Source organism: Dreissena polymorpha, chromosome 15, assembly GCF_020536995.1.
Source record: "Dreissena polymorpha isolate Duluth1 chromosome 15, UMN_Dpol_1.0, whole genome shotgun sequence".
Taxonomy (NCBI): Eukaryota; Metazoa; Mollusca; class Bivalvia; order Myida; family Dreissenidae; genus Dreissena; species Dreissena polymorpha.
Genome location: NC_068369.1, coordinates 60,362,522 through 60,650,879, shown reverse-complemented (window position 1 = coordinate 60,650,879; position 288,358 = coordinate 60,362,522). Strand labels below are relative to the sequence as shown.

At 35.7% G+C, this 288,358-nt stretch overlaps 10 protein-coding genes and 1 long non-coding RNA gene across 17 annotated transcripts in view; 6 read left to right on the top strand and 5 right to left on the bottom strand.

The window, feature by feature from the left end:
* LOC127859912 (collagen alpha-1(I) chain-like) overlaps positions 1–4,688 on the bottom strand; it is a 25,227-nt gene extending 20,539 nt beyond the window's left edge. Inside the window, exons 1-5 of one of the 2 annotated variants that reach the window (XM_052397511.1) lie at positions 4,363–4,688; positions 3,224–3,439; positions 1,772–1,806; positions 1,235–1,258; positions 465–527 (exon numbers count right to left, since the gene is read on the bottom strand). In XM_052397511.1, the coding sequence (XP_052253471.1) occupies positions 465–527; positions 1,235–1,258; positions 1,772–1,806; positions 3,224–3,439; positions 4,363–4,438 (414 nt within the window). In that variant the 5' untranslated portion in view covers positions 4,439–4,688. The remainder of the gene's footprint in view (positions 1–464; positions 528–1,234; positions 1,259–1,771; positions 1,807–3,223; positions 3,440–4,362) is intronic. The other variant, XM_052397512.1, reaches the window with a different exon arrangement.
* Positions 4,689–8,252: 3,564 nt separating this feature from the next.
* Positions 8,253–26,858, bottom strand: LOC127859913 (uncharacterized). Its single transcript, XM_052397513.1, has 8 exons — positions 26,654–26,858; positions 21,591–21,757; positions 17,980–18,131; positions 17,366–17,568; positions 14,247–14,337; positions 11,283–11,448; positions 10,388–10,655; positions 8,253–8,369 (listed from the first exon to the last, which is right to left on the bottom strand). The coding sequence occupies exons 1-8, from the start codon at positions 26,751–26,753 to the stop codon at positions 8,287–8,289; spliced, it is 1,230 nt and encodes a 409-aa protein (XP_052253473.1). The 5' UTR covers positions 26,754–26,858; the 3' UTR covers positions 8,253–8,286.
* A 23,441-nt stretch (positions 26,859–50,299) lies between these two features.
* Positions 50,300–57,357, bottom strand: LOC127860655 (uncharacterized). Its single transcript, XM_052398892.1, has 2 exons — positions 57,128–57,357; positions 50,300–52,628 (listed from the first exon to the last, which is right to left on the bottom strand). The coding sequence occupies exon 2, from the start codon at positions 52,540–52,542 to the stop codon at positions 50,506–50,508; it is 2,037 nt and encodes a 678-aa protein (XP_052254852.1). The 5' UTR covers positions 52,543–52,628; positions 57,128–57,357; the 3' UTR covers positions 50,300–50,505.
* A 1,667-nt stretch (positions 57,358–59,024) lies between these two features.
* LOC127861119 (uncharacterized) lies at positions 59,025–84,255 on the bottom strand. The gene is made up of 3 exons (XR_008040075.1): positions 84,051–84,255; positions 59,312–59,777; positions 59,025–59,173 (listed from the first exon to the last, which is right to left on the bottom strand). It is a non-coding gene; the product is annotated as an uncharacterized LOC127861119 (long non-coding RNA).
* A 26,385-nt stretch (positions 84,256–110,640) lies between these two features.
* LOC127860313 (V-type proton ATPase 116 kDa subunit a 1-like) lies at positions 110,641–159,049 on the top strand. Of its 5 annotated transcripts, XM_052398315.1 has the most exons (25): positions 110,641–110,732; positions 119,103–119,283; positions 121,263–121,341; positions 122,259–122,356; positions 124,636–124,764; positions 125,133–125,156; positions 130,070–130,179; positions 131,272–131,304; positions 135,213–135,339; positions 135,653–135,735; positions 136,426–136,519; positions 138,140–138,352; positions 138,976–139,126; positions 141,879–142,018; positions 142,477–142,613; positions 144,256–144,346; positions 144,723–144,841; positions 146,777–146,928; positions 147,932–148,002; positions 148,773–148,874; positions 151,742–151,834; positions 155,356–155,442; positions 156,276–156,396; positions 157,118–157,292; positions 157,589–159,049. In XM_052398315.1, the coding sequence occupies exons 2-25, from the start codon at positions 119,167–119,169 to the stop codon at positions 157,683–157,685; spliced, it is 2,643 nt and encodes an 880-aa protein (XP_052254275.1). In that variant the 5' UTR covers positions 110,641–110,732; positions 119,103–119,166; the 3' UTR covers positions 157,686–159,049. The 5 variants fall into 5 exon arrangements, with proteins under 5 accessions (XP_052254275.1, XP_052254277.1, XP_052254276.1 ...); XM_052398317.1 differs by lacking the exons at positions 131,272–131,304; positions 151,742–151,834 and adding an exon at positions 150,792–150,911 and having other exon boundaries at positions 130,091–130,179; XM_052398316.1 differs by lacking the exons at positions 131,272–131,304; positions 151,742–151,834 and adding an exon at positions 150,792–150,911.
* A 9,410-nt stretch (positions 159,050–168,459) lies between these two features.
* LOC127860533 (uncharacterized) lies at positions 168,460–170,897 on the top strand. The gene is made up of 5 exons (XM_052398645.1): positions 168,460–168,576; positions 169,195–169,355; positions 169,692–169,867; positions 170,149–170,342; positions 170,625–170,897. Exons 1-5 carry the CDS (start codon positions 168,462–168,464, stop codon positions 170,882–170,884), a joined length of 906 nt encoding a protein of 301 aa, XP_052254605.1. The 5' UTR covers positions 168,460–168,461; the 3' UTR covers positions 170,885–170,897.
* A 1,626-nt stretch (positions 170,898–172,523) lies between these two features.
* LOC127859777 (uncharacterized) lies at positions 172,524–176,063 on the top strand. Its single transcript, XM_052397285.1, has 5 exons — positions 172,524–172,599; positions 174,278–174,459; positions 174,804–174,979; positions 175,270–175,463; positions 175,864–176,063. The coding sequence occupies exons 1-5, from the start codon at positions 172,524–172,526 to the stop codon at positions 176,061–176,063; spliced, it is 828 nt and encodes a 275-aa protein (XP_052253245.1).
* Positions 176,064–179,921: 3,858 nt separating this feature from the next.
* Positions 179,922–183,606, top strand: LOC127859776 (uncharacterized). The gene is made up of 5 exons (XM_052397284.1): positions 179,922–180,038; positions 180,978–181,159; positions 181,534–181,709; positions 181,997–182,190; positions 183,431–183,606. Exons 1-5 carry the CDS (start codon positions 179,954–179,956, stop codon positions 183,604–183,606), a joined length of 813 nt encoding a protein of 270 aa, XP_052253244.1. The 5' UTR covers positions 179,922–179,953.
* A 7,427-nt stretch (positions 183,607–191,033) lies between these two features.
* LOC127861096 (peptidyl-prolyl cis-trans isomerase 1-like) lies at positions 191,034–250,614 on the top strand. Its single transcript, XM_052399471.1, has 24 exons — positions 191,034–191,077; positions 193,236–193,302; positions 193,619–193,693; positions 196,066–196,173; positions 196,362–196,406; positions 197,887–197,974; positions 198,365–198,394; positions 199,194–199,339; positions 200,273–200,444; positions 205,649–205,777; positions 207,086–207,176; positions 208,281–208,492; positions 209,523–209,564; positions 209,938–211,047; positions 211,214–211,354; positions 212,240–212,332; positions 216,343–216,455; positions 232,165–232,418; positions 232,867–232,935; positions 241,584–241,681; positions 241,861–242,673; positions 244,132–244,485; positions 245,380–245,436; positions 248,479–250,614. The coding sequence occupies exons 2-24, from the start codon at positions 193,239–193,241 to the stop codon at positions 248,615–248,617; spliced, it is 4,443 nt and encodes a 1,480-aa protein (XP_052255431.1). The 5' UTR covers positions 191,034–191,077; positions 193,236–193,238; the 3' UTR covers positions 248,618–250,614.
* A 2,358-nt stretch (positions 250,615–252,972) lies between these two features.
* LOC127859775 (uncharacterized) lies at positions 252,973–267,159 on the top strand. The gene is made up of 5 exons (XM_052397283.1): positions 252,973–253,347; positions 256,398–256,489; positions 260,906–261,117; positions 264,495–264,644; positions 265,774–267,159. Exons 1-5 carry the CDS (start codon positions 252,973–252,975, stop codon positions 266,145–266,147), a joined length of 1,203 nt encoding a protein of 400 aa, XP_052253243.1. The 3' UTR covers positions 266,148–267,159.
* Positions 267,160–268,040: 881 nt separating this feature from the next.
* On the bottom strand, positions 268,041–286,453 carry LOC127861097 (uncharacterized). Of its 2 annotated transcripts, none has more exons than XM_052399472.1 (9): positions 286,286–286,453; positions 284,900–285,318; positions 280,423–280,599; positions 279,138–279,215; positions 278,382–278,561; positions 276,527–276,625; positions 274,487–275,875; positions 274,121–274,208; positions 268,041–269,745 (listed from the first exon to the last, which is right to left on the bottom strand). In XM_052399472.1, the coding sequence occupies exons 2-9, from the start codon at positions 284,970–284,972 to the stop codon at positions 269,583–269,585; spliced, it is 2,247 nt and encodes a 748-aa protein (XP_052255432.1). In that variant the 5' UTR covers positions 284,973–285,318; positions 286,286–286,453; the 3' UTR covers positions 268,041–269,582. The 2 variants fall into 2 exon arrangements, with proteins under 2 accessions (XP_052255432.1, XP_052255433.1); XM_052399473.1 differs by lacking the exon at positions 286,286–286,453 and adding an exon at positions 285,691–285,901.
* Positions 286,454–288,358: the final 1,905 nt, after the last annotated feature.

The window sequence follows — 288,358 nt, the reverse complement described above, 5'->3', positions numbered from 1 at the left end:
CAATATGTGTGGTCCATACTTACAGCGGACTATATTTTTGGTCCATACTTACAGCGGGCATCATTTGTGGCCCATAATTACAGCTGACATCATGTGTGGTCCATACTTACAGCGGACTATATTTTTGGTCCAAACTTACAGCGGGCATCATTTGTGGCCCATAATTACAGCTGACATCATGTGTGGTCCATACTTACAGTGGACTATATTTTTGGTCCAAACTTACAGCGGGCATCATTTGTGGTCCATATTTACAGCTGACAACAAGTGTGGTCCATACTTACAACGGACTATATTTTTTTGGTCCAAACTTACAGCGGGCATCATTTGTGGCCCTTATTTTCAGCTGACAACATGTGTTATCGATACTTGAGGACTATATATTTGGTCCCAACTTACAGCGGGCATCATTTGTGGCCGATAATCCATATTTACATCGGACATCACTTTTGGTCCATACTTACAGCGGACATCATTTGTGGTCCAAACTGGTTTCCATGCTGCCAATTAGGACCAGCCTTCTCGTCCTAAAATAAAGACAATGTAATAAACTATCATGCACAAAATTTTGTTATAAATGATGCAAAATGTTATATAGTTTTTGAAGTAATGTTTATGAGCGTCGAGCAGCATTTTAACAAATTGTATTGTACATGTATAAGGATTGTAATTGAAATAACCCCCATAGTTTGTTTTTTTAAATTTTCATAATGAAATAAATCTATTAAGTACTTAATATAAAACATTATAATAGTAGTCCCGTTTCTATAAATAACCGCTTTATCATTACTCAGTTAAGCACTTAATATAAAACATTATAAAAGTAGTCACGTTTTAATAAAAACCGTTTTATCATACATATTGACTAAAGATAACGCTAACACCAAGGATTCAAATTTAAGCAAGATTTTGATAATATAAAAACCGTAACAACTTCATCTCAATAATTGAATTCATCTCAAAGAAAACTGACTAAAGAATACATGGATCGAAAAATTATCAAACCCATATACTATATATACATTTTAAAATTACAAATGTTGCATTTTTTTGCGAGGGCAGATAATGTATTGAACATTCGAATCCGCAATCCTATGGTAGCAATATGTACAATTATTGATATCGAATATTGAATCTGTGCTGCTTCATAAATGCTATATTTCATTTATATATACATTTATTTGTCACTTTTATTCACTTTGAATTATTTTCTGAATTGATAACATGTACTTACAGCAGACATGACAGGTACAAGGACCTGAAAAAGAAAAAATTCATTGAATTTATTTTTACTTATTTGAAACAGTGTATGCTTACAATAATTAGCTCATGACAAACATGTGAGTCGTGTTCTGAGGAAACTGGACATAATGCATGTGCGTAAAGTGTCGTCCCAGATTAGCCTGTGCAGTCCTCACAGGCTGATCAGGGACGACACTTTCCGCTTTATGACATTTTTGTTTAAATGAAGTCTCTTCTTAGCAAAAATCCGATTGAGGCGGAAAGTGTCGTCCCTGATTAGCCTGTGCACAGGCTAATCTGGGACGACACTTTACGCACATGCATTATGCCCAGTTTTCTCAGAACACGACTCATATACGTGTCCATTTGCAGTCACAGCCATCGCGATTATTTTTAAATTAACAACTCGACATCAATATTAAATATCCAAATAAGCTTTTATTTGTACAATTATTTGTATACATATTAATCGAGCAAATCATCTGACAGATTATCTTTTAAATGTTATCAAAGATTACTTTACACTCACCACCGGTTGTTCTTCAAAGTCATTTTCGCCACGTACTGTAAAGAACACATGAGAAGTGTTTACACATTAGTCATTTGAAGCACCAAACTATGCTTATACTTGTGTCAAAAACAAAGTTTTGTTGATCAAATATAGCGGTCAGAGACACGGATCTTAGAAATGAATGACAAATGATAGCATAATTATTGTTGGATGTTGACATGTTAAATACTGTGTACGTGAATATAAAGTAAATTTTGCAAAACTAAAAAATTAAATAAAGTCATTAAATACAACAGAACGTTTCTTGAGCTCGTGAAACTCTAAGTTCTTAAAACAGTGAATCATTACCGACTGTCGGCCTTTGTATTTGAATATCATACCCGCTTGATGCAATTCTTGTTTACACCTTGATTTCATATGAAATAATTTTAGTGTTCTATCCTTATTTTTGTATTTATTGTAACAGTGAAAGCCACGCTATCCAAACTTTGCAGGAATGGTGCTGGCTTATTTTGATTTAAGTTACTTTATTAATTGGAGTCATGACTCGTTAAAACATTGCGCAACAGCTCATTTACAGTTAAATTACAAACTTGTCCAGTTTTACATACGACACATTTGACACATACATGTTAGGGTTGATTGGTACGAATGTTAGGAACACACAACAACAACTGTTTAGCGTATTATTGCATTCGAACCTACATGTGTAAATCACATTTTCAACTAGACATATATATCTATATATGTGTATATCTATATAGAGGCACGCACATGTCAAAAGAAGAACGTTTCATTTCATTAATTAACTTAATTTGTAACAATCATATTAAGCATCAGCAAATCGGTAACAACACTAATTCGCATTGCTACAATTATCCAGAACATAAACATGCAAAATGAATATTTTTACGTCGTTACATATAAATGTAGTTGGCTACACATATACTACTACTTATAGTAGTGATAATAATAAAAATATTAAACATAATGCTCCGATCAAACATTGAAAACAATACGTTATTAAGACGGACAGAGTGAATAATACATGTACAATTAAAAGAACGTGTGCCAGGTAACATGTAATTGAAAGGAGACGTGGAATACACCAACATGTTAGTCTGCTACTCTAGGTGCGGATAATGGTTAGCGCTCGTGCAGACGCCAATTGTCACGTGACTAGCGTTTAGAAAACGCTAGCACGTGACCACGTGACATACCGACATTCTAGAGCAACACACAAACATAGATGGGCGACGGCGCGATTCTTCTGCACTTCAAAATCAGTTTACAATTTACCGTCTATCTGTAAAAATAGGCAAATTTTGGTATTTTTCTGACCGATGTATGTTCCGAAGCGCATAACAGCAATTTCCAAACACAAATTGTTCTTTTTAAAAGCAATGTCTACATTTATAATATATGGTGCAGTGTGACCGGCCGTCCCCAAGAGAGCTGATGTATTCTCACCCGCTTCCTGTCGCTGCAGCTCCTGTTTGCACACAGGGCAGCACTCGAGGAAGGGAACTATGACGTCACTGGGATCACAATTGAAGTCATAGTTGCACTCCGATTCTACGTCACGACATTTCGCTTTCCCGCCATGACAGAAACATTTATAGCACGGCTTCATTTTGTCGGGCAGATAGAACCCGCCTTCGGCGAGATTCTTGCATCGACTGTCGTCTAGAATGTAACCAATGACGCTCATGATAACGTACAAAATGCAACACCAGTGTTACTTTATTGAAATGTTCTAAGAACGAAACAACTATTTTAAACTTTTGTGAAGCAGACTAAAATGACACGAAGTGAGTGCAGAAAATATAATATAGCTCATTCAAGAATCCTTTTTACCAAAGTAAAATATTCTTATCATTTTTTAATAACCCTATGGATTATTCCCACATCGGCTCATGTGAACAAGACAGACCATTCTCAAGCGTTTTAGGAAGAGATATTCATATAAACGTATACAACAAATCATGCATGATTCTGACTGTGCGATAGAAACCTACTTATCTTTTTGACAAAAAAAGATAAATGAAAACCGGAAGGAAAATTCTTAACTCTAAGAGGTGCAATGGCGTGTAAAGCTGTAGAGACAAACACACTTTACTTTCGCAAATGGCATAATTAAAAGCTAACTTGCGTATTTTTTGAATCGGTAGAATCACATTCCGTCATCTTTCAATAATTAAAACTGTCAAAAAAAACAAAATAATTTTGCATTTGTTCACTTGCGATAAGTTTTGCCTTTTATAAACACGTGTACCACTCAGTGTTTTTTCAGAGCAGCACACTCCACATACCTTTGATAAATGTTTCTGAACAAACAATTATAAGAAGAGAAAATATCATTAATTATCTGGTTAAAATGGTAATTAATGCGGACTGCACAGGCAGATCAGTTAGGAAGAAAACTTAAGTATCTAACAAGATTTGACCCTGATACTCAAACAACTCTACTTTATATTTACGGATGCAATTCAAAGCGAGAACAAAGAAGCAACTATCGAGAGAAACAATAAAAAAAGCGGAATACAAAACGGGCAACCTGCAGAGCAGTTTGTGACACAGGCACACAGACACACATACTCTTGACTTACCTCCTTCCTGGGCTTGAACAAATCCAAGTAGCGCACAGAGGCACAGCAGTGCCCACTGCACAGTGTCTGGACTCATGGTTCTGTGTGCAACACCTCTCTAGCCCCTCTGCATTTAATTGATGGCAATACAATTGTAATCACACTCAAATAAACGGCCGTCTCGGGGTTCGCAGGTCCCGAGTGCGAGCCTAGGTACCGTTAAGGGCCGTGCTGTCTAGACTGACAACCACGGGTCCTATTCCGGCGCAGTCCAAAGATGAGAAATAGTCTGGATATAGCCGAATCGGCTAATGGCAAAATGTTCTCAGGCAAGATTCAAGCGCACCTGATTGACGGTTGATGCGACCAATCAGAAACGTTGTTACAAAGTTAGTGCCGGTTGGGCTGTAAATCATTCTGATGTATGTGATTCTTTTTCTAAGTTGACCCAGAAAACGGTCTGTTGGTAATTTTCACGAAACAAGATATTTAAAACAGACGCTTTGTTCGTTATGCTCGCGATAAGAGAATTATGTAAAGCTTTCAGATTCAGCAGTTTTTGTAAAAGTTCGCTAGAACTTCTACAGTGTTTGAAGCTAACAGCTTCTTGAATAAGATATATGTATTAGTAGATTCAATAAATTTAATGCAAAATGTAAGAAATTAAAAGGTTAAATAAAAAATCGACTGTTTAAATATAATGTTGTACAAATACGCATTGGTCTTTCAAACATATAAGTTTAAAAGACAGGGGTTGTCTCAAAGTGGTATTTTAAATTATATTATTCGAAGATAAAACGCTCTTCATTTCGGTTTTTTTACCACTTATTGCCGAGCGGGAGGAAAGAATCTTGATAAAAAAGCATTTAAGTGCATACTCATTCTATGAGCAACACGGATTAATTTAATGAGTACGAAAGCGCATTAACGTTGAAAAACGGCTGACCGCAGTATACTTAGCAGAATCAATTGCAATATGCACGACATACGTACAAGAAAGAGCATAGTTAAACAACGTTGCAGACTTTAAGATATGATCTCTAAACCCAGAACATTTAAAGCGAAAACTTGTAGTAATACACATTATAATACTCCTTCCCCTAACGGTTTAGTTCCGGAAATTCCTAAAGTATGACACGAGTTTGCAAACATGATAAATATATAATGCATATTTTGGCAAAGTGATCAGATTGCTTAGCCAAGAAGCAGTCTAAAGAGTACGATATTGGTACATGATTACGACACTGAGTTTATTGTAACTTGTTCAGAGTTTTAATTTTCGATAGAACAAATTGCGAATGCCAGTGTTTATTTCAAACACATATCAAACACCAATTAACCATGTGGGATGATTAAATCACCACAAACGCGAAAGATTGATTGTGTAGCTTGTCGTCAGCCGATATCAACGCTGAACGTTTTACTTTCACAAAACATATATATTCAGACATATATTTTTGTATATATTCAACCTTCGCAACAGTACAACCAAAATCTCTTCCCGAGACGGTCCGTCATTAAAAAATGACGTCCTAATTACTGGCCTATTAAAAATGCACTTTTGTGTAACAATGTGCATTTAACAGGTAATTAGAATTCGGACCAGTAACATTTACAAGAGCCTGTCCGTGTGACCTGGACTGGTTTTTGGACTTTCTCAGAAACAAATGCCATAGAACCATTGGTCAGGCAATAGACTTCACTTTTGGGGACAAGTGCTATGTACATGTATTGGAAAAATAATTTATTGCGTTCTTTGAGTGTCCCCAGTACACTGATATACGAACAAGTTATTTGTATAATTGGTATAACGTCAAAAAACGAAACGTCATTTTATATCTTAATGAGCAGCACTGATGTTTCTGTTATAAAAACAGTTAACAAACTATGTTACGAAATGAATGAATGTCACTGGGAATATAAATTTACATTGATTACAATTTTTGTTATGTAATTGTTTTGTTGTATAATAGTTTCATGGAAAGACTCTACTATTGTCACAAAATGCCGACCGAAAAATAATATTTTTGAGTCTCTCATATATGAATGATGGAGATGTATACGTGTATGCACTGGTAACACGAATTTTGTATAATTTAAGAAATGTATATTTGTTAAAACAAAAGTGAAATACAACCATTTTAACAAGGTGGCATTAATGATTATGAAATTGTAAATGAATGCTGTATTTTGGGCCGGAGGCCTTTATTTACATGATATCTAATAAAAAACAAACATTTTTCCTTCACAATAATGTTGCACAGTGTTCACGCATGTGCAAACTACGATCTGATTATCTATATTAGTGAACCATTGCGCTTTGATTCAGCATACATAGTTTTACGAGTCGAATGGTCTTTTTTTTATTTTTGGAGTAAAAGTGCAATTACAGCATGTTCCTTAAAGGGGCCTTTTCACAGATTTTGGCATTTTTTAACTTATTCATTAAATGCTTTATATCGATAAATGTAAACATTGGATCGTAAAAGCTCCAGTAAAAAAATCAAGAATAAAATTAAAAAAAGGAAAAGAATATTGCCCGGACCAGGTTTCGAACCAGTGACCCCTGGAGTCCTGCCAGAGTCCTGAAGTAAAAACGCTTTAGCCTACTGAGCTATTCCGCCGAGTACATATACATGAAGTATTTTATACCTTATATAAGCAATCTTCGTAGTTTCACAAAATTTAACGACAAAAACAGAACTCTCCAAATTATTCAATCGTTTCGCGTTGCAACGCTTTATAATTTTTAGGTTTTAAAATCGTCAAAAGATGCATATAATGGCTATATTAGACCATGGTAAATGTTCAGTATTACTGTTTCCTCACAAATATCATAACTAAAACGAAAATTTGCGAATCTGAAACAACTTTTTTCAATTTTGTCAATTTACCAAAGCGTGAAAAGATCCCTTTAATGGTCCTTTCGCAATTTCCCATTGTGGCAAACAAAAACCAAATATTAATATGAAATATAATTCCAATAATTTGCAAATATGTATCATAACAGTATGAAGAAGCCTTTGTACAAAATGTACATTTATATCTTAGAAAACACTATTATGATTTCTTTAAACATAATTACACTTCATCTTCGAAAAGATAAATGGTAATTGCTACATCATTATTTAGAAAAATACATTTAACACTACAGACGGTGGGAATTAACCAATGTCATTATATTCCAAACGTATGCTTAAAGTGATACTTATAGCATTTTAATTCATTTTTAATGTTCATCTTATGTGTGCTTATGGATTGCAATAATCATCTATTCATCGACAAGCGTTCAGCTGCCGAGGACATCATTCGCAGAGAAGCATCTAATGATACCCTCTTAATAAATATATTAAATTATACAAAAAAATGTCAAAGATAAAACAAATAGCGATTAGACTTGCATTTACAAAACCAACTGTATTATCGTGAATATAAAATGCATACATCGGTATTATTTTATTACACCGCAAACGTATTTGAAGTAAATTATTTGAAATTAAGCGAAGGGCGTTTTTTGCGCCTTTCATGTGCAATGGCTGCGTCATGCACAAAATGTGCTTTGCATAGCGTTTTCACCACCCAAACAACACATTTGCAGCTTGTGTATTTTTTAACATACTTGTGTCAAGGCTAAACCCTATTCATCACCAGGCATGTCTGCAGGTTTATGATGTCTGGGCTGTGGTTTTGCTCAGGTCGGCATAAAACGAAATTTACGTTAGCGATAAGTATTCTTATTATCAACACTGGAAGCAAACCTTCGTTATTCGCACAAACTATCATGTATATACACAGCAATAAAGAACGCTCATATAGAAATGCTTTCGCAGCAGTCGGAATTTCAAATTAAAATAATTGGATATCTTGACTCATGTTATGTGACGGGGAGAAAAAATAAATAACAAAAAAAGCTAATTGCAACCGCATTTTCGCCAATGCATTTCATTACAGCAGAAACTCGAATACTGAAACTGTCAGTGTCAGCATTGCTGAGGGGAACCATGTTGTAGGCGGTGTGGCACTTCGAACTGAAAATAAGTATGAAATGTAAGTGTTTTGCATACATTTCACTCAAATGCTAAAGCAACAGTGAAAACACTTCCATGATTCAATTAATGATGATGCTCGCTTAAACTTCTTGTAAAAGAAGAACAAAAATGCCGTTTTTAAACTAGACATTCAAAATGTAAAACGAGGTGCTCAGGGCGAGTGGAACAATCGTTACATTTGTATTTAACATTTATCAAATCATGTTAGACTCTAAATAATCTTAACACGGTCTTTCTTTAATTAACCCATTTATGCCTAGTGGACTCTTCCATCCTTCTAAATTGGATCAATTTTATTTCCAAAATTAGGGATGTCCAGTATATTTTTTTCTATATTTAGAATATTTCTTACAGAAATTCCTTTAAGCTAACAGCGCAGACCCAGATGAGACGCCGCATGATGCGGCGTCTCATCTGGGTCTACGCTGTTTGCAATGTCCTTTTTTTCAGGACGCTAGGCATAAATGGGTTAATATAAATCTTTGCCTTTCTTTTACTTGGATGTACCACAACTCGAGAAAACGTCCTCGCGGTTTCCTGCCTCTACACAAGATTCCAAATCGTTGTTTATTAAACTGATGAACACTCATAGAAAATTGTTTTAATTTAAATTATTCGAAAAAAGAATTCAAATCATACGTTTAAATGGTTAAGCAATATTTATTTTATCGTACTGTTCAACAAACAGTACAAACTATTATATACTTCTGACTATTTTAGGAATGATAGTTTTGTCAGAGGCGATGTAACCGACAATTAAAGCCGATTGTTGACAGAATAGAATTAAGCTTTTCTTCTGAATGATAGTTTTATTATTTTATGTCAAGAAGCCTTATAAATGTGTTTTCATCAAGAGGGGAAGTAACATTAATTGCAAAATATCAACTCATTATCATTATTGTTTTTTTATTTAATTAAATCTCCGCTATCAACAAATTTAAATTCATAAATAAAGCAACGTAAGAAAAAATGTAACGTACTTGTTCAGCTAGCCAAATCGGTGTAAAAATACTTAATTTGTATTAAACTTTACTTTTAAAAACGAGTCGTTGTCAACTTGTTTAAAAGAAGATAGTGTACATTGCAAACATTTACCCTATCAACCTTGTAACCTAGTACCCTGGCTATTTATTTTTATTAAGGAACTGAGATTGTTTCTCACGGGTGGTTCTCTTAGAAATTATACGAAATTAGCAGACCTGATTGAATTTGTTTCTCAAGACCACATAACGAGCTAACATGGCTGGGGTCAATCACCGACAGGGCGTCGAAACTCGCACATAAATCACGTGCTAATCTCACGCGCATCAACAGTGGCGGTTCGTAGATAACCGCAACAATATTTATAAAACATTCTTGTTTTTATGATATTTATAAACAAGGTCGGCTGTGGACAGGTATATTCGCACTCTTTAAATATTGAAACATGTTTAGTTTTCAAATTATCATAGCTCAGATCATGAAAAACACGGAATCTTTTAATTTAGCAGTACATGCAACTAAGATATCAGTTACTAGTATATAATGATGAAACATGTTTGTTACAAAGAATAAAGGTGATATTTATTTTTCGAGCTGGGTTGCTTTGTATTCAACGTTCCATGCGTATCTGTGTAAATCCCATACTCGTTATTTTAATAAATACGGCAGAATGAAAAGCCATAGATTTGATATCAAAAACTGTTCAATAAATTTTATTTCACATGTTGCTACACATTTTGGATCTACTCACAATGATTGCATTTGATTTTTCTTGTGTACTTATTGCTGTTGTTGGAAACAATCTAGACCGTTTATGAAAAGAAACATTTTGGATACATTAATTAAAAACTATGATTCCTAACGGTATAAATAATACACTGCTTTATAACATATAGAATATAAGCATAATTCACATATACATTGATGTTTTCCTATTACACTGTCATTTTATACTCGAATTTTCATTCAAAGCCGTTTTTGCAAACCTTCGCGAGAATGAGAAACAAAGAACTTACGCGAAAGCTCTATTCTATCTATTTCGTCATAGACGTAAATGGTTACCCGGACGTAACCCTCGAAACCGCTGTCGGATGTCTTTACGGCGTTGCTCACGTCACGCTTCCTTATTGTGACGTCACGTTCATTGGTCGTCATTTCCGGGAAGCCGATCTGTACATCGCGGATGTTCTGTCTAATGTCCCGAGAGCTTACAATACTCGCGGACGGGATTTTGTTCATCCGAATAATATCGTCAAACGACCTTCGTCTTCTTGAAGAGCAAGTCTGCAACAATGTTAGACATTTTGTTCTATTTGTGTCATGCAATGTAATTACACATAGCATCTTCTAATTTTACAGTTAATATCATGTGTGAGTAGGCAATTTCATAGTTTTCGTTGAAAGATACACAACCGTTTGCATTGTTCAATCATTTGAAATAAAATTCCCTTATTTTCGTACTTAAACCATTGCTCATTGCAATGTTAGAATTAACATCATTGGAAAAGTTCAAGCACATTCTTGACTTTCAATGTTAAACTTAAAATCGCAATGTCATAACCATACATCAACACGTATTTATTTACATGGATACTAAAATACGTGTTATAGAAGGAGCATCGATGGTAATAAGTAAACTTAAAATTTCATCGTTAACATTAAAAGCATGCAGCTTATTTACATAATACAATCGTTTAAAATAAAGTGACACATATTGTGTTGTGTAAATTAAAATTCAAGAAACCATACAAATATTATTCACACACAGGCTGTGTTGACACACATTTAATTGCAAGTAAAGGGAGAGCACAAGATATGCAAAAAAAAATAGCAATGCCACAATTAGCTCCCTTCAATATACAAATTAATGGATGAAAAAAACGGCATTGAAGTTGCAGGTTAACAACTAACCCAATCACATTTTTTGGATTTCAAAAGACAGCCCTTTAATGTGCACGCAAGATTAACTTCATTACTTCCATCGAACCGGAAGGCCCAAAAGCTCGCCACGGCTCGATGCGGCTCGCTGGCGTTTGGTATACGGAAGTTGCTTACAATGTCCTTATACACCGAGCACCTGTAAGGAAATAAATCTGCTTTGTATGTTTGTTTGGACTTTTCGCCGCATTTTAGGTATAAAACCCTGATCTACATGACATGCAAGTATGAAGTACGTACCATAGCATCTCGGCTAGTAAATGCGAACGGTCAAAATACGTGCATTAGTAATAGATATGAATGGCCATAGACCTGATTTATTGATCACTCTCGTTATCATAATCTGAATGGGCCAGGTGGTTAACGTTTCTCTCTACCCATGAGTTACTCATATTTTGCTCCGAGGTCTCTATTGTATCACACACTTAGGTGGCAAGAAAGTTGACTATCATTATCTTTCTAGTTGATCAATTATATAATTTTCATGATTGTACTTTTGTAAAAATAAAGTACCATTAATATGGATTTTTTGTGCGATTCAGCGAGGGGCGTTCTTTCAAAAGTACATGGCAATCTAATTTATATGTGACTAACATAAACTTTGAAGTAAGTTGTGCATCATGTACTTAGCGTTATACATGTAATTATCATGCACACATGCATGTCATACTAGGCACATACATTGTTAAACAAGAGCACCGCCTTGCGGGTGCAGACCGCTCATCTATTTTCTTTTTAAAGGTGAAGGGACTATCATTTTCAATCACAAAGGAGGGAGGGGTGGATAGAAGAGGGGTGCATTGTGTGGGGGTGTGGACATTTATTACATTATCTTCCAAAAATGCGAAAAAAAGGGAAAAAAAATCGGGGAGGGGGGGGGGGGGGGGGGGGTGGGGGGTGGGTGGGGGCGGGGTGGGGATTCTTGGGTGCGATGGTTGTACGGTATTTCAAACATAAAATAATAAAATAAATATTTGTGTTTTGTAACCGTTTCAAAAAACATAAATTGGGGGGGGGGGGGTGAGGTGGGGGGGGGGGGGGGGTATAGTGTGAGGGTGTGGTGGTAATTTGTGACCTTAAAAAAAAAAAAAAAAAAATAGGGGGGGGGATTCGGGTGGGGGGTGGGGGGAGGGGGGGGTGGGGGGAGGGGGGGGTGGGGGGGTGTTTCTTGGGTGCGATGGTTGGACGGTATTTCAAACATAAAATAATCAAAATAAATAGTTTAGTTTTTTAACCGTAAAAAAAATGGGGGGGAGGGGGGGCACGGGCGATGGTTTGGGTGGAGTCTATTATGGTATGTCAGGTAAGAGTAGTTTTGTCAAAGTATCAATCAAATCTAATCATAAACAAAGAAGTTATGGCAATTTTAGCAAAATTTAATAATTTGACCTTGAGAGTCAAGGTCATTCAAAGGTCAAGGTAAAATTCAACTTGCCAGGTACAGTAACCTCATGATAGCATGAAAGTATTTGAAGTTTGAAAGCAATAGCCTTGATACTTAAGAAGTAAAGTGGATCGAAACACAAAATTTAACCATATATTCAAAGTTACTAAGTCAAAAAAGGGCCATAATTCCGTAAAAATGACATCCAGAGTTATGCAACTTGTCCTTTTACTGTACCCTTATGATAGTTTGCGAGTGTTCCAAGTATGAAAGCAATATCTATAATACTTTAGGGGTAAAGTGGACCAAAACACAAAACTTAACCAAACTTTCAATTTTCTAAGTATAAAGGGCCCATAATTCCGTCCAAATGCCAGTCAGAGTTACATAACTTTGCCTGCACAGTCCCCTTACGATAGTTAATACTGGTTGCAAGTATGAAAGCAATAGCTTTGATACTGTAGGAATAAAGTGGACCTAAACACAAAACATAACCAAATTTTCAATTTTCTAAGTATAAAAAGGGCACATAATTCTGTCAAAATGCCAGTCAGAGTTACATTACTTTGCCTGCACAGGCCCATTATGATAGTTAGTAAGTGTTTCAAGTATGAAAGCAATAGCTTTGATACTTAAGGAATAAAATGGACCTAAACACAAAACTTAACCAAAATTTTCAATTTTTTAATTATAAAAAGGGCACATAATTCTGTCAAAATGCATGCCAGAGTTATCTAACTTTGCCTGCCCAGTCCCCTCATGATAGTTAGTAAGTGTACCAAGTTTGAATGCAATAGCATTGATACTTTCTGAAAAAAGTGGACCTAAACGCAAAACTTAACCAAAATTGTCAATTTTCTAAGTATAAAAAGGGCACATAATTCAGTCAAAATGCACGCCAGAGTTATCTAACTTTGCCTGTCCAGTCCCCTCATGATATTAAGTAAGTGTACCAAGTTTGAATGCAATAGCATTGATACTTTCTGAGAAAAGTGGACCTAAACGCAAAACTTAACCGGACGCCGACGCCGACGCAGACGCCGACGCCGACGCCGACGCCGACGCCAAGGTGATGACAATAGCTCATATTTTTTTTCAAAAAATAGATGAGCTAAAAATGTTAAATGTTACAAAACCAATTCAAAATATGATACAGAAAAATAATTGTACAGCCTTAAATAAATTATGTTATAAATGTATCATGTATTTTGAATATTTTTAATAATTTTTAAATAACGCGCAAAATAAGTAAATGTTATATATTTGTAATGACTGGTGTATGCGACATGTACGTAAAAATACCACGTGATCTGATTTGAACTTATACAAACATGAGTTGCCTGTAAATACGCCATTAAACTAATAAGAAGTTAAAAACCCGTCTCACTTACCTGTCTTGTCTCATTTACCCGTCTTGTTTCATTTACCCGTCTTGTCTCACTTACCCGTCTTGTCTCACTTACCCGTCTTGTCTCACTAACTCGTCTTCATTCACTTACCCGTCTTGTCTCATCTACCCGTCTTGTTTCAATTACCCGTCTTGTCTCACTTACCCGTTTTCTATAAGCTGCAGTACGTGTCTCGATCCGTCCGCTAAAATACCAGAAGAGACCGAGCAGTTCATTGGCTTAATTCGGTAACCCTCTGAAATAATATCATAAAGAATCTGTTGTTTTAGTTTAATAGCATGTGCTGAGTCTGGTTCCTACAAATATTTACATACATCAAAGCTATATTGCACGCAAAGAATAAATATTTGAACACCATGAGCGTACTTAAATTATTGATTAATGATTGATTAAAGGAAAACATCAGTTCCCACATGTCCTCAAAGGGCTTACGATAGGTAATGTTTGTTAGACCCAACATTCGAAGTTTTTGGTTTTCTAAATACCGCCCAAAAGTATTATTGCCTCCTATTAAATTTTAATTATTATACACACCTGTGTAAATTTGCGAATTGTTGCCGATATTAATATAGTGATCTTTTTTTGTCATTGCGAAAATCTTTTCGACTAATTTTGCACGTGAACATTTAAAGACTAGAGCAAAAAAACTAGGTTTCAGTGTGAAAGTGTGCGACTAGATTTGTTGGTGAATTATTATATTCCCTCATTCTGGGGACTATGACCATTGAAACAAAGTGTCTTACAATGACTTAAATAGCTGAACTGCTGGTGCTTTTCCTTAAATAAGCATTCAAGTCAATCCGTTTGTTAATCTCTGGACGTGGGTATTATTGCGCAAATCTTAGTCATATATGAACCGAATTTGACACGCTTCTATCTTGTCTTGTGTCGCCGAATCACCATGGAATACAGCACACTAATGTCATCTCTGGGTGCCATCGTCGCAGCTTGTTTCGCTACTTTAAACTTATGACAAGCTAAACGTGGTTTGGCAGCAGTATTCGCACTTGAAAAAAAGCGGTTTAAAGCACGTGCGTTTATTGCTATCCAATAGTATGCAGTCCGCCCAGACTACTCAGGTACGACACTTTCAACTGTTTAGGGTATTTTTGTTAAAAGAAAGTATTTTTTGCAGACTGCACAGGCTAATCTTGTTGACCCTTAACGCTGCACTGCACAGGCTAATCTGATCGACCCTTTACGAAAATGCATTTAACTCAACACTTCTCATACACGGTGAACTTCCGGCTAAAGACGCTCCGCCTTAACCACTGCAAGCTGGCACGCCTCTCACATGCCTTTGTGATTTCTGCATGGCGAGTTTCCTACATGAATCCTACTGTCCATCACATTTCAGCATCTTTCAAATGGATGTGGCTGGAGAACTCCTGTTCCCATCTGATCTTGTCAGTGTTGGGCAAACCAGTGAGTGTCAGGGCATTGTTATTTAACGTCTACGTACTTCAACCATTATCTGTTACTTGCCAGTGCACACTGTTGTTCCCAATGGACAGTAAGCTCGACAGTCACTTACTTCTTGAAAAGTTGAGTTTCTTCGAGCTGATGGCTAAGCGGATGGTAACGAGGAAGATGTTTGGAAACTGCAGTGTCTTACCAAGGTCTACTAGAAAATGCCTGGGAACTGCTGTTTCTTACCGATGTCTACTTGAAGATGCCTGGAAACTGCCATGTCTTACCGAGGTCTACTGGAAGATGCCTGGAAACTGCCGTGTCTTACCATGGTCTACTGGAAGATGCCTTGAAACTGCAGTGTCTTACCATGGTCTACTGGAAGATGCCTTGAAACTGCAGTGTCTTAACGAGGTCTACTGGAAGATGCCTTGAAACTGCAGTGTCTTAACGAGGTCTACTGGAAGATGCCTTGAAACTGCAGTGTCTTAGCGAGGTCTACTGGAAGATGCCTTGAAACTGCAGTGTCTTACCAAGGTCTACTGGAAGATGTCTGGGAACTGCAGTGTCTTAGCGAGTTCTACTGGAAGATGTCTGGAAACTGCAGTGTCTTGCCGATGTCTACTGGAAAATATTATTTTCAGAAAAAAAAACCGTGAACACGAACAGTTTTGCTAAGATTTTTCGGAGATTTTTAGTGGAGTCGCAATACTGGTGGACTAAATTCGCGAGTAACTTGTAAACTACAACGTATATATCCGTAATTAATAAGGTGTCGTGAAGACGCAACAACGATCTGTAAATACACTTCTCATCTACGCACTCAAGTTATAAAGGCATATACTATTGTGGCAACCAGCGGAATGCTGGCCCGTGTGTCTCGAAAAAAACTCCTTTCGAGCTAGTCGATGTCCTCGATTTGTTGTATAGCTGTTTTCATGCTGATCACTGCGGCGACAAATCACATGTTTGGAAATATTTTAATCGGCAGATGGCGAAAATTGTGTAGCCAGTCCGGGACTCGAACCCGGGAAACTCACTGGAAGAGCAAGGGCAAGTGATACCTAGGGAGCTCGCGCGAGCGTCAGTGGCGATATGTCAAGTTAGGGATCAGCAGATGGGACGGGTTCCGTTGTAGTTAACTACACAACAGCTTGTTTCAAAGATTAAGGTTTTAAAGGGACCTTTTCACGTTTTGATAAATTGACAAAATTAAGAAAAAAATGTTTCAGATTTGCAAATTTTCGTTGTAGTTATGATATTTATGAGGAAACAGTAATACTGAACATTTACCGTCCTCTAAAATATCCATTATATGCATTTCTTTTAAAACCTGGAAATTATAAAGCGTTGCAACGCGAAACGATTAAATAATTTGGAGTGTTTTGTTGTAGTCGTTATATTTTGTTACAATTCGAGGATTGCTAATGTCAAGTATGAAATACCTCACTCGTGGTATAAGCACGCATGGCTAAGCGTTTGAATTTTACATCAAGGGTCAGTGGTTCGAGCCCAGTTGAGGGTTACTTTTTTAATTTCTTTAATTGTATTCTTGCTTTTTTACTGGGGCATTTTAGATCCAATGTTTAGATTTATCAATATAAAGCATTTAATGACAAATTTCAACACATGCCAAATTCTGTGAAAAGGTCCCTTTAGAGGATATGTTTACAAAGGCCGGGATGCTCACACGGTTAATCATCAAAGCCGCTTAAGTTCGAATCAGTGACATTGCGTCGTCTTTTGCTATGAAATAATATCATAATAAAACAGTAACTATGACGAACCCGGTCCTTGTACAATCCATGTGGGTTCGAAGAAATAATATAATAAAAACAGTGACTATGACGAACCCGGTCCTTGTACAACCCAGCTGAGTTCCTCGAATAACTTGGCGGAGGGCAACGTGGTGGTGGTAGCCACCGTTCTGACAGTCATGCCAGGCATGCCCGTCACCGGCGACACGTCCGTCCGTTCTGGAGGTTTCGTCGGCTTAAAGATACTGGAGTCCAGCTTCAGTTTTGGAGTCGCATTTTCCAACTTCTTCGTGTTGACCCTGAACCGGAAGTGGATAAATGAGTGAATATATCGTTCAATTTAGCAATGTGATCCGTAACGAGTGTTTATGAATTCAACTACCTAAACAATAATACAGACATAACATCGATGGACCAGTAAATAACCACGACGATGAACGGACTAAAGTCCGAACAAATAGTGCACGCGGGCGCCACAAAGTTAATTGTTTTGTAAGTCCACTCAAAAGTCATTTTATGAAAAAATAACATACGGGTCGTTGACGTTTACATACATACGGAAATCAAATCTTTGATATATCTACTTTTATTTACTTTTTATTTTACGCACCTTGTAAAAAGCTGGCGGTAATTAAAGAAATGTTTTGCTTGCGTTTTTTTTTAGTTAACATAAATCTAATCCAAACAGGAAATCATGGAAGGTCACTTACACGTGAGTTACCCAGCTTTTGTCCACGTAGTCGCGCGTGAATCCTTCACCGGGTGTGACGAGGCAACGTATTGTGTAGAACATGGCAGACTCCTCCGTTACCAAATCCGGTATCCCGTTTTCAGCGCTAAAAACAACACTTATATCGGTGTCCTGAAAGACACCGTGCACACGTGAATAAATGGAACTTTAACGACAATATACTGCTTTGCACTATAATGCCAAACGTGTTTACGCCATGAAAAAGATAGGAAAATCGTGTACATTAACGATTTACGTTCAAGAGATACGACACTAAAAATGTATCCGTAGGGGAAAAACTTAACTAAAATATAGATATGCGAAACTTCACACACCGGTTGATATGTTTGCACAGTTTCAGCCCTCTAAAAGTAATACTCTTTTCTAATGACCCGCCGCTTAAGTAAAACAAGAGCACCGCCTTGCGGGTGCAGACCGCTCATCTATTTTCGTTTTAAAGGTGAAGGGACTCTCATTTTCAATCACAAAGGAGGGAGGGGTGGAGTGAAGAGGGGTGTATAGTGTGGGGTGGACATTACATTATCTTCCAAAAAGGCGAAAAAAAATCGGGGGCGGGGGGGGGGGGTGGGGGTGGGGGGTGGTGGGTGGGGGTGGGTGGAAGGGCGATGGGGGGGATTTTTTGGGTGCGATGGTTGGACGGTATTTCAAACATAACCGTTTAAAAAAAAAATTGGGGGGGGGTGGGGTATAGTGTGAGGGTGTGGTGGTAATTTGTGAGATGATCTTAAAAAAAAAAAAAAAAAAATAAAAGAAAAAAAATTGGGGGTGGGGGTGGGGGGGGTGGGGGTGGGGGTATAGTGTGAGGGTGTGGTGGTCATTTGTGAGATGATCTTAAAAAAAAATAGGGGGGAGGGGGGAGGTGGGGGGGAGGGGGGGAGGGGGGGAGGGCACGGGGGACGGTTTGGGTGGAGTCTATTGTGGTATGTCAGGTAAGAGTAGTTTCGTCAAAGTATCAATCAAATCTAAACATAAATAAAGAAGTTATTGCAATTTTAGCAAAATTTAATAATTTGACCTTGAGAGTCAAGGTCATTCAAAGGTCAAGGTAAAATTCAACTTGCCAGGTAAAGTAACCTCATGATAGCATGAAAGTATTTGAAGTTTGAAAGCAATAGCCTTGATACTTAAGAAGTAAAGTGGATTGAAACACAAAATTTAAACATATATTAAAAGTTACTAAGTCAAAAAAGGGCCATAATTCCGTAACAATGACAACCAGAGTTATGCAACTTGTCCTTTTACTGTACCCTTATGATAGTTTTTGAGTGTTCCAAGTATGAAAGCAATATCTATGATACTTTAGGGGTAAAGTGGACCAAAACATAAATCTTAACCAAATTTTCAATTTTCTAAGTATAAAGGGCCCATAATTCCGTCCAAATGCCAGTCAGAGTTACATAACTTTGCCTGCACGGTCCCCTTATGATAGTTAATAAGTGTTGCAAGTATGAAAGCAATAGCTTTGATACTGTAGGAATAAAGTGGACCTAAACACAAAACTTAATCAAATTTTCAATTTTCTAAGTATAAAAAGGGCACATAATTCTGTCAAAATGCCAGTCAGAGTTACATTACTTTGCCTGCACAGTCCCCTTATGAAAGTTAGTAAGTGTTGCAAGTATGAAAGCAATAGCTTTGATGCTTAAGGAATAAAATGGACCTAAACACAAAACTTAACCAAAAGTTTCAATTTTCTAAGTATAAAAAGGGCACATAATTCTGTCAAAATGCATGCCAGAGTTATCTAACTTTGCCTGCCCAGTCCCCTCATGATAGTAAGTAAGTGTAACAAGTTTGAATGCAATAGCATTGATACTCACTGAGAAAAGTGGACCTAAACGCAAAACTTAACCAAAATTTTCAAATTTCTAAGTATAAAAAGGGCACATAATTCTGTCAAAATGCACGCCAGAGTTATCTAACTTTGCCTGCCCAGTCCCCTCATGATAGTTAGTAAGTGTACCAAGTTTGAATGCAATAGCATTGATACTTTCTGAGACAAGTGGACCTAAACGCAAAACTTAACCGGACGCCAACGCCAACGCCAACGCCGACGCCGACGCCAAGGTGATGACAATAGCTCATTTTTTTTTTCAAAAAATAGGTGAGCTAATAAAAAATATTGCTACAAAAGACACCATAAGACCTGTTGTATAGAGAATATCCGAAGCAAAATATGGAGGTGCGCAAGGTCACATACTGGTTAATATGTTTGTAAAGATTCAGCACTCTAATATTGGTAAATTTCAAGGTAAGCGCGTCAAAAAAATAACGTTTTTTTTTCTTAAAAAAAGGGGGCCATAACTTCGTTTATGACAATAATATCCGAACCAAAATATGATGCACATATTTATGTGCTGCTTGATATCTTTTTTACGACTCATGCAAATACAAGCAATACTTTTTGAGAAACGCGCGACACAGGTGAAGAATGTTTTTTTTCCATATTTTAAGGGACATTTAAGTGGGGCATATAAACGGTTATTCTGTGAAAAGAAATAAAAACTGACCAGTAGACATTTGTATAAAAAGGAAATGATAATATAATTATTGAAAATTTGTCAGTAATAAATGTAGTGCATATTATAAAACACAGGTCTATAATTCAACCTACTTTACTAAAAATCTTTAAATGTGCAATATTGTACCAATATCAAGACGGAGTGTTTTATGTTCTGCTACGTGTTATTTATCAGTGAAGAAAAACTCAGTAGGCAGATACAAAATATTTAATTATATTGTATGTAAGTATCCCGCACCGAAAGGCTTCCGTGCATGCGTGCTTGATTCTGCCCGTCGCACTGTTTTGTGCACCAACTCCTCTGAGATTGTGCGTGTGAATATCATTAGACTCAACCCATTCATGCCTACGGGACTCTCTCATCATTCTAAATTGCAACAATTTATTTCCAAAATTAGGGATGTCTAGTATAATTATTTCTTTATTTAGAATATTCCTTTAAGCAAACAGCGCAGACCCTGAGGAGACGTCGCATCATGCGGCGTCTCATCTGGGTCTACGCTGTTTCCCAAGGCCTTTTTTCTAGACGCTAGGCATAAATTGGTTAAATGAGAGAGAAGTTATCTCCAAGTGTTACATCACACATTGTGAAACTTTTGACATTGCGTTTTAAAGGGGTTATTTCCGCTCGTTTAAAATTTCATAAAAAAGCTTCTGATCGTAACTTATCGACATTGTGAATTTCGTATATCTCGAGGAATGCCGGACGTACAGACGGACAGAGCGACTGCTATATACTATCCTACCGGCAGCAAACAAAGAAGATGCTTGAAACATGTTTCCAATATTAACCCATTCTCACTCAGAAGAAAAGCAAAAATGGATATATGCCACCAGCATACAACCAGAACAACCCGCGAATAACTGTCAGTATATTAAGGTTTTATGCTGTTTGCTTCTCATCATTATCTTATGGTTGGAAATGAAAGCTCTACAACTTGAATCTGGTAAGAAAGGTCTTTCATTTTAAATACATTTTCCTAAGGACTATTAACATGTTAAAGTGCTTATCTGACTGTTACAGGTTTAACATTTTATAAAACGCGTACCGTGGAACAGCCGCTGATTCTGACGGATGCTCGGTCGGCGTCGGTCTGCGGTGAATCCACGAGGAACGCGGCTCTGCATGAAGCGTTGACGGCATTCGAGGCGTTCACCCAGACCATTTTGCTCGGATTGGGGTTTCTCAGAATTATTTCGCCGTTTAAGTAGCAATCTGTATATATAAAGTCTGGTCATTGGCGTAACTCTGGAATTCGCTATATTTTGGGAAATACCACTAATCTCAGGCATGCACACACAGCTGGCTGATTAAAAACGTTTGAAAATCACGTGCTTATCAATAATTATCAAACAGTATCTGTCGTTGGTACATATAGTGGATCAACGTTATTTGTGTCTATACGGATTAGATGGGTTTTATGTGTGGCGATCTGGGTAATAGCTATGGTATAACTATGGAAAACCCATATGCAGGTACAAACAATCTTACCCTATTTGAAAAGATTTTAAATGGGTCAGGTTGTTATTTAGTCTCCAGACTAGTGTTTGTTGTTTAAACAAAAGCTGCCCTCAGACAGCGCAGCGCGTTCGATTAGCCGTTATCGTTGGTGGTATAATTACAATTTTATTTAATTCACTGACTATAGTAACAACTAGTCTAAGAAATATTTGAAGTTGAATACATGTTGTATGCATGCAATGTATTTAAACTTACAGCTGACTATGTATATTATAAAATAAGAAGTATGATTATGTCAATATACAAGTCTTTAAATGTTTTCGTTAGTTTATTTGTATTATTGGAGGTGCAGACTGCATACAAACTACAACTACGCAAAATACAGCTCAATACTTCAGTTATTTATCGATTCTCATTTTCTATTTTTAGTTACAATTATCTCGACCCTAATTGCTGCAAATGCAATCACGCCCTAGGTCTGCATGTTAGCTGACACTTTTAAACTTATATCACACTTACTACATCCAAACTAAAGTTAATGAGCAGAAACATCTTTTTTCAGTAGAAGCAAACTTGACCCCACTGGCCCCAAATACATGCCGTTGCTAGATAAGCCTCGCCACGTCTACATACACACATAATTTAACTACTATATCTCCATCATAACTGAAGATATTTCGTGTACATATATTTTTGTTATCTCTTTTCTTCAGTGAACATGACCTTGATCCCATGCAAACCCATGCTAGGAATGCATTTCAGCTTATGATAAAAGCTGTTGCACAAAACGTTTTCAAATATGTATAAAGTTTAATTGGTACCATCAGTGGCATAATTCTGCTAAGGTGCACGTCAATGTCTCACACAATGACCCCAAAAAATTATAAAAGAATCAGTGATGTGGAAATGTTGCCCACTAATCTTTACCTGAGCTTTAAGAGTGACGTGTCACCTGAATAAATGTAGTAGAAACAACGAACTTGAGATGGTATACGATTACGTTAACCAAGTATTCAAGTTCAAAAGGGGCACAATTCTCCTAAATTGTAGGTCATGGATATAAAACTTGGGTCAGTGACCTCAACTAGTGACCCAGAACATATAAGTGTAGTGCCAACTGAATACGTTTAGTGAACGCATTGATATGCAGATCTTGCACATTTACCTTTACCAGAGCTTTACGCGGTCGCCGACGCAGGTAAGTAATATGGCTCGATCTGTTCGGTGAATACCGTAGTTGAAATTAGACTAGTAATTCCGTTGCGGTGACAAAGGAAGAAAAATATGTTATTCTGCGTAAGGAACACACACAATATCCGAAGTCCTTTGAACATAGCATAGTTCCTAAAGAATAGATAGTACCATTAATAATTTCAGAACCTTTATATAAATATCAGGGTCCAATACCATAGTCCTAATAGCATATTGATACCTTACTGAATTATTAATGTTAAATATTAAAGAAAAGAATAATACGAAATAACTGGCTTGCATGCTTGTTTTGTTTAGATAATAGATTGTTTAAACTGAGTTTACAAAAAGAATTGTTGTTAACAACGCGAAATAATATCTCGATCACAAAAATCCTAAGCTCCAATTGAACCCACGACCTCCAGATTGTAAGTATGTTACTATAACCGCATCACTAAAGAGCTATTCCCATCAGTAAGGTTGTAAGAATTGACCTTATTTCACTCCCCCCTCTTAATGTTTCAAGGCCCAGAACAACCGCTTCTCAAGCGCCATTCTCTACACAAGCGGGATCCGCATTGACCTCCTTAAACCCATTAACTAGATCGTTTTTTCCTAGTCCTCATTCAAGTTAAAAATCCTAATTCCAACTGGGTATTGCACCGGCAACCTCCAGAGTGGAAGTCAGACACTCCTCGTCGTAAAAGAGTTAGTCCAACAGCAATGGTTGTTGAAAGTTGCCTTATTTTACAACAAAATACACAATCTAGGTATCATTACACATACAGAAATAATACGCGGATACGTACAATAATTAAAAACAAGAGCAGACCGTTCATCTATTTTTCTTTTTAAAGGTGAAGGGACCTATCTCAATTTCTATCACAAAGGAGGGAGGGGTTGATTGAGAGGGGTGTATAGTGTGGGGGTGTAGTCATTTTTTACATTATCTTCCAAAAATGCCAAAAAATGCAAAAACATTATATATATATATATATATATATATATATATATATATATATATATATATATATATATATATATATATATATATATATATATATATATATATATATATATATATATATTACTTTTTGGGGGTGGGGGGGGATTCTTGGGTGGGATGGTTGGACAGTATTTCAAAAATAAAATAATAAAAATAAATATTTGTGTTTTTTAATCATTTAAAAAAAAAAGTTGGGGGTGGGGGTCGGGGGGATGGGGTACAGTGTGAGGGTGTGAGGGCATTTATAAGAGGATCTTTATATAAAAAAAAAAATTTTGGTGGGGGGATTCGATTCGGTGGGGGGGGGGGCGTGGTGGGGGATGGTTTGAGTGGAGTCTATTGTGGTTTGTCAGGTAAGAGTTGTTTTGTCAAAGTATCAATCAAATCTAATCATAAATAAAGAAGTTATGACAATTTTAGCAAAATTTAATAATTTGAACTTGAGAGTCAATTTCATTCAAAGGTCAAGGTAAAATTCAATTGCCAGGTACAGTACCCTAATGATAGCATGAAAGTATTTGAAGTTTGAAAGCAATAGCCTTGATACTTTAGAAGTAAAGTGGATCTAAACACAAACTTTAACCATATATATTCAAAGTTACTAAGTCAAAAAAGGGCCATAATTCCGTAAAAATGACAACCAGAGTAATGCAAGCTGTCCTTTACTGTCCCCGTATGATAGTTTGCGAGTGTTCCAAGTATGAAAGCAATATCTATGATACTTTAGGGGTAAAGTGGACCAAAACACAAAACTTATCAAAATTTTCAATTTTCTAAGTATAAAGGGCACATAATTCCGTCCAAATGCTAGTCAGAGTTACATAACTTTGCCTGCACAGTCCCCTTATGATAGTTAATAAGTGTTGCAACTAAGGGTGTCACGTTTAAACGTTAAAACGGTCGCGTTTCGTGTTTTGCTCAAAAACATTTACCAAAACGGTTAACGTTTAAACGACAGTCAATATCACTATAATAAATATTGGTTTGCAAATAATGTAGCCGACAAGCCGTACGAACTAGATCAATGACGAACTGCGAAATCCGGGTACTTGCGGTAAATCCGGGCTACCGAATTCGGCAGTAATTTATTTCTTATTGGTTAGCGGATGGCAAAGACATGAACGGAAACTTACGGAAAATCTTCGCTACTTTCCAAAAATCTTACAACTTGGCAACGAAACAGTGCATATGCCGCCATCTTGAAATATTTTAAGTGATTGATAAGCAAAGTAAAACACTGCGGTAGCATGTTGAAAAAAATAGTTTAACCAAATTATATATTGATTACGTTTTGCTAGTTAACTGGTTTTTCATTTTCTGCGGTCAAACGATATGCACATTGTATTTCATGTGCAAAGTACGTGCATTTTTTCGGAGTGTCGTTTTCGGAAACAGTATTTTTCATCGATTTTACATTCTGTTTGACCTTCTTTAAATTGTTTTTATAGAATGAAGAATACACATGTGGTGATACTGATGGTCTGTTTTATAATATTGTATGGTTTTAATATGACGTCATTGCGCGAATGGGATATGCACTGAATATTACTTTCGGAAATTATTACTATTTTCAGTTTGGAAATGCGATGTTACAGGTGCTTTTTAAACGGACATAGGGATACCGTTTAAACGGTAACGTTTCGTTTATTTCATTTCGTTTAAACGTTTAGAAAAACCTGTGAACGTGATACCATTAGTTGCAAGTATGAAAGCAATAGCTTTGATACTGTAAGAATAAAGTGGACCTAAACACAAAACTTAACCAAATTTTCAATTTTCTAAGTATAAAAAGGGCACATAATTCTGTCAAAATGCCAGTCAGAGTTACATAACTTTGCCTGCACAGTCCCCTTATAATAGTTAGTAAGTGTTGCAAGTTTGAAAGCAATAGCTTTGATACTTAAGGAATAAAATGGACCTAAACACAAAACTTAACATTTCAATTTTCTAAGTATAAAAAGGGCACATAATTCTGTCAAATTGCACGCCAGATTTATCTAACTTTGCCTGCCCAGTCCCCTCATGATAGTTAGTATGTGTACAATGTTTGAATGCAATAGCATTGATACTTTCTGAGAAAAGTGGATCTAAACGCAAAACTTAGCGGACGCCGACGCCAACGCCGACGCCAAGGTGATGACAAAAGCTCATTATTTAAAAAAAAAAATAGATGAGCTAAAAAATGCTGGCCTTATCTTACTTTGCCTGCCCAGTCCCCTTATGATGGTAAGTAAGTGTACCAAGTTTGAATGCAATAGCATTGATGGTTTATGAGAAAAGTGGACCTAAACGCAAAACTTAACCGGACGCCGACGCCAAGGTGATGACAATAGCTCATTTTTTTCAAAATATAGATGAGCTAAAAAGTTATTTATTTGGCCAATAAACAACGATAACTCGAGAACTTTTCTATAAAATTCAAACTAACCAACTACAACAGCAAAGTTACTTACTGAAATCCGGCCTAGCTTGCACTGTTGCTACGGCCGCAACTCCACATGCCGCACATACCAGCACCATAACAACAGCGCCATTAATTGACGCTATCCACATTGCCAATGTTTCGCTTCTTTTTTACCAATGTGTCACTGTGTGGAATTCATCGTACTCACGAAAACACACTATCCTTGTATGTGCCTTATGCGGCGGTGAAGAGCGGCCGTGTTTTCTTCGACTTTATACACGCCAATTGATGCGGTTCGACAATCCCGTGCAAAACCTGTTAATTATCTTATTCTATATTACATATTTTGATCCGAGGACAACGCATTAATCATGTTCATAAAATTTTCAGTTTCTAAGAAGTCTCTTCTATAAATAGCCTAATTGACTTGGTACTCATGAACGCCATTTGCAAGCACAATTACACGCTTGAATTGTTTGCTATATTTGCATTTGGTTGTGTTCGTGCACGTTTTGCACGAGTTTAATACAGAAAAGAATAGTTTATTTCGACTTAAGCATATACAGCTCTTCGTCATAAACATACATAAGCAATACCAGCATGCGTTAAATTAAATACAAAACATACATCATTTCGAAGAAATATCAATTTAAAGGAATGAAATACAACACGTTTTAGTGAGGATGTCACATTATTGAGGTTACTACATAGTGATTACAAAATGTAAAAATGTAGTTTATTAATTGCAACATGTATAACATAATTATAAGCATATTGTCTTTGTGAAAAATATATAATTTATCCTACATATATAAGACATTTTCTCGCATGTAAAAGCATTTTAAACAAAACATGGCTAGTTTTCTTAGCACTATTTTTTTGAACTATTAAGTAGTTCTATAGACTTGAACATATTTGGGCGAGATCTATAATACTTTGGAATTAATGATTTCCTAACATCAGCACAGTAAGGACATTTAATAACAAAGTGATATTCATCTTCGATATCATTTAGGTTGCATTAAACACATTGTCGTTGATCTCTGACAATGTTCTGGTGTCTACCCGTTTCAATAAATGATTTGTGAGACGACAAACGTAATTTAGCAATGATATTTCTATGTTTTTTTTTATTTTCAACAATATCCAGATACGCAGATCTTTCGAATATTGGTTTTAATTCCTTATATAAAATCATTGAACTAGATGATGTTACACTTACATTCCAGTTAGTAATATACTGATCTCGTAATCTGTTTTAAGTAACGGAATTAATTGATTAGAGTTCACGGATTCGGGAAATAGCCATACATCGTTAAAACCGGTTTGGTTGAGGATGTCCCGTACTCTCGATGACCAATTGTTTGTATTATTTTTTCGTTCAATTTCTAGTCTCTGTGATAGTAAAATGTGTTTAAGAATGCAATTACTCTGTTTTACTGTATATAGTTTCAAAAAGTATTTAACGATCCTGACATATCTGTCTAAATACAAGGGGAATCGACCAACTTCGGCATATAGCGATAATGAGTTTGTTGGCATCTTTACATTTAATATTCTTTTACAAAATTTACGATGAACGCGCTCAAAATTTTCCGCTTTCATTAATCCCCAAACCTCACAGTTATAGTTTACAATTGATGATACATATGCATTGAATAAATTAAACATGATATTTATAAGTACGTTCATGTCTTTTGTTAGAGAGAACAAAGAACGCATTGCTTTTAAAGCTTTGCCATACAATGTATTTGGTGCGGCCACAAATGAGCCACCGCTTGACATGACAATTCAAAGGTAATTAAAATTGTTAACAATTTCTATTTCTTGACCGTTATAAGTCCATTTTAACGTTTTTCTAATTGTGCCTCCTTTCCGGAATACCATTGCCTCAGTTTTTTCAATGTTGACTGTTAAATTCCACTTATCGCAGTAGGTTGCTAAATTATTTAATGACTCTTGGAGACCCTCCGGTGTTTCAGAAAATAAAGCCGCGTCGTCAGCGAATAATAATAAATATATCGATATTTGATCTAGAGTTATTCCGGCGTTTATTCCATTTTGCAAATCGAATTTGATGTCGTTAATAAAGAGAGAAAACAATATGGGCGAGGTTATCTCCCCCCCCCCCCCCCCCTGAAATAGGCCGACGTTACTACAAAATAAGTCTGATAAGCTACCCATGTGTTTAACCTGTAATTTAACTTCATCGTACATGGATCGAATAAGTGTTAAGAGTTTACCGTCGATGCCCACATTAATCATCTTACTCCATAAGGGAGGCGGAAAACTACAACGGGCGAGGCATGGTATGGTATTGCGCAAGGGGGGGGGGTTAGAGGGTTAGGGTTAGGGTTTGGGTTAGTGTTAGGGGTCGGGTTAGGGTTTGGGTTAGCCTAAACCCAACCCTAACCCTAACCCGACCCCTAATCCTAACCCTTACCCTAACCCTTTTTTGGGGTTATCACCTCTGACCATGCCTCGCCCGTTGTAGTTTTCCGCCTCCCACTCCATAATTGGCCGCGATTGATGACGTCATATGCCTTCCGGTAATCAATATAGCAACAATATAGTTTATCTTTATTCTGAAACTGTTTTTCTATAAGGACATTAGGAATAAATATTGCATCGACCGTGCTACAGTTTGGTTTAAAGCCGAATTGTGCATCCGTTAGAAAGTCATTCGTTTCTGCCCATTGTTTAAGACGTTCATTTAATATGCTTGTAAACCATTTCGAAAATCAACTTACTAAAGTAATTCCTCGATAGTTATTTGGGTCTGATATGTCTCCACGTTTATGTATTGGTACTATGATTCCGGATGCCCAACTGCGGGGAAAACGCTTTTTATCAAGTATGTAGTTAAACAATAACTCTAACGGCCTGATGATGACATGGATTGTTTCAGTAAAATATTCATAGATAATATTGTCACTCGAGTGAGCTTTATTGTTTTCAACCGTTTTGTTTCCCTTATAATTTCTTCTTTCGATATAGGATTTTCGAGTTCGGGGTATGAGGGTTCTGTATTTTGCCTATTATCAAATTCATGTAAGAAAGTATCGGCGTCAAACGAATTGATATTTACGTCACCTTCGTCCGCTAATTTACTAAAATAATCGTGAAATTCGATTAACCGTATCGTATCTGAGTTTGGTGATGTATTTTTACGTTTAAATAATTTCCCAAACTCACGGGGTGATTTCCTTCTCATAGTGTTCATATGCTTGCTTTGATCAATGATGTATTTTAATTTTGTTTTCCTACATGTATACTTATAATCTTTTTTCGATGCAATCATTTGTTCTCGTGTACGCTCGTTTTTATTTAGATAATATTCGTATATAGCTCTTGTACATAGAGATTGTTTGGTTTTACATTCTTCGTTAAACCACTTTTGTTTATTTTTATCAGAATCTATAAAACCTTTACTTTCAAGTTTTATTATGCGCTTAAAATACTGTTCTCTTTTAGAAGTTAAGAAATTGAAAATTCTCCCACTAGCAAATCCAGATCAGAATTTGAATCAATCTGTGATAATAACATAAGCCATCAGCATCACGCGACTTTGACGAACAATTTTTGTTGAAAACGTCTACCGAAGTGGAACGTACCCTTCTCTCCACGACCACAGACCCCAACGCATCTGTGTCCCCTGAAGTGATTGAAAATATCATCAATACACTACCGAGAGGAAAGTCATCTGGCGAGGACAATATCGTTTATGAACATTTCATTTTTTCACGGACAGTTGTAGCCCCTGCACTAGCTAACCTTTTCACGTACATGCTAAGACTTGGTTATATCCCGAACTGTATGAAACGTGGTGTGATAATAACTGTCCATAAAGGGGGTAGAAAAAGAAAGGATGACCCATATAATTACCGTGCAATTACTCTTCTCTCGGCGATTTTTAAAATTGTATGAATCAGTTATTTTGTTGCGTTGTAAAGATACTATTTCCGAGACTTTAAGCATGCAACAAGGTGGCTTCCAAGAACAACTCGGCTCTATAATGACGTCATTCGTGTTACGAGAATGCATTCAGTTTTCACGCGAGCATTCATCCAAGATGTATGTCTGCTTCCTGGACGGGAAGCAGGCATTCGACAACGTGTGGCATACAGGGCTTCTGTACAAATTGTTGAAGTGCAACATTGACCCCACAAGCCTCATTGCGATTAAAGAACTCTATATGAACGCCAAAAGCTATGTTCTTACCCATGGAAGACGTTCCCATGAGTTCCCGGTTTTGCAAGGTACCCGCCAGGGTAGTAAAAGCTCACAGCTCCTGTACCTAGTGTTCATCAATGGGCTTATCAAACAACTGGAGGATAGCGGGTTGGGTATGTGTATCTACAACATGAACATCTGTTCGACGACCGTCGCAGACGATATGATTTTAATATCGTTCTCAAAAACGGGACTTGATAAAATGATGGATATATGCAACAAATACTCGAGAGTATGGCGCTATGAATATAACGCAAGTAAATGTGCCGTCTTCGTTTTTAATGAGCGTACAAACACTGGAAACTCCCGCGTGTTTAGGCTTGGAAGTGAAACAGTTAAAGAATCCGAAAGTTATTCACATTTGGGGATAACTGCCGACGCGTGGCTTTCGTCGCAAATGCTTATAGCAGACGCCTGCAACAAGCTTCGAGGTACATACCCGAGCATATGCAGCAGCGGCTTTAATCCATCATCACTCAGCCCAATCACCTTCATAACAATTTATCAATGCGTGGTTGTTCCGAAAGCATTATACGGCTGTGAACTGTGGACTGTTATCGGTGCCAGCGATATGTTACGCCTTGAGCGCTCTCATCGGTTCTGTATTAAATCTATGCAGCAATTTCATTCCTTAACGAATACGGGCTTTGCATTAGCATCAATTAATGTAAACTCGATTGAGAATATCATTGACAGGAAAAAGCTAGTGTTTTTTAGTCAATTATGTCGTTTACCAAACCAATACCTTGCCAAACAAGTGTTCATTAACAGACTTGTACGATACCTGAATAACGACAAACAAACTAAAGGCTTCGTTCCGGAAATCTACAGACTGCTGTATAAATACCAAATGCAATCGTGTTTAGACGGGTATTTACAATCAGGTTTGTTCCTGTCTAAGCAAGCGTGGAAACAGATACTCCAACGATCGGTATCCGCTCCGGAACATCACAGACAGTTGGAAAGTATCCGGGACGTGTGTCCCACATTGAACCTTGATGATGTTCTACACGTAGATAAGCCCTCGTCCCTCTGGAAAATATCCCGAATTTCGCCTAAGCTATCGCCCTTAATAGCCACCCTGATGGCACAACTGGGCGGATTCCTCTCTAGATCGTACCCAACAGTGTGCTCATTGTGTGGGATACACACGGAAAACAAACTACTTCATTCAGTGTGTTTTTGTTCGAGAAGGGAACTCTTACGTGAATCACTTTGGGATGCTGTCATTTACCAAAAGGGGTTTCAGTGTTTTATTAAATTAATACGAAAGACACCATTAGAACAAATCGTAACGTTGTTTGAAATGACGCTATCAACTACAGATGACAATCGCCTGAATAATCAATTAGCAATCCTATTGCTGAGACTAGTTTGTGAGTGTGCTAATTATAAAATCGTCTCTCTATTGTTGTTGATATTCATGTACATATATTAATATACACATATTATTATCTATTGTATACATAAATGATGTAAATACTTGTTGTAAATGTGTTAAGCTCTCCATGAATGGAGGAAATAAAGAATCTATCTATCTATCCAGATTATGTACATCGCACGAAACACGAAGGAAGTCGCATTTTTTCTCGGGTTTCCATTTAAAATAAACAATCGGATTAGTATTACTAGTTGAAACAGCGTCATTCGTGCGGAGAGCAAATGTCAGAGGCGCGTGATTCGAGAATTCCGTGAAATTGTTAATGGTAAAATCTGTAATAATGAAGTCATTACAATAAAACTTGTAAGTTAGGCTTTGATATTTTCAAATCGCGTTCACTTTGGAAACTTATGTATTCATCGGAACAGTATTGTAATACATTCATTCATAAATGTCAGAGGTTAATCTTGGCGAGCTATATCACTCTGTAATGCGGATATTTCGATAACTGATGGCACGTCGATAACAGAGCAAAACAAAAGCTACGCGCGAGAGGTAAATTCATGAGTGTTTTTTTTTAAATTTAATATCCGAAAGATTAGTTTTGTTTAGACAAGGCTCGTGGTCGAGTTGATAAATGGTGTATCCTTTTTCTTTTGGAAAGAAAAAATTCACGGAAAAATTCAAGATTTTTGCTTAAAAATTATAAATTTCAAATAGTAAAATTTTAATAGTATTCCATGAAATATAACCGAAGATAGAGCATGTTTAATAGGTGGTATTCATAAAGTTGCAGACACTTTGAATCCCGATACAGGTAACTTCGGATAACAAAGACTTTCAACAAAGTGGGCACTCTGATAACCGAGTTTAATCTTCTACATGAAATGCATTAAAGTATATTATGGCTATTCCTACAAAACATTTCACATTACAACGAATCAATGTGCATAGTCAAGCGCGACACATTGAGAATCTGTGCATAACTTAATAACAAACACAGGTAAAATATAACCAATGGCTTTGTTCGTTTTCAAAAATCACATTACTATTAATAAATACTATTTATATAATAATTGCAATTTTTAAATAGATTAAAATGCTCATTTCTGAAGAAATATATTTCAATTGACGACCGTAAATAGTTGTCTACATAATGAACTTGTTGTTTAGTGGTGTCATGAGATCCAGAGAGATGAAAATACTACCGATCATGTGGATCAACACTATCGTGTTTAGTTTTATAGCAGGGCTCTAAATAACCCGAGCGAAGGGGTCTTTAAGAGGAAAATACACCTTTGTTCTTAATAAAATCCTATGTCGTTGGTGCTCATTGGAATCGAGACGGTACTAATGCGTAGCCACAACATTAATAAGAGAATTGAAAACTCCCTTTATCTTGAGCTCTGCTTATAGGGAGCACTTTTGCACAATGATTACGTTAGCTCGAAGTGCTATTCACCTTACCATGCATCACTTTATTGGTTGAGTTTAAAGAATTTCGGACCTGCATCGCTACTAATATTTATCTCTAAGTAGCAGTTTTAACAGAGTGATGTTTCATGACATGCTATATAATATATAAGTAAATGACATAAATACCTTTATTACGACATACTTATAGATGCTTTAGATCAACCGTTTCGCTACAAAGAACGTTAGTTAAAATTGTTTAAGCTCGTGTACTATGCGGCGGTTTGGTGACTCGAAAACTTGAAAATATATGGTCATATATACTGTACTCATCAGACTCTTTAAACATCAGAATTTTCTCAAATACGTAAGTAAACTAAAATGTTACATGTTGTAACATTAATGGTAATATTGATCTTTTATTTCGAATAGTAAGCACGTTCTTGATTTATTTCCAAGTATTTTAATTTTGTTGAAATATGTACTGATCGTCCAAATCATGCTGATTATCGATGGAATTTTATCGGTGTTTTTTTTTTATAATCCACCGTTTTTCTGCGAATTTCTTTCTTCGTAATACGAAGTGCTATACTATCATTCAACCACACAAAGTTTCCTGTCTTTAAACCAAATGAATGATAAATGCAAAAAAAAAGCTGAAGAATTATTCGCTCGGGCGTGGCATTTGTTGTTCTCTGTCATCAAAGTGCCATCTGTCATCAAAGTATCCGCGTTCCCGGCGTGCATATTAGAATACTACTGCGTTTGGTAAATACTCTTTCTACTTTTAGTACTGCTTTATATTTAATACTACTTAAACTAGTAACTGCATGCTGAGAATACTTCTGCTAAATACTGCTTCTATTATTGCGAATGCTACATATTACTACTACCTCAACTACTACTACAACTACTACTACTACTTCTACTACTACTACTACTACTACAACTACTACTACAACTTCTACTACCACCACCACCACCACCACCACCACCACCACCACCACCACCACCAACCACCAGCCCACCACCACCACCCCACCACCACCACCACCACCACCACCCCACCACCACCACCACCACCACCACCACCACCACCACCACCACCACCACCACCACCACCACCACCACACCACCACCACCACCACCACCACCACCACCACCACCACCACCACCACACCACCACCACCACCACCACCACACCACCACCACACCACCCACCACCACCACCACCACCCACCACACCACCACCACCACACCACCACCAACCACCACCACCACACCACCACCACCACACCACCACCACCAACACCACCACCAACCACCACCACCACCACCACCACCACCACCACCACCACCACCACCCCACCACCACCACCACCACCACCACCACCCACCACTACCACTACCACTACCACTACCTACTACTACTACTACTACTACTACTACTACTACTACTACTACTACTACTACTACTACTACTACTACTACTACTACTACTACTACTTCTACTACTACTACTACTACTACTACTACTACTACTACTACTACTACTACTACTACTACTACTACTACTACTACTACTACTTCTACTACTACTACTACTACTACTACTACTACTACTACTACTACTACTACTACTACTACTACTACTACTACTACTACTACTACTACTACTACTATCACTACTACAACAACTACTACTACTACTACCAGGGCCGATCACAGGATTTTTTTACTGGGGGGGGGGGGGCAACGGGGGAGGGTTTGGGAGGGGTCCCTCCTCCCTTTATATATCACAGGTGTTGGGCGCGTGGCCAAGTCACTTTAACACTATCAATTTGTCTTATACTAATTATGACTAGATCTAACATCGAATGCCATTTTAGTAAGTTTAGCTATGCTAATTAATATCTTCCTATTCGAAGTAGTCATAAGTTGCTAACATTTTATAATAGAAGGCCAGTGTAGATACTATTTAGGTAAGAACAGTTTTCCTAAATCTCTATATAATGGCAAATTCACAAAACATGGTATTCATTCTCAATTACACCCATATTACACCGTGTGCATACTCGTTCGCTTCTTGGAATATTTCTATATATACCTTCTTCAATGAATAGTAAGTGTGCAGAACAGCGAAGTCTAGTCAAACACATTCTATCCCTAACATTTACAACAATATCTAAATAGTTTTCAAAATCAAAATTTCATTTAAACAAACGATTAGGATCAAGTTTGGGCAAGTTATCAACATCACTGTCCCATGTTTGTAAGCTGATATCCGTTATACGTTGAAAGATACAATTAACATCACTAGTGGTTATCTCAGGTTTATAATACGAAAAAGACCATCATAATTCCTGAAGCAATATCTTTAGTTTATTAACCCAGTTAGAAATATGCGAATTTACGTCATCTGATTATATCAACAATTTATTAAGTAATGAATCTGTACAGGCCCGTAGCCAGAGTTTTGAAAAGGGGGGTGCGAATTTTTGCCATCGACGATTGTTATTGAGCAACCAAGTGGCGAAGGGGGTATGTACGGGAGGGAATGCCCCCCTCCTGCAATCGGGGGCTTTGGAGGTCCTCGCCCTAGAAAATTTTGAAAATGAAACGTAAACTACTGCATTCTGGTCACTTTTTAACTGTATTCAGAGACTAAAGTTATAGAGCATTTTTATATGAAATTTCAATTTCATTGACCATACCCAGTGACTGATCGACATGAATATGATATAACATACATGTATTCCCCACCACGTTTCTCAATAACCACATTTTTTATCAGTCACGGATATACATAATTTTATACGGTGTTTAACCCGACACTAATATGCGCGCACACACTTTGTTTACAAATGCAACAACAATTTTATAGAATGTTAAATCAAACAATAACAACGGTATAAAATATCATTATTTATTGGAATCTTGATAAAATTTCAACATTCTACCATTCATAAATCGAGCAAATAAAATAGAAATATTTGATTTTTTTTCAAAACAATTGTTTGTCTGCTAATATGGATAGTACCAGAGGTTTAACATTGCTCTAAACGTTCTAATAGTGTATTGTACAACAAACACCGATTAACAAAACTGGGTCTTCTCTAATCTGCATCAATACTAAAAAGAAATCAAAATGGTATGACTGGTTACTTAAAAAAAACAACTAATTTAACAAACATGTTATCTTTTTCTAAACGAATTTCAGAAAAATATAACACTTAAGGCTTCATTAAGACCCTATAACCACAAACTACTGGCCCTTTGGTTTCAAGGCCCTTAACAATGTATACCAGGACTTCGAAGAAAAAAGATGTACTTATTTGCCCATTATATGCTCAAGATCCGTCACAGTTGATGAACATTAATCGTTAACGTCCACCTGATCATATGTTATAACGTTTTAAATTCATTACAAGATAAGTATCGATGCAAAGCATCAAAGGGCGTCGGGAAATTCAGTGTAAAGGCACCCAATGACGTTACATGGAACGATTTTTTTTCTACTGTAAATATTTATATATTGGCCGATTATTTTAAACAAAATAGAAAAAGATACTGGTATAACCATTATCTATGATTTTGTGTTATAACCCCCAAATAACAATTATCTATGATGTGTTATAACTCCCAAATAACCATTATCTATGATTTTGTGTTGTTACCCCAAAATATTTCATAGTTCATTTTATTTACATTGGTTTCCTTTTTTTACTGGCATCCGTGTGCAGTTTTCATTAATGGAACAGAACTGTGTAGGTTTAAAAAAATCTGCTTCATCTTGTAAGCTTAATTTCATATTTTTTCTCAACTTCAAGGGGAGATGATTCTGAACTTATTCTTACGTTGCTCATTTACGATAGGGGTTGAGTTCTCATTGATATGAAAACACTGTAAAAGTTTTAATGTGTTTACGAACCCCCACCCACCCTCTCAAACATATATTTCATGGGCATAATAAAAACAAAAAATGGTTACAATAAAAGAGCATTTTTATTGAAACTAAAATGTCTACATCAAAACATAAAGTTAACATAGAACACAAATAAAATAATTTGATTCTACTGGGGCTCGAACCTTGGGCCTCTCACATGTGAAGCGAGCGTGTAACCACTACACTACGGAACCGCTTGAAAAATCACCTTCTAACTAAGATAAGAATCAGCTATTAATAGTCGGTTTAAATGTAAACCCGGAAGTTTAAACGCTGGATAGTGAGCGGGGTTAAAGGTCCATACCAAAGGGTCCATACCACTGGCAAGATACGGGACAGGCCTGCGGCATTCTATATGTGGTTCTTAAAAAAACACCTGTAGGAGGACTTGATAGTAATGAGACTGGGGTGATGTGATGGTGCTCCTTATTGATATTAAGCGGTTGCTTCCTTTATTAAGACTCATTATTACAATTAATAATACGTGTCGAGCTTCGCGCTTTATAGCGCCTTTATTAGTAACTAGGTGGTTGCTAGGATAGTGGAACAAAGAAATTTTGTGTATTTGCCCAGTCCCTGTGATTTTTTTATTATTGCGCAGTCCCTGTGATCAGTTATTTATTAAAAGAATTAGCTTTGCATTATTGGCAATAAATGTTGTAGTAAATGTAATAGGCACAAATGCAGTACTTATTTACACTAATTTACACAAAAAATCACCACCATGCAAGATATTCTGACAACAAAATTATATACATTGATCCGTAAAATAACTTCTCCTCCCATAAGCGAAAAAAAAACGTATTACATACTAGTCGCCGAACTTCAGTGTGACGCCAATAACAACTGTTTGGGAGTAGGACATTCCTAGTGTCAAGTTTGACATAATTAAAACATTGTGGAAAGTTATGTATGTGAAGCAGAACAGATACCATTTAGTGTTGGTAAATTACATAAAAAGCTACATTGCTTTGTTGAAGTTATCTGTTTTCTTGTCATTAAACAACATTATTAGCCTGTCTTGAGCATTGCTGATATTTTTGTTGCTGGAAAACCTTTTAGGGGATCCGAAAATGGTTGTACGGGGATATAACAAAAAGACAACGCAGTCTGTCGGAAATGCTGTGCACCATGTGTAATTGTTATAAGTCGTGGCTTCATCATTTTATTAGATATTAAAGTTATGGCTTTAACATACATAAATAACGATGACAAAAGTTACAAAACAATCATTAAGTATCAAATATATTTAAATAATTATCGATTTTATACGGATTAGAATGCTAGGTTAATAATTATGCATTATACAGAAAACAAATATTCATTTATAACAAAGATTCTAATTCCATCTTGCGGGGACCGGCTTCCTAGATCTTCTCAAATTTTGCTGTTAAAACTATTTATTTCAACAATTCTACGGTTAAAAATTGTAAATAAAAATCACGCGCAATTTTGGGAATGACTTAATCGAGAAATTAATTATATGGTGACCTGTCGGTTGCATATTGAATACACCATTATTTTAACGCTTAAATACGAAGACTCACTGGGTTCCTGGAAAATAAATGCGTCAAATAAAATTGGTTACAACTTATAGTCCTTTTTTTATTCGTCAAAAAAAGATTGGGTGCGAACGCACCCAACGCACCCCCCCCCCCCTGGCTACGGGTATGCTGTATTACTCTTTACCTTGAACCAAAATTTAATGATGCGCATCTGTTTAACACACTCTAAAGGAAAACAACCCAGCTCATCATACACTGCCGCGGACGTAGTTTGTGGCCATATAGACACACGGTGCCTATACCACGTGACTTGTTCGGATCTGTGTTGGGAGAATAAAGCGCGACCCAGTTAACATTAGAGTTACCTATAGAAAACTCGGTAGTCCGGAACAATTAACATTTTGGACAGAAACGCTCAATTCGCTTAACAAAAGATTGATTGTTACTACTGGCGCTTGCTCAAAAGTAGTATAAAGTGACGCATCTGCTGTGTCTTATGCCGGATATGAGGTAGGGACGGTGAATGGTGTTGCGCATGGGTCGTGGTCGTCATAGGAGACTAACTTGGCAGGAACTTTGTGGATTTTCCAAAGAGTTTAAGTCATTAATTGATGTACTTGCAAGTCACCGCGTAAAATGGTTTACAGACAATATGGGAGTTTGTAGTGTTGTGAAAAGGGTTCTACGGCAAAGGATTGGATTTACCAGATTTAGCTTTAAAAAATATTCCAATTCAAAGCGAAAAATTCAATTATGTAGAAGTTGGATGGATTCCAAGAGAAAAAACGGATTGGCAGATTATTTATATAAGCTTGTAAAGAGGGATGACTTGGGAATCGGTTTAAATGTATTTGAAATGTTGCAAATTAAAGCAAATGGGGCCATTTTGATATAGGTGTTTTTGCGTCAGAGCATAATGCTAAACTTTAAGATTCTTTAGTAGATTTAGGTGCCGAATATCTGAAGGTATTGATGCATTCACATTTGACTGGAGCATGATTTTTGGACTGTTTGTTTCTCCTTTTGCTCTGATATCCAGAGTTTTGAGTCAATTGGCGTATTGTAAGCGAAATGCGTTTTGGTTGTGCAAAACGGAAATCAGCTTGTTTCTGGTCACGTACATATGCTTATTCTGGCGAGTTAAGTGCATTAATCAAAGGCTTTATCTTTTTACCTTCAAATAAAGAGTCATATACACCATGCAGAAATGGTGTTAGCATAGTTGGTACAGACAACCTGCGATTAAAAGAAAGGCTTAAATCTTCATGTGTAATTTACCGAGGGAGGTAATTTCGGTTTCTATAACAACTATTTTATGATTGAGGCGATTGCCTAAATAACTAATTCTGTTTTTTAAGCCCTAAATTCAAAGGAGGAGATTACTCGTGAATGAGTTAGGGCTTAGGTGTACATCGGTCATGGCGATTGCCTTACCAGAATTCTTGTTACACACCTGGTGTGGGCCGGTATCGGCTGTCGTGGTAGTAATATAAATTGGAATGTATGTGTTTGGTTTTTAAATGCGTATACTGATGTTGAATGTTTTATTATCCTCCGCCATAGGCGGAGTGATATTGTTTTGGCGTTCTCCGTCCGTCCCTCCGTCCCTCCGTCCGGCACTTTTGTGTCTTAAAAAAATGAGCACTTTTGTGTTCTGAGCTATATCTTGGAAGTGCTTAGGCGGATTTCATTGAAACTTGGTATGAGTATATATATGGATACTAGGATGACGCACGCCAAATGGCATTGTACAACATCTGTTAATAACGGAGTTATGGCCCTTTAAATCTTGAAAAAATCGGCACTTTTGTGTCCGGAGCCAAATCTTTGAAGTGCTTAGGCGGATTTTATTGAAAATAAAATTGTATTGCCCTTTGTATCTTGAAAAAGGATTTTTAATATAAGCTTAGAGCTTTATTACCATTAACACATGAGCCAGAGCCATGAAACTTTACATAGTTGTTCTCAATCATCTGAGTATGCTTCACGATCAAAACCAATAATCCTAGGGGCTGAAGTCATGGCCCTTTGTATCTTGAAAAAATGCTTTTTAATTTAATCTTAGAGCTTTATCGCCATTAACACATGAGCCAGAGCCATAAAACTTGCCATAGTTGTTTTCAATCACCTGGGGTGCTTCACAATCAACACCCATTATCCTAGGGGCTAAGGTCAAGGTCGCACGTTGAGGTCAAAGGTCACATATTTGATACATATTACTTATTTAGTCATTGCTTTACTATGCATCAAGGGATTCTGCATTTTATTGTCTGCAAACCCATAACAGGTACACATGAGTTAAAAAAATAATTGACAAAAGGCACAACCCTTCACTTCTTCCTTTTCTTTTAGTTCTACATTTATCCATAAACAATTTATTTTACGGGGGATATCAATTCAACAAATATGCTTATTTACATGAATGTGTGTGTTAACATCTGTTGTTTTTTTTTACTCATGTATGAGTATTTGATGAGGTGCACAGCGGTTATGGCGCTTGCCTTAATATAAGCCACAATGACGTGTTACACATCAGGTGTGGGAACGTGCGTAAAAGCACGGTACGACGTGCCGGTATCGGCTGTCGTGGTAGTAATATAAACTGGACTATATTTTTTTTTTGTTTTTTTTTAAATATGTGTACTATGCTGAACTTTTTATTATTATGAATTTGTGTGTTTACATCTGGGTGTTTTTTTCCAGAGACATGCAGATGATATAAACGCGCTGCCTGACGTCTTGTTTGGAGGAATTTCCTTGCTGTCGGAGTTACTCAATGAATCAAGAGATATGAATACATCAGAGACATACAAAAAGGGGGTTTAAAAGATGGTATGATTGGTCTTTTGTAATAACTTAACCAGTGAGGATACTTTGCCATAATATAAAACGCATTACATTAACCGAATCTAGCCTTGAGTAGTAATATATAATCTCTTTTTGATCTTTTGATTGAAATTTCTTTCCGCCACTCGAAAAAGTATGCAAATGTTATCTACAAGCTAAGTGATTTTAATTCCACTAGCAAAATTAAGGTTTTGTTAAATAATAAAAACTCGTTTCTCCAAAAGAGAGAAAACAAAAATTTTCGAAGTGTTCAACATTCTTAACGTGTACATACAGGATCAATTTCCGACTTCATAGTTATTAGAAGTAAACAATTATCCTTAAGACATAGTCGAAGTTTAAAAAACAGACATGCAAATACAATAAGCCAATACATTAAATCTATGCAGATACCTCTTCTCAGTATTTCTTTGGAGTAAAAATATCGTCACGTCTGACATGTTTGTACAGCTTTGTTTGTTAGGCTTAACACATCTAGATTGGACAGACAGACAGACAGACAGTTTATTCAGACTTATACACAAGTACATCGTCTACATACAAAAGTATACATATTATTTTCTGTCACGTAACTAGGTTTAACAAAATAGCATTACATAGCGTAAAACGGACATTCACGAATACACATACAAATAAACTATAAAAGCGTTAATGAAATTATTGAACTGAATTATTTAGAATCGTATTTCTTATCACAAGAGCTTCTTTGATAAATTTACATACATTATAAAAAGCTGTTTTGTCACGTGAAACTAATAAATTGTTAAATTTATGAACAAATGGGTTTTTATATATAATTTACGGATTATAAATTTTTTCTTAAATCAGTGTAACATCGGCATATACATATAAAATGGTATTCATCTTCTAAATCCAAATCATTACAACATAAACAATAACGTTCATTTCGTGGTATGTTATTTTGGGCGAATCTTCCAGTTTGGAAGTATAAGAAGTAATTTAGCATTCGACAGAATCGCAATTATATACTGTCGTTAAAAGCGGGTAATTGTGGATTGTCTTTTGTTTTTGTTGATCAACAAACAACGAAACGAATGAATCTTGGAAGAAATTATCATTGGAATTCTACGCCAACTTTCACCAAATAGAAAATGAAAAACTGCACCGTTTGTTTAAGTTGTAGATACTTTTAGAATGTAAGTCATTTCGTTCTCAAGGTTTTCAACCCACGATGTACTTAAACCACCCGGGAATCATACTATTCGATAACGATCTTTATTATTTAAGAAAATTTAATTGCAATCTCACGGGTTTTATTAAAGTTCTGTATTTCAAACTCTTTTATTCAAATTATTACTAAATAATATTTCTGAAACACATATACGCTTCATATTTATATATGAATAGCGTTCGTTAAGTGAATGATGCTATCAACGTTTCAATTACTTCATCAGACACGCAAGATTAGTTTGGCGAGTTTGTTTTTCGCAGTCATAAAAATTATGTGCTTCGTTTTTCGCGCATTGGATTTACACTGTAAATGTTTCTTATTAGTCATTTAATTGGTGTATTCAAATTAACTTGTAAAATACGTCTTGATTTACAATGTACTTCCATCAACGACTTAATTGGAAGAAATAGTTCGTGAAAAACGAATGTACACGAGAGTTTCATAAAAACATATCTGTCATGTTAAGCGCAAGCTTATGTTGCATCGGGGTTTTCTTCTATAAAATCATTTAGTGGTAGGAAAAATTAAGATTTATGTTTCATTACAAATAGTTTAATAAAACAATATACATCCAATACAAATCCATTTTACGAAATGACATTCTTGTTAAAAACATTGTATCAAACAACACGTAAAATATGTACAAGAATAAGTACTTATGATAAATGTAAATGTTTGGGTTAAGTACAAAGATAACAGAAACATATTTTCAGGAAAATATTAGCTCATTTAAAATTGTAAAAACAATATAAGTAATAGTTATATTTGTACACACGTGCATTTTCATATTTGCATAAATTGATAATAAAACTAGAATAAAAAAAAGTTCATTAATAAAAATAATTAAATTATTTAAGTGAAAAAAAACATGTGAAAATAAATCTGATTGACATAACATACTGCACAAATGTATGGAAGGTAAGAAACATGGCAATGTTTCAAGAACTATAATAAAACCACAACTACAAAACGTTGTCTGGGGTCACGCTTCGTGTGTTAGGTAAAATAGTATTAAAATATCTATAAATAAATTCGGAAGGAATTACGGCTAAAGCATTCTTACTGAAAATATCGGTACAGAAGTTTTGAAAACCTTATATTGAAGGGCAAGGTTTGTGTAGGTGTATTTTAGTAGTGCATATCTTTTTTTTCTTAACGATATGAAATAAATACTAAATTATAACTTTACAAATGTCGCGGAATACTTCCTCGGAATACTGTTATTGGATAGAATAGCCCTAAATTAAGTTCACTATCTGTCAGTAGAAAAATAGACGCGCTAGAATCTGAGACAACACCTGAAGAGAGTGGTAAATACTGGTGATTAAACTCAAAATGAACAAGAAGTTCGGTACAAATATTTAAACAAATATGAATCGCTTACCGAATTTTAGTAACTTACAAAAAGCAATCGTGAACTATAATTTCCAAGCAAGTATTTGCAAGTATGTATCGTTATAACTAAGACGAAGCGAACTTGCTGAAGAAATCAACATATCAATCGTCACTGATGAGATCGAACATCTACATGTAATGTTTAATTTAAATGCAATAACGAAATGCTTACAAAATTGTTGACATTGAAGTAAGAAAATGCAAATATCATTAAAATATCATTCATAGTCGTATACATACACATGCCGGTATTAAGGAAAATTTAAAAATATAAAGAATGTGAACGTTACATGAAATAGATTTGTAATTTGGAATAAAATTTAATCTTTCCACAAGAAAGAGTCATTGATAATCAAAATAAGTCATTTAAATGAATTTAATATTTACTGATTTTCCATTACATATATTATTCCGTTATAATGGAGATTGGAAGTTATTAAATATTCACAATTCATCGTAGCCATAAATGTTGAATTTCAAATTGACAATAAATATGTATTATATTTAGAAATACACAATTCAATGGGAATTAGATAAGGATGAAGCGGAAGAAATACATATTTAGTGTTTCTCTCCCTCAGATCATATTAAAACATAATTATCAGTGTGCTCAGGCAACTATAACTAAGCTTAAGCCCTATATATCACCAATGCGTGATACATATTAAAGGGTTTTTACAAGATTAGATATTGTTGTTTTATTCTCAGTCACAGAATCAACGCAGTGCAAAGCTTTACAATCAATATAAACTAATTTGAGGACAAGTTCCTTATCGCGCTTGCTTCGCTGCTTTTAGAACTCATATACATGTACATGCAATACAACATAACATCAAAGGCTCAAAACCAAAAATAACATCATGTTTACAATATTATCTTCAACAAACATACGCATGTAGAGATAATAAATTAAACTGTAAACTAAAACATATAAGCGGCATTATAACCATGTACTAAAAGGATATTAAATATTACAACAATACTGCAATTGTTTTCTTGTGAACGAGTTTTTAGGAATATCATATTTTTATACATGAAAAAAAAATCTGGATCAGGTGCTTACAAATAACAGTACACACAGGCATACATTGTTAACGGAAATATAATATTTATATTAAGGTATGTTGATCAAATAAATAATGATGGCAGTATTTCATGTTTTATATGGCTTTTTAATTGTAACATATACTTCTGTGACAACGACGGCATCATTATTGAACAAAAATATCGTTCTATTAAACGGATATTGAGAACGATACACTTTTTAAACTGTGGAAGGAGCCATATGTTTTAGAAATGCGAAAATGAGCAAACTTTAAATCTAACCCAATATCAGTTTTAAATCAAAGTACTGACAGTACTGGTGTGACGATGCTTTTGAAAAGGATGTATATAAAAGCATCAATTTAAGTTTATCTACATCACCACAATACGAAACTTTTGGGTGCAAAAATTATGCCCAAAAAAATAGGCACGAAAAAAAAAATTTGGTACGAAAAAAAAAATTTGGTACGAAAAAATTTGGGTAAGAAAAAAAAACTGGGTACGAAAAAAAAACGACTTTAATACGTGAGTTCGCCCATTAACACATGGTAAGGTTAACTAAATCTCCGCGCTATGACCTAATACGTGTTTAAAACAGAAAACAATATCCAACAAACGAATGAATTATCAAACATAGTGATAAGACAAGATAGTTTATTAAGATAAGATAGTTTATTAAAGCCTCATCATCATGTACGACATACATAAAACATATATAAAGTTACTTTAAAACATAGTACATAGTATGTGCACTGATGTGGCTCTGTAATTTCTGTTTGAAAAGTTTATTAAATATGCAAAATGAGAGAGCACGCATAGGAGCGAGTTTCATAGATGTCGCACGGCTATTATGCGGTTTATATACCATACTCGCTATAACGTTTACAAATGGCAGGTTCGAAATAATTTGTTTTCTTTACACTCATGATCGCGTTAAACGTGAATTATACACGTTTTATTTCGCAATTTAATTACAGAAATACGGCAAATGTTAAAAACAATACAGAAAATGCATAGTTGTTTCATTGATCTATAAACATATAATGGTTTGAATATACAATGTAACCGATTAAAATTAACGTTTCAAAATATTATGAAATCTTTTTCCCAGAATATGCTATCCTTTTTATAGCTGAGCTTCCTTTACCTTTATCAATGATAATCAGCGAGGTATGCCGATTAAAATAATAAATGCGAGAAAATATCAAGCAAAACAGTACGTCGACTTCTTCCTGTTTTTTTTCTGAAATGACGTCAACGCAAAAAGGGGCAAAATCGCTTGTATAATTAGAATTAATAAAAGAAATAGCCGAAAACAACTGATTTAGCATTTCTCGGATACGGTAGAAAAATCAAGCTATCTCAATCGGACTGGCTCGGTCTTTTACATAGGTCGCCATTGTGATGATTTTTTTCATGGTATGATAACTTAGACGAGCCGCTTCGCAGCATCTACAAAAAGCGCTCTAAATAAATTATACACATAATTAACAAGCGAAGCATCCGCTATTTCGTTAAGCTTTATTACAACTAATAAACACTATATTTGTTACAGGCTATGTAGACTGGAAATACGAGCGTTCAAGAACTAAATAAAAGTGTCATTTTCACAGAGTTAACAACCTAATTGTTATTTTGTTTTCTATTGCAAATCGAAATTTAATGGAATAATTGACATGTTGCATTATATTGCTAGAGTATATGATTTGTTTTTTAAATGTAATCCCCATTTAAACATTTAAATATTTGTTGAACTTAACACTCTAAATAAATTCTACACATAATCAACAAGCGAAGCATCCGCTATTTCGTTAAGTTTTGCTACAACTAATAAACACTATATTTGTTTCACGCTATGTAGACTGAACAAACGAGCGTACAAGAACTGAATAAAAGTGTCATTTTCACAGAGTTAACAACGTAATTGTTATTATGTTTCTATTGCAAATCCAAATTTAATGGAATAATTGACATGTTGCATTATATTGTTAGAGTATAGGATTCTTTTTTTTTTAAAAAGGTTATCACCATTTAAGCACTAAAATATTTGTCGAACTTAACAATATGGACGTGGATATATTTGAATTCTTTATTCTACAGTTGTCTTGACAGTTTTAAATAATCAAGTGCTTATAACGTCATTAAATGTAAACTTGATTAAAATGTATTGTGCAATTATGATTTTACAATTAGCAAGTTCTGGTTTTGAAGTAAAAATATAATCACTGTTGAATTCTATAAAATATTTTGGCCCACATTAAAAGAATACTACACCAAATCAATAAATTATTCTTTTGACAATGGCGAATTAACTGGTCTACAAAAACAGGGCATCATAACACTTATCCCAAAACCTGATAAAAACTTGGATTACATAGCAAATTGGAGACCAATTAGTTTATTGAATATCGATTACAAAATCGCAACTAAGTCTATAGCTAACCGCCTCAAACAAGTCTTGAATCAAATAATAAGTTATGACCAAACTGGTTTCATGAAAGACCGATATATAGGTGAAAATGTAAGATTAATATTCGATGTAATTGAATATCTTGAAATTAACAATAAACCTGGACTGTTATTCTTTGCAGACTTCGAAAAAGCATTTGATAGTTTAAATCACTCTTTTATCACACATTGTCTTGAACACCTCAATTTTGGACCACAGCTAATTCAGTGGATAAAGGTATTTTACAAAGATATAAATAGTATCATTATAAACAATGGTAACCTTTCTAGAAGTTTTAAAATAGAAAAAGGTGTTCGACAAGGTTGTCCACTATCATCATACTTATTTATTTTATGTATAGAAATACTATCAAATTATATAAATGCCAATAAAATGATCAGAGGAATAACAATTAACGACGAGGAAATTAAGCAAACTTTTTTTGCTGACGATGCATCTTTTTTTAATGATGGATCAGCAAAGTCATTTGAAACCCTAGTGGAAACCCTTCAAAACTTTAGCAAAATATCAGGACTAAACCTCAACTCATCAAAATCTACAGTAATGAGAATTGGATCTCTTAAAAACTCAAAATTTGAATATTGTATTGAATGTAAATTTATTTGGACATCTGATGGAGCTAAAACGCTAGGAATGAATTTTTACAATCAACACAAACTTAATGTTGAAAAAAACCTAATGCCGAAGATTAAGGAATTTGAAGCCTGCTTAAAGCAATGGCAACATCGAAAACTCACTTTAATGGGAAAAATTACTGTAATAAAAACTTTTGCATTACCAAAATTAATATATCCTTTTTCAGTTCTCCCAAACCCAACAAAGGAAGTATTAGATGGATTAACAACATCTATGTTTAAATTTATTTGGGATGATAAGCCAGACAAAATCAAAAGAAAACGATTAACTCAACCTTATGAAAATGGAGGCCTTAAGCTTACAGACATTAATTGTTTTTTGAACGCCATAAAAGCGGGCTGGATTAAAAGATTCCTAGATAAAAATAATCATGGTAAATGGAAACTCCTGCTACACGAAAAACTAAAAAACAATGATTGCACTTTATCAGATTTCTCCTTTTTACATATTGGTGTTGTTCAAAACAATATATACCGTTTATGCAAAGAAACATATTGGATGCATAAATTAAAAACTATAATTCCTTACAGCCTAAATAATAAACTGCTTTATGACATATAGAACATAAACATAATTTACATATACATTTGATGTTTGTATATTACTATGTTTTTTTTTATATAAATTATATTATTACTTATAGACTGTTGTATCATCACTGATCCATCTTTGTATTATGTATTATGTAATATTATGTACTATATATATTTTTCCGCCAAACGACGTTACGTTATTGTATGACGTTGGCGTCACTTCCTTTGTATTTGTTTATATTACTGTACTAATGATGAAGGCTATGGCCGAAACATGTTTAGTACCTAAAACATTTAAATAAACAATTGACGTGTTTGTACGAAATATTTAATGTTATTATCAGCCTATTATCAGCCTAGCTTACGAACTTTTGGATTTAAGTTTGGTCTAGAGATAAGTTACCTTTTTTTCTTGTAACGATGTATACATTTTCGTCTCATCAAAAAACAACAACTCACACACACTGAAATAACTAGAATAATCAGGATATTGCCTTCTATCCACATACCGATTTACAACCTAGCTTGAATATTTGTTTAGTTATGACCGTATTCAAATTTGAGTCTTCAATCATTTCTGTAACCGTAGGCAAACATTTTTGTATGAACGCCAGATGGAAATAAAGCGTCACCATTTGGCAGTACATTCGCTTGCCAAGTTTCATTAATCCTGCTTAAGTTGTTTTGTTGACGGATAGACGAACATACGGGCAGTCAATCGGGCCATAAAACTATAAAGTCCAATTAAGCTTCCCCGAAAGGTGATTGAAAATGCAGACTTTACTAATGAAGTCAAATATTCAGGCATATATCGAAGATAGTTAGTCAGTGTCCGTACTTTATCGTTATGGCAAAAAAGTGCATGACGTTTCGTCATGCAAACAATATGGGGTGAGAAATGTACATTCGGAGTTGAACAGGAGCGTAAATACACAATTTGTGTAATTAGATACAGCACGTGGTAATATAAAATGTCGAGGGATTGGTGTCAATTATAGGATTAATAAAACTCAGACAAGACAATTTTGCTACCATCTAATAATGTTAATGAAAGGCATATGTCAAAATTCCTAACAATTACACAACGATTCAAACCTTGGAGTTTTTATTAAAAAACAACCACATTCGGTCAATTAAACCGATGCAAAAGCATGCCAAACCAGAAACCTAGTCCGTGTTTAATCAAAACACGTTCTTATTTTTACCGCTTTATTTGAAGCGCTCTTTGCATCCTTAGTTATATACAAATAAGGAAGCGATTATTCCTAACAACACCATATTTAAACTAAGTAAATATTAATAACGATTAAGCGCTGCTCTTGCTTTCTTTAATGAAGTTAACGATATCATGAAATCCACAGCGACTTGCAATCGTAATCAGACGTTCCTGGCCGCATTCGGGATCATCAAGGATCGTTATATCATTATTAACTAGAGCTTTCACAATGTTCAAATGACCATTCTTAGCAGCAATGCAAATCGGTGGATAATCTACACCGGGTTGCCTCTGTTTGGCTCCTTTCTGGAGCAAGTACTCGACTGCAATTATATTTCCATCCTCTGTCGCTAACATAAGTGCCGTTGTTCCCTTGTCGCCCTCACTTTGATAAATAATATTGACATTCACGTGTTTACTCCACGAGCCTTCTAGTAAAACTTTTAACATCATCTGATCGCTTAAAACTCGATGAATAAGCGGCATGGTGTCTGTACAACTCTGATTCAATAGGGATTGTTTGGCCTCCATGCACGTTTGCAAAATTCGATGATTGTTTACTCTGAGGCATTCATGCAGACAGTTCGTCCATACGTCGTCGTCAAATTCAGCCCCGTTTAGACAGAATTCAATTATGCCGACAGCTATTTCTTTAAGTGCAGCTATAAAAGCATTTTCTGTAATGGGTACACCGTTTTGAACCAAACATTTAAATGCGCTTGTATTTTTCAGTTCTGCTGCGTGAATTAACGCCTTTTCTTCCTGTTCCTTTGCCATTTGGAGCAGGTGTTTTTGCTTTCTTTTCTTCTTCCATGTGCCCTCGTTAAGTATGATTTCTGTAAGTGTTTTGCATTGATCCCCTCTTTCCATCCCATAGTAAAGAACACAATAGTTATTGTCTAATTTTGATAAAATGTTCCAACGCATGTGCTTTTTATGTTTCAGATACTTTAGAAATCCTTCGAAATTTCGAAATAACACTTGATGCCCAATGCACCGTTTCATATCATGCTCCCAATGGTACATAATTCTTTTGAAGAACGCCTTCAATCCCTGCTCGGTTCTGATAAATGCATGCTCGGGTTTTCCGCCTGTTTTTTCACATTTGACGAAATTGAAAAAAAAATCTTCGTCGCAACTTTCTATTATTCCTTGAGGAATGACTTCATTCAAAGCTACCATTAATGAAATTCGAATATGATCGCCAGCAAATTGGTTAGATTCATCAATGAGCATGGCTTCCTGAAGCTGTTTTAATCCGTCGTTTCCGTTGAACTCGACCTGCTTGAGACATCGATCACAATAGTTTGCGATATGTTTGAACCTTGGATATGGGAGTTTCGTACTTGCGTGTTCTGCATCCCGAATGTCGCTCTGATACACTTTGATTGCATGTGTATTTTGAAGACGTTTTGCAATGTTGCTATCATATCTTCCAAACATATATGTAACAATCAAACCCAAAGCTTTTGAACAAATTCGATCGTTGGCAAATAACTTTTTGAATTCTTCAACTAGCTGTGGGTCTGGCTTTCTGAAGAAAAGAGATCCTTCTTCCATTTCTCCAACAAAGAAAGTTTTAAGTCTGCGAACCCACATATGAGTTCCAAGAGCTTGTAAAATGCTCTCCCTTGTACGAGTCGTTATCGTTGGTCGCGGATCATTTTTTGTGGCTTTCTTTGTCTTATCTAAATCTCCTGTAATTACCGTTAATACTTTCCGTTTTGCCATCATGTCAAAAACATGTGCTTTTTCAAGTTTCGTCGGAAGCGCATCATGATTAGAGGCGTCTAGGACAAAGGGCTCTAAAGTTGCGTTTACATCGTTTTCATTCGTTGTCATAATCACCAAAAGACTCCCACCTCTGTTTGCAGATGGAAACATCTGATGTTCTAAAATTGTATTCCATTCAGATAAGTTAGCATTCAGAATCAAAACAACTGCAGCCGTGTCAGCTATTTGACTGTTAGCGAGAGCCCAATCAGACACGTCATTGAGGTAAAAGCCTTCATTGCTATTTTTCGAAGATTCAATTGCGAATATCATTTTAGCGACGTAATCACATCCCAAACCCTCGCCTTTCATTATCAATATTTGCTTTTGTCCTGGAGTATGGAGTTTTTTCATCGCTTTAGTAAATAAATTCGTGCGAACACCATACACGTTTTTATTGGTTTCATTTTGCACTTCCTTAAGAAGAAGCTTGGTTTGACCTAAATACAATCATAAAAAAATTATGCTTGCATTGAACACATTATCTTGCAAAATAACTAGACAAAAGTAAAATTAGTTCATATGTGAATTTTACAATATTTTAAACTCAATTCCATTTTTATAATTGATATTGTTTAAATCATGTGGTTCATGTACAGTCGCATCACAAACACACAGATGTTCTTTAAAAATGTAGTGTTGTTATTCATCACACCGGGTTCTTACTTCACGTGTTCTGTGCAAATACAAATATTCTTCTCACCTGAGTAGTTTCGTCCATACGCGCTTTTTATTTTGTTATAAATGCAGTACGGAGTACCCAAGGACTGTGTTTTGTGTTAACTTTGTTGAAAATGAAAAACTAAATAAAAACACGAACGGCGTAAAAATTACAGCATGTATTTAGATTTGTATCATTAAATAAACCATGATTACCAGTTGAATGGTTACTTGACTCACGGACCTTTGATTGTTCGGTCGCAACTTGAAAAAAAATATCGCACCCTAGATTTTTCAAACATACTAAGAAATCATATCTTACTTAAAATAATGTTAATATAATTTTACATTTTATTTCACAATTTAGAAATTGTACAAACTAATATATGTATTTTGAGTAAACAACTGTTCACCATAAGAAACCTAAATGTAAGTTATTCATTGAAACAAGCATGTAAACAAACTTAATGGAGGACAATAGATCAAGGACTTTTTTGTAAAACACTTCCCATTTTTGAAATTAACTGAACATACGCAAATCAAACTAAAGTAGTTTGATGGTTAGTGGTTAATTATTTTTATAGTTATTTTCCAAGAGTATTTGATTTTATGGAAAGATGTTAAAAACCAAAGATTGGACAAGCTTTCACAACTGGAGAACTTAAAATTAACACTTTCACAAATCAAATTCCAATTAAAACATTCAAAGGTAGAAATATCATATCAACATTTATTTAACAGTATTGGAAGTATTTGATCGACACAGACTCAGAGTATTCGAGCTTGGTAATTGCTTAGTTATTTTATGTTGTGATAGGATGAACAATATTTTTATGATAAACAATGGCTATACGTGTTCATTATTTTGTTCAGTACTAGTTTTGTCTAAAATGTGTTCACTTGTTTCTTTTAACAGTTATGCCTATACATTTTCTGCATTCAATTCCGTGTGTGTATGCAATAGTTATTGGTGGAAATTAAACCGTTTCAGTAATTTTTTCCTCCATAACATTAGAGAATTCGATCAATACCATTGAATGCTATTGAAATCTCTGACTGAATAACTTCTGAGTAAATCTAGGTAAAAAACCATCTTAGACAGCTACGCAAAATAAATATATAGTCAGCTGAATGCAAAACTAAGCTTTTTGTTAAGAATGTTTTCAACGACAATGGTTCTTATGTTATGGCCTACAGCAATACCATGTTTCTGCCTCTAAAAAAACGCGAATGCTTAAGGACGACACTCAACCCATTCCGTACCGAATCTGCACTTACTCTACAGCAGTCAATTTCTGGCGTCGATCGAAGCCCCTGCGGAAACACCGGTTAAACTCAAGATGACCACGATACTTTATGTTATATAGAAATAAAAAAATCTAGTTAGAAAATCAAGACCTTCTGGTCATGTCATTATAAACTCAATATAAAGGCTTTCCGTATTGCATTAAAACATTATTGTCTGTGTTGATTTGCTTGATCTTCATAACTAATAGTAGGAAGTTATATCTTAAAGCACTTACGATTTCACCTGTTTGATTTTTTAGTTGTTCGCTTGCCACGCGTTTATACCAAAATTAATACCACGCGTTTCAAGCCAGTTTTCTTATCTGCGATAAACCTGATAACTGCCGCATTTGCCACATACGCGCCGAGAAAGAATTGTATAATTTATTCCAGGCGTTTGAGTTCTTAAACTAGATTCCTTCACAAATGGAAACTTAACGTGAATATCGTGTTAAATGGAATATTTTTTAACGGAGCGTATATATAAAATAATCAATAAGCAATGTTAGAATTATACGTGTCGCGGAAGATAATGTTTATGAACAATTTAAATAGTTCACTATCTGCTGCGTCTTAATCGCTTGGTATTTTTGCACAGCACAGGTCATTCATAATCTGTGGCTATTAACAGATGCCGGACAATAAAACTACTGCTGATCAACAAGTGCAGTGTTATATCGAGAGTCCATTACACTATCACGCGTCTGTTGCGTAACCTCGTTGATAGTGCTTGCTAGTACAGCGGCGTAAAATTTGACATGTCTTGGAAACGTTCTTTTGTTCTCATCAGGTAGCGCCGATATCTTATGTCAGATTATCTACGTCTCTGCTCATGTATTCTCAATTGCACGTGTGATAACAACGCAATAGTATAAGGCTAAGCTTGTTTCTCAATTTATAAAATGTTGCACATGAGTTGCGAAAAAGCTGACTTTGAAATCAAGTTTAAAATTAACGTTTCTAGATGATTTAATTGAAAACAAAAGTTTCACTTTTATGTATTTGTTTTCACTTGTTAGTCGCATATTTACCGCATGAAATGTATGTTATTATAGTCAACCCACACGTAAGTGTTAGCAGATACAAATTACAGAATGTGAGTTCACATCATATGTGTCCTCACATGGCTTATTATGAGTTTAATGCTCCACCATCGAAATATATCGTATATTTATATTAAACACGCAGTTTCTTTCAACACATTCAAATCACACGTTCAAAACCGTGTCATGCGAAAATGGGTCTTATAGCGTTTCGGCCAGCGTAACTCAAGCCCAGCCTGTGCCTTTGCGTAGTCTAGTCAGAGCAGATGCTGTTCGCTATGAAACACTCAAGGTTTTATGGTCTCATTGCGTATCTCCTGACCAGACTGAGAGGCTGCGCAGGCTGGTTGACCTATAGCTATGATGAGCGCATATGGCATAAGACCCAATTTCGCATGACGCGAATTGAAATTGATAGTGTTGTTGTTGTCCTGCTGCTGCTTATGATGATGATGTCGTAGACAACGACGACGACGACGGTGACGAAGAAGAAGACGAAGAAGACGAAGATGAAGAAGAAGATGATGATGATAATGATAATGATGATGATGATGATGATGATTGATGATGATGATGATGATGATGATGATGATGATGATGATGATGATGATGATGATGATGATGATGGTGGTGGTGATGATGATGATGATGATGATGATGATGATGATGATGATGATGATGATGATGATGATGATGATGATGATGATGATGATGATGATGATGATGATGATGATGATGATGATGATGATGATGATGATGATGATGATGATGATGATGATGATGATGATGATAATGACGATGATGGTGGTGATGATGATGATGATGATGATGGTGATACATATTTTAAGGCATAAACTGTTTCTTTTGCGTTGAACATTCTATTGAAGAAAACGGCAATATAACCTTTTCTTTTTTGTTCATCGAAAATGCAATTACCCTTCAGAATAATTTTGTTTCAAATTATGTAATAGGTTTTTCGCTTAGCGGTCCTTGCTTCTGGATTCTGACTATGCGATGACGTGCAAATGGGTTCATTTCATGAAAAGGGCAAGTAGACTGGCCTATATAAAAATAAAAACTGCATGAAGTGCACACAACTGATGAAGTTAAAATAATACTAATTTTTAACTGTATGTTAGTTAAATTGGCTCAAACATATGATCGGCTACCATCATTAAAGAATGATGGAACTGGTTGTGAAACTATTTTAACGTGTTCCTTATTTTAAAATACCAATCATAAAAAAGTCAATGAAAAAGTGGGCCAGTTTGTGTAAAAATAAACTATTGGCAATATACTAAGTTTTCAAGGTGTTTGTCAGAAACAATTTTCGTGTTGGCCTGTTAGGACACAGAAGGGTCGAACAACCGGTGTGATGAAGATCTTTTTTGAACCACTGAATATGAAAACGTTGTACTTAGTAACTCGAATTAAGCAATTTTAATCATTAAAACGTTTAAAAACATATGTAAAAGGTAAGATATCTCTTATGTACATGCATTCCGCTGTAAAGTGTATATGGACGATTAATGTTGTATTTTAAAATAATATTAACTTCAAAACTTTCTTAATAAATTGTGACTTGACCAACATGTCTCGTTTTAATGCAGGCTCAATGACTTTTTTTAAGTTTTTTATCAATTAAAATTGTGCCGAAAGATAATTTTAACTGGCGCGTGAAAATAAGCACTAGTATTAGTGAAATCGTTATGAATGATAAGCACATTAAATACCTCAATACACATTTGTTCTTTCGAGTTAGTATAATGATAAATTTAATTACATATTTTGTGGCATTTTATTTATATGTCTTAACCATTTCATCGATATTGTAGAGTTACTTGATAAACAACTCATACACGAGAGAAAAATGTCGTCGATATGCACTTTAAAAGCAAATCATAGAGCTATACAACACTAACGAGTAAATGTAAAATATTGATCATTACCGCCAATTTTAGAGAACACCTCAGGACAGCTAGGTGGTGCAATTGCTGAAATTACATTTTAACTTTAACACATGTGTTAAGCAAATATCGGGATTGTTGTATTTCAAATAATGCGATGAACAAATATATAACGCCTAATTAAGGGCTCTCTAGATCCAAAGAAATTACAAGATCTGATCATTTGACACATGCTTAATGCCATTTGTTTCGGAACTAGTTTTTGTAACAATAATTGAAGAACCAAATAATCCGTTTAAAAATCGACATTTACATAATAGAAAACAAAAAATACAAGTCGACTAAGTAATTAAAAAAAGTGGAATTAAAGCATTGACTTAAGCGTTATGTTCACTTGACAGCAATAAGGGATATGTTTGTAATTATATGATGTCATTTGTTTGACATCAACGTACACTGTTATGAATCTTTATCAAATACTGCATGAACAAATTTATTTCAGTCATAGAGAGTTTAAACATTTTACAATTTTACAAATTTACATTTTACAAATGGTCATTTAAAACAAACAAATGTTATATGACAACTCATGAAATGAATATACCTACTTACACTAAATTATCGAAAAATCTTCTAATTTATCATTAAATTTACCCGACTTTATAATTGTACCACCAAATTGGTTTTAGCAAAAAAAAATTCTTTGCCATTATAATTTTCTCCAGTCAACAGAAGGAAAAAAACCCATCAAACTGCAGAAGGTTTCAATAAAATGCTTTTTAAAAATAAAATATGCATGTATTATCTTTTGCAAAAGTCCCTATATTGAATGTTTGCAATAAAGTAAATTGCATCATTTTATACCGAATGTTAATCATGTACTTACAAGCTCAGTTGAATTATCCGAAGGGATATTAAAAAATTATAACTCTCTGATTATACTCCTTTAATGACGTTTCGGCATAATGCCTTTATCAAAACATTGGAAATTATATGTTAACTACATTTTTACGTCTTTTGACTGCACAATTTAAATAACAAAGAAAAATGTTTTTAAACGTCAAATGACGTTGTACATGATGACGTCATAAATGGCGTTATATAAAATGGCGCCAAAAAAATGTAAAAATTCGCCAAAAATGAAATGACGTTAAACACTTACATATTGTATCTTAATCCTATGTTAAATGTGTGCTTTATATATTTAATAAATTGATATTTTACAATAAAATAATCATCATCATATGTAATTATAATCTACCTTAACTTATTATCATAAATTAAATAGGGTAAACTTATTTAATGACTCTTATTATTTCAATCCATATCTATGTATAATATTCAAATGATATTTGATTAAATAATCATATATACTTGCTATTCTATATATCATATACACATTGTGGACAAGATAAATTGCATAAAGTACTATTAGTTTTACATCCATTTATGTTGATGATTAATATCAAATGTTTTTCACATATATTTTTTACAAGATAGTTTCTCGTAGCAGGACATCAAGTTGATTTTTTGTATTTAGTCCATTTGGTGATTGCGTTTGAAACTTCTTTATAAATTCCAATTCTTTAATAAGTCTGTAATAATGGGAACTGTCTCTTATTTGTGTTAACACTGATACACCCATATCCTGCACTCTGTGGCCTGCACCATTGAAATGTTCTGAGATTGGTTTCTCTCTTCGTAGTCGCACGTCAGCCTCGTGTTCTTTGGCACGTTCCTTTAATGATCTGCTCGTCTCTCCGACGTATACCATCTTTTGGCATTTAATACAAAATATACCGTACACCAAGTTATAAATGTTACAGTTCTGTTTTATTGCTTCGTTTGGAATGTCACTTTTTGGGTTGTTATGAAAACCTCTTGTCAACATTTTACAGACTATACAATTAGTCTTACACGATTGTGGTATTAGTTCGGGATTAACTTCCGCTTCATTGTCAGCGTCAGCTTTATGTTCATATACATCACCGTCATCATGATTGTTGTCATTTAAAGCCCCACACGAACCTTCTCTTTTTTTTGCAACAGGTTGTATTTTGTTCGTAAATGGTCTTTGCAATTCCGATTCTGCAACAAAAAGCAACATGTCTATATCTATGAAGTCCATTTTTAAATGGTGTCGTTGTATTGCTTTTATATTCACTATTTTGGTTGAGTTAATCGAACAATGATAATATAATTGCTGATAAATAAATTCAATCTTACCGCTTTTTGATCGTCGAAGTTTATCCAAACGTAAAAAGGTATGTACTTTGTTCTTTTTGAAGTGTTGCTGTTTTCCACGACGTTCGTTTTCTGAAACTACATAACGTAAAACAAACAAGTAGTTTTAAGGACTGTTCTTGTCGGAGGCGCGGACTAGTAATATCAACATTCCGAGCGCATTGCATTTAATAAAATAACACGAATTATACCGTAAATATAGTAATTAATTTGCTGATTTATAATATTTATGTACCTAGACCATTGGTGATTGTCTTCGGTCTTGTACCTGTACAACATGTATCTTCCGTTTTTGCCTTTTCTTTGTAAATTTCTCCCGAGTCCTCTTTTGGATCTTTTGATTCATTCTCAAGCTCATTACTGTCGTCATTCTTTTTATCTTCACCTTTCACTCTAGTCAAATGTGCAGCCATACGTAAACCTACGGTTTTCGCTTGCACACAGCTCCCTGCAAATATTCAACTCTTTGTGTATTTCGAATCATAGAATAAGTTTCCTACAATGGCATAGACATTCACTTCTCTTTTTTTCAATTGCAATCCTTTTTTCTATCTAGTTACCACGAACTCCTTATTCGAGGGAACGAATTGCTAACTCGTGGGATATAAAGCAAAGTACTTAGATGATGAAATATTTCTTGTAAGTATAACACACTTTTAAGATTAATTAATTTGAGTGAAGTACATCTTGATTGAAAAGTGCAACATGTCAGTTATTTTTTTTACTATAACATCAGGCAAATATTTTAAAAGGAAAGATACCATGGACAGAGAAAATTGCGTGTAACTGCGTGGAAATCAATGTTAAAATGTAAGTTTTTTTTGACAAAGTGATTATCTACATAACTATTCTTAAAATGATGTGATAAGGAGCACCACTTGTGTGATCTCATAAATAATGTATTGTTGAATAAACTTGTTATACAAATTAAAATTCATACGCATTAATTATCTTTTTAAGTTATGATCGACAACATTGGCGGTCCAATGAGGATTAATAAATATTGTGTCGACAATGAATGTTCCTAACATAACTAAACCTCGCTTTAGGAATATGGATATACGTGCGGGAAGATACAACAGTATACACGATCTACTCAGAAGACGCTGCCAGACAGGATTTATGGACATGAAGTAGATATTTCAATATTTGTGTGTGATTGTTTATGTAGAACCTTTGTTGTAAGTAATAGATGTTCGCGCTCATTTCAAATCTTAATGTTTTTTTAAACAGAAACGACACTAAAGGTTATAACTGTTTTGTAAAGGATAATATGTAACATGTGATCACTATTACTGATTTATTAACATCTGCTTCCTGCGCCAAGTACGCACAAATATTGCAAGGGACGCCCGTAAAGTTTCTGTCATAATGAGTTCACAGGACGCATACATTTTAAAAGTAGGATGTATGTTTTTGTCGTTTCAAATGAATTTAGTTTTCAAATATTGATAAAATTGTTTCATTATGTCTAAGTATGTAGTGACAAATATCATAGGATGATACATTAAAAATGGCAATAGCCGTCTCATTTCGGATTTAAATGATGGTATATTGTCATTTTTGGGGAGAGTATATCCCAAGTTCTTTTATAAATTGGTCCGAATGAAATTTGACAAAACTCAGACGCCCTAAAAGGTACTTAACATCAATAATGAACACATTATATTGAAAATCAGCATGGACGAATGTGATTTAAATATAATTCTGATCAGTAGTTTTTGTTTAAACCTCATTTCACGTCATAATACGAAACAAACGCATATACTAGTAATACTTCAAATTTAATTACATGTGCAAAAAGATGCAGCAGTATGTTAAACAATGCAGTTCGCACAGATTTGAAAATCACGCTACACACGTTGATTATAGCAATGTTTAAAAAACACACCAAACTTTTAAGTACTTTTTGCTTATAGATAGTTGTAAAAAAAACATAGCACTATCAGAGCTTTCAACAAGATGTTTTACTTTTGCAGAAACCTGAGACCGTTGCATGTTGGTTTAGAAGGGGTTCCCCCTTTATACGTAGATTTTCCTTTACGCGCATCGTGTCAAATGATATAATTTGGTGCGTTATGTCTCTCTAAGACCAACATCTAATAAATTTATTCGTTTCACTCATTTTTACATATAATCTAGACTCGATCGGTTGACCAATATATGTATTAACTCGATTCGCTCTTTTACAACATATTTATGACTTCCCGTCTCTGTCCATCACCCGATAATCCCATTGTATTATGTCTTCCATTTTTAAAGGCAAATTTTGGTAAATATGGAATTCTTTAAAAACAAACGTTTGGTATTTTTCTTTTAAATAAAAGTATTTAGTATCAAGTGAATTTAGGCATTACAAAATACAATATGTTTCTATTTAACGGTTTGATGATAACGAAACATATAAAGGATGTTTGTATTTTACTAATAAGTCAAACTTCGTTCCCTGTAACTGTTAATATAAAATACATGCACACAGCAAGCAACTGTAGTGTCTTAAGCGTTTTAATTTTATTCCTCTACCCAATACTTAATTACTATGCGTGGACAATTCACTGACTAAAAGTATGTCGGGAGAAAACGTCCATTTAATTTCATTACAATGTTTATAATCAGCCTTTATTAGATACAGATGTTAAATTAATATTATAATATATTATAAATTAACGTGTGAGTTTAATAGCGTATCCAACACTCAATGCAACGCGTGAGTGATACTGTCGATTTGTTATGTTGCTTAGCCAGCTGCATTTTCTCGTAGCTTATGTTTGAAGACATAAATTATTTGCATTAACGATGTCGATAAACTTAATTATGATAAATAACACTGTCCAGTGTGTTTATATTGTCTTTTCATTTCATCTTTGTTAATAAATAGAGTATATTTGTTCGATTTGGTGGAATATCAATTTAAATGCACGAGTGATCATAGAAAATTATATTTTCACGAGTGGCGCAGCCACTCGTAAAATAATTTTTTTAATGATCACGAGTGAATTAAAATCGATATTTTACCAAATAAAAAACAACATTCGTTTTGTTTAATGCTTACAAATGATTATTTTTGTATTGTGGCCATTCCGGACAAAATAATTCACCGTCGGGCGCCCCCATGTATTTCAAAAGAAAGCTAATTCAGTAGTATAAAAGTGCGCGTCTGGCTCATTTCGAAATTTGACCATGAGATCGACCACGATTTTCTTGCAAAATGCTGGTTATGGCTTGACCATACGCGTATACGACTCTGCAGCTGGCTCATTTCGAAATTTGACCATGAAATTGACCACGATTGTATTGGAAACTGATGGTTGAGGCATGACCATACGCGTAGAGGGGTGGTATTGGGGCGTCTGGTTCACGTTGGGCACCATTTCGTGTACGGGTTGAATCTGGCTTACGTTGGGCAACATTTCGTTTACGGTCAAAATTTGAAATAAGCATGAGATTAACGAGAAATGTCTTGCAAACTGATGGGTTTAAGGCGTGACCCCATACGCGTATATAATCCTTCGCGGCTGTGCCATCCCGTTGTTTAAGAATGAACTGAAACGTCATTGTAAATAAAATGAGGGTTAAGATCGGAAAGGGTTATGTTTGGGTTAGGGTTTGTAACTGTTTACAAAATTGATAACAATTTTATAAACATTTTGTTAATTTTACGGTTCCATGATCAAACAATAATTATCGATCTTGAAGATCCACCATCTGTCGGCAGACAGTGAATCACGGGTCGGCCCGTAATTAGCAAAGCAAACGACTTTCGGTCGTCGAAATCGTTTGACCTTGGATTCGTATTTGGAGCTTAATAATCGTCCATCTATTCATCGTTCGAGAAAGTTATAGTTTATGTTGCATTCTTGACTGCGTGGGATATCGAATACCACGATGGGTTCCTTATTGAATGCATAGGAGAGATCTTTGAAGTGCCCATTTTCTAAGATGATGGCACCATGCATAGCTTCGAGGTAGTCTCCGAGATATGACTTGGCTGTGTTTCCTTCGGTTTCGTATATCCAGAGGATCTGGCGACCTGTTTGTGCCTTTAGCATTTTCATCGCCGCTTGTTGCCATCGTTTTAGTTGGACGTGTGAACTTGCTTGTCATGTTCATGATGCGTGATGAAGCGGTCGTAGAATTCTTTAAAGTCTCTTTTTATTCCGCTAGTTATCTTAGAGTATGGGTACAAGGTAGGATCGAGGGCTCTATAATTAGTTCTGCGAGCGAAAGCGTACGCCAGGATGACGGTTGAAAGCCAGTCCTTGTCTATCCCGTGCATAAGATATCTGTAATCCTCTTTGCTGCAATATGCAACACTGTTTTTAACGTTTCTGTAGCTTTAAACATCATTAGGAGGTACACCTGTAAGGTTCTTCAAGATTTTGTGCATCTATACTAATTTCTGCGGATTTTTCATGATGATTACTAAATGACTGTGACCATAAGCTTCGCTTGAACCTGCACCCCATTTGTTGCAGATGATCCAGACTTGAATATGTTTCTCGTGATATTTCCAGTTTTTATTCACAACCTTTGCCCAGTCATACTTCATAGTTTGTTGCCACATGACTATAAAGTTCTTGCCTGGTTTATATTAACACATTTCGCCTTTCCTCTAGTTGCCACTATAGGCTCTGATATAATGCCCGAATTCTTCGCATGTTTTTTAGTTTTCTGATGTCTATCCCAATTATTAATTGTGACTTCACAATCGCAAGCATTGCAATGTTTAGTGACGTGGTTATCCTTTCTAGGCATTTTGGAAAGTGTTAAAAATGCAACGTCATTCCATATATATATATATATATATATATATATATATATATATATATATATATATATATATATATATATATATATATTAAACGCAGACGCTTGAGAGAGCACCTAAATGACGTCACGTCATTTAAAATAAAGGATAAAAGCACGGACCGGAGACAACGCACATACGAATGTATCGACAGGGACTCCTATCGCCTGGTTATAGTATAGCTATACCAGCCGCTACAAAAAAGGAGGTCCCTCCTAAGGAACGTGGTTAGGGTTAGGGTTAGGGTAAAGAACCTAATTTTAGTGACCATAATTGTGTGTGTCGTGTGTTGATGTGCCGCGTTCGTGACATGAAAATGACTTAAGTATTTTTGTTCTCATATTAAAAAACAATGACAAATCACTTTGTGACAATAGACGACGTTGACGTTAAAACGTTAAGCATGCAACAGATCCAGACTTTCTCGTCTCCGATTCAGTATCAGAGAATACCGATTAAATACCAGTATGACGTAGAAACGGAAGGTCCGCTTCTGCTGAGAACGCCAAAGATGCAGTTTCGCGGCGTGCATTTTCAGAAACTTTGGCGGTGACAAAGAAACGAAGGGGTACTCGGTGTCGTTTGTGTGTTACGAAGACGTTCACATCCCGACGAAAGACGAGACGAAGTTTGTCAAAGTGTTGGCTGAAATTTCGGAGTTCATCGAGGTGAACATGGCCAGGTTTCAAGACGAGTTCAAACGAAGTTACAAAAGACAGTACCCGTTTGTGCTGGACAAGTTGAACATTATCAAGCCGCCGAAAAACGAGGCGTTTTCACTCTCGCTTTTTGTTAAGTGTTACGAACGTTGGAACGCGAACGCAGCTGGAGCGGCGGCGGCGACTAACACAAACAAAGTGTCGAACATTACGTCTGTCTTTAACTGAAAGGCGACGTTAAGAGACGACTTGACGACGGAAACACAGAAAAGATACAGAACAACAAACTGGTGTTGTCGTCGCCCGGAAATTACCTAAACCAGCCGAACGTGTACTTTCACGCCATAGGCGTTATAAGGATTGAAGGCGCGTTTGCTAGCTTGGTGAACGAAAGCACCCAGGTAAGACTGGTTGAAATAGTCGTGTTGGATCGACAAAGCAGAACGCGAAGCACCTTTGGCTACCTAGATTTGGGAGCGGCCGGCAACCTAGTTTCGGGAGCGGACGGCGAAAACAAGCCCACCGACTCCGATGGCGACACTTAACAGCCCAACCGACGAGTCGCTGCTTTTGGGGAACAAAAGCAACGTCATCTCGACCATACGAATGTATGGACAGGGACTTCTAGCGGCTGGTTCTAGTAAAACTATACCGCGTCCGCGATAAAAAAAAGGAGGTTTCTATTATGAACGGGTAAATTAACGGTCGTATACGGTCCACGGTAGATTCAATTTTTTGTTGTATCGGGTAAATTAACGGTCGTATACGGTTTACAACGGATACGACTACAAGTGGCCGAACTCGTCGGGGAACCATCATGTTTTAAATTAAATTTCAAGTTGCTGTTCCAGCTGCCGTAGTAGGGGACAACGTCGACCGTCACGGTCTGTCGAATTTGACCGTCACGGTTGTTGTTGCCGACGTGATGGTCATCGCGCATTTTTCCATACTACCGCGTGTGTAGGTGTTACGTGCGTCACCTGTGTAAGTAAATTTTGCCTACGCAACTAAAAATGAAAATGATTTGAGTTATTATGTTTCTCATAATAAAAAAAATGCGATAAACAAAGAAAGTGTTGATAAATTCGCTAAACGACAACAACATTGCTGCCACAACAGCGCACAGTATAATTCAGTTGATGTTACTTGCACTGGAGCACGGCTTAGAAGTGAAACGAGAGGATATTGTTGTTCCGGAATCTAAAAACAATGAACAAGGACCTCGCGGTAGACCTAGACAGTTTCCGCCAAAAGTAATTTATACGGGCAAAAGTCCGCGTAGCGGGCGTTGACCGTTCATACATATGGAAATTTAGACCAAAAAAATAGACACTGGATGCATCTGAAAATTTTTCGACACGCGACATATATTTTCGCGATGCAATTACCTCCCTTGTATACTTATCTTGTCCATGTTCTGCCTCCGTTTGTTTAGTTGCGAATTTATTTCATTCTATTTATTCAACATCGTAATGTTATTATTGTCCTCACAAATCAATAAATAAAACTGTTTAAAAAACATCGGCGTTATTTGAGCCCGAAATGTTAATAGGAAGCTAACCACTGCGCATACAGCGTCCGGTGAATAACGACACCGTACAGTACTGTTTACTTGTCAGAATTCCTGACGCATTTACCATTCGCTCTCAGAAAGTAGTTTTACCCGTGATCATGAGCAATAGTTGGGTAAGTTGCGGTTGTTATCCACGAGGAACACGTTTATTTGACAAATTTAACGATATTGCGATTTAACTTTTCAGCATTTTAGCTAATTTTAACTTGTTTTAACTTCGTCTGCACTCACTTTTTCAATTCTAATTCATTTTCATACAAAAGGTTACAAACTGTGAATGTTTGTAAACAATATTTAAACTTGTTCTGGATCATTTTGTACTACAGTAAACGGGTTCATACTGGTAAAAAAGCTGTGATTACATAAACATAGGATATTGCCTTATAAATGTGTACTTTATTGATTTTTCTTGTGTCTAATATTTTAGAAGATGGTCTGTCAAGCACTGGGCGTCACACACTCCATACATTATTCTGCGCAGCAAAACTAATTGGATGCTAAATACTCAACAACGATGCCATTCTGGATCTATCAAACTTGCCAGTGATGGAAATTATGCAATTGTGGTCTTGAAATATTGAAAAGTTCTGATGGGTTATTGTTATGAAAAGTAAATAGACTGTAAAGAAACTGCAGTTATTATGAAGAGTGTCTGTATGTCATCAAAAAGCAGTTTCAGCATAACAAATATAAGATGTACCAACAATAGTAAAAGAGAAGTGAAATAAACAACTAGCAGAAAGCAAACATGTTAAAGTTATGTTTATACTAGTAGTGTCCATGCATTTATATAATTTTTAAGGAAAGTTAAGTAAAAGCATGCGACAAGCAAGGAAGCGCATTCAGTTTTGGGATTGTTGTGTTTTGAATACTTCTTGCAAGACATTGAACTTTTAAACAATATTAACTAGCATGTTTTACTATAGAATTTGATATATAATGTGTAATTGAATGTTAAATTTTCTGTCCCATGATATAGTGGCAAAATTGTGAATAGTTTAATTGCAAAAATGCCTGTAGATCTTCGACATATATCTTTTTTATTCTTGCATAAATAATAAATTGACGCATCATGCTGTATTTTATGTTTAAGTTTTTTATGTTTCATCAGTTTATGTCATGAGCAATCGCTTTAAATTCCTTCTTCTACTTCTTCCCATAAAGTGCATGGAGCATACACCTTAGGGTAAAGAAAATACCACTTTCAGACTCAATTACCCGTGAATCATTGTTGTGTATACTTTGTTGGCTTTAATTGAATACCAAAATAAATCCAGAAAATAAATGAAAGAAAAGGTGAATTTAATAGTAAATAAATTTCTGCTGTACAGAAAACAAACTCCATCTGTATGCGTGATTACTTGCTTGTTTCACTGTAGTAAACACTATTTGATTTATGGTACCATATGAGGATTGTGAATTAATTTAAGTTAACATTATACGGTCATATTAATATGTTGGGTAAGGAAGGAAGAATACAATGATAACATTGAAATCATATAATATACTCGCTTTAAGTAAAAAATTATCATTTTTCCCTTCTTCTTCATCTTCCGCCTTCAACATTTTGAAATCCCTGCATATGTTCAAGAAACATAAAACACAATTTTAATAATAAAATACATTATTTATATTTTGACTGTTTAGAAATGATTTCCTTTTTTGATGGACAACAACTTCGCACATGCATGATTGTCAAAAAATGTCATTCTGTGATTCGTTTCTAGCAGGGTCTAGATGAAATCATGGATGTCATACTGCTGTAAATAGACACATGTAAAGATAGATAAAATATATGTTGTTATGCAAGTGATTTAAAGATGCCCAACAATTTATAATAGAATTTATCCTGATATTTAAACATTTATTTTACTTTAAACGCAGTTACTTTTATCTATTCAAGAGGTTTTTAAGATTTTAAATATTGTTTATTTAAAAAGTGAACAACCATTAAACTTGATATTAAAACGTTTGTAAACAAGACTAGTGGTTGCTATATCTATTTCCTAAATCTTACAAAATGTTTTAGGTTAATTTCTCTAAAAACGAAATACCTTTTGGGAGCTGGATTGTTAAATTAAAATGTGCAGGCTTTTATTTCTAATCAATATTCAAACTAAAAAAGACATCTTTTTAGCTTTTGCCCGAAAATTAGATAGCACCTATAATCATATTAAGTTAACGAATGTTGAAACTGGAGAGGAAACAACCTTTTTCATAATACCATGCAATAAAAGCGCTTGGTGGTAATATAACAAATAAAAGCAACGGACAAGTGCTAAATGGAATGATGTGCGAGATATCATGTTCATAAGCAAAAAAAAATGAATTCAACGGTCTAAAATCAACCATCACAAATAGAATCATATTTTATTCACGAAAATTCAAAATTTCAAGGCTTTGGTATAATGACGTCATTTCGTTACAATAATGACGTCATTTTGTGTTTTGAGGCACGCCACGGGTTGCACTACATCTATAAATTGCTAAATAAAAAAAATGAATTTTTCTCACGTCTGCCACGACGACTGTGACGATAAAAAGAATGAATTGACTTAAGAAAATGTGTTTCTCATGTAATAAAAACAATGGAAAGCAAAACCGTTATAGAGTTGAAAAAAGTTGCAAAAGACCAAGGTCTGCGCAGATGTTCGAGGCTTAGAAAGCATGAGCTGATTGCTGAACACCAGCGGCGATGCAATCGGTGATGCAAGGACAACCGCAAGGAACACCGCAAGGGTCTCACTTCTCGACGAGCCTGTTACGGACATTGCAGTTCCAGTCTTAAAGCCTGTGCAGGCTAAAAGTCTAGTGTGATAGAGAGATTATTTAGTGTTGCGAAAAAGCACACGCCTTAGCCCGTAAAGAGAGCGATACAGAAAAGCTATGATTGGATTTTTAATCATACGCCAGAGCCTGTAAAGAAAGCGATACGCAAAAAGGTTGAGGCTCTTAATAAAAAGGTGGACGCGCTAAAATCGGAAATTGAATCTATTTATAAGAAATATTACAATAACAAGCCGCAAATAAGAGAAAGTAAAACAGCAGTTTAACGTTTTGCGAGACAACACATTATTGATGGAGTTCAAGGAACTGATGCTTAAACATTTTTAAATCTTGTTAGGGCTGAGGTTGTACAGTTCATGAACACACATCGTCAAATAAAAATGAATATAGTGTTCGTGTGTGAAATGGAGCAGCATTCCATGTTACATGAGACTGATGTAACCAAAGAAATACCGTTTGTTTCAAGAACTGAAATAGTATGGGGGTAGGGGGTGAACTGATGTCTACGAATTGTACAATACAGCATCAGACAAGATTTTGGAATCCATGGCAATGTTTCAAATGCAGGGTAGCAATTGGAGACTTAAGTCCGTCATAAGACTGGAAATTAACACTGTAGAGTATAAGCCATTAAAAGGTAAATCAAACATTCCATTGCCGGGTAAGTTGGCTGCTAAAAGGCAATTATTAACATGGAGAATTAAGATGACGAATGTTTCAAGTGGTATGTCACGAGAGCATTAAATCCTGTTGTTAAAAATGCCGAAAGAAGAACGGAACAATTAAAAGGACAAGCAAAGTTGCTTATGTGGGATGACATTGAATTTCCAGTGGAAGTGAAAGAACATGTGATACGTAAATTTGAACGAAACAACAACGTTAACATCAATATATTCGGATATGATTCTAAAGAAAAGGATATTTACTCACTCATTATCAGTAAAAACGAACGTGAAAAGGTGATTAATTTGTTGTTGATTTCGGATGGAAAAACAAAACATTATTTTTGGATTAAAAACTTAAACAGATTGGTAGCAGGTCGAACCGAAACAGGACACCACACAATGCACTATTGCAAAAGATGCTTGACAGGGTATTGAACAGAAGATGCTCTGAATAGACAAAAAGAATATTGTTCTTTGCACGATGTTCAAACTATGCAGACTTCGAATCGTTTATCGAGCATATAAGTTCTTGTAATCCAAATCCTTCAGAGTCGTATACGCACAAGTACCAGAAGCATACACCGAGCACGTTTTGATATCACGTAGTATGCTCTGATGGCTCATTGTATAGTCAAGACCCCGTATTGTTTAGAGCTAAGAATGAAACGGACGATGTAGCACAAATATTTGTTGAGACTCTTGAGCAAAACTTTAAGGATATTCACAACACGTTTAAATTTCCCAAGGAAATGATATTCACGAAAGATGATTAAACTAAATACGATGCTGAGACCAAATGTCACATATGTTCAGATTAGAGCGCAACGACGATAGCTATACGAAGGTTCGTGACCATTGTCACTTGACTGGGAAGTCCTTTTGCATAATCTTTCTGGTTATGACTGTCACTTATTTATTAAGAAGCTGAGAAGCGTTAATGGTGAAAAGATTACATGTATTCCCAATATCAAGGAAAAGTACATCTCCTTTAGTAAGATGGTTGTTGTCGATAAGTTCACGAACAAAAAAGAAAAGGAAATTGATGTGACTCGAGAAATACGGTTTTTGGACAGCTATAGGTTTATGTCTTCGAGCTTAGATGCCTTATCGAAAAATCTGAAAGATAAACAGAGTCGTCATTTGAGAAACCACTTTTCAGAGGGTAAGAAGTTTCATCATATGCGACAAAAGGGTGTCATGTGTTATGATTACGTGAATTCTTTTGAGAAACTCTCAGAAACAACAATACCTCCAAAGGAAGCCTTCTATTCGGAGCTAACGGGTGCGGACATTTCTGATGAAGATTATGCACGTGCGCAGAAGGTATGGCATGTTTTCGGTTGTCAGACATTGGGAGACTATCAAGACGTGTATATCACCTTTGATGTCATGCCGTTGGCTGATGTGTTTGAAAAACTTTCGTGACGCTGGCGTGAACTATTACAAACTCGATCCCGCATGGTATTATACAGCACCGGGTTTAGCTATGGATGCGGCTCTTAAGTTAACGAAAGTAGAACTTGAGCTTATAAGCGACTATGACATGTTTCTCATGATACAGCAGGGTATCCGAGGCGGTGTGAGTACCATTTCATCCCGATTTGCTCATGCCAACAACACGTGCATGTCGAAAGCGTTTGACCCGAGTCAACCTTCTTCGTACATCATATATCTTGACGCTACAATCTGTACGAATGGGCCATGAGTAAACCACTTCCGACCGGAGGCTTGCGCTGGATGAGTGAAAATGAACTCCATGATTGGAAAAGCATTCCGAATCTAGAAGGGCAAGGATGCATTTTGGAAGTGGACTTGGAGTATCCGGATGCTTTGCACGACCTTTACAATGATTACCCACTCGCCCCAGAACGTATTGTCTCAAAGGGGTCAAAAGTTGAAAAGCTTATTCCCAACTTGAACAACAAAACCAAGTATGTAGTCCATTATGAAAACTTGCAGCAGTACGAAGAGCTTGGACTTATAATCACAAACATTCATCGAGGAATCATGTTCAGAGAAGACGCATGGTTAAAGAAATACATCGACTTGAATACCAAGCTACGCACTAAAGCTGCCAATGACTTTGAAAAGGACTTTTTCAAGCTCATGAACAACAGCGTCTTTGGTAAAACGATGGAAAACATTGAAAATCGAGTCGATGTTCGCTTGGTTTCGAGTAAAACAAATGCCTTAAAACTATCGTCAAAGGTCAACTACGATAGGTTTACATATTTGATGAAAACTTGATTGCTATTCACATGGGAAAAACCAAGTTGTACTACAACATGCCCATTTATATTGGGATGTCCATTCTAGAAATGAGCAAGACATTCGTGTACGATTTTCACTACAAATACATCAAGGCTTAATATGGAAATAGGGCGAAGCTATTGTTAACGGACACAGACAGTCTTGTCTACGAAATTAAAACTGAAGATTTTTATGCAGACATTTCAAACGCTGTTGAAAGACTGTTTGATACGAGTGAGTATCCAAAAGATCACCCCTCCGGAATTAAAACTGGTGTAAACAAAAAGGTTCTCGGCATGTTCAAAAATGAGGCATCTGGAAAACAAATAAAGGAATTTGTAGGACTCCGAGCTAAACTGTATTCGTGTAAAATGTTTGAAGGAAAGGAAAACAAAAAGTGTAAAGGGGTGAAAAAGAGCGTTGTCGAAAACACCATTTCACTCGACGATTATAAGAACGCGCTGTTTTCTCGCCAAGAATTGCTTAGATCGATGAACGTTATCAGATCATACGCGCATAAAATGTATACTGAAACGGTTAACAAAGTAGCTCTAAAGACTAAACGCAAATGATGATAAACGTGTTATTTAAAAAGATGAGATACATACAATGGCTTATGGGCATTACCGCTTAAGAAATAACCAATATGGGCAATAATCTCAAAAACGATCCTATAAAATATGAGTTTCAATACGGACAAGTATATCAATGTCGAAGGAGTTGTGTTACCGAACATTCCTCTATCCAACCTTTAGTTGATAGATGCCGCTAAACAATTGAACATTACAAACTTTAGGGGTGCCTACGTCCGCGATAAACTTCCAAAAAACCTATACAAAACGAGTGTGGTATTCTGAATCTGGGTGATTCACAAAGCGATGGTACCCATTGGACTGCCTGGATTAAAAACGGTCATGAAAAACTATACTTTGACAGTTATGGGTTAGCGCCTGCAGTTGAACTCGTTAGGTACCTAAAGGATCCTGTGTATTATAATAGCCAACGATTACAGACCGAAGGTGAGATGTTTTGCGGACACCTGTGTCTTTACGTTGTTAAACAATGTGAGAGCGTAAGCTTTCAACATGTAATAAACTCATTATATTAATTTAAATAAACAAAAAGTGTGTAGATAAAAAGTGTCGATTAAAATATTTGGTAAAACCAACGCTGAATCATCGCAACGAGTGATTTCCGGAGGCGTCACATTATCACATGCCGTCAATACGTTCTTGAGACGGGATGGTAAAAATGCAGCAGCTGAAAACATTAATATGGACAATCACACTCTAATCAATGTATCGGATCCTGCTCATGCTCAAGACGCTGCAACAAAAAAATTATGTAGATCATCGAGCAGTTTCAAAGTCTGGAGATACCGTGACTGGGGATTTAAACATGGGGGGCAGGTCGGTACACGGATTACCTGTTCATTATCCGACATTGTACAGTGAACATGAAGCACCCTGTTGGACTCACAGTTAATAGTTTAGTGAATGAGGCAACTTCTATTCATAAAAAGTATGTCGATGATCAAGATGCTGTCGCTAAACATTATGCTGACCACTTAACAAAAAAAATGTTATTCGGGTTATATTCCAAATTTGGAGGAGAATATTAGTAGAACGGGATTTGTGGCCACTGCAAGTGCAGTGACTACTGATAAATTTCGAGTTTATGGCGCATTTAATAGTCTTAATGCCGATGGGTCTAATGGAAGCTGTGCCACACCTGCAAAAAAGGATGGCTGCAAATTAAATGTCCTGACGCCGTTACCATTTCAAGAGTGGCGCTTAAAGCTCAAGCTATTGATGGTAAAATATAACTGCATTGGAATTTTCTAGAAGCAATGATGGAAAAACATTTACACCCCTGTTGACATTTCAAGTCATTTTGCTTTGCTCTGCTATTGCTCCTTCGTTTTTCGATATTTCGACAACGACAGCATACCAGTATTATAGACTTAATATAACAGCGAGTTCTGATAAAACCGAAGCTCTTGGTGTTCAAGTAATGCAATTATACGTTCTAACCACTGAATAACATTGACACTCAAAGTTATTTCCATACCTTCTTCAGGTAAGGGGGGTTTGGAAATGATGCTTATTCCTTTTTAAAATCAAACCACTATGGATCATTACACACACTACTGTTTTTGCGAGGTGCGTATATTTTACCGACAGATGTTCGTTTATTAATTTTTCTTTGCATGGTCTTCCATTGATTTTAAAACTGTTGACATTGTTTCGACTCAGGTGCGGGATTTTCAATCTCCCGAATACGCTGTTGAATCAACTCTTGCATTGTTTTATTATCCATTTTTGTTTATATGAATATTTTATTTATTTCATCACAATATACATTTTAGATCCATCAGAGGTAAATTTTATCATTTTGTCGGAAATAACAACTGCGTACGCTTCTGTTCCCGCTGGTACATTTTGGTGGAATGTCGCTTGGATTTTCATCTCTACCTATGCATATTTTAACCGCTCACTTTGTTTGCTGACATCAAACACCATAATAGGAAACAGGTCTTTAAAATCCGCTGGTGTAATGTTACTCTGTGTTAGCAGCGGATCTGTTCCATAAAAATTTTCGCTAGATCTAGCCGCTTCATAGTAAGCTCGTAAGAATTTTTGTTTTTGGAAAAGATAAGTTGTAATCAGCCTCAGGGTATCTTTGATTGTTAACAGTCACGTACATGTTATGAAGATCGCAATGATCGAATATCGATGTATTTCTTTCTTGATTATTTTTTGCGATCAGTTTGAAATCCTACCAAATGTATCGCGGTTTTTCGGTTTGTGTTCTAACACTTAGTCTCCAGTTGAACGGTGTAGACTGTGGAACTGTAATACTTTCGCAAGGTCTAACCCTGAAAACGACGGGTACTGTTACCTTTGCCTGAATGGATTTGTACAGCTGAAATTTATCCATATCTGCAGGTAAAATCTTAGGCATAAACCATGACAATCTATCAGACTTACTTTACCCGCACCTGCTGCTTGCAATCGAATGATGGCATCTTTGTCAGTTTTTCTAACAAGTGCGAGCGTATGTTAAAAACCATACACAATCTTGTCATAGTCATCGCAAAAGCCGAAAATGCGTTTCAGCGGAACAACGAACGAGAATGTTCCCTTGGGGTTAGGCTTCTGAATAAGGTATGCCTGTCTGATTGCAAAGCCTGTGTTATCTGCAATAGCAGCTTTGCCGCCGTATCTTTAGTCCAAAGCTGATTGAGTCCTTGCGCTATTGAAAACCATCCGGATACTTAAGCATTCCAATAATGGTCGTTGCCTGTCCAAGATGATTCAACGATTCTCCTTGTTGATCGGATAGCTTATACGTAAAATTTGAAAACAAATGCATAAGTCCATTGTTTGCTAACGCTATTGCGACGACATTGTTATCGTATACAGTCAAGTCGTCGTCGTCTTTAGTTAGTCTACCTTCAATGAGTAGGTACGATTCCGCAGGATGAGCAAAGACATCATACAACCCGATATCGATAGTTATAGTACCCGATGAATTTAAATTCGTACCATTGACAGGCTCGAAAGCCTTAAACTCATATTTTTCAATAGATTCGTCAATGGTTATAGTTTCCGTAAAATTTAATATTTCGCTCGACATTGTTGCTAAGCCAGACGCAAACCGTCTCCTGTGTTCAACCTTTTTACAAGATCTTGAATTGATATTGCGTTTGCCCTTGCGGTACCTCTCTTTACCTTAGCGCCGGAACCCGCAATCAACTTGTTAATGTTTTTTTTTGCTTTATTGGAACCCATATTTATGAGAGACGCTAACGCGTCCCTCGATTCTTGCGTTAATTGTCGCGTTGTTTCTCGATTTTGGTGCATTATATCCATCAATCAAAGCCTTAGCTTTGGCTATGGCTACGTCTTTGCCAACATGAATAGCTTTTAAACCCGCTTCTCTTGCAACCGATTTTCCGGCTTCGCTTTGATAGACTTTTTACCTAGTTCTGTTTTCGATGCGCTACTCACTTTCGATGCCACCGTTTTTGCGACATTTGCAACCGTTTTGGCAGCAGTTGATCCTACCATTCGCTTTAAAAAAAATCGAGACAGTATCAAACATTTCAGCACCGCCAATAACGTGTTTTTTATATACCTTCTTTTCGTGGTAACAATCATTTTTTTTAATGAGCAACACACATTTCTTCTACGATTGTTTGTCTATTACCTCTTGTCTCTTAAGTTCATCTGCTATGTCCACGATTTTATTTCTTACTCCAGTAATGCCTGCTTGATGACTCGTAACTCGTAATGTAAGCATTTTAACAAGTGTGTTCGGATCAGAAGGCATTAACGCTATTCCTTCTCCTTTCTTCTTGACTATTGAAGATGTTTTTGTTACCTTTTTAGGTTTTACATACGTATCGTATATTGGTTTAATAATGTTTCTGTACTTCTCTCCAGAACTAGATCTAACCTTTCCCGTTTCAGGATTCACAATGGCGTTGGTGCTTAGTAAAATTGTTTTGTAGGAGTCAATGTCTTGTGTAGTGTATTTTTGGAATCAGGATATTTCGATGTGATTAGCTCCCAAAGGCCGGGTGTTCCATCATATTTCGTTTTTCCAACAATAATATTATCCCCAAATAGTGTAACCTCTGAATCCTCAATATAAAAAGCACAACCTTTATCATACAGTCCAAATGCTTGATCGGTGAGTGTTTTGCTCGCCATCGATCTCAAGTATTTAGTTGCTATTGAACCTAGTTCTATCAATGTTTCTGCTGGTCCCTTATCCTTTTCTGCCTGTATGCTTGGGTATTGAGGGAAAAAAATGCATTTGCATTTGCTTGAGCGCTATCTGTTAATGCTGCTGGCAGTGCTTTTATCGCACTTGACGTTGCTTCTTTTAACTCCCTTTGCGAACCGGTGATAGGTTTGTAAAGTTTTGTTAGTTCTCTTTGAAATTCGAGATCGCCTAACTTTTCAGATGAAGAGTCTTGACAAATTTTATTTTTTAACGTGAAAAACTCATTCACGATAAAGTCTCTTTTTTCCGGATATGTTATCTTCAAAAACGACATTTTATAAATAAAAATAATGTATTAAGTCGTGATTTGAGACGTGATTTGAGACGTCTCACGTCTCACTTTGATTGAGAGGTGTTCGTCTTTTTTTATGAACGTCTTTCAATTTACTAAACATGTTTTGAAACGTTAAAATTGCATCTTCACGTCCTTTCGCAATAAGGGACCGCTTTGTTTCCTCATCTATACCTACCCTTATTTTAGATATTATCTCTTCTTTCATTTCATTGAATTTGTTTAGTTCACTTAGAATCAGTGAGTATTCTTCATCAGAAATGTGATCGTTTGCTAGCGCTTTTGATATAAGATCACTCATTGTATTCAACTTTGCATCTGCAAGTGTTTTAATTTTTCGTGTTTTTCATCTTTCATTGATATCTTTTTTATGGTTTGTCCTCCAATGATAGACAACACTCCTATACCTAGGGCAGCACATTCCATTGCTATTGCAGCTGGTGTCGCAATGATTGTACCCAATACTCCTATTGCCGCAGCACCTAACACCATGGAAGATACAACAAGAGCGTTGTCCACTCCTGCTATAACTTTCACTGCTCTGTGATACTTTTCCGACAAGTTTGCGCGCTTGTCCCTTTCTGCAGCCATTTCTTTTTGAACTTCGTTAATCTTTTGAAGTTTGAAGTCTGGATGGCTGAGCACTTCCTTTAACGCTAGTCAGTTCGGGAGCCGAAGGGACGACGGCGGGTAGAAATGGGTAGATTCTTTGTACTCCATTTTATATATCAAGTGTATTTTTCTTAAACAGACTGTTGAACATATGTCATTTTATGTCAGGTTACGCTTCGTTGCACTTTGTCACCATCCGCTATCGCTGTTGTTACATGTTCACTCAAGTCAATCCTAATCATATTACGCATCGTTGCACTTTGACACCATCCGCTATCGCTGTTGCTAACATGTTCACTCAAGTCAATCTTAGTCGCCAACCGTACTTACGGAACGAACGCAGAAAGAAAACAAAGCGAATTACCTTTAACAATATCTTTTGCAACGTCAGAGTGGTTTTGAATCGTAACAATGATGTCGTCCTCAGATTCAACAATAATCCCATCTTGTAAACTACATCTCTTTTCCTTCAAACTTTGCCTGAGCGATACAGAACAAACGCCGTCTTTTAGTCGTACACCTATTCGTAATGCAATAGTTTGTGCTGCTTTCGGTTAAATAGTGAGCGATTGTTGCGTAAAAATGTTTCACTTACCATACATTGGTTCTGCAGGATGTGCAAGATTCTCATGAGGTAACCACTGACGCTTGCGATGGTCGTTTATACTTGTGAATAAACTTGTGAATTGATCTTTGCATTTTTGTATTATGTACATATTTTACTTATGAGTATTATCTACAAAAGCATTCCTAGTAATGGAATACTACTAACTGGTGAATTCGGTCCGAGTAGCAATCCCGATCCCGTTCGCAGGTACATTCCTTTTCCTGATTTGAGATAAAGACCTTCTCCTAACGAACTACCTTTCTTCCACGGAGACAAGTGCAATCCTTTACCCACTTTAGTGACTTTACACCCCATTCCGTTTATTTTAAATACATGACACCTGATCCACTAATTTTATCCACAATTTTACTGCCGGCTGCAGCTCCTACGCCAGTTAGTGCGCCGGTTGCGAGCGCAGGTAAAACGCTTGACGCGAGAAACTTACCCGCTGTTGCCAAAAACGGTAAAATAGCTCCAATAAATCCACCTTCCACTTTTGCGTTGTGTTTTATTTGTGATTTTGACATTTTAATCGTCACTCCTTTACCGCTTCGGTACGCCTTTTCTATTGTATTTATCTGTGCTTGAGTGAGGGCTTGCACATGTTCTCCAGATAAATCCTCGTGAGACAAACGAATAGACGCTGAAGCTTCTGATTGAATAGCCCTTTTAATCTTTTCCCTCTGACCTTCACTAATATTTTGTTTCACATGAACGTAACGAGTCATTTTATATAGGATTTAATATAGTGTTACTTTTCTCTTATATGAAATCTTATCGAAAGATCTTCATCGCGCAAATTTACAAGTTTTCTGTTTTGGTCAGTAAGACGCGTTTCCATGGACGAAATTGGGTTTACAGCGATAGGTAAATAAACCAAATTAACAGGTACTTCGATGATTTTATAACCAGGTCCTACCGATGGGAAAAAAATATAGATAACGTTTTTAGTTGAATCATTCACATAGGATGCCTCAATGATATCACTAGTAACTCTCAAGCTGCTAATACTTAATATATTTACAATGTTTTCTGACTCATTATATCCTGATGAGTATACTTGTGCATTAAACCCCAATACGGTTCTGATAGAGTTTGCCGGTGTAAAGTCTATTTTATAATTCGGTGCTATATTTAGTACCGTTTTTAGTATGTTGTTGTTTGTCTCTAGCGTTATAGCGTACTCGTCCGAGACATTGTTGTAATGCCCATTTTCCCTAATTATTCATTGTACGTAATCACTTTCGTATGAACCGTCTGGAAGGTCAATATCAACCCAAGTCATTCCGTCGTCAGGACTGTAGCGAAAGTTATTGTTTGAAGAATCTTTATTTGGAAATGAATAGTAGGTTTCCAAATTAACTAAGGCCATTTCGTATGTTTTGCTTCTATCGAGTTGAATCGGTGGTTCTAAAAAAGTACAGATTCTAGAGCTATTATACTTCAATATAATGTGAAAAGAATTTTTCGGACCCGTATTAATTCTTGTTTGTTTTAATTCCTGTAACATTTGTTCTAACACTCTTCCTTCCATTTTTATATTGGTATTTATTTTCTTTATGGCATATAAAAGTAATCAAGTCCTGATCTATACTTACATGTACCATTGTTTTTAGTGCTAGGAAGATCTATAACGACAAATCCATAAGGACGGCCCCTTTTAGTTCGTCTTTTGACATATCCGTTGAAACGTGGTCGTTTAAAATGTGATTCATATTTTTAGTATCTTGCCGGAACAAACAAATAAAGTTTGCATTTTCACGTATAGTTTGCCTTGGAAGTTTGAAGTAGTTTTGTGCAAGATAAAAACAGTCTACATTGCTGTGGCGTCCTCTTATGTAATATGTTTCACACTTGTTTTTTTTTTCAAGGTCGTCACAAATAATTATATATTTTTTAGAGCTGCTCATGTCTCTAGGATCTGGTACATCATCAGGCGTTTCAAAAAATGTACATTCGATGTCTGCCGGCTTAATTAAACTTTTAGCCCTTTCTTCCACTAAAAGAACTGGTGAAACTTCATTCTTCATTATAAAGTCTTGTTGGTCAAACAATTTTATAATGTCTTCTTTCGGTAACTTTTCTTTAAACGCTTTCTTGATAATGCTGTACTCAGGCTGAAAAAGCGACTTGCCAAACACTTGCAGGTTGTTGTAGTCGAACCAGCCTGGTCGTAGTAAATGGTTTAACAATAGTATAGTTTTACCACATCCGCTTTTACCAATAATAAGACCTCGTATTGACACTGACCTCGGTAAAAGCCTACTGTTGAATCTTTTTGTACTCAAATCATTCTACGAGAGATCTTTAACATCCATTTTTTTATTTAAACAAACTATTTCTTTATAATAAAAAATACATTGCATCAGTTTGAACAAATGCATAGTAAAACTGGCGGAGACTTGGTTTCGTCATTGAATTCGGTGACAAGCTTCCGTGGGCTAAATTTCACGGTGAAATGCATATTCCAGGAATGAACTTTGCAGGACCTGGAACTAATTTAAACGAGCGATTAACTTCAACTGGCGCTTACAAAGACTGGAGCAAACCAGTCGATCGAGTTGATAATGCTGCTTACCATCATTATTTAGCTTACCAACACTTTCCAGATACAGCAGGTAGAAACGTGGCGGACGAAAGAATGCTTGAACAAATGGACGCCATTAAAGACCCAACGATTCGTGAAAAAATTGAACGCGGTATCATAAAGCCAATCCTATCTACGACGGCAAAGTTGGGTTAGGGTATAAGGGGGAAAAAGTCGTGGCTAAAGAACTACAATGGACTGATCAGCTTGCGGACGAACTGCGTAGACCCGTTATAAAACGTTTTAGAAAAAAAATAGTCGTTGCCCATGGCATTGAGAAAATATGGGCTGCTGATTTAGTGGACATGCAAGCTTTTGCTACGTTTAATGGATGTGTAAAATACTTGCTCACAGTTATTGATGTATTTTCAAAATATGGCTGGATTGTTACATTAAAGAGTAAAACCGGAGTTGAGGTTGTGAAGCATTTCACAACATATTTAAGGAAAGGCGACCCCAAAAGTTGTGGGTCGATAAAGGAAAAAAGTTCTACAATAAAAATGTGATGGCGTTGGGAGTCGAGTTGCATTCCATAGAAAACGAAGAGAAAAGTTCCGTGGTAGAGCGGTGGAACAGAACAATGAAGGAAATAATGTTCAAATACTTTTCAGCCAACTCTACCAGAAAATATGTCGACGTCTTAGATGATATGGTCAATGCTTATTTATAACAACACAAAGCATTCATCCATCAAAATGACGCCCGTTGATGCTAGTGATAAAAAGAACGAAAGCGCTGTCTGGTTCAATCTGTACTCCAAAAGCCCTCAAAAGTACGGTAAGCCAATATGTAAAGTCGGCGATAAGGTGAGAATCACTAAGAAAAAGGGAATATTTGAAAAAGGATATACGCCTAGATGGTATGAGGAGGTGTTTACAGTGTCTCAAGTTTAATATAAAGATCCACCGACGTATAAAATCAGTGATCTTCATGGCGAGGAAATACAGGGTACGTTTTATGAACAAGAGCTACAAAAGACGAGTCAAGAAGTGTTTAGAATCGAAAGAGTTATTCGTAAACGCGGAGACAAGTCGTTAGTAAAGTGGCTCGGTTATCCCGACTCGTTCAATTCATTGGTGGACACTCAAAGTCTTATCAACTTGTCATAGGGATCCTGTCTACCTGTAAAGTTAGTTAGATATGTGTGTGCGTGCGCGGCCGGCCTCATCCCGAGATGGTGCCAGAGCCCAGTCGTATATACGTGTTTATACGCGCATGGGGTCACGCCTTAAACCCATCAGTTTGCATGACATTTCTCGTTAATATCATGCTCATTTCAAATTTTGAACGTACACGAAATGTTGCCCAACGTGAACCAGATTCAACCCGTACACGAAATGTTGCGCAACGTGAGCCAGACGCCCCAATACCACCCCTCTACGCGTATGGTCAGGCCTCAAACATCAGTTTCCAATACAATCGTGGTCAATTTCATGGTCCAATTTCGAAATGAGCCAGCTGCAGAGTCGTATACGCGTCTGGTCAAGCCTTTACCATCAGTTTCCGATACAATCGTGGTCGATCTCATGGTCAAATTTCGGAATGCGCCTAGCCGCAAAGTCGTATACGCGTATGGTCACGCCTTAACCAGCATTTTGCAAGAAAATCGTGGTCGATCTCATGGTCAAATTTCGAAATAAGCCAGCCGCGCACTTTTTATACTACTTAATTCGTATATTTTTATAAACTTCAATGCAGAGTAGTCTCCCTTGGTAAAATTGAATCACAATGGGGAAACCAAAGATATCTAAAAAATAGTTCCGGGAAAACAGTGAAATTTATCGTTATTTTTCATTGTTTCAAACAGTAAAATATCAGTTTTAATTCACTGTTATTTCTCTATAAACCATCGGAAAGAATAAAATAAACTGTGATTAATTTTGTCCAATGTTATATTTAACCTCAAGTCTCTGTACACATATTTGGCTGATCAAGCGTAATGCATTGCAAACAACAAGGTGAGATAATCGATCTAGAGAGTTATATAATTATGACGGGACCAATAAAGCATCAGAATTATTCGGAATGACTGCTCGCAGAATTATTCGGAATGACTGCTCGAAAGTAAAGTGCGTATTTCTTTTGTTTCTTTTTTCATTCACTTTTAATAGAACTATTTCAAGACTTTCAACCGACACACAAATTATTTGTAAAAAGGCTGATTAAAGTTTATAAGTTAGATAATCATTATATTGTGTAAATTGCCACAACGTTCTGGTCAAACAATTAATCTTGCAATAAATTGCCTGCCACTGCCAAGTATATTCCTTTCTTTCTCGATTGTTGTTTTTAGTTAATTAAGCACGGGTTATAAGAAAACTAGCTTGCTGTAATACATAGTGCTTTAAAATTATTGTGTTCTAGTCAACATCTTTACCAAGACGGTGGTTGCATTTGCGAAATTATTTATTATTGCAAAACGGCACTTCTTCTTTCCGCTTATAAGAAACAGTGCTAGTGGATATTTCTGTAACAGTGCGACTACGTGATTATGTCGTTTCTAATCGCACTACTTTACATATATATTCATATCAGTCATAACGGGTAAGTTTTTCTGTTTTCTTGAGTTTTTTGCTAGAGGACGACGTTAGGCTCATTGAAAATACTATGTTCTTAACATTTTTTTCTACAAACAACAAAATGTAAAAAATAATAGATCTCTAATTGCTTCAAACAAAACTTATTTCTGTTCGCAAATACGAATTGTGGGTCAAACTTTCGTATTTCATAAGTAAATGAATATTAGTTACATCAGTTTAAACTTAAGCCTCTGGTTATTTGATGAATCGTAGGACTTTTTCGTTACAGCATATATTGCGTAATTTCATTAGTATATCAAAAACAAACAGCTAAACACGCACAAAGCCCTGACAAAAGTATAAATATACTCAAAACAAGGACAAGATGGACGCGTGAAAAATAAACTGAAACCAAACACACATACCCTTTAAATGTCTTCAAAATATTTCAAGTCTTAATGCTGGAAATGCTTACAATCGATGGAAACATATAGGTTTAAGTAGTATTAATATGTATGCATAGCCGTTAACGCGAAGCATACAGTATAACATTCAAAAATAACACTTACCTTGAGTTCTCGTACAATCGCCGTATTTCAGTTTTCAAGCACGAATCGGGGCATTCAATGAGGAAATTTCTAAGTCGCAGATACTTAAATCAATACAACAATCGATTAGGGTGACTTGGCAGAGATAATAAAAAATATAGTTATCATTGCACAACCGAAATATCGATTATGTCAGCATGTCTTCCATGAACGATTTAGAACGAGCAGTTATCTACAAATGCGTATCGGCTTCCTAGTTGTAGCTCTTAAATGTCGGATCTACATTGATAGTGTGATCTTTTTATTATCATTCTAACAGTTCATAGTTCTTTACAAAGTGATTATTTCAAAACACTGTATTTATTTATCATTAATTGTGCATAAGCTGAGCATTACGCATCAATATAATTAGAATCAGCCTAAGTGTTTAATCATATTAGTGATTTTTTAAGGACTAGAATGGTTTACAACACATATTGTTTTAAAACTGATTTTGTAAAATTTGTCTGTAGTAACGGTGAATTTCTCATCAACGCTAAATACCGAATTCACGGTTATATCATTTAAGTGCGAGTCCATATCGCCATTGTTTGAGCCCTTAGCGTTAGTGCGCGAGTCCATATTGTTCGTATGCGTCTCCGTCTCGTCATGGAGTGAACCATATCAGTACACATCGTCAGAATATATCGTCCGTTTACAAATTAATATAGTTTGTGTGGAAATCTATTAAATTGATGTGCGATCATTATGATCGTAATGCGTATCGTAGTGCGTATCGTCGGTGCTCGCGTCCATATCGTGTGTGACTCCATATCAACGGAGTGCAAATCTATATCATCGGTGTGCCAGTCAATATAGTCGGTGTGCGAGTCCATATCGTCATCGTGTGCAAATCCATATCGTCGGTGTGCGAGTCCATATCGTCGGTGTGCGAGTACATATCATCGGTGTGCGAGTCCGTATCGTCGGTGTGCGAGTCCATATAGTCGGTGTGCGAGTCCATATCGTCGGTGTGCGAGCCCATATCGTCGGTGTGCGAGTCCATATTGTCGGTGTGCGAGTCCATACCGTCGGTGTGCGAGTTCATATCGTCATCGTGTGCAAATTCATATCGTCAGTGTGCGAGTCCATATCGTCGATGTGCGAGTCCATATCGTCATCGTGTGCAAATCCATATCGTTCGTGTGCGAGTCCATATCGTCGGTGTGCGAGTCCATATCGTCGGTGTGCGAGTCCATATCGTCATCGTGTGCAAATCCATATCGTCAGTGTGCGAGTCCATATCGTTGGTGTGCGAGACCATATCGTCGGTGAGTTTGTCCATATCGTCAGTGTGCGAGTTCATATCGTCTTTTTGTGAGACCATATCTTCGGTTTGCGAGTCCATATTGTCGGTGTGCAAGTCAATATCGTCTATTTGTGAGTAAATTTCTTCGGTAAGCGAGTTCATATCGTCGGTCAGTAAGTCCATATCGTCGGTGTGCGAGTCCATGTCGTCGTTGGGATAGTCCGTATCGTCTGTGTGCGAGTCGATATCGTCGGTGTACGAGTACATATTGTCAGTGTGCGAGTCCATATCGTCGGTGTGCGAGTCGATATCGTATGTTTGCGAGTCAATTTTGTCGGTGTGCTAGTCCATATCGTCTGTATGTGAGTCAATATCGTCGTAATGCGAGTTCATATCGTCTGTTTGTGAGTCCATATCATCGGTTTGCGAGTCAATAGTGTTGGTGTGCTAGTCCATATCGTCTGTATGTGTGTCCATATCGTCGAATAGCGAGTTCATATCGTCTGTATGTGAGTCCATATCGTCGAAGTACGAGTCCGTATCGTCTGTATGTGAGTTCATATCGTCGAAGTGCTAGTCCATATCGTCTGTATGTGAGCCCATATCGTCTGTATGTGAGTCCATATCGTCGGTGTGCGAGTCAATATCGTCAGTGTGCGAGTCAATATCGTTTGTTTGTGAGTCCATATATTCGGTGAGTTAGTCTATATCGTCGGTTTGCGAGTCCACATCGTCTGTGTGTTAGTCCATATCGTCGGTGAGCGAGTCCATTTCGTCGTTGTGCTAGTCCATATCGTCGATGTGCGAGTCCATATCGTCGGTGTGCGAATTCATGTCGTCGGCATGCGAGACCATTTCTTCGATGTGCGAGTCTATATCGTCAATGTGCGTTTGTATATGGGTCAATAGTGTTGATAAACTCCATTGTGGGTGAGTCAGTGGAGTAAGTGCGCAACGCAATATCAGTTTTTAGAGTCTCGTTTGCAAAGTTATCTGTTTTTAGATCTGAATTTATGTTTCTAGTATATCCCTGTTAAACCCGAGAGAGCTCGCTGTGCTACGTGCAAATGCTATTTTAGGGATTATGTTCGACATACCATTAAGACCATCCCGACTGTACTGATATGACGTTGACTAACTATGGCATATCTTGTAATTTTAATTGGTCATCACACCCTTATCCCATTTGCAATCGCGAAAAGATGTGTGCATTTTGAGTAACTAAGATACATTTATTTTCGAAAAAAATCACACAAGATCAGCATTGCGAATAGTCTTATTTCTTGAAAACTCTAAAAGTTACAGAATCGCTCCTTTGGTGACTCCTTAAACCAAAACTGTTAGTTTCTTTGGCTAAGTAGAATGGATTATGTCATGCACAGCGCTTGACAGAACTGATTCTAAACCTTCAAACAAATACAAACAATCTATAATCCTGAAGTTTTGTCAAAGTCCGGTTTTATTTTATTTTTAGTAATGTGAAAGATTAGTTACAAAATATTGTTGGTTAGAAAATGATGATATGCTGTTTTGCTTGGATTTGTGCGACTGAGCATATACCGGTAATTTAATCAAAGCGCTGAAGGCACTGAAGTGTTCGCTATTGCATAATCTTAGGCACACTTCAGTTTTCAAAATTATGTTATACATGTAGCTTTTTATATCGCAAGTTTGAAATGAACACAACCCATTACAATTCATAAAGAGTGTATCTTAAAGCACAGGTCGAGATGTGTGTGCACTGTTTATCCTCATATTTATGTTATAAAGATAACGTAGACAAAATAACAACAATATGTCTCTTTTAAAACAATTGGTTGCTGCACTGGCAACCATCTTTAAAAAATTGTGGACTTACTAAAAACTAACAAGCCTATAATAATGTACATGTTGTGTTCTGTGTATCTAATACTGTATCTATTTTCTTATTATCTTTAAATTATTGAGCAACAATTTTGCCAACATGACAGACTTTTAATGCAGCATTAAGCCCCGTTTTGGCTGAAATAATGTACATATTTCAATGATAAGCTGGCAAATGTCATCGCACAAGCTGTTATATAAATACTAGACTGGCCTATATCGTTGAACAAGCTCTTAAACCTTATACATGCTGTCTGATACAGTGTAAACAGACAGTGGTTATCTTTGCTAGCTGCAGTTGTCGTCCCTAGCGTAGTTAAAGAATACTCATTTTCAAAACTGCCTCTCTACTTTAGCGTGAGCTAACGCTCACACTAAATAAGCATGAATAGTGCTTGGTCATTTGGCGACGAAAGCATTTTTTTAGAGGTACTTAAACCGTGTATTATGATACCAATGCAATAAGTTAAATGTCGTTTTATTTCCCACTCGTTTTTATTATAATATAATAAATTGCATCGCTCAAGAGCGGGTTTAGGTAATAAACTTCGTTATAACTTGTTCAGTGGTATATATATGCTAGAGCTCGAAACCACCGCGGGAATCAATGTTTTTAATAAATCAAACTTTGTAAAAGAATTTTGCATTGATTAATAAGGATAATTATACCCCAAAGACACCAAGTACCGGTTCTTGGCCCAGGAAACGGACTCGAGAGCGTTTATATAAGCCTAAGGCTTTCGATGCAATCGAGCTTAAATAAATAGGTTTAAACTAAACTAAACTAATAATAATATTTTTAAATGATTGAATAAAAAATTGATACTATTTTAATGATATTAATTGCATCAGAATTAAGGAAACACACACAAAACGGGTGATGTTTACAAAAATTATGCTTGAAAAAGTTTATAAAGACTTGTAGTAAACCTGTTTATTAATGACGCCATACCTTGGTTCCCACGAAGGACTGGGAAACAAAACAATAGGACCCATAACACAATGACGCCAATAACGTATTTATTGTATAAAAACTTATGAACAAAAGCGAAAATATTGAGTACAATTCGCCACACACAAAACGCCCAGGTATATTTTTCTTGTGATACGTATATACATTTAATGTAGCATTTGACGAGCTGTTATGTTGTTCAAGCAAATATCATCGCAAGAATTAATGAAGCGTGGCAAAAAAAATCCGATTTGCATTGATATGTTTAAAGGGTCAGCGTAAGCGTTCAACTATCGTCTCTGTCTGTATTAAAGTAAATCTTAATAAAATTGATGGTGTGGGGTTTCAACACTATGCTAAGCAATTTAATATAAACGAATGCATATAGAGTTTGCTTTGTGTTGCTTTTTTTTGCAATAAATATAGCATGCATTATAAGGTGTTATCAGAATAACCACACCGCCTGTGTGACGTTTGTGTACATATCACAGAAACACTATCCGAAAAAGGCATTGATACGCGGATAAGAAACAATAATTTTTCACCGGAGATATGTGACCCAATTTAAATGAAAGCAACAAAATAGAAGCATATAAAACTAGGTGAGTAAATTAGCAAACGTGCCTTTCCCGTTTAGAAGAATAAGAACGGTTCGGTTGCAATAAGACGATGATGAATAACATTCTTAGGTGTCAATCAGAATATATTGGCAAAATTTTCGATTCTGCAAATATAAACCGTGTATATAATAATGAACATCCTTTACGCAAGATTAAGTGGCAGAAGTAATTGGCAGAGTTTTAAACTTCAAATACACATCGAAGCAGGGCGATATTACAATTGATATCCGCAAATTTTTAAACATGCTTTTGTAGATTTGTAACCTCTTCCATGGTCACCATCAACAGACCACCTTGATGCGTATGCATGTGAAGCCATCATTTGTCGTTCCTCGAAAAGTTCATAAATGGTGACCATTTAGATGACAGCGGCGAAAACAATTGCATTATACTATCAATGACCTATGTAATTATCGTTAATCAATGTTTGATACAAACAAGCCATGCTCAGTCAACAACAATAGTCGATACTTTTTTCAAATGGGGATTTGAAGCTTTCCAATTGCACTTTGTCATGTGAATTTGCTCCCTATGGGAGCAAAATGTTCACTACAATCTTGTGTCGCTTGGGTCTCTATGAATCTATTCATTTCGGTTTGGAACTAGACGCGCTGCTAGCTAGAGCACTCGACTATTCGACGACGAAGCTTAATCCACTCGTTAGCATTTTAAGGCAATAAGGTTTGGCATGCGGTGTGGGATAATCTTTACAAAATAAGCTCCGATAAACATGGCTCAATGTAGTTAATAGAAATGCTGGTATCATGTGTCATGATGATCCATCTTCCGTAATGAAACGCTCGTACACATTAAGGGTGGGGTCGGACTTTTTATAAAAAAGTACCAGATTTACTTTTGAATAAGTGCTATTATACACTGTGAACATGTTAAAATGCGGCATGAACAGCCCTCCAACGACACCATCCACACTCTATTAGCGCTATAAAAGATGCCACTGTTTGTTTGTTTGTTAACAAATACACATTTTATTTGTTATTGATGGCTTCCTACAATTAAATTGATATCTAAAGACAGTGAGTGTTATTTGCTCAATGTAAGAACGTTTAAGGCATTAACTTTTGGATAAATGATCTTTTTGCGTTAAAATTACTGTCTTGAGTAAGTTGAAGGAATGACAGGTGGTTTATTAAGACTTACACATAAATACATCTTCTTTCATACATACCGTATGGAATAAAGTAAAGTCACTTGTCGTCATACTATAATGTTGACAAAATCGTTAGTGAAACATATCGAGGACTTTGAAATTTCAAAATAAAATAAGAACATAAATCAAACAAGATCTGAGAAACAGCGAAATATATTAATTTCAAACGCAATAACGGTAAACCGTAACTTTTCATTAACTAAGATATATATGATATAAATGTGAAGAAACAAAATCAAAACAAAATACACTTCAACACCGTTATTCCAAAGTCGTCGGGACCGTTAAAAAAACTTCGGATTAACGATAATTCGAAATATACATTTGACAGCAGACTTCTTTGATTCCTTAAAAATAAAACGTGGAAATCGCATGGTTCGGTCACACGCTTACTTTAAAACGTAAACTAGTCAGATAGCAATATATTTCTACTCGTAACAAACGGGGGAATAAAACAATTCTTTTTCTTGTTTTTATTTTTCTGTAATTACAGAACACATACAATTAAAACGAATAGCACAAATTATCAGACATACATACATATGCATACATTTTCGGAAATGAATTAACCTTTTTTTTTAATAATACGCGATGTCTCTCTGAACACCGGCGTTCGCGCAGACGACAAAGGTGTAATTATCGGCTTTTGACGCGCCACGACAAAGGTGTGAAATTACGCTCAGTATTTTGCAGTGGTTTGACTTCGGATTAAAGATTGATAATAAGGTGCGAATTATAGTGTTGGGACCGACAGAATCACTTCGAATTAACATAACATATATTTATTCTGGCATAAAATAGCACAATGCATACTTATAGCCAACAATAGAATTATAGCGTGAAAAGTGAGAGGAACATGAAATATTACAAACATCAATCTGAAAAGGTTTAACATAGATGTAAGTGCTGTGCAAGCAAAATTTGCATAGTACATAGAACATAGTACAATAACAACAAACATGTATTTCCATGAAGGTGACTTAGAATTTCAAACAAAATAGACAATATCTATTGCGACAAAATGTTGCTGTATAAATATAAAATGAGTTACAAAAAGTTCATTACACATATCGATAAGAGTTATGTTTGCGTTAAACGCAATATGATCTTAAGAAAATTATATAAGTTAGTTGCACATATCAATGACGGCTTTATTATAAATAATAACTTTATGATTTAGCGTACTTTAAACTATCTTCTTATACATGATGCAAGAGACATTAGTGTGCTTTTTAATTAGGGTACATTCGGAGTAATAAGAGTTCGTGATCTTGTTGCATAATATATGTACTTCGATAAATTGTTTATTACTTTAGTGGATTTTGACGACATAAGAGACCGGAACTTGTTTATTGATGGCCAGTGACAGTAATATGGTTTCAAATATTGTTTTCTGATTGTGGTATAAGCTGGACATACAAGTAAGAAGTGGTATTCACTTTCGATTACCTTCATATTACAATATTTGCACAATCTATTTTCTTTTGCGATATTTTCATGTCGTCCTTTCTCAATCGCAAGATTGTGCGCGGATATTCTAAAATGAGTTAGGGCAATTCTAAATCTTGTTACGTTTATGCTATTAAGATATGTCTCGAATTCAAAATCTTCCTTATAGGTGCTATAGGAGGCTAGTCGATTCGAATTATTAATGTTTGAGTACCACGACTGTTTAAAGATATCATATATTCGATCTGATATAATTTTTAGGTCATAATCATTTGGTAAAACTTCGTTTTGATTCCACCAGATATGTGCTAGTCCAATATTTTCTAGTAGAGATTTTATTTCAAAGGCCCAGTTTTTATTTCCGTATGTGATATTTTCATCAGCATCCGCTTTTAACATATGATAAATATTTCTTGTTAGTAATTTGTTATTTGGGTTTATTGTTTTTATCCAGTATTTAAGTACTTTTAGTTTTTGTTTTATAATAATTGGGTACCTTCCTAATTCTCCATATAGACCATCTGAATTTGTTGATTTTCTAACCGTAAGGATTTTCCTGAGAAATTTTCGGTGTACTAGTTCTATATCGTTACTTTCTTTCAAACCCCATATTTCCGCTGAATATGTTAATTTTGTACCTACAAGACTATCAAATAAGTTGCATTTTTCTTTAGTGCTTAGTCCTAACTGATTGAAAACGATAAATAGGTTATGGAGCGCTGACTGTGAGTGTTTTGCAATATGTTTCTGTGTTCTATTCCAATGGCCGTTTTTAAAGAGATGCACACCGAGATATTTAAATGAAGTGACAGTTTCTAGTGTAACGTTGTTAAACACAAAATCATAATTCGTATGCCTTCCCGAATTTATGTTTGCTTGGTTTTCAATCAAATAAGATTTGAATTGTTCGGCTTTTAAGACATCCCATGGGATTTTATAGTCATCGTTGTTTGGTAGTGTACAAGTAGGTATTTGGTGTTTAGACTCTAGGCAAAATACTAGTCCCGAATGGTCCGAAAATTCATTTTGATCTAATATATCAAAATGCGAAACGCAGTCAAAATCTCGGCTACTTAATAAAAGGTAATCTACAACGCTACTCCCACTGTATGAATGAAATGTAAATTCCCCGATGTCGCGGTCATTATGTAGTCGACCGTTACCGATTATAAGTGAACTTGATTGACAAAACTCGATGAGGCGTTTACCGTGCGCATCAAGCACGTGATCTTTACTTACTCGCGGCGGGATGTAAACATTGTTTTGTAATGTCACGTCATCATCGATATATCGATCAAAATCTAAAACATCGCTCTCATTCGAGGTTCTGCTGTTTAAATCGCCTATAATTATAATATCTTTCCGTGGATTTTATATCGTTCTATATCGGATTCTATGATTTCAAAATAATCAATATCGCTGCTATTGAGATTCGAGATTTTTGGTGGGATGTATGCATGACATAAATACACATCTTGATCAAAGTTAAACATAGTTTTACAACATTTTATCCAAAATATACCTAATTTATTTTTATCAACTATTTTAATTTTGTTTTGTAGATCATGTTTATAATATAATGAGATACCTCCACTGTATCGTCCTTTTGTGGTGTTTGCACTTTTATTTCCTAGCATATGTTCACTTTTAAACCCATTGATGTCCAGATTGACACACGTGTTCGAGGATAGCCAAGTCTCTGATAAAAATATAATGTCATATGATGTTATTTCACTTAGGAAATCTGGATCATTTATTTTGCGAGCAAGTCCGTAAACGTTCCACGACAGGAAGCTGATGTCCTTCTCATGCTGTCCCTATTGGCTAATGTTGATGACGTTTCCGTTGACGTACTTATGACGTAATTCATTGTTGATGTAGAGCTTGTTTCCTACCATACGCGTTTTTTCCCCTCTGGATTCCGCTTCCTTGGCGAGGGGATGCAGAGCTTTTCTGGCCTCTCTGATTTGTTGTGGCCATTGGACGCCGACTCCAATGTTACGCTTCGTCATTTCCGCTTTGATTTCTGGGTCGAACGATTTTTGACGCACTGTCTCTCTGTCGTTGTATCTATGGAACTTGGCGACGATAGGCCTCGTCCCTCTATTTCCTTTTGGGCCAATTCTGTGTACCCTATCGAATACCATGGTTTGTGTATCAATTTTCAGGACGTCTTGGATGAGTGTTTTAACTAATGTTTCGCAGTTTTCATTAGCTGTGTCATTTGTTTCGGTGATTCCGTAGAACATTAGATTTTCCCTCATTGAGCGACTTTCAAGGTCGACTAACTTCTCGTTTATCAACTCCTCTTTGGAATCATAGTCGTCTATATGTTTTTTCATAAATTAACGATTTCTTCGGTTTAACGAAGTTCGGATTAACAATGAAATTTTAATTAAACAAACAAGAATCAAAATCGGGACCAGAAAAATACTTCGAAATAACGGTGACTTCGGATTATCGGTGTTCGAAATAACGGTGTTAAAGTGTAATTAAAAAATATAAATGTTTAGAAGTTGACATATATTTATTTGAATTTCAGTATAGATACAAGTGGATATAGATAAAGCTTTACTTACATTTTTTACATACATGAATCATTTCACATTAACATGTTGATGTCAGTAAATTATGGAACTTGACAACATTAAGTTTACACATTTGATGTATTTTGAAAACGGTAGCAGCAAAGAAACACAAATAAAATGGAATTCATCTTCTATGTCTCGTCGATTATAAAAATCTAAGTAGTATTCATATTCAAGACAAGTTTAAACATATCTAGAATAGAACTTCTTTTTCATACGATCAAACCATTTTTGCTTATAGGTGTCAACAATTTTGTATTTGAAACCAATTATAAAAGCATGACTATTTGTTGTATTTGTTGTTTTTTTCCCAAATAAATAAGAAAATCAATATTCATTTAAAAATAGTTTAACGTGTACAACCTTTTTTAAATATTGATCACACTCATTCAATAATTGGTTATACACAGTTTGAGTACAAATATTTTAGACGTTAAAATGTGTACATACCTAACTCTCCATGTTCTGAAGATTTACTAGTGTTTATTTAAATATTAAGTAACATTTTGCCAAAAAATGTGTTAGATCTCTTTGGATCTGGTAAAATACCATATTTCAGGGGCATCATAAAATTTAACTTACAAATATTCAAACATCTGACAAAAGTATCGGTTTAGGATCATACTGCCTAATTTTCTAAAGCAAAATTATGGCCTTTTTAATAAATGTTATTGATTTGATGTTTAACCACCAATTTTTTGTATTGACCTTTTGCCATGAAGAATTGCAATACATTTAAAGGTAATCTCAACGGTTATGTACTGCCTGTGGTGCTCCACCTTTAAAGACCATGTAATTTGCAAATAACAATACAATTTAAGATAAGTTTTTTTGTTTAATCCAGATTGTTAGCTAATTTGTAAACAAAAGTTCCAAATCTTATAAGTTGTGAGAAAAGAGGATTTGATCGACAGCATAACTAAAATATAAAGAATATGTGTTCACGAATTTATAAAAGACTTAAAATTATTATACCCATGCTCGATTATTCTAAATTATTTAGCTTGTATACAAGCTTTATACTTTTTCACCATAATACACTATTGTATATTCTATGAAAACTTTTAGAAGATCAAAGTTAACAACATAAGTTTGTTTTATTTGAAATATTTTGTATATTATAAGCCAAGATATAAATGACATCAGTAGGTTAACATACTTTTCAAAATCTTAACTTTGTGTCTGAAATTTTAATAATATTTTAACAAAACGTTTCGATGCGTGTATTTTGATTTCTGTAAACAATTTTGGAAAACAGCTAAATACTGTCTTCCCTTAAAAATTTATAAAAACATCGCCTATTTATCCATTGCAGTTTTCGACTGGTGTGAGTGAGGAATTATCAGCAAGCCATTGACCACTTCAGCATATGGAAAGTTTTGGGCTATATTGGTAATCATCCATAAAACATAATGTTCATTCAACTAATGTAGTTTACTAAATAAGTAAGTTGTGTACAGAAATTTAACGAGATTGTTGACGTTGATTCCAAAATAGATAAGTACACATGATAAAAACACATGAAAATTATTGAATTGAAAGAGACCTTAAGCTAGCATATGTTTCTGGCGTTGATAATAAATAAGTTTAATATTATTAGAACAGATAATCTTGATGATTGGAAAAAGTGATGGCATTTACATTAAACATGCAGTTTAATTGTTATTTAGTCTGTTAGTCGTGAAATTCTTGATTTAAATTGAGAAGTATTGTTTCTTGTTTGATTTATTTTTTAGCAGTCACATAAACAACCAGGCTATGTTATATGTATCTTTTACACCCAATATTGCTGCTTCTTCCTGCATTTGCACGATGATGATCTGAAATATTAACTATATGATGCTATATTCTTATATCTGTTTGTTAAAAGAAAGGATGTAGTTGACACCTGTTCGTAATTTTATTTTATCGTTCCTAAAATATTGTGAGTCTCTTGCTCTGGTCTCCTTCCTGCCATTGAGTTACTAAATGGTAATACAATTGAATGCGTTTTAATTCCCTTTAGCATTGTTTAATTTGAGTTGCAATGCTATGATGTTAGATTTTATTTACACGTATATGTATCATGAATATTGCTGGGCCAAGTGAACACGCTAAAACCGGTTTAAACCCCAATGCTTGCCATTGACCGTTCTAAGGCGGTGACCCCAGCTTCGATGTGTGTATGTTGTTTCGCATTGTGCTGTTTCGTACTTTTTTGGCAATTGGTCGCAAAATAAAGGACCAACACATTGTATATATTAATAAGAATGCAATACTGCTCCAGCAGCTGGAGTTACACTTATTTATATTGAGATTTCGAACACATCGTTTATCAATAGAAATGTATCAATCAATGCTGTTTACATGTTAGTTATAACATGAGTTATAAAACAATAAACAGGTTACATAATAAATTATAATTTACTACTAGATTTGTTTATCCATGTGATGTTTCCAACTGGATTTCCATCCACGACGCACGTCAATAAAACGTGAGCATTATCGATTGTCTCTCGAATGTTTGCACGCGGTGGGTCTATATCTAATGTACGTGGACAAAACGTAAATCAACGTCTAACAGTTTGTTCTTTCTTGGGTATTTGTTTCACGATATGATAGCTATGTATCTTATAATGATATCAATTAATAGCATAGCTGTATATTCGTTCATCAATGCGAGAACAAAGTGGAAATCCGGTACGTACATGGGTAGTTAATAGTAGCAATCGACGAGGCCCCATAACGATACTCGTCGCCACTTTGAAGGGCTTGTACTGTGCACTTTACAACCAGACCATTCCATGTCATGTTGGCAATAATTGCACCAGTTAGTCAACTATGTACATTTCTTTGATGCGTCATATACATCTCGCTGCAGCGTTTCGCGAATGATATCCTCATCCAGATTGGCCGCGGTCTTCCGTTCCCAGGTACACAAGTAAATGTTAAAGGCAGACTTGAGAGTAAAATTTGCGTTTGAACCGGTAACAAAAATCAATGTGACTTCGCTGATGGTGACGTCCGAAAATGCCACAGCACATAAGTTAAGCGTGTCGTTAAAGACAACGCTGCCAGTGACGTACGTGTATACACTCTGTTGGAACCTTTCAAATACTGGTTCTTTGTGGCTCCAATCCACATTGAGACATTTTTGTAGGATGACAAACATCGAATTCTTCCTCCAGGTTCAATTCAGACACACAGAGTACATCATCCAACCGTGCATAAATAGTCGAGCGCAGATAAACCTAAGAACTGCAGAACGCTTATATAAATGACATGTTGTATTTGTTCTAAATTGAGTAGAAAATTAATGTGCATAGTTGTACATCAAAGAAAAATGCCATTTGTTAAATGGAAGACAAGAAAATAAACGGTTCGGAAACAATTCCGAAAACGCGAACCAATCTCCTTTATCTAATTCTGAAAGTATCTGCATCGGTAAGCGCCTATATTCCCAGTATGACAGACTTATGTCCCAAATCGAAGCTAATTAGGGTTCAGAAATATCGAATTGCGTGGTTCAATTCTTATGCTAACTTCCGTATCTGGATGATTATGTATTTTTGTGTGTCGTGAAAATCAGAAGAAAATTATTGCAAAAGATCTTAACCTGCAAACATTACATCAAACTGATTATTTGTATGTTTTTCAAATACCTTATCACCATAACTTATCTAATTGTTGACGCAGGTTTTGCAAAGAAATAGTAAAAAATAAAAGTTCAAATAAACGGACTTGTTAACAGAGAGACAAAATTAATATATAAAAAATGGCATAATTTATAAAAAAATACATAAATTAGTACATGCATTTATAAAAAATACAATCAAAACTTTTGCTAAAAAATGTTTTATTACAAAAAGTGGTGTTGTGTGTGCAAACTAGTCATAATTGAACATGCTTCATGAATTCAAACATTAACTCACCCACTTGAGCTACACTGACCGCATTCAGCAAAAAACTATGCGACTCAAAAGATATTCCATTTATATTTACCGTCGTTTTGTTAAGATGGGTTTCAATAAACGTGTTCAATACATGTACTTTTAAAACACCTTACCTTCCAGCTTCACTAGAACTTTATCTTTTGATGTATGATTGTTATAAACGCAAATATCTTTTGAATTGTATAAATGCGCGACGAATTACTTATTGTGAACGAAAGGCGCATATCCGTGGCGTATGTTTTTGACGTTGGGAACACCTACAAACATGTAACGCTTAACTACATCATTTTTATCCGATACGATATATAATCGAAAAGATCAAACGCTCCTTTTTCAAAGATCTGTTCTAAACCAGATTATGAAGCGACGAAGTTCGATGACGCGGAAATAAATACGACACGATGCACGATAAACGGTGGTCCCCATTGCTGGACTGTTCAACAGAAGTATAGTGTACACATGTATATACTTTGAAATAAATCATATGCACATTTTGCAAATATTCGACGTACACATATATAAAAAAGCCCAATTCATTGACCATACAATTATCCCTTCCCAATTGAAATAAGTTAATTACTAGAACTGATTTCCGTTACATTAACGAAATTCAATAAGGAAAATATTCCTAAATTAAAAACAAAGAATGTGTGTACATGCTTCTCATAGACCAAAATGTTAAATATCGGTATACATGTATGCAATTAATTCAGGAAATTCGATTGAAACTTGACCTTATACAGTTTCGAAATTATTAGAATGTAACGTAGTATGTATAGTAAGACTAACAGCCATAGAGGTAAATCTAATTTGTCATTCTCAATATTCAAAAAATATTTTGATCTCGCGCTTTTGGAATTGTAGAAGGCAAAATGTTAAAAATCATGACCGCCATATTGCAAAATATATTGCCATGAAATGATACTTGTGCATTTTAACCCCAATAATTTAATAAATTAACCAATGTAAACGCAGAAAGTCAATTTCAATACAAAACCTTGTTCATTAAATAAGGGAAATAAAACAAACTTTATCAAATAAAAATTGCTTACAAACTATGTTGCTTTATCAAGTATGTTCTTGAGTGTTGCTCCATAATGACTCTCAAGTTGAAAAGATGACATTTGATGATTGTCCCAATTGTCACTCGTCTCCATTATTGATATTAAGACGATTACCTACTTTAATTTCCTGCAATTTCATTTAAAACGCTTGTTTTGAAACGTTGTTTAAGGATTGCAGGAAGTACAGATCTTGATTTTGTTTAATTTTAATGTAGGACGTACGTACAGCGTGAGTGGTGAGCATTTCGAAGCCCTTCTGAGAGGTCCATCTGCGAACAACTAAGGTGGATTTTCTTGAACGATCCGCAATGCGTTTCATCATAAGTATCCCCCTAGTCTCATTAAATTTAAGAAAATTGAGGCGAATTTCGAATAAAAACTGCAATTTTCTTTTTTCATATTGTAAGCTTACAAATACTCAACTTCAGTGTTGTATTGTTTTTTTATTTCAGAAAAACCGGAGTAAGAATTTTGTTAGTTATGATGACCACGATCCGAACTCACATGCATATAATGTAAATGACAGCTCTAAAATGAAAGGCTTAAAACGGTTAAAACCAGCAAATGTATGAATTGACCATTCTTATGATCACAGTGTTAATCTTGTTATGTCGTAAGGTGGGGTTCTGTTAAAGTAGTGGATAAGATTTAAAACAAAAACACGCTCTCCTGATAGAGTGTGTGGGGTTTTATTGCATCCCATAGAAGACAAAACAGAACTACAGGGTTGCTGGTATCAAGCAACAATCAATACCAACAATCATAATCGCTTATGCAAATGGAAAACCAGTCAAAACACTTATCTAAAACATAGTTATCAATGGATTGTTTCTTATTGCCATACAAATTTGATCCATAGTACATGTCTACCAACAAATAAGAAGGCAAGCCTTCTTCTGGCAAAGAAGAAAACTGTGACTCATTGTAATGACAGTATCAAACTGGAAACACATACAACCGGGTTCTTTACAAATAAAAGAATACTAAATATATAACACCAGGTGCAAATGCAAGATCTTTTTGCAAAATTAGCGATATACCATATGTTTGCCAGATAGCGTTTGATTTAAACTTTTGTTGAACGCAAACAAACTACCGTTAAGTCTGTTCAGGTCAATCCACCCAGGGTCTCTTAATTTTTGCTGAACGACATGCATATGCATTTGTACGTGAGGTTGTTTCAGACAAAAAATTATAGCAAACAAGAGCTTATTCCCTTAAATTAAATGGCAAAATGTAAACATACATGAAATAGCCAAAGATGGGTTAACCGGTTTGAAGTATAAAATAGAATTCTAAAGGTTGGTTGCCATCATACAATAGCTGCCAAAAAGAATAAAATAATTCGCAAATGTAAGGACTTGGATCGGACAATTTTAATATCAGTGCTATTTTAACGTAACGTAATGCTGTCGATGACAAAAGCAATAGTTGGAGCTTCGAACCAGGGAGACGTTGGAATTGATATCCGCAAAAATATTAAACCGTTTAGGCTTATGCAAACCAACTATCATAGCCACCAACAGCAAACTTCCTTGATAGGCATGCAAATAAAGACATTTTTCTTAAATCACTTTTGTTTACCATATATGTTGTGACGGTTAAGTTGCAAGGTGTGAAGACTCGTATCATACTATTAATTGTTTACTTAAGTGTCAAATCATTAATATTATGTCAAACGACATAATGTCATGCACATGGGTGTGGCCTCACCATATGCTTACATGTTTACTTATTTACATATATCACAATTACATGTTGATGTCAATATACCTTGGAACTCAGCAGCAGATCAATGATTGCAGTAGATGCATTTATGCTATTTTGTCGTAGAAAAGAGTAGAAAAGACGGATACACATAATATAATACCATCATCAATAATTACATATATCTAAAAAGAACATAGGCTAAATCTATCAAAGATCTTTTAGGCGTAGTACCAAAGGATTAAAGGAGTCAATAATTCTGCATTTCAACCAAGAACGTTTTTAGAAGTTAAATGTCCAATATAGGTAATTTATCGATTATTTATTGCATTGTAGTCGCATGATTATAGGAGTTCGATGTAAATCGGCATATCCGCTATAGGATTTAGGTACATCTGAAATAATAAAATAAAAACTTATCAAAAGTAACATAATTTAACTATTGTTGAAGGATTTCTTACGTGGCATGTTACTATTTTGGGTTCTCGTCGGGGGGGGGGGGGCAAAAACCATCATCGATAATGACGTTGAAAATATGTACTTCAACTGTAACCATTTTAAGAACTTTTTTATCTTGAATTTTCAGTTAGACTATATCATTTATTCGGTAATGTTGAATTTATTTTAATGGTTTCAGTTTTTGTTACCGGCGGTTAATTCAAACATATTGTATTATTACATTTGAAAAGATTTATAAGCCTGTTCAAACAAAATATAATTATATATGGTCAATCATTCTATACGATATTTATATTGCAAATATACTACTAAGAATTTAATAATATCACTTACCTGATTTTCGTTACTGCTTCTCCTAGAAATGTGGCCAATTTCGGTATATAACTCATTCTTTGCTTCCGAGGCTGTACGATGATATTAAAAATGTAAAAGAAACAAAATTGAAAGCCGTTTAAATAAATTACCACGGTCAAATGCATATAATAATTGTAAGGCACGTATTTTGTGCTTCTTAGAAGAGTTTCCAAATTGGTACATATACGCAACTTTTCTTTACATCACGTAACTGCACTTATTTTGTAACCTTGCAACATGATGGTCAAGTTAATTATTATCATTTTTCAAACCAGTAAATTAACACTTCCATGAATAACCTTTTATTATGATATGTACAATTTTGCTTGAATTAATCATAAAGATGTAAAAGAATTAACAAATGAAACATCTTACCATTTGGAACCAATGGGAGGGGTATTGCAATGTGAGTATTCTCTCTAGAAAATGAACCATTTTTCCACAAATTAAAGGGTATACATTGCCTAAGGTTTCTTTTAATCTTTAAAATTTTATTTTGAAATTGAGGACAGCCATACAAAATTTTTCCAAAGTCTGCATTTTGTCGTTAAAACAGTAGATCATCGTTATTTCTCTTACGCCGCTAAACTGTACTCCTCATTATTTCAAACAATTTTATCAGTCTTTAATTTTGACCTTTTTAATTCAATAACAAGTTTACATTGAACACAACTGTAAGTGTTGTACATGTGCTTTCTACTTTTCTGATAAATAAAGGCGCTTACATTTAAATATGCCAATGTGAAGCAGACCACTTAAAAGAGTATTTGAACAAACAGAAAAAGGTCAAATCATATTTAATGCCTTGAGCTGAAATGTATGAAATTAACAATAAATACATAATTGGGTTTCTACCTTAAATCTTGACGAATTCATATTAGTGAGTACAATCTCATTGTCAATTTGTTTATAAAACTATTTGGACAGTAAATTTATTGAACGAGTCAAAATTTATTGATAAAACTCACCTGGTTTGGTGTAAATTTATTTGTGCATTTTGCTTCCCTGTATAAACAATAAAGATAATTTGTGAATAAACATAAATTAACAAAAATGAAAACAAATACGATAAACAACAATAAAATATATATAAAAACGAGGACACGAACTGATGCTTACTTTTACGAATTCTATGACTGTTACCCACAACGCTAATGACGATGACAAGAATAAGCAATCCAATCAACATGTACAGCCAAGGAAATTCTTTCTGGTGGGAACCCTTCTTCAGATCTTGAAATTAAAATCAGATGATAATAATAGTAATAATAATAATAATAATAATAATAATAATAATAATAATAATAATAATAATAATAATAATAATAATAATAATAATAGGAATAGTGATTAATGAAAAACTGCAGACGTTGTGTGGTTGTTTCCTAATTAGAAAAAGTAACAACACGAACGTTATAAACAAAATTACATGGTTACAAAATCTTTGTAAAACTTCTATGGACGTATTAGTCTTGCCTTCGAGAGGAAACACTGTAGCGATTTCGTCATCCTGGCCAATGTTGTTTGTAGCGACGCATTCGTATACCGCTAAAGACCCATTTATTGGCCGTTGGATATGAAGCTGGCACTTCACTGTGTACGTGCAAATCATAAGGACATTCTGAGCCACTTTGTTTATCCATGTGATGTTTCCAACTGGATTTCCATCCACGACGCATGTCAATAAAACGTTTGCGTTGTTAATTGCCTCTTGAATGGTAGCACGTGGTGGGTCTATGTATAAAATAAGGAGACATAGTGTTTTAATGTCTAACAGTTTGTTCTTCCTTATGTATTTGTATCAAAATATGCTACCAAGGTATCTACTCATGATATCGATTAACAGCATAGCTGTATATTTATTCATTTATACGAAACAAAAAGAAACCCGTTATATACATGTGTAGTTTATAGTAGCAACTGAGGAGTTCCAATAATGATACTCGTCGCCACTTTGAAGGACTTGTGCTGTGCAGTTTACAACCCGACCATTCCATGTCCTGTTGGCAATAATTTCACCAGTAAGTACACTTGTGTACATTCCTTTTACCGCGTCATACACATCCCGTTGTTGTGTTTTGCGAATGATATCCCCATACAGGTGCATAAAGAGATTTGGTCGGGGTCTTCCGTTTCCAGTAACACACGTAAATGTAATAGGAGAACCTTCCACGGCTCCTGAACTATTCAAATACATCGAATATGGCGGCACTGAAAATTAAAATTGCGCCGAAATATATCAAACAATTGAAGTAATCTAACAGGAACTAACAAAGACATCGAAATAAAATGTGGAGTACAGACGTTTTTACCGGTTACATAAATCAACGAGACTTCGCTGATGGTGATGTCCGAAAATGCCACAGCACAAGTGACATTTGATAAGAAAAGCGTGTCGTCAAAGACAACGCTGTCGGTGACGTAGGTATATACATTTTGTAAGAAAGTTTCAATCACTGGTGCCCGGATGGCTCCAATCCACATTGAGACATATCCGTAGGATGACAAACATCGAATTCTTTCTCCAGGTCCAACACAGACACACTGAGTACAATTATCAACCGTGCATAAATGGTCGAGCACAGGAAAACCTAGAACTGAAAAATGCCGTTTCAGATTTTACTTTTATTTGTGATATATTCAATTGAAAAAAAATAATGTACACTGTTGTGCATCAAAAAGGTAATACATGTACCCATACTGTACCAATTTTACATAACATTTAAGTACGCACAGAAAAAAAAAAACGTTCAGAAACCATTTCGACAATTTAATCTCTATCGTAAATCTTATTATTGAAGTGTTTACCTCTGTAGCTGTCGTTGGCACGATCGTTCGCCCAGCGCATATATTCTCGGTATTGAAATTTTGGGGCGCAAAAAGAAATCCATTCGGGTTTAGTGATATCGAATATCGTGACTAAATTTTTTATATTAACCGCCACTTGCGGATATCCATTTCTTCTGTTTTGAAACGTCCAATGCAGTAAAAAGTCGTCATAACCATGTAAATGGTTAAACTGATGTTTTATTCGAGACATTGTCACTGAAATTCGTCGTTGAGGCGATACAAACTCTGTAAAATGAATATAGAAGTTAGATTCAAACTTAGTTACATATTTGCAGATTCACATAAAACATAACAATGTTGTTTTTTTAAATCATGCATTTATTAAAAATTAATAAATTATAATTATGAAACACTCAGTGTCCTTATCCGAATAAATATGAAAATATAATTATTAAAACAGGCGAAAGATCACTCATATGTAACATGTATTAGAAGTTGTGGTGCATGAACATAGACGGATATAACCCAAAACATAAAAGGTGCTGTATAACAGTTCTTACAGGACTTTTAACACGTGTTTAGAAATATTTTCTTACAGGACTTTAACACGTGTTCAGAAATATTTTCTTATTTATGAAATGCAAATACATTAATTTTATAACAAAACTAAATGTTTTAAATAGTTTGTGAAAATGTGTATAATGAAATAAAAGAAACGAAACGAAATAATAATTATATTGGCAAGAAAAACGAATGAATGCAACGTTTCCATTTTTCGCTGTTCCAATCTGAGATTGTAAAGAGCAAAGCTAACCACTGCACAACTGAACCTTTTTTAATTTGAGATGATTTTAAAAACTATGAGGTTATACGCTAATTTGCCAAATTAATTGAAAAGCGTTACAAACGCGTTGTTTTTCCGATTTCAATTGACGAATATTAAACAAAAACGAACCCATAGTTGTGTTTTGGTTAAGTCATCATAAGTGGTATTGCCAATTGTGTTGAACTGAATATTTTAAAACTAACACGTTATGGTTCGCCGTGGCGTTGTGGATAAGGTGTCCGCCAAGCGATCGGGTGGTCACGGGTTCGATTTTCAATCGGGGAGCGTTCTCAAGATCTTCCCCAAAGACACCAAGTACTGGTTCTAGGCCCAGGAAACGGACTCGAGAGCTTTTCTATAAGCCTTTGGCTTTCGATGCAATCGAGCTAAAATAAATAGGTTTAAACTAAAACAAACACGTTACCTTGGAACGCCACTAAAACAGTATCGGTAGACGTGCGACTGTATCTAACAACAATTACTGTTAAGTTGTGTGCTATTTGTTCTTCGAATAGTATCATGAGTGACTCATTGCGGAAGTAGCGCGAAAAGATGTCACCAATGTCTTTTTCGTTTGGGACACCGTCGAACATTATGAAACGCGTTGCAATATCGTTGATATTCGACACGACTTCTGGACTGAATTCGAAATGATTCTTTCCATCTTCAAACGTCTGTTCTAAGCCAGATTGAGAAGAGACGAGGTTCAATGATGCTGAAATAAGTACACGATGCAGTATACATGTGTGAATGGGAACCTTCCACCTGTGGATTATATGGACAATTGAACATGGGAATTAAGACTATCATTTGGAAAATTATACATTAAAAAAATATTCGATTTGCCGATGTAAGAAAGCCATTATAACTGATAATAACAGTTGTTTCGCCAAAGGCACTTTTAAGCCAGACCCGTTAAGAGGGATTCAGGGGCATGTCCTAATGCACCTTTTACTTTGCATAAAAATATGTTTGTGCCTTTTTGAAGGCCGCTTAAAGCGTGTTTTTAAATTAAACACTAAACATCTATAAATCTTCTTTGGTAATTATTATTAAACGATATAACAGCGAACAATCAAAAAGTAACGATTGAGAGTTCAGACATCCATACATTGACAAGATTGTTTAAACAAACACGTGTACAGCCCCGTCACACCGGACTGGCGTCCTTACGGCGACCTAAGACTGCGTTTCTGGAAATTTCTGATTGTCGTAGTAAGGACGCCAATGACTTTTTCGGTAAAAATGCTGTTGTTCGCCTTCCCGTCACACCAGCGTCCTGATTTATGGCGCTCTGTGCGTCCTCACGGCGTCCTTAATACGTCCGTAAAGACGCACTGGGTTCGCAGTAGGAACGCCATAGTCGTAGTAGGGTCGCAATAGACGCCGTAAGGACGTAATGAAGTCGCAGTAAGGACGCCATAGTCGTTCTGAGGATGCAAAAGACGTACAAAGGACGTACTAAAGTCGCAAAAAGGTCGCCGCACGGTCGCCTTGCAGTCAATTATCATTTTCTGTGGGTTTGAGCGGCGACCACACGACGTCCATGGCGATCTTACAGCGACCCTACCACGTCCCTACTACGACTATTGCGACCTTAACAGAACGCCGTAAAAACGCCGGACTTCGGCGACTGCTTTGAACATGTTCAAAGTGGTCGCCGTGGGCTCGCGTCCTGAGCAATTTTCGGCGTCTTCACTGCGTCTTCTTGCGTCCTTACTGCGTTCCTCCGGCGTCTATGGCGTCCTCACTGCGACCTGGGTCGCCGTAAGGACGCAGTACGGACGCCAGTCCGGTGTGACGGGGGTATTATACCCCGTCGAACCGGACAAGGGTCCCAATTGCATTTTTATGGTACTGCGGCTCGTGATGTATTAGCATTAAAATGCTCGCGATGTTTTTGTGCATAAAGAAACTAATATAACACAAAGAACGCCCGAGTTTGCTTACTGACCGCGAGTACTTCTACGGAAAGAACGAAATAAAAAATCGCCGGAGTGACGCCAGGGTGTCCGTGAAACCGTTCTGTAATTGTTCATTGGACGCTCGATCGTCAACGGCTAGCCTACTGCATTTAACAAGTTTGATTGTGATTTTGTAAAACCTATTCACGTCTTGTGCTTGCTTATTACTTAGTCAGCGGAATTGATTTGAACATTTTATGAGGATCTTGTAAAAATATGTACGTTCTGATTTAAATATCAGACGAAGATCTATTGCATAGCTAAGCGTTCATATTTGAACATCTGATTAATATCTGACATCTTACAGCCAACACGTGTAGTTTCCTATAATACTCTTTTAAGTATCAACGTGTACATTTAATGATTATTGATATATCGCACAAGTTAACAGGTCGCCGTAATGTAAATGAAAGAGTGCAAGGCGGTAAAATTTTTAAACAAAAATATACATTATGTTATTATTTTGTGTATGATTCCCGAAATTTTAAAATGATGATAATTTAAATTTAATGTAGAATAATTACCGTATAGTACGATTAGCCTCCATAGCTTCAAAAGACGTTTGTAGTCCTCCATATTCAAAGAGTAAATGATTATTGCGCCGTCGGAAATACTTGAGTCATCATTTCAGTAATCGTGATTCCCACAGTGCAGAAGATTTTTTTCTGAATTGTTTTCATATTAACTCTGTTCACATTAATTACACTTATAAGCACACAGCTTTACGACGCAAAGAGTGCTCTTTAAATCGTTTATTTATGTCGTTCTTATAGTGCTAACATTAATTGATAGGAAAACTTGATGTCTTGAAAATTTTATTATGTCATTGTCGGTTTTTGGAGAGCCATTTTTTATTTTAAGCTTGATGAAGTGATCGTCTCGATTTCTATGTGCAATGAGCATGTGCTGAACAGCATTAATGCCTGTCGCAAGGCATTGTGTATTTGTCGTTTACTGCGATGTCGATAGCCGAAACGTTGCGTTCGTGTCCGACAAAAATAAATTAACCCATTTATGCCTAGCGTCTAGAAAAAAGGCCTTGGCAAACAGCGTAGACCCAGATGAGACGCCGCATGATCCAAAATAAAGGAATATCAACTAAAACCACAAATAAAACTTTGTTTTCTAACTTTGTTTTCTATATTGTTATTTAGAAATATAAATAAGCAACCTTTACTTTCGCAATCAGGATATTCGCCGATATATATATATATATATATATATATATATATATATATATATATATATATATATATATATATATATATATATATATATATATATATATAATATATATATATATATATATATATATATATATATATATATATATATATATTAAAGACATCGGTTGATAGCATGCATTGGGTTTTCTTCACGTCTTGTCCTTTAAGAAGACTGTGTCCACGAACCTGTGCCTCTCCCTCCCCCCCCCCCTCCTCTCTTTCTCTCTCTCTCTCTCTCTCCTCCCTCCCTCCCTCCCTCCTCTCTCCCTCCCTCCCTCCCTCCCTCCCCCCTCCCACCACCCTCCCTCCCCTCCCTTCCCTCTCTCTCTTCTCTCTCTCTCTCTCACTCTCTCTCTCTCTGCTCTCTCTCTCGTCTCTCTCTTCTCGTCCGTCTCTCCTCTCTCTCTCTCTCATCTCTCTCTCTCTCTCTCTCTCCTCTCTCTCTTTTGCGTCCAACACATTTCGACTTATAACGCTGAACTAGTGAAATTTATTAAAGTCAAATAAAGACTTCATAATTTGAACCGTAGACACATTTGCAAATTTTTTGAAAAGGATCCCATTCAGTGCCCCAGAAGCTGATTGGTCGTTGTGCAGTCCAATTGCAGGAACGTAGAAGGTCTTAGTATGGACGTGGTAACGTCGCCGATAATCGCTGCAAAATACTCCAATGAATCGCAGTATGAGCGCAGAAAAAAATGACTATTTGGGTCGTTTTGAGGACGCCAGTCCATTGTGACAGCGGATTTAGGAATATACAAAGGAAAAAAACTTAAAAGTAAATATCTTAAGGCAGCTAAATGTTAACACGTAGGCGAAGCTTGTGTGTTTATGTGCCGTTTGTGCAGTCCTTCCGGAAATAAGGCAGCATATTTAGATTGAGCGTGTGACCCAGCCCATCTTGTTTCCTAAAATGTTGACTATCTAGATTCATGACGGTTAAGACAATTTCTTTATTAACACTGTAATGGCCATTTTATTAACACTGTAATCACCCCAGGAAACCCGATACCTTGCGGGTCGTGTAATACCATAGGGGACAGTGCTGTGTATTTTGGCATGAATTTACGTAGGGTAAGTAAATTGGAAAAATTAATTTTGTCAAAGTCCAATTTGAAACAACTGTGTATTTACATTTTTTAAGAAAATTTGTCAGGATTTTTTTCTACTTGTAGGCCGATACTTTTGTTATCAATTTTAATACACAGTTGTTTCAAATTTGATTTTGAAAAATTTAATTTTTCCAATTTACTTACCCTATGTAAGTTCATGCCAAAATGCACAGCACTGTCCCCTATGGTATTACACGACCCGCAAGGTATCGGGTTTCCTAGGGTGGTAATGGCCAGTTATTTATTTTGTGAGAAAAGACTCTCGATTTTTTTAAGCCTCGTGCTGTCTGGAAACCGGAGAGCACGTGACATTCGCTTAGCATCTACATCTGGTACGTTAACCTGTCATCACTGACAATTATTTAACGGTGCGGAAGAAAAATGTTATAAGTGTGAAATAGAAATATAGCATCGGTCAAGTAAGGTTGCAAAAGTAAAAGATGATAAAAAAAAACGAAGCTAGTCAACTCGTACTTAAGTCAACACGTACCTTCGGTCAACTCGTACCCGATTTGGTAAACTCGTACCCGATTTTTGGTCAACACGTACTTCCACTAGTAAACTCGTACCCTATTTGGTCAACACGTACCCTCCTAAAAATTATTTATATTTATCAAAGACGTGAAATGTGTTTTTTATGTTTTGATATGAATATAGTTTTTTTCAAAAGTAGACAAGATAAAAATGTGTAATATAATCTTATTAAAACATCTAAATACTCATTAAATCCCTTTGGTTTTTAGTAAATAATCTTCATTATTCTCGAGCAATGAAACAATTTGTTTGTTTAACTGTGTCAACAAGTTTATGCTGTTAGATAAAAATTTGTAATATATGTGTCTAATAAAACATCTAAATACTCATTAAACCCGTTTGTTTTTGCTCAATAACCTTAAGTATCCTCGAGTAATGTAACAATTTGTTTGTTGAAATGTGTGAACAAATTTATGTTATTATATAAAAATGTATAATATATGTGTCCAATAAAATCTTATTAAAGAAATGATACCAATTAACTATACTACCCTCCATCAGAGTTTTGAGAAGTAATTCAATATTTGCCCACCTGTAGATATTAATGGATATTTTGTAATTGGGATATCCGTGTTTCGTGGGTTTTACAAATTGGAACATCGAATTAAAGTCGTTTATGTTAACATATTTATCTAGGAATGTGAGTACTGAAAAATAACGAAAGGACGGGACGGAATTTAGATAGATTTTTTTAATCGATTAAAGTTGACAACGGTGTACGGTGTTAATCAAGCGAATCATTCTACTGACATCATCGGTACCCTCGTAAATCGATGAGAAAGAATCACATGAACTGCTTACTATTAGGTATTTTCTGAGTTTCCAATGTACCTGCAGTTTTGTGCAGTTTACTGAAATCATTTTAAGTAACTGTTGAAACCCTTGCATTTTAATACCGCATTCGCGGAGTTGGAAATTTCATGTAACAAAATAGTAGTTGTCAATTCCATCGATCAGTCATAAATTATTCTAATCGTATGATAATACGTATGAACTTGATATCGAGTGCAGTGTGCTTCGCAACATTTTCTGATGATATTTGCGTGGTTTTGTTAAATAATTTGGAGTTGTCATTTACAATATATTTTCACACTTCTTGGAATTCTCTGAGCTTTTATGGGTACATACACATACAGCTCAGAGTTCTTCTTGATTAAACCAAATTCACTGTCAACATAAGAAGCCTCAAGTTTGTCTATAAATTCGAAATTCAATCAACCTAAAACAGCGTAACAAACACAATACCTGTTACCATAAATATCAATTTGCGTGTTGTTTGTGGATAAATGCTCAAAACAAAAAGTTTATATCAAACATTATCAAACCAAAAGTCAAAGTTTTAAATTGACGATTTGATTTATCTTACAAAGGTTCCGTAGAAAGTCGGTGTATTACAATTGGTTGATTAGACACTAGATCTATCTTGCTGGGGATTCTGGAGATAATCAATAGAGTATTTTTGAATTCGGAATTTTCGGAATACTCATCTTTTTCCATTGCAAAAACTTACACATTTTCATGAACTGTTGATGTGTTTGGATATTTGGATATCATTATTATGCTAGCACACCACATCACATAAGTTGTTTTAATTGGCACATTAGTGATATATATATATGAGCTGTTTGTGTTTATTTATGCCAGAAAATAGGTTACACTACGCGACCCGTGATTTTTGCCTTGATTCTCGCATCACAGCGATCGATGCAACATGACAAAACGCAATGATTCAGAGCGACGAGAAAATTTGGGTGATGTCTCGGCGATTCCACAGTGACCGTCGCAGGATGTATCTCCCTGTAAGGCAATCATTGCGAATCACAGCGAGCCTCTGTGATTCACCTTTTTTCGCGAAGAATTTTCTGCAACATGGGAATCAGAAATATGCTTTCTGCACACTAGGATACATTGTAAATAACCGAAATAATAAATATTCGCCCCATTGGGAATTGGTAAAAAATGACTTCGCAAAAATTTAACTGGAAATCTGAAATTCGAAATTTGGCAATCCTGTACAAAGATGGCGACGATCACAGCTTAATTGCTTTATCCATCCGTTAACCGATTTTAATCGCTTAGAGGTTAAACGACCTTTGACAGCTAATTGTTGTTGATACGTTGTGTAATGTCAATAAAGGTGTGAAAACTCGTGACTCACTGAGTCAGTGTTTATTACATGTATTCCCTATCAGAGCAGTATGTGTAAGAAAAATAAATGAAATAATCCAGAAGATTTATTTACATGCTTACGCAGTGTAACTGTTAGCAAATATTCACTTTCATTTTTACCCGTATCAGAAAGCACCCGGGAAGATTGTTTTTTACAACTGTGTATGACGCAATAAAACATTTTTTTGTACATGATCGTATTGCATTCAATCTAAATTAAAATTCGCTTGTCCAATAAAACATTATAAAAGCTGTGTCCCATAATGCACTGAACTCTTTACACTTCTGAAAAATGGTGTAGGCATATGGTTGTGTTTATGAAATTCTTAAACATATTTATTGTTATATATGTTTAAGATTATATTTTCATAAGTGATGTTGTAATTATGTTGGATTATCGGATAATTGTGAACATTAGAAAAGCATTATATATACAGTTATCGATATGATTTGCATTATATGCATGAATTGGTGAATCACCGATGTCACCGATACCTGCTGGGATCACGGCGAATCACCACAAAATTGCAGGGAATCACCGCAAAGATAATCTTGCTCTCGCGTGACGGCGGAGTGAAGATTCACGTGAAATCTCTGTGATTTTCCACTCAAAAATCAAACTGTCCACTGTGAGTCCGCGAAATAGGCAAAAATCACGGGTCGGGTAGTGTATGCCTCTAATATTACGGATTAAAGTACTGCCCAGATTTTAGGCGGGGGGACTTGACATGAAAAATGTCGTAACCAGTTGCAACTTCCAGCGACCCAGAGGGTCAATAGCTGGGAGTTGGATTATTGTACATGTAACTACATGTAACTTGATAATAAAAACAATCAGTAGATTTTTTTCAAAATCAGTGTATTTACAGTTTGCATTTGATTTTAGTATCTTAGCAGCCATTTGCAACAAAAAGAAGGTTTAAGCTTATTTTGTGACTATTAAGCTGAAGTCAGACATGAAAAAAAAAGAAAAATAACAGTTTGAAAACCTATTCTGACTTGTATATGACTTTGTAATATTATAACTGGTATCAGGTGCCTCATGCAGGTGCCTCACTTGCAGTGTTAAATTTCAGAGCCAGTAAGTTTTTAAGCTAATATGATAATAGGTGCTGTCCAATTTACAGGCAAAAGCTTATTTGATAACCATGTAATGTAGTAGGCCTAGCTGGAGCACTGAGAGATATTTGTTGTTTACCTCAATTTTGACTTGCAGGCAAAACTAAACAATACTTTCATAAGTACAAAAGGGGACACAATCTTGCTAAAAAGCTGGTCACAGTTATAGGTCTTTGTCAATGTATGTTCATAAAAACCCTGAAAGGTATTAAGATTTTAATTCAATGTCTGTAGTAAATATACATATAAGTAGTCATTGTATGCAAACCCTAACCAAAATACAACCAAAGTACGAAAGGGGCATAATTCTGATAAACTGCAGGTCATAGTTATGGAACTTGGTCAATTACCACACATAATGATCCCAAGCACATGTTAAGTTTATTAACGAAAAACTTAAGCAAAAACTGAGCTAAAAACAATATATTTTTTGCCAGAGATGGAAAATCAAAGCTGGTGTTATAAAACCTATGCAACGGGTCTGAGAAACTTAACATTTTTGGGGGCCTAAAAGCTGGTTTTGGGTTACCTTACAGAAGTTTATCAGGTTTTGTTTAAACAAGTGGAGCATTGAGCAACAAAAAAATCTTAAAAAGACTATGACACTTAAGATAAATGACACTCAATTAGTCAATATTAAAGCAATGTTATCTGCTTGTCAAGAGACCAATGCTTCGATGCAAAAAAGTGTGTATGCCTTGGAGTTGCACTCTGTAATATTTATGAATCTAACAAATAAATATTCCCAATACAGTGTCATTATATTCTACTGCAGTGTCATTATATATGGTCACTCAAAATTGTATCAGGTTTAAATTATAACTCTGTTAACACACGCAGAAGACGAAATATTGAACCATCAAATTAATGTATTTACGTCATTTAAACATTAATGTTAGTTAAGAAATGTGATATTTTAACTCTTATTTGTTTTCACTTACACAATTTATATAATTATATATTTCTGTACAGTGGAAAATAACCTCCCTTTAATGACCCCATATACTGCCCTTGTACAAACCCATGTGCACATCAAAAAAATGTTATGTGAACTTTCGCTTGTACATGTTTAGATTACAAACCCAGGATGTATCAGTAGATTTTTCATAAAATATTTGTATTCTTATGAAAGTTATTAAAGAAAAACCCTACATTACGTCGGAAAAGTACTCGCTAACCAGTAGAGGGCTTAAAACGCTAATTTTACCAATTTATTTACAATCTATGAACTGCTTTACGTGATCCTGCAGTTAATCAAACTTGGCAAAGATATAATGTCCACGAAGTTTAATGATCATACGATTAGACTGTTCAAGTTAGAGAGTGGACAAGGTAAATTTTGCAATTTTTAGCTCATCTATTTTTTTTTTAAATTATGAGCTATTGTCATCACCTTGGCATCGGTGTCGGCATTGGCGTCCAGTTAAGTTTTGCGTTTAGGTCCACTTTTCTCAGAAAGTATCAATGCTATAGCATTCAAACTTGGTACACTTACTTACTATCATGAGGGGACTGGGCAGGCAAAGTTAGATAACTCTGGCGTGCATTTTGACAGAATTATGTGCCCTTTTTATACTTAGAAAATTGAAAATTTTGGTTAAGTTTTGTGTTTAGGTCCATTTTATTCCTTAAGTATCAAAGCTATTGCTTTCATACTTGCAACACTTACTAACTATCATAAGGGGACTGTGCAGGCAAAGTTATGTAACTCTGACTGGCATTTTGACAGAATTATGTGCCCTTTTTATACTTAGAAAATTGAAAATTTGGTTAAGTTTTGTGTTTAGGTCCACTTTATTCCTACAGTATCAAAGCTATTGCTTTCATACTTGCAACACTTATTAACTATCATAAGGGGACTGTGCAGGCAAAGTTATGTAACTCTGACTGGCATTTTGACGGAATTATGGGCCCTTTATACTTAGAAAATTGAAAATTTGGTTAAGTTTTTTGTTTTGGTCAACTTTACCCCTAAAGTATCATAGATATTGCTTTCATACTTGGAACACTCGCAAACTATCATAAGGGTACAGTAAAAGGACAAGTTGCATAACTCTGGTTGTCATTTTTACGGAATTATGGCCCTTTTTTGACTTAGTTACTTTGAATATATGGTTAAATTTTGAGTTTCGATCCACTTTACTCCTTAAGTATCAAGGCTATTGCTTTCAAATTTCAAATACTGTCATGCTATCATGAGGTTACTGTACCTGGCAAGTTGAATTTTACCTTGACCTTTGAATGACCTTGACTCTCAAGGTCAAATTATTTAATTTTGCTAAAATTGCCATAACTTCTTTATTTATGATTAGATTTGATTGATACTTTGACAAAACTACTCTTACCTGACATACCACAATAGACTCCACCTAAACCATCCCCCATGCCCTACCCCCCCCCCCCCCCCCCCGAATCCCCCCCTAAATTATTATTATTTTTTTTAAGATCATCTCACAAATGACCACCACACCCTCACACTATACCCCCCCCCCCCCCCCCCCCCCCCCGAATTTTTTGCATTTTTTTTTCCCGCATTTATGGAAGATAATGTAATAAATGTCCACACCCCCACACTATACACCCCTCTTCACTCCACTCTCCCTCCTTTGTGATTGAAATTGAGAGTCCCTTCACCTTTAAAAAGAAAATAGAAGAGCGATCTGCACCCGCACGGCGGTGCTGTTGTTTATGAAGCAATGGTAATGACTTAGAAGTTCTTAAGGTGATCTGGCTTGTTATCAAATCTGGAGATGTATGCTAACAAATAGCATGTTAGGCAAAGACATTCTACTTAAAATCAATTTTTAAAAAGATAAACTTTTGCGAACTTTTTCTGCTTCAAAACAACATTAGTAATCTAAGATTTTTGCATTACCTTATAATGCAGAAATGATTTTGTTTGTTAAAACTTTGATATCGAAAAGAAAACTTGTATTGACAAAACAATACGTTTGTTTTGTCATCAACGTATATTCATAGCATAATGTCCTGCATGTGATGTGTCAATGAATAACACATTACTTCTTTATCTACAGAAAAAAAGCTCTGTGCTGTGTAAATAAAAATACACAATGTTCAGCTGCATAGTAGGACACATTTTTATTTTCTGATCAAGGGCATTATTCCGACATTACCGGGTAAGTTTTCTGGTGATCAACCAAGGGTATTGTAACCTTGACAAGGTCAATTGTGGATGACATACACTTCAATGTGATATTAAGTAAGACTGTTACAACCTTTCATGTGTTTGATTAATGGAATTTCCCGATAAAATCACCTTATTGCAATAAATCAATGGTTTCAGTAAACACTTGTATCTTTGAGGCACCCTGAGAACACTCAATAAACCTTAAAAATATTTCCCTTAGACACTTGAGACGTGAATAAATCAGTCCTAACAGACCATACACAATTTACAAAAACATATAAATCATGGAACAAATAAATTAAGGATACTTGGCAAAATTTACAGAAAGGTATTTTAAGAGGAAAGTTATACTGATATTGATGTCTACATTGTCAACTTCAATATAAATTAGTTTTCCCTTGTAAGGCACAATGTATCATTGTCATGGTAGAGAAGATCAACATAAAATCATCCAGTACTAAAGAGCTTATGGAGGACTGAATGCTGACATTACTTCATTATTTTATAAAGTCGAACAACAGGGGTTTTTCAGCACTGTCTGCGCCTCCGAAAAACGGAGGCATTCCCAAAGCAAACGGACCTGATCCCAAATCGAAATTATATAAAAAAAATCCCAATTTCCCCCCAAAAAAATAAAAAAAAAATTATAGAAAGAAGTGTCTTATAACTTATGATTATAAGATTATGAGAAAGAAGTGTCTAATGACTTATGATTATTAGATTATTATTAACCTGCTGTGCTCCCCATTACCACACAAACCAAACTTACTCTATGCTTACCTGCATTGAAGGTCTAGACCTGAATGACTAAACATTGGAGGAGCTTTGTGATGCTTTCAAAAACAGAAAGCAGAGAAAAACCACTGACTTATTTAAGCATGATAAATTCACAAAGTTTTCCCAATATGAGACGTTTCATCGCAGCAAAAATTCCCAAAATGGAAAAATTTGTTGATAAAAAATTCGCAATTTGGTCAGACTCCTTTTCCGAAAAAAGGCAGAAAAAACCCTGAACAAGCTAAAAACGCAATAAGAACAAGGTAAGTTTTACTCCCATATCAGTTAAAACAAATGATTTATTGATGCATATAATATAAATAAAAAGTTAACTGAAAAGTAGTAATATTTTATGGTTAAAATTCCCATTTTTAGCATATTTTTGTGTTTGAACTAATATTGATGATTTTGACTCGGCCCACATTATATGCAATCTTATGAAAGATCTCCATATGTTTATATAAAAAGCTTTATTACACCAGCTCAATTCTTTATAAATTTTTTTAATGAAACTGTTTTCCTGTCTGTAGTAATGATTGCCACACATGATATCAAAAGCAAAGTTTTAAAACAAGGTGAGGATTGGATATTAAGGATGTATGTACATATTTTTTTTTATAGTAGCTAAGTTCACCAGTTCATGCTTTAATTTCTGGCCTCAAATCCATAATTGAGGCTTAAACTAATAAAGAAATGAATATAGTTCATTGTAAATTGATATTAACCTCGCAATGTGCACTTTTATTTTAAAAAACAAACCCTGACTCAAGTGATTACAAAACAAGATTGTAATAGCTGAAATCTAGTCGTACATATTTTGAGATTTTTTTAACTGGGCTGTTTTTTTAGCATAAATTAATATTATAATAATAAATGAAAAAATTAAATAATATTAAAATTGTTTCTATCGACCTTTTAGACTTTCTATTTTATTATGAAATGCCACGAAATGAAATTTCCTATAAACAAGACAATACATGTATATGTTGACAAATAGTGAAAAAAAACTTCAGGTCCTAGATATGCCTAAAGATTCCGGAAATTTGCAGACAAAGTTCCAGTTGATCTTATAAAATACATCATGTATGACCAATTCCATAAAATTATAAGAGCAAGTGATACCATTACTGCAGAGGGAATAATGTAAACCACTGTCTTGTTAGCTTTGCCAAAGTCGTAAATAAAAACAAAAACCTCTTCAGAGCTAAGAAAAACATTGTATTGACAAATGGAAAGTTGTTTGACATCCAGGATATGTTAATAGTTTGACATTGCATGTTTACAATTGATTTAGACACTTTTGTATGTTTTATTTCCAGGATTTAGTCATTTTAGATGGCAGAAAAACTGGAAAAAAATAATAAGGAAAAACTATACTTTGACAAAAACCAATTACATGAAAAATATATTAGTTATTTTATTCACTGGTTAATATAAAGTACCGGTATAAAGTCATGAAGTACGTGTTTTTTATGTCATCCATAAATGCATGTCTTAGTTTTTACAAGCATTTAAAAGGGTAATTTTAGCAAACAAAGATGATTTAGGAGCACCACTTATTAACCTCTTATTCACAAGTATTTTTTCCTATCCGACTAAAGGATCAATACGGGTATATATAAAGATATTGTAAGAGAAATTGTTTTCTTTTTCATATTATATTTTTTTAACTGAGAGGATTGTATATTCCCACAGGAAGTTCACATTCTTCAAATATTGTCATAGCTGTGGTAAATATTTGAATATTATTTAATTTGGAATTTTCATATCTGTCTTTTATTCTTCAGTTGAAAAAAGCACCTGTTTAGGATTATAATATCTTTGAATTTTCCTGAGAATTGAAACTGTCCAATTTCTGTGCAAAAGTGATGCATATTTGTTTCTAATGCATGTAAAAATTTTGCTTCAAGAATGTTTTGTTTCTTTTGAAAGTTGACATATATACATGTATTTTTTCCTTTCAGGCTGGACTAGCTAACGCAACATAACCTTTTGGTCTGGACATATATCCCTTCAAGATCCATAACAATGGGGTCCCTGTTCCGCAGTGAGGATATGACCCTCTGTCAGCTGTTCCTGCAGTCAGAGGCAGCCTACGCATGCGTGTCGGAGCTGGGGGAGCTGGGCCTGGTCCAGTTTAGAGACGTAAGAATTGCATGTCCACTAGTGGTGTGAACAAATGAGGGTTGTCTGGGAAAACTGGGCTATATGCATGTTCATAGTGTCATCCAAGATTAGCCTGTTCAGTCCGCACTGTGTAACGTCGATCCTGGTTAGGCTTTACGGACTGTACAGGTTAATAGGGAATGATACTTTATGCACATGCATTAAGCCCACTTTTTCCAGAGCAAGGCAAAATTAATTGCTATTGCCTTTTGCAGTCTTTGAAAGATGGAAAACGTGTGGCATATATGTGAAAATAACAAGGATTTTTATGTCCCCCACTATAGTAGTAGGGGACATATTGTTTTTGCCCTGTTTGTTGGTTGGTTGGTCTGTTGGTTGGTTGGTTGGTTGGTCTGTTGGTTTGCGCCAACTTTAACATTTTGCAATAACTTTTGCTATATTGAAGATAGCAACTTCATATTTGGCATGCTTGTGTATCTCATGAAGCTGCACATTTTGAGTGATGAAAGGTTAAGGTCATCCTTCAAGGTCAGAGGTCAAATATATGTGGCCAAAATCGCTCATTTTATGAAAACTTTTGCAATATTGAAGATAGCAACTTGATATTTGGCATGCATGTGTATCTCATGGAGCTGCACATTTTGAGTGGTGAAAGGTCAAGGTCATCCTTCAAGGTCAGAGGTCAAATATATGTGGCCCAAATCGCTTATTTTATGAATACTTTTGCAATATTGAAGATAGCAACTTGATATTTGGCATGCATGTGTATCTCATGGAGCTGCACATTTTGAATGGTGAAGGTCAAGGTAATCCTTAAAGGTCAGAGGTCAAATATATGTGGCCCAAATCGCTTATTTTATGAATACTTTTGCAATATTGAAGATAGCAACTTGATAATTGGCATGCATGTGTATCTCATGGAGCTGCACATTTTGAGTGGTGAAAGGTCAAGGTCAAGGTCATCCTTAAGGTCAAATATATGGGTCAAAATTGCTCATGTAATGTCACTTATGCAATATTGAAGCTAGCAATTTTATATTTGAAATGCGTGTGTATCTCAAGGAGCTGCACATTTTGAGTGGTGAAGGGTCAAGGTCAAGGCCATCCTTCAAGGTCAAACGTCATATAGGGGGACATTGTGTTTCACAAACACATCTTGTTATTACTGGATTTTGCTATTTGTCATATTGTTTGTCTCAGTGGGCTTTGTAAAATTTTAATGAAACTCATAAAAAATCAGTCAGAGAAAACAAACTTGTCTAAGTTAACATTACATGTTATTGCCTCTGATTTAACTATGTAGTTTGATATTTATCACAGAATCCTTAAAATATTCAGGGCTTTTTTTCAGCTTTTTGGGAAGATAGCCCATTGCTTTGAAATTTGGAATTTTATCTGCATTTACAAGAAATTGGGAAAATGAAATTAAAATTGGGATTTAAAACTAAATGAATGAGTTCAGCATCTTTAATCACAAACAAAACCATGATCAACAGTTTTCCGAATAATAAGCTCACACAAAGTCTTCAGTCACATTAGGCACCATTTTATTAGGAGGCGCTTCATCTTTTGAAGAACTACTGCTTTCAACATGTTGAATATAAGCCAGCACTTTTCTTTCGGAAATCAACATGACGATGCAAAAGAGTCACTTGTTATTAAAATACTATCATTTACAATGGAAGGAGTTTCTATAGAAGACTTGTATTTCTTGACGAGCTTTCACGTAATATTTCGAATTTCGCAACATCTTTGTTTTCCATTCAGCCGAATCACAAAACGCTTGAATTTTTTTAGCAAATTTTGAGAAAAAAGTATACTTTTTGCAATTGGTAATATAGCCGAATTTCGGCTATAAAATCGGGCCAAAAAAAAAACTGATATCGTTTAATCTTCAGTGAAATTTCTTTCTTAAAGTTTGTAATTGTGTAGCTGCTCACTCCAATACATGCAATTGTCAAACTATTGTAATGATTTAGACTTTACTATTTTTTCAGTTGAATCCTGATGTAAATGCATTTCAAAGAAAGTTTGTTAATGAAGTCAGAAGATGTGATGAAATGGAAAGAAAATTGAGTAAGTAGTCTTTGATAAAGCCATTATCAATATGGTTTTGTTTGTATCATAAACATTAGAATTATTTATTTCACTGATTAAAATATTTATGTAAAGACAACAAAATTGTCAATTCAAGGGACTTGTTAGCATTTCATGTAAATACAAATACATCATAATAAAAAGGGACTGGTTAACACTCCTTGTATTTTTTTATATGTCATGTAATCAACAGAACTTAAATATTGTTTTAAATAATTGAAATTACAAGAAAACAAATAAAATAAAGAAAATTGTGCCTGCCATGGGGATCAAACCCACAGCCTCTAGCAAAGGCTGACTTGCTGCCACTACACCATGCATGGTTTGAAATTGTAACATAGTTGGCTAAACTATCAAAGAAAGTGTCCCAAACCCTTTATATTTTGTGCAATATTGATTGATGTTTATTAATAAACTAACGTATTTTGTTAAATTTTTATGTCCCCAAATCTAATGATCGGGGGTATATTGTTTTTGGCCTGTCTGTCTGTCATTGTGTATGTCTGTCCCAAAATGTTAACCTTGCTCATAACTTTTGCAATATTGAAGATAGCAACTTGATATTTGGCATGCATGTGTATCTCATGGAGCTGCACATTTTGAGTGGTGAAAGGTCAAGGTCATCCTTCAAGGTCAAAGGTAAAATATATGGCTTCTAAGCGCAGTAGGGGGCATTGTGTTTCACAAACACAGCTCTTTTTCTTAGCTAGTAGTGTTAAGTTGGTTGTTTGAATACAAATTGTACATTCTTTTGTGATTCTATGATTTGTGTGTATGTGAACAAATGTCATTTTTCCAAACTGTTAACAAGTCCATTTTTTGAAGATATTTGTTATCAGCACAGCACAGCTTGATTTTATGAGTAGAGCAGGCTAAATGTGTCCTAAATGTTGCAGGATTTCTTGAGAAGGAGATACGAAAGGATGGCATCCCCATGTTGGATACTGGGGACAATCCTGATGCCCCACAGCCAAGAGAAATGATAGATCTTGAGGTAAAAAACACCACTGCACTCTACTTTGTTCGTGACTCAGAATGTAAACATTCAAAGAGGGAAAGTTCATTTGGGAAGCATACACACCCACTTTTCCCTAAAATGTAATATATATTTATACCCCCATTACCATTGGTAATCGGGGCTATATAGGAGTCACTTTGTCGATCTGTCTGTCCAGAAATTTCATCCGCTCTTCACCAAACTTGGTCACAAGTTGTAACTAGATGATGTCTTGGTCAAGTTTGAATATGGGTCATGCTTGGTCAAAATTAGGTCACGGGGTCACTTAGTGTGTTTTAAACTGAAAGTTTGTCCGGACCATAACTATGTCATTTATCGTGAGATTTTAAAATGCCTTGGTACATTTGTTCACCATCATATGACGGTGTGTCGTGTGAAAAAAGTACGTCGATGTCTCCAAGGTCAAGGTCACACTTGGAGTTCAAAGGTCAAATGCTTGTCCCGGCCATAACTTTATCACTTATTGTGAGATTTTAAAATCATTTGGCAAATTTGTTCACCATCATTGGATGGTGTGTTGCGTGAAACTATTATGTTGATATCTCCAAGGTCAAGGTCACACTTTGAGTTCAAAGATCAAAAATGGCCATAAATGAGCTTGTCCGGACAATAACTATGTGGTTCAGTGTGAGATTTTAAAATAATTTGGCACGTGTGTTCACCATCATTGAACGGTGTTCCACGCGAAAGAATTACATCAATATCTTCAAGGTCAAGGTCACACTTTAAGTTCAAAGGTCAAAAATGGCCATAAATGAGCTTGTTCGGGCCATAACTTTGTCGTTCATTGTGAGATTTTAAAATCATTTTGCACATTTGTTCACCATCATTTGACAGTGTGTCGCGCCAAAGAATTATGTCGATATCTCCAAAGTCAAGGTCACACTTTGAGTTTGAATGCCAAAAACGGCAATAAATGAGCTTGTCCGGGCCATAACTATGTCATTCATTGTGAGATTTTAAAATCATTTGGCACATTTGTTCACCATCATTGGACAGTGTGTCGCGCGAAAGAACTACGTGGATATCTCCAAGGTCAAGGTCACACTTTGAGTTCAAAGGTAAAAAATGGCCATAAATGAGCTTGTCTGGGCCATAACTATGTTGTTCATTGTAAGATTTTAAAATCATTTGGCATATTTGTTCATCATAATCGGACGGTGTGTCGCGCGAAAGAATTAGGTGGATATCTGCAACGTCAAGGTCACACTGTGAGTTCAAAGGTCAAAAATGGCCATAAATGATCTTGTCGGGGTTATAACTATGTCATTCATTGTGAGATTTTAAAATTACTCTGTACATGTGGTCACAATCATTGGACGATGTGTCATGGGAAAGAATAACGTCGATATCTCCAAGGTCAAGGTCTCACTTGGAGTTCAAAAGTCAAAAATGGCCATAAATGAGCTTGTCAGGGCCATAACTATGTCATTCATTGTGAGATTTTAAAATGACTCTGTACATTAATTTTGTTCACAGTCATTGGACGGCGTGTCATGCGAAAGAATTCCAGAGTTCAAAGGTCAAAATGACCATAATTTATAATGGCATAATAATTCTTAAAAATCGCCATAAATTGGATTCTCTTGTTTTGTGAAGACAGCATGCAAAATAGTCTGTGTCAATGCGGCATGTGGGGGTATACATCACGTCTGTGACAAAGCTCTAGTTGTATCTGTTTGTGAACAAAATCAGCTTGCGTAATGAAACTTAACATATTCATAGCATGTAGCAAGATCTTGCATATGAGTAAGGATGAAGGTCAAGTTTACGGGGATAAAAAATAGGAAAAGGGTATATGCTAAAAATCAAAAATAAAAATAAAATCAAATTGAGCTAGTCTGCAGAAGCTTCGTTCTTACAATTTTGCGATCATTTGTTTGCTCAGGATTGCATCTCAGTGTGTGGGGACATAGTCACTGTAACTGTACTAAAACATGTGAAATGAAGAAAAACAACAACATATTTTCTTATTAATAATGAAGAAGAAAATATGTCAAACATGTGACCTTCTTTCACTTTGACTTTTTATGTTGTTTTTTTTTTTCATATTTTTTAAGGAATAAGTTTTTCTATTTTTTTATTTTGTTTTCAACTATGAACAGAAGTTTTCCTGTTTGGAACATACAAGTACTTGTAAGCTTTTTATGTTGTTGTTATTTAACAAGCCTCATTTGAGAAAATCAAGTCAGATGTGAACTCCAACTTGCATGTAACACCGGTACAATTATGGTCATCCCTGTTATATGCAACAGGCTACTTTTGAGAAACTCGAGTCGGAGATGAATGATGTGAACGCCAACTCGGAAGCCTTGAAGAAGAACTTTCTCGAACTGACAGAGCTGAAGCATATCCTACGTAAGACACAGGCATTCTTTGATGAGGTACGGCTTAAATGCTTTGTGCTTTACTCTATTACCACAACATTAAAATTGAAAGGTTTAGCGTGATGGTTATCACAGAAATAAAGCATTATTGTTTAGAAGCTCTGCTAATGCTATAATTTATGTTACTGGTTTCTGATCATTCTTGTCACTTTTCCTTCCGTGTAATGTCAAACCATTTTACTGTATATTTTATTTTTTGTACATTCGTCTATTAATTTTGGCATTGTGCTTTAATTTGCATTATCTGTGTGGATTGAATGTTTGTTTAATTAAACACTGGTGTTTTTAGCCTGGTAGGTATCAAAATTTTATTTAGCATAATGGCTGTTAAAAAAAAGAGATAATTAACTTTTGCTGTTACAAAGTCAGGTGTCTTTAAAGATTATGAGGTATAGTTATTTTGCTATGAGTTAAATAGTTGAATACTTGTTGTGGTTTACACACTGTAAAGTTGAAATTGTTGCTTTGCTATTTAGGGATGTCAACAAATATCAAAATACAGGAGTTTCACTGGCCCCAAAAAAGTTGTCGCCACTTTTTCGCGGCGTGAAAACTGTAGGTTATTCCAATCTTATTAATAAGAACAATCATTGAAAGAAACCTTACTACATTAATGTCATTGACTATATTATCATATTTTAAATATCTGGGTATTAGGTTACTTGTGGATTAGTTATTTAGTATCCAAATTGTTGTATGAATAATTAAAACAAAATAAATATCTCTGGTGTTTAAGGCATAGAACACTCTTTTGTGCATATATATTGATAAAATCAACACACATTGCTATGTAGTGCGCCAATGTGTCATGAACAGCCAGGGATAACCTTCAAACAACAGGTGTGCTTTCACATCACACTAAGTTGGATAGAGCTGTAAAAGTCATAAACTGTTGTGCCCATTCAATGCACACCTCTAGATTATAAGTAGCTTGCTACCCATTAATAAAACTTATCAATTGGACTGTTAAAAAATGATGACTTTGAGTTTCGTAATACTATATATTGCTTGTGAACAGTTTATAAACAAAATAAATTAATATCAGAATAAAACTGATTCATTTTTGTTTAAATAAAATTAAATAAATTAAAATTATTCACATTCGAATCTATAATAAATATTAAGTGGAGTCATTTAATTTAATTTACAGTTATAGCAATGCAGCACCAAACTTACCTTATACATTATAAACTTAACTATACTTTCCTAGGTTTTTTCAATATTTATATTTTTATTTATTATTTAATTAAAAATGTTGTTATTCTGAACAGCTGACATAAAAGTTAGTACATGCATGAAATCTTATATTTATGCCCCCCTTCGAAGAAGAGAGGGTATATTGCTTTGCTCATGTCGGTCTGTCGGTCCGTCCACCAGGTGGTTGTCAGACGATAACTCAAGAACACTTGAGCCTAGGATCATGAAACTTCATAGGTACATTGATCATGACTCGCAGATAACCCCTATTGATTTTGAGGTCACTAGGTCAAGGTCACGGTGACCCGAAATAGTAAAATGGTTTCCGGATGATCACTCAAGAACGCTTAGGCCTAGGATCATGAAACTTGATAGGTAGATTGATCATGACTCGCAGATGACCGCTATTGATTTTCAGGTCACTAGGTCAAAGGTCAAGGTCACAGTGACCCGAAATAGTAAAATGGTTTCCGGATGATTACTCAAGAACGCTTAGGCCTAGGATCATGAAACTTGATAGGTAGATTGATCAGGACTCGCAGATGACCCCTAATGATTTTGAGGTCACTAGGTCAAAGGTCAAGGTCACAGTGACCCGAAATAGTAAAATGGTTTCCGGATGGTAACTCAAGAACGCTTAAGCCTAGGATCATGAAACTTGATAGGTAGATTGATCATGACTCGCAGATGACCCCTATTGATTTTCAGGTCACTAGGTCAAAGGTCAAGGTCACGATGACCCGAAATAGTAAAATGGTTTCTGGATGATAACTGAAGAACGCTAATTCCTAGGATCATGAAACTTGATAGGTAGAATGATCATGACTCGCAGATGACCCCTATTGATTTTCAGGTCACTAGGTCAAAGGTCAAGGTCACGGTGACCCGAAATAGTAAAATGGTGTCCGGATGATAACTCAAGAATGCTTATGGCTAGGATCATGAAACTTCATTGGTACATTGATCATGACTGGCAGATGACCCCTATTGATTTTCAGGTCACTAGGTCAAAGGTCAAGGTCACAGTGACAAAAAACATATTCACACGATGGCTCTCACTACAACAGAGAGCCCATATGGGGGGCATGCATGTTTTACAAACAGCCCTTGTTCATGACTTTTTATAAACAAAGTGATCTTTATTTGACTAAAATTATTGTTCTTTTTGACTCACCTGAGCACTATGTGCTCATGGGAAGCTTGTAGGATACGATGTAGTCAGTAGTCAGTTACTGTGTGGGTGTGTGAGGTGTGTGTGATTACTTTTTCTTCAAACGACTTCTACTCCCTTACCACTTGACAGAGTTTAACAAAACTTTACATAAAAAATCCTTTGGTGACTTTCTTTCAAAATTGTTAAAATTATTTTAGTCCATGGCAAATTTTATGTAAGCAGAGCTAAAATATATTTAAAAATCAAAATCTTATTCTGTAAAACTGCAAGGGTCAGGGCTTGAATATTTCGTGTTTTTAATTGGCAAGTGGTCTTGTACTAAATTTGATCCAATCATGTTCCTTGGCTTAAAACTGGCTATGCCACAGGGGTCACATGATTTATATTATATGGTAAATAACTTAAAAAATCATCTTCTATGTTTAATATTTGGTGTGAAACATTGTATGGTGTTGCTCTACAAAATTTGTTACAATAATGCTCTTGTTGTCCTTATGTGTACAAAGTAAACTCTAATGAATCTTCTCTGAAACTGCAAGGCTGGGAGGTTTGGTGTTTGGCATGTTATGTTGGATGGTGGTCCTCTAACAAGTTTGTTCAAATTATACCCCTTGTGTCAAAACTGGCAACATAAAGGGTTACTAGATTTATGAAGACTTTAATAGTAAATAGCTTAAAAAAATTCTCAATTTAAAGTTCAGGGTTTAATATTTTCTATGCCACTGTTACTTTACTGTATGTCAAATCTCCCAAAACCCATATTCCACTCTAGAAGCCTTACTTGAGACTCAATCTTGATGAAACATGGTCAGAATAATAGTTCAAATGGGGTCAAAAACTAAGTCACCAGGTCAAGTTGTCTACCATTTGGGTTCCTTGATTTAAGGTCATTGTTTAACTGCCATTATGGCTAACTTTTGTACAAAAAGGAATTGTATTCCAACACAGTTTTAAAGCACTTGGTAAAAGTATGTGAATGCACATTCTGTGCTGTATAACATGTATATGGTGATTAACTCAAATGCATTAATCACTGTTTCATTTTATAAAGTTGAACAACCGCTATTACTTTACAGACTTTTTCCTTGTGTTTTAAGTAATTTGATTTGTCCGTGTGTTTTAATCTGTAAGATGCCGACTAGAAATAATATTATTACATATTTTGTTATAATTGAAAATTTAAGATTTTATTACTTTTCCATACAAAATATACTTAATGTCTTTGTGAACTGTATTTAACAACTTAACATTTTATCATTCAGATGCTAAATCTGATCTGTTTGGATATCCTCCTTGTATTCAGAAATAACAAAAAAATTCTGGCGGCTATTGACATCTCTAGTTTTATTAACAGGCTAGCTTAATGTTGTTAACACTATTTTGATGTAATTAAATTTAACATGTTAACCAGGTTTTCAATGAAGCTGAAATGTCTTGTTATGTGTATTAGATTAGGGCATGTGGGCGGAAGCATCAAACAAGGTTACCGGTCAATTACTTTAGTTTGCATTGTAATGAAACTAACAAAATACATGGGCATGCTTTCATGGAGACCAAACTTGGGAATGTATTTGTAGTAAGTCAGGTCATGGTCTATTTTAACAAAAATAGAAAAAACAGTTTCCTCTCAAAAACTTCAATTGGAATTGAAGCATTGAACTTGAATTTGTATGTACTTAGCCCATGCAGACATTGCTTGGGATCGTATTTGGAGTCAGTTGGATCAAGGTCAAGATCCATTTTTTCTGATCAGTTTGAATACAGGGACTGTACAGAAATTGTGTGTGTAGGTAGCTGACACGCAAGTGTTTTTTTCTCCATTTTGGGAATGGGAGTGGATCCCTTTAGATTGGGAAAATTTGCGGTGTTGTGACTTTAATTGGGAAATTAGTGTTGTTGTTTTTTCTAAAAAATGCTTCAAAATAGAGTATACAAGTGTTTTCAGTATTATATTAACTAAGGTTAAACTTATATGGATGGGAGTAAAACAAATAATTCAGATCTAAAAAAATAAATTTAAAAAAACGTAAACCTTCCATTGTTTCCAGACTTATTTTGGGATTGCATTTAAGGCCAGGTTGTTTATGGTAAAGGTCATTGTACTTAAAAAAAATGTTTCTGCTCAATAATTTGCATTTAGATGTAGCTATTTTGCTGAAATTTTTCATTAAGCTCTCATGCAGACATAGATTGTTATTGCACAATTGAAGAAATTTTTTAATAAATTTTGAAAACCTGGTTATGTGCTTGTTTCTTAATTGTTTAATATTATTGTTTATTACAAACACTATTGATATGTAAACAAATGTGTAAGATATAGTTGACAGTTTATAGCTGTAGTCAGCGCACAAAAATGTATGTTTTTGTAGATACTCATATTCATTTTGCACATTTTATGTTCAGCTTGTTATAAGTTGATGTTAATTGGCTCTAGCCTCTTCATATTGGAATGCAGTAAAATCTATACTCAAACTTCAGATAGATAACCAAACTCCAATGAAGATGTATTCAATCATCTTGTGCATGTAGGAAAAATAAAATGAAAAATATGGGCGGTGCTCTGTGAAAAGGGGATTTAATGCATGTGCGTAAAGTGTCATCCCAGATTAGCCTGTTCAGTCTGCACTGACTAGTCAGGGACAACACTTTCCACTTTTATTGTATTTTTTGTACAAAGAAAGTTCCTTCTTAGCAAAATCCAGTATAGGCAGACAGTGTCGACCCTAATACTGGGATGACACTATACGTACATGCATTCAACCCTCTTTTCACAGAGCAGGGCTCATATATAAAACAGGATTTGAGAGGACACTGCAGATAATTACCGGTATGGGTGAGCAATGTAAGATCAACTTTTGTCATTGTTTAATTTGCTTTGTAGTTATCTTTTTCTGTTGATAACTGTTGTGTGTAATTCTGTCGTATATATAGGCTGATCATCATACTATGCAGGCGATGCATGATCCACTCATTCCTGACGATGATGTGCAGCTGCTGGGAGAGGAACTGGGTCGCCATGCTGGACAGGCCCTCAAACTGGGGTATGTGTTTGGTGATATGAGACCTCATTTTGGGAAATCTAGGCTATATACATGTTTATTAAGTGAAGTCTGCATAGGCTTATCAGGGATGACACTTAATGCCTGGACTAGATTTTTGTTTAGAAGACACTTTCTCTAAACAAAGAATTCCATAAAAGCAGAAAGTGTTGTCCGTTTTTTCCAAAACAAGGCTCATATTACTGCTTTCTTTTTTACCACTATACTTAATATATATTTTCTATCATCAGGGCCAACCACCACACAATTTCTTTAACCAAACTGTCACAAAAAGTTAGCGGAAATAATATCATAACAAAATTCAATGGACAGCAGACAGATCTCCCAAGAATTTCACTGGCCATATACTTAATCGGCATCAAAAGAAAAAGTGAAACTTGACAAGCTGGGTTGAATTTTTAAGTATATTTAATGAAAAACTATTTAACAATGGGTTTAACAAAGGCCTTAAACAAGTCTTGAAATACAAGAGCAGGAAACTTTAATTGGGACTCTTTCAAAATAGCTATTATTCCAAAACTTATCACGAGTAATTATTTCATAAAATAAAATGCAAAGTAAACAGTTCACTACACCTTGTTAGAAATGTTTCTTGTCTCTTTTTTTTCCTTTTATTTACTCTTTCGTGGCATTTTCATTCATAATTTCCTCTGTGTATCCAAAGTACTCTAATTTTAATGCTGATGAAAACAAATGTGAGAAACTTAACCTAAACTCAATGGATTCGTTTAAAAAAAATTATCTATTGCGCAGGCAAATATGTTTATTAATCTATACAAACAACTTCTGGTCTTTATTATATAATACATATTGTTGACTTGTTTACGCCCTGACTGGAGCGCATGTATATTAGAGTGGTTCACTCATTAAGATGTAGAGAAAGACCTAGAGTAAATAGCAGAATGCTGCAACCATTTTTGACTCTGCCTTACCGCCTTAATAGGTTCATTATCACAAAAAATGTGAAAATCTGTTAATTTTATATATTTATGCGAACATTAATTGGAAATTAACAGGCACAGCTTTAAAATCTTATAAACATAACAGAACAGAGAATTACTTTATTTATCCCAGGTATACAGACATTCAACATGGGGAGATAAATGTGTAAGACAAATGTTAGGAAAAGTCATTCCCCATATTAACCAATTATTGTATGACATCACAAAAATGGTGCCATCCTACCCCTTTTGCACAGCAACCTTCACTTTGCAATCCACATTTCTCAAGTAGTCAAATTTAACTTCAGATATATCCTCTATATGAAGTGTAAATGTGCAAGACACTTTTCATTCCCAGTGCTCCACTCATTCCTGAGTTATAGGCCCTTGATCATGGCTGACATATTTGTTCGGGTAATAGAAGGTTAGTTGTTGTTTATGACATTGCTCTATTCAAAAATTGGGACACACCTTTTATTCAAGTTCACAAAACTTCAGTTGGCACACCTAGCCCCATTCTGATACCAATTTGCAAATGCATTTGACATTGACTTTCATTTTTTAGCTCATCTATTTTTTGAAAAAAAAAAAGAGCTATTGTCATCACCTTGGCGTCGGCGTTGGCGTCGGTGTCCGGTTAAGTTTTGCGTTTAGGTCCACATTTCTCAGAAAGTATCAATTCTATTGCATTCAAACTTGGTACACTTACTTACTATCATGAGGGGACTGGGCAGGCAAAGTTAGATAACTCTAGCATGCATTTTGACAGAATTATGTGCCCTTTTTATACTTAGAAAATAGAAAATTTTGGTTAAGTTTTGCGTTTAGGTCCACTTTTCTCAGAAAGTATCAATGCTATTGCATTCAAACTTGGTACACTTACTTACTATCATGAGGGGGCTGGGCAGGCAAAGTAAGATAACTCTGGCATGCATTTTGACAGAATTATGTGCCCTTTTTATACTTTATAAATTGAAAATTTTGTTTAAGTTTTGTGTTTAGGTCCATTTTATTCCTTAAGTATCAAAGCTATTGCTTTCACACTTGCAACACTTACTAATTATCATAAGGGGACTGTGCAGGCAAAGATATGTAACTATGACTGGCTTTTTGACAGAATTATTTGCCCTTTTAATACTTAGAAAATTAAAAATTTGGTTAAGTTTTGTGTTTAGGTCCACTTTATTCCTACAGTATCAAAGCTATTGCTTTCATACTTGCAACACATATTAACTATCATAAGGGGACCGTGCAAGCAAAGTTATGTAACTCTGACTGGCATTTGGACAGAATTATGGGCCCTTTATACTTAGAAAATCGAAAATTTTGTTAAGATTTGTGTTTTGGTTCACTTTACCCCTAAAGTATCATACATATTGCTTTCATACTTGGAACACTCTCAAACTATCATAAGGGTACAGTAAAAGGACAAGTTGCATAACTCTGGTTGTCATTGTTACGGAATTATGGCCCTTTTTTGACTTAGTAACTTTGAATATATGGTTAAATTTTGTGTTTTGATCCACTTTACTTCTTAAGTATCAAGGCTATTGCTTTCAAACTTCAAATACTTTCATGCTACCATGAGGTTACTGTACCTGGCAAGTTAAATTTTACCTTGACCTTTGAATGACCTTGACTCTCAAGGTCAAATTATAAAATTTTGCTAAAATTGCCATAACTTCTTTATTTATGATGAGATTTGATTGATACTTTGACAAAACTACTCTTACCTGACATACCACAATAGACTCCACCCAAACCATCCCCCGTGCCCTCCCCCTCCCCCCTCCCCCGTGCCCTCCCCCCCTATTTTTTATATTTTTTAAGATCGTCTCACAAATAACACCAACACCCTCACACTATACCCCCACCCCCCCCCACCCCACCCCCCCACTCCCAATTTTTTTTTAATTTTTTTTTTTTTTTTTTTAAGATTTTAAGATCATCTCACAAATTTCCACCACAGCCTCACACTATACCCCATCCCCCACCCCAATTTTTTTTTTTAAACGGTTATGTTTGAAATACCGTCCAACCATCGCACCCAAAAAATCCCCCCCCCCCACCCCCCCCCCCCCCCCCCCCCGATTTTTTGTTTCCCTTTTTTGGAAGATAATGTAATAAATGTCCACAACCCCACACTATACACCCCTCTTCATTCCACCCCACCCTCCTTTGTGATTGAAAATGAGAGTCCCTTCACCTTTAAAAAGAAAATAGATGAGCGGTCTGCACCCCCAAGGCGGTGCTTTTGTTTGTATTTGTTTTTAGCTCAACTGATTGCTCAGGTGAGCTTTTGTGACCGGTCTTTGTCCTTCTTCCGTCCGTCCGTCGTCCACATTTGGTTTGAAAACACTCTAGAGGCCACATTTTATGTCGGATCTTCATGAAACCTGGTCAGAAAATTTGTCCCAATGATATCTCAATCAAGTTCGAAACTAGGTCATGCTGGGTCAAAAACTAGGTTATTAGGTCAAAAAAAAATAAAAACCTTGTAAACACTGTAGAAGTCACATTTCATGCCCAATCTTCATGTAACTTTGTCAAAATGTTTGCCTTAATGATATGTTGGTCGACTTCAAAAGTGTTTCCGGTCCGTTGAAAAGGATGGCCGCCAGTGGGCGGGGCAGTTTTCCTTATTTGGATATAGAGAAACCTTGTAAACACTCTAGAAGTCACAATTTTTGCCCAATCATCATGAACGTTGGTCAAAACATTTTTATTGATATCACGGACTAGTTCAAAAATGGTCCTGATCGGTGAAAAACATGGCCGCCAGTGGGCAGGGCATTTTTCTCTATATGTATATAGTGAAAACATGTGAACACTCTATAAGTCACATTTTTGGCCCAATTTTCATGAAATTTGGTCAGAACATTTGTTTCCTTGACATGAGAGTTGAGTTCGAAAATGGTTCTGGTCAGTTGAATAACATGGCTGCCGGGGGGCGGGGGGGGGGGCAGTTTTCCTTTTTTGGCTGTATAGAAACTTTGTTATCACTCTAGAAGTCACAATTTTTGCCCAATCATCATCGAAGTTGGTCAAAACATTGGTTTTATTGATATCTCGTACATGTTCGAAAATGGTCCAGATCAGTGAAAAAACATGGCCGTCAATGGGGGGGGCATTTTTCTCTATATGTATATAGTTCCGGTCAGTTGAATATCATGGCTGCTGGGGGGGGGGCAGTATTTTTATTTTATATTTATATTGTAAAAAAAGCTTGTGAACACACTAGAAATCACATTTTTTGCCCAATCATCATGAAACTTGGTACAAAGATTGGTTTTATATATATATCACATAATTAATGCCATAATTATTGCCCTTAGATTGTCCAAATTTTCATTAGCAAAATCAAAATCAAAATCCTTGTAAACACTCTAGAGGTCACAATTTTGTTTCAGATTGTATGAATCTTGGTCATAATATTTATTTTTGTAAGCAAAGTTTGATGTTTGGTAAGGGGGGGTCAACTCAAAATATAGGTCACCAGGTCAAATCTTACAAAAACAAAAACACTACATGTACATATGCCAGAGTTTTGGTTCAATAAAGATGAAATTTGACCAGGATGTTTGTCTGGACATTATCTAGGTCAAGTTTGACGTTTGGTAAAGATTGAATGAACCGACTCGTCTCAGGTGAGGGAACTAGGGCCATCTTGGCCCATCTTGTTGTACTTAAGTGTTCACAAACAAATATCATTATAAAAATGGAAATCAATGTCAAGAAACTGACTTAAGCAAAAGTTACAATTTAAGGCGCCTTGCTAACAAGTCATATTAAATCAGTGTATTTAAAACAATTTACAATTCAAGCAAAGTTAAAATCAATGTCACTTTTTTTTTAAAGTAAAATTGATTTTCAATGGCAATTAAAACTTTGTGAACACTGGGCAGGGCTACTGTGTCCTGTGTAAGTGTCATACAGTGATAATGGCCAGCAGATTATTTCAATATCAAAACGCTTGTTTATACACAAATTATCAGTTGATATAGGAAGAATATAGCGACACATTATCTGACTTGTCCTCTCTATAGCACTGTAAATTGTACTCTATCCTTTTAGGTTTGTTGCGGGGGTGATACTGCGGGAAAGAATCCCCGCCTTTGAGCGCATGCTGTGGAGAGTGTGTCGAGGGAATGTGTTCCTCAAACAGGCAGAGATAGACACGCGATTGGAAGACCCTATCACTGTAAGACATGAATCTTGTTCATAGTTCTTGAAAGAAGATTGAAGTTAAGATCATGTTTCCAGCTTGTTGAATTGGTTTCATTTATAAATTTTAAAATGCTTAATGTATGTTGCAGCCCAAATAATAGAGCATTTTTAGTGAAAGCATGTTTAGCCCTTGTTTCAATGTATTTGTAATTAGATTTTTCTCAAACATTTGCAAGGTTATCATGTTTCCAATCTGTAAATGATTTAATGGATGTTTTTTTCTTGTGAAAGAAGGTGAAGCTATTTTTTGTAAGAATTATTGTAAGATGTAAATTAAATATTTTCAGGGTGATCGTGTGGACAAAACTGTGTTCATAATATTTTTCCAAGGAGAACAGCTGAAGTCAAGAGTCAAAAAAATATGTGAAGGGTATGCTACTGTCCTCTAGTTCTAAATGAATTGGAAAAAAGTGTTTCATTATAATTACTTTTCACATTTAAGAATACTTGGAAGTGAATTATAATTTCTGTGTATGCCATTTTGTGTACAACATGTCAGCATAGCTTTGAAAACATTTTATTTTCAATCAAGCGATGTAAACAGATCTATATTTAACAATCATAAGGGATGAAACTGTGATGATTATTATATAATTATATATTAGCCTTTTGTATCAATGAAAGAGAACCCCAAAAAAATGTAAATTTATTTTTGTGAAGGAAAAGTTGATCAAGACAGTATGTAAAGCTATAAAGTGTGTGTGAGGCTAGCTCTGTGGATGAATATCATAAAGGACACATTGCCTGTGGAAGAGTTTAATCATGTTAATTTCCAAACAAATCTGTTAACCCTCAACCACTCAGATACTTATTTTGAGGCATGTGTGGTCCCTTAGAAAGTTTAATTTAATTAAACATCTTTCTTACTAGATTCATGTTTAAAAAGCTTCAATTTTAACTCTTAGATACTGATGAGCAGCAAACAGCATACAACCTGAACAGACTGCGAGTTACTCGCAGGCTGTTCTGGTTTTATGCTGGTTACAAAAGCCATTTTCACTTCTCTTCTTATGGGGGAAGGGTTAAGACTGATTGGTGATACCTGTTGTTGTACATGCAGATTCCGTGCCACCCTGTACCCCTGCCCAGAGACCCAGTCAGACAGACGAGAGATGTCCATTGGGGTGATGACGAGAATTGAGGACCTTAACACTGTAAGGGGTTATTTAGTATACAGAGGAAACATTTTCTGCATAAACTAGTTGTTTATTTTATTATAGGAAGGATATAAACTGTTTTTTATGCCCCGAAGGTGAGCATATAATGATCGCATGTCCGTCTGTCTGTCCGTCTGCCTGTCTGTCTGTCCGTCACACTTTTCTTTTAGGTTTAAAAAATGATAATAACTTCAATGTCACTTCAGATGTAACCTTCATATTTGGTATGGATGTGTATATGGACAATGCCTTTCCGTACGCTCACAAATTTTGACCCCTTTGACATTGACCTTGAACTCCGCGTTTAGGTATCAAAATCTGCGTTTAGGTTTCGAAAAAATGTTTTTAGGGGGCATATGTCATCCTATGATGACAGCTCTTGTTTTAATTACATTATAGGAAGGGGATATTTCCTTTTAACTTAGAATTCCATGAAAGCAGAAAGTGTTGTTCCTGATTAGCCTGTGCAGACTGCACAGCATGATCTGGGGCGACACTTTAAGCACGTGCATTAAGCCTTGATGCTTAGAGTAATTATTGACTGGAGAGTCATTTAATATAATCTGATATTCACTGGTAGTAAGGAACACTGGTGATACCAGTGAACTTAATAAAATAATCAGTAACTCACTGGTTTATACATGTATGTTGTATTATATGACACCATGATGGCATCATTATGTTATGTGCTCTTTAGTTTTACAGAGAAATAGTTAAAACCATCAAATATGCACCAAAATGTATAATTACTTGTGTCATTTATGTCATGATCTAACATAATGAACATCCCAGGTAATGAAATTCAATGTGATATATAAATCATACCATTACAATTTCCCACAGGTTATATAATAAAAAGCCCGCAAGCTCTGCCCTGGTAGATTGTCTTGCTCCTCACTCACTAATGTTATTAAAAGTTTTTATTTGATGCTTTTTGATGGTTTATAGAGAAATATCAGGGAATTAAATCTGATAATTTCACTGTTTCAAACAATGAAAATTATCAGTGAAAATTATCAATAATTTTCACTGTTTACTGTGACGAAATGACGTCATTATTCAAGCGAAATTCTTTTGTTAAACCCTTTAACAATTTATATAAACTGTGGATAAAAAGCATAAAATAAAAGAAAATTTGTTGGATTCAGTGGAAAAGCGATTTTAATTCATTCGTGATCATAGAAAATATATATTTTCTATGATCACTTGTGAATTAAAATCGATAATCCACAGAATCCAACAAATATTCTCTATGTCTTGCCTAAATAAATGAAACACATTGCACTACAATTTTAGTTGGACAATGAAATATATAATTTCTGATTTTGAATCCCCAAGTGTTAACCCATTTCTGCTCAGAAGAAAAGTGAAAAGGCTATATGCAACCAGCATAAAACCAGAACAGCCTGCGAGTAAGTTAACTTGCAGTCTGTTCAGGTTCATGCTTTTTGCTTCTCATCAGTATCTTAGGGTTCAGAATGAAGCTCTCAAAACTTGAATCTAGTAAGAAAAGTATTTTATATAATTTTTTAAGGGACTACAAATGCTTTGAAATGCATATCTGATCGAGAAAGGTTTAAGAGAAAAAACAACACAATTTCATATTGTCCACTTCAGGTGCTGGGTCAAACCCAGGATCACCGACACCGACTGTTAGTTGCGGCGGCCAAGAACATCAAGGTGTGGTTCATCAAGGTGCGCAAAATCAAAGCTATCTACCACACGCTAAACATGTTCAACCTGGATGTCACGCAGAAGTGTCTTATTTCCGAGTGCTGGTGCCCAGTTGCCGACCTTGACCGCATACAGCAAGCACTCAAAAGGGGAAATGTGAGTACAGGGGTCTAACGAGTAGTGCTCTGGAGAAAATGGGCTTAATTCATGTGCTTAAAATGTTGAAATAGATTAGACTTCAACAATTTTCGCCTTTACTGGATTTTCATTTTCAAAAGCTGAAAGAGTTGTCCCTTGTTAGCTTGTTTGAACTGTACAGGTTTATATGGGAACAAACTTTATGCACATACTTTAAGCCCAGTTTTGCAAGAACAAGGTTCTAATCAATCCTTGATATGGAATTCTTTAAATCTGGGTGTGCAATCTTCTAAATATGTGTTACATTATTTCTGTTGCCTGGTCAACAAGGTAGAGGAGATCAGTATATGAATTTAAAATACCAGTGTCTTAATTTGTCACCTTTTTTAAAGGGCTATCTGTGATATTTAAAAACAACAACAGAGGATTCTTGTAATAATAGGATGGCTTTATGTTAAACTTTTTTTTTTCATCTATGCATAAGGTTTATGTTTGTCTTACGTAATAAAAAAAAAGGGTAAAAATAGTGTTATATTTTTTTTTATGTTTCAAATTAATGAAAATAAATATAAGTGTCATATAATCTTCTCTTAATAATGTTTGTCTTTATATATATTGATGGCCTATGTATCCCTGCTCAGGAGAGAAGCGGGAGTTCAGTACCATCCATCCTGAACCGTATGAGTACCCGCCAGGAGCCACCCACCTACCACAGACTGAACAAGTTCACCGTTGTGTTCCAGAACATTGTGGATGCCTATGGGGTCGCAAGTTACAGGGAGGTCAACCCAGGTAAGGTCTGAACATGTACAACAGGCCCTTTAAACTAAAATAAAAAGTCTCTTGTAACATGCTCAAATAAAAGATAGATTAGTTGTTTTTGTGATATCGTACGATTCCCTTATTTCGAGCATGACCTAATTTCGATCACTTTGTTTACATTAAGAACGCAGCTCTCGTGATGACATCACACGCATGCGCTCCGAGTATTTTGTTTTACTAACATTACTACGCTTGAAAATAATTACAAAAATGACTAAATTAAGGAACAAAGCAGTTTAATTGCATTTAAAAATCTTACTTCAACTGAAATCATCCAAATGTATGCATATTCCGTGCATATTCTGTGCGTTTTTTTTGTACTCTTCATTGAACTTGCAGATAAATTGCAGACCACTGTGCTAGTGTAAATAATACTTTTTATTTGATTTATTTTAATGAAAATTCTTTTACTTTTTCACGATTCCCAGAAAATGTTGCATGGAACAATATTACGCTCACATCGCGAAAATAGGTGAAATGCCGATATCCACATGTTCAGCGAGTATACCCTGTCCCGATTGGATGATAATTTTATCAAATCTTTTAATAGTTACATATATGACGGAAAAAAAAATGAACAAATTACGAGCGGTGTTTTATTTTTCACTTCTGGAGCACTTTTTCGTGTCAATGTTGCTCAAAAGAAATTCAACCGATAACACAAAAACTTGTTAAATGGTGAATAGAAGTTATAAAAAAAAATTAATTAATCTTTCAGTTTCTATAAATTGGTTCAGTGAATCAAAATTTTCAAAGTTTTGTTGACCTCATTCCTATTGCAATGGAGTACTCTCGCTTTTCGGATGTGACCTCTTGACTCAAGGTAAACAACCCGCGTAGTGTATGTCATTGCGGGTGTGTATGGAACTAACGGCTTTGCATGGTAAAACATGCTGTAAATAAACAATTTTGACATGGATGTAACGGGAATGAAATCAATCTTTTTAGGTACATCGTTTATTGCGGCATTGTTTGAATTAATTCAGAAATTATTTTAGTTGTTTCCTTAATTGCTCGACTCAAGGTAATTTGAGGATACAAATAACATCATGGTCTCATAGAGGATGCTTATTTCACAAAGCCTCAAGTCTTTTATAGCAAATTAGATTGATATTAATGGTACTTTTGGGAAATGACTTAACCCTTTTAGTGCAGTATTGATTTCAACTGAGTTAAGATCTTTGATTTGTTGCTTCAGGTCACACATATGTATCGGTTTATGACCAAATATTGATAAAAAGTTAAATACGGAATATTACGCTAGTCAATTGTTCCAAGACTTTGTATCACTCGAGTGGCTTGTGTGATGACGTATCACACGAGAGGCGGTCTCTAGAGTGTGATGCGAAATAGCACAAGCCACGAGAGTGATACATACTCTTGGAACAATTGACTAGCGTAATATTCCTTTTATTATATACAACAACTAACGAAAACAGTTAACAAATGTATTTTTTACTTTAACAAAACTGACAAAACAATGACTAAAACGGTACGCCATAGTTTATTTAAGACGCATATGAATACAGTTTATGTAAATTAACGTGTAAACATTCGAACCGGGAAAACACAGGTTTCCGACACGCTTACCTTAATGTCATCGTTAATCCAATTTTTATAACAATTAAGTTGACAACTTTAATCTGATGTTTATAACAAAAACGTTTAAACGATATGCACTTCCACTTCTATCTTCCATGTCTTTATCGAAACTTAGTTAAAACCACACTATTTTATTGTATTCCTATCGAAATATACATTTATGCATGATAAACACACACTCCAAAATACGTTTTTAACACATAGTTAACTGTTAAAAAACACAACGTCCGACATGTCCTTAAAGAGTTTACATAAAACTATTGTGTTTTGTGGTAGAAATGACGTCATACGATGTACTACTTAATATATTTCGTAATATAAAATATTTCTATTTTCGGTGCATGTAATGTGACGTCATTAAATGGGTCGAAGTAGTCCGGCTAGTATGGTTATACGGAATTGGAAACAGCGAGTAGTGTAATATGGGATTTTTTATTTCAACGATTGATACAACCTGTATTTTGTTAAAAGCATTAAACAGGTATATAATAAAAACCAATATTTCAGAATGAGGATATATGGTTTAAGTATCTGGAAGTTTTTTTGCCAAAATTCAGCCCCTTTCAGCTGCAAGAAAGAGATATAATATAGATATTTCCCCTAGTGTAAATTAAAAATTCCCTTCTTAATCAAATCTCTGTTTTGATAAAAGACTAACTTTGGACAGAAATTTACTATGTTAGAGACACTTCTGTAAATATTCCAAAATATTTTTATCAAATCGTGTTTGATAGTTATCTATTTAAGCATTTGTAGCAAAGCTTTTGATGAATGTTTTATTACACTACATTTGTAATAGAATATAAACATGAAATTATGCTTTCTAAATAAATATTTCCTATTTTGCCACAAATTTCCACATCTTAAGGGCCCCACCATCTTTCCCCCATCAGGTAAAAAAATAACAGTTTCATTGTAAAACAGAATGAAAAAAAAATCAGTTTCATTTAAAAGATTGTTGGTTATGATTTCAGCCCCATGGACTATCATATCATTCCTGTACCTGTTTGCAATCATGTTCGGTGAGATTGTTTGTTGTGATTTCAGCCCCATGGACTATCATATCATTCCCGTTCCTGTTTGCAATCATGTTCGGTGAGATTGTTGGTTATGATTTCAGCCCCATGGACTATCATATCATTCCCGTTCCTGTTTGCAATCATGTTCGGTGATGCAGGGCATGGGGTTATCATGCTTCTCTTTGCTCTCTACCTCGTCATCATGGAGAAAAGACTGGCACCAAAAATGTCTGCAGATGAGGTACACATAATATAAATGTAGTCTAAAATGTTAAGTATGAGACTGAGATTATAAGTAAAATCGTTATAATTTGTGAGTCGTTAATATTGGTTGATTTGGTGAATTGAATGATCCATGCATAAAGCACAAACATATTTGTAAAGGATGGATGCAAATGCCTCATTTTTTCCGAAACATAAATCCGCGACTTCATGTTGCAGAAATAGTCTTTTTGGCCAGGTTTTCCGAAGGAAAAAACTGGTTATTAGATTGGCTAATGTCGGCGAGCGGGCCGGCGGAACAAGCTTGTCCGGGCCATAAATTTGCCATTCATTGTGAGATTTTAAAATCATTTGGCACATTTATTCACCATCATTAGACAGTGTGTCGCGCGAAATACTTCAATCAGGCTTATACTTGTTTTTATAGCTAAAGATTTCAGTGTTGTCTTAATCACCTATGACACTTGCATGTTTCAGATCTTTGGAATGTTTTTCAATGGCCGCTACATTATTCTGCTTATGGGGGCATTCTCTATCTACACTGGCCTCATCTACAATGACATCTTCTCTAAGTCGCTAAACATATTTGGAAGTGCATGGAAACCTGATCCAAGGTAAATTTGTTGATAACAGTGTACATAATGAAGAAAGTAATGGTTAAGGTACCAATAACTTCCTGGTACATGTAGATTCCCTAGCAAGTGATCTCCAATATATATGTTATATCCTAATAACTTTCATGTTTGAAAACCTTAAAAATTTAAATGAATATATATAGTATCATTGGTCTATTATTGTTTTACATAACATTAAAGGTAAATTTTTGACCATAACAGGTCTTTTTGCTGAAAAAAAGACGAAAGCAATTTTGCTTTGAATTTTATCATTAAAATATTTTATATCCACTCAATTTTCATTGTTTTCATTAATAGGTAGGTATTTATCAAAGTTCAACAATTATCTTGTATGTTTTCCTCCTTTTAATAAATAACTTAGCATCAAATGTATTGGTATTGATACAGAAATAAGAAATCTCTGGGGAAACCAGGCTTAATGTATGTGCATCAAGCATTGAAACCAGGCTTAATGTATGCGCTTCAAGCATTGAAACCAGGCTTAATGTATGTGCATCAAGCATTGAAACCAGGCTTAATGTATGTGCATCAAGCATTGAAACCAGGCTTAATGTATGTGCATCAAGCATTGAAACCAGGCTTAATGTATGTGCATCAGGCATTGAAACCAGGTTTAATGTATGTGCATCAAGCATTGAAACCAGGCTTAATGTATGTGCATCAAGCATTGAAACCAGGCTTAATGTATGTGCATCAAGCATTGAAACCAGGCTTAATGTATGTGCATTAAGCATTGAAACCAGGCTTAATGTATGTGCATCAAGCATTGAAACCAGGCTTAATGTATGTGCATCAAGCATTGAAACCAGGCTTAATGTTTGTGCATCAAGCATTGAAACCAGGCTTAATGTTTGTGCATCAAGCGTTGAAACCAGGCTTAATGTTTGTGCATCAAGCATTGAAACCAGGCTTAATGTATGTGCATCAAGCATTGAAACCAGGCTTAATGAATGTGCATCAAGCATTGAAACCAGGCTTAATGTTTGTGCATCAAGCATTGAAACCAGGCTTAATGTATGTGCATCAAGCATTGAAACCAGGCTTAATGTATGTGCATCAAGCATTGAAACCAGGCTTAATGTATGTGCATCAAGCATTGAAACCAGGCTTAATGTATGTGCATCAAGCATTGAAACCAGGCTTAATATATGTGCATCAAGCATTGAAACCAGGCTTAATGTATGTGCATCAAGCATTGAAACCAGGCTTAATGTTTGTGCATCAAGCATTGAAACCAGGCTTAATGTTTGTGCATCAAGCATTGAAACCAGGCTTTATGTATGTGCATTAAGCATTGAAACCAGGCTTAATGTATGTGCATCAAGCATTGAAACCAGGCTTAATGTATGTGCATCAAGCATTGAAACCAGGCTTAATGTGTGTGCATCAGGCATTGTGCAAAGGCTTATAAGGGCCACACTTTCTGTTTGATGTAATTTTCTCTTTTAAGAAAGAATCTTTTGAAAAAAAATTCAGTCTAGGATGAGAGTGTCTGCCCAGAGTAGCCTGGGAACTACATCGGCTGATGTAGTACAATACTAGGACAATACTTGACCCACATGCATTAAGCCAGGTTACCTTAGAGACGGGCTTTTATTGAAATACTTGTACTTTGTTTCAGTGTATACAATACCTCTTCAATGGATCTGAAAAATTACAAGATCAATGCCAACAACACAGTGGAAAGACCGTATCCTTTTGGTCTTGATCCAGTAAGTGTTTATCACTAAAATCAGCTAAAAAATCTAGAGCATTTTAATATGAAATTGTACATGAAAAGTTATATTTGGGTAGAACTTGAATAGCAATTATTGAATGTAAAGCATTGCATAACGCAGTAATATTCTGAAATAAAATCATTTAAAGATGTAATTTGAAAAATAGCAAGCACATACTTTTGTATTTAGTAACACAAGTAATGTTTAAATTACTACATTTGAAAAGAATATGTTAAAGAATAACTTAATGAGGTAACATACAATTCTGTGAGAAAGCTGACTTGGGTAACAAGTTGTTTCCCAATTTTAAGTATGGCAGCTGATTTTCAACAAGATCACAATTAGGTTATTAGTTGATCTCTAACTTTAGGTATGGCAGCTTGCTATCAACAAGATTACCATCACCAACTCTCTGAAGATGAAGATCTCCGTGATATTCGGTGTTTGCCACATGCTGTTTGGGCTCTCACTTAGTCTTCTTAATCACAGGTATGTGTCGCCTTGGAGCATTTGTATAAACCTTACTAAGATGGTCTTATTTAATAATATGAAATTGAGTTTAGTTTAAGTATATTAATTTAAGCTCAATTTTATCAAAACCCTTAAGCTTATATAAACGCTTTCGAGTCCGTTTCCTGTGAATGGAACCAGTACTTGGTGTCTTTGGAGGAGATAGAAAGACTGCTCCCACAGTGAGAAGAAACCCAGTTGCTAGATGGACACCATATTCACTATGCCACTGTGACCTCATTGACAATTGAAATTCGATTAAATTTAGGGCACTGTAAATAAAGAAATAAAACAAATTAAGAGATAATGTAAAATTTAAGTGTAGAATTAAAACAACAATTATTAACAATAATCAAAAAAACAAAGATGTGTATGTTTGTAATTTGTATTTATGATTAGAAATTTACTGCTTGTCCATCTGACAGTTAACAAGGTCTTGTGTTCATGTATTGATCTGTTTAAATATCAAGTTAAATTAAAGATGCTTCATCACAGATTTTATTAAGGTTTTTTGTTAACCCTAATTGAATTTTGATTTTAAAAACGGACTCACTTATCACAAAGTAAAGTGAAAAACTAATCCAAGCTGCTTTATATCTACCATATGTCAAATCTTTCTGAAGACGTTTGATTTGTCTGTGATAATCAGTATATTCACACTTTTTAGTCATTGATAGCACTCAGGTTAGCACTTTGGTTCCTCATGACCCTCTTTTATCATAGGTTGAGGTTTATTTTAGTCAAAGACCAAAAAAAAAATTCAATCCATTTACGGTTGTTATGAGAGGCATAAGCAAATAACTGACAAAACTTTCAACGTTTACTGCTTTTTTGTTTAGAAGAGACCTCTTTTAAATGAACAATTCCATAAAAGCGTTAAGTGTTATCTCCAGGGGTGTGATTTTTCTGCGGTTTCCGCGAATCGGGTTGTCCCGGGGGTCTTTTCTGAGATTCGCATAAATTTGTTTAAAAAATGTGGGGGGGAGAGGGTACCACCGATTCCACAGACGTATTTCATAAGCGGCCCGAAATATCCGCGGCTCGCGAAATCTCTCCGCATTTTACACTGGTAGATTCTGCCTAAGCATTTTTAAAACGAGCGATATAATTGGCTGTCGTTTCCCAATCTTCCAATTAATATTGGTTTCTTAAAATGTGTTTGGTATTTCTAAGCTGATTCGTTTGCAAATGGCGCCATTGTGAAGTGAAAATTAAGATTATTGAAATGACAATTAGCAATGGAATTAACGACTGACATCATATTGTTTGATAGGAATAATGAAATGTGTTTGTCAACGAAAAAGACTACGTTTTAGATACAAGCAACACATATTTTGTTTAGAAATGTACACAGTTAATTTGTGTCACGGAAACCAGTGTTAGCAAAATGGAGTTCAGTCTACTCGCGAAGTCAAACAATTTAGAACAGTATCGTTCAAACATGTAAATTGACAAACATGATTTGATTTATATGTTAGTGGATCTGTGTATAATCAGATTCATATGCATATTCTGCTTAATTATGTTTGTCACACTCTTCAGTTAACTGAAATAGCATTGAACTGAAGATGTGAAATGCAAGATATTGAAAGGTAAACAAATTAAATATATTATTTAACTCAGTTTAATACATCATTAACACAAGAAGAACCCATTTTGCGTAGTCAAAATCAGTAGACAGAATTTTTCTCCCCTCTGACTTTGCCTCAATCACACCCCTGATCTTAGATTAGCCATTGCAGTCTGCACATGCTAATCAGAGACGACACTTGTATTGAAATTTTCATATAAATTAGTTCTTTTCTAAATTCAAGTGCAGAAAGTGTTGTCCCTGATAAGCCTGTGCTGGCATGACACTTTACCCATATGACTTTAACCCAGATTTCCCCGCACGCTGCTCCATTTGTTTTACAGGTTCTTCAACAAGCCCCTGAACGTCTACTTTGAGTTCATCCCTCAGCTGATCTTCATGTGCTCCATATTTGGCTACCTGATCCTCCTGATATTTGTGAAGTGGCTCAAGTTTGGCCCCGCAGACACCGGAAAGGCCCCTAATCTTCTCATTGGTAGGCCTTGATAAAAACCTAATTTGTTCTAAGCTATTTTTGCAAGGAAAATGCACTAAGGCACGTCCGAACGACATTCACTGCCTGTACCTACGTCCGGGCTAGCCAATGTCCCAGGAACATGCCCGACCGGTCGTGTGTATTCTGGGGGGGGGGGGTGATTATGTGTTCTATTTCAATAAATTGAATTTTAAATAAGCTTTTCAAAGATGTAAAAATTTAATACAGTACGATCAGATGGCAATTAAATCCCAGAGTGAAGTCGGAGACAACAAACGCTTTTTAACCGATCATATCTCAAAATAGATTTGGAACGTATTTTTATAGAGAAAACACATCAGTACCTATTTTAAAGCGGAATTCCGCTAGATATGTTTTTTGATTGGTTTCCTCGAAGTGACGTGTTTTCTCGATAAAAAATGCACTTTAAACTAAACGCCGGGATCGCCCAGGATCCTCCGGGATTGATGAAGGTATCAAACTCAACATTAACAAAAAGTTGCATTAAAATTATAAGTCATTTATCAATTTTAAATAAATTGGTCACTAATCTTTACCAATTACCCATCATTTAGCAAAATTATCCCTTTTATTGTTCTTATAAAACGAAGGTTAGAGTTAAAATGTTCTGACACTCCTTGAATTTTCAATGAAATCATTTCTTATGGTCATTATTTAAGATCAGTGTAAAATAATGAACCTTAACCTATCCAAGCCGAGGAAAAGTTGAGCATGCTGTTTTGGGACAGCTTTTAGTATATGAAACAGTTTATAATGCATCATTTTAACGGTTGATTACTAGTATGTTAGCATAAATATTTTTATTTTGCTTATCATTTTGTTTTGGATTTTAACGTTGAACTTACTTTTTTCATTCATTTAACCTTTTATCAAACTCCTCAATTTTGATGATTTTTTTAAGTAAGTTGTTTTTAGACTAAAAATCACAGAGGAAAAAGTTTCAGATTAAAGTTATATATGAAGTTGATGTTGTGTGTTTCAGGTCTGATAAGCATGTTCCTGTTTCAATATGAGGACCCTTGTAAGCCCACCACCTGCTGGTACGCTGGACAGGTATGCACGTCTCTCACACTCTATAGGGGAATAGTCAGGCTCAAACGCTAGGGAGCTGCCCCAAGCCACTCTAAGGTTCCTTTCTGCCTGGTTAGGGAAATGTTCATGGGGAAATAGGAGGGCATGACATGCCAGTCATTAATGGTCCCTCACAACCCCCCAACCCCACCCCACCACACAACCCATAAATGGGAATATTAGGCCCGAAATGGAAAGGCACTTGTCACTTATTGCCTATTTTCATTCTGCTGGCCTTTTGGGCTTGTCAGTGTAGGTAAATATTCAGGCTGTAGAAAGTTGCTGCACCGTGCCCCTTATTGCCAACATTCACGCTTTTACTCTCCATTGTTGAGGAATATATCTCACTTAGGGTTTCTCCTCATATCTGTTGCTTTTAATAGTGCCTTAATCTGTAAGGAAATATTTAATTAAGTTTAATTCCCACCATCTTCAACAAATATTTATTTGATCCTTAACATGCATAGTTCATTTGAGGTTTCTTTCCCTTAAAACCCTTTCCAGCTCAGAAGTAAAGTGAAAATGGCTATATGCAACCAGCATTAAGCCTGAACAGCCGTCAAGTGACTCGCAGACTGTTCAGGTTGTATGCCGTTTGCTGCTTATCAGTATCTTAGAATTTAAAATGAAGGCTTAAAATCTCTAATCTAGTAAGAAGAAATTTTATTTGATTTTGTAAGGGACTTGAAATGCATCAAAGTGTGTATCAGAGTGGTAAAGGGTTAATGTTTGTTGTTCTCTGCTTCTCACAGAAAGGGTTCCAGATCACGCTGGTGGTTGTAGCTGTGCTCTGTGTGCCCTGGATGCTACTTGTGAAACCTTACATGTTGCGGAAACAACATCTCGAAGGAAAGGTGAGAGGAAAATGATTCTATATTCATTGGTGTTGTGGGACACAATTTTGTGTTGTAAGAAGTAATTTGTCTCTATTGGGGTGTATTGAAAATACAGTTTCAAAAACATGTAGTTCTTTTATGCTCTGGGTTGTATTTAAATGTATGAATATTTGCGTGGTATTATATTTATTTTTATTCTGTTTAATTGGTAGTCAACTGGGTACTTTCAGCATGAAGATATGCATTTTCTATATCTGAATAAAATAGTGATTTTTCTCAACCACTTGTTGAGTATTGTTACCAGCATATTTCAGGTATTGTTTGCAGGAGAATATAATTGTTGAGAGCTGCATAAATTAAATTTAATTCCATTTGAACATCCTCTTTGAGATTTTTGTAGCTCACCTGAGCACGAAGTGCTTAAGGTAAGGCATTGTCATCACCCTATGTCCGGCATCCATTGTTGTGTGGTGTGCGTTAACCAGTGTGTGCTGGAAACTATTAGCTAATTGCCACCCTGGAGGAAAAAATTTCATCCAACCATTATGAAACTTCGAATTCGAATCTGTATCACATGTGCCTAAAAACCTAAATCACTAGACCGCTTCTTAGAAAGACCTTGTGACCACTCTTGAGTCCACATGTTTGACTCAGTCTTGATGAAACTGAGAATGTTTATTTTTAGCTTTACTTTGGGTCATGATTGTAAGAAAACTAGATCACCAGGTCAAATATTAGAGAAACCTGTTACCAATCCAGAGGCCACATTAAATTGTATTACTCAATCTTGATGAAACTTGATCAGGATGTTTATCTGATCTAGAAAGTAGGATTGTGATTAAAACCTTGTTACCACTTTAGAGGCCACATTTATGACCCAATATTGATAATACTTAGTCAGATTGTTTATCTGGACAATATATAGCCCATTTAGGTTAAACCTATTTATTTTAGCTCAATTGCACTTAAAGCCTTAGGCTTATTTAAATGCTGTAGAGTCTGTTTCCTGGGCTTAGAACCAGGACTTGGTGTCTTAGAGGGAGATAAAAAGAATGCTCCCACAGTGGGGATCAAACCCGTGACCTCTCGGTCGCTAGGCTGACACCATAACCATTTCACCACGGCGACCTTTGGCCAATAACAAATCTGGATTATGTGCATCTAGAAACCCTGTCACCAGATCATTTTACAAACAAAACTTCATAATCTAGAGGTCACATTCATGACTCAATCTTTACTTATTCAGAATGTTTATCTGGTGAATGTTTAGGCCAAGTTTTAATATGGGTCACATGGGTCCAGAAACGTGGTACCAGATCTGCTCTTATAAAACCTTGTTTCCCACTCTAGAGGCCACATTTATGACTCATTCTTGATGAATCTGTGTCATGTGTATCCAGAAATTAGGTCACCTGGTCAAATCTTGGAAAAACCTTGTTACCTTTTTAAAGGCCACATTTATTATTCTGTCTTGATGAAACGTAGTAAGAATGTTTATTTTGACAATATGAAGGCCATGTGTGAATCTAGATCAAGTAAGGTAAAAAACTTGATCTCCAGGTCGTGTCTTCAACAATTGGTGTCTGTGAAGTCATTGAGCACATTATGGCCCTCTTGTTTGGATTATGTTCAATGATTCAATGTGCGTTGACTTTTCTGTGTATGCTACACAAATAATATGATTGTAATAAAATATAAATATTTATCATTTTCAAATTCTGTTTTATTGATAACGATAAATTTATATCCTCATATCTTTTCTGCTAACAAATAACCTAGCCCTTAAGTTCAATCATATGAAGATAAATACCAGACAATATCCAGTTTTTGTCTTGCATGATATTTAAATTTGATTCATAAAGCTTGTTTGTAGATGTCTGTAATCTGTAATTGTTGTCGTGATAAATGTAGTAACTGTTGAAACCTGTCATCTAGCCCCACCAGTACACATTGCTAAATGGAGATATGTCACAAGATGATGAATTACTGGAAGTGGTTCACCATGTTGATAGCGAGACAGCTTACCCAGGTGATGATGATGGCTATGAAGAAAAGGTGATTTTGTTCAACACAGAAAGGCTTATTAGCTAAGCAGGTGTTTCGGGTCGCTTGTGCAAAACTAGGCGCTCAGTCTGTGGCTTTCAGCATTCAAGCTATGCACCAAACAATCATCCACACACAAAAAATGTGTGCTACCAAATGATGGTTATTGAAGGCATTTATGATTTATATGAGGATGTCTTTAAAATCAGAATTGTTATGGTACTTGTCTGTATACTGCTTTTCTTGTGGCTATTTTTCTATAGGTAATAAATGCTATTTGCTGGCATGGTAGTGAACGTGGGTGGGGGCTTAGCTGGCTCAGTGACTTTTGACTTCATATTGATACTCATAGATTGTCAGTATGGTTATTGCTTGAAAGTTGCAGACTGTGATCCTAAGTTAGAGACATGATTTGCAGTAGCTGAGCTGATGTGTTTGTTAATATTTACATATCTTCTGCAGAAAAGAGGTTTGGGATAAAGGACAATTACATTTTTATGTAATTAAGTTGGGTAAACAATTTATTCACCATTTCAATATTTGGTTTCAGTCCTTCTTTTCAAATACATGTAGATGAACGAGAAGTGATCTTAACCACATACAATCTTGGAATACTAGCATCTGCAGCTCAGCTTTTGAAAATCATATCTAAAGTTTCGAAATGTTGAAGGTTGATAGTGGAACTGTTGTATTTGATTCAAAATTAGAGTCGAATGCAATAGTTGCACTTAATCTTCATAGTATATATAATATACAGGTATATATGTATATATATATAGTGGTATGAAAACACAGAGATAATGATACTTTCATTTATTTATTCCCTTGTCGCTTATGTTCAGCTGTCAGTGAACAGCGGTGACCTTTTGAACTCTGAAGTTGAAGGGGACGACGGGACCCTTGATCAGACAGGGCTTGTGCGCCCTACTCCCCAGGTACTGACCCCTCAATGTTGTACACACCTGTCGCATCGTGCTTCACTAGTGTGTAGTATCTGCCCTAAGTTATGCATAGAGTTTGTCTTTAGTTTGAGTCCATTGTCTGTGTAGTTTTTAGCTCATCTATTTTTTGAAAAAAAATTATGAGCTATTGTCATCACCTTGGCGTCGGCGTCCGGTTAAGTTTTGCGTTTAGGTCCACTTTTCTCAGAAAGTATCAATGCTATTGCATTCAAACTTGGTCAACTTACTAACTATCATGAGGGGACTGGGCAGGCAAAGTTAGATAACTCTGGCATGCATTTTGACAGAATTATGTGCCCTTTTTATACTTAGAAAATTGAAAATTTTGGTTAAGTTTTGTGTTTAGGTCCATTTTATTCCTTAAGTATCAAAGCTATTACTTTCATACTTGCAACACTTACTAACTATCATAAGGGGACTGTGCAGGCAAAGTTATGTAACTCTGACTGGCATTTTGACAGAATTATGTGCCCTTTTTATACTTAGAAAATTGAAAATTTGGTTAAGTTGTGTGTTTAGGTCCACTTTATTCCTACAGTATTAAAGCTATTGCTTTAATACTTGCAACACTTATTAACTATCATAAGGGGACTGTGCAGGCAAAGTTATGTAACTCTGACTGGCATTTGGACGGAATTATGGGCCCTTTATACTTAAAAAATTGAAAATTTGGTTAAGTTTTGTGTTTTGGTCCACTTAATCCTTAACCCTTTACCGTATCATAGATATTTCTTTCATACTTGGAACACCCGCAAACTATCACAAAGTGGACAGTAAAAGACCAAGTTGCATCTTTCCCCCCACCCACCCCCCCCCCCTGCATTTTTGGAAGATAATGTAATAAATGTCCACACCCCCACACTATACACCCCTCTTCACTCCACCTCTCCCTCCTTTGTGATTTAAATTGAGAGTCCCTTCACCTTCAAAAAGAAAATAGATGAGCGGTCTGCACCTGCAAGGGGGTGCTCTTGTTATACTTTCTTACAGTATTTACTCTCTTTTCGTATGCTCAGTGTTATTTATTGTAACTTACTTTAAAAGCATTTTCTTGCCAACAATAATGAGATGTTTTGTATAGTATAACAAATAATTTACTTGGAAGTTGTATAACACCAGACATATTACTCATGCACAAAATTTTCTTTATTTATTAAAACTTCAGCTAGGAGATAAGTGCGTTAATGAATCACTTTTCATAGGCTCAAACAAAAGTATTGTGGAAAAAATATTGATAACACTTCGAAAATATGCAATACATTATAAATGAAGCATATCAGCATATTGCCAAGTGTTTATAAAACACAATACATGTACATTAAAGGTATAGGTGAATGCTACCATTCTATTAAGTACTTTTTTTCCCAAGTTAATCATTAATATGTCACATCAATTTTCTATATTGTCCTTTTGTTTAGTCAATGCAGTGTTGCTGTGTTGTTGTTTTTTCAACCAAGCATGATGCATTTTCAGACGATATGATTTACTGACTTACTGTAATATATTTCTCTACTTACTTTAAACACTTTGTTTTGCCAAAAGTTAACTTTCATACATATTAACAAAATCCTATTCATGTGAACTTTTATTTTAATTATAATTATGTTTTTCAGAAGAATGTAGAATTTTATTCGTAAAAGAAAATTTGAGTTAAGTGAAAGGTATATGGTAAGCTTTTGTAATTTTATCTACTGGTACAGTAAAAATTTAAGAGTAAAAGCAACATTTCTCCGACAACAGTATCCCTCTGTCATTTACTTTTTCAGACAGTTGTAAATGCTGGTGGAATATCAGTAAACATGTATTTTCCATTCATGGAGGAAAACTATTGACTAAAGTATCATTTATCTTTGAAAAAAAATCCCACCTCACTATTGAAATGATGTTTAAATAATTATAAATAATAATTTATACTCATTTTGATGACATCATATTATACACAAATAAGATATCTTAGCTTTTCTCCAGTATTGTTGTTTATTTATTGTGCTAGAACATAAAATAACAGAAAATAATATTCTTGTTTCTTCGAGTTAGGATTGAATGTTTATTCAACTTGTGGTTATGATAAAAGTATGTTTTTACTTTTTGCTACGCCACTTGTGAAAATATTTTTTTTCGTTACCACTTACGAAATAAAATTTGTTCATATACCCCAATCAACAAATATCATCTATTCTATGTATATCAGATTAACTACATTTCTTTGTATGCCTGAGGCTGCATTCATTAATATTTCAAACATATCTAACATTGAATGTTACATTGTACTTTCCTATAATTTATAACACAGTTTAGTATATATTAACATATTTAATTGTCATAAAATTAAAGTACCATTGAGAGGTCAGTTACGGTGGAGCAAAGATTTTCTGAGCTGTAAAAGCAGCAACATATATTTCCATATAAGAATCTGTTCACATGTACATAATGGTGCACAATAGTTTTTACTTTGATTCACTGTGTTTTAAAAGTAACAACCTCACTAAAGTGTTCCTTCATCCCAGACTTGTCTCTACTTTGTTATCTTAAGAAACCACCTGGTGGCAGAAATATTAGGATTTGATTTTTATGAGAAAAATATTTTCATTCTAGTTATTCATGTATTGACTTTAAAATGAAGTAAAGACTTTGTTTCTCTTGGAAGTGAAAACTGAAGGCTTTATGCTTGGTCTAGCCCTCCACCCCTATGCTGTTTGTATGAATAATTAGTAATTGACTTAATGATTCTGGTTACTTATCTCGCCATATGCAGCGTGAGCCTCGCAATAACTCTCATAACTTGACCAATACCGGAAAAACACTGCCAATACAGAAAGCCACGCCAAATACATGATTTGACAAATCTAAATTCACTGCAAGCTTGGTTAATATGACATTTGACCAATCACTTATATTCCACATTGGCTCGGCTAATACCAGATTACATTTTTTGAATGCCGTTGTGAAAATGCTCAAAAGCTTACTGATTTGTACTTCAAATTTTAGTAAAACTGTTTACTTTTCCAACAATTCAAACTGAAGTTGTAATGTGTTGAAATATATCTCACCTCCTACACACTTTACACAAAGTACCTAATCCGATTGGCTTAGAGCGATCACGTGCCCATTAGTTTTTTTCCATACACCCGAGTAATTTCCATACTACCCAAGTAATCGAGTAATCGGTTGAGATATAATCGTTACACCGTTAGTAACTGACGGTGTAATATTGGGATATACACCCTCAGTAATTTAATACCATACTCTAGCTTCGCTCTCGTATGGTATGAAATTACTGAGGTTGTATATCCCATACACCGTCAGTTACTAACAGTGTAACTAATAAGACTTCTGTGAAATGCTGATAACAAAAATAAAGAAAAACACAGAACTACATATTTACTGCCCTCGAAATATTCTTAAATTAAGGATCTGTTATTTTTTTTGCTAAAATGAATTTGTTGAAATTATTCTTAACTATTAGCATTAAAATTAAATTGGATGCACACTAGATAGGAGAGGATGTCTGCGAAATAGATCTGTCAACGAGCAGATACAATGTCCACATAGATTCCGTTGAAAAATTGATGAAAGTGAAAGTAAGACCTGTTAAAAAACATTTTAGTTTTGATTTTATTTAGCATTTATTGTTTGAGTTGTTGTTATCCACTTTCAAAGCATGTTACGATCACATGCATCAGTTTGCATGAATGTTTTGCTTCAGACTGAAGAAAAATATGTTTAATCATATTTAAATAATTGTTTGAGGCTATTAACACTAAAAAATTATTAATAACATTGTATAGTCAATTAATAATATTGTCATTAATTAGTTAAATTCAAAGATTGTGTAATTATCTGACTTAAGTAGTCGTACCGGTGTTTTTAGCCCCATTACACAAAATGCATTCATGTAATTAATAACAAAGCATCATCATATTATCATAAAAGCTGCATGCATGTGTAGCTTAATCCATGCTCATAATATTTAACATTTATAAACATAATACATATAGGTACTGTTTAAAATGTATTTGTCGATACATTTTGCAACTTATTGCAAAAGTGAAATTTGCAGATTAAATGATCTGTCTGCAATCAGTTTTTGCAGTTTGCGGAATAGTATGCTTCTACACATACAAGAAGTATATACTAGGTTACATGTACTGTGCATGAAATAGCCAATGACTGAAGTACATGTAATTATGTATATGCTTTTTAGAAATTTCTCTTTTGATTTATGTTGGTCTACTTTGATTAAAATTGACTACCGGTATAGTATTTCTCTTCAGAATAATTTAGGTTTAAATATTCCTTTGGGGCTTTGTGGATACAACCTCTGCTGATACTTCCATTAAAAATAAATTGTTTTTAATTTAATTGTATTAAAATAGAAGAAACATCTTTTGACAGCGTCATTCATGTTTTGCAGCCATTTGACTTCAGTGAGGTCATGATCACGCAGGCGATCCACACGATAGAGTACTGCCTGGGCTGTGTCTCACACACGGCCTCCTACCTGCGACTGTGGGCTCTCAGTCTGGCACATGCACGTGAGTTATTTACATCTTGTCATGTATTTTTGTATTGTTTTGGTTTATTGAAAGAGTGTTATGGAAGAAGTGAAAACTTGTAGGTTGTGTTGTTTATTATTGTTATTTTAACTTGGATAAAAACAATTATGAATATGGATTCGACATATTTGCAGAATAAATAGCTTTGTATGGTACCCCTTTTGGGCAGTTAGATGCGAGTGTTTGACCTTAGTTTTCAATTATTCTCAATCTCCTTCAAACTGTGTTAATGTGAGTCCTTGCAATGATTCCTAAAACAATTAAAAACTGTGTTGATAACATTTTTGGCATAATGAATGTCATATAATTATGTACAAGATGGACAAGCTTTTAAAAACAGCCACAAGTTTTATTTGCAGAGTTTTTATTAATGTCAAATAATGTCATAAGAATATGAACCTAGATAGGCGAAAGACAGGCTTAGTACATGTGAGGAAAGAGTCATCCCAGATTAGCATGTGCAGTCCACAAAAGCTAATCAAAGAGGGACATTGTTTGCTTGTTAAGAATTTTTGGTTTAACAGAATTTTCTTTTAAACCAAAATCAAGTAAGTGTTGTCCCTGATTAGCCTGTGAGGACTGCTCAGGCTAATATGAGACAACACTTGAATCGCATGAATTAAGCCTAATTCACAGAGCACTGCTCATATTAAGAAAATTAACATTATTTTACCTATCACACATACATTATCTTCCCCAGAGCTGTCAGAGGTCCTGTGGACCATGGTGATGACAACCGCTCTGAGCTTCAAGATCCAGTGGCTCTCGGTGATCTTCATCTTCGTCTGCTTTGCATTTTGGGCCTGCTGCTCCATTGTGATCCTGGTACTCATGGAGGGCATGTCAGCTTTCCTGCACGCCCTCCGTCTCCATTGGTAACCATGTTATTTGTTAGCTATCTATCAAGTCTCCATTGGTAACCATGTTATTTGTCGGCTATCTATCGAGTCTCTTATTGGCTGGATATCTGTCAAGGATAATGTTCACCAACATTAGTTTTATTCTGAAATTACTGCATGCTTGCTTTGTTGGATATCTCTTAGATATGACTGGACAAAATGGCCTTAGGTTTATCCTCAAGCTTTTTAATGTCATAGTATAGAATTCTCAATAAAAGTACAATTAATTACCTTTTAAATGTATCCTTACTCCATGTTTGTTTATTTTCCAGGGTGGAGTTCCAATCCAAGTTTTACAAAGGCGAAGGCTACCAGTTTGTTCCATTTTCGTTTGACACAATGCTCGCAGAATATGGGCTGGCTGATTAGACGATGAGGATCAGATGTCATAGAGTGCTTTGATAGTTGTGATGTATTCACACATCAGCTAGAATAATACCTACATACAGTTCGAAGTCCACAGCTGATGGATTTTAGTCCCAAACCTGTACTTGGTGTTTGATTAATTGTTCACCGTTTTAAGAAAAATCTTGCACTGAAAATCCAATCTCATGACTACTGGAAAACGAGTGGTATACATTTGATAATATGTCAGACGTGAGATGGTATGATAATATTAATTTATCATTGAAGTGCTGTAATATTTACATGATGCTGGAAGTCTTTTGTCAGATAATTGGTTGATAAAGAACAAAATTACTATGAAATAATCTCACAAAAATGTTTTTCGAACATTAAGTCAAACCTTCGAAAAGTGGATTTTAATTCTTGTGCATTGTTTCAGTAGATTTTAAGTGTATATTGGGCTTGAATCATTTCTTGTGGTCTTATTAATTGTTGTTCAGTGTTGCCAAAGTGTTGTTCATCAATGTAAAGTGTTATGTATTTGTTGTATTTGTATGTTGATGTGTTGTTATTGAAACATTTAAAAGAAAATGTACAAATGAAGAAGAATTACACGTGGTATGTACTATAGTTGAAGAGACCTGTAATTTACAGTAATAATACTGCAATAATTGACCTGTAATAATTTACATAAACCAGGTGGCAATGATTTCAACTACCTTGACATTTGATTTTGTCTAAATTGTTGACAATCTATTTTCAGGATGACTTTAATACCAAATAAGGTTATCTCCCTTAGTCATAACTTCATTATGACAAATGTCATAATAGCAACTTAGCAGCGTATAGGTGTATCAGCAGTAACTCTAATATTGTTTCTTTTTATTTCTCTTTACTTTTTGTTTTAATTAATTAAGTTACTTAAAGTTTGTTAAGTCATTAAATGTTTTCTTCTAACTATTCTTATACTCATTGACAATGTTCAGTAATACAGAATATCCATTTCGTTTCATAATTTTTAGCTCAGCTGTTTTCGGAGAAAACCAGAGGTATTGTCATAGCCAGCTCGTCGTGTCGTCCACCGTCCACGTCGTGCTAAAACCTTAACATTTTGTTAACCTTTTTAACATTGGTTCCAAAATGAAAGTGCTTCCACCTACAACATTGAAACTTAATATGTAGCTGCACCTTGATGAGTTCTACATGCCACACACATTTTTGGGTCACTAGTTCAAAGGTCAATGTCACAAAAAATTGACAAGATTTCATTTATTCAAAACTGCACCCGCAGCCGAGCGTTGGCACCTATTATGCGGTGCTCTTGTTTATACAATTATAGTAGGTTATGGGAAAGAAGCCAAGCGTAAAATGTATTAATTCTATTTTACCTTTTTAGCTCATCTATTTTTTGAAAAAAAATTATGAGCTATTGTCATCACCTTGGCGTCGGCGTCGGCGTCGGCGTCGGCGTTGGCGTTGGCGTTGGCGTCGGCGTCCGGTTAAGTTTTGCGTTTAGGTCCACTTTTCTCAGAAAGTATCAATGCTATTGCATTCAAACTTGGTACACTTACTTACTATCATGAGGGGACTGGGCAGGCAAAGTTAGATAACTCTGGCGTGCATTTTGACAGAATTATGTGCCCTTTTTATACTTAAAAAATTGAAAATTTTGGTTAAGTTTTGCGTTTAGTTCCACTTTTCTCAGTAAGTATCAATGCTATTGCATTCAAACTTGGTACACTTACTTACTATCATAAGGGGACTGGGCAGGCAAAGTTAGATAACTCTGGCATGCATTTTGACAGAATTATGTGCCCTTTTTATACTTAGAAAATTGACAATTTTGGTTAAGTTTTGTGTTTAGGTTCATTTTATTCCTTAAGCATCAAAGCTATTGCTTTCATACTTGCAACACTTACTAACTATCATAAGGGGACTGTGCAGGCAAAGTAATGTAACTCTGACTGGCATTTTGACAGAATTATGTGCCCTTTTTATACTTAGAAAATTGAAAATTTGATTAAGTTTTGTGTTTAGGTCCACTTTATTCCTACAGTATCAAAGCTATTGCTTTCATACTTGCAAGATTTATGAACTATCATAAGGGGACCGTGCAGGCAAAGTTATGTAACTCTGACTGGCATTTGGACGGAATTATGGGCCCTTTATACTTAGAAAATTGAAAATTTGGTGAAGATTTATGTTTTGGTCCACTTTACCCCTAAAGTATCATAGATATTGCTTTCATACTTGGAACACTCACAAACTATCATAAGGGTACAGTAAAAGGACAAGTTGCATAACTCTGGTTGTCATTGTTACGGAATTATGGCCCTTTTTTGACTTAGTAACTTTTAATATATGGTTAAATTTTGTGTTTCGATCCACTTCACTTCTTAAGTATCAAGGCTATTGCTTTCAAACTTCAAATACTTACATGCTATCATGAGGTTACTGTACCTGGCAACTTGAATTTTACTTTGACCTTTGAATGACCTTGACTCTCAAGGTCAAATTATTAAATTTTGCTAAAATTGCCATAACTTCTTTATTTATGATTAGATTTGATTGATACTTTGATGAAACTACTCTTACCTGACATACCACAATAGACTCCACCCAAACCAATCCCCGTGCCCTCCCCCCCCTCCCCCCCCCTCCCCCCCCCCCTATTTTTTTTTTTTTTTTTTTTTTTTTTTTTTTTTTTTTTTTAAGATCATCTCACAAATGACCACCACACCCTCACACTATACCCCCACCCCACCCCCCACCCCACCCCACCCCCCCCACCCCCCCCCCCAATTTTTTTTTTTGATTTTTTTTTTTTTTTTTTTTTTTTTAAGATCATCTCACAAATTACCACCACACCCTCACACTATACCACCACCCCCATTTTTTTTTTTAAACGGTTATGTTTGAAATACCGTCCAACCATCACCCCAAACCCCCCCCCCCCCCTCTCCCCCCCCGATTTTTTTTTTTTTTCGCTTTTTTTGGAAGATTATGTAATAAATGTCCACAACCCCACACTATGCACCCCTCTTCACTCCACTCCTCCCTCCTTTGTGATTGAAAATGAGAGTCCCTTCACCTTTAAAAGAAAATAGATGAGCGGTCTGCACCCGCAAGGCGGTGCTCTTGTTTATATTAAAGATGCTGCTTGTTACAAGCGGTATTGCAGTTGGTTAAGGTAAACCCAAGATGTCTTTGAGTGGTTTACATGCCAAACAAGAATAACGATTACGTTAAGTTTTATTTGTTTTTATATTTAAATGATATTTATATTTGCTGTTGTCTGAAACCATGAATCTCACATGAAAAATGTTTTAACTTTCTTGTGTTGCTTGTGAATTAGATATGGTAGTACTATAAATTATGTCAATAATTGTTAAAAAATGATTGAGTAATTAAATGTTTAAAAAAAAAATTCTAGTAGATTGAACGCTTCTTAGACAAATGAAATTACATTTAAAGCAAGTAATCAATTTATGCAGCCTATACTAAGTTTGCATGCTGAATGCAAATAAGTTACTTAATATGTGCATTACAATTGGTTTTACCAGTAGTGTGTTTTCAAAACAAACCATAGTTGTTCTCTATAAGAATTTGTCTTCGGTTCTAAATCTATAAACTTGTGATTGTGTCAGATGTCAGAATTTATGAGAAAATGCCAAATATTTTGCAATGATCTGTTACTTGTTATTTAAAAGACAGCCAGCATTTCAAAGGTTTGATAACAAAAATAATTGTTGTGTTTTATTGTGTAAAATCATTTTATATTGACGTGTATATACAATTTCTAATGATGAATAGATACATGTGATATGTATACAGGTTTAGATTTTGCTGTCAACAAGGCAATTTTTGATGCTATTTAAAAGTCTTAATTGTAAATTTAAACTTTTTTTAGATATTTGAGTACATGCATCAACAATTTAGCTAACATATTGTAAGCATGTATTACAATAAAGTTTTTTAACAAAACGTATGTAATTTGCCTGTGTTGTGGTTAGGTTGTAATACGTGTCTCATTAAAAAAATTTTTTTTATCTTTATGACACATTAATTTAATTGAGATCGTGTTTTAAGAAAGACCATAACAGTCATGTAGTATAGTCACCATTCATATAAATGCAGACGACATTTTGACCTATGACACTTGATAGCGACAAATGCTACCTATTCAAGTCCCTGCTTGTCATCAAGCCATGGTAAAAATTAGAGAGCCTTGTCGTTTTCTTAGAAATTCAGCCCAAATTTACATACATAAACTGTTGATGACTAATCATAGATACAAAGAAAACATTAAAATACTTTGTCAGCCATGCTGTCGGAAATAAGTGCAATCCAAATCTTTATACCTGTATTTGTTGAATAAATGTATCATATGACCTCATGTGTATTTAGATGTAATATTCATATACCTTTAGTATTCATATTTACTTCATCAGGAATAATAAAACTCTGATTGTAATAAGTATTTTGGTTCTCTTTTGCCTTCAGTGTTATGGTAGACCTGTTTAAACACTAAGCTGCCATAAAATTAAAATAGCAAAGCAATTTTTTTTTTAATTAATAATTATAAATGCTTTATTGGCTACAAATGTCTAATGTCAGCATGTTTGCATTTTTGAATAGTCATGTTCGATTATCACAAATGTCAAATGACACTTTTTTGGAATGTTAATGTCAGTTGTTTGACTTAGCAACATTTACCTCAGAACATTTTGAACCTAAACTTTAATAAGAGATTTTTGTAGTAATATTTGGTAATATATGTGAAATAAAAATCACAAAACATTCTAATGTCGGTAAATTTCGTTATGTAAACGTTACAATGTATTAAAAGTATCCTGATTCATTTATATGCCGAAAATTTTGTTGAAAAAGTGTTTTTTACTCTCAAAGCAATTTAGAAATATATTTTATGTAGTTGATTTTACAGAGACATGTTGAGTATCTTGAACAGTGAACATTTATCAATAATTTAAGATAGTAATTCGCATATTTGATAGTTTCTGTTTAATGAAATGATTTGTGCAATTAAAAAACATTGGCTGACTTTTATGGTTTTTATATTGTCAGAATATGCAGATCACTTTTTTCATGTGGAGTATTAATATCACTGTTCATTTAAATTGTTCTTAATTTCTTAATTAGTTCAATGAGAGAGAGAGAGAGAGATAAAAATTCTATACTTACTTTTGAATTATGAGACATGCTTAGAGGTTTCTATTTAGGTTTTATGCATAGCATTTCATTCTTGTGTATAATCACACAATTTAAGCATTACTGTGACTTTAATTTATGAATACATGTATGTTTCAAAACATTCAAATAACATAATGAATGAACTTTTTTTATAAATTTTCATTAACATAGTTTATTGACATTTTACGAAACATTTTATTTCTACTTGTGTCGATTTTACTCTAGTATAACGGTTTCATTGTTATTCAATGATATTTGGAGGAAAATATTGTTATGTCTTTATTGCATCATGACATATCTTAACAGTTTATGTCAGGTGGTGTTAACTTCTTATGAATAATACTGTTTTGTCATTCTAACATGTATTGTCAGACCCATGGCCTGACATGAAATGTTTGCTTTGATTTATTTATAAATTTTATTTAAATGATATACTGGAATGTGTGCAGTGTGCGAGAATGAATGTTTTGTATGTTAGAGATGTTAACTGTGTCTCGGTATTCGATATTGTTATTGTTATATTGTATATTTTGTTTTAAGTTATAAACAGTCGTTTTTTGTAAATATTGTACGTGAAACTCATTTTGCGTTAGTCCTTATTGTGACTGGTCGCCTAGAAGCCAATATGAGCCATGTCATGCAAAAATGGGTCTTATGCAGCCAATGTAGCTCCAGACCATCCTGCCCAGTCCCGCAGTCAGGTCATGAGCTACCCTGTCCACTTACACAACCACGAAACCTTGCATGACTTTATAGCGGACAGGATAGCTACTGACCAGACTGCGCAACGGCATAAAAACCATTTTCGCATGGTAGTGTGTCCTCATTTGCGTAATAGCAATTTTCAAATTCTGTACACTGAATCCTTCAATAAAAACTTGATGAAGACATAGCTCAGCGCCGCGTGTCCTGGGGTATCTGGTGAAGACATAGCTCAGCGCCGCGTGTCCTGGGGTATCTCGTTTGTAATCCCCACATCATGAATGCGTTAGTCCCTCTCTTCGATTGAGAAATTTTGTATTCTGTAGCACGTCAACTTCACATGAATAATTGTTTATAAGACCGATCACTCGTAAACGTTATCAACGCGTACAAATGCGCTCCTTTAAACTCGTATATCCTCATTTTAGTTTATGAACTCGGTGCTTGTTTCAGTTTTAAAATCAGCATGATACTCCGCCGTTTTGTGAGTCAATTAAGGCTGTTATCTGTCACTTGAATACTCGCCTGCACTTAGTACTGGCAAACCAGCTTACTCTTTAAAGCCATACACCTTGCTTCTGACCTTAAAATGAAATACATTTTAATCAATACATATAGATGCAATTTAAAAGTATGCACAATTGTCAATAAATTTAAAGCCTAGTTAGCAAGTAATTTATTACTTTTTAAACGGTACCGCTTTTAAAACTGAAAGTAGAAGTTCTATATGTATACGTCCATTTCGACAAACGCGATTATTTTTAAGTTTTAAAGCGCAAAATAGACGGATTTCTACCTTGTAAACACTGGACATATTAAAATTGGCATAGATGAAATTAAATCATTAGCCTAGGTAGCAAGTAATTTATTATTTTTTAACGGTACCGCTTTTAAAATCGAAACTAGGATTTCTAGATTGTATACGTCCATTTCGACAAACGCGACTATTTTTAAGTTTTTAAGCGCAAAAGACTGATTTCAACCTTGTAACCACCAGATATATTTTAATTAACATAGATAAAATATTTATACTTAAATTTACTATGTCAAATAAGTTGTGTGGTTAATTATGCTCCCCCAAAATAGTCGCCGCTTCGTCTGTCCGTGCGTGTGTCCGTCCGTCCGTGCACAATTTTGTCCGGGCTATTTCTCAGCAATTAATGACCGGAATTCAATTAAACTTTATGGGAAGCTTCACTACCAAGAGAAGATATGCATATTATCAGCCGGTTCTCGTCGGATGATTTTTCACAGAGTTATGGCCCTTTGAAATTTTCCATTGTACATATAGTGCAATTCTTGTCCGAGCTATTTCTCAGCAACTTATCACGGGAATTCAATGAAACTTTATGGGAAGCTTCACTACCAACAGGAGATGTGCATATTATCAGCCGGTTATGGTCGGATGATTTTTCACAGAGTTGTGGCCCTTTGAAATTTTCTATAAACTGTACATATAGTGCAATTCTTGTCCGGGCTATTTCTCCCCAACTACTGACTGGAATTCAATGAAGCTTTATGGGAAGCTTAACTACCTTATGAGATGCGCATGTTATTTGTGGGTTCTAGTTAGATGATTTATTTAGAGAGTTATGGCCCTTGAAATTTTTAGTTGCTAAACCATCCATCGTATTATTTTGTCCAAAGTTATGCCCCTCAAGACTTTTTCTTTTATATGAATATATAGTGCAATATTGTGACAAAAAAAACCTTTGGGGAGCATCACCCGTCTCCGACGGTTTCTTGTTGTATATGAGAACGAATCATCGTCATTGACTGATATATATGACACAAACAAACAAAACCGATAACTGAATTAACTCTTCCAGTGCTGGAACCGAATTGTGAAGGCCTTTGCAAACAGTTTGGATCCAGATGAGACGTCACAAAACGTGGCGTCTCATCAGGATCCAAACTGCTATTCTGATAGTATTCTTTGAAAAAAAAATCAAAAACAATGCTAATTTTAGAAATTCAGCACATTTTTGCAGACAACAAATTTCCCAGCATGCAAAGGGTAAAACAAAAATCACAGCTTAAGGTTGATGAAAAATTGCGTACAAATAGTATCAACCGAGCCCACACGAAGTCGCACGGTGTATCGTACTGGTATTGGTCCGATTGTTTCACACATATATCTATCAATAATGTTTCACACATATATCTATCAATAAAAGTTTATTGACAAATCTTTGTTGCACAGAACAAGTTAAGACTTGACGTCTTTATACATTAGTTTTTGCTACTATTACCGCCCAATTGTGACACGTTTAATTAAATACGTGCACGTTGATGCTCGGTGTTTCTGACCACAAGAAAAATACTTCGGGGCGACTGGATTATTTTTTGGCGCCACATATAACTAATCAAGTTGTCAAAAACTAGCTGACACGGTCGCCCACAGTCACCTTTAGGGAAGTACTAAGATCGCAATGGCCTTGACACGCAGGTATGATCAAAACCAAAATTGGTAACAGTCGTCATACATTAAGTGCACGCATAAACAGGACGAAGCGAAATAAAAGGGGCCTTTTCACAGATTTTGGCATTGTTTGAAGTTTCCATTAAATGCTTTATATTGATAACTGTAAATATTGGATCTAAAAAGCTCCAGTAAAAAAAATCAAGACTAAAAAATGGAAAACAAGGAGACCGCATCAGGGCTCGAACCAGTGACTCCCGGAGTATTTTATACTTTATATAAGCAATCTTCGTAGTTTCAAGAAATTAAACGACAACAACAGAACTCTCCAAATTATTCAATCGTTTCGCGTTGCAACGCTTTATAATTTTCAGGCTTTTAAATCGTCAAAAGATGCATACAATGGCTATATTAGACCATGGTAAATGTTCAGTAATATTGTTTCCTCACAAATATCATAACTTAAACGAAAATTTGCGAATCTGAAACAACTTTTTCAATTTTGTCAATTTACCAAAACGTGAAAAGATCCCTTTAAATGGTCCATTTATGTCCAACTGTATGTTTCCCTGCCCTAAGTCTCTCAAGAATCCCAGTTATTGAAATGTTTGTACGTCATGTGCAGTATCTGTTAGTCTTGTTGACGGGGATGCAACCGAGAAATTTCATTCTGATTGTGATTTTGTATCAAAGCATGTATGTCCGTACATATTTCTATTTTAGGACAAAGCAGACGGCGTATATACTGTTCAAAATTGTAGGATCGTCGTATCTGTTTATTTGTTCACGTTCCAATAACTTAGATTCGCCGCGTAGGACAAAACGAAGGATTTTGTTAAATAAAACCACACAATATAAAATGCATCAAATTTTCATGTACTCATTCTGTTGTCAAGTCTGCGGATAAAAATATAGACACATTTTGTTGTTGTTTTTGATTTTCTGATAGTGTTTCGGGGGGTCAAATATTGCGACTATTAATGTCGTAATCTAAAATTTGGTGAACAATTAATCGTTACCGGTAACAATACTTCGTATTCTTTTAAGATATAAATTTAATTTGTTGACAATACGCAATGTCTTCGTTTATCAAAGATCTGGGTCAAAAAGGTTGTTTATATAATATTAAACAAACAGTTTTATGACATCAAACGTAAATTTAAAAAAATACGTTTGTGTAACTCAAAGATGTAATTAATCATCCATCAATATACAAAATGTATAACCTCAAATCAATTTGAAACCACACGTTAGCAACTTGAAATTTTAACAATCAAGGAGCTATAAAATATTGCATACATGGGCATAAGAAACTTTGCGTAAATACGATAGTTATACAAATATATGTAGGCCTTCGAATTCTGTTCCAGAAGCTTTTAAACGCACAACCATACACTGTGGAAAAAAATTATGGGCGCATTTAAGACGGGCATAAAAATTAACCGGTATTTTGTTGATTGTGTCATACTTAGTCATACTTATAGCGTGTTTTCTACTTCGCTAATGGACACATTGAAACAATAATCCCACGTGCAGGCGGTGCCTGTCAGATTTGATGCGGATCTGTCTTCAGTTTGACATGTTTGGTCTTCCTAAAATGGATTACGCACTGTGTATGTAAAACCCCTGTAATTAGCCTCGTCATATACAAACACAAAAGCGATATTATTTACGGTGTTTTTCATCTTTTTGCAATAACCCCACTATTAATCAACTTAATGCATGATAAAATGTCTTGGTCGTGCTTTTTTGTGACAAGTTCTATTGAAACAAAAACAGCGCACGAAGTGGCGTAAGATAAGCATCGACAACGAAAAAAGAAAAGAGGGTTCAGAACATAATTCAAAACTTTTAAAAGTAATTTTTGTGACATATCCCCCTATTAAATGTTTTGAGGACTCCGCCACGTGTGTTGTCAAAAAATAATATATAATATATTAAAGATATTTAAAGCCACACACCTTCTTTGGCATAGTAAATTTAAGTATAAATAGCATATTTTATCTATGTTAATTAGAATATATCTGGCGGTAACAAGGTAGAAATCAGTCTTTTTTGCGCTTTAAAACTTAACAATAATCGCGTTTGTCGAAATGACGTATACGTTTAGAAATCCTACTTCCGGTTTAAAAGCGGTTCCTATTTGAAAAATAATAAATTACTTGCTAACTAGGCTTTAGGTTTAATGACAATTTTGCACACTTTCTAATTGCATTTATATGTATTGATTAACATGTATTTCATTTCAGTCAGAGGCAAGGTGTGTGGCTTTAAGATATTATGCGAATCTATATATAGCTCTAAATATAATGCACACATGTGGTCGAATTAAGAATGTTGTTAATAATAGTATGTGGTTGTCACACATATTATTCTTTCCCTTAATCTACGCCCGTGTACTAGGTATTGCTAGCTCTATATAAAGGGACAGATTATCTCTAAACAAGTCATGATTTTGAAAAGTGATGGAAATGCTGTGCGTCCAGAAAAACAGTGCGGTGCTGGCTTTAAGCCTTCTAGTGCAAGTGTGCAGTGCGGGTATTGGTATTATGGTAGGCGGACCCGTGCTATCCCGAGATGGTTTGTTTTTTAATGAGTTCTCTAGTTTTGTTTTCATTTCAATCATGTGTTGTTGTTTTATTATTTTACTTTTTATTTCTGTTTGAAAGGAACAAAATACATAGGTGCCGGTAATTAATTTAATGGCGTATCAAAGCCTCAGTCACGGAATTTGAATTACAAACAAGGTTTTTGTTTTACAGAAGTAAACAACAATAGCTGAATGAATGCGCCGACCCTCTATATAAAATATTATATGTCAACGAGAAAGGTTATCAGATAAAACGTAAACTATTAATATTTACTCAGCTTGAAAAAAAATCGTATATAACAAAAAAGCATTTCCGATGAAAAGGGAATTGTTGCCCTAGCGTCACTTAATTTAAATTAATACACAATTTATATCTGTTTATAATTATTTCGACCAAATAATCTATGTTTTAAATGTGTTGCATATTTTTACCCGCCTAAGCATAGGTTATTTTACTACAACCGTGCGCATCGTATATTTTATTTAAACTTTGCTACAAGTATTTATCTCTCGTCGTTTCGAAACAATACATGAATGTCCAGACATTTAAGACTCAAAAAAACTAACAAACACACAATGGTCATTTACCGCTTTCACTTGACATTCAGAGGACGACTGGGAACCGGTGTACCGGATATACGAAGGCCAAGAGTGGGACTCCCACGACGACTACCTCAGTCAAGAACGCGGCGCGCGCTTCGGCGACAAGGACGACTCGCAGTTCCGCTCCTGGAAACTCGACCAGTGGCACCACGACAAGATACAAAAGGTGGGTAGTTAGTGAAAAAAAGTGTCCACGAGACATAGCACGAGCATTTTGATTAGAATGTTAAATGTTGTATTATTTCTAATGAAAATTCCCAGTAAAGCGACAGCTTTTCTTCTCCTAAAACAATGAAAGCAATAATAATGTGGAATGACGGAAAAGCTATACATAATTACGATGAAACTCATTAAAATCATCGCGATGACAAATATGGCGATACTTAAAACGATAGTGATGAAGTTGATGGTGATAGCGACCATGATGATGATGATAATGATGATGATGATGATTATGATGATGATTTTTAATATTATTTTGGGTCATTATCTGTCGCGGCAGGTGAAAGTGGAGCTCTATGACGACGGCGACGAGGTGGCGGAATTCGAGTTCGAGGGCACCATGCAGAACCTTACCAGCTTCTTCTCGCCTGCAAATCTCCGCCGATCCTCTTACGGCGACATCCCCGATGGGCTCAGCGGCACTCGCTTCCCAGGCGACGACTTCAGCTTTGACGGGTGGGTAGACTTAACCAATTGTTTATTATCAGTTGTTTTTTCAAGCAGCAATTGCTATCTAATGGAAGTTATCAGCAGATAGTAAGTGGCGATTGTTGCATATTATTTGGTTAATCAATGAAATAATGATTTCGGCGGTTAGTTTTTCACGCAGGCTTAGGCTTAAATAATAGAATTTTAATAATTTCTAAATGACATTACGCCCGGACTCTTTCTTGATCAAGCATTTTTAATTTTGTATCCATAGAAATGTGATATATTTTTACACTTCTGTCCTTCAGTGACGACGATTCCCGCCACTGGGCGATCAGTTCTGTCCATAAGGGCGATTGTCGAAATGACGAGGGCTGGATACAGGTGATCGACAAGCCCACGCCAGGTCGCGACCGCTGTGTCTGCGGCTATGAGAACGTGGCAAAATACCCAACCATCATGTACGCAAAGGGAAACCGAAAGGCACGCTGGGGCGATAGAAGTAAGTCACGGACTTTATATTAGAGAGCTGACTACAAAGACACCTAGTCTCATTGAAGCACTAATTAAAAAAATTATTGATATCAATTAATATTTCTAACAATTCAAGCATCGCAATCGTATACAATTTGATCATAATTATCACTTACTGTATACCCAGAAGATGAAAAACTATTTCAAATTTATTTTCTATGAATGTGCCCGAGTAAGTGAAATGGAATATGTCTGCGTTAATAGGCATATATAACGGCACTAATACTGTGGTACGGTTTGTCTCGCGCAGACGCCGTTGGTCACGCGGACATGATGCAGGTGTCCGTGAGTCACGTGCCGTACCCCGCGCGCCAGCAGCCACGTGCCCCAGTTATGCAACAGCCCGTGGTGATGTCTCAACAGCCACCACAGATGATGCCCCAACAGCCACCACAGATGATGCAACCGCAGCCACCGATGATGCAACCGCAGATGGTGCAACAGCAACCTGGGATGATGCCTATGTTTCCACAACAAGTCGCCATGTATTCCGGGGATGATGGAAAATAAACATAAAAGTGGTTTCATGTTTTTGTTTTCACATTATCCGACATTTTTACTTGGTAGTTGAGTGCTAAGAACGTTAATGTCGTTTACAAAATATAATGATAATAAATGAACAAACAAGAACAATACTTTCTATTGTATACAGTGAATTTAGATTGATAATAAAAACTTGTTGACGTGACGCATCGCCGTCGAATATCTGGAATCTTGGGGATCAGAAAGATTGTCATTCCCAAACAAACAGTTTTATTGCCACCGAAGTACGTTTTTTAACGCTCAAAATTGCATAAGGAGTCATTTATCATCCAGATCGTAAAACCTACATTGATGTTTGGAAGTGTTGTGATTGATTTTGACCTTAAGGTAACTTTTGAATGGCAGTCAAAAGAGCAATGCAGTGGCGTATGACAAACACCATTAGCGAAATAAAAGATAATGTGATGTAACCTCATTTTTAGTTTCACACAATCTGGTGCTGGTTATCTTATTAAAACGGAAATTCACAAATATCAGAGTTTAACGAGTACAATGTACCTCATCTTGTAACTTTACAAGTTGCGCTGAAGTTCAGAATTCAAACAATTTAAGTCCAATTTTTTTTTACATATGTTATCTAACTTATCTTACACAAAAGGATCGGTAGCTCAGCTCAGTCAAAACATCTTGTCGTTAAATGTTTTCGATAAACAAGACATGTACACACTACAATCTGCCAAATCTCTCCATTTAACAATTTATCTTTGAAACTACAAGTCAATTTTGTGAATTTTGTTTATTATTCAATATAAGACATACATTGCATACATGCATATGATCACACAAAAAAGTTATATCATGTAGCAGCAATAATGTTCAAACATGTTATACAAGATATGCTATTATAATTATAGTGTGTGTTTTTTTTCCCCAAAAAAACTATCTACAGAATAGTTATGAATATGAATGAGTTGCATAAAGTTGGTAGAAAGCATTCTGGACTTGTTTATAAAAAGTTTAATGTGTTACCATTTTTGTTCACATAATAATTTAGTGAATATTAATGTAGTTAAAAAGGATAAAAGCTCAACCGAAATAAACAAACGCATGTCTGGAATCGGCGCGAAAATTGAGAGTATCGATTTTGTGATAACACATTTTTTACACAAATAAACAAAATCGGTGACGTGGATTATAATATCAACAAAGTTAACAAGGCTTATACAAAGACGCTATTGCAAAGGCAATCATAACACATCTTTAAATAAAAGTGAGTAAAATGTTATGTTAGTCCAAACATTTAATGTATTTAAACGTTGAATATACGTGCACAGCCAAATTCGTAAAACAAATTCATGATAACTTATTTGTATAATAATATGCTCTAATAACTTTTTTAATGAAGCATATTTATAAATACTGTAATTGTCCATTTTATTTGTTAATATTTTGGTTTCTACACGCTTACATAACCCAAATAATCCTAGTTATCATTCTAGCCTTTAAGTCTATAAGAAAACCATTTTAATTGGTAGAACTAACTCTAATTTGTATTTGGTGAGTAAGACTGCTGCGGCTGTCACAGCTTCGATAGTTTCACTACAGCTATGCCCGTGCGTATGTTGTTGCTGGCTCTATATAAAGGGACACAGTCTCCCAAAAAAGCATGATTCTTAAAAGTAACGGCAATGCGGTGCTTCCCGTGGAACAGTGCGGTGCTGGCTTTAAGCCTTCTAGTGCAAGTGTGCAGTGCGGGTATATTCGGACCAGCTCGAGACGGTTAGTTTAAAGGAGCCTTTACGTTTGACTGTACTTCATAGAACTGTTAATGCACATATTTTTGTTTTATTTTGTTGAATTTGTCATGTTATTATTGCTTATAAAACACTACTCAAGATATTCAGTTTGAAGACGTTTTTAAGATTCTTAAAAACACAATTTAAACAAAAATAAATATGATACACATTTACATGAAGAACACGCTTTTATGTTATTGTTTCGTTTAATAAATGTGTTTTTTCCAATTGTTTGAGGATAATAAAATGGATAACGAAACAATGTGCTTTTGTTTAACCCAATAAATAAAAACTAAATGAACAGATGCAACATATTTGTATTCTATCGCATGATATACATTTATCCTAACATTATTAGAATTTCTGTAAACTTAACTAATAATCTGCACTGAACTGTACAGTATATTCGTTCCCCAAATATATCAGTTTTTGTTTACTATACCGATATTCATTTTCATGATCTTATATATTTTCTCTTTTTTCGGTGACATATAGGCCCATTTGGCCGGCGTAATTTGTTTTGTTAATCTATAGTACTTACTTACTAACTTGTTTACTTATAAACCCATAGTTACATTTTTTACCAAACATGTAGCGTTAACGCACATCACAAGTTGGCTATCTCGCAAGCACTCATACCAGTTGATCCCAGGAATAAAACATCGTGTCGTATGGGCAGTAAACAAGCAACTATAGATCCAGCATCAATAAAACATCGTGTCGTATGGGCAGTAAACAAGCAACTATAGATCCAGCATCAATAAAACATCGTGTCGTATGGGCAGTACACAAGCAACTATAGATCCAGCATCAATAAAACATCGTGTCTTATGGGCAGTAAACAAGCAACTATAGATCCAGCATCAATAAAACATCGTGTCGTATGGGCAGTAAACAAGCAACTATAGATCCAGCATCTATGAACATACCATGAGTACTCAATAGCGACGAATATTGCGTAATATATTTCCTAAAATGCCAAAACCTATTAAAATAATATGATTACTCAAAATCGACGAATATTGCGTATAATATTTCATAAATAAAGTAATCACATAAAAAAAACTTGTTCCTTGTAGCAATATCCACTATTTCAACGCTAAATGTGGTATGGTAACGCAAATTTAACCAGATACAAAATGGTCGTTTTTATTTTGTGTGGCGAATATATTTCATTTAATTCCCTGCAACGATTTCTATTCATACGAAAAACGAGGTTTGTGTTGAGTATATTGTCCTCCAAAATAGAAAGAGGAGCATTTTATATCGTGTTAAATCTATGTTACCAGACCACATCTAGCGTTGAAATTTTGGCTATTGCTATAAGGTACATTGATTGTTTATGTGTAAACTCTATTTTTCGAGATACTGTACGAAATATTCGTTGATTTTTAGTGTGTATGTGAAATTCTTTAATTCAAATAAATCTATATTTGTTAATGTATTATATTTATTTTTTTTCATTTTTATCAGCAATAACTTTGATTCAATGAATGCGCCGCGAATGCGCCTTTAAACTTTACTGTTTGTTATTCGTTGTTTCGAACCAAAACATATGCAGGGCTTGATCTATATTAGCAACTGTAAAAATTCCGTCGTTTTAATTACATGTACCTTGTTTCAGCGGTACGTGAAGCGTTTAACGAAGACGACTGGGAGCCGGTGTACCGGATATACGAAAACCACGAGTGGGACTCCCACGACGACTATCTCAGTCAGGAACGCAGCGCCCGCTTCGGTGACAAAGACGACTCTCAGTTCCGCTCCTGGAAACTCGACCAGTGGCACCACGACAAGATACACAAGGTGGGTAGTTTGAGAAAAATGATGTCCCCAGGGACGATTAAGAGAATTTATAGATTTCAACTATGTTAATACGCATTTAACGTATGTGATAAAACTAATAAAAATACTACCGTATTCCCGATGACACGGATAATGTTAAGGAACATAGTGAATTATGATGATGGTAAATAATAATCATAACGATGACGATGATTGATATTACGATAACGATGAAGACGAAAATGGTGATGCTGATGTTGCAGATGACGATGGCGATCATGATGATGATAATGACGATGATGATCATGATGATCATGATGCAGTTATTTCTGAACATTTTTTACACTATCTTGTGGTTGTCGCAGGTGAAAGTGGAGCTCTATGACGACGGCGACGAGGTGGCGGAATTTGAGTTCGAGGGCACCCTGCAGAATCTTACCAGCTTCTTCTCGCCTGCCAATCTCCGCCGATCCTCTTACGGCGATATCCCCGATGGGCTCAGCGGTCGGCCATTTCCCGGCGACGACTTTAGCTTCGACGGGTTTGTAGTATTGGTTCGCTTGTTCATTTATTAAAGGTGCCATGTTTTGAAGTGAATTTTCGTAGCGACCTCTTCGCACAGGAAATAGCGTAAAATTAGCAGCGTAATACATACTAGTTAGCGGTATTAGGAAACGTTCATTTTTTTGTTGTAAATTTGTTGTTAACATATTTTGTGTGTTCATTTTTAAGACATGAATATTTATCATTAAAATAAAATATAGCGCTACTTAAAAGACGGCAATTTTTTATTTGGTAAAATATTAGTTTTATGTCGTACACGATCTCCAGGGACGACGACTCGCGCCACTGGGCGATCAGCTACCGCCACAGGGGCGATTGTCGAAATGACGAGGGATGGATACAGGTGATCGACAAGCCAACGCCGGGTCGCGACCGCTGCGTTTGCGGCTATGAGAACGTGGCAAAATATCCAACCATCATGTACGCCAAGGGCAACCGTAAGGCGCGTTGGAGCGACAAAAGTAAGTGACTATTATAATTCCGTTATGGCAACTCTAGTTTAAAGAAAAGCATCTTTCATACACAATACGTTGTAATAATTAGAATTGAATAAAGTGTTTATTAATTTCATCGGTTTATGAAATGTATGTACAACTATGCGTAATCAGTGCATAAATGATTCGGAGAAAATTAAGTTCATACATTAAATGCCATTAAATTCTTAAAAAGAACCATTTTTCAATATGAAGTCATGTTTTAGTTTGCAAATTAAGACATACATAAATGCGTTGGCCCATGTAAAACAAGAAAAACAAAGCATTTCGAAATGTCTTCGTAGTTTCCAAGACTTTGTAATTGTAAATCGATATTGTTTTATTTCACGAATATATATTTTGAACACACCTTTTCAATGAAAAACAGACGCTGTTGGTCACGCGGACATGATGCAGGTGTCTGTGAGTCACGTGCCGTACCCCGCGCGTCTGCAGCCACAGCCTCCCGTGGTGCAGCAGCCCGCCGCGATACTTCAACTACCACAACAGCCGCAACTAATGCAACCACAACCCCAGTTGATGTCCATGTTTCCACAACAAAGTTTTTTGTTTGAAACGAAGAAATAACTTTCCTTCATAATTATATATATATATAGGAGGTTGTCCGTTTGGTTTTTTCGTTGTGACGTACCAGAAGGACGAAGACATTTTATTGACCGATGCATAATGATAGTGCGTTTATTTCGTAATGTGATCATCTTTAGTCTGGAAATTAAAATTATAGTCAACTTTTGTGTTCTCGTTATGAGCATAATCATATGCATTGTTCGAAGGATATCAATATCCTTAATAATTTACACAAGACAGCGGGTTATGGTGCTAGTGAAGGCGTCATCATATGGAAATATTCCAACAAACATGCGACTGTGCTCCGCAACAAAATGAGTTGTCCTGCATTTTCTCATAAAAGAGCGTATCTCTGATATTATCTTAATGTCTTTTCTGTAACATGTCTGTGAAGGGTCAGCGTCACATTCAAGCGGTGCTAATTATGTTCTAAAACTGGTGTTCTAGCTTCATCCTTTGAAACAGCCAAATTAAACTGTTGATGCATATATGTTAATTGTTAAAGACATGCTAGTGTTCTTCACATCCTAAATAACCTAATAAATAATAATAATAAATGCTTTACTATTGTGCATCCTTCCGTCTGTCGTGCGATCCGATACGAACTCTAAGAACTCCAGGAGATTTCAAGCTGTGGTGTGATGGGATGCGTGCCCGTACGTTATAATACGATGCTTTGTGTTCATTTTGGTTCTGTTTACAGGTAGAATTGTCATCACGAACATGGCCCCACAAAGCCGTCTGAAAAGCTTTCCCTGTCATAATGTGCCCAATGGCATTTTACCCATAGACAGTCTCAAGTATGTTTTAAGACCGGTTTCTTCAATAATGAATCATGTGGCCCCCCAGCAAGTTCATGAGTGTATGAAAACACCCCAACATCAGAACAATACTGTGTTCAGGCAACTACTTTGTGGCACGTCAACGATGATTTCGACAGCCTTCCAATACAATGGTTTGTCAAACGTTAACATGGTGGGAACGTTGTGCTTCATGACAAGGTTACAAACAGAGTCTTATGTTGACATAATGCACGACTTATCCCCCAGAATATAAATCATTATAGGCAAGAATTTGACTTACGACTGCTCAGGGTGCTGGTTTTCCTGAGGCAAAAAATGCACATTCCCTGCCAATTCGGTGTTGCTTGATGAAGCTGAAGAAGACCTCTCACAAAATATCGACTCTCTTATCATAATCTAGAAATCGCGTCAGGTCCTCGAATACTACCTCAGTACAAGCATGCCTTGCTAACCGGTTCTCCAAGCTGTTGCCTTATTTCTAGTTTTCAGCTCTGTGACCTGTTTTTGTGAAATCAGAAAATTCGTCCGTGATTTGGGATGGGGGTTATAGATGTATTAACACACCTCCCATGAAAAGTACATTTGCAGTCAATTGTTATAGTATTGTGATCAACACTATTGGCGGCAGGGAGAACAGACAATCTCCAACAAATCTATATCACTGGCCAGGATATCAGTTTCCACAAAATCCGCAGCTTTCGACAATTACCTTCGGACGTCGTAGATGATTGATTTGAACAGCAAGTCCCACTTGAAGTGGTGCAATGACAGCTTGTGAACGAACGAACTGCCACAACCTTGCGCCTTGTGTCTTTTCCATAGAACAACCAAATGACATGCCTCTAAAACAAATTTGTCAGTACGTACCCAGCCAAAATACCATGTGTCCAATTTAACCGTACAACCACAGAGTATGCAGTCTTTATGACTTTCAAAACCTCCACTTGATTGCCTTGTGGTTCTTTTTTGTACAAAACTACAAAAGTTATCTCGCTGTGCAGGATGACCTTTAAGGTTTTTATCATTTGTGTATTGCTGACGACATTTTTATGTACTTTAGTGCCAGCCTGCGTAACAAGGTAATATTTGTGCCTCACTATAGCTTCATTTATTCCCTTCACTCCCTTCCACCGAATAGCACCTCAGTTATTCGTTGAAATCTCAATCTCATTGTACACAAATCTTGCTTGGATGTGTTTGCACTCATTATTTAACCATTTATGACAAAAAGAAACAATAATAACTTGTTTAATGCTTTGATCTGAAATGTTGCAATTAACACAGAAATGGTCTAATATTATGGCATTGTTAATGTGTTATTTGCCCCCAAAACCTAAGTTTAGACACCAAAATAATGAAATTTGAGTGGATACTCACATAGTTATGATCATTAATAGGTTTTAGCGGACATCTTGGACGCCATCTTGAAAAAAAACACTTTCCGATGGTCCGATTTTGGTAAACTTTTTAAATGTTATAAAGGACATTCTACCCTACCAGGATCGGTTAAAATACCTTTTGTAGCATTTTTAAGGAGTTGAGTGATATTTTTTCATATATTGACCCGACTATAGCTTTCGATTGTACAATAAATAGCTATTAGGTGCGCACGTCAGAGCTATCAAAAGATTTCGCACGCGAACGTAACATAGATGTCTTCATTAAATGTAACAATGTCACCTTTATGCGACCGTATAATTCAGACAAGTATCAAATATAGAAAAAAAACTGAGTAAATGAGATATGACGTGCAAAAGACAGTCGATATTTTGACTAGTGTGTGGTAATGAGGCCAATCGTATTGTTGTATATTTCGCTAATGGGCCATTATGAAACATAACTCAAACGTGTCGGCGGTGTATGTAATATTCGATGCGGATCTGTCGCCAGTTTGACAAGTCTGACATTCCGAAAATGGATTCAGCGCAGTGTATGTAAAATACTTGTTACTAGCCTCGTCATATATACAACAAAAGCGATATTATTAACGATGTTTTAAACTCCGTGATGCCGTGATCCCACTGTTAATCAACTTCATTCATGAACTTCTATTTTGGTCATGCGTTTTGATGACACATTCAATAAACAAAAATCATCACATGCAGTGGCGTACGACAAACATCATTAGCGTCGTAAAAGGGAATGTGCTGCAACCCCTACAAAGTTTTTTTTTATTTTCACAAAATCTAGTGCTGCAAATCTTCTTGAAACGGAAAATCCCAAATATAAGTATTTAACCAATGCCATGTACCTGCATTTTGCAACCTTACAAGTTGCGCTGAAGTTCACAATACAAATTATGTAAAGCCAAAAATAGCTTATCCAACAAAATAGGATCGGTAGCTCAGCCAAAAATACCTTATCGTTCACTGTTTGCGATAAAAACGATATTTACACAAGTCTGTCTTCCACATTTCTCTATTTAAGATTTTATCTTTGCAAGTGCAAGTTAATTAAGTAAGGTGAATGTAGTTAAAGGATTAAAATTCAACAGAAATAAAGAACCACAAATGTTTAAAATCGGCACGAAAACTTAGGAGCGTCGATTTTGTAGAAACAAATTGTTCAGACCTATAAACAAAAGGGGTGACGCGGACTATAATAACGCATAAAAACGCTGAAACAAAGACGCTATTGCAAAGGCAATTATTACTCTTTTAAGGTGAATACAATGTTATTTGAGTCAATAAACTTTAAATATTTAAAAGTTTAATATACGTGAACATTTAAATGTGTAACCTAAATTCATGATCACTAATTTGTGTAATTAATAAGTATATGATCTTATGAAATGTTTACATGAAACAAATTTTGAAGCGTTGCAATTATTCATTTTATATTTCAATATTTTGGTTCACACACGTGCACACATAACTCAAATAATCCTAGTTATCATTCTTACCTTTAAGTCTAACAGAAAACCAGTTGATTGGTAGAAATAACTATAATTTCTATTTGGTGAGTAAGACTGCTGCAGTTGTCACAGCTTCGATATTCACTAGAGCTATGCCCATGCGTATGTTGTTGCTGGCTCTATATAAAGGGGCAGAGTCTCCCTCCTAATAATGATTCTGAAAAGGGACGGAAATGCTGTGCTTCTCGAGGAACAGTGCGGTGTTGGCTTTAAGCTTTCTAGTGCAAGTGTGCAGTGCTGGTATACTGTTCGGAGATGGTTAGTTTTAATGAGTTTTTAAGTTGTCCTGTACTTCATAGAACTTTTAATGCACATAATTTTGTTTCATTTTGTTACATTTGGCATTTTTCATTGCTTTCAAAACACAACGAACGATATTCAATTTGAAGACGTGTTAAGTTTCGTTAAAAATACAATTTATACACAAAAAAAAATATGATTCACATTTAAAAGATAGAACACGCTTTCTATGTTGTTGTTTCGTTTAAAAACTGTTTTTTTCCACAATGATTTTAGAATCATAAAAGTTATTAAGCGACCATGTGATTTTGTTTAACCCTACAAATATAAACTCAATATATATAACATATTTTGTATTCTATCGCATTACATATACATTTAACCTAAAATTCCTACAATTTCTGTTAATTTAACTAATAATCTGCATTGAACGGTATATTCGTTCCCCAGATATATCATTATCTGTTAACTGTACCGATATTCATTATATTAAACAATTTGTAATATTTTTTATTCAGTGAAATAAAGGTCCATTTTGACGGGTGTAATTTGTTTTGCTGATAAAATTGCATGAATTCTTGTTTGAATAAACATGACATAATTGTACTAACTTACTTTCTTACTTCGTTACTTACTTACTTACCTACTTACTTACTTGCTTACTTACTTACTTACTGACTTACCTACTTACTTACTTACTTATCTTCATTCCTTCCTTACTTCCTTACTTACTTGCTTACTTACTTACTTACTTACTTACTTACTTACTTACTTACTTATGTTAAAATGTATTATTTCCTTTTTATCATCGATGACTTTGCTTCAACGGTGCGCCACACATGCGACTTCAAACAAAACTATTTCATATTCGTCGTTTTGAACAAAAACATATCCAGTGCTTGATCTCTATAATTAACTGTAAAACTACCGTCGTTTTAATTTTTGCACTTGTTTCAGCGGTACGTGAAGCGTTTAAAGAAGACGACTGGGAACCGGTGTACCGGATATACGAAAACCACGAGTGGGACTCTCACGACGACTACCTCAGTAAGGAACGCAGCGCGCGCTTCGGTGACAAGGACGACTCTCAGTTCCGCTCATGGAAACTCGACCAGTGGAACCACGACAAGATACACAAGGTGCGCAGCTTCAGAAAAAGGATGATCCCCAGGGACGATTACGTGTATTTATAAATTTCAATGTAACGTATTTTAAAGAAATACTATTCCGCATGACACGGACAATGTTCAGGAACATAGTGAATTATGATGATGGTAAATAATAACGATAATAATAATAATTATCATCACGATGACTGATATGACGCTAATTACGATAACGATGAAGATGATGATGCTGATGTTTCTGGTAAAAAAAGATGACGATGATGATGGTGGTGGTGTTGATGATGATGGTGATGACGACGACGATGATACTGTAGACAATGACGATGAGAATTGTAGGGATGATTACATAAAAAAGGCAGTTTCTGTATATCATGTGGTTATCGCAGGTGAAAGTGGAACTCTATGACGACGGCGACGAGGTGGCGGAATTCGAGTTCGAGGGCACTCTGCAGAACTTGACCAGCTTCTTCTCGCATGCCAATCTCCGCCGATCCTCTTACGGGGACATCCCCGATGGGCTCAGCGGTAGGCCATTTCCCGGCGACGACTTCAGCTTTGACGGGTGTGTAGTATGAGTTTGCTGGTTCATTAATTAAAGGTGTCATGTTTTGAAGTGAATTTTCATAGCGACCTCTGCCTACTGGAAATACCGTAATAAGCAGCGCAGAACATATACTACCGGTATTAGGAAACATTAATTGTTTGGATGTAAATTTGTTGTTAACATGTATTGTGTGTTTATTTTTATATGTAAATATTTATATCATTAAAATAAAAAATGGCGCTACAAAAAAGACACCCATTTATTTATTTGATAAAATATAAGTGTTATATATTACACGTCGCCAGGGACGACGACTCGCGCCACTGGGCGATCAGCTACCGCCACAGGGGCGATTGTCGAAATGACGAGGGCTGGATACAGGTGATCGACAAGCCAACGCCAGGTCGCGACCGCTGCGTCTGCGGCTATGAGAACGTGGCAAAATACCCAACCATCATGTACGCCAAGGGAAACCGGAAGGCGCGCTGGAGCGATAAAAGTAAGTGACTATTATAACTCCGTTATGGCCTCTATAGTTAAAACAAATGCATGTGTCATGCACATTACTTTGTAATAATAAAAATTGAATTAAATGTTTATACATTTCATCGGTGTATGAAAAGTCTGGTAAATTACGCATAATTCGTGCTAAAACACTTCGGAGTTTATGAAAATAAAGGGCGATTTCTTAAAGTTCATAAATTAAATGCCCTAAATTCTTAAGAAGAATCAGCTTATAATGTTCACGCCATGTTTTAGTTTGCAAATTAAGGTAGCGCACCTCTAATGGGCACATATCCAAATATAATCTAATTAATTATTTTCTTAATCAGCATCAATTCACTGAACTACATGCAAATTTGTAGGTAGGCTTTCCATGCTTAAAAAAAAAATATACCGATTTTTTCAAAACCACCCCCACGCTCGGCTTTTGTCCAATTTATTTTCACCCCTGGGGTATATTAAAGTTCCATAATTCATTCAAATTTCCAAATATGGGCATGCAGTTGGTGTGTACAGATGCTGTAAAGGTGTTTAAAGTTTAAACAAGATGAAATAAGTATTCTTTTACAGACATTTATTTTTTACAAATTTTTATCTATGGAAGAGCGCCATGAAATGTAAGTGATTTCAGCCAAGTAAAAAATGGGTCGGTTAAAAACAAGGTGTCATAAAATTCAAAATAGTATCATTTAAGTCATATTTTAAACTTAGTTTTTATAGAAACACTATATACAGCAAAAATACCAAGAAATAGACAGATTTACCGTTTACTTTTTGAAATAAAAATAAAAATGCAACATGCATGGTTCGTATTTTCAACAGTAAATCACCCAATTTCGCCATAACGTTGTTTTAATTTTAATAATTGAAGAATGTGCATAAAAATTGCAACATATTTAACAATAAATATAGCTTATATGCCATATCAAATCAAATAACGTTAGAAAATAAATAAAACGCGTCGCAAAAAAGTATACGTCGTCGGCAGGATTCGAACCTGCGCAAGATTATCCCAAAAGATTTGTAGTCTATCGCCTTAACCACTAGGCTACGGCACTAGGCTGCTGCGCTACCTTAAGACATACAAAAATTGTTCGACCATGATTTTTAAGATAAAACAAACACACACAAAAATCGAGTTGACTTCGTATTTTCAATTACTTTGTTATTGTAAATCAATAATGTTATATTTCACGAATATGTATTTCTGAACACCCATTTTCAATGAAAAACAGACGCTGTTGGTCACGCGGACATGATGCAGGTATCTGTGAGTCACGTGCCGTACCCCGCACGTCAGCAGCCACAACCTCCCGTGGTGCAGCAGCCCGCCGCGATACCTCAACAACCACAACAGCTGCAACCGCAGATGATGTCAATGCAAAATTTTATGTTTGAATTGAAGAAATAAATTTCCTTTATACTGTTATATATACTCATACAGTATACATAAATAATTCTTTAATTGATACAGAAATTGTAATATATCATCATGATTAATATTGACCTTCTATAGGACAAAATAAAGGGTGCTCTTAAAACATTCTACTAGTACCGATTTTTTATTGAATGTCGATCGCATAACTCAAACATTATGTTCGATTTAGCGCTTCTTATTGTTCACTAAACAAATGGTTTAGATCTCGTACACGTAGTTTAAACCAGGACGCAGGAGGCTGTCAGTCCAGGGTTTTATCATAGAGACGGACTAGAAGGTGTGTGTAAATTGACCGATAAATAATGATAGTGTGATTATTTCGTAATGATGTATACTAGATCTATGTCAATTTGGCCGCGCTCCGTGAAAAGGGGGTTAAATGCATGTGCATACAGTGCCATCCGCACAGGCTAATCAGGGACGACACTTTCCGCTCGTATGATATTTTATGTTTAAAAAAAGTCTCTTCTTGGCAAATATGTAGTTTAGGTGGAAAATCTATTCTATGAACACTTAATCTATTAAACAAATAACAGTTGTTTTCGGTATTTTAAGTTGTTCTTGCAAAAACAAATCATCCCTGCAAACTGCACAGGCTAATCTGGGACGACACTTTATGCGCATGCATTAAACCCATGTTTCACAGAGCACGGCACAATCATATTATACTTTTTTATTCACATGCTATACCCTTTCTCCCATGTAATACAACCATTACATAATTGTTTTTTTATATTACACATGTGTAATACAACATTTTTAAGCGTTTTCATTGGCTTAGTTTTCGTTTATTAACCAATCGCATTTTGTTATTTTGCTGAAATGACGTTGCAACGTAGAATGACGTCACGAAATGTAAACAAAATTCGGGATTAATCATTATGTTTGCGTAAAGATTTATTTAATTTGCTCATTTAAAAGCATGTGATAAAAAAGATCTGACACTCGTTGTCATATCATACCATATTTTATTAAAATCGTCCAGGAAATTCGTTAGTAAGCGAGCCTTTCCTGAACTCGTTTAATAAAATATGGTTTGATATGACAACTCGTGCCAGATCCTATATGTGCGCTTGTTATGAGGGTAATTATATGTATTGTTTAAAAGGAATACGATGTATAAAAGATAATCGATAACAGACTATGGGTTTCGATACTTGTAAAGGCGTCACCATATGGAAATATTCCGAAAAACTAACAATTTTGCTGAAAACGAATGCGATAAGGCCGGCATTTTCTCAGAAAAGTTCGTATCTATAAAGCATGATTCTGACTGAGTGTCATGTCAGCTAAATGTTTGTCAAGTTTAAGTGTCACATTTGAGATGTGCTTATTATTATCTTAAACTGACATTAATGATCATATTATAATTTGTACAAATTAAACGTTTGACGCCAATCTATACTCTGTTTGAGACATGCTGGTGTTTTACATCCGAAAAGGCATAATAAATGATAAATTTTTGATATTTTTTTGTTTCCTTCCCTCTGCCGTGCGATTCGAAAACAACGCCGCGTTTGGCCATATGCAGCTGTTCGTGGTTCTACTAAAAAGGAAAAAACACTTATATAACATACGTTCAATGAATATTGAAATTAAAGATTGAAGTGGGAAATCCTATTTTTTTTGTACTTTCGGTGGTCATTTTGGAAGCCAGTATGACTTATATGCAATATTTAATTCATTTTCTCTTGTAGAAACATATTTTAATTAATTAATAACATAAAACAGCTAATTTCAATGCCAAATAGAGAATATTTCAATCAAATATGGCAATAGCATGTAATTTCCTAAATTTTTGCGGCCATCTTGGCGGCCATCTTGAAAATGGCGGCCATCTTGAAAATTTGAGATGGGTCTAAAGCTAAAATTGAATAAAATACTTTTATCTACAAATGTACCAACTGTGTTGCTTTTATCAAAAAGTGAACAATTCCTCTGAATACAAACACCATATGATCCCGCTGTAACTCCTTTGGGGTTTGTTGACGATTTTTAATTAACGTTACAAGTGCCGCGATCTGACAGAGTTGTATCTGCAGTTCAGACACTGTAACAAATGGCCCGTCGGGATTGTTCCATACGGTTCACGTGTGTATCCCCAATCTGCCAGGATCATCATGACGTTGGTTTGTTGAACAAAGACGATATTTTACAATGAATAACTTGCCCTTAGTTTATTAAGTTTCAGTACGATGAAATGTTTTAAATTATGGCTGTACTGTTGTTCACGATTTGATTGAGGCAGCATATTGAATATACAATGTATATTGGTCATATATCGACTTTATTAATTTTAAAGATATTGACATCACACGGAGCGTCGCTCTCTACTATCGCTGAATTGGTTATTGTCGGCTCGGCATCAACATGCTTTTTGAGTTTGAGTTTCGATAATATAGAGGCCATTTTACACAAAATGGACATACATATGAACATAATTAGTTTAAACAAGAAACATCTTTTAAAAAGATATACGGCGTTGATTGTGGTTGGAGTTTATGAAAGGTACAGAGTTCATTGAATGAGATCAAGGATAGCGAATGTCTTTTGCTGTGCAGTTCTTAGCTGCATCACACGCAGTACGGGATGTTACGAGGAGTTTTTTGGCTTATTTTAGATTATTACATATTGCTGGTCATAAACCTATAGATACAAAACAGAAAACCAAAAAAATAATGGAATTGAAATTAAAACATATGAGTCAACAGGCCACACGCGAAGTATCCGTACATATTTTTAATATTTATACGGGCGTTCTTCGAACAAACCTGTTTTAGATTGATTCGAGTATTAACAGTATCGAGAATCATCGCGCTCATGCTTAATACATTAATCAATATGGTGGAATAATTCTTGTTAAATTAATAAAAAATAATATTTATCACATATTGTTGAAAACACATTAAGAATCTATTATTGACATACCATAATTATCGCTTGATATCTTCATTTAACATCTTTCTGGTCAAAAGAAAATTCCAGTTCACCTAGTTCACGCTATAGCGTCTTTATTATAGACCGTTCCATAATCGATAAATTGACCGCCGCCATATTGTCAGTCACGTGACTGTCCGCCATTACACTGCTGCTAACTGGTGCGAGACTGCGATTCCAAAAGCCAAAAACGTAGAGAATACCCGCTTAACCGTTGTCGGATAAATAAATTACTTAATGAATTAATTAGAGGCGATTATCACATTTTTGTTGTTTAAATGATTGTTTGAAGTTGAGATTGATTGTTACAAATAAAATGTTTAAAATGCTTTCGTGTATTTGTTTTTTTTTATATCTGTAATCAAGTGGTAATCATCGGCGAAAATTTGCCGGTTCAGTCGCTCATACTATGTCTTAGACTTGTTACTTTTAACGTTTCACAAACAATTCACGCATGTATTGTTGTGTTGATTTTAATAGCCGCAACATCAAGCAATTTATATTTTAATTAATACTTATTTAAGATTCTCGCGCAATTAATTACCGCTAATTGTTTGTAATTGGTCTCATGTGGTAAAAATCTACATTCCAAAATCATAACATATTATATTAAGTATGATATTTTTGATACGCCTTCCTTTATTTTTCTTGTTCTAACTGATATCAAAGATAAAAAATTGTGGTTTGGATTTATATTTAATTATGGAATTTTGTCACGTTAAAAAACGAGCTTTTTATTATGAGAGAGTGATATTGATCTTGACGATCTTTTATGTGATTATTCGGAAGATGAAGAGAATGTGATCTATGTGATATATCTATATTTTCATCTGTGAATCATTTAACAGCTATAAAGCTAAAAAATACTAAAAAATGTATTTTATAGGTCTTTGAAGTAACGCAAAACATATGGATAACGACACCAAATGTTTAGTCAATTAATCCACACAAAAAAACTCCGAAAAAAACACTTAATAATATTTCAAAAATATATTATTAAGCGCCAAACGAATTTATTAATACATTTATTTGCAACTTTAAAAACGCGGCATAAGCATCAAATTAAAGATTATCTGAAGACTGAAAGGCCGACAGTTTGACACAACAAAGAGCTCTATGCATAAGCCGTAATATTTTTTGCAGAAAAGCTTCAATAAATTACAATAGTAATACATCTCATTATAAAAATATAATTATGAATGGCATGAGTACGTTAGTGTGATAAACACGTGAGTAATAGAAAGTATAAGGGGTGCATTGAAAATAAACGTACTACAAAGCCCTATTAAAAGCGAAGTGCATGACAGTATTAACATGTAATTTTAATTTGATGGGTTTTGTACAGAGAATGACGCTATTGAGGAATATAAACATACAACTGAGAAACACAACTTTACATGATGCAATTTGAACTGTGTATTCATGTATATTGAAAACTCGTTACTAGTGAGTATGAGTGGCAAATATCTAACATTTTAACACACATATATCTATATTAATATTTTTTTTAAAACAATATTTACCCCCGTTCGTGTCAAATGTAATTTCTTGTTTTATGATGTCGTTCGTGCATTGCCGTAACATTAAATCTTCATACGAAATGACGTAGTTTTAATTAACCGATACCCGCTTAATACGTTAAATGTTATGTTTTTAGGTAAATTTTATAATTATCAAATACTTTTTTTCATAAATTAAAACAGGGAATAAACGGGCTAGTATCTTTACGGTGTACAATTTCTGATATTCTATATTGGACATAACTTTTAATTTGTACAATATGTAACATATCTAATGAACGCAACTGTTAAGTATGTCGGAGGTAAAATATTAAACCAAATGACTGCTTAATACTACCAGAAAGAGAAGACATGGTGGCATCATCAATTGTGTTTAATGACCAGACTGTCATCAGCCAACCAGTGTGGTTTATGACACCCCGGGATGACGCCATGTTGTTAGTTAAGTCTGGATAATATCTGATCAAAACGAGATAATCGGATTATGCAGAACAAACGGGCAATTCAACACTGGAATGCAAATGATAAATATTGCATTTAGTTTAATTAAATGGTTTTTTTTAATGTGTTAACGTGTTTATTTTCCTAGACAAATACCTAAAAAATGCACGTTTTTCAAACATTTTTCTGTTATAACACTAACTTAACATCTCCTCTAGCAGAAAAACTTTATTTCATACAATTTGCATGACAAACAAACAAGTTTTACAAAAAGAAAGAAATTCACCCGTTGAATAATCGGTGCTCTCTTATATATGTTACCGGTTGTTTGGCAGTAGTGTAATGGCGGACGCGGGGAGTATTCAGGGGAGATAATTGGGTAATTACTAAATTATGGAACGGTCTATATAACGACTATTTTTTTCTCGCCGCGAACTCTGTTCAGCACATAAGGTAGTCGTGAAGACGCAGCAATGACCTGTATATAAACTATGACATTCACACACACACTAACCGCGAACTGACGAAGGTGTTGAATCAACGCACAAATTGCAGATGTGAAGAGTTGAGTGTAAACTGTTCTATCTATCATGCCTTTTCATGATAAAATTGTTTCATGCTGAACACGAAGTAAAACAGTGTTAGAAAGACGCGGTCATGTTTCCAATATTCTCAAATCAGCCAATGGACTAAATGAAGTGGGTAGCCGCGGGCATTTTTATGAATGTAACCTACAGGTCACCCAAGGTCAAAAGGGACGTTAAACAGCTTTGCCTAAAAAAATAGCCGACATCGACCGATTAAGCGTTAAATTCCCGGGTACGTCATTCTATACATAGATGGTGACGTCACTACGTTATTGTCACCTCTATACTAGACCGGTGTGACACAATGCGGGTACGTTTTAGTATATTACCGTACCCGGGCTACATGTAAGTATACTTTTAATAAGTGTATCCGGGGACAATGTCAGTAGTACCTGAGCCGACAATGACCAATCGAGCTCTACTATCGAAAATCTACTAAATTTAATAAATACGAGTTGTCGCTTGTTGCTATGATGAAATGCGACGTTTGGTTGTGTGACTCTACAACGTGTCTGTATGGAAATTAACACAAAAATAGCGCAAACAATTGATCTTCGAAAGTACGGGACATTCTTAACCAACACGGTTATACCGATGTATGGCTAATACCTTAATCTGTGACTACCAATCAATTTATTCCGTTACTAAAAACAGATTGCGTGACCAGTTAATTTGAATGTCAGTATGACGCCATATAGCTAGCTCAATCATAATATATAAGGAACTTAACCCTGTATTTGAACGATCATGTTATTTTAATATTGTTTACAATAAAAAGCATAGGAACGATATTGCTAAATTATCTTTGTCTTTGTCGTCTCACAAATTATGCATAGAAACGTGGAGATACCAGACTATTGTCAGAAATCAACTCAAATGAATGTTAAGTAGTCTAACCGTAATTACATCGGTGATATATTTAATATTTTATATACACACATTTTAAATACTTCTCCAATCTATGCAACATACGAAACATGCGCTCTGATAAGTCCTTAATTATGTAACTTGATGACAACAATTTATTTTACCATATACTTTTACTATGGTTTTGAAATTAATTTGTTTTGCAAAGGGAGCATGAACATAATGACACAGGCATTCCTCTAAAATTCCAAAAGGAAGAAACGAAAGAAAACAGAAGAAACTATATTAATTTTTTAAGATTCAGGAAGCACATTCATAAGTTCACGAGGCAGAACTGGCCAACACGACAGCAGTTAAAACTTTGGTTGAATATGGTGCATACAGTAAAACGGTACATTATTTGATGCAATTAAGTCATGTGACGAATATTGCCAAGCACGGCCTAATCAGAGCTTAAGTCAGCAAATACGAATGGATACAGTGTTTATTTGAATATGTCAAGTTGTATTCGAGTTCAAAGTCAAAACAAGATAGACACATCTAAGACATATAATTAATGCCCATATAAAGAAGCTAAATATCATCAACTGTTCCACTACTACGTATAGTTGTCCACGACCAGGAAACGGTAGAAGTTCTACTCGACGGAGAATGTGGCAAACGGATTTATATAAATGCTGCCATGGAAATGGCATAACTATTTTGGCGTTGAATAACTTTAAGCATTTAGTAGCGGACCTGAGGAAAATAGATGTTAACCATCTTTAATTTTTATTGCGAAGAAAAAATGTCTCAACAAAATTGCTAAGGGTCTTGTTAAAAGGTCAGTCGTTAAGGGACGAACTGTCGATGGGGCGACTCTTCATACAATGGCCCAGAAGACATAAGTTGCATTGCTGATAATATACAAGAGCCTACAGTTCGCTTACAAAACGATATTGATAAACAAATAATTCCGACTTTAATTGCAAAAAAATGCTACCTCAAGGAATGTTGCTGCCGCTGCGATGAGTTGTGAAACAATTTGTATAGTGTGACCGTCACTTTTGTCTAGTATATCTTGGGTTCGGTTGGTAGCCTCTCGTGACGCTGGTATTTGTTTTGTTTTCGATAATAATTATTTTTTGTTCAAAACATTATCTTAAAAGCCGCATCTAGACTTCTCAAAGTGCCTTAAAATAGTACGATATGCTACAAAGTTATCATGAAGTAAATTCGATGGATACAGATTGCACCTCTTGATTGTCATGAGTTTCCGCGACTAAACACACATTGAAAATTAAGAAGATTAGCGTTATAGATAGATAATTTACTCACTTATATCTTTATACAGAAACGAAGGACCGCATGGTACTTGCCATAATCACTTCTGTCTGACAATCCATGGTTTTTCGACGTTAATTATGTATCCTTTATAAATCTCTAGGTGCACATAAGACTCAAAAATAAATAAGTGTGCAACAGAAAATACTTTGTCATAATTTAAATTTTAAAGATAATTGCTATTATAGACTGATTTCTCTTTTCACCTCATGCTTAGTGTAGAGTTTCTTACATACGTTTTCATGTTGAATATGCATTTTGAATTCTGGTAGGCTCCCTCTTATATCCTCCAGTGATCAAATTCCGGTGACATACTTAACAAAACAATCAAGAGAAATAATGCGACAATAAATGATTCACCTGCCAAAAATTATTTAATTCCAGTAAAATCCATGTCAAAATTGTGTACTTGCACACTGTTTTGTTTTTCAAGGGATTCTAGTGCCACGTACACTGTAGTAGCATGAACAATTTGCATAGGCAGTATTTTTTTTAAAAACCATTTTGGGAATGGGGCCAGGTCCCTTTGGATCTGAGGGGTCTCACTAGAATTACTTGGAAAAAGTAGGAGTCCAAAAGAAAAAATAGGAGTCCCAATGAATATTGCACTCATCTTCAAATTTTCAGCAAAAAATCCATATAAATAAAAAATGAATATAAAATCATAAATAATAAAATTGTTGGTTTCATTATTAAAAACCCAAATACAAAATGACATTAGGAACCCCACTCATTATGTTCTCTTTATTTTTATTTATTTGTATTTATCTTTATTATGTTCTCTTTATTTTTATTGATCTTTATTTACATACACACCCCAATTATATACATTTACTTTTTTGTAAACAAAACCATATCATTACCCTACAATGGTATATCCATTTGAAACACCAATAAAACCAACAGTGTTACTGGATGACATAAATTAAATCTATGCCTAAAAACTGCAAGTTGTGAATGGTGTTAGCAGACATAAAAAGGTCTTTGATGTGAATGCCGAGTTGGGGCAAGTTTCTAGGAAGTTAAAACTTTACATTTGTAACACATCAGCAAGTGGCTATTTCAAAGTCGTCAAATAATAGTACATTACTGGAAGCATGCATATACTGTCAGAAAAAGCATCAGGGCTTAGCTCCCTAGGGGATGGAATGTGGGAATACTATTAGGACAATTTAGAAACATTACTGCACTTGTTAAACAGGTGTGAGGAAATAAATTATGTTGGCTTAAGTTTAAATAATCAGGTTGCTTTACAGGTTTTGTTTGTTAATGGATTGACTTGAAGAACCCAGTTGTCCAAAAAAATGCATCCTGGCAACTCAATTGGCTTCAAAGTAGCATCATTTTTCGAATTTATGCATACAAATACGCTTGATTAAGCGTTTCCGAAAGCCCTGAATCTGGAAAATTTGTGGCATTTTGACTAAAATTGGGAAATTAGTGTTGTTGTTTAACTTATGAATTCTTCAAAATTGAGAATACAAGACGTGTTTTCAGTAATATATTTACTATTAAAAGTTGAACTTATATGGATGGGAGATGAACAAAATATTGAGATCTAAAAAAAATAATGAAAAAATACAGAATTGCTAGCTCCCATTTGGGAAAATGTAGACTTTTTCCATTTGGAATGAGGCTGATTACTGGACCCGATTTGGAACGAACAAAAACACTGATGGGGGGGGCCTAATTCCGGTGATATAACTCCAATCAGAGAGTACCCCATTTAACTTGGCTATCGAAGTGCCAGGTTTATACTACTTGAATGGTCTGCTTCACTACAAACTTTATGTGGACATTTGTTTTAGGGGAAAAATATAGCCCTTATGTGCCTGGGGATACACACTACTTGCTCTTGATTGATCAGTGACTTGCCTTTATGGTCATTATGACCCCCGGTAACAACATGCAATTGATCTGCTTGCAGACCATGGATGAACCTCCCAAGCATCGACCTCGCTGCTTCTTTGACATCACTATTGATGGAGAGAATGGTAAGATACCAGAAGTATTCAAAGATTTCAATGGGTTGTTTCTAACATAGTCTCACTGAAAGTAGGCCCATTTTTACAGGGCAGTGGGTGATGTCAAATAGAGAAAAACAACTGGACCTTCACTTTTTTAGGACCAATCTTTTATTGAATATAATTAAAGACTTAATGTGAAGTTAATAATGTCCAAGGTGAAAGTCACATTTTCATCAATGGCAAGAATAACACTTTCTGGAATTGATATTGCCTGTGAATAGTTCTTTAGTATATAGTTTAAAATAAATAGCTTTTCCTTTAATCAGAAACAATTTTTTTGCAGTTGGGCGCATTGTATTTGAATTGTTCTCGGATCTGGCTCCAAAAACATGTGAGAACTTCAGAGTACTGTGTACAGGTAAAGAAAAGATTGACTTTCAATTTGTTTTTGTTTGAAGGCGTATAGTTTGCTGCTCCATTATTAGCTTGACTATTATATATGAAATATATATAGTTGAGCTATCCTACTCACCCCGGCGTTGCCGTTGGCGTTTCCATGAGCGTGCAAATGTTTAAGTTTGCGTAGTATCCAAATTATTTTCATTGTCCCTTGTCATATTGCTTTCATATTTTGTATACTTGTTTACCATCATAACCCCAACATGTAAACAAGAGCAGACAACTGTATCAAGCATTTTAACAGAAATATTGCCCCTTTTTTACTTAGAATATGCATATTAGAAGTAAAAAATATAATAAAGTTTGCGTACTACATGTACCTAAAATATTTCCTATGTCCTTTGACATATTGCTTTTATATTTTGCAAACATGTTAACCAACATGACCCCAACCTATAAACAATAGCAGACCACTGTATCAAGCATTTTGACAGATTTATGGCCCCTTTTATTCTTAGAATATGCATATTATTGATAAATCTATGTTAAAGTTTGCGTACTACCCCTAATATTTCCTGTGTCCCTTGACATATTGCTTTCATATTTTGCATACTTATTTACCAACATGACCCCAACTTATAATCAAGAGCAGACAACTGTATCAAGCATTTTGACAGAATTATGGCCCCTTTTATACTTAGATAATTGAACATTTTGCTTAAATTGCCATAACTTCTTTATTTATGATCAGATTTTATTAATACTTTGACAAAACAACACTTACCTGAATACCACAATGGATTCCACCCAAACAATACCCCACGCCCCAACCCAGAATCCCTGCCCCCCACCCCCACCCCAAAAAAAATTATTTTATTTTTCCATTTTTTATTATTGAAAGATCATCTAATAAATGACCACACCCCACATTATACCCCCTCTCAACCCCCTACCCCCCTCCAAATATACCAAAAATAAATCCTTTTTTTTTTTTTGAAAAATCGTCTAATAAATTATTGAATATGAACAATTTCCCCTTGATGGCTTAAGTTATACTGTCAAGCACTCGAATAGTCGAGCGCGCTGTCCTCTGACAGCTCTTGTTTAACCAGTTCTCAATTGCTTGTCACAAAACTTTCTGAAAATTTGTAGAAGTTTAAAATTGGGCCAAGGTTATAAACCACCTAAAATAATATACACTTTGGAGTTATGGCCCTCTGTCTGTCCAGATGTCAGTCAAAAAAATACTGTCTATGCCATATATAAATGGATATTAAAATAACTTCTCCCTTCATCAAAGGTCACACTTGAATGTTGTAGGTCAATTTTAGCCATAAAACTGAAATGTAGTTAGTCATCATGCAATATGAAATATGACTACCAGACTACGAGGAGATTGAATGTAGCGTGTATCACCTGTCTCCATCCCTACCTTAAATGTAAGGTGACACTTAGGTGTCAAAAGTTAATTTGGCCATTAAAGCCACATAAATACTCCCAGGATGATATCCGAACATTAACCAGCGAACTCGAAGCCAATAATATTGCATGTGCTTGTAAATGTTCGGATATTGTTACAGAAAAATTACATGGAATACATTGTTACAAACAAAATAAAAACGAGCATTTGTATATTGTTAAATCTATGCTACCTTACCCCATCTAGCGTTGAAAATTTTGCTATTGCTATAAGGAAAAAGGTATTTTTATATGGGATAACTTTATTTAACATAATATTTTACAAAAATATTCATTGATTTTTAGTGTTTATGGGGCTTTACACAGTTTGTCATTGACATCAGAGGAGTTTTGAGACAAACATGTGTGAGGACATCCACGCCATATGCTTGTGTTTCTATTTAATAAATAATAAGTACAAACGCTTGTAATGTATGATAGGTAAAGAGCTAGGTAAAATTGACACATCCTGCACATCTTCAGAATCTAGCAGGTGTAATCATATTAATCAGATTATGATAGAAGTTTTTATTTGAAATTGTGCATTTGATTTAGGTAATCTTCAAGGAAATATTACAATGATACATTTTAGGGTCTTTTCTGTTCCTTAAAATTATCTGTATTACCTGTAGTTGTCAATGTTATGGCAACAGTTTGCCAAAAATTGTACACTATAGTATTATATTAAATATAATAAATATATATATAATTTATATGTTATTTGTTAATTTTTCTTTAATCAGAAGTCTTTGTTCAAATGTTTTTAAGTCAATTTTTCATGTATTTAACTCTGGACGTCTTTGAGACTGTTTGCACTTTAAAACTATTTTTTAATGTATTTACATGCTTATACGAAGACTTTAATGTAATACAGAATCCTGACATTTTCATCAGTGTCAACATATTATATGTTTGTTTTGTATCCCTACACAGGTGAGAATGGCCTGAGCACAAAGACTGAGGTACCCCTACATTACAAGGGGTCCCCCTTCCACCGTGTGGTGAAAGACTTCATGGTACAGGGTGGAGACTTCACCAAAGGTATCACACTTATGTTTACATACATGTATATAGAGCATTTAACGACAAACTTCAAAACATGCCAAAATCTGTGAAAAGGCCCCTTTAAGTAAAACTGTTTCTATTTTTTTATAACATATATTTTAATCAATCAGAATGTTTTCAGGAGTCTGCATTGTCATGACCTGTACATTGATTCCTGATTTCAGGTGATGGTACAGGAGGGGAGTCTATATATGGAGGACAGTTTGCTGGTATGTTGAGATGTATATTGAACATTAGATAAAGTAGCAATTCTGTTGGAACTGGCATGAAGTATTTGCTATACCAAGGAAATCTAAGTTTGACAGGGTTTATATTTGAGTCAAGCTTTCAGTTGGTTGGTTTGTCTGTTGTCTGGTTTGTGGGTCTGTACGTATTGGACCACATTGGGCCAAAATTTCTTGTGAGGCAACCAGTTAATGTGTTTCTCAGCCTGCAAAAACTGGAAATGGAAAAAAAGTATTAACTATTGCTTTTTTATATTTTATTTAACAATAACAAAGCAATTCTTATCCTGTATGATATCATAGTGTAGCAAACAGTTTTTAATATAGCAAATCATGGCCAATGGTACATGTCATAGCACCAAACAAATTTCATAGTAACAGTCCAAGTCACTAGAGGCTTATCACATGGAGCCTATCAATTCGTCCTAACTCAAAAACTGTTTCCTATAAACTTGTTTGTTTACACGTGTATGGTTCAACTCATAATCTGGATAGGGAAATAAAATAAATGTTTACATTTATAAAAAAATATATAACATTGGGAATTTAATGCAGTCAGTTTGGAAAATATACAGTGTTGACAATATTACGCTTTGAACATCAAGAAACAGAAAGTGGGGGTGGGGTTCAAGAAGGAAAATATTGCATAAAATCACCGTACACAGCGTCTAAATTGAAAAGTCTCTTAAACTTCAAGTCTTTAGACTGTCACTGTTGTTATAAGTACTCTTAATGGAGTAAAATTGTGTAAGCCAGTTTCACTTTTAGCTACTAAATATTTGGCATTTCAAATAAATCCTTTAAGTATTGAGAGAAATTACTTTCTCTAATCAGGACTCCCATTTTCAAGATAAAAATCTTGCTTAAATTAAACGATTAAAGTGTTAAAGAATTGCATAAACACATTCGGCCACCATTGTTGTTGTTGTAAGACTCAAGGGAATCTACTCTGGTACGAGCTATAGTTCGCAAGGTGCTAGCGGCTAATCAGCGTCTCGGTGATCGCGACTTTCTAAAAATCTTTCCGTCTGCACAATCAAAAACGTACATCAATCATGGACAAATTTCTGAAGAGGCTGGCGTCTGAGGACGCTGAGACAGCAAAGAAACTAAAAGCCTCAAAAACTACAGAGAAAGCCACGCCGACAGCAGCTCTCAAAGGTTAAAAAATGGATGACTGAATTTAACATTAATCTAGATTATGTTGTTGACAGCGACAATGATTATGCTTATTTAAGTAGCCAACATATAATGCACAATTTTAGGCAATATGGTACAAGAAATGTACTGTTTAAAATAAAAGATATAAATTCCGCAATTGCAAGTAAGATTTTCATTTTGAAAGTGAAAAAAAAATAACTTGCAAAAAAATGCAAGTGCCTTAATAGGTTAAATTCGGTCCCTGATAAAAGCTGAAAGGGTCTTACAAGGGTTTATATTGGTCTCTTGGCTCTTGCTATTTCAGATGAGAACTTTATAGAGAAGCATACGAGGGAGTTCCTGCTGTCCATGGCCAACAGAGGGAAGGACACCAACGGCTCACAGTTCTTCATGTATGGGTTACAGTTATATCAGCCTGGGAAAACTAGGCTTAATGCATGTGCCTAAAGTGCAGTCTGCACAGGCTTATCAGGGACTACTCTTTCAGCTTTTGTGGAATTTTCCATTTAAAGAATGTCTTTTCTTAATAAAAATCCAGTCTAAGCGGCAAGTGTTTTCTCTCAGACAGCGGTTCATATGAGCACACTGACAAGTATTGTAATTTGATTATTACAAATAAGGTTGTTGATTGGCAGTACATTCTCTCAGTATTTAGATTTATCTTTGAGTAGTATATACTTACTAACTGGTTATTCTGTCATGTCTTTATGTGATTATGTAACACCATTGTTAGTATTTTAATAGTGGATATATTTTCTTCTCTTTTATGTTGATGATCACAGCACTACTAAGCCTGCGCCACACTTGGACGGGTAAGTGTAAGCATTGTGCTTTATACTCAATGTTTAGTTTCTTTCTTATTCCCAACACTTTCACTCCAAAGGCTGTTATTCATACTTGCATTAAACTTAATTATGCAATATGTTGAACAATATTTACTCTGTTCAGCTGCTATTCTGACATTCTGACTTAATTGTATGTAAACTTTGTGGATACCCTGTCCTGATATGAAATGTCCATGATTTTTTTTATGCCCCCGGATCGAAAGATCGGTGGCATATTGTTTTTGGCCTGGCTGTCTGTCTGTCATTCATTGTGTGTGTCACAAACTTTAACCTTGGTTAAACTTTTGCAATAACATTTTCAATATTGAAGATAGCAACTTGATATTTGGCATGCATGTGTATCTCACAAAGCTGCACATTTTGAGTGGTGAAAGGTCAAGGTCATCCTTCAAGGTGAAAAGTAAAAAAATACAATCCAAGGGAAGTAACAAGCTTTAAAAGGGAGATAATTTCTAAACCTGCCAATTGATATATTGAAATTTTATTTCAAAGCGGCGCAATAGGGGGCATTGACAAACACATCTCTTGTTCGAATTGCAGTGCTTTTTGTTTTAAACTTCTCTGTATAATTGTATTTTGTAATAAATTCTAACAAAATGAGATAGAAAATCAAGTTGGGAAAGTTCTACTTTAGCAAACGTGTTGAAATGTTATAATGAAAAAAAAATTCAACTTTTATGTGCCAAAATGTATTATTTAGGATAAAAATGCTTTATAATAAATTAATAAGATCCGTAATATAAGTCTGCTTCTGTATTTATTACAGGAAGCATGTAGTGTTTGGACAAGTGATCAGCGGTCAAGCTTTTGTGAAGAAAATTGAAAACTTGGAGACCGACAAAAAGAATCGCCCCCTTCAGCCTGTAGTCATAGGCAACTGTGGGGAACTTGTGCTCCAGGTTAAGGCCAAGGGTGAGTGATAGTTAACACTGATTTTGATTGGTCAATATCAGATATGTGTTGATCAAGTGATAGTTAACACTTATTTTGATTGATCAATATCAGCTATGTGTGGATCAAGTGATAGTTAACACTGATTTTGATTGGTCAATATCAGCTATGTGTTGATCAGCGTACACGAATTGGAGTTTCTTAAAGAGGGTCTAAGTAAGGAGAATGCAATGAAAAATATAGAGTTTGTCACCTATATGTTGGACAATTTTTACATTTTATAGGCTGATTAACCATGAACGATTTGATTGCTTTATGATTAAATTTTTGGTGTATTATATGAGTGTCAGAAAAAATAAATGCCCAAGATTGTATCAAACTAAGGAGCTATAAAATAAAGTAGCTATACTATAAAATGTCAGCAGACATGGCTTTAAGCGACTGCGTTATCTTGCTTGGTTTGTGAATTTATATAGTCTAGCTGTTGTATAATTGTATGCTAACAAACATAATTGTATTTAATAGTCACACATATTGGTAGGATTGTCATATTGGCTCTTCTGGTATTACTATTTTTGTATGATTTCCTGTCTTGGCCATATAATAATATTTCTTTTGTATACATGAACTTGGCCAAAGACAGAATGCCTGATTGCCAATAAACTTTGAAACTTTGGTAAAAAACTCTCCAATCTAAGGATATGTAGAATACTCCCAATAATAAGCACAGGCTTATCAATTGCAACACTCTGCTTTTATGAAAATGAAGTTTCTAAACAAAAGTGCAGTGTAGGTGTTGTCCCTCATTGGATATTGCACACTTTACGCACATGCATCAAGCCCAGTTTGTCCAGTTTGTAGCTCCTATCTCCTGGTAATGGATTGAAATATGCTTGAGTGTTCAGTTTCACTTCATTTGCATCATGTAATTTGAACATGTACATAACCTTGTAGCCAAGAAAACAAAACCTGTGTCTGAGGAAGAATTAAGTGGACATTCCAGTGACGCCAGCTCTGAATCCAGCGAGTCTGAGGAGGAAAAAAAGAAGAAAAAGAAGAAGAAAGATAAAAAGAAAAGGAAAAAGCAGAAGAAAGAGAAGAAAAAGAAGAAGCGAGTGGAATCAAGGTTGGTTAAATAAGTATACCTCTTGAAGTAGTACTTGTATTCTTTTCACTGAGAAAATTTTACACACACTGGACACAAATCCTATTTTTAGCTCACCTGTCACGAAGTGACATGGTGAGTTTATGTGACCGTGTGATGTCCGGGGTCCGTTGTGTGTGCGTGCGTCCGTCAACAATTTGTTTTTGTAGACAGTAGAGGTCACAGTTTTCATCCAATCTTTATGAAATTTGTTCAGAATGTTTATCTCGATTAAATCTGGGTTGGGATTGTATTTGGGTCAACTGGGGTCAAAAACTAGGTCAATAGGTCAAAAACTAGGTCTTATAATAGGTCAAATAATAGAAAAACCTTGTGTAGACAATAGAGGTCGCAGTTTTCATCCAATCTTTATAACATTTGGTCAGAATGTTTATCTTGATGAAATCCGGGTTGGGATTGTATTTGGTTCATCTGGGGTCAAAAACTAGGTCACTAGGTCAAATAATTGAAAAATCATCAACAATTTGTTTGTGCAGACAGTAAAGGTCACAGTTTTCATCCAATGTTTATGAAATTTAGTCAGAATGTTTATCTTGATAAAATCTAGGTTGAGATTGTATTTGGGTCATCTGGGGTCAAAAACTAGGTCACTAGGTTAGATAATAGAAAAACCTTGTGTAGACAATAGAGGTCGCAGTTTTCATCTAATCGTTATGAAATTTGGTCAGAATGTTTATCTTGATGAAATCTGGCTTGGGAATGTATTTGGGTCATCTGGGATCAGAAACTAGGTCACTATGTCAAAAATTAGGTCAAATAATAGAAAAACCTTGTGTAGACAATAGAGGTCACAGTTTTCATCCAATCTTTGTGCAATTTGGTCAGAATGTTTATCTTGATGAAATCTGGCTTGGGAATGTATTTGGGTCATCTGGGGTCAAAAATTAGGTCACTAGGTCAAAAACTAGGTTAAATAATAGAAAAACCTTGTGTAGTCAATAGGTGTCACAGTTTTCATCCAATCTTTGTGAAATTTGGTTTTAATGTTTATCTTGATGAATCTGGCTTGGGAATGTATTTGGGTCATATGGAGTCAGGCCGCCTGACAGATACTCAGCAAGCATTGTGCTTGACAGAGCCATCACGCACCTGAGGATGGGAACCACCCTATTACCCGGTGGCGCGGGAAAGTATGTCCTCGGTGTAGACCCTGCATGTCCTAGGTGCCAGGAACCCCTCACTTTGCCCCACATTCTGCTGCACTGTCCTAACCATAAGGCGCAGAGGGACCACCTCGAAGCTGCATTGCACTTCCATGGACTAGTTTTAAACCTTTCCAAGGTGCTAGACCCCAAGGGAGCAGCTAGGGGCCGGATCTTCTCTGCCCTCGCCAAAGACCTTCTAGATTGTCAGATAACTGACAAAATCTAGCTCATTGGGGGAGGGAGAGCAGCCAACACCCGAACAATTATTCAGTCTTGTGACTGTTTTCTTTTAAACTGTGTAATCTTTACACAAATCTGACGTAATCTAGTAATTGCGTTGGGTTTGTGTCCCCTTTACACAATCTTGTTTTAGTTTTTAAGAGGATTTTTGTTCTACACCGCCCTTTCTAAATCATGCCAATGGTTTTGACCTGGTAATCTTTATTTTAAAACATTTTTAAGAGAGTATGACGTTAGTCCACCATTTACATTTCTCAGTGTCTTAATATAACCATATTTTATGGCAGTTCTTATTATAAGAAAGGAGGAGGCTGTCCAGTAACCTGGGATTGTTGGCTGCATTGCACCCCCTCTCTTTCCCTTTTACACCCCACCCTTTCCCCTTCAAACTCGAAAAGCCATGTCGGACTGGAGTGCACGATGCAGGGTCTTATATCTTGCAAAATCCTTATTTAGCCCTATTCAGGGTAAAATCAATTCCTTGGTATTATTGTAGATTTTGTTAATACATCATAGCAATTTTTGTACCTTGTAAAACATTAAATCTTGTTAAAATTGCTATTTTGTATAGCAAATTTCCTTATTTTTGTGTGAAACTGCTATTTTATATAGCAAATTGCTTTAACATTTTCTTTATATTGCTATTTCTACATCATAGCAAACTTTGTACCTTGTATTACATAAATCCTTGTTAAAATTGCTATTTTATATAGCAAATTCCTTATTTTATGTTAAATTGCTATTTTAAATAGCAAATTGCCTGGTTTCTGTGTTTAATTGCTATTTTACATAGCAGATATGGTACTTCAGTACTATTTACTCTATTGTTATCCCCAATATATTAATAATATTGATTGGATAAGAGCTTTTTGTGGGGTTTGTTACTGCATTTAGGTAATATCTGGTCTTTTTACCAATTTTATATCACGCTTTTTTTAATTTCCTTCAATTGTATTCAAACTTTTTCATCTACCGTGCACTCCCTCTGGTCCTGGGGAAACAACCGTTGTTGACCCCATCCCCACAATTACCTGCCTTAGTTCAACCTAGGGGCATCGCCCCTGCTGGCTATTCCCCTATTCACTCCAGCCTACACTTCCAAATCTCTTCTTCTTTCAACCCTCCAGGGTGGCAACTTGTATTTTATATATATAAATGCATATAGTGCTGTACATATTGTAAATAATGTATTTTTTGTACAAATTTAGTTGTTTTGTCTCCTTTTTAACTGTAAAGCACATTGTTTTACCCATGATTTTTATGTGGCCCTATAAAGGTGACCAGTTGGCGACACGTAAGTTATTACCCTTATTATATAAGGGTTTTTACAAATTTCACTTTTGAATATTGTTTTAACGCCACTCTGGGGGGACTTCTCTTCTCCATAGCCCAATCCTCTTTAAGTTCCATACAGACAGGGTCTTATGTTGGAGCATTACAATTTACGGCTATATTCCCTGTCTGCAAGTGTTTAATATTGAGCCACATACATAAATATATACACAATTACAATTAAAATTTTCCATATAACTGCATGTCTATATGTACATGAAAATTCTCTTTTCATATGAGAGCTATTCAACCAGGCTCTAACTTTCCTACTAATTAATGTTGTAGATAGTTATATTTTCCCACTGCCTAGATCTTGTTGTATGACATTAAATTTAAACCTTAAATATACACCTAATTTTGATACTTTATTATGTATGTAAATACATAGTGGCAATGTTAAACCACTTTGTGATCTAAAAATCCTTAAATATTATTATTTGTTTTTGGTTTACAAACATATAACACATCCGTGTATTCCTTTTCTTTTCTATAAACATTATATTAAAAGTAATCCTATTTGGATTTTAACATTTAAAACACAGATCACAAAGTTTCAAGACTCCAACAACCCATTGCAGTAAATACTGAACAATGAGTCTAGTAATGATGATACCACATATAATAAATAGTATGTGTATTCACCATCAATACTTATAAAAATTGGGCTATTCCTCTCCTTCTCTCTCTTTTCAACACAAACAACATACATATAATAATAATAATAATATCAATAATATTAATATAACATCTTCATAGTGGTTTAATAACATAAACCAATCATATTAAATTCAAATAGATTCAAGTATTAAAGGATGTAATTATTCCTTCTTGTTTCATACATTTCCTAATGAAATTCAGCTTTGTTTACATCTAAAAAGTGCAAAAGAGCAGACGCCATACAATATGATTGGTTGTCTCTTTCATGTCCGTGCAGGAGCAGACGCCATTTCAAGGTTGTTCTTTGTGTAAATTTTACATCTCAAAACGGATTGACCTACTTGCGTTTGCGTGGACGGACGTGAAAGAGATAACGAATCAGAGCCAGGCTTTTAAATACTGTCAACCAATGAAAACGCCGCTTTCTAACAGCTTTAGGCAAGACATTGTCGAATATGGCGTTTTTAACGCTTTTTGAATAGAAAAGTACAGATATTTTTAAACCAATAGATTTTTATTTAAGCACCGCATCAACACTGCAATTTATTGTTGTATTATAAATGGAACAGCCCAGTGAAATTGGGCTGACCATATTATAGCCGTTTTCGGCTTTTTAAACGTAGAGTTTTATGTTCAGCAGTGTGCTCAAGCAATGGTTTCTAACCGAAGTCCCGAGGGTAAACAACCCCATAAGGATGATGATGATGACAATAGAGTTCACAGTTTTCATCCAGTCTTAATGAAATTTGGTCAGAATGTTTATCTTGATGAAATCTGGGTTGGGATTGTATTTGGATCATCTAAGGTCAAAAACTAGGTCACTATGTCAAAAACTAGGTCACTAGGGGAAATAATAGAAAAACCTTGTATAGACAATTGTGGTCGCAGTTTTCATCCAATCTTCATGAAATTTGGTCAGAATGTTTATCTTGATGAAATCCGGGTTGGGATTGTATTTGGGTCATTTTGGGTCAAAAACTAGGTCACTAGGTCAAATAATAGAAAAACCTTGTGTAGACAATAAAGGTCACAGTTTTCATCCAATCTTCATGAAATTTGGTTAGAATGTTTGTCTTGATGAAATCTGGGTTGGGATCGTATTTTGGTCATCTGGGGTCAAAAACTAGGTCACTAGGTCAAATAATAGAAAAACCTTGTGTAGACAATAGAGGTCACAGTTTTCATCCAATCTTTATTAAATTTTTGATCAGAATGTTTATCTTGATGAAATCTGTGTTGGGATTGTATTTGGGTCACCTGGGGTCAAAAACTAGGTTAATTGGTCAAATATTAGAAAAACCCTTTGTAGACAATAGAGGTCACAGTTTTCATCCAATCTTTATGAAATTTGGTCAGAATGTTTATCTTGATGAAAAATGGGTTGGGATTGTATTTGGTTAGTCAGGTTAGCGATTCAGGGCCATCATGGCCCTCTTGTTAAATTTGTTTTAAAGGCCTATTTTAAAGACCACCTAGCTTCACATAGGGGCATTCCATAGTGAATCTTGATATAATTTTATCCTATTCTATATTTTCTCCCGACTGACCCACCAATGGCTAAATGCACTATTTCCTCTGCATGGGTGAAATGCTCACTGCCAATAACGAATAATTGTAGTAAGACAGTACTAAGGCATAAATGACGTGACTTGTTAAGGGTTGGGTAAAAAATAAAGATTGCTTAATCAAGGCCCTTAAATATGTTTGAAATATCAGAATTGATTTGTATAAGTCAGAGTTCAACTGCATAAGTTTGAGATCTCGGAGTTCAACTGTATTATTTTATCCCAGTTCTGAAGACGAGGGGGAAGTGAAGGAGGAGGTGGAGCCGGCCACTGTGTTCGGGAATATCCGCCCAGAGGAGATCCCAGAAGTCCCCTCCAACAACTTCCTGTCACGTGACCGCAAAGACCAGGCCCAGTAAGTTAGAGTGTTATATTTGATTGCATTCTGTTCTTCAAATATCAGCAACAACAAATCACAAATGTGTGTGACTGTTATACAAATTTAATATAAATACATGCACAAAGTAATTTGTAATAAATATATATGTAATAAACAAAAGTTATTTGTTAATTAAAAATTAGCAAAAAACAATTGAAAATCCAAAGCAATGATGAATCTTTCTTAAGATCTAAATGAAACTGTATAGATTGTGCTCAAAGTTAAGCATACTTTTTGGATAGAATATACCCTTAGTTCTGACAATTACATGTAAACAAGAAAGGGCCAGTTTGAGTGTGAAACAAATTAAGTTAGCATTTACCAATCTTGATTATATTTTGATTTCGCATGCCTGCATGAGGCCCAGCATTTGATGCCAGATGGGTCATGGTCATTGTTGCTAAAAATATATAAGAAGTTGCTTCAATTAGAATGGATATATACATTTAAATGAAATGTGTTTGTGTATTTCACTTGCTTATCTAAGGTGGGAGGCATTTATTTTGTTCGGTCAAAGTAACTGTTGATAGAAATAAAATTAAAAGTCACTCAATCTAGTTTAAATTTAGGTATTTTGTTGAAATTAAGGTGAATAAAGTATACTAGCAGATCTAGCATTTGAGGCCTATTTGGTCAAGGTAAAAAAATAGTTTCCTGTAAATAACTTGAATGCTTTGACGTATTGTGCTGAAATTTGGTGTTTTCCTAGCATACTAAGACTGGAATTGCATTTGGGAGAAGGCAGGTCGATATGAATGTCACTGTTACCAAAATAGGAAAAGCAATTCCATTCATTGACTATTCTTGTGGGTGAATTTGGAATTCAAACTTTGATTTAACATAAGTAGCTTATATTGAGATCTTGCTTACGATGCATACATAAGTCAAGATTTGTGGAATTGCGTTTCTGGTGGTAGTTTAACTGTTCAAGTTTAATTTTGCATAAAACTTATTATTTAGCAATTACAGATGTCCACCATCAAATATGTCTTCACAGACAATATATCAGGTGACTGTCACAAAATGTACATAACAATATCAATGTGGAACACTAGCTGACATATCTCACAATTTGTACTTTGTTTTCATTTTTTTTAAGCATGCTTAAAACAAAATTACTATTAACTAATATGTCAATTGCAACTTTAAAAAAAACAACCCTTGCTTCTGGCTTTTTTGATGACAGCATCTCTTGATGATGCAGTCTATTGGTATACAATTACATTTACCCCAAAGAAAGTACTATTGCACCATTCCTTATAAACATTGTTGTTGTTATTAAAGGCCTCCAAGGGAGGAAGGCCGCACAGAAAACCAACGTACCAGGATACGGTACACTGCGGATGGACAAAAGATCAAGGGTCGGGGCAATGTGGTAGGTAACTTTACAGACAATTTGAGGGACATGAATTATACAATTTACAATTTGAAAAGAGTATGTCCCTCAAAAAAAGTGAGGTTATATTGAGTTGAAAATGTCAATCAGTTGATCAGTAGGTAGGTAGGTTGTACTGTGTACCATTAGTTTACATGCTATATCTAGAAAACTCTTTTACCAACAACCATGCACACTGGTATGAATTTTACTTGGGAGGACTTGTCTTGATTTTGATTCAAGCAGGTGAATGGTCATGGGCTTGTCTCAGTAGATGTGTTTTTGCAAAATACATTGAGAATGCTTTTACCTCTGATCTTGAAAAATGGTATAATATTTACTGAGGAAGTCTGGAAAACACATATTTGATGTCACCATGCGAAAGGTCAGGGTGACAGAGGCAGTTTAATAGGAAATTTGTTTCAGCACTATATATTAGAATGCTTTGACTGACAATTATGCATATTTGTGTATTGGCTACATGGGAAGAAAAGAAACTGCATAAAGATTTTGAGGTCACTAGGCAAAAGTTCAAGGTCACATTCTCGTGTATCAATACATTGGTTTCAGCATGATATCTAGAGAAAACATGTTGACTTATGCTTTCCAGTATCTGTAAATATGACATATAGAACTCTGCCTGCATGTAATTGTGTAATAACACATTGTTTCATTGGTCTGATTTGACTGCAGAATTGGACAATGAACCATTGACATGTCACATTATTAAAATTAAAATATTTGGGAGTATTAAATGTTGATAACTACAGTCGGGTCCCTCATGATCAATCAAAAATCATATCTGTCTAAATATGGGTTGTGTTTTTGGTATACATTATATGAGCCGGACTGTGGCTCATGGATAAGGGGGTTAAATGCATGTGCGTAATGTATTGTCACAGATTAACAGTCTGCAATGGCTAATCATGGATGACACTTTCCGCAAAAACTGGAATTTGTAAAAAAAAAAAATTTAATCTTTCAAACAAAAAATACAATAAAAGCAAAAAAAATCGCCCTGGTCTGCACAGGCTAATATGGACCAACACTTTACACACATGCATTTATCCCCCTGTTTACTAGCAAGGCTCATATTTATTGCAGAGGTACCGTCGAAGTCAGACCCCGCCTCACTGGCGCCAGGAAGAGAGTCGCATGAAGCCCCTCAGCAAGGACATGGGGCAGGGGGAGGGGCAGAGCTGGTCACATGACCGCAGTGGGCGGGCTCAAGAGGGGCAGAGGCAGCGAGGGGAGGAGAAAGGGGAGGAACCTAGGAGAGAGAGGCAGGAGAAGAGGGGCATGAGGATGGATGGAAGGTATGGAAAATATGATTGTGCTTAAATAGCTCTTAGAATGTCGGTATGTCTCGATGCTTGTGTTTTCAGTGCCATTTTAATTACTAGGTAGATCTTGCTCAACCTTTTACAGTTTATGACTTATGTCTTTAAGATGTTTAAGAAAGTAATTTTGTTTGGGAACGTATCCGGAACATAGTTGCAGAATTATGGCCTTTTGTTTATTTCCCAATATGAAATGTAATGTCCCGAAATTGTGTGTTCTCATAAAGACTGGAATTTTGGCTATGAAGAACTATGGCCCTTTGTCTTGTGTTTTCATTTCCTCTTTTAAACTATTGGGTGGATCTTGCCACAACTTACACATTCAATGACCATGATGTGTAGGAGATTTTGCAAAATTATGGCCCTTTGTCTGTCTTTTTTTTAATCTTAGTGTATATTATTCCTCAAAGTGTGTGTACTTGACTCATAACCTGCTTGTTGGATTTTATTCAAATTTCAACAGCTGAAAAAAACTGAATTTGGATGATTGTGTGAATTATTGTTAAGAGCTGTGCTCAAAAGGATTATTTATATGTATTAGTGATTGAATATGCTGGTCAAAAATTCAAAATAAAAGTTTTAGGGCTGATAAAATATTAATAAAGAATTTTACAATATTTTGAGATATTTATTGTGATTTGCAGCGCATACATTATCAATATTAAAGTAGTCAAGATCTTAAGGTGTCTCATTAAGATATTGCTTTGTGTAGGTCACTTTAAAATTATGGTGCATACTCTGTTAATTGTCAATCTTTACTAAAAGAATACATCTTATAAAACTTAATTTTAAACGCTGTTAACAAATTGCCATATTGTGTGGAATCCAAAGATGTTTTGACACTTAGACCAGCTGCAGCATCCAAAAGTATTTTGTAAATGATCAGATCATATTTTGTCGTTTTTGCAATTTACTGGTATATTATTACACCCTTAATTTTGTAGCTATCAAGGCATAGTTTCAAAACAGAATGTCCATTTATTGTTATTTCTGGCTTTTCTTTTAGTGATGACGATGACAGGAAAGAAAGGCAGAGGAAGAATGAACGGTAATGTCTTTCTTTGCATTTTCTCTCTGTGTGTTGTTTAGGTCTACGTTTTAAAAAAAAGATCCTCATTTAAATCAGTTATGTTTTGTTTTTTAATTTAAATTTAAATCTTTAATGTAGCCGCACAGTAAGAGACATTCAGCATTGCCCTTGGTGTCAATTTACAGACATCTGTTGAAATTCTTTGATATGAGACCCCCAAACAGTTTTGTGGATTTAGCTCATACTTTTGCAGCTAAAGAACATAAAGGTGTCTGTAATGGATAAAATTTTAGTTTCGACCAGTTTTGACAACATGAATTGCTTTGTCATTGTTTCTTCTAAGAATATATAACTGAGTTGATTATATTATAGTATCTGTTCAAATTTCCAGTAACAATGCTCATGGCGACACTGAAAGAAATGGAGGCAATGACCTACGTGACAGGATCAGAAAGCGCCGCATGTCCTCAGGACAGCAATCACCACCAGCAAACAGACATAGACAACAATCCTCCTCTGAGGAAGGGGAGATAAACGAGGCAAAGTCACGAAAGAAGCAACAGAACCAATCTGAGTCATCAGAATCAGAAACAGAGAAGTTACGAAGAGCTGCTCTTGAATCAAGAGCCGAGAAAACCAAGCCACAGAAGGTGAACTCGCAAAGTAAGAAGGATAGAAGACGGAGGGGAGACAGTGATTCTGAATCATCGGATCGCGAGCAGAGGGTTGTAAGTGTTGCAGCAAAGCCAAGAAGGAGCAGTAAGACTTCATCTGAGGATGAGCAGGAGACCAGGAGGACAGTTTCTGTTGCTGCCAAGGTTGTCAAGGGTGGAAGGAGTGATTCGCCTCCTAAAAAGATTGATAAACCTCAGAAATCTGCGAGTAGGTCCCCCGTCAGAAGAAGTAAATCTTCAGCTGACAAGAGAGACAGAGCAAGCAAATCCCCTGTCAGGAGACGTAAAACGTCAGATGACAAGAGCGGCATCAAAAAATCTGCAAGTAAGTCCCCTGTCAGGAGACGTAAATCTTCAGGTGATAAGAGAGACAGTGCAAGTGAGTCCCCTGTCAGAAGACGGAAATCTTCAACTGAAAAGAGAGACCGCGGAAAAGATTCTCAATCACCAGTTAGACAGAAGGCTTTGTCCAGGTCGCAGTCTCCCATGCAGCAGAAAAAAGAAGCTTCAACAAAGATACGACAGAAGCTAAAGTCTACATCACCAGTGGAGAAAGAATCAGATCGGTCAAGGTCAGCTAGAAAACGCTCTGACTCTGTCTCGAGGAAGAAAAAATCAGTGTCGAAATCCCCGAGGAAGAAGTCAAAGTCACCTGATCCCAAGAAAAGGTCAAGATCTGGGTCATCTTCTAGTTCAAAGTCAAGGTCAAGAAAACGAAGGCAAGGTCGAAAATCAAGGTCAGAGTCAAAAGATAAAAGAAATAGGACATCAAGTTCATCTGGCAGTAGTTCACGATCGAGGAGTAATAGAAGAAGTAATAAAATAAGGTAATTTCCTAGTTTTCTTACCTCAATTTTTTCAATAAATTTGATTTTTGAAAGAACTGCATTTGGATTTGTTCACATGACAGAAGGTGCACAATGATTTTTACCTCATAATGTCATATGGCTTTTATGAGTTGTACTATTGTGTCAATGTTCTATCAATTTACAGGGGAGGTATATCTGCGAGGTATGGTTTTCAGCGACAGTCCTCCAGTGGGTCTTCAAGGTCAAGGTCCCGTGAGAGACGTAGGCGCATGGACAGAAGAAAGGATGGGGCAATGGATCGACGGAAGATGGAGGAAGCTGCCAGGTTGGTGGGGCTTAACCAGGCTGGTGCTTTCCTTTGTTTAACACTTTTTTACCCTTGTGACTGATAAAGAAATATTTAGCTGAACATATGGCCATATTTTACCCTCATATCTTACTATAAAGTACCCGGTAGTAACTGTATTTTTGACTGGGCTGTTTTCGGAGAAAACCCGAGGTATTGTCATAGCCAGCTTGTTGTGTCCGTCGTCGTGTCCGCCGTCCGCGTCGTGCTAAAACCTTAACATTTTGTCAATGTTTTGAACATTGGCTCTAAAATTGAAGTGCTTCAACCTACAACTTTGAAACTTCATATGTAGCTGCATCTTGATGAGTCTTACATGCCACACCCATTTTTGGATCACTAGGTCAAAGGTCAAGGTCACTGTGACCTCTTAAAAAAAATAAAAAATTCTGACAAGCTTTCATTTATTCAAAACTGCACCCGCAGCCGAGCGTGGCACCCATTATGCGGTGCTCTTGTTAAGTAATTGTTTTCTAAGTCCTTTCTTCAAACAAGATGTTTGTTGGCATACAGACTAATACAATCTAGTATTCTACTTCAATGAAGCATCCTTATAAGTTTTCAATATTGGTTCAATACCAGAAGCTATGGATTTGTATCTCGCTCTGGGAAAATGGGGCTTAATGCTTAGTGTGTAACGTGTCGTCCCAGATGAGCACATTCCACTGTTATGGTATTTAAGTTTAAAGAAAGTCTCTTCCTCACAAAAATCCAGTCAAGGCGGAAAGTGTCGTCCTTATTTAGACTGCGCAGCCTGCAGAGGCTAATCCAGGACAACAAATTACATACGCCTTGAACCCCGTTTTCATAGAGCCAGGCTCATTTCATTTTGATATTTTTCTTAACGCACTTTAAACATGACAGGATGGCTCGCCAAAAGTCAGACAGCCCACCTCCTACCCACTGGAAGCCCGGTCAGAAGGCCTGGAAAAAAGTGGATGGAGATCCTGATAAAGGGTCAGTACAAGAATTAATCAATACTTTTAACTACAAAAGTACAATATTTACAAATTACGTACATGGTTATTCTCTAAAGTTGTCATTAGAGCTGCAACGATTCAATTCGATGCATCGAAAACCGGTTTTAAATGCGTTGATTGGATTACGATACCAACCCTACCAAATTCGATTCGTTTCTTTAACATATAGAAATAGATAAGTCAAGCGCGCTGTACTCTGACTATTTGAAATGGGAAGGTATAGGTTATATCTTTTCCCATGATTATGACGCCCGCGATTGGTTACTTATTACTTTAGTCATCCAATCAATAAGCGTGCTACGGTCTACTGTCGGAAAAAGCGTCAAAAAGGCTGAAAAAGTTGTGACCGACAAATTGAAATTATCAGATGTGCAAAAGTGAGGAAAGTATTTTGGGTTTCGGGATGGTAGCCTTCCGATAAAGCTATGTGTAAACTGTGCTTCACGGATGTGGCGTACCATAAGTCCGGCTCAACCACTAATCTTATGCAACATGTCAAACGCAAACATAACGTTGATTTAGCAGGAGGTAGCACCAGTGCAACTACTAAATTTGCTATTCTCTTGTATGTGTTTTATTGAAATATTGACATAGTTTGTCAGAAAATTGGCAATTTCTTGCTAACTATTTCTTACAAATGTTAATATAACCCACTTTCAACAGTTTTTAAAACACTGTTGAACCAACCAAATTATATCAAACAAACACACAAATGCCCAAGATATCTAGGTATGCAACACATTTGAACAGAAATGTTTATTTTGAGGCAGAATAAATATATGATAAAACTAAGTTGAAAGATAAATCCAATCGAAGCAATTGGTATCAGACTGTCTGAAATCTAAATCGAATGGAGCTGTTGGTGAATCTTTGCAGCTCTAGTTCTCATTAATTATTGCACTTGTCCGTCCATACTTATGTATGTCCGGAGGCTTGTGGTTTTTTATGCCCTTCGAAGAAGAGGGGGTATATTGTTTTGCACATGTCCCTCGGTCGGTCGGTCTGTCGGTCGGTCCGTCCACCAGATGGTTTCGGGATGATAACTCAATAGGCTTAGGCCTAGGATCATGAAACTTACTAGGTACATTGATCATGACTGGCAGGTGACCCTCAATGATTTTTAGGTCAAAGGTCAAGGTCACAGTGACTCGAAATAGTAAAATGGTTTCCGGATGATAACTCAGGAATGCTTAGGCCTAGGATCATGAAACTTCATAGGTACATTGATCATAACTGGCAGATGACCCCTATTGATTTTCAGGTCATTAGGTCAAAGGTTAAGGGCACAGTGACTCGAAATAGTAAAATGGTTTTCGGATGATAAATGAAGAATGCTTACGCCTAGGATCATGAAACTTCATAGGCACATTGATCATGAATGGCAAATGACCCCTATTGATTTTCAGGTCACTAGGTCAAAGGTCAAGGTCACAGTGACTTGAAACAGTAAAATGGTTTCCGGATGATAACTCAAGAATGCTTACTCCTAGGATTATGAAACTTCATAAGAACATTGATCATGACTAGCAGATGACCCCTATTGATTTTCAGGTCACTAGGTCAAAGGTCAAGGTCACAGTGACTCGAAACAGTAAAATGGTTTCAGGATGATAACTCAAAAATGCTTACGCCTAGGATCATGAAACTGCATAGGTACATTGATAATGACTGGCAGATGACCCCTATTGATTTTCAGGTCACTAGGTCAAAGGTCAAGGTCACAGTGACTCGAAATAGTAAAATGGTATCCGGATGATAACTGAAGAATGCCTAGACCTAGGATCAATCATGAAACTTCATAGGTACATTGATCATGACTGGCAGATGACCCCTATTAATTTTTAGGTCACTAGGTCAAAGGTCAAGGTCACAGTGACTCGAAACAGTAAAATGGTTTCCTGATGAAAACTTAAGAATAATTAGGCCTAGGATCATGAAACTTCATTGGTACATTTATCATGACTGGCATATGACCCCTATTGATTTTCAGGTCATTAGGTCGAGGTCAAGGTCACAGTGACAAAAAACGTATTCACACAATGGCTGCCACTACAACTGACAATATGGGGGGCATGCATGTTTTACAAACAGCCCTTGTTAACTTTTTTTTGGGGGGTGGATCTCCCTTAAACTTTCACAGTTGAGTTTACTTCTAATGCAGAAAGGAATCATGGTACAAGGGTTTGATGCAGAATTATGATCATTTTTCTGTTTTTCCACTGTATAATATGTAGTCCCCCGACACTTTTTTTAAACTCCACTTTAACATTAGGATGTGGATCTTGGCCCAACTTTCACAGATGATTGAGTTGAAAGTGTAGATGGTGCTTTAGAGTTGAAAGTGTAGATGGTGGTTTAGAGTTGAAAGTGTAGATGGTGGTTTAGAGTTGAAAGTGTAGATGGTGGTTTAGAGTTGGAAGTGTAGATGGTGGTTTAGAGTTGAAAGGGTAGATGGTGGTTTAGAGTTGAAAGTGTAGATGGTGGTTTAGAGTTGAACGTGTAGATGGTGGTTTAGAATTGAAAGTGTAGATGGTGGTTTAGAGTTGAAAGTGTAGATGGTGGTTTAGAGTTGAAAGTGTAGATGGTGGTTTAGAAAAGAACTGTGGCTGCTATGAATTTTGGCAGAATAATGATGCTTTGATATTTTTATATTTTTTTTAAATAAAATATTTTACAAAAATTTGTTGTCAAACTCTCTTGACCTTCTGATTGGATCTTGCTAAAATATTCTTATTTGAATAACCTCCATGTTTAGCTGAAATTAAAAAAAGAAGTATTGCAAACAGTTTTGGCAGAATTATGGCCCTATGTCTGTTTTCCAAGTATATAGAATATATAGTCCTATGAAAAACAACAACTATAATTTAAATGCTGGGTGAATCTCGCCCACACTTTCACAGCAAAATATCCTCAATGTTCATACTAAGGGAACCAAAGAAATTTAGACTGTGATCAGTTTTAGTTCAATTATGGCCTTTTGTCCACTATTCAATATATAACAGGCTATGTCTATGTCAAAAGTGGTGTTGTTGGCGCATACGTTTCTGTAACACATTCCTTGTAGGTATCAAAATTTAGAGTTTGTATAATTTTAATTTGACAAATTTTAAAAATGTGTTTATATGGTCTGCAAATTGGCATTATCTCATGACCGAGAACATTAATTTGAACGAGGAAAGTTAAATAAAATTCTTCCCGTATCTGTTAATTTAACCATTAATCAATTGTTCTTTACTCAGAACAGTTATTCTAATCAAAGTGCCAATATCAACATATTCACTCATATTGTTGCAGAAACAGCATGAGTCTATGTGTGGTATGCACAAATCTGCATGAAATCATGTGGATATTCCAACATCCACATAGTGTACATAACTTGTGTACATTTATGATTTTTTGCTTTTGTCTGACTTTTTCAGATTTTAATATTTTAAAGTATTTTAAATTGAACAAAATCCCTATTTTTGTTGAAACATGTATTTTTCTGGCACCATTTCTTCAGAACTTTTATTTTAGTTTGTTATTCACCAAAGTTTTATCTGTTTTGAAAAAAGGTAAACTCTACATTAATCATTTACCCACTTTTACTATCATGTAGAGAAAAAGTAAGCTGATATGGCCATTTCATGCTCAACCCCATACCCAAATTTTATATGATCACATTTTTACCTTCAATTAAGAGTCCCTTGTATGAAGTCGGGAATTTTGACAGTTAGAACTTTGATGAAAATAAGAAACAAGAAATAGTTTTTCCTTTGGAATTCCAAATTTTTTTCTATGTTTGTTTATTTAAAAAAAATAATTGTAAATTTAGATAGCTGAATATTATCACACTTATATGTATAATTGAAAGATTAAACTTGTTGATGTATATTTGAACGGAACCTGTTGCAGTGTGTTACATTTTTGCATCATAATTTAGCATATCCCATTGCAACCACTGTTCGAGCCCTATGATTGCAGTGTATTACCATTGTCTCATTTCAGAGACAAGGCTCTAATCCCCCCTGTGGCACCATATATGGCAGGCTCCTCCATGGGTGGCGGGGATGCTGATGTGTTCACCATGGCAACAGAGTCACCTGACCTGTCACAGACTGGTATGCATCAAGAGTCATTATTCTGTTCCAGTGTATTCTAGTTATCAAACATTTGTGTATGCAATATAATTAAAAACAGTCATGAATAGTTTTTTTGTAAGTTTAAAATTGTAAGATTACAATATTATATTTAAAAATCAATGATATGTTGTATCCAGGTTTTGAACAAAGTTTATTGAAAGTCTTGTTTATTTGTTTATGGTATGGTGGGCTTGCAGGCTGTGGGGTGGTGTCAAACAGGTGGTTTCTGGTCAATAACTTTGGTTTGCATCTATCAATTAAACTTTCAATTTAGACAGCTTCCGTGAAGACCCAACTTGGGCTCATATTTTGGGCCTGCCTTGGTCAAGATCAAGGTTGTTACTTAAAATAAAAAAGTTTTTTGATTCTGTTACTTAAGTTAAAGTTTCATTGCAATTTTGTTGGTAGTTAGCCTACATGCACACCTAGTTTGGGATCGCACAATTTGTATGCCCCCTTTCACATAAGAGGGGGTATATTGCTTTGCATTGGTCATTGGGTTGGTTGGTCTGTTGGCATGCCTGTTAGTAGGTCTGTCCGTCTTTGGAACGTTGGTTTCCACAGGTTACTTCTGAGAAAGGGAAAATACCAATAAAATTTGAGGCCGAGGTAACTGGGTTTTGTATCAAAAAAATCATTTGAACACAATTTTTTATGCCCCCAGGTTTTGGGGGCATATTAAAATCGCACTGTCCGTTAGTCAGTTAGTCCGCCCGGATTAGTTTCCGCTCAATAAGTCAAGCAATTGTGATCAGATCTTCACCAAACTTCATGAAAATGTGTAAGGCAATAACATCTAGGTCAAGTTCGATAATCGGCTGAATTCACCCAGACACTCCTGAGATACGGCCATTAAATTAAGGTAATTTTTTTCTTTTCTTGTTTCCGCTCAATCACTCTAGAAAATGTCATAGGATCTTGGCCACACTTCGTGAAAATGTGTAAGGCAATAACATCTAGGCCAAGTTCCATAATCGGCCAAATCGACCCAGACACTCCTGAGTTACGGCCCTTGAATCATTGAAAAATTGCGTTTTTTCTCGTTTCCGCTCAATAACTCGAGCAATTGTCATAGGATCTTCGCCACACTTCATAAAAATGTGAAAGGCAATAACATCTAGGTCAAGTTTGATAATTGGCCAAAGTGACCCAGACACTCCTGAGTTACGACCCTTGAATCATCGAAAAATTGTGTTTTTTCTTGTTTCCGCTCAATTACTCGAGCAAATTTCATAGTATCTCCGCCACACTTTATGAAAATGTGTAAGGTCATAAGATCTAGTTCAAGTTCGATAATTAGCTAAATTGACTAAGACACTCCTGAGTTACGGCCCTTGAATCATAAAAAAATAGAGTTTTTTCCTCATGTTACAAAGTTGGATTTTTATTGTCCTATATCAAAACTTTACTTTTTTTATACCCCCGGTATGGTGGCATATAGCAGTCGCACTGTCTGTCTTGTAATATCCGTCTGTCTGTCCGTATGTCTGTCCATCGCACTTTTGCCTTGAGGTTTCGAAAAATGCTCATAACTTTTATGTCGCTTCAGATGTTACCTTCATATCGTCGCTGTAGTTCTCAAACCTCGTAGCTACAAAATGCCAACTTTTCAGGAGAAAGAAAAAAACGTCTCTTTTTTTATAACGATGTTTTAGAAATTGAAATTCTGTAAAAATACCAAACAAATGAAGCTGCAAAATACGGTATAAGCCGTAGACGCGTAAGTCATACTGATAAGTCATACTGACAGTCAGACGTGGTAGCTACGATATTTTGTCACCTCAGTTTTGTCATTTTTATGAGGTACGACAATTCGTCCTGATAGGAAACCTCGTAGTTGCAAATAAAGAAAATTATAAAAACGTTTTTGTCAAATTTGTCCGAACGAAACGACATACCTGTAGGTGCAAAGGCGTCGCTACAACTTTTCACCGGGAAAAAAGCCGGCAATCATTCTACAACATTTCGTCGCGTGGCTTTTTCAATGGCTCTGATTGGCGTAGAGCTATGAGATATAGCACAAAACTCGCGCCAGACGGAAAAGACGAAAAAATATTTTGAAAATTTTGGAGCTACGAGGTTTGAGAACGACAGCGACGATATTTGGTATGCATGTGTATATGGACAAGGCCTTTCCATACGCACAATTTTTTTTACCCCTTTGACCTTAAACTTGAACATAGGGTCCGCGTTTAGGTTTCGAAATTTGCGTTTAGATTTCGAAAAAGCGTTTTTTTGGGGCATATGTCTTCCGATGGAGACAGCTCTTGTTTTTCAAAGAATACTTTCAGAATAGCAAACAGTTTGGATCCTGATGAGACGCCACGTTTCGTGGCGTGTCATCTGGATCCAATCTGTTTGCAAAGGCCTTCAAAATTCGGTTCCAGCACTGAAAGAGTTAAGGGGGTATATTGGTTACACTCTGTTGGCTGATTGGTCTGTTGGTAGGTCAGCTTGACAAGTGTGAAATGTTATATGTCGGCAGAGCGAACTTGCTTTTGTGAAATGTAATATGTTTTTGAAGCCAACTTGCTAGTGAGATATGTTATACATTTGCAGGGCAAATTTGCTTTTTTTTAAATGTTATACATTTGCTTGTGTAAAATGTTATATGTTTCGAGGAGCATAGTTGCCAGTTTGAACTTCCTTACTTCCTTCCTTCCGTCACACTTTTGTTACAGTTTCTCATAGCGCCTTCAATATTTTACCGATCTCTTACATATTTGGCATGTAGGTACCTTGCATGGACCTCTACCTTTTGTTGTGGTTTGAGGTGACTGGGGTCAAGGTCACCAAGGCTAATAATAGATTGTTTTTAGCTGGTTATTGTCCCCTACCGGTGAAACCAGAGGGGACTTATGGTTTGCGCTCTGCCCGTCAGTCCGTCACGCTTTTCTGGATCCTGCGATAACGAAAAAAGTTCTTTTTTCATGGAACTTGAAACATGGATAGATGGCAATATGGGGATTATGCATGTCATTTCATTTTGTTCCTACGTCAAGAATTCTGGTTGCTATGGCAACAACAACAAAAAATTCTGACAATGGTGGAGTTTCACTGGTAGGGGACCATATTGCTTAGCTATCTCTTGTTAACACATAGATTGACAAAGCGCATCATCAGGGAGCATCCATCAGTTTCACTGATATTGTTGTAGCACCATAAGACCATAAGACAGTAAAGTAATTGAAACTGTAAGTTTAACAAATTAAATCGAACATAATGTAGTTAAATATGTTTCTTACCTGCAATTCCAAATAGAGAAACACCATTTATTTATAAAGAAGGAATGCAGTACAGATGGAGGTCTGCATTGCCTTTTTAGCTCACCTGATTGCTCAGGTGAGCTTTTGTTACCGGTCTTTGTCCGTCGTCTGTCTGTCTGACCTTCCACATTTGTTCGTAAACACTCTAGAGGCCACATTTATTGTCGGATCTTCATGAAACTTGGTCAGAAGCTTCGTCCCAATGAAATCTCGGTCGAGTTCGAAACTGGGTCATGCCGGGTCAAAAACTAGATCACTAGGTCAAAAAATAGAAAAAAACTTGTAAACACTGTATAAGTCACATTTCATGCCCAATCTTCATGTAACTTTGTCAAAATGTTTGTCTAAATGATATGTTGGTTGAGTTCAAAAGTGGTTCCGGTCCATTGAAAAACATGGCTGCCAGTTGGCGGGGCAGTTTTCCTAATTTGGCTATAGAGAAACCTTGCAAACACTCTAGAAGTCAAAATTTTTGCCCAATCATCATGAAAGTTGGTCAAAACATTGGTTTTATTGATTTCTCGGAGGAGTTCGAATATGGTCCAGATCGGTGAAAAAACATGGCCGCCAGTGGGCGGGGCATTTTTATGTCCCCCACTATAGGTTTTTGCCCTGTCTGTTGGTTGGTTGGTCTGTCTGCCTGTTTGCGCCAACTTTAACATTTTGCAATAACTTTTGCTATATTGAAGATAGCAACTTCATATTTGGCATGCATGTGTATCTCATGAAGCTGCACATTTTGAGTGGTGAAAGGTCAAGGTCATCCTTCAAGGTCAGAGGTCAAATATAGGTGGCCAAAATCGCTCATTTTATGAATACTTTTGCAATATTGAAGATAGCAACTTGATATTTGGCATGCATGTGTATCTCATGGAGCTGCACATTTTGAGTGGTGAAAGGTCAAGGCCAAGATCATCCTTCAAGATCAGAGGTCAAATATATGTGGCCCAAATCGCTTATTTTATGAATACTTTTGCAATACTGAAGATAGCAACTTGATATTTGGCATGCATGTGTATCTCATGGAGCTGCACATTTTGAGTGGTGAAAGGTCAAGGTCATCCTTTAAGGTCAGAGGTCAAATATATGTGGCCCAAATTGCTTATTTTATGAATACTTTTGCAATATTGAAGATAGCAACTTGATATTTGGCATGCATGTGTATCTCATGGAGCTGCACATTTTGAATGGTGAAAGGTCAAGGTCATCCTTCAAGGTCAAGTATATGGGTCAAAATTGCGCATGTAATGTTACTTCTGCAATATTGAAGCTAGCAATTTTTCTCTATATGTATATAGTGAAAACATGTCAACACTCTAGAAGTCACATTTTTGGTCCAATTTTCATGAAATTTGGTCAGAACATTTGTTTCATTGATATGAGAGTTGAGTTCGAAAATGGTTCCGGTCAATTGAATAACATGGCTGCCGGGGGGGCAGTTTTCCTTATTTGGCTATAGAGCAACATTGTAAACACTCTAGAAGTCACAATTTTTGCCCAATCATCATTAAAGTTGGTCAAAACATTGGTTTTATTGATATCTCTGATGAGTTTGAAAATGGTCCAGATAGGTGAAAAAACATGGCCGCCAGTGGGGGGGGGGTATTTTTCTCTATATGTATATAGTGAAAACATGTGAACACTCTAGAAGTCACATTTTTGGCCAAATTTTCATGAAATTTGGTCAGAAAATGTATAAAGTGAAAACTAGACTGTTAACAGCCCTGCATTATCATTTTATAGAGATAACTCTCTCCTACTTCTTGTACTGTAGTTACAGAGTTACGTTTTCATATCTGCTTAAAATGCAGCCAGAAATGATAATTCAGCCAGAAGAGAAAAGGAGCTTTGATATTGTCAAAGACCTGTCATACTCTATATATAGGTCTTTGATATTGTATTGCAAAACATCTCAATATTATTATTTAAGTAATTGTGAAATTAGAAAAAAATAATATCAGTCTGTTGACAGACTTAGTGAAAACATGTGAACACTCTAGAAGTCACATTTTTGGCCCAATTTTCATGAAATTTGGTCAGAACATTTGTTTCCTTGATATGAGAGTTAAGTTCAAAAATGGTTCCGGTCAGTTGAATAACATGGCTGCCGGGGGGGGGGGGGCAGTTTTCTTATATTTATACATAGTAAAAAAAGTTTGTGAACACTCTAGAAGTCACATTTTTTGCCCAATCATCATGAAACTTGGTGAAAAGATTGGTTTTATATTTATCACATAATTAATGCCATAATTATTGCCCTTAGATTGTCCAAATTTTCATTATATTATACAAAATCCTTGTAAACACTCTAGAGGTCACAATTTTGTTTCAGATTTTATGAATTTTGGTCATAATATTTAAGCACAGTTTGATGTTTGGTAAGGGGGGTCAACTCAAAATATAGGTCACCAGGTCAAATCTTACAAAAACAAAAACACTCCATATGCCAGAGTTTTGGTTCAATAATGATGAAACTTGACCAGGATGTTTGTCTGGACAACAGTTAGGTCAAGTTTGATGTTTGGTAAAGATTGAATGAACCGACTCCTCTCAGGTGAGCGAACTAGGGCCATCTTGGCCCTCTTGTTATACTAGTTGCTTAGGTATCGTTGGATAAGTGGCGTTACCAGGTGGTTATAGAAAACTAATACAATTGTGAGTCAGAGCAAAACAATTGTTGTCAAATCAAATCAACAATAAACAACACTATTATAAAGAAATTTTGATTAAGAAGTGATACATATTGCTTCATTAAGGTGTTTGTTGATTGGCGTAGAATGTTGTACCAATACAATGACAAAAGCTAAAAAAGGCACACTTGTTAAAAGCAACCAATAATCTGATATCAAGTGAGATGCATTATAACAGTTTTATAAGTTCAGGTAAATCCTTATTTAAAATGACTTTGTACATGAATCCAACATCAATCTGTGAAATTGTAAAGTTATTCAAAAAGCTTTATAAGAATTATAAATAAGAATCAATATTTATTTATAATCTGATATTAGAACAGTACGAAAACTTTTCTAAGTTTCAAGTGCATAAGATATGGTATAATGACATTGTAACAGCTTATTTATCATTGTTTAGGTATTTAATATTGTTACATAATTGCTACTCCCAGACAATTAAATATGGGTACTTTGTAAATTAAATACCATTGTTTGAAAATTTGACAGGTGCATTAAGTATAGTAATTGACTACACTTCCTTGGGTTAAAACTCTCTTCAACTGACCTAGACATTATAATTGTCATTTATTTCTCAACAATATATTTTTCACGTGTTACATAAATGAAGACCTGTCAATCTCTACTGTCAAAATTCCCTTTGGCAATAATTAATGTTAATTATATGTTCTTGAAAATTAATTGAGCTTCTCATGTCAGATTGTCATGTTGACACCTGGGAGAAAACTTAGTATGTAAGGACGTGTTAAATCATTTGGGAGCAAAAGAAACATCTGCTTGAATACATTGTGGCATCTGCTGTCTTTGATACTCTTCAGGTAGGACATTTTATGTTACTATTATTTTCTGTTAAGTTAAAATAACATTTAAATATTGTTTAAAGTCATTAATGATATATTTCCAATTTGGCAATTTTATACTTACACAATGTAATTTGTGCACGTTATATTAAATATTTATTAGTATGTTAAATAAAAAAACTATTGAAAATATGTCATTGTTTCTGTTCATTGATGTAACATTTTTTATGAAAACTTATGTATGTAATTAATAGTTTATTTTTAGATTAATTCCATTTATGGTAAATAAATTGTGCAGTAATTTTACAATTTGCATACATACACATGTATACAGCTCAAAATGGCTCTATCCTGTAGGTGTAAAGAGAGCAAAAATGGACCATGACTGAAACCTTTACCTCACAAGGGATTCAACCTGCGAAAAATATGAATCCGTCCTCCAAATGAACTACAGTGGGAGAGTGCTACTTTTGGACAGGTTTCCATTGGACAGGCTAACAAAACAGTTATCTTTCTACCAGTAGTTCAGGTTCTGTACTTCTGAATATGTTGGCTATGAATCCTGCTGAGCAGTGTCCGTTCATAGAAAGCCATGCATCTGTGCCTGGAAATATCAATGCTGACTATTCAAATGTGGAGACAATTCCACCACACCAACTGAGTCCGTCTGATGTTTCAAAGGAAGCCAATGACCAACCTTTGTTGGGACGCTGGTATGCCCTGCCCAGTCCAGTGACAGCTGCCAGTTCTGAAACTACTGATGCTAGGGGTAAATGGGATTGTGGTGATAAATCAATTAAAATGGACTTTCCTACAAATCAGTCCATTGGTTTGTCAAGTGATGTAACATACAGTATGGACCAAAACAATGAAATATTACCAGTGGATGATCCACATGTTCCGATGCCTTTTATCAGCTCTGATTCAAAGGAAGATCTGTCACAAGACATTACTGAAAGTCAGACCAATGAAATGCCGTTGTCAATGAGTTATGCCATTTTTAATTTGGCAGAAGTTTCTGTGAGATCCGAAGTGAATTCAAATCTGGCAGCTGGGTCTGGTGAATGTTCTTCTGATGACTTTGAAGAGATATTAATTAAAAGAAACCAAAACAAAAGCAAGAGCTTTAATTTAACTCTTTTGGCACAAAAGAGGGTTTTTGGTCAAGGTTCATCCAGTGGCCCAGTCAAGCCTAGGTATGCTGCAAAAACAATGGTCCCCCTTTTTCATAAACCAGCTAAGAGGAAATTGGACAAAGCGGGTGACCTAGTAAGTGCTAAGAGAGTGAAAAAAGCCAAGACACTTGAAAAGGACAAGACTGAATTCTTGCTTCCAGAGAGGAACCTAGCAAGCTGTATGAACATAGAACCTTCAGATAATGACCACTTTCTGTACTGTGGAGAATGCAACAAAGAGTTTGAAGGTGACTGTCCTGTGCATGGACCATACAACTTCATAGAGGACAAAGAGGTGCCAGAAGGGGACCCTGGTAAAGCTGATCATACTCTTCCAGATGACCTTGAAATAAAAACCTCAAAACTATTTGGAGCTGGTCTTGGAGTATTTTCAAAAGTTGGACTGGAATCCAGGATCATGTTTGGACCGTATAGGGGCGATACCATCTCTGACAACCATAAATCAGGATATTGTTGGCAGATCTATAAGGAAGGCAAAGCAAGCCACTGTGTGGATGCCCAGAACAAGGCCACCTTTAACTGGTTGAGATACGTGAACTGTGCAATGACAAAGGCAGATCAGAACCTTGTAGCATTCCAGTACAAAGGAGGCATCTATTTCTGCACATTCAAGCCAGTTTCACCAGGAGAAGAACTGCTTGTCTCTTATGGAGATGAATACGCCAGAGAACTTGGCATCAGCGGAGACAAGAACTTGCTCTTCAAACCTAAATATGTCAATGGAGAAGGAAGTGACATTTTACAAACTGTCATGGAACAGCAATTAGAAAACGCAATATTACAGAAGAAGAAGAATGTAGAAAACACAGATGAAAAGGAGTGCAATGGTGTGGTGTTGAATAATACTAGTAAGAACATTAGTAACTTGAAGACACACATGAGGATACATGCAGAAGAGAGACTGTACGAGTGTGGGGTGTGTGGTTATGAATGTAACCAGAGTGGTCACTTGAAAAGACACATGATGATACATACAGGAGAGAAACCATACAAGTGTGAGGTGTGCGGTTTAACATGTAAACAGAGTAGTAAGTTGAAGACGCACATGAGGATACATACAGGAGACAAACCATACAAGTGTGAGGTGTGTGGCTATGCTTGTAGCTTTAGTGGTAACTTGAAGAGACACATGAGGATACATACAGGAGAGAAACCATACAAGTGTGAGGTGTGCGGTTATGAATCTAACCATAGCTTGAAGACACACATGAGGATACATGCAGAAGAGATTCTGTACAAGTGTGAGGTGTGTGGGAATACATTCAACCAGAGTGGTCACTTAAAGACTCACTTGAGGATACATACAGGAGAGAAGCCATACAAGTGTCAGGTGTGCGGTTTTAAATGTAAACGGAGTTGTTCCTTGAAGAAACACATGAGGATACATGCAGAAGAGAGACTGTACAAGTGTGGGGTGTGTGGTTATGAATGTAACCAGAGTGGTAGCTTGAAGAAGCACATGAGGATACATACAGGAGAGAAACCATACAAGTGTGAGATGTGTGGCTATGCTTGTAGCAATAGTGGTAACTTGAAGAGACACATTAGTAGGATACATGCAGACTGGAGACTATAAATCTTTTAGGTTCGAGCTTATGAGTATAACACGAGTAATAACTTGAAAATACACATGAGAATACATAATATGTATACATGTCATTTTGTTGGAAATCTTTGTTTTTCAAACCCCTGAGTTATTGCCCTTGAATAAGCATAACAGATCTCATTCAGCAATGGCCTCATTAAAATAGTGTTTGCATATTGGAGAATAGTAATTAAGCCATTTATGCTTAGCTTCTAGAAAAAAGGCCTTGGCAAACAGCGTAGACCCAGATGAGCTGCCTCATGTTGCTGCGTCTCATCTGGGTCTGAGCTGTTTGCTTAAAGAAATTTTTGTATTAAATATTCTAAATATGGAAAAAATATACATGTTTGGAAATAAATTGACCCAATTTAAAAGGATGGGAGAGACCACTAGGCATAAATGGGTTAAGACTTGTTAACAATTTTAGGTTGAGTATGTGTTCCATGTTATTTGTTGTTCTATATTGGTTTCTTGTCAGTGTGCTTTTATATTTTTTATAATTCGGATATTCTTTTTTGTAATGGTAGTACCTGTAAAACATATGCAGATATGTTAAAGCAAGTTAACTTTCAATATAATGTATAATGAACAAAGGTTTTCAATTGTCACTTTCATTTTACAGCTAGTTCTAAAAATAAAAGTATTAAACATTTTCACTCCCTTTATTGTTTAATTATAAAAAATATTGCAAAGGCCCAAACGGATTATGTGTCCAGTATTATGTGAAAATATATCTTAATTACATCACACTGTTTCTTGAACTAACTCAATGGATCCCAGTGTAAATTATGTTCCCTTTTTATACTTAGAAAATTGAAAATTTGGTTAAGTTTTGTGTTTAGGTTCACTTTATTCCTAAAGTATCAAAGCTATTGCTTTAATACTTGCAACACTTACTATCATAAGGGGACTATGCAGGCAAAGTTATGTAACTCTGACTGGCATTTTGACAGAATTATGTCCCCATTTATACTTAGATAATTGAACATTTGGTTAATTTTTGTGTTTTGGTCCACTTTACTCCTAAAGTATAATAGCTATTGCTTTCAAACTTGGAAAACTCACTAACTATCGTAAGAGGACTGCACAGGGCAAGTTGCATAACTCTGGTTGGCATTTTAAAGGAATTATGGTCCTTTTTTGTCTTACATGTGGAATATATTGTTAAATTTTGTGTTTAGATCCACTTTACTTCTAAAGTATCAAGGCTATTGCATTCAAACTTCAAATACTTTCTTACTATCATGAGGGTACTGTACCTGGCAAGTTCAATTTGAAATTGGCCTTGACTCTTATGGTCAAATTAATACATTTTGCTAAAAATGCCATAACTTCTTTATTTATGATCAGATTGGATTCATACTTTGACAAAACAACTCTAACCTGACATACCACAATGGACTCCACCCAAACCACCCCCCACACCCCACCCCAGAATCCCCCCAAATAAAAAATAAATTAATATTTGTTTTCCCATTTTTTTCTTATTTTTGAAAGATCATCTAATAAATGACCACACCCTCACATTATACCCCCCTCTCCACCCCCACCCTAACTCTCAACCCCCACCTAAAAAGTTTTTTTTTTAAACATGGTAAAAAAAACACAAATATTTATTTATTTTATTTTTGAGGGACCGTCCACCCAAGTTATTGCTATCAAACTTGAAATAAAATCTTATTAGTTTGTTTTATGTCTTTACAAATGTTCAATAGATTGTGGAAAATATACCTGAACTCAGAATTGTCTACTAAGTATAACTTCTTTATAACATAAGCGATCAATATGTTTCAATTATGGTCCTCTTCCACTTAAAATATGACTATATTACCTTGAACTTATTGAATATGAACAATGTCCCCATGATTGCCTACGTTATACTGTCAAGCACTCAAATAGTCCGGCGCGCTGTCTTCTGACAGCTCTCGTGTTAAATGTTAGACGTTTTTGGAGCAAACTTGCTTATGTGAAATGTTACATGTTTTCTATGTGAACTTCCTCAACATTTCTCTAGCAATCGAATTGAAACTTAAAAAATGTTATAATTAATGTACAACATACCTGTTTTCCATTCCAATACTACACACATTTTTTAGTTATTTGAACTTAAAATTATTTGCCCTGGGGTACTCACCCCTACCAAGTTACTCCCAGGACGGCTAGATTTTAGCCATCGGCTTATCAGCAGAACTAATTAGTGTTAACTGTTTTGTGGTCATAAAGCACACTCCCCTGTCAGGCTGACAACAACCTGCTTGGCGATAATAAATGAACCCAGGTATTATATCTGGAAAATTCATGTTGATGACATTTTGGTATTTAATATGTATCAACCACAGGAGACTACATCTCATTAATTCATTTAATAATATAATTTAAGACCAGTTCAACACTCCACTAGCAAATATCATGCTGGATACTCATGTTGATGATTCCTATAAAGTTGATTGTTAAAAAAAATGTTTTTTAATTTACTGATTTGTAACATAGTTATGTACATTATGTGAACATTTGTTATGTGCATTACAAAGGTGAAGTATTTGGAGTACAAATTTTTTTTCCTTGAAATTTCCTTGCTAGAGAAGTTTGGGTTACAATCATGACAGTACTAAATATACATGTATATAGCAGCTTATCATTCTATAAAAATTATAAATTTCTATTATAAATTGACAAGAATTCTATACAGTTGATGTGGCATACTATTTATGCTATTTCAACTTGTTTATATGAACATTAATAGCTGTACATTGAAAAAAAAAGGAATATTGAATATTCCTTATTTTTTCAATGTACAGCTATTAATGTTTATATAAACAAGTTGAAATAGCATAAATAGTATGCCACATGAATATTATTCAATAGTTTACTTCTGAATAATTTGATAATATAATATATAACATAATTGTAATTATGCTCTGAGATCATTACATACTGTTCGCATAGACTTTTCTAACGCATCGCCTAATCAGATCAAATATAGCTCTCTTAAATTTGAACGGCTTGTGTTGAAATTTGGACCAAGAATAATTCAACACATATCTGATTATCCCTGAAAATTTAATTGAAATTGAAAAACAACAAAATATAAAACTTAACACATTATATACGTCACTTCAAAAGTCGAAATCGCAAACTCGTACAACTTTAAATAATAACAATGTGAAAAGTAAAACGCAAAAACTTACACGTTTTAATAACTGACCGACTTGCAACATGCCGATTGAGCCGTTTCGCTCCTGAATATTCATACTAGCCATATTGTTTATCTTTAATTAATGTTATGTTTTTCATGTGTAAAAACTTACCTAGAATTATGACTTTGAAATTAAATTGGAATAACATTTATATCGCCTTTGGTGATTTTTCTAACGCAACACTTTTAAATCTTACATATCTCAGTAATGAGTAAATATTTTTATTTAAAATTGCACATGTGATCATTTGACTACAATATGTGCAAGCTAACGATAAAATCATTCATCCGTGACGATCGGACGCTTAAGCCAGTGGGAAAGGTAGCCGGTAAAATGCAAAGTGCGCGATTGCGCTCCTGAATATTCAAACGAGCTATCATTGTTTTGTAAATTAATTTTATGTTTTCCTTGTGTAAGAACCCACTTAAAATAATTCAATTGAAATAAAACTAGAATTAAATCGCGTTTCAACATTTCCACGTGCAAAAATATGGAACCACACCTACCCCACGTGCTAAAGCGTCCAATCGTAACAGATGAATGATTTTATCGTGAGCTTGCATAGAACATAGTCAAATGATCGTATGTAAACTTTTAAGTCAATATCTTTACTCATAACTTAGATATTCAAGTTTGAAAAGTGATGCGTTAGAAAAGTCCCCAAGTGTGTGTATATATATACTTTCCATAACATAGTTTAATTAACATTAATTAATATGTTGTTCAATTCAATAATAAACTATGTACGAGTTCTGATCTGTTTTTTATATTATCATCCATCATTCAAATACAAGCACGATGCTCTTAATTAAAATGTGCTTTAATTAATTAATATTATCTCTTTGATACCTATTAAAATGCATGCCCCTGTATTTTTCTACAATCAAATTATTCATTTAGTGTGTGAGCAATATTTAACCCTCTGAATTCTCAGCATTCTACACCAGTATCTTGTAATTAGATATGGCCAATAAATCCCATCATGTTATCACTTCTAACATTGATCAGCGTTTCACACCACTTTGATAATGACCCCTGAACAGTTAAATAGATTAGCCCTATTCTTGTTGCATCTATGGAGAAAGGAGTAACCAAGTAGGACTGTACTAGTCACGTTTGATACAATCATCTAAGGTAATGGCATAAATATATATTGATATAAGTCGTGTTCTGAGAAAACAGGGCATAATGCATGTGGGTATAGTGTCGTCCCAGATTAGCCTGTGTAGTCCGCACAAAAGGTTACTCTACTGACTAACATAATCTGACAACATTTGACAGGAACATGAGCAATAAATGAGTCTGTAACGCCAAGTCTTTTCTTTACAATACTATGTAATTTGTATGCCTTAGAATCAGGGCATATAGTGATTGCACTTTCCGTCTGTCTGTCAGCCAGTCAGTCACACTTTGCGTTTAGATTTCCAAAATTGCTCATAACTTCTATGTCGATTCAGATGTAACATTCATATTTGGTATGCATGTGTATATGGACAAGGCCTTTCAATACGCACACAAATTTTGACCTCTTTTACCTTGACCTTTAACTCAGGTTCCACGTTTAGGTTTCAAAATCTGCGTTAAGGTTTCGAAAAAAGCGTTTTTCGGGCATATGTCTTCCGATGGAGACAGCTCTTGTTTTAGAATTCGGGGCATATGTCTTCCAATGGAGACAGCTCTTGTTTTAGAATTCGGGGCATATGTCTTTCAATGGAGACAGCTCTTGTTTTAGAATTCGGGGCATATGACTTCCAATGGAGACAGCTCTTGTTTTAGAATTCGGGGCATACATATGTATGTCTTTCAATGGAGACAGCTCTTGTTTTAGAATTCGGGGCATATGTCTTCCAATGGAGACAGCTCTTGTTTTAGAATTCGGGGCATATGTCTTCCAATGGAGACAGCTCTTGTTTTAGAATTCGGGGCATATGTCTTCCAATGGAGATGGCTCTTGTTTTAGAATTCGGGGCATATGTCTTCCAATGGAGACGGATCTTGTTTTAGAATTCGGGGCATATGTCTTCCAATGGAGACAGCTCTTGTTTTAGAATTCGGGGCATATGTCTTCCAATGGAGACGGCTCTTGTTTAGAATTCGGGGCATATGTCTTCCGATGGAGACAGCTCTTGTTTAGAATTCGGGGCATATGTCTTCCAATGGAGACAGCTCTTGTTTAGAATTTGGGGCATATGTCTTCCAATGGAGACAGCTCTTGTTTAGAATTCGGGGCATATGTCTTCCGATGGAGACAGCTCTTGTTTTAGAATTCGGGGCATATGTCTAACGATGGAGACGGCTCTTGTTTTAGAATTCGGGGCATATGTCTTCCGATGGAGACAGCTCTTGTTTTAGAATTCGGGGCATATGTCTAACGATGGAGACGGCTCTTGTTTTAGAATTCGGGGCATATGTCTTCCGATGGAGACGGCTCTTGTTTTAGAATTCGGGGCATATGTCTTCCGATGGAGACAGCTCTTGTTTTAGAATTGGGGGCATATGTCTTCCGATGGAGACGGCTCTTGTTTTAGAATGCTTTGTTGTTGTTCATCAGTCAACTCAACAAGGACAACTCTATGCTGTAGAACTCTTAAGCTTCTTCATTGTTAGGTCAACAGGAAAAGGTTAAATGAGCATATATGATGATATTTCAATTATTCAAATCTATACTGTTTACAGTGTAAGTTTTTTCTCCTTTAGCCATTTAACAAAATGGCAAGTTATTAAACATGGTAGTGTCTTTTAGAGTAAATGTTTTCTCTATTTGATTTACCTGAAAGTCTCACATGATTGCAAACATTGCATAGAAAAGTTTAATTTCCGAATCATTGGTTATCAGTAACATGAACTTACAAAATTTTATGTACTTATTTTACAAATGCTCATTTGTGTAAAGTTTACACTTGGAAATTCTTGTTAGATATACATTTTATAACAAAATCCTGTTATATACACAGATATGATGTCCAGCTTGGCCCAGCAGTCTGAGCTGAAGTCTGACGTACTTCCTGCAAAGATACAGTATCATCTAGATGATCCTAACGTCATTGCCCGTCCAATCAAGGTCGTAGAAAAAAAGAAGTCTCGACGCTCACCAAGTAGCGAGAGTTCAAGGTCGTCTCACAGCGAGAGTTCAAGGTCAAGGTCGCGTTCCAGGGGCAGAAGTGAGGAGGAAGAAGAAAAGAAGGAAAAAGATAAGAAAAAAGTTGAGGTAATGCTGGTTTGGATTAAGACTGTTTTAAATCTTATTTTGGAATTGAAATTATTCTTTTGGGCTTTTCATGTATGTGATATTTTATTATTGTAATGTTGTAATTTTTATCAAAAGAAGGTACATAATTAATTTAATCCTTTTCAATATTAATATTTATTTATTTCTTTTTCAGCTTGAATTTTTTTGCGTATTATGACTGCAGTTATTGAATCATGTCTATTTCTTAACAATAAAAAAATGCATCCTATGCGACAATTCGTTGATGTATGATACTAATAAATACATTTATTAACCATACATATTTTGGTACCAGCTAGGATCGTATCACATGTTATGACTGTGAAGTTATTTAAACACTTGTATTTTTTCACACTCAAAGAATGCATTGGATCTAACATTGGTTGTTGCTTTTTTGCTGAATTATATTGATTTGTGTACCCCACAGGAACGTATCACATGGCAGCCACCGCCCGACCCTGATGTTCCAAGTCCAGAGTCTCCTAGGATCCCTCGCGTAAGAACCCATAACCCTCCTCTAGGACCCATTGTCGTAAAGGTCCTTAGTGAAAAATTATGGAAATTCCTTAAGACATTTCTTTTTTTTGGCATAAAATGTTTAAAAGCTAGTTAATATTGCTAAGCGATAATAGACCCGTCAACAAAGCGTTTGACCTAGAACTAATTGCAAAAGAATTTGTAAGTATACCATGCAAATGTACTACCTAACATATGTTTGTACTACACAGTCCTGAAATTTTGTAATAAAAGAGATATTAATGGTTAAAGTTGGGATTTTTTCAAACTGAATGTATGGACCATCTTCGCTACCATACCACCAGAAATGTGATGTCACTGGCTTTAAAATGTGACGTCACAAAATATGTAATGGCGGCATCCATGCGGAAACTCGTATAGATCTGTCAACATGTTACAGAGAAGGTTTTAGGGACCATAAAACGTAAGTATTTGCCGTTGATTGATTTTAACAACATTGAAAACAAACTTAAGTATAGTATTTATCACAAATATGGTCCAGGTATTTCAATAATTATGTGTAAATGACAACAGTGCAGCAACATATTTACTCTTACGTCATTGTAAATTTATTCAAGTTTATTTTCAGAAAACACACAAACTATTGTTGAAACATCAATCTTTTGTCATGAAATGCAAATAATATGTGCAGAATACTCCTATTTGTTATTAACTACTACTGAATTTAATAGGTAAATAAAGTGTGTTTTTTTTAATTGATTCTACGGAAGCCTATTTGGGTCATAATATCATAAATAAAACGTTTTGCATGGTGAAATTAACATATTCTCTCATATTCACATTTGCCATCTATGTTTGATGTTTTGTAAAAGGAATATGTAATGTAGTCATTAATTACTCATTTCTGTGTACCTGAAATTTACAAAAAATGCATAATTGTATATATTAATACTATGAAAAACATGAATCTGAACAGTAAATACATGCATTTTATTTTCCAGATGGATACGACGTTGAACTGTCCATTGTGCCACGAGCCAATTGGGAATGAGAGGCCGTTTTCTAAACTAAGTGATAAAGGTTGCCAAGGAATTCGCCTTGCGAGTAAACACCATGCAACCAATGTGACAGTATCTCCAGGTGACATGGTCCATATTTCATGCCGAAAAGACTTTACAAGACCTGGCCCTTATAAGAGTTTGAAAGATAAATCTGAGAAACAATTGCGATATTTAGCAACTTCTGTTGACTTTAAATCTATGTGTTTATATTGTGATACATTAACTAAATGTGGAGTATCAAACAGAAAAAGGTCGTTTGACACATACCCTGTAAGAGGCTTAGAATTTCAAAGCATTCTAGTAAAACATTGTAAGCAGAGGGGTGATCAATGGGCACAGGATGTAGAAAGGCGTTTGAGTCATGTGATCGATCTACCAGCTGCTGATGTGATTTACCATCAGCAATGTAATGTGAATTTTAGAACAGTAAAAGGTATTCCGAAGGCATATCAAACAGGCGATAGTGTCACATGCTCATTGAAAAGTCCTGGTCGTCCAGAAGATAGTGAACAGAAACAGGCATTTAAAAATGTCATTACATTTCTTGAAAATACATTGTGTGAAACTTTAACAGTAAATGATTTAGTGTTTGAAATGCAAAGAGTGTGTGGTGAAAAAGCGTATACCACAAAACATATGAAGCAAAAAGTTATTGAGCATTTTGGTAATGGTGTTGTAATAAGCAGCATTGACAGAAGATGTGACATTATTACTTTAAAAACAAATGCAGCTTCCATAATTCATTCGTTCTATGAAGACTCACAGGGGAAAACTGAGAAGGAAAAGAAAACTCAAATATTAGAAACTGCTTTAAAATAGCTAAAATTTGATATTAATTCAATTAATATGGCAAAAGATCATTACCCAGATTTTAATCATATATCTTCTAAGCAAAACAATGTTGCCTTTTTGCCAGACAGTCTTCAAATGTTTCTGAAAGCTGTTATAGGTCAGTCAAACAACATTAAGGTTGCCTCAATAGGTCAGAGCATTTTCCAAGCATGTCGCCCCAGAAATATCATTGCTCCGCTTCAGCTTGGACTATGTGTCCAACTTCCCCATCACTTTGGCTCAAGATTTTTGATTGATCATCTTAATAGCCTCGGACATGCCATACGTCCCGGATTGTCCGGGACAGTCCCGGAAATGAAGAACTTGTCCCGCTGTCCCGGAAATCTGTCAAATGTCCCGGAATTTACAAAATCCATATATACATGTACCTTATCTAGGGCTTAACTGCACCTCGAATCTGTGTATATCTGCAGCGTCTCCATGACAATGCCTACCCAAATAGGCAGACTACGCTACGTGTCAAAATCGATCAATTAACAGGGGTCCTGTTATCATATCGATTGTCTAACGTTCGCGGTCACACCGAAAAGGCGGCATTGTTTAATGTGGTTGTTAATTGACTTTAATCTACTACGTCATTATTTCCTGCTGCGTAAGGGCAAAGGATAGTTGTTCACACATCTGAAGTCCAACATCGCTGAGTAAATAATTAAAAGCAGTTTATGTTTGCACGTTTAACCGACAAAGAAGTTGAGTAAAAAAGTAAGCATATAAAAACGTCATCCTCACTAGGTTTATTATTGTCTTGTTCTAAACCCCTAGTAAACATAACGTTAAAAATAATAAGTGAATTTGAATTGCGTTCGCCATGTCAAAACTTTGTATTTATAAATGTTATTAATGAATAATGGCGTATGAACAACTACTACGCGTTACACACCGTTCTTAATAACAATAACGCAGTGACGTCACCATCTATGTTTAGAACGCTTACACTGAAAACACGTGGCTTGTATCTAGTAACGGAAGTAGTAATGTTTAATTTGACGTTAATAGATTAAGTGTACTTCGGATAGGCTTTCGAACTTATGCAATTAACGATGCGAAACAAAAAAACGTACCAAAAGTGCATGTGTCTATAAATATCGCTACATTTTATACATGTCCCGGAAAATCGGCAAAAGTCCCGGACAATTTAACTCAATGTCCCGGAATTGGTCTGAAAAATTATGGCATGTATGTTGCTCATACAGCAAAGTCCAACTTTATGAATCAAATGATGCGGCAGCTTTATCTACACGTATACCCGGTCAAGAAACAGACAACCATTTCTACAATTTGTAACAGACAATGTAGATCACAACACTGAAACCATAGATGGCCATGGCACATTTCATAGGATGGGCATAATAGCTTTGTCTACACCAGGATCTGAGGTTACATTATGTGTACCAAGACGCGAAGTTTCTATTGATCAACTTGTAGAAACAAGCAAGATACCAGTGAAGAACTATGTGCCTTCCTCTGAGTCCTCTAATGATTCTGTGTTAAGTGAACTCCATGAAATAAGCGTTCTGCGACAATTGCAGAGACCATTGGATATTTTCTACAAAGTGATATGGCCGCCCATGTTCAAATAGACCAAGTTGGTCTGGTTTTATGCAAACATTTGACCAACATTGTGGAACAATTCAGAAAAAAATCCACTTTCTTACCCATGATTGATCTTAACCCAAGTGATGTAAACTGTATCTATACAACACTCGACTTTGTATGTGGCGAAGCTAGGAAAAACGCCGATTCTGACTTTTGACCAGCCCCTGTTCCAAAAGGTCACAGATATTATTGCATCACAAAGCCCACACAGCTTACTAAGGAAAACAGTTCTTTGTCTTGGGGCGTTTCACACAGAGATGAGCTTTCTAAGGTGTATTGGTCATCACTCAGACAGAGATGAGCTTTCTAGGGTGTATTGGTCATCACTCAGACAGAGATGAGCTTTCTAGGGTTTATTGGTCATCACTCACACAGAGATGAGCTTTCTAGGGTGTATTGGTCATCACTCACACAGAGATGAGCTTTCTAGGGTGTATTGGTCATCACTCACACAGACATGAGCTTTCTAGGGTGTATTGGTCATCACTCACAAAGAGATGAGCTTTCTAGGGTGTATTGGTCATCTCACTAGACTCCTGTCTGGTTCAGGACTAAATGAAGTTATGCAAACAGTTTATGCTGCGAATTCAGTGATACATATGTTGTCTGGGAAAGCTGCACAACGTGCAATACAATGCCCTTTCAGTCCTACTTATAGAAAGCGCGTTCCTTTGCACGAATGACATTACAGACTATCAAAATATCCCTTCATGCTCCAAAGATAATTCAGGTCTTGATCATTCATCTTATGATGAACCAGTACCAGGAATTTATCTGCAGAAAAATGCTGATTTAAAAAACTTGGCATTGTTGTATGACGATCTGGATAATGGACTTCTATCAGCCCATGACGTAAGCACAAACGGAAATCTGCAAAACATTGTTCGTCTGTGCGAAGATGAAAGGTCAAAGATGTCTTTTAATTGGACAGCATGTCTATGGCTCCAGAACATGGATATGGTTTCGTTGTTACAACGATTCATAAGAGCCGAAAGAACTGGTGACTGGTCCTTGCATTTAGATGGTTTGCAAAAGATTCTTCCATTCTTTGCTTCATCTGGTCATAATCTGTACCTGAAAAGTGCCTATATCTACTTGCAAAATATGCTGTCTTTGCATGAAACGCATCCTGATGTGCACGAAGCTTTCAAAGCGGGAGCACATGTGATACAACGGAGCGAACATAATTGGGCCAGTCTCTTAACAGACCTTGTTAAAGAACAAGTATTAATGAGGTCATTGAAGTCATCAGGAGACCTGACAAGAGGGAGAGGTTTGTCAGTAACACAGTATGTATAAAACAAGTGAGCAGCACAAGGAAACAACCAAAGCAAGGATTTGCAGGGTTTCCAATGATATGGAGACTATATTGTCATTTTTAACCAGGTTTTCCGAAGGAAAAAACTGGTTATTAGATTGGCGAATGCGGGCGGGCTTGCTGGCTGGCGGGCGGGCGGAACAAGCTTGTCCGGGCCATAACTATGTCGTTCATTGTCAGATTTTAAAATCATTTGGCACATTTGTTCACCATCATTGGACGGTGTGTCGCGCGAAATAATTACGTCGATATCTCCAAGGTCAAGGTCACACTTTGAGTTCAAAGGTCAAAAATGGCCATAAATGAGCTTGTCCTGGCCATAACTATGTCATTCATTGTGAGATTTTAAAATCATTTGGCACATTTGTTCACCATCATGGGACGGTGTGTCGCACGAAAGAATCACGTCAATATCTCCAATGTTAAGGTCGCCACGACTAAAAATAGATTTAAAAAAAAAAAAAACTTACAAAGGGGGTTAATTTTGTTTGTTCATTTCAAAAGTTCAGTTTGAGTTTTCTCCCTTTATCAGATTTTTTTTCACAATGAAAACCTGGTTTTGTGACAATTTTGTCCCTTGTTTGGAGATAGAAACCCCTTTGACTCAACAGAAACTAAACTTAGGAACATTGAAAGTGGTGTTACTTCTGATGAGTCGGCGAATCCAGAATGTGCCTTGGCAATTGGAAAAAGTATATAGCAAGGAATGCGTGGAATACAGCAAAACAAATTTACCTTCAAACGTTCGCTGCAAGCAGTTCCAATAAAGGAAAAGTCCTTTGTAAAATTAGATGATGAAGGTCTGCAAATTGATACACAACTTTTGTTTCAGCGCCTTACAACTGCTGCTGATAGGTACATTGATGATACATCTTCAATATTTCAGTTTGAGCTAGCAAGTATTCCATCCTCTCTTTTCGACAATAATGGCATGCCTAGAGAAGCTCAAAAGTCTTCATTAGCCGATGCGTTATGGAAACAATGCAAGTTTGAAGCATCCTTGCCTGTGAAAATTGACCCTTCACACATGATTGTCATTGTAAGATGGGGGTTCTCTCATTCACCGTATTCCTTGGAAGGCTGGACAGACATTCAACAATATCTGCCGCAGCTACTATTCTTATCTTAAACAGAAGTATGAAAACCACATCACTGTTGTTGTTATGGATACTCTAATGGACCAGATACCAAAGACTTAACTCATTTTCGTCGAACAAAGGGAAAAGTAGCCACACATGTCAAGTTGTCTGCTCGAAGAAAGATGTGTTTTTAAACAACAAAGAGAACAAACAGAAGTTCATTGAAATGTTAGGTGAATGCTTTGCCAGTGAATGCATAGATGTAATTCATGCGCAAGGGGATGCAGATATCATGATAGTGCAGACGGCCGTCCAGCTTGCAGAACAAAGCCCTGTCACCCTGATAGGCGAAGACACCAACCTACTGGTTCTCCTGTTACACCGCTATGGTATATATGATTACATCCAATTCATTTTAGGTCAGATTCAAAATCAGCAGGGAAAACTGCTAAGCTGTGGGATATTCAGAAAACACGATTATGTATAGGAGATGAACTCTGCCACTATCTACCTTTGCTCCATGCGTTAACGGGCTGTGATACGACATCAAGGATGTTTAGAATTGGAAAACCTGCTGTTATTAAGCTTTTTCAAAAAACACCCTCCTTTCGAAAAACATGTGAGGATTTTCTGGCATCATCTATCCATGAATCTATACGTGGAAACCGAGAATCCTTGATTGCAACAATATATGAGGGGTCAGATTGTACGAACTTGAATGAATTGTGTTACAAACGGTTCACGGCCAAGGTAATTACCAGCTGCAGTGCAGTTAAAGTCCAATCATTACCACCGACGTCGGATGCAGCATCATTTCACAGCCTAAGGTTGTTTGACCAAGCCAAAGTCTGGATGGGCATCACAAACCTCAACCCTCTTGATTATGGCTGGCATGTTGTGAATAAAGTTCTTCTTCCTGTGAAAATGACATTGCAGCCAGCACCTGAAAAACTACTTCAAGTAGTGAGATGCAGGTGTTAAATAAACTGTGATTCTAAAAGGTGTTCTTGCCGTAAACATGGCCTTGAATGCTTCAGTGCGTGAAAAGAGTGTAAAGGGCTTTGTTTTTCAAATTCACTTTGATTTTCTGACATACTAGAACATGAAAATGATGAGATCTAGAGTTTTCCACTATTTTCCTCTATTTTTAATATTAAAGTGTGAATAATTGAAGAATTTGATTTGTACGGCATAAATATCATTGTTTTCATGAATCGCTGTCGTTTTACTGTTGTCAGTCCATCATAAATTCTTTATCACAATAAACTGGTGAAAGACACTGTCTATTTAAAAGTTATTTTTAAGTGCAACATTTTTGTTAATGCTCATTTCTGTTTTGTCTTAACATAAATGCTTTTGTCATAGCAATATGTTGAGTGTTGCACATTTTTGCCCCTATAGTACTTGTATGGATTAGCATTCGTGGCTGGGGTTATATTACCTCTAATTTCTGCCCTTGTAAGTAGTTTCCAGTGCAATAAACTGTTCAGATTGATTGAACAGCATGTTTTCAACCACTGAATTATTATTTGTTGTGAAGCATGCAAAGCAAACTTCATTTTCTTTTATGCATATGTGTGTACAGTCTTGCGCAGGATTTTGTATATAAAGAGAAATCACAGCTATATCTCTTGTATTATAGTGCTAATACTTCAAAATATGCACCTGTTAAAAACGATGAATTTCGATGCTTACTTGCAGGCACATACTACTTACAGAAAATCAAACATTCAAAACGGTTTCAATTAGTTCGATTTTGATGATTTGATTCGTTTACTAGTACTTGTATGAAATGTGTATGACATTAGTGGGTGGGGTAAATTTACCTCAAAATTAAGTCGTCGTAAGTACTATCGTGTGATAAAAACATTTAAATTGATTGAAAAACATGCTTTACATTTTTTTGTACAAAATGTGTTGTGATACAATGAATGCAAACTAAATATTTTAGATAAATATGGATGTTCAGGCAAATCAATGGCTTTTGTTTATATTTAAGAAACCCCTTGTACCTCTTGTTTTGTGACATCAATATCTCAAAATCTACAACTGCAAAAGTTCAGGACATTTTATGGGTTCTTCTAGACACATAACAGTAACAGAAAAACCAACTTTCAAAACTTTTGCAATTAGTTCTAGATTGACCACCATTTTGGGGTAGATTGACTGGCCTATAAGTATTTTCTTCTTATGTACATTGAAAAAAATGGTGTTTTACATTTAAAAAAGTACAAGTCAAAATTCAATTTCAGCCTATATTACACAAGTCATTCATGGACAAAAGAAGGCTAAGGACATAATGTATAGTTGTGAACCAGAAATATGCTGAATACACATCACATCGTCAACTTATTTTTTTTCATTTAAAATCTAAGAAATTGTTGGAGAATATGGCGCCAGTATATATTTCTTGCTTTACTTGCCTTTAAAAGAAAAGTCTGCCTACATCTCAGCCACCATTAATCTTCAATTAACTTGTCTTCAATATTGATATTAAAAGTATAAATCTGTTTTCAATGATTTTATTGATTTCATGTTAAAATCCTATATGCTGTTCTTCAACATTAAATTTGAGTTTGTCTTTCTGTGTGTGGCAACAAGTATGTCATTAGATCAGACATTGGCTTATATTAATGATTATTCCAATATAATCAACTTGAGTACATTAAAAAAGCTTATAAGGAATGCATAAGGTTTCCACTTAACCACGTCATCATGAATTATTTTGTATTTATAACTGACAATTTTCTAACTGTTTCAGCCCTCTGCAGAAACTGATGAAGCCAATCGTTCATCCCTGAAGACTCCTCCACTACCAAAGATAGCTGAAGTTGCAGAGGCAACGTCAGAACTTGCCAGGTAAGTGTATCATTTAAGTTGCTGAGTTGCTGAGCCAACATATAAACTTGCTTTGTGAATACTTGTCCAGGGCTTCAAATTAATTTTTTCTTACAATTTATGTAAGAAAGTAAAGTAATGTTTAAGTTGAAAAAAAAGGAAAATAAATGAAATTATTTAAGATATATTTTTTTTATCAGAAAGAATAGGCGCTGGGACAGTGCAGAGCCAGCAGCCAAGAAAGAGAGTATTTCCACAGCATCAGCTGATGCATATGACCCAGACTCTCCCACCAAGCCATACGACTCACCCACAAGGGAACCTGCTCCACCCCATAGCGACGATGATGAGCCCTCTAGCAGTGATGATGATGATGACCAAAATCAGCCCCAGAAGACCTCTATGGCACCCCCTCTGCCGCCAAACCTCCCACCCTTGCCTGATGAAAAACCTCAACCACCCCCTCCAGAGGAATCTGGGGCCATTATTAAGAGCCAGGAGTCCGATCTCAGACTGGTCAAAAAGTCCCCAGTCTCTGTGGATAAGAAAGTTTCTGCAGTGTTTGAGGCCAGTCCAGTGACCTTGCCCTCCAAAAGCCAGATTGGAGTAGTGAAGCCTATGTCAATCCTGCCCAAGGTCATCAGTGCAGATATTCCATTGCCTGAAAGCAAGCCTGCTGAGCCAGATGAGCCAGCTCCAAAGCCCAGCTCTCCTGATAAACCTGCACCATTGGCAGCTGTTGGATCTGAAAAGGACAAGGAAAAGGCTTCGACATCCAAAGCAAAACCTCCAGGAAAGCCGAGAGATAGGAGTTCTTCTACAAGGAAAAAGTCTCCGGAAGCGAAAAGAGATAGAAGTTCTTCTGCAAGGAAAAAGTCTCCAGAGGCGAGATCCAGGAGGAAGAAATCCCCATCTCCACGCAGAGGAAGGAGGTCAGATTCCAGGTCACCACGGAGACCACAGAGATCAAGGTCACCTAGGAGACGGAGGTCGGCATCTAGGTCACCCAGGCGGTATGTCGCTGTTTCTTATCTACTTGTGATGTGAATATTATTATTGTCCCCTACCGGTGAAACCGGAGGGGACTTATGGTTTGCGCTTTGTGTGTCAGTCTTTCAGTCCGTCAGTCTGTCCGTCTGTCACACTTTTCTGGATCCTGCGATAACTTCAAAAGTTCTTCTTTTTTTTTCATGAAACTTGAAACATGGATAGATGGCAATATGGAGAGTATGCACGTCATTTCATTTCGTTCCTACGTCAAGAATTCTGGTTGCTATGGCAACAAATATTTAAAACAATTACTGACAATGGTGGAGTTCACCGGTAGGGGACAATATTGCTTGGCAATCTCTTGTTTAAGATGTTTTATAAAGCTGTGGATGTACAGATGAAACCCTATGACTCGAACAAGCTTGGCTCAATTTCTGGTGAGCTCGAACTCTCCTGGAAGAACCAATTTTCTATTGTTTTATGTTCATTTAAATTTCATGTCGGATGGCTGGAATTCACGTAGGTCGAATTATCGGATGGCTTGAACTGTTTCTACACTTCTGGTCACAATTTTCACACACTCTTTTGTTTATTTGGATCAAACTCACTTTGGGTTGCATAAAGCTATTAATCAATTATGAAATCTTGATTAAAGGCTTGCTATAATTTGAAATCACGTCATCAACTAAATTGTTAATTGATTGGAGTAAAAGATTACATGTTGTATACAACCTGGCGTTTTTGTAGATGCTGTATTATTATCGCTTGAACGGTTGCATCAAAATATGAACGTGTCAACTTTATGGTATAGAAAACTTTGTATCTATTCATTACATCAATTTTAGATAAAAAAACAAGAAAATAAATGAATACATGTCGTGCCATTTAATATTTCAGTGATGTGCATATTATGCTTATGTATGCTTTGTTTCTTAGAATTGTTCCTTACATGTACCCGTAAATGTGCCATGTCAAAATGGGCTGATATAATATACATTTATCATTCTTTTTTTCCATTCAATATATTTTATTTTCCTCATAAATTGGTGTGTTTGGGTGATGGTTATAAATACATATTTAACAGATTCGCTACATTTGATCATCTTAAGCTTTTTTATTACAATACAAACAAAACTTGTTAAAGAAATAATTGAAAATACAATACTTAAGAAGTCCCTTATCACAACTATTCGAAAAGAGGTAACAATAGTTCCCATTCTTTAATTTAACACAAATCATGAAAATAATTTATTTGATTTAGTACAGCAAAGACAGTTAAGATTTTGCTATTTTAATAGTGGGTTTAGTTTAGGTCATTTAACTTTTATAAATAATCATTTTGATCAAAACAAATATTAAATTAAAATGTCCTTTTCTGTTTGCATGTCCCAGTTTAAAGGAAGGCATATTTAGATAGTTTGAAAAATAATAACATCCAGGAAACAACATGCATGACAATTCATTGACCCTTTAATCTACAGGTCACCAAAACGACCCCGCAAGAGGTCCTCATCTGGGTCAAGGTCACCACGCAGAAAGTCCCCTGTACCACCAAGGAGGCGGTCAAGGTCCCTTAGGAGGCGTAGGTCAAGGTCACCTCGAAAATCTAGATCACCAAGGAGGTCAAGATCACCTAGAAAATCTAGGTCTCCAAGGAGGTCAAGATCGCCTAGAAAATCTAGGTCACCAAGGAGGTCAAGATCACCCAGAAAATCTAGATCACCAAGGAGGTCAAGGTCCCCTAGAAAATCTAGGTCACCCAGGAGGTCTATTTCAAGGCGATCTCCAAGGAGATCTCCCAGAAGATCTCCCAGAAGATCACCACGACGGTCAGGGTTGGTGGAATTTAGTTAACAAGTGTTGCTTGTTTGGTTATTTATTGTTTTTATTGGTTTAACTATATTTTTAAAAATTGGGCTTTACAATCATACTTCAGGTTTATATTGTTTTGATACTACCCTTTGAACCATCTGCAACACAAATTTGTTTTTTTTCCTCTGACCCAACCAGACGTATCCAATTGTCAGCAAACTTTCTGAAAATGTTTATTATCATAAAATGAATTCCAAATTGAATAGAAAACCAAAGCCCACCAGGCACATGTTTATTATCATAAAATGGATTCCAAATTGAATAGAAAAGCAAAGCACACCAGGCACTATGGAGTTATGGCCTTGAATTTTTCTCTAAATAAGACTTTTTGAAGGACCCCACTCTCTGATTCAGCCTGTTATTTTCTGAATCTCAACAAACTTTGTGAAAATGTAAACCATTTTAAGTGGGCATGTCCAGTGTAATGTCTGACTTCCTACATAAAAGGTCAAAGTCTTATTAAGGGGCCAAAAGTCAATATAGGTCATAGAACAGCTTGTCATGGCTGTAACTTTGTCATGCATCATGCAATTTAAAAATAACTTGGGCCCCAAATGACAACACTTGGAGCCTGACTTAGGGTCGCGTTTAGGTTTGGAAATCTGCGGTTAGGTTTCGAAAAATGCTCATAACTTCTATCAAAGCTTTTTTCTAGGGCATATGTCATCTTATGGAGACAGCTCTTGTAAAATATCATTGCTGACCTTTGTAGCCATAGAAAAAACATATGTTCCAAAAGAATATGTACTAATCTAACGAAATAATTTTAAGTGGGTCAATCAGATTCATTTGACCATACCATAACATCTTTTAGTTGACCTTATTAATCGTTTATATGGTGTCATTCTTTTTTTCAGAAGTCGTAATCGAAGGCCTAATAGAAAGAGTCCATCTCCTGTACGCAGAAAAAGAAGGTTAGTCTCATATTGTATGTCATCTAAGACTCTAAGGTTATCCATTCACATTGTATGTCATCTAAGACTCTAAGGTTATCCATTCACATTGTATGTCATCAAAGACTCAACAGTTATCCATTCACATTGTATGTCATCTATGACTCTAAGGTTATCCATTCACATTGTATGTCATCTAAGACTAAGGTTATCCATTCACATTGTATGTCATCTAAGACTCTAAGGTTATCCATTCAAATTGTATGTCATCTATGACTCTACAATTATTCATTCACATTGTATGTCATCTAAGACTCTAAGGTTATCCATTCACATTGTATGTCATCTAAGACTCTAAGGTTATCCATTCACATTGTATGTCATCTATGACTCTACATTTATCCATTCACATTGTATGTCATCTAAGACTCTAAGGTTATCCATTCACATTGTATGTCATCTAAGACTCTAAGGTTATCCATTCACATTGTATGTCATCTAAGACTCTACAGATATCCATTCACATTGTATGTCATCTATGACTCTACAATTATCCATTCACATTGTATGTCATCTAAGACTCTAAGGTTATCCATTCACATTGTATGTCATCTAAGACTCTACAGTTATCCATTCACATTGTATTCATCTAAGACTCTACGGTTATCTATTCACATTGTATGTCATCTATGACTACGGTTATCCATTCACATTGTATGTCATCTAAGACTCTACAGTTATCCATTCACATTGTATGTCATCTAAGACTCTACGGTTATCCATTCACATTGTATGTCATCTAAGACTCTAATGTTATCCATTCACATTGTATGTCATCTAAGACTCTACAGTTATCCAATCACATTGTATGTCATCTAAGACTCTAAGGTTATCCATTCACATTGTATGTCATCTAAGACTCTAATAATATCCATTCACATTGTATGTCATCTAAGACTCTACAGTTATCCATTCACATTGTATGTCATCTGTGACTCTACGGTTATCCATTCACATTGTATGTCATCTAAGACTCTACGGTTATCCATTCACATTGTATGTCATCTATGAATCTCCGGTTATCCATAACACACTCTAAAAATGAGAATCTACGCTAAGACATTTTCCTTGTTATATGTTTCAAGTTCTAGCCTATCTACGCTAGCGTAGTTCCAGACCAGCCTGCTCATCAATACAGTCCTGTCTGGAGCTACCATGTTAGCTATAAAATAAGGCAAGGTTGTGATCTCATGAGTATTACAGCAAAGCTGCTTACCAGACTGTGTGGATGTGCAGGCTAGTCTTGAGCTTCACCGGCCTTATTGCATAAGAACCTTTTTCGTATGACGAGGTTCATGTCAGACTTGTCAGTGCATGTTATTATCTAGTCAGTGCTTAAATGCTTCAAAATACTAATACAAAAACAAGTCAGTCAGACATTTCCAGACTCCATGTTAACATCTAGTTAGTGCTTATATACTTAAAAATAATAAAATACAAACACAAGTCAGTCAGACATTTCCATACCCCATAGATAAATGCAATACTGATCCTGTGATATGTAGTTTTACGAATTCATGTAAATTATTATATAAATATCAGAAGCAGTTGAAGGGTAGTGTAGATATTGCATCCAGAGAAATGTGATTTCAACAAATAAAAAAAAACTATGTATGAACTAACATTATGTAATTCTGTAATCAGAGCTCCAGATAAGGATTTGTGAAATTAGTAACGGTACTGCCACAGACAGAAAGAAAAAGAGTAATGCTGAAAATCAATTAGTACCTGTACTACCATATTCAAAAATACAGGTAGTATTGTACTACCCGTGTTCTTGGATAAATTGAAGGGTTTATAACTAACTTTACAGAAACATTTGCAGCAATAATAATGAATATGTTTAGCTTCTTAAACAGTTACTTTATTAGGTTTTCCATTCTGAATTACAATGTATGATGCACATATATTTACACATTAAAACTTAGACTAAATACTATTTTTTTCATTTACTTGACAAGAAAACATAAGCCAACTAGTAAGCTAAGTAAATGTACACTAATGTCACTGTCTCATATTCGGTTTTCCAATCTTCCACTCTTTTTTTTGGATCTGTTTCCAATCGTGTTTTCTAACGTTTTTAGCCACCAATGCAATCAAATCGTTTCATATCGGGGCGACAATGTCTTTTTCTGGGTTTACAGATTGAATGTTAGGATGGTAAGACGACGGTGCCTAGCCATTATATGACAACAAAGTGTTTTTTGACGGCCTTCCTTTGCGCGCAGAGATATTGTTTTTTACGGGTTTACGAGTAAACGGAAATCACGCGAAAAAATAGACAATAATACCTGAACTCAGTATACAATTTTTTAGTAATTTAAATTAACAAAAAGCGCCGTTATGTTAGAGACCAGCACATCACGCCGCGCTGACACGAACGTATCCGTACGGCCAGATTTATTTCGTAAATGCGTTAAAAGGATATTAAAGTCGTAATTGTACGTCCATTTTATAAAAATAAATGCGTAAACCTTCATTAAAAAGCCGTATTTACGGCTGTACGGCTCTTAAATGGAGCTCTGTGTAATGAAAACAACAAACCTTTTTTACATGCGGAAATTATTGAAACATTTTTAAATCGTTCAATGACATTGACGGTATGGCTATTTTTAGGTCCATGCACAGGGTATATAAAAAAATTGTAGCCTGATTGGGGTATAGAAAATTATGCACAGATAGGTATATGGAATTTTACAACTGGAAAATTAAGTAAGGAATAAAACAATTGAGCCTCAATCTTGGAAAATGGGGCTTAATGCATGTGTGTAAAGTGTCGTTCCAGATTAGCCTGTGTAGTCTGCTCTTGCTAATCAAGGGGGACAATTTCAGCCTAAACTGGATTTTCTCTTAGGAAATAATTTAACCTAAAAATCTATTACAGTAGAAAGTGTTGTCCTTTATAAGCCTCTGCACACTGTTAAGGCTAATCTGGGGTGACATTTAACACATGCAGCAAAATCGTTTTTTTTCTCATGGCTCAATTGTCTCTATGTGTTGCAGGCACAGCAGCAGTTCATCCTCCAGCAGTTCAAGATCCCCGGTCCGTGTGCGTCGCAGGAAGTCAAGCTCTAGCAGTGCATCCAGTCCCCGTCGGCGCCGGCAGGACCGCCAAAGGAGCTCCAGTAGCAGCAGTCATTAATCGATTACAAGCGCCCCCTAGAGGGGATGTCAAAGGAATACATGTTAGCCCTGCTCTGGAAAGGTTAATGTGTATTCCCTGAGTAGCCTGTGCAGATTGTACAAGCTCATTTGGGACAACATTTTACGCACATAGATTAAACCAAGTTTTGACTTATTGAGTGGTATGGGAGTTTTACCCACTACTGGGCTAGTTGTGGGTAATTGACATATTGTACAGTAGGGCAGTGGGTTTTAGCATCATCTGTGTGCCTGTTAGTTATTCAGATTATGAATGAGATGGGACTTGATAGCTGAGTTCTGTGTTAGTGTTTATCTTATGTACAAACCATACATGGACTCCTGTACACTGTACAAGGAGCCTTGCTTCTTCTTTATTGTGTTTGTTGGTAATAATTGTTTTTTTAATCTGTATAGCATTTATTGAGCTTTGATGTAGGAATAATTCATTATGAGAATTTGAACATTATAATTGAAAGATGTGTAACAAAGATTATTAATTAAGCAGTTATTTTGACAGTTCCTCCATCTTTGTCACAGAATGAGCATAGATCTATATTGTTTACATCATAATTAATTGTGAGCATAGATCTATATTGTTTACATCATAATTAATTGTTTTCACTATCCTGCAAACAATTTACACACATTAGAAGTTATTTAAACACTTTTCATCTTATAGATGTCTTTTTACTTGTACATTTAGTTGAAGAAGAGCAATTTACTGTTTACAATTGTAACTTACATTTCAAATTGTACATTTAGTCTTTACAAATTTTGCAAATATATAGCACATAAAAAAATGATAAGTAATGAACATAAGTAGTATTTTTAATATCAATTGTATTCAGATGTGATGAAATAAATCATGTGTTGATATGAAATTGCTATGATATGTGTATGTCTGTCTGTCCCAAAATTTTAACCTTGGTCATAACTTTTGGAATATTGAAGATAGCAACTTGATATTTGGCATGCATGTGTTTCTCATAGAGCTGCACATTTTGAGTGGTGAAAGGTCAAGGTCATCCATCAAGGTCAAATATATGGCTTCAAAGCGCAGTAGAGGGCATTGTGTTTCACAAACACAGCTCTTGTTTTTGTATGACTTTGTGCACCAAATTTTAATGTTCTTGGCACTTATGTGAGATTTTAAATCAGGTGTAAAAAAAAGTACATGTACATGCCTGAGGGATCAATTTTCTTGAAAGTGAACATACAGCAAGATATCTGTTCTATGTTTGTTTCTTTAATAAGTTAATAATTGTGTTATAAAAAATGTACTTTTCTGTTACTTAGACGTTTGGTGTTTGAGTAATATTCAGTGTATTTGAGTATAAAAATCAGCGTATTTGATTATGAAAATCAGTGTATTTGAGGATGAAAATCGGTGTACTTGAGGATGAAAATCAGAGTATTTGAGGATGAAAATCGGTGTATTTGAGGATGAAAATCAGTGTATTTGAGGATGGAAATCAATTTGAGGATGAAAATCAGTGTATTTGAGGATGAAAATCTGTAAGGTTTATTTTTGAAACATTGTCTGTCAATGTGAGATGTTCCAATACATCTTTTAAACTCGATAATTTTGCCAAAACGTTTACATACTGAGAGTCTGAGATAACAACATGTCATGTTTAGCTTCTGTCATCCGCATTGGTTTCTATCATTCAGATTGTGAAGTGAAGGATTTTCATGTGCATTAATAATGAAGTTTTTTACATTATATAAATCTTGGAATGCCATGTTAAATAACCTACGGTGTAAACTTGACATCAAACTAAGTGAAGTTTTATCGCCGGTAATAACCACATATTATTTTCCTTTCTTTCTATTTACCTCATGATTGTGTTTCATGAAGAGCAGGTTCTGAAACGGGGTTCGTTTTGCAGATTTCAGTTACCCAGGAGTTGTTTCGTTTTCATAGCTTTAAGCTTCACATTCTCTAGCGATGTATTGTTTTGTGGACATTTCTGTGAATAAATATGTGGAAATATTTCAAGGAGTTTTTGTTTTTGTGTCCAGCTAAAGAAAAGTGGGTTATCTTACCTCTCAATGCATGCCAGTTTGGTTGATGGTCAGACAGCCCCCCCTCCCCCCACCACCCCACCTCACCCTCTGTACCAATAGTGCTAATGATAGCAGTTCAAAATGAACTCAAATTAAACAGCGAAATTGCATCTATGATTGAAAATGTGTTTCAGAGTGTGAGGAGTGCCATGATATATGAAATAAACACCTGCCAAGTAATTAAGATGTTGATCATTAACAAAACACATTCATGCAGATTTATGTCCAAAGAGGTTCTATAAAAGAATATATTCACTTTAATCGGAGCTATGAGTATTATTCTCATAATTCTTTGGTTAAAAAGAACAATAGGAAACATGCTTTCTCTCCATTAATAATAAACATTTATTCTTTAAAGACGTTGAATGTAATTAATAGATCTTAAAGTTGTGACAACTTCATAAGGCATTTTTCTGTCCAAATTTTTTTTTTAAAGACATTGGATGTAATTAATGTATATGAAAGTTCCTACTTACAACTTCATAAGGCATTTTAAAGTCTTATTTATAAATTGCCTATGATAATTGCATCATTTTCTATAAATTTAAGATTTTTTATTGTTGATTTGTAATAAAATATCTTACTAAAAATCTGAGAATATGTGAATTTGTTTCTTTAAATGTTAGAAAGCCTAGCGGCAATCTTGATTGTTTTGAAATTCCATAGAAAATGTATTTTCAATATTGATTTTTTAGGTTGAGCACATGTAACCAATTCACCAATTGCTAAAACCACGCTTGTTACCCAGAGGTATTGTCATAGCCAGCTCGTCCGCCGTGCTAAAACCTTAACATTGGATCTAAAATCAAAATGCTTCCACCTACAACGTTGAAACTTCATATGTAGATGCACCTTGATGAGTTCTACACGCCACACCCATTTTGGGTCACTAGGTCAAAGGTCAAGGTCACTGTGACCTCTAAAAAAAATTATGACAAACTTTCATTTATTCGAAACTGCATCCGCAGCCGAGCGTTGGCACCCGTTATGCGGTGCTCTTGTTAGATATATATGTATATATATATATTTGATTATTTTTTTTCAGAGAAGTTGATTTTTTCGTTATAATTTGATTATTTTTCATTCAAAATGATTTTTTTTAATAATTAATATCATAGCCGCACGCTAACCACTTGTGAGTTTCACTTTCGACCTTATTAGCAAATTAAATAGAGGATATTTGTTGGATTCGGTGGATTTTCGATTTTAATTCACTCGTGATCATAGAAAATATATATTTTCTATGATCACGAGTGAATTAAAATCGATATTCCACCGAATCCAACAAAAAAAATTTTTGCTTTTTTCTTCACAGATTATATACATTGTTAAAGAGTTTAACAAAATAATTTCGCTGGGATAATGACGTCATTTCGTCAAAAAATGACGTAATTTCACAGTAAACAGTGAAAATTATCGATAATTTTCTCTCATAATTTTCACTGTTTGAAACAGTTAAATTATAAGTTTTAATTCACTGATATTTCTCTATAAACCACCGGAAAGCATAAAATTAAGTACTCGTATCTGAAACTACAACGTCCAAATATGTAAAACGGGTTTGCTTATGTCCCTTATTGATACTGTTCATTTCTTCATATATGTACGGTACCGCTGACGATGGCGCACCGCGTACATGGCATCGGGCGCCTGCACTTCTGCGGTATATGGCATTATTATTTCGCTATCTTCTTAGCTTCATCAAGTCATGGCCCTTAGGTCAAATAGTTTATATAGACTTACATAGGATAATGAATTATGAACATTTTATATGAAACCACAAGGCCTAAGGTTTTATATTTGGTGCGTAACATTTTATTGTAGTTCTCTTAAAGCTTTTTTTCAAACGATATTAAGTTGTGCCATACACGTTGCATTACGCGTCAATTAATATCATTAAAAATAACGCTCTCCCTAAATGACCACACCAAAATTGGACACAACCGGTAAAGTATTAATTTGGCGTTTAAGTATTAGTGCATAAGAGTAAAATTTATTGCTGCAAAGTATGCATAATTATACTACACTTAGACGGCCATGTATAGCGGCGATTAGCGATTAATCCTGTTGGTCGGTCGTAACTATAGGTTAATCTGCGAATTGAAACATAATCACAGTTGCTTAACATGAATCCCGCTTTAGAAATGAAATTAATGTTGTAGTGACTAAAACATTTCAGTAAAACAACGAACAAAAAAGTTAATGATAATTTAATTTGCAATTCTGTTTGAAACGTTATCGAATGTTTAATGATTATTGCCAACTGTGTGATTTTATGCGATCCCCATGTGGTTCCCTACCGACCATCGCCCGCCTAGCACCCAGGTGACGCCGCGAAAGGAGCGCCGCCTGCCGAAGCTCGATCGTCCGGGAGGCGTTTCCGGTTGGAGCTCGGATATCAGTAAACCCAGCAAGGCAAGCAAAACGAGTAAAGGAAGCAAGGACAAAGTAAAAACAGGAAACAAAGCCATGTCTGGTGCCGCTGTACCGACAGTGTCGAAACCACCGACCGGCGAAACTTCCCGCAATGGTAACCATTCTACAACGGATAAACCGTTCTTCGTTGAGGACGAGCGGAAGTCGAAGATCACCGTGATATCGCTGAAATCAAACCGAACGTCACGTACTGTGCAGACGACGCAGTCTAGCCTTACGCCTCGGGTACCAGAAGTGTCGGAAGAGCCGCCCGCTTCCTGCTGCCAGTCAACACTGGCTAAATTTAAAAGCGGATTCAGGTATTGTAGACACTGTCCTTAGAATTAGAATTTAAACAATGTTCATTTTGAATTCGTCCGATTGATTCGGAGAGAACTATTTGTTATCGTTAAATTTAATCTTGAGGACTATCAGTATACTTACACGATGTACGTGTCAAATGTCACTTACCTATTGACAGCTTATACATGTGTAATAATTTAAAAAAATGTCAGCTGTGTAAATGTTAACCGGTTGTAACCGATTATTAACTTCGCAATAAAATCTCTGCTAAACGTTTAAATAATACTCCACTCGACAACATTGTAAGTACATGGTAATTATATAATAAAATTTATTCCATCAATGACTCACATCTTGGGAAAATTTTTAAGTGTATTACATGAAAGACGAAGTACACACTTTATATTAGAAGTTCATACACGCTAAAAGACAGGAAGCATGTGCACTTGCTTTTAAAATTTATATGCATGCCTGTAATTTAAATCGAATTTTGAGTGTCTCTTAAAATAATTATTATCACATGCTGCTATCGCAGCCTTCAAATATGACATTATACAAGCATCGCCCCTAACAAAGCGTCTGTTTCAATTGAGTAAATCTGAGTCATAGAACGCTTTCATGACTGGATAGCGTATGTTATTACAAGGTGACGCCCATAATGTGCGTGCTGTTATTCTACATGTAACATCTGTTAAATGCTTGATAATACTTCATACAACGAACCTTTCTCTCAGTGGCGAGGAATGTATTCAATCACGCGCTCTGGTAGTGTGCTTGTGTTTCCGTTGATTAGTCTCGACCAAACAGCTTTTTCCTAAAATTTTAAACTATTTCTTTCACATCTTTTATTGTAAAAGCCTTGATATTTTTTAGACAGTTTCTATAAATTCTCTAGAGTAAAAAAGTTACAAAAGCTTCGATACATGTCCGCCTCACAAAAATCACATGCTATCAACATTCTTTTTCGCGCACTTTTATACAATTGCATGTTGTTGTTTTTAGTTGTGACCGTAAGCTCACAACTAATGTAGAGAGGCAGTTTTGCAAGTCAGTCTGCTGTTAGCTACGCTAGGAACGATAACTGCAAGTCAGTCTGCTGTTAGCTACGCTAGGAACGATAACCACTGCCCACTTCACCACTCGTACACTGCAGCAAACAGCCTGTATGTTAACAATAGGTTTAAGAGCTTGTGCGACGATATTGGACAGTCTAGTGTTTATAACAGCTTGTGCGACGACATTGGCCAGTTTATCATTGAAATCTGTACATATTGGCTGCTTTCAGGGAAAACTAGGCTTAATGCTGCATTAAAAGTCCGTCATGTGGGCAAAATTGTTGGCCAATAATTTAAGAAAAAAAAAGATAAAGTATTAGATACACACACAACTACATGAACATGCTGATTATAGGCTTATTATTCTTTTGTTACGCAACCAAAATTCTAAAGATGCTTTCCAGTGCAGAAACAAATTGTGAAAAACGAGACATATTGTTGTTATTTTGTCTAAGTTATCTCTATCACATAAATATGAGGATAAACAATGCACACACATCTCTACCTGTGCTTTAAGACACACTCTTTATAAATTTGGGGTTGTGTTAATTTCAAACTTGCGATATAAAAAAGCTATAACATAATTTTGAAAACTGTGTTGCGTCTAAGATTATGCAATAGCGAACAACTTGAGTGCCTTCAGCGCTTTGATTAAAATAAACCCAAGACCTTCAATGCTCCTCGTTTCTACCAAGTCCCTTAAATGGCATACGTAAAGATTCCCAAAATATGATGAATAACAACTGTTTTAGGAAACTGGTATAGTAGATATTGCACACCGGGTAAAGTGGTTTTAACCGAAGCCGAATGTATAACCATGAATCAAAGTACTGACGTGTATTTTCTGTACCACTTATCTTAAAAAACTGTCTGTTACAGTAAAACGTTTGTGGGTTATAACATTACGTTTCAGCATATACATTTAAAACTTGACATGCTCTTTAATTACACCATGCTCTTTAATTGCACATGTATATCATACCAAACTTGATAGTTCGTTGTTTCCTTTCCTAAGTTAATGATGCTATGTGTACGGACGTGATTTCACAATCCCATGTGCAGGAACATATACTTTTTCTCTTTTGATTATCGTTCTTTTTCTCTAATTCAATAAGCTTAGGCATGTTTGTTCGTTAAGTACGGCAATAATTTCATGACGATTCCCGATCGAAAGTGGGTATGAGCACATAGTCGTTAGAGCACTTGAATTCGTGAGTTCGCCCATGAACACATGGTAAGGTTAACTAAATCTCCGCGATATGACCTAATATGTGTTTAAAACAGCAAACAATATCCAACAAACGAATGAATTGTCAAACATAGTATGTGCACTGATGTGGCTCTGTAATTTATGTTTGAAAAGTTTATAAAATATGCAAAATGAGAAGGCACGATGAAGAGCGAGTATCACTATATGATTATTTTTTTAAATCAGAGTTTATTTACAGGTCCTACCGGCCTCTTCACGAGGTCTTTGAGGTCCGACCTGATCACTATATGATTTTTTTTTTAAATCAGAGTTTATTTTCAGGTCCTACCGGCCCCTTCATGAGGTCTTTATGGTCCGACCTGCCCTTGTGACCTTTCAGGGGAAAAAGATTAATTTTGAGCCAAAGTAGGTCAAATTTACCCCGGCTTCCCGGGTATTCGCCAAAGATATAATTTAGATCCAAATATACCAGTGCACGGTGGCCAATGAGACCTTAATGTGCACTGGTAGTTGACAATTCAAAGACAAATTCTTGTTTGTACGCAGCTCCACCAAAGGAGTGCAAGCAAGCAGCTCTGCCTTTATGGCCCCTCTCGCTGTCACCGGCCGTCGTCTTCATCCCCGAGACAGTTTCCCCAGTGCGTTGAGCGTACTGAGTACCGCTGCCCCGGGGTCCCTCTATGAGGCCACCCCCTCGAAGTTCCAGGCACGCTTCATTACCTCTCCAGGAAAGAAGCCTGTTCTGGTCCGCCCCGTATTTCCTCCACGCTGGTGGTCTTGCTGTCCCACTATCCCCGTCCCTCTACAGACGGGACCTCTGGCAAGTTCTGGGTCAGCGAGCTCTCGACGATAGACAGCGGGTGACAAGTCCGCTGCATCTTGGAGAAGACAGCAATCCCAGCAGTGCGGAAGACGTCCGGCTCGAGGGTGACGGAATCAGCTGGATTTGCTGAGCCATCCGCAGAAGATCAGGCCACCACAGTCGATCTTCAGCAGGCGGCTCCTGGCCTCGGTCGCGACGAGCACGCTCCAGCTGCTGACCGAGCACTATATGATAGGGCTATTATGCTGTTTATTTACCATAGTCGCTACAACGTTTACAATTTGCAGGATCGAAATAATTCGTTTTCTTTACACTCATGATCGCGTTGAAAGTTAATTAAACACGTTTTAATTCGCAATTTATTTACTGAATCACGACAAATGTCAAATACAATACAGAAAATGCATAGTTGTTTCAGTGATCTATAAACATATAATGGATTGAATATAACTGATTTAAAATTAACGTTTTCAAACTATTATTAAATCTTTTCCCAGAATATGCTGTCCTATTTATAGCTGAGCTTCCTATACCTTTATCAATGATAATCAGCGAGGTATGCCGATTAGAAAAATCGAGCTATCTCAATCGGACTGGCTCGGTCTTTTACATAGGTTGCCATTGTGAAGATTTTTTTCATGATATGATAACTTAGACGATGCTTCGCAGCATCGTCAAAAAGCATCAAGTGGACGAAAAACCCGGTCATGATGCAAGAGTTATCTGTCAGTTGATATTAGTGAACTGCCAGTAAAACATAAGGAAGAATCATTATTGGAAAATATCGTGATGGAAAATGTTTATGCCCCTTAAGGGATGCATATAGTAATTGCATCGGCCATACTTCCTTGCATCCTACAGTCCGTACCTCTTTTTCTCAGTCATTGTATCATGTTCGGAGCATTCCTCAGGCAGTATAGAAGGGTTTAAAATTGAAATTTCAAATAATATTAGAGGGCTTTAAAGGTGCCTTTTCACGTTTTGGTAAATTTACAAAATAAAAAAAAAATGTTTCAGATTCGCAAATTTTCGTTATAGTTATGATATTTGTGAGGAAACAAAAAAACTGAACATTTACCATGCTCTAAAATATCAATTACATGCATCTTTTGACGATTTTAAAACCTAAACATTATAAAGCGTTGCAACGCGAAACGATTGCATAATTTGGAAATTTCTGCTGTTTTCGTTATTTTTTGAAAATACGAGAATTGCTTTTCTTAAGTATAAAATACATCATCCATTATGTGAGCACGGATGGCAGAGTGGTCTATGTGGAAGATTTTTGCTCCAGGACTCCAGGGGCCAGATGTTCGAGCCCTGTTGAGGGTTACTTTTTATTTTTTTATTTTGTTCTTTATATTTTGGAGCTTTTTAGATCCAATGTTTACATTTATCAATATAAAGCATTTAATAACAAACTTCAATACATGTCAAAGTCTGTGAAAAGGCCCCTTTAAAGATTAGTACAAAAACCATAACTGTTTATTCGGGATGTGGCCAAATACATGGCCATTTAGCAAATTTAAATTAAAACTGTATAAATATATTAATATCATTTCGACGAAGTTCTGAGTAAAAACACTCAACTCTCTTATAAGTATTTTGGAGTAATTGTTCTTTTATTATTTTTCATCAGTCCGTTTCTTGAATGGAACATTCTGCAAATTCTGAGATTATTGATACGAACCTTTACGTAATTTCAGATTTGAGACAAGAGAAGAGTTATTGCCCTTCGTTTATTTTCGTGAATACTATATAATTATCCCCCGCCATAGGCGGATTGATATTGTTTTGGCGTTGTCCGTCTATCCGTCTCTCCGTCCGTCCGTCCGGCACTTTTGTGTCCGGAGTTATATCTTGGAAGTGCTTTGGGGGATTTTCTTGAAACTTGGTATGAGTATATATATGGATAAGAGGATGATGCACGCCAAATGGCATTGTACATCATCGGATAATAACAGAGTTATGGCCCGTTGTATCTTGAAAAAAATGCTTTTTTGTTAGTCCGAAGCCATATCTTGAAAGTGCTTTGATGGATTTCATTGAAACTTGGTATGAGTATATAAATGAATAAGATGATGATGCACGTTGGTGTTGTCCAGCCATCCAGAAAACTTTTGTGTCCAGTAGTATAATGGCGGGGGATATCAATTCAGCGAATTTGATTGTTCTATTTGAATTAATGATATTCCGATGAAACTTCATAAATCAACACTCAGCATCGATAAAAATAAAACTCAAAACAGCGAAATCTTTCTAAACAAAACCATGCATATGTTTAACATTTGATTTACTTGAAACTTAAACTTTTCTACAAAAGCGTAAGTAAACATCAGTAAAAAAAAACACATTGACACTGAATTTGATGTAAATTGCCTTCAGCTAGAACTTAAAAATAATTTACCGCAAAAAAATAAAGCACAAAACAAACATAAAAGTATCATCTGCTACATGTAACTTTATTGTTGACAATACTTCCACAATCTGAGCATTTTGTACATATTTTGCCCCCACAGCATAAATCTCTCTTCAGTATTACATATTTAGTACACTTTGATAATTTTTTATTAGCCAAGGATAAAATACTAGTATGGAAGAGATTAAAATAAAACTTCATGTATTGATTCAGATGATTGAGACGAGAACAGTGTACAAGAACCATAACTCTCTCAAGGATTTTGGGGTTATCGTTCTTTTCTCTTCAAGTACAGAACATAAGTGTTGTATTAATATAAATAAAACTTCGTATTATGATTAAGGGCTTTTTTAGAAGTGCTGGGAAAGAGTACTATAACGTTTTCTTCATAATTAAGAGTTATTGCCTTTTGTTATTTTTTCTTGTGCACCATATTATTCCATTAATATTGGAAATACTTATATGAAACTCAATCAAGAGGTACGTTGTCCGCTTTTAAATCACGCAAGGTTTCATGGTCTCATAAGCGGCCAAGGAAGCGAAAGAGTATGCTGGTATAACGCTGACCGTACATGGCATAAAACCAATGTTCGCATGACGCGGATAATATGCAGTTTAATGTTATTGTCAATCCTATCGATAGTATTCCGGGAGGCTTTTACAACTTATGGCTAAAAAGTATAATACTATTATAGTTATATACATTGCGGTGGTGTCATGAAAAATGTGCGGACGCGGTATACACTATTTATTTAGGAACTACCATTAAATGGACAGTGCTCTGTGAAAAAGGGGTTAAATGAATGTGCGTAAAGTTTCGTCCGAGATGAGCCTGTGCAGTCCGCACAGGCTAATCAGGGACGACACTTTCCGCCTAATCTGGATTTTTGCTTAGAAGAGACTTTCTTGAAACGAAAAATATCATAAAAGCGGAAAGTGTCGTCACTGATTAGCCTGTGCGGAATGCAAGGGCTAATCTGGGACGACACTTTACGCACATGCATTAAACCCCCTTTCACAGAGCATAGCCCATATGTTATTTCTCAGATGCCACTGCAGACGCCTGCCATTAAAGGCCCTGCATTCCACCACTCGTCGAAAAGCCGTCGCCTTATTATGATTACGGGCTCACTTTCAACTTTGCATCTATTTCAATCCTTTATGCTTGAGTCATCAATTACACTACTCAGCTACACACAGTCGTATATTTTCCAAGGTCTGTGGAACGCCCTGTTTTATCAGCGTTATCAAAACTGACTGCACGGAGCCTTATCTGCCCGTGCAGACATCCCTGTCTCCTGGTAGGTTACAAAGTACTTTATTTCCGAGCCTTTTTAATGTTATAGCTTGGTAATTATATTTTGAGAATGGCGAAGTTTAAGAAATCGGGTATTGGGTTAGATTCTTACATAATTAAACGATTATCAATTTGACAAATAATTTATTTGATTTAAATATTATAAGAGTTAAATAAAAAAATAATATGTATACTTTATATTTATAACATTTTTTTTTTTAAATATCGATTTTCACTACTGAAGCAAAATGAAAAGTCTTATAATAGAAAACAACAGAATGGTCATGTGCATCCACCAAATGTTCCTTTAACTCGGAATGTTACGTAAGATAAGTACATTTAGTGATAAAACACTCATACGTTTTAGATTGTTAATGGATAACCTTGTCAAATGTGGGCGTAGAAACATTTTTAATTCATTTACCATATTTCGCAAACGTTTCTGAAACGCTAAACCAATCTCTTGGCAAGTATTTTCTTATACAGTTTAGTCGTAAAACAATGCGTAGATATTTTCCACGACATAAAATTGCATTCATTATAAATTCACTGAACATTTGTCCATTATCGTATAAAAAGGTATTGATAGACAAATATTAGTTTATATATGATGAGTTCAATGCAAGTCCCATTTTAATAACCATGTAATATGAACTAGATGCAAATAAATCTCTATGTATTCGTGCTTGTGTTCCAGGGAAGCCACAATTAAGCGCATCATCGCTTCCGGTCTGAGCGCCGCCACTTGGCTGCTCTTCCTGTTCGGCGTGTTCCTTCCGTTTTGGAGCGTCTACACGTACACATCTGTTGGCGTCTCCACCGGCTACTACGGCGGCCTCTGGAACTACTGCGAGCGCTCCTCTACCATCGGCACCCGCTGCACAACCTTCGCCGAGGCTGACCTGGCGCGTAAGTCCATTACGCCGTGATTTGATGCACGTGCGTTAAGAGTTCTTTCAGGATTTGCATTTGCAGTCCAAGCACGCTGGTTAAAGGCTGAATTCTATACCTCAAGTGTTTTGTGATTAGAAAGGGTCTGTTTTGAACAATGATGCGGAATGTGGTCAGAACAGGCCTATCCTGGACAACACTTTACGCGCGTACATTCAAATCTAAATACATGTAGAAGCTCAAGCGCCCCTTGAGCATTTACTGCTGGATCAAGAGCCCTTACCGTCGTTGCGAAGTAAAAGTTATGAAAAATCTCTTTCCTTCGTAATGAGTTTGTTACCGTTTTTTTCCCCCCGAAGATTAATGTTTTTGAGTATAGAATAATCAGTCTTCGAGAAACATATGACATATACTTCTATGAGTACATGTATTATCATAATCATTTAAAAGTCTGGTGTGATACAATTTGCAGTTAAAATCTTGGTTATTTCAAATACTCTTTCCTTCCAAGTGTTTATCCTCGAATGCTTAAAATCTTCAAACGTAAGACTCCGCCTATAAAAGGGCTCTTATAATGGGCCAATCGCCGCAATATCCTAGTTATTACTGCACCAGCTGCTTTATGTTAGTTACGTAGTTAATAATTGGCTGATATAAAGGAAGTCGTTAGAAAATGTCGCGTTATAATTTCCTCAGTTGCGAAAATAAGGAACTGGATAACGCATACATATCGAGAATATCGAGATATCCGATGTCGAGATAACGAGAGTGGACTGTAATTATACATGGAGCCATTCATTGTAATTCATTTTCTTCTTTTGATTAGATTCATTAATTATACAATACACAATGCATGTAAATATATTTCTTCTGGAACTGGCGTACATAATCCAAGAAATACCATTCCAGTTAATGTGTATTAATCGCACATAGAATTTGTATTTTCATTAAATAGAAACATAAAAGTCTTTGCTAAGTAAAGAAACACATGCTTATTTTTGCTTATGTAACATACAAAACATGATGTTATTTAAATAAATGTTATTTTTTGTATCAGTCCTGAGTTTCCCCAACGTGTTTAACGTTACAGTTTATCAAGATTTCACAAAGGACATATTATGAACTAGCTGAAAATGCTATGTGAATATCATTCCTAAGATTCCCGCTTGGGGAAAACAGGCCTTAATGCAGTGCGTAAAGTATCGTCCCAATTTAACATGCGCTGTCCGCACAGGCTTCACTAGTACACCACTTTCCGCAAAGACTGTAAATTTCGTTTAAAAGGGACATCCTTTCAACGAAAAAAAAATCCAAAACGTGCGTAAAGTGACGTCACTTATTACCCTCATCTTGGAGGATACTTTACGCACATGCAGTCCGATGTTCGCCGAGGACGGCCCTAAGGTAATGCATGTCATGCAAGGAAGACCATGCGCTGTAATAGAGTTGCAGATTGATATGCTCAAAACCCAATCCGATGTAATGAGTTTATGATTCGTCTTGCTTGCAGAATTAATTAACATATAATGGAGAAATCTCTTCCGTGCCAGTGAATGAATAGAAAACACGACCGTCTGGTGTATGCTACGCAATGAAATGCATTCTACCCTATCATTGTTGGAATTAACTTTTTTGAACTTATTTTCTTTTAAATTCCTGATCAATTATACTCAAATAAATTTACTAAATCATTTAAATCTCAACCGTGCCATGGTACTGCATACGCAAAGTAATATATACGTGCTAGCGTCTATACCTTTCCGACGCCTAATAAAATTCTCGCTTAATTTTTTCTTTGAGACAAGAATTTCCACGTGCATACACTCATTGGTGCCATGTTTATATGAAGTCCTGCGTCAATGTACACAGATTGTGTAATTCAAAGCACATGCAGTGAAGTGTGCTGGTTAATATCTCCGTAATTGTTTGCTGCATTCCACTCAAGGACATGTGCACGGCAGTAGTAAAACATGCAATCCTTTATTGTTGTTCATGCATGTATGCACTAATTTGCCACTTATTAATAGTGTTTGTTACTTTTCTTTGCGCACCAATAAATGCAAGCATTTGATCAATCTTGTTCGACACCATGTTAAACCATTGGTGTAGGCATACTAAGATAATCCATGCAGTGTCTTTAAACGCCCCATGCTTTCTGATAATGAAACTAACAATTAACCGTTTTAAACTGGGAAGCGGACAACGACAACGAGCGAGGCTTGGTATTGTAATGCGCATGGGGTGGGGTGGGGGGTTAGAGGGTTAGGGTTAGGGGTCCGCTTCCCAAACTACAATATCTTTTCGGATGAAAGATGTAACAATACACGTCAATTTATGCAGGGTGCTGAAACACAGTGTTTCACACAACAATCAGCAATCCACTCAAGTGTCTGCTAAAATGTCATCTATTAAAAGCCTGCTGCTGGTTCTTACATTTCACATGTCTGAGCGGGTTGAATGCTTTGGAAAGCCCCGATAGTTACTATATAATTCTATGCATTTAAGCGGGAGTCACCAATGCTTTACGTAGAAAACATGCATAATTGTCATAACAACGATCCATTCTTTTAAGAGTGTCTTGGGGAGGCACATTGTTATCTCTTGCTGAATTGAGCTCATTGAAAAGTAACGGGAAAATCGGGATTAATGCATGTGCTTAAGGTATCGTCACAGAAGAGCCCGTGCAGTCTGCACAGAAACGACGTACACTTTTCGAGACTTAATGGACTTTTTTTGTTTGAAGAAAGTCTCTTTTGAGTGTTTTAATTAAAATCCAGTCTAGGCGGAAATTGGTGCCCTAGATCAACCTGTACCGAACTGCACACACTCATCTATAACGATACTTACGCACATGATTTAACCCGGTTTTCACAAAGACTGGCTCTGATATAATAAAATAACTATATAATTATATGTAAATTTCGTTATTATAATGAAAGTGACACCATAATACTCACAGTCACGTCCTATGTTTTGTTGCAAAATGGTTTTGATGCAGCCAGGGACGCGAATCTTGCATGAAATAAACACTTAATTTGACGTGCTTCTTTGCGTCACCGCCTTTGAATCATACTTAGACGTGTCCTTTCATGTAATTTTATTGCATTACTTTCTGGTTCATTGTAATTGACCACAATTGTTACAATTTATTCGTTTGACTGTTTTCAAGGATTTTCGTTTGTTTCCAATTTCTTTACGACTGGTTTATTATCTTCCACTTCTCTTCATTTGAGACTGGTATCGTCTCACACATTTATCCGTTCTGTATATCCATGTTGTATTCCATCTCAGAGCGGCTTCTTATCCATAATTTTACCCAATTTCAGACTGGTTCCTTCTCAACATATCCTTCGATTTCAGACTAATGTATCACCCCTTATGTCCCTTAATTTCAGACTGGTTCCGGGCGGCGAGGGGCCTCGAGCTGCTTGCGTTCCTTGGGTCCCTGGGGCTGGTCGCCCTCGTGGTGGCATTCATGTTCTTCCTCAGAGAGGTCAAGTACGCCTTCATTCAGTGGATTATCGTCGGGCTCTGCTTCGGAATCGGTAAGGCAATGTTTATCTTCCTCCTGTCATGGGTATACCAAATGAGAAGCGCTCTGTGATTAGCCTGTACAGTCCACAAGCTATCAGGGAAGTCACTTCCTGCCTCACCGTGAATAAGAGACTTCCTTTCAACGAAATATAAAAGCGGAACGTGTTGTCCCTGATTGTCATGTTCGGACTTTACAGGCTAATCTGGGATGACATTTTACGCACATGTTTTTTAAGCCCCGTTTCCAAAAGCGTATGCCCCATTTCCCCAAATGTAGTTGTGAATGCAAACGTGAATGCAACCGGAGAACAGTATAGATGTTAAAACATAATCGTATATTTCAACGTGTACGTACGAACTGTTAAACTATTTAAGTTACTACTCGAAAGGATGCTGACAGTCACACGAAGGAATTGTAAGCGGAAGTTGGATCGACTCAATATCAATGTTTCCTTAGTTTTGACATTTTGAAAAGCCGCACCTGTCTCTTATTGCATACACCGGTGGATGGAGTAAACTAGATTCCAAAGGATGAGCCAGTAACATCTTTCACAGCTTCCATGACAGAACGTGTCAGCTTTCGACAAGAAAACAAATTACATCTGCTAAAGTTGTTATCATTTAATGCTCGGCCTTGACAAGAAACATATTGTACCGGAATGCGTGATCCTACAGCCCTAAGCGAGTTTCACTGACGCATCTCTTCTAGGGATGCATCTTTCTGTCAGACTCCTGTTTCTAAACTTATATACGTATATCGCATACATGTTGCCTTCACACAATCTCTAATTGAACAATGGCAACAATGGGCTTCAATGAGTTTTATTAAATATATTTTTTTTAATTTTTCAATAAATACACAATTAAATCGATAATATATACGACTTAGAGCACAATCACTCACTATAATGTTTTTTGTTCGTAAACATATTCCAGTGTTTGCAGATTTGATGATACGTGTGCGTTAACTAATCATCTGGGCTGAACATACACGCTGGAAAACGATCTGTTCCCTAGGTCACCCGAAGTTGCACGCTGTCGTCATTTCATGCATGCTTATCACCTGTTGTGGTATCACATGGGGGTCATATACATTTCTCTTTGTTTGTCCATTCTTACATCATTAATTGTTCATTTCAGCCATATGTTCGCTGACGGGGATGATCGTGTATGGTGCATGTGAGGCGGACTCCAGCCGCCTCAGTAGTGCGTTTGGACTCACTGTCTGCGCCTTCCTGGGCGCATGTGCGGCCGGCGCCATTTTTCTGTGGGACAAAATCGATCAGAAAAATGAACCTGATCCCGCGACAATGAGTTTTAGGGGGTTGTCCGCGATCCCCAGCTCTCACGGCAACCGAGATAACGGAAGTCGCCTATCGCGCGTGCGTAGTACTCGGTCCATGGGGCAGAGCCAAATAAGTCACGTGCCCTCGACCAGTACGAAGATAGGCGCCAGCCATTTGGCCACTGTTCACCAACCTTCGCCTCCCAAAGAAGTGGAAGTGAAAGTATAAACGGAGTTTTGCATTGTTTGAACATTTCTTCTTTGATACATATATCCAGTTTAATTTAAATACGTGAGTGTAAATGTTACATTGTGATAAAATTATTTTGTTACGTGATATTTTTAGTATATATACCGTGTGAGACGATACATGACAAGTGTGAGTTTTGATTTATCTCCTGTGTATTTTTATTGAATGCTTAAGTTTGTTGATTCTGCGATGAAATGACTGCATGTTTTATTTGTGTTAAATATGTAAAACACATCAACGGATTGTAATTCAGACCAATCCGCAATCTCAAAATTACACTGATACTCCTTATTCTTGTTTTACATTAGACGTACAACCATTTAACAACTTGCGCAACTTTTAAACAGATCGTGATTCGATACATGTAATAAGTTTTATTGTATAATTACTATTGTTGGAAAAATATCAAGCCATTGACATGTGTTTTACAGAAGTGTTATCTGTAAGCATTGTATACATTTTACATTTATTTATTTTTCATACAGTGTTATACAGTAAACAAAATTACAGAGCAAGCGCAGTTATACACTTATATGATGTAAATTTTACAGAGCAAACGCAGTTATACACGCATATGATGTAAACTTTACAGAGCAGTTATACACGCATCGAATGTTCAATATATGCTAAGCGCTGGTAAAGGACACGAACATCTTGCCATGCAACTTTGCATTCAACCACAAGCAAAAACAAATTCAAACTACAGCACATGTCAATGAAAATATGAAAAAGCACGCAAACATGGAATAAGAAATACAACGGGCAATTGATTTACCGTTTTTTTCTAAACAGTCAAATCATAAAAATGTCACGGTGGTTGAATGCGTTATTTATAGCCTCGACATCCTTCAGTGATACTTTGGTTTTCGGGAAGAAAATTTCAATAAAGGAATACTCTTGGTATGCATTCGATTGAGAGGCGAATAGTTTAGTGTTATACATTTTTACACAGCGAAATTTCCGAGGTTCGATTCACAACATTTTAACTATTTTATTTAAACGTTAATGTATTACTTTGTTGTATTTTCGTGAAAGTTTAATATCTTTTACATTTAAATACATGTTGTGTCGTTGTTTTCTTCTGCTTTTCTCTATTCTTATATTTGACAATTTTCACAAATATCTAACAGACAATTTATTTAAACAAATGCACCATTTCTTTTCATTAATTAACGTCTCTTGTATCTGTTGCAGTAAAGCAGCTTTCCACAAAATTAATCATGTGGTAGAATACACGTTCGTTTCTATTACTTAATAAATTAAAAACAACAACAATGTTTTAAATAAAAAACAACAATACACTAATCGGAACCGGTATTCGAACCAATTCCATTCGAACCAACAGACGAAACAGTAAACAAGTAATGTTACTTGTAAAAAAGCGACTATCAATCCCCGTGACCACGGCGGTAAACCTCGACTTGTACAACTTTAAAAAAACATTCAACCACAATAAAATAAATTACTTTGGAAGTTGAAAAAGAACAAACGCGCTTTAAATATACTCGAAACTTAAGTCACGTGATTGAATCTCGTTATCTGGTTGATGTTTGTGATTGGAGGCGACTAGCATTAGGCTTAACCCACATTACAGAAATTCCTTTAAGCAACCAGCGTAGACCCAGATGAGACGCCGCATCATGTGGCGTCTCATTTGGTTCTACGCTGTTTGCCAAGGCCTTTTTTCTAGACGCCAGGCATACATGGGTTAACAAAGTTTTTTTTTGTTCCCTCTTATCCGACTGCCACCATTGTTTCGTGCCGACTCCAAAGCTTTTATGTTTGGTAGACAATATCGAGTTTTCGATCAAGTTGTTACATTCTCTTATACTCACTAAGTGAACGTTAGCATGTAAAGAAAGAATTGTTGCAAAGAGAATGGAAGATTTATTTGATTTGACATCCTTATCAAAGTAGAAAATAAGTCATACAATGTTTTAAACACAAAAATGATCATGCGATGAAACAAATATTTCACAGTGGGTTTTCATTTGAAAATGGATATCTAGGTACAAAAAGTGCTGTTCATCACTACACCTAATTCAAAACAATGGTATCGTTTGCATGTTTATAAAGGATACTTCATTATTATAACCATACATTTACAGTAGTGATACGATGTTGCCCGAAACAAAAAATGGAGCAAATTTCGATATAGATAACTTACTTTATATGTTTTTTAATAGAATCTCAAAGCAAACATAACAAAACTTGTGCTACTCCTAGAAACACGTCTGGGGTTAATAATGTGGATAATTCATTTTTTTAAGATCGATCAATTATTTAGAAACGAAAAAATATTTTCATGTATTGAAACTAGAAAATTTCACACACAATTAAACTACAAAAATGGATACACGTACATAACAAAGACATTGTATACTGTGCTGTATCATAATTTTTAACATGACCTACGCTCCAGGAGTGAAATAACGTAATGCTCAATTGTGTTTATTAAACGGGTGTTATAACACTAGTTATATAATTGTGAAATGACGTCATTTTTGAGACGAAATGACGTCATTATTCAAGCGAATTTCTTCCGTTAAACTCCTTTACAATTTGAATAAACGGTGAAAAGAGCATAAAATAAAAAGAAAATTTGTTGGTCATGTTATAAACAGAATCTTAGATTCGTGTTCATCTTGTATTCAATACGAAACGACCCCTCATGGAAGATCCTATATATTTATGAAACGACTGTGTCCATAAGGTCACCGGTATAGGAAAGAAAACACATATTAACAGTAATTTTGCGAATTTCTGCACAGTTTCACGAATTCTCAAAGAACCTTCACTTATTTTTTTTCCACACCATGTGGGTTTTTCCAATTTATATTCACTTTTGAGTTTTAATACGTAAATAGCTCAGAAATGACACCCACTCTTTACAAATTATAAAATAAAAGTGGCTTCAATATAGCACAAGTGTTTGCTCACTACCGTCAGGATGAGAAACTATAAAGTGCTTTCCCATATCTAGTGATGTTAAGGTGCACGTCACTATGTTGGCTCACCAGTTGCATTAAACGGTAGCATTTGACCCACTAGAAGACTGTCCAATCTCACGTGGCATATATACGAGATATACAGAACCCACATTATCATCCATACATTAGGGAAACATCTTGGTGTTGCTAAGTGAATAGCACTTGCTTAATGGTATCTTACAAGTTTGAATACATATATTTATGAACAACGGCTGAGTAATTTCACGCTTCTATTGCACGTTCCTTTTTTATTTAAGTCCATTATTTAACCCGTTACATAACTTTAAGTAGTAACGGATTTGGCGTTGGTGCCAGTATCTAAATTTAAGCAAATTCTCCACTTACTTTCACTAGTATCAGAAGTTAAGGCACGTTTCCTACCAATCGTTGACTACATTATTCATAATAGTATACTTGTGCTTTGCTAAATATCGTACGCGGCATCTTTAAATGTGGCGGAATCCCTCGGCGGGGAGTTGCGAATCGGACTTTCACGCAGCTCAACCGCTCCTTCTGGTGCCGCCGCAGGCGCTGCACTTCCGTTTTCTGCAACTGCCGGAAGGTCCTTAGATTTCTGTGTTTTTCGCCTACAATTAAAACGACGCCGCTATAAGTGGAAGAAACATCAACATCAATCGAAACTATGTCATGAAGAAATGGTATAAACGCTTTTAATTCCGTTCGAGTGCATGTTTAATGCGAGTGTAGTTTTAATAACGTAAACTTTGGTTCACATCATTTTTAAGCGTCAGAGGCAAAACATAATATGCATATTATAAATGTCCAAAAATACAAAGAAATCTTAATTTCTCGCATGTTGCACTTTATCACAGTTTGTGCAAGAATAAACAAAGTATGTGTACATTTAAATCAATGATTAATCCTTGCTTTTCGATACACTACCCCCCCCCCCCCCCCCCCCGCAAGGGCACAAGGGCAGTTAAATATACTTCACTTATTCTTCGTTCATTTCTGTAAAGTAACGTACATGCAGTTTGAATCTGCGTTAGGTAAAAAAAGAATGTTTTGTCAATCTTCAATAGTATTTTGTCCGGGACTATGCAAAATCTATGTCGGCACGGCACTCAGTAAGAAACTAACTAACATCAGTGATGTGTATTAATAATAAGGAAATGCTTATAAATCTCTGGTCCTCAGAGTAGTTTGTGAGAGTTTAAGCTGATATCTGAAGTGAACTCACTCAAATAAAAACACAGGGTTTACAAATGTTCTCACGATAAATAAATAAGCTTATTTGATAATACAAAAAGGAAATGACTGAACGTTTTGAAGTATTGTTACATTTATTTCAATTAATAAAAAAGAACAAAAGGTTGCACAATATTTACTACACTTAATGCAGATTTTACAATTAATTAAACCCAGAGCGAGACGGAATACCTCCCCACATGGAACACACACTCATAGCTTTTATTTTGCTTTAAATGGGGATTTTTTTGCTGGATTTTTGCTAAGAAGAGAATTTCTTCACACGAAAAATATCATAAAAGCGGAAAGTGTTGTCCATGATAAGCCTGTGCAAACTACGCAGGCGAATCTGGGACGATACTTGCGCACATTCATTAAACCCCCTTTTCACAGAGCTGGGTCCATATGCTTGCGAAGCTGATCTTAATTCCATGACAGCACACTGATTCAAACCCTTGTACAATAGACTAAGCTGGCAGGGGCAAACATGCCATGCAAAGTCGGAACGGCCAAAATATGCTCTTACGCTGGAACAGGTTACGGGGGCTACAATATAATAGAGAAGTTCTTTGCTACCATTGACGTTATATAGCTACAATCAAAACGGTAACGTAAATATTATGTTCGGTTCTTTTGAAATTCATACCTAGCAAGCATGCTACGATTGTGAGCAATGTAGCCATATGCGTACGGTATTTAAACAATATATCTTTCACAGACTGCTACGAAAATGTTGTGTAACTAACAGACCACACGAACACGCAAATAATCTGATTGTTCAAAGTCACGATGCAAAGAATGCACACCACATTAAGGCAATGTAGTTATACAGGGGAATGCTATACAAAGACAATTGTTTTTTCTTTACAAAAATTGTTTGTATTCCGTTCTTTATTCTTTGAGGCAACTGGTATAAACACGCCCAATGTTTATGGAAATCTCGGTGAAACTCAAACTGAAGATAGTAGTTATGTGAATATAATTATGTTGTAAGGTAGCAATATATCAGAGCCATCAATCTGGGTTGAAATAAACATAACACCGGCAGGGATGGAGTGTGAGAGAATGTTAATGATCCAGAGAAATATAAATGTCAGGGCTACACGTAACTGATTCTTCTTTGCTGATTATTAATGCTAATTTACCTGAAAGCGCGTAATCCAACGAAAAACACACAAGTTAATGGCTATGACGATAACTGGTAAGAAGAAAAAAAATCCTTGTATTAATGGAAACATTATATTAATGTGCGAAATCATTATGATCTTAAATGTAGCTAAAGGTGGAATGCTGTATGTTCTTACATTAACCATGGTTTAGAGCATCAACATAATACAGAATTGTATATACTATACAAACTTCCAAATATACATTGAATTCACACAATTTAAATATATATGTGCATCTTAATTATAAAACGCATATCATTATTAAACGATGCTAGGAAAACAGAAGGTAAATGTTTACACACATAAATAATAATGACAATCTTTTTGAACCAGTTATGGAATTTGCTTGTTTCATTGTTTTCGCTTTTTTCATGGTTAAGCATTGGTCTTATTTAAGCATATTTCATATTATTGCACAATTCATTTTTAAATTGTGCCAAGTTTGATGCTGAAAAATTATAATTATTGTGGGAATGTTCCAAGCAAGACACTAAGCAACTGATCCAGGGGTCCCACAGACATCTAATATGGCCGCCGCTTATTCACTATTGCGATAGCATGCATTAGAGATGAAATGAGTGACATTCTCCATCTGAATTTAAACGATAATTTCGTAAATTAATTTGTTAATAAGGTTATAACGAAAATATTACATCTATTTTAATGATGTTAAGTAAGGTTTCGGATGAAATCCAAGGAAAACAATTTTTTTCGCTGTACATAATTTACATAGTTCAGCAATTTGATGAGACAAATATAGTTATCTTTATGTGAAATAACTCGGGTTATTATATTGTGTGATGTTTGTGGGAAAACCGGGCTTAATGCATGTGTATAAAGTATCGCCCCAGACTATCCTGAGCAGTCCGCAAAGGCAAATCTGCATGGCCGTTTTCCTCCTTGAGTAGAGTTCTGTTTAAAGAAAACTTTTTTCCAAGAAAGAATATCATACTATTGGAAAGAGTTTTTTCAGATTGTCCTTTGTAGACTGCATAGGCTTATCCTTGACGATACTTTACGATCATGCATTAAGCCCGGATTTCCAGGAGCGCGACTCAAGCTGCAGCGTTGTGTGACCAGTCAGTATCAAGCTAGTCAGCAGCTTTGTGTGACCAGTCAGTATCAAGCTAGTCAGCAGCGTTGTGTGGCCAGTCAGTATCAAGCTAGTCAGCAGCGTTGTGTGACCAGTCAGTATCAAGCTAGTCAGCAGCGTTGTGTGACCAGTCAGTATCAAGCTAGTCAACAGCTTTGTGTGACCAGTCAGTATCAAGCTAGTCAGCAGCGTTGTGTGACCAGTCAGTATCAAGCTAGTCAGCAGCGTTGTGTGACCAGTCAGTATCAAGCTAGTCAGCAGCTTTGTGTGACCAGTCAGTATCAAGCTAGTCAGCAGCTTTGTGTGACCAGTCAGTATCAAGCTAGTCAGCAGCTTTGTGTGACCAGTCAGTATCAAGCTAGCCAGCAGCGTTGTGTGACCAGTCAGTATCAAGCTAGTCAGCAGCGTTGTGTGACCAGTCAGTATCAAGCTAGTCAGAAGCTTTGTGTGACCAATCAGTATCAAGCTAGTCAGCAGGTTTGTGTGACCAGTCAGTATCAAGCTAGTCAGCAGCTTTGTGTGACCAGTCAGTATCAAGCTAGTCAGCAGCTTCGGAAGACTTGTCATCTTTATTATTCATGTTGTAATTTCTAGACACACGCTTTACCAACTTGATTTATTCTAACGCATGCAATTTAATGCATAGCGAGTAAAACCTAATTCAATTATAGAGAAAAATAACGTCGAAAACGCGTATAGATCTAGAAAATTGCTGGTATGTTCGTATCAGTCCGACTTTTAAATACTTAGTTTAATCCCGATATCAATCTACAATTTAAATATAGGTTCCGACATCCTGATGCACAGATAAACCAAAAAAAAACTCAAAAAGAATAGCTCTCAACAAATTGTACGATGTGTATCATCAAAATAACAGAACGTGAACGCCATATATAACAGGACGATATATAAACATGCAAATTCCTAATATACAATTATCTCATGCGTAATGAATCAACGTGAACTTTTCTGAATTTATATTTTATTAACATTTATATTCCCGAGGAATTTCACACTTTTGGAAAGAGAGCCGATTTGGGAGATAAGGGACGTTGATAAGACACTACCGCGTGCGAAGGTATTTCATATCTTACATACATCACACGGAACATGCATTGTATGTCTTCCACGTCCAGAAGTGTGCACTGTTGTCAACACGATGTAGAAATATGCCTTGGCAGTTATGGTCTTTTTAATGACGCATAGCGTAAACTATTTGTTCAACGGCTCACGCGATTATGTTGCCCGTTTAAATGATTCATTTGGCTTATACTCAAAGAGTACTTCGATTTTTAAATCGAATACAATACAGGGTGTGGTTTAAAATGTAATACTCAATCACGAATCATTAAAACACAAATTGATATTCGATACAGTAAAAGCAATATTTTTTAAAATTGAGCATGTCAAAACAAAATGCATATTCTGACATTAATCCAAATTCCTAAACACACAATATGCTATAAAGTTACAAACTTCATATGTGCCTACCTTCTATATAGATAAATTGCCACTATAATGGAAATAATTACTGCTACAACGAGAATACTGAACGCCACCCACAGAGACGACTCCAAACCTGAAGTGACAAGAAAATATGAACCTTTACTTTTTATTCTGTGCAGGATAGTTATTCAAGTAAGTTTTGAAATTATAACATGTTACAATGACGTATAAACCGGCAATGAAGACAGTCTGTTAAGACTTTTACAAGGTCAAAGTAAGAATTACTTTTCAAGATTTAAGGTATACTTCTTTCGTTATAAATCGATCTCAAAGCTATCATATCCATAATAAAAACACACGCCATTTATAAAGCCATGCATACATCTCAAGCAACGATAAGTCAATGCTCACCAAATTTATTTGACGATGATGACGAGTCAGCTAACACCGCTTCATTGGTTTCATTGGTCTCCTTATCTTCACCTTCCTCTTCACCATCATCGTCGAGTTTAACATCGGGACCATCGTCATATATTGCTGTTGAAGAGTACATGCCCCTTCCTGGTGTGGTCGTATCTAATGTCACGACAACATCTTCTCTCTCGATATCGGCTTCAGGAGACGTTGCTGCTTTTGAGGACTTGTCTACGTGAGTATTACTAATTGTAGACATTTCGACCGGACGCGGAGTGGCAGCAACAACGTTACTTTTTTTAGTAACTACATCAGGTTCCGAGTCAATATCAACAGCATCATAAATTATGGTAGATGGGTATACATTAACACCAGTAGTTGTATCGTCAACAAGGTCTGGATCAACTGTCATCGAAACTACTTCTGTTTCACTTTTAGTATGCACTATATGTGAAACAGCGATAATCGAATCAGTAGACGAAGAAGCTGGTGAAGAATCTAATGGAATCGTTAAAGCCTGTGTAGCAGTTTTATCTTCTGAAGAGGTTGACGACAAAGAAGATTGTATATCTACATTGTAAATTGACGTAATGCTGTCAACGGATTCGGACACTGTAGCTTCTGTTGTCGATTCAGTGACTGATTCTTTCGGGTCGTCGTAAATTGCAATTGGAAACTCATCTGTATCAATAACAGAGTTTGCAGCTGTTTCTTGTTCGTTGACTACGTCAGGTGTTGAAATTTCTGTAGGTTGTTCAGTTGATACTATTTCTGTAGCTAATTCAGATGGAATATTGTCTGTAGTTGGTTTCTTTACTTCTTTTTCTGTAGTTGATTCATGAGTTATTTGTGTTGAAGTTGACTCCGGAAATTCTTCTTCCTTTATTTCAGGTGTTGCTTGGTCTGTAGCTGATTCCAGTGCTAATGCAGTTGAAGCTGTTGTCGTTGTCACTGTACTAGTGGTTGCTATTGTAGTTGTGGTGGAGGGTGATGTGGTGGTAGTTGTTGTGGATGGTGAAGTAGTGGTGGATGCGGAAGTGGTGGTGGTTGTGGTGGATGGTGAAGTAGTGGTGGATGCGGAGGTGGTGGTGGTTGTGGTGGAGGGTGAAGTAGTGGTGGATGCGGAGGTGGTGGTGGTTGCTGTGGATGGTGAAGTAGCGGTGGATGCGGAAGTGGTGATGGTTACAGTTGTGGTTGTAGTAACGGGTGTAGTAATGGTGGTTGGAGTTGTGGTTGTGGTTGAGGGTGTTGAGGGGATGGTTGTCTGCTCTTGTTTCTTTGTTGTGGCCTGACTTTGTTGGAAGTCTTTAATAACGGCAGCCACTACGCTTTTGCCTGTCATCTTTATCACAATGAGTGCAGAAAAGGATTTGACAGCGTCTTCATCTGAATTTCAAGAAAACTTGTTTTTAATGGGTCGTGTGATAAATGTTATAGTTTTAAGGTAAAAATCAATACATAGGACAACTTTCAATTTACTACATGTATGTAAAAGTGTTTATTTTGTAGAAAGTATACTAAAGAACAAATCTAACTAGAGCTTTGTCAGAGACGTGACGAATACCCCCACATGACACAGAATATTTTGCATGTTATCTTCACAAAAATTAGCGGACACCATGCTTAATGTTTAAAACACACTAAGTAAAATGTGACCTGGTTTTTGACCCTGCATGGCCCATGTTCGAACTTGACCTTCACATCATCTAGATTCAACTTCTGACCAAGTGTGGTGAAGATCGAATGAAAACTACTTGAATTAGAGAGCAGACACCATGCTGAATGTTTAAGACGCACTTAGTGACCCCGTGAGCTAGTTTTTGACCCGGCAAGGCCAATGTTCGAACTTGGCCTAGACATCATCTAGATACAACTTCTGACCAAGTTTGGTGAAGATCGGATGAAAACTACTTGAATTAGAGAGCGGACACGGACCGATCGGCCGACAGACCGACAGACCGACCGACAGACAAGCTCACTCCTATATACCCCCCTAAACATCGTTTTGTGGGGGTTTAATTAATTCACAAATATTACCCCTTAGACAAGTGAACCTAAACTCCTTGTTGCAGTCGTCGTAATCATAGTCTATGTCGTCGTTGACCCGCTTGGCTCTGAGGCAATCCTTCGCAAAACCTGAAGGACAGCGAACCTTGCAATAAGACCCTTTATATATCAAACCTGAAGGACAGCGTATCTTGCAAATAGACCCTTGCATATCAAACCTGAAGGACAGCGTACATTGCAATTAGACCCTTGCATATCAAACTGAATTGGGTCAAAGTATACGTTGCATTGAAACAGCTTGACAGGTCGGCAGGTTTTGTCAATGCCTAAATTTGTGATAATAGTTTAATCTAAATTTTATATCGTTGTTAGTTCTCTTTTCTAAGCAGATTTTATCACCTATGTAAAAAAAAAAACTATTAGAAGTATGGCATTGAACACACTCTGGCCGACTTTGATATGAAGGTATCGAATTTAAAATACTAAAATTTCAGGTTTTTCCTGAAAGTCACCTTCGCTTAATACGACTGAGCAGGCCAAAATCGTGTGGTTAAAAAGGATAACGCATTAATTACATTATACAAATTAACATGTACTGCCATTTATTTTCACTTCGTCTTGATTAAATATGGCGAGTGTGACATGACATTCACAATAAATAAAGATCAAGCTTGTAAACAAATTGTCTCTTTTCAAAGCAGTGAGAAAGTCATAAAGAAATATTACCCTGATGTTTGTTCTATATTTCATTACTGAGCATTACATAAATGGTATTCACATGATAGCTCGCTTTCAATGGGTACCAATAAAAGAGCTAACTGAACGTTGCAAATCCGACTGACTGTAATACAGAAGACTCTTGTTAATGCAGTCAACTTTCATTCAGCGGAAAATCGCTATAAACTATAGAATATATTTCATCAAGAATGACAAGCCTATGGCTGACATATGTCAACGTGAATTCATACTGGTTTTTAAGAATATCAAACAAAGTTCAAAATTGCTGACACGATTTTTGGCACACATGCACCCAACCAAACCGATTAGGTGGGATTTTAAGCAACGTTTAATAGCGAATGACCAGAAAGTATACATACATTGTTCATAGTATAAACACTTTAAAAATATGTTATTAATACATGAATTTATTATGTTATGGCATCATTTGATATTATGGCGCGTTTTATGCAGACCTTTCAAGTTTCTTGTTGAAATATTATTTCCGCATGCAAATCTTCTAAATCGTATGAACCTTTTCTATGAATTCTTACGTTAAATGTTCAAATTTAACTAAATGAAATTATTGCATTGCTTAATAGTTAAAATATTGTTTAAAAAAACGAGCCAAAACAACAAATAGTAACGCACTGAAAACACAACAGTTGTCAGTTGGTCGCTTGTTTGAAAGGTAGTGAACAATTTAGAAGTAAAAATGCTTAAAGCAGCATCATTTACGAAAAACGAGTCAATGCATTATTGTATCATGTATATGTAAATGATAGATTTAAAATTTAAGTATGTCTGAATGTTTAAATCAATTATATCATTAAATTATTCGTAATACATTTAGAAATTGTGTTATCGAAATGATTTGTGAAATGTACGACGCGACTTTGACATAGCATTTCGTACAATAATTTGTTGAGGGTGTCATAGCTTGTTTTGTTGTCTGAGGACGCCCGAAATATTAAATAGTAATGCTTTTTTTAAATTTAATGTCATAACAAAGCTTGTATTTGTTAAATAGATATTCTTTTGCAACGACTTTCCTGTGATTGTCTAATGTAGTGTTTTGGAAAAGTGCCCGTAACAAAAAAAGGATTTTTTTAAATGCTAAAACGCATTAACCAGTCAAAATATTATGCAGGTTGTACTGTGTCCTCACCATCAGACGTAATCTGGCCCATCCTGTGCGGAAAGTCTACAGCTATCATATCCATGACGTCTCTCATCCCCGCGCCGTTCGACACATTCGCCAGAGCGCCACCTTGCGAGGCGCACAACGTCGCCGCGTTCTCTGTCAGGGCGGTCTGATCCGGTACAAAGAAAGAATTGTCTGCTAAGCCTTTAAGACAGAAAAAACAATTTTGTAAATTAGCAGGCGAATTAAATTAAGAAAATAACAGATATATTGAGAAGACAATTACAGTTGCTGAGGCATTATCAGATAGAGCTATACGGAAAATGAAAGCCTTCACCCGCATTCACCAATCCAGTCTGCGACTTACGAATAAAAAAGAGATGTAAAACAAACATAATAAACGTCAATCGGGTGAATAAGTTACAACTGATAATTATTCACCAAGAAAATGTTCTACGTGACGATAAGTGAAGATAGAGATGGTAAGTGCCAAGTGTGACTAAACGTTTAAGAGAAAGCGGGGGGGGGGGGGGGGAAGAGGGAAAACACAATTAATTAAGTAGGGCATTGGAAAGAGATACAGCTGTTCAAACAAAAAAATGTTTGAGACATACTTCTAAAACAGTTACATGCGTTAAGAGGAAGGTCAATAATAGGAGATGGATATCGAAAACCCTCGTTCAAAGTTGAAAAATGTATTCATCGAATTTTATTATCGGAGCCAGATTTAAATTAAAACATTTTTGGGAGTATAAACGTTAGAGAATTGAATGTACGTACGCTGGCATACTATGGAGTTCTCCTTTTTGTCCGATTTAGCGAAGTCTACTTTGAGGGTCTTCACTCTTCCGGTCCCATCTGAAAATGGTAGCCAAATATAAAATCAAGATATTTATTGAGCTATACAACTCAATTATATTTATAACATAACGTAAACAACAACATGTTCTTGATGTTATATTGTTAGATAATATACAATAATTTAGCGCATTATGTAAAATTGCTGAGAGTATATACTTTGTGATGTATTACATTGGCGTTTATTGCCTCTAGTGTTGTCACGGATACTACAATGAAGATGGTACAGAGAAGCATGCAAACAATTATCGTTTCTTGCCAACATCATCTTATCGCGCATTTAATCTCCGAGAAAAAAACGTAATTGTCATGTGTTTCATGCATAACAATGTGAACAGTTTCGTTCACAGACACTATCGTCTGCTTAATTAGCCATTATCGCACGTACATTTAATATTCAGTTGCTCAGCCAGAGAAAATAAAAACGAACTTTTATGTATAACCGTTTGTTTTGCAAAACTTGACATGCACTTTACGAATTATTGCAAATTGCCTAGTATTGAACACGTATTCAATATTATTAGGACACATGAACACATCAAGTTTAATTGAAATTGTGCAACAAACGTTCGCAACTTAAATGTTTTCAGAAGACGGCATGCTAACGACGATCACAAAAATTACAATCAACGCATTTAAACCACGTGATCACAAAAACAGCATTATCTTGCATAGGTTAAGCAATGTGATCGTAAAAAGCATTATCTTGGGTAGGTTAAGCAAGGTGATCATACAAAACCAACAATGTCTTGGGTAGGCAAAGTAAGGTGATCGTAAAAACAAAATTATCTTGGGTAGGTTACGCATGGTGATCGTAAAAAAAACAAAACATTAACTTGGGTAGGTTAAGAAAGGTGATCGTAAAAATCAACATTATCTTGGGTAGATAAAGCAAGATGATCGTAAAAACCACATTATCTTGGGTAGGTAAAGCAATGTGATGGTAAAATCAACATTGTCTTGAGTAGATAAAGCAATGTTATCGTAAACAACAACACTATCATGGGTAGGTTAAGCAATGAGATCGTAATAAACAACACTTTCTTTGATAGATTTAGCAAGGCGATCTTCAAAACAACATTATCATGAGTAGGTTACGCAAGGTGGTCGTAAAAAACGACAACATTTTCTTGGGTAGGTTAAGCAAGGTGATCGTACAATACAACATTATCTGGGGAAGGTTCAGCAACGTGATCGTAAAATTTACCTTCACTTGGGTCCGTGACCGCACGCCATCCGTACAACCAGACGCTCTCGCCGTCGATGAGCATCTTCTGCAAGACTTTTTTTTGGAAGCTGCGGCCGGGAAACAGAAGGCTACCGGAACTCTGACACACATCGTTGGCGTCCTCCCATCGAGCTCTCGTCTGCTCGAACTTGAACGCTGAGGTCAAGATAGAGCGTTCAGAAGAAAGGTTTTCTTTTACAAGCATGTTTGATGGTATCACCTAATAGTTATGTTTTCGTGATTGTTAATATCGGCGAGAAATAAACATATACGAACAGTGCACAAACTATTAAACATGATTGCATTTGGACACAAGCGCACGCATGCTACCCCCTCCCCATACACACTAACGAGTTTGAAAAAAATCGAAAAATAGACCCATAGTTTATTGATCCCAATATGATGGGTCATAATTATATTCCAATGCATATCATGTTAAATACAACACTGTTAATAGCAATGATTGGATGGTGGTATACAAATTCATTTTTTCGCTTCTGGCATCATACGCAGAATGTCATTTACCCTTTTAATATATTACATTGTTTTCATATTCACATTTTGGAACGTTGCCAACAAAAGCAATCTTTAAATCAAACCAATTACTTAGACGATGCACCTGCAGGTATGTGCATGTCGTTCAGTAATGTATTACCGATGAATTGTAGATTATTTTCCACGAAGAAATTAAGCTATATGTAACCATGTTCTCTTGCCTAAAACAAACACCAGAACAATGTACTTGCAAGAGTCGATTGGAAATGCAAACTCACCATATTAGATGTCGGAATTGTATCTCAAATACTGTTACGTTAAAATGACATTGCCTTCACCTTAGGTGATCTTAATTATGCATAATATGTTAAGGTATCAATTAGTTTTTAATATAACGCCTTTTGCGCGTCGCAAATGTCTTTCGAAAACGCGTTCTTATAAAACCTGAATATAAGGCGAGAATTCTAGGAAATCCCGATGGGATCTGCTACTGTCATTATACCCGTAAGCACTTCTCACGCCTCCTCTAGCCCATAAATCTCGTAGTGATCACAAGTATTTTCCCGCTCGCCAGGAACTATCACACGACTCCCGCGTGGAGCGGGGAGTTTAACAGCATTAAAATTCGAAAATAGACTCATAATAGATTAATGTTGAATTAATGTAGACAAAGGCCGGCGTAAGTCAGTAGTTATGACTAACCGATTATTTTTTTTTACAGTATTCACAACTGCTGTGTTTGAATAAGCATATACAAGAGATTGTTTGCGGGATTGTCAAAGGTGGTTATTATGGTTTACACACACGTTAATTGTCAGCATCTTGCATATTTCCATACTATTCCATTAGTTGGCTGGTCTTCAAGATCTATACAGCATGCACGATTCTCAATATGCAAAAAGAATGACAACTAACAGAGTATTCTCTTGATACCACATATCGTCCTCTTCATGCGATATGCTTTACGTCACTACATATTCCAACAATTCTCTGATATTGTCTATTTCATCTATTGATACTTTCACCATGTACCGTGCGCCCTATTTAATATGCATTATGTCTTCACCCTAATGTTCTCATACAATGTGCCACACTTTATACTTTCACGTGTGTCGTATATGCTACTTTCTCTATGAAAGGTGTCGTATATCCTACATTCCTTATGCAATGTGCCGTACAATGACTCTCCCCTTATGCAAAGTGCTGCACGCCATACTTTCCTTCTGCAATGAGCCTAGTCTAAATAGTAACACGTTATACTAACCCCACAACGGCTACATTACAGACACAAAAACATATTATCTTTAAAACCTTATCCAAGCCACTGTGCATCAAAGACAATGTGCAGTTATGTAAACTCAACAAATTATTACACATAATAATCACCAATCAAACATGAAACAGCAGAAAAAATAAAATTATCGAAATTTCGATATTCATCAAATACAAATACAGTCCGTGAATTCATGCTTGACATTAATGATATTTCGCCGCGTGAGTAGATCTTCGTTATATTTTTAAGGATAATGGGAATGTCTCAGTTTGAATAATAGATAGTAACGATGTTTAGAACTAAAAAAGCGCAACATATCGACCCGGTGTTGAAGTTATCTCTGAACTATTATTTTGGCGATCATTCGAATCAAGAAAGCCTAAGAAATTATTCCAAATGAACAGATGCCCTTTGTATATTTGAATAGTGGTCCGATGTTTTGCATAAGAGGAAGACAGAGTGGATCATGAATGATATCGGTCCGACAGAGGGCCGAAATCTCGACACTTGCTGATACAATCAACATATAGTATAATTTAGGTTATGATAACGTATACAAGGCAATTTTAATGGGGATCCTATTAACATTAAAATATAATATATACATGTATTTATTAATTTTAAATCGTTATGTATAACGAAGGGTTAGTAAAATCGTATATTGGCCAGGATATCTCCCTCTGTTTAAAAAAACCCACAACAACGTCGTATTTTCCTTTTTCATTTGTCATATGAAGATGCTGTGTTAATGGGTCTTCGTGGATCTAAACCTGATGTAAGTGATCGTCCTACGTACGTAGTAACATCGTTTTAAAATGTTTGCTAAAACTTCGTGTGTGAAATTGCTTATCTTTCACTTTTTTATACATTTCCGAGACCATTTTATTTGTTGCATTGTGTGTTCTGTTTTTACCGGTTAAATTGTTATTCGTATTGATATTATATTTAAATTCATATTAGACTTTACTTAATTGATTTTTTATGTTAATTCGAGAGACAACAACAACCAAGACTTCGAACCAATTGCAGGAATCAATAGGACCAGGGCCGATATTTTATTTATAGTTTAAACCTATTTATTTTAGATTGCATAGAAAGCCTAAGGATTTTTTGACACGCTATCGAGTCCGTTTCCTGGGACTAGATCTAGTACTCTATTGGGGGAAATCTAAAGAACGCTCCCACAGTGGGGATCGAACCCATGACCTCCCGATCGCTAGGCGGACACCATATCCACGACACTTCTGCGACCTCTATTTTATTTTTAAAACACACACATTGTGTGCTTGTCCTTTCGTTCTGTTTGTTTTAACGTATTGAATGCGCTCATAAATTTTATATGCATGTATTTAATTATTTTAACTGCTAAAAATCTTGAGCTCAATAACAGCAGTAGAAGGCGTTTTCGAAATAGTATAATCTTCAGTGTACTATGTGCCTAATATAATACGCAGAATACAATTTGCCTTACACCATACCTGGTATAAAGTGTGCCTTAAATCATACGTGGTATATACGTGGTGCAAAATTGTTCACAAATCCTATTAAGGAGGCAGTGTACATAATGTATACTTATTATACAATATGCCTGATAGCGAATTAATTTCGCTCTATTCCATACACGTTACCTCTGTCTGTAAATATACCGTGCTTAAAACTTTATTTATTACGTTTCGGTAAACTCTTCTTGACGATTTATTTTTACGCAATGTTCTCTCGTTAATGCTATGCATTTTGTTATAGGCTCTTAATGCAATGTTCCCGATGTCCTACCATCAAAATGCGTCTCTGCAAGCTCCAAACTTTCGAATCGATCGTATTAAATTAACTGCTTTACTTCAGTGTATTTCTGTAGATTAAGTGTTCGATCTGCAATGAAATTACTTGTAATGTCTGTTTTAATGATTCATTTTCGACTTCGACTAAAGCCGTGCATTTTTTAAATTTCAAGCTAACATTCCTGTATTAGTTTTGAAGGATTAAGCGTGTCAAACTGCAATTAGATCCTGATGAATGTTGGGTTCGAGCGCTCATTAGTTTGTGGATACTTGAAACAACTGTCGATCACTGCGCGCGAAGGTTGAATTTAGGCTGACGGTATGACATGTTTAATTCCATCGGGATATAAACCGTCATTGGTGCAATGCCATGAACCAGCTGTGAAAGGTGAGGAACAAGTATTAAAAGGCAATCATTTCGGGATTCGACTGAATGATGTGCATGGGAAAGCAAGATTAACACTGAGGTACTCATTTGCCTTTTGCTCACCGTTAAGGAGTAAATAACATATTTGCGCTGTAACAAGCTGGTCTACATCAAGTGATACTTTCCTGAACGGGCAACAAGTATGGGCTACTTGTCCTGTTTGGCCACGACGACAACAACAATAACAATAACTATCACCGCCACAACCACCACGACGAACAACAACTACTACAATTTCTACAACAACAACAACTATTGCTGTTCTAATGCTAATAAGGACAATACTAATAAATACTATCATTACATTTGAAATAGTAATAATAATGATAACATTTAAAGCTTCTTATCCTAGCGCTCCTACTAACGAACATAACTACAGAATGAAATTAACCGGTAATACAGCTAAACAGTTCACTTTTTGTTTTCTTACAAATCAAAGGAAATTATAAATGTATACAAGTATACCATGCGTTTATCACTTACGTGCTGCATTTATTAAATCCATATTAATTGCCATCATAAGTCCAAGAATTCCAAATTTCCACATATTTTCCATTTTCTTATTCGTCAAAAGTAAAAAAAAATTGCGCTCGAAAATTAAAGATTAACGTAAACGATCCAAAATAAAAACACAAAGCGTTCAATGGTGTGAATGTGTCTTTTTTATTATTTATTTTCACCAGCTTAAAGTGCTTGAAACTATTACTTCCCACGAACTTCTTATCTCTGCAAAGAAATGATTCTATTTGTATTTCAATTAAACTTCACATCTTTGTTCCGATTAGAAGTTCCGCGCAGCAAGCGTCCCAAAGAAATGTCTCAGCGACATCTGTTTCTTGTAGACGCTTGGGATTAAAGAACTTTCCTTAGAACTTCTACTGGGATGCACGTTTCAAATTTATCTGAAACAGAGATTGTTTCCCTCCTTGAGAGCAAGAATAACGTTATTCGACGGCAAGGAAGCCTGCTGAAAGACATAAACAAGATCACGATCTTTCGTCAGGTCTAGTAAACGATTCTTAGGTAAATTCAAAATGTAAGAGCCTAATTTAGGAACATTATTTCGTTTGAAATGATACCTTTTCTAATTTATTTCATTTCTAGTATGCCAAATTATTTTGACACCTTGATGAATGGTACTACTTGCGGCGATTCCGTTTCTATTAAAGTGACTAACATCAAGGAATTTCAATAAACACATAAACACACTCGATTTAATTAAATTAATTGTAAGTGAAGACAAACACTGAATTATAAATAGTAACATTAAAAACCTGTTTAAAAGTCAATCGACTTTCTTGCATCGGTAGTGTGTCAGCTATGCAGTTAAGAAGCGTGATTCACGACGAATAGAAGTCAAGTATTTGATAATCATACAATGTTTTTATACAAATGTATAATGCAATGCTATCAATGCGCAGCAAATGAAAAACTAGTTACATGTGTATGAATGTCAAAATGTTCGTGAAATCGCAAACTCTTTACATTAATATCATTTATATGCATTTATAATCCCGAAATATTCAGAAAGAGCCGAGCCTAAAATTCATATGCAGCAGACAGCACGCATATAAAAAAGCTACGTCGACGACAGGAACTCTCGGCTCGACATTTAAATGTTAATGTTCATCTGCATATAAATGCTGTGCTTGTCGTTTGTTCTTTAGAACGTATTCCGTCAAAACGCTCAAAAGCAGCGTGCCTTACTGAAACACTTAAACTAAACACGATATATTGAGTAGCGTCCTAACATGCCGTACTGTTCTAAATTAAATATTTAGAGAGCAAAAACATGAGTTAGGTATGGGTTGAAACATAACTATGACGAAATGATACAAATATATAAATTTAGATATTTCGTAAACATACCTCAATTCCATTCAACTTAATGAACTTGTATAATAGAAGTCGATATTTAATTTTTTCTCAACGTGTCCATTTATTTATTTCAGTTAATGCACTTTACATACTTTATTCAACTTTATCATAAAATCTCATATAAACTTATTTACTTTCACGCGTTCTGTTCACAGTATTGATAAGTTCAAAATAAGGCTAAGTTCAAAAGGGCGGCTTCAAGAACTCCGGAAACTAATCACTAAAACTCGTCGACAAAGAGGAGCGTCATTACTAAATAGGGAAGTTCAAACGGTTATCAAAGAGAGCTCTTGTATTCATGTATATAAGTACAAATGAAACAAACTTGAAGGCGAAGTTTATAATAAATCGTTAACTGTTTTGTTTCTTGCAATGCTTTATGTTTAGGCTAACATTTTGACTTTTTTGACACGTTTCTTGCTTCAACTTAAGACCTTTTTCTGAACAGTTCATTTACGACAAACTAGTTTACAAGATAATTATTTTGAAACTCTGAAAAAAAGAATTAAAACATGTATCGTTATAATTTAAATTAACACGTGTCGCTGATTCAATTGCAAAACTTAACCCACTTTTGACATTCTAAATTAAAGTCACATTTGTTAATTGTATTTTTATTTGGAGAACTTTATTATAGGTTTTCCCGTAAAACAAATTATGAACAAATGTTTCCCTTATGATGATGATATTGCTGGTACAATAACTGACGCAATTTCTGCTATATTGTATGATTTAGTTCATGTTTAAATAAAATTTGGTATGTGTATTTTTATTTGAAAACTCGACGTTGTTTTCGACTTATTATAACTTAAACGTAGCTGAGACAGCCTATACTATTAGAATATAATGATATATTAAATACATATTATATTACTACCTGTACGTATGCTGCTGCTTCTGTTTTCAAAGTCAAATTGGTATACAAGTATCCACTCACCATCTATAATTAAAAATAATGGACATATAACCCATTTAAATCGACGTGCGTTATTAACCAATAAACATACATGTATGTCAAATAAGTTATATACGGCTCGAAGAGCATAAATCGTGCTAAATATGCTGGTATTGTCTACATTTAAATAAGTTTTCAGCGAATAAAAGGAGTTAATTTGCAAACACAATTTGCAATCGGAAATTGACAAATGTGAAAGTTACAGTATCTAGAATGTGTTTATGTTATACGATAAAAGTAATTGAACCCGCAAGTGTATTCAAGTGACTCTGTGATCGCTTGGATGCAAAAAACAGTTGAGGAGGAAGAACATTTTTAGAAGTGTCGACTTTAACAATGATTCATTCGACGTCTCAAATGCCATTCTCAAGTTGTTATTAAGGACTTCATATGCACACAAAGGGCGTAATCACGTGTTGCAATGGCCAAACACTGTTTAAAGGGGCCTGTTCACATTTTGGTAAATTGACATAATTAAAAAAGTTGTTTCATATTCGCAAAAGTTCGTTGCAGTTATGAAATGTGTGAGGAAACAGTTATACTGAACATTTACCATGCTGTTAAATAGCCATTATATGCATCTTTTGACGATTTAAAAACCTGAAAATTAAAAAAACATTTTAACGCGAAACGATTGAGTAATTTGGATAGTTCTGTTGTTGTCGTGTGTGAAACTACGAGGATTGCTTATGTAAAGTATAAAATACATCCTTCATTGAGTATTGATGGCCGAGTGGTCTAAGTGGTAGACTCTTACTTCAGGACTCCAGGGTTCAGTGGTTCGAGCCCTGTTTTTAAACTTTATGCTTGCATATTTATCAATATAAAACATTTAATGCCAAACTTCAATACATGCCAAAACCTGTGAAAAGGCCCCTTTAAGTATGACAAGTACTGCACTTGTCATGGTGTGGGAGCTGGTTTGAAAGTCTTCAACTTTTGACCTCTCCACCGACGGGAGTGTCATCAAGTGCCTATCACATTTCCAAAGTATGATTAAGTTTCTGTACGCGATCATTTCTGACATCATAACTTATCATTACTGAAAAACGATATCAATTGTAATGAATTGTTTTGATATCTACATACTTGTGTTAAACAACGAGTGG

Excerpts from the sequence above, each read along its gene's own strand:
- LOC127860313 (XM_052398315.1), top strand. The coding sequence starts at position 119,167 with ATGGGGTCCCTGTTCCGCAGTGAGGATATGACCCTCTGTCAGCTGTTC. Across the intron at positions 121,342-122,258 it reads TGAAATGGAAAGAAAATTGA|GATTTCTTGAGAAGGAGATA; the intron begins GTAAGTAGTCTT and ends TAAATGTTGCAG. Across the intron at positions 148,875-151,741 it reads AACAACATCTCGAAGGAAAG|CTGTCAGTGAACAGCGGTGA; the intron begins GTGAGAGGAAAA and ends GCTTATGTTCAG.
- LOC127860655 (XM_052398892.1), bottom strand. The coding sequence starts at position 52,542 with ATGAAAAAACTCCATACTCCAGGACAAAAGCAAATATTGATAATGAAA.
- LOC127859777 (XM_052397285.1), top strand. The coding sequence starts at position 172,524 with ATGATTCTTAAAAGTAACGGCAATGCGGTGCTTCCCGTGGAACAGTGC. Across the intron at positions 172,600-174,277 it reads CTTTAAGCCTTCTAGTGCAA|CGGTACGTGAAGCGTTTAAC; the intron begins GTGTGCAGTGCG and ends ACCTTGTTTCAG. Across the intron at positions 174,980-175,269 it reads GACGACTTTAGCTTCGACGG|GGACGACGACTCGCGCCACT; the intron begins GTTTGTAGTATT and ends CACGATCTCCAG.
- LOC127859775 (XM_052397283.1), top strand. The coding sequence starts at position 252,973 with ATGTGGTTCCCTACCGACCATCGCCCGCCTAGCACCCAGGTGACGCCG. Across the intron at positions 256,490-260,905 it reads CTCTACAGACGGGACCTCTG|GGAAGCCACAATTAAGCGCA; the intron begins GCAAGTTCTGGG and ends CTTGTGTTCCAG. Across the intron at positions 264,645-265,773 it reads CGGGCTCTGCTTCGGAATCG|CCATATGTTCGCTGACGGGG; the intron begins GTAAGGCAATGT and ends TGTTCATTTCAG.
- LOC127860533 (XM_052398645.1), top strand. The coding sequence starts at position 168,462 with ATGGAAATGCTGTGCGTCCAGAAAAACAGTGCGGTGCTGGCTTTAAGC. Across the intron at positions 169,356-169,691 it reads ACCACGACAAGATACAAAAG|GTGAAAGTGGAGCTCTATGA; the intron begins GTGGGTAGTTAG and ends CTGTCGCGGCAG. Across the intron at positions 170,343-170,624 it reads GGCACGCTGGGGCGATAGAA|ACGCCGTTGGTCACGCGGAC; the intron begins GTAAGTCACGGA and ends TGTCTCGCGCAG.
- LOC127859913 (XM_052397513.1), bottom strand. The coding sequence starts at position 26,753 with ATGTGGATAGCGTCAATTAATGGCGCTGTTGTTATGGTGCTGGTATGT. Across the intron at positions 18,132-21,590 it reads GAATCAGCGGCTGTTCCACG|GACACCGATATAAGTGTTGT; the intron begins GTACGCGTTTTA and ends GGTGTCTTTCAG. Across the intron at positions 14,338-17,365 it reads CTGGGTTGTACAAGGACCGG|AGGGTTACCGAATTAAGCCA; the intron begins GTTCGTCATAGT and ends ATATTATTTCAG.
- LOC127859776 (XM_052397284.1), top strand. The coding sequence starts at position 179,954 with ATGCTGTGCTTCTCGAGGAACAGTGCGGTGTTGGCTTTAAGCTTTCTA. Across the intron at positions 180,039-180,977 it reads TGGTATACTGTTCGGAGATG|CGGTACGTGAAGCGTTTAAA; the intron begins GTTAGTTTTAAT and ends CACTTGTTTCAG. Across the intron at positions 182,191-183,430 it reads GGCGCGCTGGAGCGATAAAA|ACGCTGTTGGTCACGCGGAC; the intron begins GTAAGTGACTAT and ends AATGAAAAACAG.
- LOC127861096 (XM_052399471.1), top strand. The coding sequence starts at position 193,239 with ATGGATGAACCTCCCAAGCATCGACCTCGCTGCTTCTTTGACATCACT. Across the intron at positions 193,694-196,065 it reads CTTCAGAGTACTGTGTACAG|GTGAGAATGGCCTGAGCACA; the intron begins GTAAAGAAAAGA and ends ATCCCTACACAG. Across the intron at positions 245,437-248,478 it reads CCTGTACGCAGAAAAAGAAG|GCACAGCAGCAGTTCATCCT; the intron begins GTTAGTCTCATA and ends TATGTGTTGCAG.
- LOC127861097 (XM_052399472.1), bottom strand. The coding sequence starts at position 284,972 with ATGGAAAATATGTGGAAATTTGGAATTCTTGGACTTATGATGGCAATT. Across the intron at positions 278,562-279,137 it reads GAACTCCATAGTATGCCAGC|GCTTAGCAGACAATTCTTTC; the intron begins GTACGTACATTC and ends TCTGTCTTAAAG. Across the intron at positions 274,209-274,486 it reads ATCATCGTCAAATAAATTTG|GTTTGGAGTCGTCTCTGTGG; the intron begins GTGAGCATTGAC and ends TTGTCACTTCAG.